The 288,358-nt window shown below is 45.2% G+C and overlaps 2 protein-coding genes and 1 long non-coding RNA gene across 4 annotated transcripts in view; 2 read left to right on the top strand and 1 right to left on the bottom strand.

Annotated features, from left to right (window-relative positions):
* Positions 1-169, bottom strand: part of OCRL (OCRL inositol polyphosphate-5-phosphatase) — a 28,779-nt gene extending 28,610 nt beyond the window's left edge. The window contains exon 1 of the mRNA XM_083424440.1: positions 1-169. This exon is cut by the window's left edge and continues 93 nt beyond it. The gene's annotated coding sequence lies outside the window, so the exon portion shown is untranslated.
* A 22,799-nt stretch (positions 170-22,968) lies between these two features.
* Positions 22,969-26,047, top strand: LOC310669863. The gene is made up of 3 exons (XR_014507433.1): positions 22,969-23,134; positions 24,298-24,380; positions 25,475-26,047. It is a non-coding gene; the product is annotated as an uncharacterized lncRNA (long non-coding RNA).
* A 43,140-nt stretch (positions 26,048-69,187) lies between these two features.
* Positions 69,188-268,529, top strand: MID2 (midline 2). 2 transcript variants are annotated; one of them, XM_083424222.1, is made up of 10 exons: positions 69,188-69,593; positions 124,388-125,106; positions 218,367-218,462; positions 232,828-232,935; positions 239,569-239,717; positions 243,268-243,395; positions 247,303-247,446; positions 255,500-255,661; positions 262,616-262,823; positions 264,314-268,529. In XM_083424222.1, the coding sequence occupies exons 2-10, from the start codon at positions 124,444-124,446 to the stop codon at positions 264,714-264,716; spliced, it is 2,061 nt and encodes a 686-aa protein (XP_083280348.1). In that variant the 5' UTR covers positions 69,188-69,593; positions 124,388-124,443; the 3' UTR covers positions 264,717-268,529. The 2 variants fall into 2 exon arrangements, with proteins under 2 accessions (XP_083280348.1, XP_083280349.1); XM_083424223.1 differs by lacking the exon at positions 69,188-69,593 and adding an exon at positions 112,520-112,685.
* Positions 268,530-288,358: the final 19,829 nt, after the last annotated feature.

Here is a 288,358-nt window from a genome sequence, read left to right as displayed (position 1 = left end):
TAAAGGGGAAGATGGACAGGGGAGAAGGAAAGGGAGGGGCCCTTTGCTCGGCCGCTCGGTCCCGTCAAGGCCGTACTAACCCGGTCCGACCGACCGACCGCGCGCTCCCGCCCGCGCGCTCCCGACTCCCGGCGACCTTCGGCCGCGCGCACCGCGGAGAAGAAGGAGGAGACAAGCGCAGCGCCAGAGGGCGGGCAAGAGTGGCGGCGGCGGCGCTTCCGGTTCGCGTCTGCTTCCGATCCCGCCGCCGCTGCCCCCTGGTGGCCGGAGGGTATTCGCAGCGCCACCCTTTCTTCCCGCCCACTCCCCACGCGCCTTTTTTTTTAAAAAAGAATAAAGATATATTGTTTTCCTGTTACTAAATAGTACACGCGATTCATAAAGCATTTCCTCTCTCCGCACCCTGTTTTGTTCACAAGCCGACTTTGCTGAACTACAATGGCCAGGAAGGAGCTCGTTGGCTCTTCCCGAGGAATTCTGGGGACTGTAGTTTACCCCTTGCAGAGGTGCAGGTCCCAGCTGCCCTTAACGCAGCGGTTCTCAACCTGTGGGTCCCCAGATGTCGTTGGACTACAACTCCCATCATCACTAGCTAGCAAGGCCAGAGCTCAGGGATGATGGGAGTTGTAGTCCAACAACATCTGGGGACCCACAGGTTGAGAACCGCATTGCTGCTCCCAGGAAACTTCGGGGGAAGCACGTGCTCTCAATGTGGCACTTTTGGAACAACCCTGCCTATTGAGATCAAGCAGGCGCCTTCACTGTACTCTTTATGGTGCCTGCTAAAAAACACTATTGTTCGGACAAATCTACCTAGCTGCTTAGAAAGATGAGGTAAATCTGTTTCAGTATTTCAACTTTTGTATGTTTTAAAGTAGGGTTGTGAAGTTTTCTCAATTTTATCGTTTGATCTTTTTGTATACTGCTTTGAGGTTTTGTTTTGTTTTGTCTAACAATCAAGTAATAAAAAAGGAAGTGGGAACTAGGGAGAAGCTTCATCCACTTTACTTATCCAAATGGACAGCTACATAGTTCAGTGGTGCATTCAGGATGTTTTATCAGTTTTATTTCTTAATTGTTTTTCTCACAAATGTGACCCAAAGCACCTTAGAAACACAATATAAACACTAAAACAGATTACAACAGACACAACCAATAAGCACCTGTTTAAACCTCCCCTCAGCCACTTTCTGGAATAGTACAGTTGATAAGAGCATGAGATTCTTAATCTTAGGGTTGTGGGTTTGAGCCCCACATTGGGCAAAAAGATTCCTGTATTGCAGGAGGTTGCACTAGATCAGTGCTTTTCAACCACTGTTCCGCGGCACACTAGTGTGCCGCGAGATGTTGCCTGGTGTGCCGTGGGAAAAATTTAAAAATTTGAAAGATTTTAAAAAAAAAAAAATTCAAATTTTCGCCCACTAGGTGGGTGCCAGACTGTGTCCTGGGTATGGGGGGGGGTTGACCCCACCCTTGGCTAGCAGGGGCGCCGATTGGCGCTCCTCAGGGGGACACCCTTCACTTTTCTGATGTCCGGGCTGTGATTGGTCCAGACTTCAGCCTGGACCTGTCACAGTAGGACATCATCTTCCGACTTCCTTCCTGCCCGAGCACAGTGTGCGCAGCAGCGGAGAGAAGAAGACGTCGCGACTCGAGTCACCAGGAGGACCGGAGCAGGAGGAGACGGACGGAGACCAGGACTCGGCGGGAGTCGGCACTGCAGAGAGACCGCATCCGGATCCAGACCAGGCCGCAGGTGCAGCGTGAGGTGAGGAGGTCATCTGGAACCAGTCGGTCACGGTCGGGTCTCGGAAGAGAGACGAGTGAGTCCAGCCCTGTGCAGCAGCAGCAGCCCGGTAAGTGAGTCCTCCTGTCAGTCCTCCTCCTCCTCATGCCTATACCATCTGTGCCATGCCTATTCCATCACCTGTGCCATGCCTGTACCATCACCTGTGCCATGCCTATTCCATCACTTGTGCCATGCCTATTCCAGGTTGTGCACTGAATAAAGTATTTTATAATTTTTCATATTTCTGTTTACTTACTATTTTATAATAAAGTAATTATAAAATACTTTCTTTGTGTTTATTTGATTCAAGAGAATTACTTTATATATAGCCAATATAGGCACAGAGTTAAATTTTTTAACATTTTCTAATGGTGGTGTGCCTCGTGATTTTTTTTCATGAAACAAGTGTGCCTTTGCCCAAAAAAGGTTGAAAAACACTGCACTAGATGACCCTTGTGGTCCCTTTCAACTCTACAATTCTATGATTATGTGAAATAAAAGACAGGTATTGCAAATCCTGCACCTCTAAAAGGCTGCACAGAGACACCAGAAGCAGTGATCTTAACAAGGGCCCCCACTGATGATGATGATTCTGTTATTTGTACCCCACCCACCTGACGGTTGCTTCAGCAGCTGCTCTGGGTGCTTCCAGTATATACAAAAACATTATAGAACATTAAACATTAAAAACATTAAAAACTTCCCTATATGACTCCTTTATGGAGAAGCTCCCTCTGGCCTTAAAAGTTGAAACTCCCTACCCTACCTCTAGTGCCCTGATCTGGATTGCCCACCCCATACTTATGGTTTACTTTTAAAATTATTGTGAGGTATTGGTGTGGGTAGGGACACGGGTGGCGCTGTGGGTTAAACCACAGAGCCTAGGACTTGCTGATCAGAAGGTCGGCGGTTCGAATCCCCGCGATGGGGTGAGCTCCCGTTGCTCAATCCCAGCTCCTGCCAACCTAGCAGTTCGAAAGCACATCAAAGTGCAAGTAGATAAATAGGTACAGCTCCAGCGGGAAGGTAAACAACATTTCTATGCGCGGCTTAGTCATGCTGGCCACATGACCCGGAAGCTATACGCCGGCTCCCTTGGCCAATAAAGCGAGATGAGTGCCGCAACCCCAGAGTCGGTCACGACTGGACCTAATGGTCAGGGGTCCCTTTACCTTTATTGGTGTGGGTGGCTTTAAATGAAGCTCAGATAAATTTGTTGAGGCTGAGGCTACCTGTGGCTACTAGCCACAATGATTATACTCGAACTCCGCTGCCAGAAGCAGTATTCGTTGGGGGCTGTTGCTTTCATGTTCTGTTTGCGGGTTTCTCATAGGCTATTGAGAGAGCACAATGCTGGATGAATGGCCTGATGCAATTCATATGATTACAGAAGCAGCCCATGGGGGACAGGCTTAAACACCCCCTCTCCCACTGTTACGTTTGACTTAAAATTTGCAGCCACTCTCACCTCACCTGCATTTCACTTTTTAAAGCAAGTCATGATAATAGATCTGCTATGTGGCATTTGCGTATAGTAAAAGCCATGGTTTTCCCAGTAGTGATGTATGGAAGTGAGAGCTGGACCATAAAGAAGGCTGATCGCCGAAGAATTGACGCTTTTGAATTATGGTGCTGGAGGAGACTCTTGAGAGTCCCATGGACTGCAAGAAGATCAAACCTCTCCATTCTTAAGGAAATCAGCCCTGAGTGCTCACTGGAAGGACAGATCCTGAAGCTGAGGCTCCTATACTTTGGCCACCTCATGAGAAGAGAAGACTCACTGGAAAAGACCCTGATGCTGGGAAGGATGGAGGGCACAAGGAGAAGGGGACGACAGAGGACGAGATGGTTAGACAGTGTCCTCGAAGCTACAAACATGAATCTGACCAAGCTGCGGGTGGCAGTGGAAGACAGGAGTGCCTGGCGTGCTCTGGTCCATGGGGTCACGAAGAGTCGGACACGACTGAACGACTAAACAACAACAACAACAATGTGGCATTTGAGCCTGCCTGCCTGCCTGTCACATACACAGTTGCCTGGAAAGGGGGGTGGACGGGCAAGCAAATCTCAGAGGATCACTAAAATGTGTTAAATTCCACTTGAACCACATGCTGGGCTATGTACAGGGACACATCTGATATTCTGCACCTAATGGCTTCCTCTTTTGCATCCTTTAACTTGTAGGAGGTACAATTTATGCCTGAAGAACCCTCCAGAGGCTACTGCCAGAGTTAACATTTTTAATTTCCTGTTTAATTAGAGCTGGTGATGGCTAACCCAGGCGCTCTATCACTGGTGGCAGCCAGTGCTGTAAATTTCAGTTTCATCTGCTCGCTTGAGCGACCCTGGAGATTAGGGCTCCATGAATATGAATGAAGTTCCTCTGTGTTTCATCAAGCACAGAAACAATATCCACTGTGTGGCGTTCTCAGCTTGCTGCTGTAAGAGTTTGCTTCTTTGGCCCATAAGCTGGCTAGTTATGGAATTCCTGCATGTTGCAGGTGACTTCAAATGTTCTGCAGAGCGTGCACACAGGACATTATTCAGTCAGTTAATCTTCACCATTGCCTTATGAATAGGAATGGGGAGAAATTGGATCCAGTTCGCATTTAAAGGCAATCTAAGCTAATCCATTCTACACTTCCCAAGACAAGAATGTAAGGAGAGCCTGCTAGATCAGGCTGATGGCCCTTCTAGTCTAGCATCCTGTTCTCACAGTGGTCAACCAGATGCTTGCAAACAGTACATAAGCACAACAGCACACTACTCAACTCGGATTTCTCAGCAGCTTTTATTCAGTGGTGTGTTGCTTCTGGCAGTAGAGGTAGAATATAGACATTGTGGCTAGTAGCCCCATTAATTTGTCCAATGCCTGTTTAAAGCAATCCAACTTGGTTGCTATCACGGCCTCTTGTGGAGGTGAGTTCCATAGTTTAAGTATGCACTACGTGAAGAAGTACTTACATTTATCTTTCCTGAATCTTCCTGCGTTCAGTTTTCATTGGTTGTTCTAGTGCAGGGGTCGGCAACCCGCGGCTCCGGAGCCGCATGTGGCTCTTTTACACCTTTGCCGCGGCTCCGGGGCGGATACTAGCAAGGGGAGGAGGCGCATTGTGCGCCCCGACACTCCCCACTGTGGTGGGCGCTGTACTGGCTGTGACGTCGCATGGGGGCGGTGCATGCGTTAGTCATGCACCGTCCCGACGTCACCTTCCCGCCCACCCGCTACATTGTAAGGGGCATGTACGCTGGTCACTGCATTGAAAGGGGGCATGTACGCTGGTCACCGTTTTGAAGGGGAGTGAAGAACACACACACACAAAAAGGTAACTTGTTAATTTAACGTTTATTTCTATGAGGAGGAGTAATTCTGAGGGGTCAAACAAAGAAATAATTAAAAAAGGTGACCAAAAAGTTATTTTTATAATGATGAGTTTTGCGGCTCCCAGTTTTTTCTTCTTCTGAAACGGGTCCAAGTGGCTCTTTTTGTCTTAAAGGTTGCAGACCCCTGTTCTAGTGTTATGGGAGAGGGACAAAAGCTTTTACCTATCTGTTTTCTCCATGCCATACAGAATTATATAAACGTCTATTATGTCACCTCTTGTTCACCTTTTGTCTAAACCAAAAGTCCCAATTGCTGCAGCCTCGTAAGGTGAATTAGGGGCTTCCCTTGCATGCGAAGATAGGCTCTGGTGAACTGAGTGGATGAGACCAATAGTGGGTTCAGTGGTCAAGAAGGCAGTTACTGCAAATGCCATAGAGAGAATTGAGTCCCAAGTGGGGCTCGTCAACCTGGGAAGGGAACCCATCTAGGAGAAGGACAACTCTGATCCTAAACCTCTGCTGTCTTGCAGGATATCTTCAGGAGAAGAAAAGGCTACACAAATCTGGAGTGGAGTCCCTAAGGCCTTGTATAGCGCCTTGTATGCCTCCTTCCAGCAACTCCTGCAGCCAAGCTGGTGCCAAATGGATTGTTTTCCTTTCCTTTGGACCACATCAGTGAGACCGAGAGGGGGGGTCTTGTCGTCTGGGCAGCCCAGGACTTCTATGCACACTGCCCAGTCTGGCACCCCAAGGAAGTCACTTAGCTGCTGCTAGCACAGCGGTTTGTCTTCACCTCTGGAGGCACATTCCATTGTGTCTTGAGACAGAGAGATGCCAACAACAATTTCATGTACAGAAAGGATGGGGAGCCTCTGGACCATGGGCCAACTTGGGCTCACCAGCTGTCCAAATTGGCCCACGTGCCATTTCGGCAAGCCTACCTGCCTCACGTGGCTTCAAAAGAGCTATCGGGAGCTTAAAAGTGAGCTCCCAGTTGTTCATTTCTTGCAGTAAGTTCTTCTCCCCCTGACTGTCAGCTGATGGGCCATGGGAGCCTAGATCACAAAGGATCCTGGAGAAACCACTGCATTTTTCCTTGAAGGGGAAAGAAAACTGTTTTAACAGCAGCTTCAATGTAAACACCTTTACAACCCTGGAGCAAGCTTTTTTGAAGGTGTGCTGGAAATGCACTTTCAAAGAGGCTTGTCACTTGATGTCATGGGCAGCCCTGCCCGCCTGCCGAATTTGGTCACGTGAGGGGTAGAGCAGATAAGGATCTGGCCCACTGGGAGGAAAAAAGCTCTCTCCAGCACATCTATAGCTCTGTCATTTACCACCCTGCCCTGCTTTCTCTTTCTCATTTTGCCAGTCATTACAGTTAGCATGCAGAAGGTGGCAACATTTCCATACACATTGAAATCAAAATGCATGGTATAAACCCAACTGCCAGGCATAACTCTGCAGCAACTGTTTAAGGAGGGGGGATGCATTTGGGCAGTGTAGTTGATTCCCTTAATTCCACAAGGCTTCATCCGTTTTCTGTCTTGCCCATCAGGATGCCCATCAGGGGCTGAAAAAGATGCGAAGCCAGCAATCTGCAATGAGATCTGTAGACGTAATTGTTATGTACTAAAGTTCTCACCCTGGGCCATCAGGGGGATACTGTAGATAGTTATGCAAATAAGGGATCAAAAGTGACGTTCAGTGATTGGATAGTTTTAGAAAGTTGTTACAGTTACGTTGTACTGGAGCTCTATTTAAGCAGGCTGGCTGAACCCTTCAGTTCAGTTCTGTTCTGGCCTGTGAATAAACAAGAGCTGTTTGAAGAATTGCGGTGTCGTCTGATATGTTCACCCACAACTTAACAGTAATTGTCATAATATATTTTTTATGTCAGCCACCTTGGGCTGCAACTTTTGTCCAGGCAACAGAACTGGGGGGAGTTGCTGGCGAAATTCCCCTCATGCCTTTTTCACAACCCAAAATCTCTAGTATCGTTGTAGCTAGTTCAGTTGGTTACAGCATGGTGCTGCTAATGCCAAGAGCACAGGTTCGATTCCCTCATGGGCTACCTTCGTGTTCATGCATTGCAGGGGGTTGAGCTAGATGGCCTCCAGGGTCCCTTCCAACCTCTGCAATTCTATTGTTCTGTGAACATATTGGGCCCTGTATCATGCCTTTGTCTTTCCCAGGCATGGTAAACAACAACATGAGACCACGGTGATCCAGGAAATGGATAATGTCATGGGGAAGAGTCATTTTTCTGGATCACCCATCCCCTCCCTGAGAGACCGAGAGAATTCATATTCATTTCTCCTTTCCAAGGAATCTGTGTTAAAGTCATATCTGGTATAATTCATCTGAACGTTGAAAAAACCACATATAAGTAAAATAGGAAGTTGGTAAGGGCACCACTCTTTCAACTTCCTCCTTCAGTTCTATGTACTTTTCTTTTTTCCCCATTTTTTTATTGATTTTCCAAATTTGTAACAAACATAACAACAAACAAGAAAAACATTACAATATCAACAAACAAACAAACATTTATCCTAACTGTTATAATCCCCGTTTAGTTATCATTATTGAATGACTTCCTTGAATCCCCCTAGCTGAGTTTCCATATGGCTCATTGTAGCAGTTTTCCAACACTATTTTCATATAAGATTTACTTGTTTCAATTAAATCTTTCTTTCTTTTCATTTTGACTTCTATCCATAAAGGTAAAGGGACCCCTGACCATTAGGTCCAGTTGTGGCCGACTCTGGGGTTGCGGTGCTCATCTCGCTTTACTGGCTGAGGGAGCCGGCATACAGCTTCTGGGTCATGTGGCCAGCATGACTAAGCCCCTTCTGGCAAACCAGAGCAGCGCACGGAAACGCCCTTTACCTTCTCGCCGGAGCGGTACCTACTTATCTACTTGCACTTTGAACTGCTAGGTTGGCAGGAGCAGGGACTGAGCAACGGGAGCTCACCCCGTTGTGGGGATTCAAACCTCCGACCTTCCGATCGGCAAGCCCTAGGCTCTGTGGTTTAACCCACAGTGCCACCCGCGTCCCTTCTTTCTTCTAACATCCCTTCTTTCGTCCTAACACCTTTCTTTCTTTTCATTTTGACTTCTATCCATGGTATTATATAATTTCACATATTTAACTCCTAGTTCTATGTACTTTTTGAGGGAGAAACGTACATAGCGCTTTATGACCAAAGGGGCAATGAGTTGCTGGGTGTGAGGGGAAGCCTGGAAGCTTTGTGGGTGCCACTGTGCCCATGGGACCATGTTGGAGATTGCTGCTTTCTCTCCTTTTTTTCTGCAAGGTCCCTTAGTGACTTTTATGTGCCTTGTCCTTAGTTCTGTCTGGCTCCTTCCCTACAGGAAATCAAGGCTTCTTTCCAGAATTTGGCTCCTCACTGCTTTGCTCTTGCTTTCCCATCCAGCGCATCTTTTTGTCTATTAATTAAATCTCACTCAAACGCCTGCTTCAGGTACTTAAAAAGAGGTGGGATCCAATTAACTTTATGGAGCTTTAACACAGCTTTTTTTTTTTTTTAATTTGTCAGTTGATGGCTCAGGCTGGACGGGGAGTTGACTTGTGAGAGGCTGTGCTCATGAACTTTTATGGCAAGTGTCTAGACAAGGCCTCTGTTCGTAAACACCTCTGCTAGTGTGTATTGTGGAAGCATCTGGCAAGAAGCTCCAGAACAGATGCCCCGTCATTAAAGCATACAGAAAATGAGGTTACACTATAGTAGTCCCATGGCGGTACAGTCAACAGAATTAAGGAATGGGAGGCATCTCAGAATGCCTGCTGGGACTCCACCAGCAAAAACCTGGGAGTTTTATAATCCCACTGTGCAGACTTTAAATCCAAATAGTCTTAGATTTCCTCAAAAATAAAAACAACAGTGTTCTAGCCTTTTTAGTTACTATTAAGCTTAATACGTTAATACATGGGCCAGAGGCCAGAAAGGAACTAAGTACTTTTGGTGCTCAGGGGAAAGAGCTTCAGTTTGGTTCCTCCTGAACCAAATTGGCTTAACTTTCACAATTCACTCAAAGTCCAAAATCCAGTTTTTGGGAAGGGGCCATAAATCCAGAACCTGAATTTATGTTGCATGCCTGTAAAGTATGAGTCTCATAGGGTGCTGTAAAAAAGCTTATTGAGATATTGCAAACAGGTTGTTGGCAGCAGGTTTTTTAAAAATAATAATACAGTGGTACCTCGCAAGACGAATGCCTCAGAAGACGAAAAACTCGCAAGACGAAAGAGTTTTTCGTTTTCTGAGCTGCTTCGCAAGACGGATTTCCCTATGGGCTTGCTTCGCAAGACGGAACGTCTTGCGCCTTTTTTTTAAAGCCGCCAATGCATTCCTATGGGAAACCGTCAATACACATTGGTGCTTCACAAGACGAAAAAGCTTGTAGAACGAAAAAACTCGCAGAACGAATTAATTTCGTCTTGCGAGGCACCACTGTAATAAAAAAAAACCTTACTGGATTCTCCCTTGAAATAGTAAATCCATATTAGATGGGGAGGGAGCGGAACATTGCACAAAAGAAATACCATTATGGAACCACCCACGCAAGAGCTGAACAAAAGCACTTTGGAAACACCAAGTCTCTCTTCCCTGCCACAAGCAAACTGCTGCCCTTTCCTCACACAACTTCATTTGGGCTGCTGTGAAATGAGATGCACCATCCAATGTGGAGAAGCTGAAGGCTGCAGTATATCCGAAATAACAACTCAAGGTCACAGCATTTCATGTTAGGATATGAACAGATAAGTAAATATGGCGCTTTGGGTGGAATAGTTTGGAGCATCATGAAAATGGAAAGAGGAAAACCAATATTTATGCATAAGACTGTATGCTGGGAATTGCTGGGTACTCCAGAGAGTGAGAGGAATTCATCCTGTAAAGGGAGGATAGTACTTGACAAGTGGCAGAACCCCCCCCCCCCTCAAGAGGCTTCTTTGGAGAAGAAGCAATCTGATATTTTGGACTAGCACTTGTGGAACCTTGATTAGAAATATATGTTCTATTCTAACACCGTAGTGCTAAAGGACTGTAAGGATTTCTCTCCACACCCACCGCATGTGAATTCAGTGTTGAAAGAAAGGCAGGAGACTGAATAAAGGTCACCTTGTTCTCAGCTATTTAAGAAGTTTATTGGGTTTTCACATACTGCATTCAGTGAGTGTACAGTCTGTGTACCTGTGTACACAGAAATGTACACTTGTAGTTATTCACACGTCACATTCAGCGTGTGCATTCTGTGTGCACAAGAGTTGATCTGTATAAACCAAGAAATGTACACTCTTTCATCCAACTTGAACACATGTAGGGGTGGGGAATCACTGGCCTACAGGCCAAACTTGCTTGCAAGGCCATTTTCAGCAATCCACACCCATCTATTCTACATCTGACATAATACATGATGTCAACTGTGGGGCAGAAAATGGTGCAGCTTCAAAGGAACAACCTAGAGCTTAAAATGAGCTCCTGTTTGTTGCTTTGCCGAAGCAAGGCACACTCTCACTACCTTGAAACTCTGAAAACTGGAGGTTCAAAAATCAGTGTGGGGCTGCTTGAAAGCTCTTTTGTAAACAGCCCTGTGCTGCTGTTTGAACCCCCCCCCCCCCCCCGCTGCACTTTGAAGTCTAGATGTTTGGGGCTTTAAAGCGCAACATCACCTGACATCAGGGGATCAACAGATGGGTGGTTCTGCCCAGTTGTGGTCCTTCCAGCAAAACAGGAAGATAAGGATGTAGCCTGCTGGCCAGAATGGGGCAAGTTGATGGCTTCTTTCCATGGGGGGTGTTGGTCCTCAAACCCTGTTGTACATTCCCAGTTAGTCAGGAAGAAGCTGGCAAGTACGAAGTTTAAAATCTAATTATTGTTGGAATTAGCATTGCCAGGCCATGTTGCCTGAGGCTGTTGGGAATTTAAAATCTATCTGTTGGAATGTCCTCTTTTTTTTTTTTTTAATGAGGTGTAATTACAGCACAGAGTAGCATTTTGAAAAACATTGTGAAAAAACCTATTACGATGGGGAGATGAGATTGCCAATTAATTTTCTCCTAACAAGTCTATCAGGCTGATCAGCTCAGCTTCCCAGCCAGAGGTAACAGGTTCAGGTCAACTTAGCCCTACAGTGGAGATCTATAGTGTTCTCTTTACTACTGATGGTCTGTAGGTTCCATTCAGGTAGCATGTTGAAAGATTGCGGACCAGTTGACAATATCTGTAATTGGCCCTGTATTTGATGTATCTTTTCTGGCGCTGTAGAGATCAATACCATTTTGACTGGGACCAATATTATCAGACAGGCTGTGATTTTCATAACCCAGCGCTGGCTTTGACAATGCTGCCAATACAGAAGCAAAATAAACAATAATGGGGAAAAGGTTATTAAAACCTATGCATCTGCTAGTTTTGAGGCTGCAGTCCTAAACATGCTTGCTTTGGAATGGGATCGGCTTGTCTGAGTTTGAGGGTGGGGGAAAGCCCCAGCAATTGTCTCCCAGCAGCAGCAGCACTGCTGGTGTTTATTGGGGAGGGAGGGGAATGAGTGATTGGCAAGTTCTGGGTTTCATTAATGCACTGGTGGAATCAATGTACCAGGCAGCCCCAGACTTAAAGCTGCTTCCCACTCCCCCCCCCCCCTTCCCATCCAGCAGCGATTCTGCTGCCTGGAGGCTGTAGCTGAGGTTCTGCTCCACTGGGTGACACGTTCCTGCATGGGATTAGGACACGGTGAACCAGTGGCGTAGCGTGGGTTGTCAGCACCCAGGCAAGGCAAGTAATTTGCGCCCCCTAACCCGTGGATTTTAGCAGGGGGCAGAGAGCTGCGAGTGCCCCCCCATGTTGCGCCCAGTGCGGCCAGCCCCCCCTGCACCCCCCACGCTACGCCACTGCGGTGAACACAAAAAGAAACGACTTCGAGAAGCATATAGGAATGATATTTTGAACACAAGAGCTAGAGGGCTGGCAGTGCTGCTGTCTCTGTCCCCTGGCGTGCTCCTGTGAGACACAAGATATGCAGAACTCTTTAGCCCTTTGATATCCAGTGTGGACAGGATCAGGGGTCTGGTGTTTTCCATGAGACTTCAGTACTAGACCTGTGTATTGGAGTGAGGACCTGTGGGGTCAAATGAGGTGTAATGTTAAGCGTGCCATCAGGAAGCCCATCCGGGCGTCTCATAAATAGCATGCATTCTGGGTGTATTTGTGTGTGTATGGGAGGCATATTTTCTTCAGGAGCACAATGCATAGGGAAAGAGCTTTAATTGTTTCTACCTTTCCCTCCCTTGGTTCCGTTCTTTCTCCCCAGGCCGAATAGCAGCATGTTGTGGGGGTGGATATCTTCAGAGGAAAAGGCTAAATTTCCCGTTTCTGTGTGCCACAATGCATTAATAGCTGCCCTTAATTAAAAATAACAACACCATGACAAGCTTCCTAATGATGTGCTTTGCAGCACATCTAGCTTAGCCCAGGAGGTTGCCACAAAAACATCTTTTGCTCAGACCCTGAGATATTAGACTGAACCACATCTGGGTCCAGGTTTATATGGGCCCTCAAGCACCAGATTATCAGTCAGGCTTCATCTTCCCCATCCATTTAGTACAGGATGGGAAATGTGGCCTCAGATGTAGTTGGACGCCAGCGTCTACCAACCTGGTCACCAAGGCCATTGACCAGGGATGATGGGTGTTGGAGTCCAACAACCTCTGGAGAACCACAGGCTCCCTGTCCCTGATTTAGTACCAGTGGGCCCAGTCTCTGTCAATGGTGGAGGCAACAGTGAGGAGGAAGAGCTCTTCTTTTGGTGGAGATTGATCCTAAGCAGTGGCGTAGCGTGGGTTGTCAGCACCCGGGGCAAGGCAAGTAATTTGCACCCCGTAACCCGTGGATTTGCGCCTCCTAACCCGTGGATTTGCGCCCCCTGACCCTAACCCCCAGATGTTGCGCCCGGCCCCCCCTGCACCCCCCACACTATGCCACTGATCCTAAGGGAGAGGGTGAGTGGTGGTTGCTGCAGTTGCTGTTTCCATAATCCCTCAATGAGGACTTGGCCCAGAAGGAAAGAGTAAAATGGCTGATTGGCAGCTAATATTCCACCTCCCCCTTATTACCATGGCAACTGGGAGCCCTGGTGTTCTGTCTCTCTGTAGGCCCCAACCATGCCAACTGCTAATGCCACCCTTCACCTGAACTGTCAAGAGTCCTAACAGGTTGTGTTATCGAATCCTAGGTTTGAGGAGGGACCAAGGATCATCCACATTGTAGCTGTGCTCCATATTGACTGGATTCCTGAGAACAGTCTTAGTTGGCTACACATAGGAAAATAAGCAGCATAGGAATACTGAGATAGATGGACCATTGGTCTACACTGACTGGGAGGGTTTCAGGCAAGGAGTCTTTCCCAGCCGTACCTAGAGGTGCCAGGGATGGAATCTGAGACCTTCTGCATGCACCTCTGAGCTAAAGCTCTTCCCCTTTCACCAGGACTGGCCTTAGGTTTGAGAAGGCACTGGGCAAAATGCTAGGGTCTTGTTGGGCTTACTTTCCTTGTAGTAGTGGCGGCAGCCAGCCAGCCTCAATGCTCTGGGAAGAAATGGGACCTCATTTTATTTTCACATAATTCCCCAGGCTAATGCTATACCAGGGACATTGTAGGATATTTAAATAGCTGCCAAGCGCTGCTCAGTGCATCAGACTTGGAGGGAAATTGAGGGATGTTCTGGTCAGGTGTCAGCAGTAGGCTCTGCTAGGTTGCTGGGACCCTGGCAGCAGTCCAAGGACGCCAGGTTCTGACACTTCGGCCCTCTCTTCTTCACCCTTTTTTATGGATAGCATCTGCTTCTGTGTCTCTGGTGTCATCAGCAAGAAAGGAAAGATTGATTCCTGTGCAGTTTTGCTCCTGAACTTTTGCTCTCCAGGAATCAATAATTAATGTGGCCCCAAGATGGCAAGAGTGCACGTCCACAATTACCTTCCCATAGGTAGGCCGTCAATGGTTCTTGGCAGATGGACTGATTGCACTTGTTACGTGTGAAATGCCATGTGCTTCCCTAGTCGGTTCTCGAGCTAATCAAATGCTCCTGCACAAAGATCAGATGCTCACTGCCTTGCAAATGTTTGACCAACGGTAGCCTGCCTTGTGCTGAGAAATGGGGGGCGAGGTGTGTGTGCACGCGAAGCATATAAGTCTCATTATGACAACATGTCTAGTAATGGGGTCTTCCAGGGTGCCTTTCAGCACATAAATATTTCAGTGCTGCTTTCCAAAGCTAACTTTTAGAATACTATGCCCATGTAATTTTGTGTAATTATTACATTTACATCCAATGAGCTCAAGGTGACATTTATTGTTTACCCTTCCCTGCTTTATCCTCTCCTGTGATGTAAGCTAGAATGAGGGACAATCACTGGCTCAGGGTCACCCTGTGAGTTTCATGGCTGAGTGGGAATATGAACCCTGGTCTCCCAGGTCCCTATTTGACACACTAACCATTACACCACATGCTAATGTACCTAAAAGTTTATTTCTGAACAATTTCTTAAATCTTTATTGATAAATACTTGTCTGGGTTTGTACTATTTGGTGGCATTATATTTGCGAAACTGTGTTCACTGGGTACCTAACTAGGCCCATTTGCAGTGCCGTTGTGTTACTCAGGTGGGGCAGAGGGACACACTTCCTTCGCAGTGCGGAAAATGACATCATACAAACATTCCCTTTTTTCTGAATCAAATGACACCTTGTCTTTCCAACACAAACCTACCCTTGGAATGATCCTTGCTTCTGGCTGAGTTTGCTTCTTTTACTTGCTGTATTGTAATTCTGTTGTGTGCATTGATAGCCAGCTATTGCCCCCTCTGAGACACTGTGTTTTGTGTGTCTGTCTGCCTCCAGAACCAGATGTACAAAGTAAGGGCAAAAAGTCAGCTGCCACTTCCCATCATCCTTGAGGATAAATTGGGCAGAAATTCACTCAGGGGATGCTTTAAAAATTGCATCAGTGCAGCACTCTTCCCTTTGCCCAGACTGGTCAGTATGCTCTCTAGGTATGATACTGTGATGATTAAAAGGGACACGGGTGGCACTGTGGTCTAAACCACTGAACCTCTTGGGCTTGCCAATCAGAAGGTCACTGGTTCGAATCCCCGCGACGGGGTGAGCTTTTGTTGCTCTGTCCCAGCTCCTGCCAACCTAGCAGTACGAAAGCATACCAGTGCAAGTAGATAAATAGGTACCACTGTGGTGAGAAGGTAAACGGCGTTTCCGTGCGTTCTGGTTTCCGTCACAGTGTCCCGTTGCACCAGAAGCGGTTTAGTCTAAGGTTACCCCGTTTCCCGGGGACAGTCCCCGGATTTACAGATCAGTCCCCATGCAAAATCCATTGAAGTTGAAAAGTGTCCCCGGATTCATTGAAAAAAATCTGGTAACCTTAGTTTAGTCATGCTGGCCACATGACCTGGAAATCTGTCTGTGGACAAACGCCGGCTCCCTTGGCCTGAAAAGCAAGATGATCACTGCAATCCCATTGTTGTCTTTGACTGGACTTAACAATCCGGGGGTCCTATACCTTTTTACCTTACTGTGATGATTGGGGTGGTGGTAGATTTTGCCTAAATGTGTTATGATTTAGTAACAGAAATAATGGTTTGATTCAACTTTGCTAAACACAGAACCCGCCTTGGATTTCGTTATGGTAACCAGCCAAGAGACAGAGCTAGCTGGATGGCCCATTAGCAGGGGACAAAGGCTATTGCCAGAAATTGGAAAGGAGAATTAGTACCAACAAAAGAGGAAAGGCAGAGTAAATTATTTGAATATCTCAAACTGACAAAAATGGCGGAGACAATTAGGAGACAGCCAAACCAAAAGTTCAAAAAGAAGTGGGAAATTTAAAAAGAATATTTAAAACCTGGACATGCTTTGATTAATTTTCGCAAACCACAATATGGATTACAAGTATAGTATTCAGATAACAGAAGAAATGGCAAAATGATTAAAGAAGCAGTTTATTAAACAGATAAGACAGACCCGCATTGAGGAAGACTGAAGTCTGTTGGGGAAGATAAGGAGCTGGGAATTAAGAACATGGTGGCATAAGTTCTTTTGTAAGAACGTATGGATTTATGGATGTATGGATGTTTTTTGTTTTTGTTATTTTATCATTTTTGTTAATTTCTTGTGTGTGTTTGTTAAGTAAGAAAACTAATAAAAAGCATATTTTTTAAAAAAGACTAGTGATGGCCCATCAAGGAAACCATCAGAGGGCCAGACTGTTGGGCAAGGGGACGTAGGGCCCCTTATTTGTTGGGTGGCAGTGGGCAGAGGCAAAGGTTGGGTTTAAAGCTTCAACCTTGAATGGTTGATAGGAGGTCCTGGGAGTCAGCAGAAAGAAGGAGAGGAAGGAGCAGAGCTCCATGTGAATTGGGAACGACAGGAAGGAACGAAGAAAGAGGATGGCTTTTTGCTATCCTTCACATCCAATGCTGCCCTTATGCGGGAAGCCAGACCCTCATAGGATGTGAATGCGCTGCAATCCCTCCATCTAAGTGAAGGTTGTATATATGTGAGAATAAAACCATACATCATGAAGACACCACAGTCTCTGCTGTGCTTTATTCCCCAAAGGAAACACATACCCTGGGTAAACATCTGGAATCTTGCGCTGCTGGTGGAGATTGGGGTGGGGGTTGTAACAATATTTTAGGTTTTGTGACATGTTTGTCTTCCTGCTGGATAATGTGTAAAATGAGTTGCCTTGCTGGAAAAGAAGGTACAGCAACTTGAGGCACACAACTTCAATCTACAGGACAAGAGACTGAGTTTCTTGATAGAGATGAGTGGACTGTGCTGGAACAGCAACATAGGTAGGGTGCCCCTACAGAGAAGGAAGACCACCCATTGCAAGAGACTAACCCCTGGAGGAATGTGGCTCACAGAAATGGGATTGTCAGGAGCCATGCTGTGTTATTAAGTCGGCAAAATCAATTCCATGCCCTCATCTTGGATTCTGGGCTAGAGGAGCTAGGAAAGCAGCCACTGACCTCAGAATACCCTGAGGTGACTGTGAAAGGTACAGTGCTCAGAACTGATTCCTGCCCCCACCTCAAAAGGAGGAAAAGACAGGAGAAGATGGACTTGGAGGAGCCGCTTTCCATTCTTCACCTAATCCCTTCAAGATCTAAGACCACTGATCATGGATGATAACCAACTTGCTACCTTTCAAGGAAGTGACCTCAGAAAAAGGGAATTGCAGTCTGGAGAAGGCAAGTTGAAATGAAGGAGTAGGAAGAACGTGAACCATAAGGTTCCTGACTTTGTAATACCCAGCTAAGATCCAATAGACAAGAAGGAAAGTCTCAAGGACAGCAGTTGCAGACTATAGAAATCATTGATGTTGCTTTGGAAAGCACAGTGTATGGAACAATTCCTTCTACTCCCCAGAATAGACATGTGGTAGGTGACTCCCTATTGAGAGTGACAGAGACAGTAGTGTGCAAAGGAAACAGGATATCCCGGGAGGTGTGCTATATTCCAGGTGCAAAGATTCACAATGAGAGAGAGAAGTTGCCAAGTCTTTATATATATATATATATATATATATATATATATATATATATATATATATATATAATATTTTATTGGGTTTTACAATAAATACAACACAACAATAGGTAAAAAACAACACAACAAAAAGGAAAAAAGTAGGGAAACACGACAACACGCAAACACAAAACAACAAGAGCATAAAAAAAGAAAAAGAAAAATATTAAAAACAATTTTTGTCTCCTTATATTCTTTGCATTAACTTATTTCTCCGACTTCCCCAAGCCTCCCTTCTCTGTATTCCAGATCATATATTCTGTCAGCAAATTCCTTCCCTCTGTCATATTATAATTTTATGATAATCTTAATGTCTTAATATAATTGCATTTCCTTATATCTAAAAATATTGGATCTTTTTCTTTACACTTTTTTACTAATAACCTTTTGCATTCAATCTGGTGTCATCAGACATTCATTATCTTATAATGTTTCTGTAGATAGTCTTTAAATTTCTTCCAATCTTCCTTCACTGTCTCTTCTCCCTGGTCTCTGATTCTGCCAGTCATTTCTGCCAATTCCATGTAGTCGATAACTTTCATCTGCCGAGAAGTTGCCAAGTCTTATAAAGCCAACTGACCACAACCCCTTCCTTCTATTTCACGTGGGTCCTAACTAAACATCAGGAAAAACTTTCTGACAATAAGAGCAGTTTGGCAGTGGAATGGTCTCCCTCAGGAGGTTTTGGACTCTCCTTCCTTGGAGGTTTTTAAGCAGAGGTTGAATGGCCATCTGCCATAGATGCTTTAACTGAGATTCCTGCACTGCAGGGGGTTGGACTAGATGACCCTCAGAGTCCTTTCCAATTCAAAAATTCTGATTCTAGGTCTTGGATTCCCAATGCCACCCAGGAGAGGGTTCCATATTCTCTTTATTTATCTGTGTGTTTTCTTCCACAAATGACTTTGTGAAATTCTGGGTTTTTCAGGAGACACCATTTCCAGGGATTTGTAAGATGCTAGATGCTGAGGAGCCAGAGCCATGCCTGGTCTGTTCTGTGTGACTAAGACTCTGAAAAGAAAGTAGACCTCCGTAGCCCATTGAGGCAGCTACTTACTTTTGTCCACTTCTAAAGCAGTACCTGTAATCAGCACTTTCTATGCCTAAGTAAAGCCAGCTTCTCAGTTCTACATTCCCAATACAAACACTGAAGGAATTAAAGATGCCTATGGACTGTTAATAGTCAGCCTGCTGTATTGTGCTCTGTGTGGGTGCAGGAAGCTGTTACAAGATTTCTAAGTGGTATAATACAATGGTATCCTAAAACACAGATTCTTCAGGATCCATGGGGCCAGAGGCGAAAGCAGGTAAAGCAGCTGATGCAAATCTCACCTTTCTGCAGTAGGCTGAGTCACACTCACACATCCCGTTGTGTCTTCCATCCAGACAAGCAAGAAGCATTGTCATAATTCAAGTACACACTCCAGCCAGGCAAAATAAAGGCAGTGTGTGGGATGAGAAGGGTTTGCTGAGGAAGCAGCGTACATTTGTTGCTTGGTCCACATTTTCCTCAGGCACCACCCACCACTTGGATGTGGCCCCTGGAGGGTTACCCAGATAGGAATGTGGCCCTTGGTATGAAAGCAGTTCTCCACCGCTGGCTCAAAGTATCCTGGAGGTGGACATGGCACCCTTAAGCAGCAGCACCGCTGCTAGGAGCTGGACATGCACTGCGACATTTTGTTGCAGGTTGTTGTTGTTAATTTAGTTTATATACCACCCTTTGTCCAAAGATCTACTTGCGCTTTGACATGTTTTCGAACTGCTAGGTTGGCAGGAGCAGGGACTGAGCAATGGGAGCTCACCCCATCACGGGGATTCGAACTGCCGACCTTCTGATCGGCAAGTCCTAGGCTCTGTGGTTTAACCCACAGCGCCACCTGAGTCCCTCTAAAAGCATCCTGACAGACAACCTAATAATAAGTTAAAGGTAAAGGTACCCCTGCCCGTACGGGCCAGTCTTGAGAGACTCTAGGGTTGTGCACCCATCTCACTCAAGAGGCCGAGGGCCAGCGCTGTCCGAAGACACTTCCGGGTCACGTGGCCAGCGTGACATCGCTGCTCTGGCGAGCCAGAGCCGCACACGGAAACGCCATTTACCTTCCCGCTAGTAAGCGGTCCCCATTTATCTACTTGCACCCGAGAGTGCTTTCGAACTGCCAGGTTGGCAGGCGCTGGGACCGAGCAACGGGAGCGCACCCCGCCACGGGGATTCGAACTGCCGACCTTACGACCGGCAAGCCCTAGGCGCTGAGGCTTTAACCCACAGCGCCACCCGCGTCCCCTAATAATAAGTTAGTCATCAAGATAACAATACTCTCCCCAACACTTTTACAGGCCATAGTTTATGTAATAGCCAAAGACCTGGGTAAAGAGGAATGTTTTTGCCGGGTGCCTAAAGACATGTAATGAAGGCACCAGGTGAGCCTCACTGCGGAGAGCATTCCACAATTGGGGAGCCACCACAGAAAAGGCCCGTTCTCTTGTTGCCACCCTCCAAATCTCTCTGGTATGGAGGACATAGAGAAGAGCCTCAGATGACAAGCACAGGGTCTGGGTTCATATGGGGAGAGGCGATCCATAAGGTGTTGATCCTTAAGTTTCCACTTTTAACAACAATAATAACAAATATAAAACTACAATTTATTATGATTATCCTTTTGGGAATAGGCATGCTTGTGGAATTCAGCTGTGAATTCTGATACAACTGGCCTAATCCATACTTACTGAGTTAATATGCAGGTTGAAATGTCAGCTATGTTTAAAGCATGTGATTTCCCCCAGAGAATCATGGGAACTGTAGTTTGAAATTCCCAGCACCCTTAACAAACTGCAGTTCCCAGGATTCTCTGGGGAAAATATGTGCTTTACATGTATGATGTGTATGCTGCCCTGCTTATCAACCACATTTCACACGCCAAGTTTCTCGGCTCAAAAAGGAATAAATCAACAATGCAATATTTAAAATGCAAAGTTTTAGAATTAATGTGTTAAGATATGCATATTTTGTGAGAAAATACATTTTAAAATGCATTATTTAAATGAGTAAAATGTGTATAAATGCGTTTAAAATGCATAATTTAAAACTTTTTTTTTTTTGGCAGATTAAAAAAATCACAGATTTATGCAGAAACAGGATGGAATGGCCTTGAGTGACACAGACTTTGAATAGACTGATCCTTTCCATCCCTATTCAGGAATCCTCACAATAAAAGGAAAACCCCCGGTAAATGTCTAGTTTACCCCTGGCCTACCTCAAAGGGTTGTTGTGAACATAAAATGGGAGGGGAAACCTCTAAGAGGAAGGATGGCATGTAAATGAAATGAGTAAAAACCCAGAATGAAATATATGCTAGCAACCCAAGGGAAAAATGTGTCAAAGCATTAGAAAGGAACCTGGCTCATCAGAAATGTTATTTATAGAAGCCTCCAAAGCCACTGTAAGCCCTAATTGGTGCCAAGGCTGCTTCAAAGGATTTCTGTGAAATCCTCACAAATAGAGCAACACCATCCTCAGCCATTCAGCTGGGGGATGCAATATTAAAAGAATGGCAGTGGGCTGGGGGGGATAACTTGATAAAGGTTGCAAACACAGAGAAGGGAAAAGACAACAAAACATCCACTTCTCCAATTTAAAACCCAATCACAAATCCTGCTTGCAGCTGCACTGTGACAAATTGTGTGCTCATAAATAAATTCTGGAGGCTTTTTTTAAGGAACTGACACTGTAAAAAAAGGGGGAAAAGAGAAAAATAGTGGCAAGAATTAAGGCAAACTTAGCCTTCCTTCTCCATAAAATAAAAATAAAATCTCAGTGTCAGCACATCAACTATGCCACCACTTAAACACCACTTAAACAGGGATGCTCACCTGGTGCTATGGTTATAAATTTTTATAATGCATTCCTTTTTTTATCAGGCATTTAGCTTTAAAATATGGTCTTTTTGCATAGGTGGGATGCTTTAATTTTTTTAAAAAATAGAATTGTCTTTTAGATTTTTCTTTTTTGGGATGCTGGTTTTAATGTAGGTACGTGTTTGTTTATGCTTAAAATATTGTAAGTCACATTGGGTTGCTGTAGCAAAAAAAGCAACTTGTAAATTTAATTCATCCTCATCCTCATCATCATCATCATCATTGTCATCAAAGGGCTCTTTCACATAGGGGCTCCATATCGCAAACAGACCATTCAGATGTTGCAGACATGTTGTTGACAACTGTATCATTCTTGCTGTTCTTAAAAAAAATATAATAATTACTGGATTCTCCCCTGGGAAGAGTAAATCTGGATTAAATAAAATGTGAGGGGCGGGGCAATATGGGCAGGCACTTTGATGGCCATGACACTGTGTAGAGTATTGGGCCACATCTGTATTGTACATTTAAAGCACCATGATACTCCTTAAATAGTCATACTTCCTCCAAACAATCCTGAGAAATGTAGTTTGTTGAGGGTGGTCTTTGGAGACCTCTATTTCCCTCAGAGAGATACAGTTTCCAGTCCCCCTTCCCAGGGGGGCATTCTGGGAATTGTAGCTCTCCTAATAATTCTCAGTGCTCTTAACAAGCTACAATCCCCAGGATCATTTGAGGGAAGCCATGACTGTTTGAAGTGGTTTGATACCGCATTAAATGAATAGTGTGGAAGTGGTCTTGAAAAATGTGAAACACCCACCCCATGACAAACACTGGTCCAAAAGCACCCAAGGAGTGCCCTGTGGCTCTCAGCTCAGTTTCATGAGGCCCTGGGCCTAATTTCATGTGGATGTCAAGAAGAGAAGGGGGCAGTGGTGGCTGGTGGCCATTGGGACTGGTCAGACACAAGGAAGGGAGACCAACAGTATGTGGAGCCAGAACAGCTTCAAGACAGAGCCAGCTAATTCTGGTTTGGCCCACATCCTCCTCCTGCCTGTTGACTTCCACTAGAGCAACACTGAGACTGAGAAGGAAGGTGGAAGCTGACAAGGCACTGCGTGAATAAGAAGGCAAGCAGGTTGTGGTTACCTGGTGGCACTGGGATGGGGGGGCAGAAAGGGAGGTAACTCCACCTGCCTCCAACCTGACCCAAGTTTTGTCTCCAACCTTATAGGGTAACCTCACAGCACAGTCAGACTCTTTCCCATCCCTTGCTCCTATAGAATGCCTTCTCCTTTCACATCTGCTCTCTCTACCTCAAGATACAGGGGCAGTAGAGATAGACACTTGACATTCTCGTTTGTCCTTTCTGGCCAGGTGACGGCAACATGCCTCTCACAGGGCCCTGGACTGGCATTTCAGAGACCTTTGCTGCACGTGTGACTTGAGGCTGCTGAGCAAAGGTTAAATGGAGCGTATAAGAGGAGCTGACACCAGGTGGACGAGAGCTGGCAGAGATGGGAAGTGAAGCAGGTGAAAGGGAGGTAAGCAGCCAGGTGGGGCAGCCTGGCCCAAGATGGCAGCTAAAGCATATTGCTCAGTGACTAGAAATCTTGCAGGACTCCAGCTCCAATCAGACCCACCCACATTGGTCATTGATGGTGGAAGTTGTAGCCCAACAACATCCGGAGGGCCACAGGTTCCCTATCCCTGTCTTTTCGTGCATTTTGTAACCCCGCCCCCCCATTTTTGTATGCATTTTTGTACATATCATTTGGCTACAGAACTGTTTTGCAAAATCCAGAAAAGTGTGAAATTTTGAAGGAGGGCTGTGTATTCAGTTTGCGTATTTTTTCAGAAAGTGCAAAATTACCATATTTTTTGCTCTATAAGATGCACCAGACCGTAAGACGCACCTAGTTTTTGGAGGAGGAAAACAAAGAAAAAAAATATTCTGAATCTCAGAAGCCAGAACAGCAAGAGGGATCGCTGCGCAGCGGAAGCAGCAATCCCTCTTGCTGTTCTGGCTTCTGGGATAGCTGCGCAGCCTGCATTCGCTCCATAAGACGCACACACATTTCCCCTTACTTTTTAGGAGGGGAAAAGTGAGTCTTATAGAGCAAAAAATGTGGTAAGTATGTTGGCCTTTAAAGCTGAACTGATATGGCTTTCTCCCCCATCCCTATTGACAGGTGGGCTGTCTTGCCCACCTGTCAAAAGTTGACCCATGGGGTGGGGCTAGATAAGGATCTGACCCACAGGGCCCCAAAGGTTCCCTTCCCTTCGTGCTAAGTCATAGTTTGGTGATATGCGAACCAGGCTGCCTTGTCAGGTCTTGACTTCAGGCAGCTGTGAGAGGGGAGCCAGGTGTCAAAGCTAAAGACCTCAGAGCCATGCAGGATCTGAGTTCCCCAGGAAAGTCTCAGCCCACGCAAGAAGCCTTTTGTAGTTCTTCCTATCTAGAGCAGCCCAGTGACCAGACTAATCAGAGATTATCAGCCAAACCTAACAAATGCGCACTCTTGCTGGTTAGCATGAGAAGGAGCAAAGTCCACAGAGCTGTATTGCTGATAGGCAGATATTCAGATCATAGAAATACATTTGATAGAGAGGGCTCTGTGTGATGTCATTTCCCCTCCTTTCCTGGAGAGAAAGGAACATGTAGCACTTCTTCTCTCTCTGTCTCTCGTTCTGTTTTCTTTTACAGGCAGATGCTTGAAGCTGGTATTTTGTCTGCTTAGTTCCCCCCCCCCCCCGCTTCCTTAGCGTGATCCAATGCATGATTATAAAGTAAGCAAATCTTATTTTTAAACTTACTTTACAAGTTGTTGCCTGACTCTTTGTTAAGTGGGGTAAGAAGGGGGAAACCACCTTACTTCATTAGCTGGATTTGCTCAAAAGGAAGCTTTGCAGCCTAATTCCCATGCTTTTAATTTTGCTGCCAACGATGGGATTTTAAAACTCTGTTCAGCCCCCACACATGACTTCCTGGAGGGATAAATTGTAATTAATATATTCCCTCCTACCCATTAAAATCCATCCACAAAACTAGGTGGGCAGGGTTCAGTCCAGGGCCTAAGAATACCCCTCTGCCCAGAGATATACTGCAAACCATATGGGAACTCACCACATGTGACATGGGGCCGCTGAATGCAGAGCCAAGGTTTCCCAGGCCTTGTGCAGACTGTCAGAAAAATCTTTGGTTCCCCAGTTCTGCTTGTGTTGTGTTTTGTGCGGCCACCTTTAAAACACGGAACATGGTAGAAGGTGCAGCCATTCACAGCTTCGACAGTGTGACTACAGTTAGTGCCTGAAGTGGTGGTTGATGCGCACTAGGATTTGAAGGGAATAAGGCAGGGAGCCCAGTGGTAGGTGGAGCCAGACTCAGGCAGAGAAAACCAATTCTTGTTTTCTCCCCACACTCCTCTCTGCTGAGTTCTGTGACTCTGAGACTAAGGAGGAGGAGAGGGCTGTTGAGTAGTGTTACCTGCTAGATTGGTTGTAAATAAGAAGGGAGGCAGGTGGGAGCTGGCTGAGGGCATACTGAACTTGGAGCAATGTCCTGTTTGCCCAAATGGAGCTGCTTTTGTGTGTCTAGTCACCTTGGTTTTGTGTGTAGTCTGAGGCTATGTGCTATAAACTGGAAGAAAGCCTTCTCAATTCAATGGGATCCGCTTCTGAGTGATGGGAAAGGTCCATAGCTCAGTGTTAGAGTAACTAATTTGCATGTGGAAAGTTCAGTCTGTGGCGCCACCAGGTGGGTCTGGGTTAGACCCCTTTCTGAAACCCCAGAGAGCTGCTGTCACTCAGTGCAGACAGTACTGTGGGAAACGGGGCCATTCAATACACTGTCAGCTTCCTAGCAAGTCTGCTTACGATTGCAGGCTTCGTGGTTAAATATCCAGAGAAAATTTCCTGTCCAGCATCGCCGACTCAAAGACAGCACGGATTGCGCTCTAGCAATGGAAGGCACATTGATTAATTCAGTCTATCAAAGGGATGAGTACATCATCTATGATTCATCATTTGGGCAAATTTCAGTTAACCGTTGGGATTTCATTTCTTACGAGAAATAGCTCACAGCAACAAAATATATGGACAAATTCTGTCCATAACAAGCTGCCTATTTATTAAGGGCAGAGCTCCCAAAACAGGAACTATACAAATTACAAATGCTTGTCAAACCTTGTCACATTTTTTCAGAATTTATCTCTGAGATGAATTCTTTATGCCTCCAGTTTATGGTTGAGACTGGGGGCTGTTTCCTCAAAGCTTCTCTTGCTTGCTTGTTACTGCTAAACGCTGCTCAGAGCTGGAGGCAAACTTACCCAGAAATGAAAGCCTTTCTGTTGTGTTTTTATACCCTGTTTATAATTATATAATTGTATTCGTTTTGTTAACTCCTGATTTGCTTTTTTCTTCTTTCAGCTTTATTATTGAAAGCTCCTTGTGTTAAACTCACATTATTCTGTTGTTACTGTTTGTGCATATTGTCCATTTTTGTTTTTTAACAAAAATTTTAAAAATTAATTGTGGGGAACTGAACTTAACATTGCAAAACTGAGGAGAAAGGGGCAGTTTCATCAGTCCCTGAGAACAGGATGCTGATAGCCTCAGTACATATAGTGAGGGCTTGCTGGGCAATGTAATGCAGTCAACATAAGAGAAAGGGCTGGGATGGCTCTCAGGGTTGTAGGTGTTCAAGCCCCACATTGGGCAAAAGATTCCCTTCCAATGCTACAATTCCATGGTTTTTATTATTATTATTATTATTATTATTTATTAAATTTATATACTGCTCTTCATCACAAGATCTCAGGTGGTTCACAGATCTATAGACAGACTTTGTTGTTGTTTAGTCGTGTCCAACTCTTCGTGACCCCATGGATCAGAGCACACCAGGCACTCCTGTCTTCCACAGCCTCTCACAGTTTGGTCAAATTCATGTTCGTAGCTTCGAGAACACTGTCCAACCATCTCATCCTCTGTCGTCCCCTTCTCCTTGTGCCCTCAATCTTTCCCAACATCAGGATCTTTTCCAGGGAGTCTTCTCTTCTCATGAGGTGGCCAAAGTATTGGAGCCTCAGCTTCAGGATCTGTCCTTCCAGTGAGCATTCAGGGCTGATTTCCTTCAGAATGGAGAGGTTTGATCTTCTTGCAGTCCATGGGACTCTCAAGAGACTCCTCCAGCACCATAATTCAAAAGCATCAATTCTTCGGCGATCATCCTTCTTTATGGTCCAGCTCTCACTTTCATACATCACTACTGGGAAAACCATGGTGTTAAGTATATGGACCTTTGTTGGCAAGGTGATGTCTCTGCTTTTTAAGATGCTGTCTAGGTTTGTCATTGCTTTTCTCCCAAAAAGCAGGCATCTTTTGATTTTGTGACTGCTGTCACCATCTGCAGTGATCAAGGAGGCCAAGAAAGTAAAATCTCTCACTGCCTCCATTTCTTCCCCTTCTGTTTGCCAGGAGGTGATGGGACCAGTGACCATGATCTTAGTTTTTTTGATGTTGACCATATTTTGCACTCTCCTCTTTCACCCTCATTAAAAGGTTTTTTAACTCCTCCTCACTTTCTGCCATCAAGGTTGTGTCATCTGCATATCTGAGGTTGTTGATATTTCTTCCGGCAATCCACCATAAATTTGCAGAGGAGAAAGGAAAACTTTTGGTTGGTGGCTGACGTGAGGTGGCTATGTTCTTTGGTTTCCTCTCCTCCCTCTCATGGCACAGGGAACAGTCAGCTGAATGTACAGCTATGCATGGGCGGGAGCGTGAAAAATGTTTTCTGAAAGCCCTGCAGGAGCTACCTTGAGGCTCCTGAGCTTGTCAAGCAAAGTAATTTCTGTTTTAAAAATGCACGGAGTTTATAGAGTGTCAGCCGGCAATGATAATATGTTCAGTGTGGAGCAAGCGGTCAGCCACGGGATGGCTTATTCTATCTGACGACTCTCAGCCATCCGTTCCCCTCTTTTTTTCTTTCTGCTTTGCTGTCAGCTTAACCTGCCAATCTCTGCTGCCTAATTAATGCTCTGCCCACACTCGTCTCCCGGCGCAGAGCTCAAAGGCCACCTCACAAAAAGTAGCATGGGAGTAAAAACCTCTGATCTTGACAGCTGAGGAAAGCAGTAAGTAACATAATGGCCCAGAATGAGATGAGCTGGGAAGGAGTGTTTCATCTACATCCACATCTTATGTTTAAAATACAGTGCTGCTACTTTAATAGCTAAGCCTTCCCCCAAAGAATTTTGGGAAATGTAGTTTAAGGATTCTGAGAGGTATTAAAGGTAAAGGTAAAGGTACCCCTGCTCGTACGGGCCAGTTGTGTCCGACTCTAGGGTTTCACGCTCATCTCGCTCAAGAGGCCGGGAGCCAGCGCTGTCCGGAGACACTTCCGGGTCACATGGCCAGCGTGACTAAGCGGCATCTGGCGAGCCAGCACCAGCGCCGCACACGGAAACACCGTTTACCTTCCCGCTATAAAGTGGTACCTATTTATCTACTTGCACTTAGGGGTGCTTTCAAACTGCTAGGTGGGCAGGAGCTGGGACCAAACGACGGGAGCTCACCCCGCCGCAGGGATTCGAACCGCCAACCTTGCGATCAGCAAGTCCTAGGCACTGAGGTTTTACCCACAGCGCCACCCGTGTCCCTATTAGGAGGCCCCTACCACCACCACCCCAGTGCCACGGGGTGGTTTAACAATCTATCCCTCTTCCCAAGGAGCTCTGGATGCTGCAACTCTGTGAGAGCAAGAGAGGTTTCCTAACAACTCTCAGCACCCTTTAACAAATGACAGTTCCCAGAATTTCTTGGGAGAAGCCTTGACTGTTCAAAGTGGTATAGTAGTGCTTTAAATATATGGTGTGGATGTAGCCTTTGTGGGCAAAGTGGCCGAGGTACAAAGAGATTTCAAATGCACAGAGGATGGGGTTTTGCCACATGGTAGAACACTCTGTTTCAGGTGTGAGGAACTGGATTGAGTCAGCAGATCCAATTCTTCTCCACACACACCCCGGCCCACAATAGGCCAAGTATGACAGGTAACTGGGGACACATGCCTGTCAACCACCTGGCATCACAGTGATGCCAAGGGCCCTCTTTTGCATGATTTTCCTTGGACCATAATATTGAACCCTGCTCTTTGTAAATCGCCTGAAGTGTTGTTATTTTATTTGCTTTGATTGCTGTAATTTGTTTTTATACTGTTGTTATATGAGTTTTAGGTTGTATTTTGTTCTAATGGAATTGTTTTTAAATTGCACATAGTGTACACTGCTTAGATTTCATATATATGGAGTGGTTCTGATATGCTTTTACAAAACAAAATAGCACTGTGCATGGAAGCCCCAGTCACCAGCTGATTGCCAGAGCATGCAATGTGTTAGACACAGGGTTGTCATTTATGATCTCAGGTGCAGGGCAGGTGGGCCAACTTGGCTTTGTCTAATCCTGCTTTAAAGACATCTAAGTTGGTGGCAACATAGGTCACATGTGGAAGCAAATCCTATAGGTTTAACTATTGCACTGTATGAAGAAGTACTTCCTTTTGTCTGCCTGAATCTCCCGCCATGACTAGTGAAGTTTGAAACTGATGACAGTTCGTCAATGACGCAAGAGTTTATTTCCTATGGTTTTCACTGTTATCTTGAAGGTTTGTCCATCATAATTTCGCAAGAGGCGCAATCATGTAGAAATCCCTGATGGACGCTGCTGATTCACGCAATGGGTTCATTGGATTGCATTTAACAGGTTTTCTCTGTGATAAGTGGCGAATCTATCAGCAGTTGTATGATTCTGTGAAGCTGTTATTGAGGATCTCCTATAACAGATGGTCCTCTTATCACTACCTTGCCTGCCTCCCTGTCAGTAATAGCAATTGTTTCATCCATGTATCAGGAGCACACAGAAACTGCAAGGTGGTTGAACTAGCTCGCCGGTCTGGCAACCTGGAAAAGGCAAAGGGACCTAAGTAAACATACATGAATGTTTCATTGTGGTAGCTTTGCCCCCCTTGCCTCAGATCCGCAGCTGTTCTTGCAGTTCTTCGCTGCTCAAGCTTGCAGTGAATTTGACAACATATTTTATTCATTAGTGTTTGGGTTTTATTTCACGGGTAGCGATGAAAGCGAATTACACGTTTTGCCAAAACTCTAAGCTCACTGATGAATGAAGATGAAATGTCTTTCTGCAACTCTATCATGTTTTGCCAGTGTTTCATCTAGTAGCTGTCTGTTGTTACACACAGTTTTGTTCTTTTCCGAAGTCCAAGTTCTTGCAAGGTGAGGGATACAGGATTCAGTGGCATCCTGGACACCTGTGTGCAGGGCTTAGGCTGGTGACTCCAAAAGAGCAGAAGTCAAATGTTGTTTCAGTACCAGTCTGAGCCTTCACTAGCTGCTGCAGATCTTACTAGCTGGTAGGTGTTGGAAGTGTGAAAGCAGGGGTAATTCAAATTGCAGTTTATGGATTAATTATGGTTATGTTAAAACCAACTAACCAAGAGGAGACAGGTAGAGGTGTTGCTTAGAAACTGGGCAGAATAGAATGATCTTTGCTGAAGAAGCACATGCCCTGATTGACTATGTAGAAGGAAATGTCCTCCATAGGCTTGATTGAATGTCTTCCTGCTACGTACAAGGCCTGAAGTAAGAAAGACAAAACGGTGTGTTCCTTTCTCCTTGAATTATTCACTGTTTTTGTTCCCTTTTGCTCAGCAAAGTGTTAGCTGGATTTCTTGTCTCTCTGGACTCCCATCTGCTTCAATTAAGTGACTTTGCTAACCGTAAGGCCCTCTGGGGATCACCCTGAGGCCAAATCAGTCTCCTACTCTGCATCCCTGGTTTCACCCCTCTAACTCTGAGGTCATTGTGTACATTACAACTTTCATTGCTGTTTAAGGCTTGATTAAGGGTATTTGTTTCTGCAATTTGATAGGAAACATCTGGCTTGGTAGCATCCAGGCAGGTAAATAGCAAATGGGCTTGCACATCTTGTTTAATTAATCACTTGGTACACACCTTGAGTTGCTGCTTGGATGCTCAGTCAATGAAAAGCCTATGGCCAAAAAGTCCTGTTAGTAAGTCATGGCAGCGAGAGAAGTCAATGGAGATGGATGTGATATTTGATGAGAGTTTGGGTCAGCGGTGGTGGGAACCTGCTGGAAAGAAATATTCCATTTCAAGAGGACCCAGATTACTGTAACAATCTGCATGTGTGGGTTTGCTTGCTCCTTCTCTCTCTGGCATTCTGCTCTGTTTACCTCCTGACTCCTGTCTCACCCCACCTTCTCCCCTCTAGCCATGCTGTTTCCTTCCTTACAGTCCTCTAGATTCCTCCCATAGCCCACCTACCCTCTTGGTCAGTTCAGCTGCTCAGATTTTGATCTGAGCCTTGAAAAGTACCGTATTTTTTGCTCTATAAGACTCACTTTTTCCCTCCTAAAAAGTAAGGGGAAATGTGTGTGCATCTTATGGAGCGAATGCAGGCTGCGCAGCTATCCCAGAAGCCAGAACAGCAAGAGGGATTGCTGCTTTCACTGCGCAGTGATCCCTCTTGCTATTCTGGCTTCTGAGATTCAGAATATTTTTTTTCTTGCTTTCCTCCTCCAAAAACTAGGTGCGTCTTGTGGTCTGGTGCGTCTTATAGAGCGAAAAATACGGTACATAGAGCTGAAAGAGGAAGTGATAGGAAGAGGCACTCTTTCAACATCCTCCTTCAGCTCTATTACTTTTCAAAGGGGAACAGGGGAACCACGCTCACCACCCCATAGCGGGGCGGCAGCGGGGCTCTGAGCCTTTGCTTATGCATGGGGATGTCCATAAGGGTACCATTATGCTCACGGACACCACACAGGTGACTCCACGCTTACTTTCATTGCTGTCTCTGGCATTTTGGACTATTCCATCAGGTCTTCAGCCACTTCCACCAGCTTTGTGCCAAGTTATTTTCCAACAATGCATTCTGATGCAGAATAAACTCCAGTCCAGAGTAAAAATCCTGACTGCATACACACCATACATATAAAACACCCAGCCCACTCCCTTCCCCAAAAGTCATGGGAACTGCAATTTACCGCTCACAGAGTGACAATTCCCAGGATTCTTTGGAGGGGGGGGGGGCATGTGCTTTAAATGTATGGTGTGTACACAGCCTTTGAGGCATTTGCTAAGTAGTACCATGCTTAGTAGTAATTGCCCTGAAAACCATCTACTTGTTAGCTTTGCTGCCAAATTAGGCCAGACTAGATAGTGATTTATGCTCAAGAGATGTCGGGAGACGCAGTCTTGCATGAAAACCGTATCTTGTACTCTTCTCTCATGAGAGGAGTTGCTTTTTAGGGCTCCCAGACTTGTCAGCCTTAAAGCAGAACCTTGACGAGGAGCGAAGGAATCAAACCTCAGCCCTAGGTGCTCCTGCAGCAAATGTGGTTGTCTTTACCTTGATTGTTAAGAATCCATCATGAAATCCGGCATTACCTGCTGAGACTAGGGTAGACGTGGCAGTACATCAAGAAAGGTATCTTTGTGCAGCTGCGTGGTGCAAGAAGCAGATTAATGGGCAAGCTGCAGAAGATAATAGAGAAGTATTCCCCCCCCCAGCAAGCCTCCTCCTCCTCCGTTACACAGAACAGTGCACAGCCTTTAATGGCAGGAAGGGGGGTTTTCTTTTGAAGCAGCTGGACTCTTGATAATTGTTCTCCAAGGCCATTATTGCTTTAATCCAACGGGAAAATTTGGGGAGTTTCCTGAATTTGGCAAGAGCTGGTTTTGCGACTGCTCCATTTTTCACTCCATCCTGTCCTTGGCCTTTGGGAACCTTTATTATGAACACGTTTCTGAGTGCTTGCTATGAGACACAGAAGGTCAGTGTTCCATCAGTGCTGCTCTGTGCGGAGCAGTGGCGCATGAGCATGCAATATTAAACACGCTACTTGCCCAGCTCCAGAATACTGACACTGATTAGCAGGTAGCGTGGAGGGTTCAAAAGGAACGGGCATGTTCTCTCGCACGATGGTGTTTCCACTCATGTACAATCTGTCACCTCTGAACTCCTCTGCATATGTTGCCTCTTGGGTGAATGCTCAAAGCGAGGTGAAACACCAGCCTTGCTTGACAAGTTCTTGCATATCTCTAAGTGGGAGACATAAGAACTAAAGAAGAGCCCCTTTGGAACAGACCCCAAGTCCACATAGTGCAGCATCCCATTTTCCTCTTGGGCAAGCCAGATGCTTTTGGAAAGCCTACAAGCAGGGCATTGAAAGCAGAAGCCCTATTTTGTTGCTCCTCTAGCACCTGGTTCTCAGCGGCATCGTGCCCCCAAGTCTGGAAGCTGCATATGCATATAATAAACCTAACCCTGGGCTGTAATCCACTGGATAGCTCCCCGTGCAAGACCCAGAATATAGATAGCCTAAAGGCAGATCGAGGGGAGCATGACTGGCGTCTATATATAGCATGGGTAGGCAAACTAAGGCCCATGGGCCGGATGCAGCCCTGTTGTTGTTGTTTAGTCGTTTAGTCATGTCCGACTCCTCGTGACTCCATGAACCCTGATAAGAAGGTATCATTTCCTGTAATGCCCTGTATTTATTTATGTTTCCATTTCGCTGCAGTTTGTTCTCCCATCAAAAACTGCATTATTTGTCTTGCTGTCTGCAAGTTATGTGATTCATTAGATATATTAATTATTCCACTGCATTCATTTCAGTGCAACAGACACACAATGCAAAGGGGTGGGGGATGCCATCAGTTACAAATCATTTGCAGACAACAAAAGCTAATATTGATCATGTTCGTTGGATTGATTTCCATTCTGGTTATGGGATAAATTGGAGAACATCTGCAACTTCTGCTATCTTTTCCATTTTCGTCACAATTCTCCAACATTCTCCACCTGCCACTAAGGGACAAATCATTCTCCTGTATCCTCTTCACCACCCCAACGCTCTGCTGTTCTGGTTTCCCTCGATCACATCGAGCAGTGTAGGGAGGGAATTTGGAGATGGCTTGTCTCTGGGTTGAGCCGAGATTGTTTGTTGTTGTTGTTGTTTAGTTGTTTAGTCGTGTCCGACTTTTCGTGACCCCATGGACCAGAGCACGCCAGGCACTCCTGTCTTCCACTGCCTCCCGCAGTTTGGTCAAACTCATGTTGGTAGCTTCGAGAACACTGTCCAACCATCTTGTCCTCTGTCATCCCCTTCTCCTTGTGCCCTCCATCTTTCCCAACATCAGGGTCGTTTCCAGGGAGTCTTCTCTTCTCATGAGGTGGCCAAAGTATTAGAGCCTCAGCTTCACAATCTGTCCTTCCAGTGAGCACTCCCAATTGCCTTCTAAATCCGGCCCGCAGACGGTCTGGGAATCAGTGTGTTTTTACATGAGTAGAATGTGTGCTTTTATTTAAAATGCATCTGGGTTTTTTGTGGGGCATAGGAATTTGTTCATCCCCCCCCCAATATAGTCTGCCCCCCCCAAGGTCTGAGGGACAGTGGACCGGCCCCCTGCTGAAAATGTTTGCTGACCCCTGACCTATACTGTAGGAAGGAATGTATGAACCAAGAAGGCAGAAGTATTTAAGACAAGATTAGATGCTTATACAGTACACAGGTGCCCATCCTCAACACCCTTGCATAGCTAAGCCTTCAATCACTACTGCCTGCTTTTGGTTTGGTGGTCCTGAAGACTCCGCTCCCCCCCCAAAAAAAATTCAATGTAATTCTAGAAACATGGCTTTCAAAGAGAGTTGCATTTGTTTCTCGGTTGGTTTGTTTTCCAGAAGATGCCCTCTTTCCTTCTGGCTTTTCCAGGCTGATTGCCACATTTCCTTCTTGGCAACGTCACAGGGGCCCCGTGCAAGTGTCAGGCAGGGCTGGAGGCAAAAGCAGAGGGGCAACAAATGCAAATTTATTTATTTATTTTCCTATTTTTTTATTAGTTTTCCAAATTTATAACAAACAAATAGAAAAAGAGCATCAAAAAACAAGCAAACAAACAAAGAAACATTTATCTTAACTGTAATAATTCCAGATTTGTTAACATTGCTAAGTGACTTCCTTGAATCCCTCTGGCTGAGTTTCCATATAAATCATCGTAGCAGTTTTCTAAAACTATTTTCACATAAAATTTACTCAGTCAATTAACATCTTTCTTTCTTTTCATTTTAACTTTAAACATATTATTCTATAACATCACATATTTAAATCCTAGGCCTATCGGATATTCACAAGTATTTCTATTTAAATTATCTTAACGTATTTAGTTAAATATTCTTTAAATTTATTCCATTCCTCTTGGTGCTCCTCCTCCTTCTGGTCGCGGACTCTTCCGGTAAGATCAGCTAGCTCCCAAAAGTCCATCATCTTCAACTGCCATTCCTCCACTGCTGGTACTTCTTGTAATGCAACTAATGCAAAATTTGCATTTGCCTGTGTGGGTTAAACCACAGAGCCTAGGACTTGCTGATCAGAAGGTGGGCGGTTCAAATCCCCGCAACGGGGTGAGCTCCCGTTGCTCGGTCCCTGCTCCTGCCAACCTAGCAGTTTGAAAGCATGTCAAAGTGCAAGTAGATAAACAGGTACCACTCCAGTGGGAAGGTAAACGGCGTTTCTGTGCGCTGCTCTGGTTCACCAGAAGTGGCTTAGTCATGCTGGCCACATGACCCGGAAGCTGTACGCCGGCTCCCTTGGCCAATAAAGAAAGATGAGTGCCGCAACCCCAGAGTCAGTCACGACTGGACCTAATGATCAGGGGTACCTTTACCTTTACCTTTTACAGTAGGCTACGTTTATATATACTCATGTACCCCCACTACAGCCTCCATCCAGGCAAGCAAGAGGCGTTATCAGAGCTCTAGGACACATTTTGGATAGGCAAAATCAGTCATGGAAGTTGCAAAGCGAAGCTGGTGAGGCAGGTAGCCTGGGAAGATTCCCAAGGGGTAGAAGTCGAGGCCTGGAGGGCTGCATTTGGCCTCTGAGTCTAAGGTTTCTGACCCCTGGAAAAGGCCAAGGGAGAAAGGGGCCAAGGGAACCTCTCCAGGGAAGGAGTTCAATGACCTTGGACTCCATAACTGCCCCATGTATGAAGAAAGAGATCTTTATAGAATTCAGGGGAAAGCTGTGGCTCAGTGGTAGAGCATCTGCTTTACATGCAGAATGTCCCAGGTTTGGTCTTTGGAGTTCCCAGGTAGGGATTGAAAAAGAGCCCCTGTCTGAAATTCTGGAGAACTGCTTGCTGCCAGTCAGTGTAAATAATACTGAACTAGATGGGCCAATGGCCTGTCTCAGCTTCCTGCTCACATCAGGTTGAGGAGTCCCTGTTGCTATGACAAGTGCAAACAGACTTGCTTAGAGAACTGGGCAAAAATATCTAAAATGGCATGTTTTCTCTTGGCTCTAATGAACAGAAACATTATCCAAGATGGCAGAAGTGAAATGCTTCGGTAAACAGGAAGTGTCAGCAGAGCTCGGCAGAGTCGCCAGTAGACGAGGAGCTCAGAAAATGCACATTTCTAATGTACACCCCACCTTGCTCCCTCCCACATCCCATTCCTCTAGCTCCCAGGGGCTGTCTTCTTAAATGCGTTGGGTTCTTGAAGTTTTCCATCATATGTCAAGTGAGGTGCTAAGCAGCCCAGGAGGTGTGAATAGAAAAAAATATATATTGTAGAGCAATGACATGATTTTATGGAGCAAGAGGGACCACACTGGTCACTGAGATAATTTCAGCAGAGAGCTTTGGAATGGGAGAGAATAAATACAACTTGAAAGTGGGTAAGTAAGGACAAATGTCATTTTTTAAGGAACCAAAATAACTCGCTGGAGAGAGAGGGTGACCCCTAAGTGGATTTCAACTGGCAGTTTAGAGTCTTGGGCAATGCTGATCACGTCAAGGCCTAGAGATGAAAAGAAACCTCAAAGGATTCCAGACAGGGTGGGATTCCTAATGCTGACACATCAAGGTTATGCGGATATGCTGGTCTCCATCTCTGCTTTTCAGGGAAATAACAGGCAGGCCTTTTGTTTCCCCAAACCCTAGTTTAAACACCAGCTATGAGGATTGTGGCACTGTGGGTTAAACCATAGAGCCTAGGACTTGCCGATCAGAAGGTCGGTGGTTCGAATCCCCACGACGGGGTGAGCTCCCGTTGCTCGGTCCCTGCTCCTGCCAACCTAGCAGTTCGAAAGCACGTCAAAGTGCAAGTAGATAAATAGGTACCGCTCCGGCGGGAAGGTAAACGGCATTTCCGTGCGCTGCTCTGATTCGCCAGAAGCGGCTTAGTCATGCTGGCCACATGACCTGGAAGCTGTACTCCGCTCCCTCGGCCAGTAAAGCGAGATGAGCGCCGCAACCCCAGAGTCGGTCATGACTGGACCTAATGGTCAGGGGTCCCTTTACCTTTACCTTTTATGGGGATGTAGCAAACCAGAGAATTCATCCTTACTGCAGCATTCTCCATCCTGCTAATGGGAGTTGTAGTTCAAAACATCTGGAAGGCACCAGGCTTGGGGAAAGCCCTACAGGGTGATCCAAACTCCCTGTCGACTGCATACACAGCATGCATTTAAAGCAACCTGCCAATAATCCCAGAAACTGTAGTTTATTAAGGGTACCGGGAATTGTAGCCCTGCGAGGAGTAAGCCACAGTTCCCATGATTATTTGGTGGAGAGCCGTGTGCTTTTAACTGTATGGTGTGTATGCAGCTGCAATGTTAGCCTAGGTAGTGGAGAGCTGCAAGATTTTAGGGTTTTGGTGTCAAGCGTTTTGAGTATGGAAGAGAGAAAAGAAAGATTGTCAAAGGAAGAAGCAGAGAAGGATTGAGTGGGGGAGAGGAGTTTGAGGGATGAAAAGAGCAAATGTATGCAGAGCAAGTTTTCTTGGCTTCTCCAAAAGACCCCAAAGATATCTGGTATTGCTTATTCACTGGGTTCTCCATGGACCACAGCAAAGGCAAAGATCTGATGCTGGAGGATAGACATCAAGGCCAGAGCCGACAGGAAACCTCTGGCAGTGGGAGGCGTCTCAGCAGCCTTACATAATGAATGCTAGACTCTGATGCCCGGGGGAGAGGAGGGAGGGAAAGAGGCGGAGAAGTGTTTCAGGAAGGTTACACAGAGCTTTGAGCTTGGAGCTTTGAACAGCTCTGGATCTGGCTCTGGTAGAAAACTGGAAGTGCAGTGAGGGTGCTGAGAGGACGAGAAAGTAAAAGAAGATTAATTGCTGCTGGCTTGGAATCCAACCTGCGTTGGGGAAAGAGGAGGGAACGTTGCCCTGGGAAGCACCGTCTACGCTTCGTCAGTCTCTGGGGAAAAGCCGCTGCCCCACCAGGTGAGCTCATTTTAAGTCTTGCAGGTTTTGCTAACCTGATGCCCTCTGAATGTTTCGGACCACAACTCCCAGCAGTGCTTGTTGTAATCCAAAACATCTAGAGCAACAGGTTGGCAAAGGCTGAAGTAATGCGTTGTCTCGGCTCTTGATGCCAAGGGTGAATAGATGCAGAAAAAGAAACTTTAGCAGAAATTTTAGAAACTGCAGCTGGTTATGTCGGCATCTGTGCACTTTTTAGGAGTGAAGTCAAACCGCTGTGTTAGCAGCACTGAAGTGACCAGGGCTGGATTAAGACTTTTAGAAGCCCTAAGCACTTTAAAGGTGTTGGTGCCCCCATATATATCTTATTTAAAATATAAAATAAACTGTAAAATAAAATTTAATTTTTTGAAATGAAATGAAGGCTATAGCAAGATGGAAAATAATGCTTATTTTTTATGCTTCCACTTTATTTATGTTTGGGAAAAAATTCTCCTCCTTTTTCTAATTGCAAAGTCTTTGATCAGATGTTCAAAACTAATCTTACGTAACACATCTGCTTCTATACTTAATAGAGACAGTGGCGGGCTAGGTCTAAAAATGTTGGTTATCAGGAGCCAAAATGGGCCCATGCACAACTATAAGGGTTTCATTTAATTTTTTAAAGAAATAAATGAAATTTTCAAAAAATACGTAAGTGGAAAAAGGAAGATTTTTTGGGGGGTGAAATAAATGTATATATATAGATTTATAGTAGATATAGTAATTACAGTATACATATATGTTGTACAAATTACTGGCAGTATACAATACTAAATGTAAGTACAGATTGTTAAATTTGATTTTTGTAAAATAAATAAATGGTGGATATTTTAAAATAGTTTTCTGGTACTGAACATTTTACACATTAACAGGTAAGTTCAAAAGTATGTTTCATACAGTCGACTACCATATTTTTCGCTCTATAACACGCACCCGGCCATAACACGCACGTAGTTTTTAGAGGAGGAAAATCCGTAGGCATGCCACCCGTAGGCATTCCCTCCATAACACGCACAGACATTTCACCTTACTTTATAGGAGGAAAAAGGTGAGTGTTTAATAATAGCTTCCAATCCTTCTTCTTCAAGGCCCTTGTTTACATTCGCTTTAAACTTTGCTGGGTGTGAGCAGGATAAATCTTCATACAACTTCTTGTGTTGTACAAAGTGTGGATCTAGTGACTGCACAATGCGACCCATTTTTAGGTTAAACACATTTACTTGAAAATCAGCTAGAGAATCTGAGAAATTTCTTTCATTATCTATAAGCTCATTCATTTCTTCTTCCTCTGCCTCTTAACTAGCAATGCTGTTTCCAAAGAGTCAATTTCCAGTGTTTGATTTTCATCCATGCTCAACTGTGAAATCTTGCATTACATTTATTTATAAACCCCAGTGCCTTGCTGTGAACGTTATCAAATGTTCTTGTCTGTTCCTTCAACTGTGTTGTGTAGCTGCATCTAGTAAACTCCATGCGGTAAACATATAGTATCTAAACCCCTGTTCTGTCAATAACTTGATAATGGGGCTGTCGTTTTAAATATATAGAAATAAGCAAATGCTGTCAATATTGTTTCAAACTTTAGAAGACATTGAAGTAAAACATATGCTTCTTGTTTTGTTTATGCATCAAACTCGTCTGAATCTTGTATCATTGATAAGCATTTCAATAGATTTGACATGGTACTTCTGATATATTTTCAAGCTACTAAAATATCATTAGCATTTTAAACATATTGTCTAATGTTTAAGGGGCCCCACTTGCCATCTAGCAAGCTGACACCCTGGCGGGTCTGCCACCGAGGAGAGATAAGGCATCCAGCCTGCCTTGTTGCATAGTTGGTCTGTTGGGATTTTTAATATACAATACTTCAACTGAGAAAATGAACGCTTAGCTGAGCAATTTGTGACCATTAATGTTAAAAAATCTGACAATGGGAAATTTCTGTGGTGCCCTCCTTCCCTTGATGCCCTGAGAATGTACTTATTTTGCTTAATGGTTAGTCCAGCCCTGGAAGTGAGTTCCCTGGGATGCAAACCTAGGCAGTGTGTATGGAAATCCTGGGCTGCCCAGACGACAAGACCCCCCTCTTGGCCTCTCTGATGTGGTCCAAAGAGAAGCAGAGCAATATGCTTGACACCAGCTTGGCTATAGGAGTTGCTGGAAGAGGAGGCATGTAGGCAGTGGCATTGCAACGGAGAGGTGGGGGAGCGGTGCACCCTGGGTTCCATGTCTGTAGGGGTGACAAGACGTCACCCCGCGGGGGCTCGCGGCGGTGCAAGCAGCCATCGCACAGCCGCATGTGGAGGAGCCTCCGTTCGCGGCTGCAGCCGCAAGCAGAGGATCCCGACGCTGGCAGCAAACCGCTAAGTATAGTGCATGTGTGGCGTCGCACATATGTGCTGTATGTAGTGACGCCACACATGCGCTGCATAGCGGTTTGCCACCGGCACTGCTCCAGTGCCGTATAGATGGTGCTGGGATCCCTCCGTCGCCGCTACAACAGTGAACGGAGCATCCTCTGCTTGCGGCTGCAGCTGTGAGCAGAGGATCCCAGCACCATCCGTAGGGTGCCGGAGCAGCGCCAGCAGCAAACCGCTATACAGCACATGTGCAGTGTCACTACATACAGTGCATGCATCGTATGTAGCGACACCACACATGCGTCCTATGTAGCTACGCCCGCCCTGGGTGTCACGACGCCTTCCTTCGCCCCTGCATGTAGGGTTTACTTCTTAGCTTTTTCTTCTTTTCTTCTCCTGAAGATATCCTGCAAGGCAGCGGAGGTTTAGGACCAGAGTTTTCCTCCTCCTAGATGGGCTACCTTCCCAGGTTAATGAGCCCTGTCTTCCCTTAGCTGGTTATACAGGTGCAAGAAAAGAAACAGCCTCTACACCCTCTTCTATGCAACAAAATGAATTAATTAAGGAACAGGGGACTTGAGTCGCACTCATACCATACATTTAAAGCAAAGAACCTGGGAACTGCTGGGAATTGTACTTCTGTGAGGAGTCTCCTAACAGTGCTCAACACCTGTAACAAATAACAGTTCCAAGTAACCTTTTGGGGAAGACACAACTGTTAGTGGTAAAAGAGTGTTTTTAAGGTATAGTGCAGGTGTGAACATTGAGTTTTTAATATCTGGTTGCTGGGGGCCAGTGTGCCTAGGCAGAGTCTTTGCCTTTCATCTCTTAGGTTCCAAATTCAGGAAGCATGTCAAGCTGAACAAAATGCAACAATAAAACTGAGAGCTTGAGAAATACAATTAAGAGGTGATATGATTTCGTACATTTGAAAGACAATGGAACAAATTTGTTTTCAGTTGCACCGATGGGTAGGGCATTGGACAATGGGTTCAACTTACGAGAAAAAGGATTTAGGCTACTACTGATATGTGTATGCCGCCCCATAATATTAAGACTAAACATTTGGAAGAACTTCCTGATCGTAGATGTTCAACAGTGGAACAGTGCTTCGGAGAGTGGTGGGCTCTCCTTTAAGATTTTAAAGAAAATGCTAGATGGTCACCTATTAGGGATGGTGCAGTAGTGAATTTCCTGCATTGGCAGGGGGTATGGATTAGATTACCTTTGAGACCCTTTTTCACTTTAGGATGACTTTGATATCCATCTACCATCCCTCAGAAGGGGCTCAGTAAGTAAAGAACACTGCTTGCACGTAGATAAATCCAGATTAAGTCCCTGGGTATCATCATCATCTTCTTCTTCTTCAAGTGTTATTACCATCATCATCATAATCATTATTATTATTATTATTATTATTATTTAGCTAGTCACTTTTCTCACAGAATTATCTCAAACAACTTACATTGAAAGCAATTAAGAATAACCACGTGAAAACCTAAGAAGAGCCATACAGATAAAATCCAGAATTCACAGTTCCCACCCCACTGCAAGAGGCCACAAAACCACCCTTCACATTAAGGGTCAAAAGCCTGGGTAAAGAGAAATGTCTTTGCAGGCACCTAAAAATAGATAAAGACAGTGCCAGGCAGTGCTAGTGTTCCCTGAGAAAAACACTCAGATCAGCACTGAAAAGGCTCATCCCTGTGTTGCCGTCCTCTGAACTTTCCATGGAGGAGGCACATAAAGAAGAGCCTCAGACGAGGATCCCAGGGTCTAGGTCAGGTAATGTCGTCCTCTTCTTTGACGATCACTCGTAGCCGAGTAAGATTGTCTTCCATGAACACGGTTTTAACAGTGAGTCTGTAAGTGACTGTGGGGGCCAATTCTGGATCCACACGGTCTTCCACAGTGGGGACATAGGTTTCCGGGCGGGAGTTAATCATGGTGAGGGTTTGCCTAATGTGCCTTCCTCTTTGCTCGTTTCTCCTTTTCGCCATGAGTTTGTGTTTCTTCAAAATCCATGACACTTTTGGTAAAGGCTGTTCTCCAGTTGGAGCGCTCGCAGGCCAGTGGTTCCCAGTTATCAGTGCTTACTTATACTGCATTTTAAAAGATTTGCCTCAAGAGTGTCTTTAAACCTCTTTTGTATGTGGGGAGCTGTTATGAGCTCCCTGTTCCCCTCACAAAGCTACAATTCACTGTGGTTTATCAATCAAATCCTGTTCCTAGGAACTTTGGGTATTGTAGCTCTGTGAGGTGAAAAGATCCTTTTACCAGCTCTCAGGACTCTTAAACTACCATTCCCATGATTCCTTGGGGGAAGCCACAATTGTTTAAAGTGGTATAATAATGATTCAAATGTATTGTGCAGATGGGGTCTAAGTTGAGCTAGGTTTGGATCCATTAGATCCATGGCTGTCCCAGTTCTACCCTGGCTCCACACAGCCATGCCCCAATTTTGCTCCTTCCACTGGCTACTTCTGGTGGGAGTGACTGCATACACTCCCACCGATGATAGTGACTGCATACGCACAATGAATTTAAAGCACATTTTAAGCATCTTCTGGGCATTGTAGCTTGGTAAGGGTTGTTGGGAGTTGTAAATCTGTGAGGGGTAAACTACAGTGCCCAAAATTCTTTGAGTGAAAGATGTGCCTTGAATGTGCTTTCAAGATAGAGTGTGTACACAATCACTGTTTCCTTCACTACATTTTCTGTAGCTGGGGGGGGGGGGGCAGGCGGTGACCAGTGTGCAGGGTTGCCTGTTAAATCCCTTAATCCCCTCTAGATGCACAGATCATGGGTTAGGATGCAGCACGAATCCCATTCAATTCAAATGTGTCACATTGTAAAATAATAAAAAAACGCACACATAAATAACGAATAAAAGAGTATGTACGTATGAAATGGTGGCATCAGTTGTATTTGAGAGCCATTACGGCTGAAATAATCAAGACAGCCGTTTTCCTTCAAGTTTATATTTACCATTGTGATATGCAGAATGAGTTAATCTTGACTGGTCAGAGAAAAAAGATTTTCTTATCTTTTCGTCTTGATACTTAAAGAAACTGTGGAGTCAGGCATGGGTGGTCTGGCTTTCCCCGGTATGTTTGCGCCTCTGTTGTTCCATGCAGAATGATGGAGCCTGTGGCAATGAATCTACTTGCTAAGACGCCCTAATTCCTACACATCATGAAAGCAAATTACAATAACCAGCCACTATGGAATAGACCTACACAGGCAATAAATCTTCTGACCAAGGCAAGCCACTACACAATCCCTGGCATCTCATGGAAGTTCTGACGCGGATGCCCACTAGAGGCATGCAGGCTAATAAAAGGTTGTCATAATTATACAGGCAGTGGAACTGGAGCCCCATCCTCACAGTAACTCAGGCATGTCGGCACGATCCCATTCAGGATGCTGAGCACAGGCCACGAATCCCCTATGTAATTGTCTTGCAGATAGGGTAGTAGAATGTCCTTGGCCCAAGCCAGAGCCCGCCAATCAGAGTCAGCCGAAAGCGAGCTTGCCAGGCACCAGATTAGCAGAGCTGTGCGATGCAAGAGTGGGGAAGGCACCGGAGGAAGGAGAGATGAGCACAATTATTCTAATGCTATTATGTAAATCGCTTCGCAAAAAAAAGATAGCTTATTCGCTCCCTTCAGGCTCTGCTTTGACATTTACACATCAGGAGAGACCCAGCTCCAGGTGTCCTCCTTTCTTTTGCTTTGGCAGATGATCTACCCCAACCACCAGCAAGGCAGCTAGGCTAATTGGGCCAGCTTTGTCCACAGAGGTAGGGCTTGCTGGGGCAGAGAAGTAAACCGAGGCTCTGCCCGGGAGAGGCCAGGATGATGATGACGTCAGGGTAGGGCTTTGGGGGCAGAAGTCCAGAGCCCCACTGAGCATGTTTTGAAGCAATTGGAGTAATGTACATTATTAGGCAGGGAGCTGACTTTCAGCTCCTTCAATGGTCTGCAAAGTTTTTGTTACATATCCCCGTTGTATTTTTATCCCCAGATAATGCTAGAATAAGTTGGCTGACCATGGGGAGTATACACCTTGCCATTTGAGGTGGAAGTGGCACCATTTTGCTGCACTGTGTCTAAGCAGCCCTGATTACCGTCTTTAAGTGGAGCCAAGGCATAAGGCATTCAATCCATTGTGTAAAATTACCCAGTCTACACCACTGGGACAGGGCCCTGGGCAGTTATTGTTTAGACTAGGGATTGCCACATATCCTCCAACATATTCAGTCCCCAAACCCGGATGTGCGTCTTCCTGCCCATGTTCGCACATGAGTCATGCAACCAGTGCAATATCAAGGAGGCCAAAAGGCACATTTTTTGGGGGGGGGGACCATGCTTGCACAGTGCCCCAAAACATGTGTTTTTGGGTGCCATGTGAGATCGCAGCACCAAAAAAGCACTTTTTCAGGGAGAGATCTTGGTGCAAAATCACACGAGATGTGTCTCATGTGAGAAAACAGAATGTCCTGTTTTTTGTTTTGTTTTTCTGAGACACTTGTGGGGTATATTGCCAGCCTTTTCAGACTTTCAGGCACATTTGGAATTTTGAATGAGTGCCATGGGTGCCCCCCGCTGCCCTGGTCACACATAAACTACCGTATTTTTCGCTCTATTGGACGCACCGGACCATAGGATGCACCGAACCATAGGAGGGGTTCCCCCCCCTTGTTCTCCCCCTCTAAAACAAGGTGCGTTCTGTGGGTTCAAGGTGCATTCACCCAAAGCCTCCGGAGCACAGCGGGACTTCCCGCTGGGCTCTGGAGGCTTTGGGTTCCTTTCGACCTCCCCGCTGTCCCCCGAGCTTGTGGGGCTGGCAGTGGGGCGAAGCGCTGCTTTCCCCACCACCAGCCTCCAAACCAGGTCGGGTTTGGAGGCTGCTATCCGCAAGCCTTGAGAGCCCGGCGGGAACTCTCGCGGGCTCCCAAGGCTTGCGGATATCTGCCCGAAGCCCGGGGTGTGCAACGCAGCGCTCCCTGGTCTTTGGGCTGCATGCAGCTGTTCACAAGCTTGCGGAGCCCGGCGGGGGTCTGAACTGGCAAAGGGGTCTGAACTGGCAAAGAATGACTAGGAACAAGGCTTTGAGGCCACAGTAGATAGCTCAATGAAGATGTCAAACCAGTGCATGGGAGTTGTGAGAAAGCCAAATTGCATGCTAGGGATCATTTGCAAAAGGATTGGAAGTAAAATTGCCACTATCATAATGCCGTTATACAAATCTATGGTGTGACCGTATTTGGAAAACTGTGTATAGTACTGATATCCTCACGTCGAAAAGGATATTGCAGAGCTGGGGAAGGTTAAGAAAAATGAGCAAGCAAAATGATCAAGGGGAGGGAGTGACTCCCTTATAGAGAAAGGGAGCAGCATTTGGAGAAAAGCAAACAAGAGGTGACATGGTAGAAGTTTATAAATTTACGCATGGCATGGAGGAAAGTGAGTTGAGAAAAGTCCCCCCCCCCCCCCGGTAACACTAGAACTCACAGACATTTAGTGAATCTGAATGCTGGAAGATAAAAGGAAGTTCTCCTTCAATGCAGTGCCTAGTTAAACTGTGGAACTCACTCCCACAGGAAGCAATGATGGCCACCAATCAAGATGGTTGTTAAAGGAATATTAGAAGGAGAAGACTATCAATGGCTGCTAGCTGTGAAGGCTAAGCTCTGCCTCCACTGCTAGGGGCAGCAATGCTTCTGAGCAATGATTCCTGTAAACCACAGGAGGAGAGAGTGCTCTTGCTCTTGAATCCTGCTTATAGGTTTTCCACAGTCATCTGGCTGGCCACTGTGAGAACAGGGTGCTGCTGGACTCGATGAGCCATTGGCTTGATTCAGCAGGCTCTTATGTACAGCTCCCAATATTCTTTGCAGGAAGTCACTCCTGTTTATAGTAGTAGGATACTGCTTTAAATGTATGGTGCAGATGGGTCCAGGTTTTGTTGGCATCCTCAATGGGCACCACGACCTCAGTGAGTTTACCTCATCCTTGCCATTGTTGCTACACTTCACCACCTGTGCTCCATCATTGCTACCAGACAGAAGAAGTGTTCACACAGCTTTCAACACAGTGTGTGTTCCCAGCAGATGAGCTGTGTAAATCAACAACTGAATGCTTTTGCATGGTGTTCAGTGTTAATGTCTGAGTAAACCCCATTTCAGGGTGCAAGAAGACAGTGGCAGCTGCTGCTCCTCTTTCTCGCCGCCACTGTAATTTGCTTGCTTATTGCCTGTGGGTCAAAACAAGAAGCAGGTGAACTCCTCTGTAGAGAGGAGGAGCAGATCCAAGGGGACGTTATCAGTGGCCTCCTGCTGTGGTTTGGGCCCCATAGCAGTTGCTCAGGCATAACGACCCTTGACACTAGCCTTTTACATGATTGGTTTGATAGTGCAGTAGCCAGAGCAGATTGCACCAAAATACTGGCACAAGTTCAGGAGAGAGAATTATACATGTGCAACATTCCATGTGTGCCACCTTCTGGGCTGGCACTTCTAAACGAGCCAAAATTAGCTATTCCCTAAGGTGCTCTTGGGCGATTTGGTGCCATCTGAAGGGATTTCTCCCTGATAAAAATGTAGAGCAGATGCTTTACCCTCCTGGAAAAATAAAAAGCTGAATTGCACAGAATCAGTTAGTTAGTAGTTGCAAGGAACGAAGTGCTTTTAGAAATCAGAGCAGCTCTTTGTTCACTGAGGGGGAAGCTGTCACTTGCTGATTTTTATGATGTGTGAAAAGCACACAGAGGCAGGAACTTTGCACACAAAGGGTGTCCGGTACTGTCACTGTTTTTGGGCAGAACCCAATCAGATATTGGCAAAGTTTCTCACAATTAAAGTTGTTTTGGAGTTACTGTACAACAAACCCCGCTTTTCTCAAATGCTGGAATTTTTGTGATAAGGGAAGCGACAAGAAGATGCACAGGGAAGTGTGAGAAAGTAATTGCTTGGTGCAATTTCATCCATCCTCCCTGTAAACAGACCAGGATGAAAGCTCAATAAAGATTGTCTTAAAGCAACTTGTTTTGCAGCTGGCTCCGGATAGCATTGAAATCTGGGCTTCTTGTAAAAACGAACCAACAAAGTCTGTCCACTGCTGTGCTGTATCTACATCTATACTACTACTACTAGTACTATTTTTAGATTTGTTACCTGATTTTCACCACAGAGTCACTGGGCGCGGTTCACTACAATGTAAATTATGGCATTAAAGACAGTTCAGAACAAACTGAAATCACAACTAAAGTGGGTTCTAAAATAGATGTAGCTCAACTGTCAAAAATGCATCTTCCTCTTACAGTGAAAGCTGCATAATGAAGGTGCCAGACACACCCCTGTGAGGAAGGAATTCTACAATTTACAGGCTGCCACAATGAAAATCCTCTTCTGGGTCACACCACACCAGCTTCTGATGTTGATGGAACTACTAAGAGGGCTCTCATAGAATGAAAGAATCACAGAATTGTAGCATTGGGAGGAATGCAATGCAGGAATCTCAACCAAAGCATCTATGGCAGGTGGCCATCCAATCTCTCCTTAAGAACTTCCAAGGAAGAAGAGTCAACCACCTCCTGAGGGTGACCGTTTCACTGTTGAATAGTGACAGAAAGTAGTAGTAGTAGTAGTAGTAGTAGTAGTAGTAGTAATAATAATAATAATAATTTATTATTTGTACCCCGCCCATCTGACTGGGTTTCCCCAGCCACTCTGGGCGGCTTCCATAGAAACCAAAAATACACTCAAATATCACAGATTAAAAACTTCCCTGAACAGGGCTGCCTTCAGATGTCTTCTGAATGTCAGGTAGTTATTTATCGCTTTGACATCTGATGGGAGGGCGTTCCACAGGGCGGGCGCTACTACCGAGGAGGCCCTCTGCCTGGTTCCCTGTAGCTTTGCTTCTCGCAATGAAGGAACCGCCAGAAGGCCCTCGGCGCTGGACCTCAGTGTCCGGGCAGAATGATGGGGGTGGAGACGCTCCTTCAGGTACACTGGGCCGAGGCCGTTTAGGGCTTTAAAGGTCAACACCAGCACTTTGAATTGTGCTCGGAAATGTACTGGGAGCCAATGTAGGTCTTTCAAGACCAGTGTTATGTGGTCTCGGCGGCCGCCCCCAGTCACCAGTCTAGCTGCCGCATTCTGGATTAGTTGTAGTTTCCGAGTCACCTTCAGAGGTAGCCCCACGTAGAGCGCATTGCAGTAGTCCAAGCGGGAGATAACTAGAGCATGCACCACTCTGGCGAGACAGTCAGCGGGCAGCTGCCCTGGATACAGAATTGACCTGCACCTCCATGGACAGCTGTGAGTCCAAAATGACTCCCAGGCTGCGCACCTGGTCCTTCAGGGGCACAGTTACCCTATTCAGGACCAGGGAGTACTCCACACCAGCCCGCCCCCTGTCCCTCAAAAACAGTACTTCTGTCTTGTCAGGATTCAACTTCAGTCCATTAGCCGCCATCCATCCTCCAACCGCCTCCAGGCACTCACACAGGACCTTCACCGCCTTCACTGGTTCTGATTTGAAAGAGAGGTAGAGCTGGGTATCATCTGCATATTGATGGACACCCAGTCCAAACCCCCTGATGATCTCTCCCAGCGGCTTCATATAGATGTTAAAAAGCATGGGGGAGAGGATGGAACCCTGAGGCACCCCACAAGTGAGGGCCCAGGGGTCTGAACACTCATCCCCCACCACCACTTTCTGAACACGGCCCAGGAGGAAGGAGCGAAACCACTGTATAACAGTGCCCCCAGCTCCCAGCCCCTCTAGACGGTCCAGAAGGATGTTATGGTCGATTGTATCAAAGGCCGCTGAGAGATCCAGCAGAACTAGGAAACAACTGATGTTTAGTTGGAATCTCTTTCTTGTACCTTGAATCCATTGGTTCAGGTCCTAGCCTCTGGAGCAGGAGAAAACAAACTTTCTCCATCTTCCATGTCTTCCTTTAGATATTTAAAGATAGCTATCATATCCCCTCACAAGGCTAAACATATCCAACTCTCTCAACCATTCGTCATAAGGCTTGGTTTCCAGATCCTTTATCATGCTGGTCGCCTTTGTCTGCACACATTCCAGCTTGTCAATATCCTCCTTACGTTGTGGCACCCAGAACTGGACACAGGACTCCAGGTGTAGTCTGACCAAAGCAAAATGGAGTGGTACTATTACTTCCTTTGACCTGGACATTATATTATTGTTAATGCAGATTAAAAAGGTAAGGGGACCCCTGACCATTAGGTCCAGTTGTGACCGACTCTGGGGTTGTGGCGCTCATCTCGCTTTACTGGCCGAGGGAGCTGGTGTACAGCTTCCGGGTCATGTGGCCAGCATGACTAAGCCGCTTCTGGCGAACCAGAGCAGCGCACGGAAACGCCGTTTACCTTCCCGCCGGAGCAGTACCTATTTATCTACTTGCACTTTGATGTACTTTCAAACTGCTAGGTTGGCAGGAGCAGGGACCGAGCAACAGGAGCTCACCTCGTCGTGGGGATTCGAACCGCCAACCTTCCGATCGGCAAGTCCTAGGCTCTGTGGTTTAACCCACAGTGCCACCCACGTCCCCACAGTGCCACCTGCATCCCAGCCCTCATTAACGCAGCATAGAAGGGCATTAACTTTTTTTGCTGCTACGTGTTAAGCTTATGGTCCACTAAGACCCAGGGATTCTTTTCACAAGTACCAATGGTAAGCCAGGTGCCCAGTCCTCCTAGTTTGGTGTCATTGTTCAATTCCTTCATCTAAGTCATTTATAAAGACATTGAACAACAATGGGCCATGGAAAGAATCCTGCAGCATCCCACTTGTCACTTTCGCCCTGCCCCAGGATGATAAGGAACCATTAGTGAGCACTCTGTGCCCTTTTTACATCTCATCTCAGCTGTAAGCTCCTTATGCAGCCACACTGGTTTCTTTAGATGCCTCCTGCTTTTCTTTCTTGTTGGAATTGTCTGCATTTGTGCCTTCAGTATCTCACCTTTAAGAAACTCCCATCCATCTTGAACTCAATTCTTTTTGAGTATTTCCGACCGTGGGACCTCTCCCAGTAGTTCCCAAAGCTTTTTGAAATCAGCAGAGTGAATATCCGACTACACTTAGCTTTCCTTTTCCTTTGTATAATGAAACCCAAGAGGACATGATTACTTCCTCCCAAGGTTCCCAGTACTTTCACTTCATTTATCAGTTCCTCCCTGTTAGTGAGGACCAGGTCCAAGGCAGATGGCCCTCTTATCGTTTCTTTCATCTTCTGGGAAAGGAAATTGTCAGTAAAGTAATTGAGGGATTTGTTGGCAGAGTTTGCATTCCAACAGATATTGGAGTAGTTGAAGTCTCCCATGACTACTATCTATCTCGTTTTTGAATGTTTGACAATTTGCCCTAGAAAGGCATCATTCAAGTCTTCAGTTTGGCTTGGAGGTCTTTAGCAGACAGCCACACTAAGGTCACTGTTGTTTCCCTCCCATACAATTTTTACCCATATACTATCTATCTGCTTTCCATGCTCCAGGTCATAGATGTCTTCACAATTGTACACATCCTTTACATATAATGCTCCTCCTCCTTTCTTCCTGTTTGATCTATTCCTTTTGCATAGGTTATGCCACTCGGTGGTTTCTACATCCAAGTCAGGAGTCTCATCCCACCAAGTTTCAGTCATGCCTATTAGGTCATATTTGTCAATCTGTATTAGGATATCAAATTACTCTTGCTCGTTTCCTGTGCATTAGTATACTCTGTGCACTAATGCATATTTGAATAGAGACAACTGGAACTATGAGTCTTTTCTGCGCACACCGCTGCCTCTATCCCTTTCACTAGGGAGTTACCTGCCACCACCATACGTCTCTTCCTTCTCTGGGGAGGAATTGTTCTGTATGCTGTACCTTCCACAACCACCTTGGTGTGTTCTGGGATCTGCAGCTGCTTTCCTTGCTCCTCTGGTCCAGAATCAGTGATTAAGGTGAGGGCATGGAATAATTTTTGCAGCTCCAGAGACACAGATTGGCTCCTGACAGTCCTAATTTTTGTGACACGTTCCTCCAGGGGTTCACCTCCTAAACCTAGAGGCTGATCTTAATATCTGAGAGGGTCTGTGGGGAAGGAGACAGGCTTTATGCAGATGATGTAGCCCTCTGTGCTCTGGGGGGTGTTCTGCTCTAGACTTTTACTTCAAGGTGCAGATGCAACTGAGGATGCTTCCAGAGTTGGCGAAGGAACGTTTGGAACAAGTACAATAAAGTAACAGCAAATAATGGGTGTGATTGAAAGTTTTGTCCAATTAGAATGCCAGGCTGAAAACTGACGAGGGCCCTTAAGAAGCAGAGTCCTTCTGGGTTGGTTGCAAGCTTTAGATAAATGCCCTGAGCCTTATGGATGCCAGAACAAGCTCAGAAAAGATGCACTACAGTCTTAAAAGGAGTATGTCATCTGATGCAGTAGGGAGAACGTAGGCAGGAGATTGTATGATTGAATGCTTCACAACACTCTGCCTTAGCCTAGTAATCTCCGCAAATAAGGCAGGTACATTCAAACACACAACATCCCTGCCCTGCAAGTCATATTCTGACAGCTGCATTTTGAAGGAGTACAGTTGCAGGAGAGTGTTCCATTTCCTTTTCCCCCACCCTTGAATGTATATATTGGCTGAACAGTATAGCAGAAAATGCATGCTAATTGATAACCATATCATTTTAAACCAGGGAATAAGAAAACCAGTGTGATGTAGTGGTTAGAGTGCCAGATTAGGGCCTGGGAGACCAGGGTTCGAATCTCCACTCAGCCATGATGTCCCCTGGGTGACCTTGGGCTAGTCACTATCTCAGCCTAACCTACCGTATTTTTCGCCCTATAGGACGCACTTCTTCCCCTCCAAAAATGAAGGGGAAATGTGTGTCCATCCTAGGGGGCGAATGCAGGCTTTCGCTGAAGCCTGGAGAGCGAGGGGGGTTGGTGCGCACCGACGCCTCTCGCTCTCCAGGCTTCAGGAAGCTATCCGCTAGCCGTGGGAGAGCTGTGCGAAGTCGTGCAGCTCTCCCATGGCTAGCGGAGAGCTTGCCTGCACCCAGAAGCTTGGGGCGCGCTGAGCTCAGCACGCCCCAGGCTTCTGGCTTCGCGCAGCTTTCCGGAAGCTGTGCAGTGCGCCCCAGGCTTCGAGATGCAGGCTGCTATCCGCAAGCCTAGGGAGCCCGACGGGAACTCCCGCGGGCTCCCAAGGCTTGTGGAGAGCTTCCTGAAGCCTAGAGAGCGAGAGGAGTCGGTGCACACTGACCCCTCTCGCTCTCCAGGCTTCAGCGAAAGCCTGCATTCGCCCCATAGGACGCACACACATTTCCCCTTCATTTTTGGAGGGGAAAAAGTGCGTCCTATAGGGCGAAAAATACGGTAAGTTTCACCGCCCCACCCCTCCTTTCCTCCTCCTCTTCGTCCCCAACCCTACACTGAATGCAACGCTAATGACTTATATCAAACGTAGCTGATTTGCAGAAAAGACTTTACAGGCTGAAAAAGAGACAATGCACGTACTTTTGTAAACCAAGAAAATCTTTACTTTTTTTCCAAAATAAATAAATAAATGCAATACACAGTCAAAATAAATAAAACCTCTGGCCCTCTACATGTTGCCGGATTACAGTTCCCTGAGCATTGGCCTTGTTACCTGCTGGAAGAGATTTCAGACTTGGAGGCTCTTAATCCACCAAGTAGCCCTCCAGATATTGTCGGAATGCAGCACAGTTTGGGGATAGGGTGCAAATGTATGTTGAGCAGAGGATGGGGAACCTGCAATCCTACAGATGCCATTGGTCTGCACTTCCCACCATCCCTGACCTTGGATAATTGGCTTTGCTGCTGTCTGGGAATAGGAATTCAACATCTAGAGAACCACAAGTTCTCCATCCGTATGCAAAAGGAATGTGACATCTTCCTCCACACACACTTATTTCACCCCCATCCCCATAATAAAAGAGTAGCAGGCCTGAACTTTGCTAGACCTCACCCCTGACATTCACAACCCAGATGCTGATTCAAATCAAAAGGACAAACTAAACAGGGGCTGAAGAGATCCTCAGTCCAATTGGGAACATTCTCTTGAAGAGATCTTGTTCCTCCTTTATCATTCTTTTGGTGGTGGGGAGGAGGGAAGGCACCTGGGCCCAAAATGCCTGCAGCATCGATAAGTTGCCAGAGGATCCAAACTTCGCATTTTCCCATCCTCCCCTCTTCCAAATCCTGATCACTCAATTTTCTGCCTTATAAAGGCTTGAGTTTAATCCAAACGAGAAAGGAATGAAAAAACTGGGGCACTGGAAATCCATTCATTGAGCAGCAACACAACAAGGCAGAGAGCAACTGCAGTGATTCTGAACGGCGCTGCATAGTTTTGGCCTCAGGCATCCCAGCCCACCTGCTCCAGAATTGCCAACACATTCTACAAACGAAGCTGTGGCGGCGGCTGGAGTATGTGTGTGTGTGTTTGTGTGTGGTGAGTTGTGCAGCTGTCACTGTATGCCGAGTTAATAACGGCATGATGGCTGTTGTGTTATGCTTTTAAAAAGGGAGAGTCATTGACACTAAGTCCTTGCAGCCACGACACTGAGGTTGTCTACACACTGTATGTTTAAATCAATTGGCTCCCTCAAAGTGTCCTGGGACTACAGTTTACCCCTCAGCAGAACTACAATTCCCAGAACCCTCTTGACAAACTACAGTTCCCAGGATTTTGGGAGAGAAGCCATGTGCTTGAAACATAGGGTATGGATGTGACCTTTGGCTGCTTCCAGATCGTTGATATTCTGCAGGTGGGATTCAGTCACATGTGGGCAAATTTGAGTTGTGCAATTAAAGTGGATTTGGGCATCAACCTGTTTCCCTTTACCATTATTATCACCATGCCGAACCCTGCAGCTTTTGGAGTCAGAAAACTGATGGGAAGATGCATTGGAACATGTCAGGCATCGGTTGTTTGGCTCAGCCTGCTGTAACCTCCCTGCACACAAATCAAGGTGAATGCTCAATAAACAGGTCAGCTGGAAACATCCTCAATCCCCAAACTGACATGCTGGCTCCATGGGAAAAACCACAACAACTTGAAAAAACGTCCAAGGTGGTGGCCACTCATCCCCTCTGCCACACACCTAAGCCAAAGACCTCCTAGTCTTTGCAGTGTTTCTAAAGAAATATTTGAGCTGCTCTCCCTGTGCAAAGGTCAGAGGGAGCAGGCGCGCGCAGTTTGATCCATCTTTTAGATTTAGGGGAGTTAGTCTCAAACGTTTGTTGGGGGAGACCTAGGTTTTTTTTGGGGGGGGGGTATTTGTCCTGTCTTCACACTTTTTAAGATGGAGGACCACTGTAGCCACCCCCAACAACACGTTCTCAAGATGGAGGGTGAGGGAACAGCTGCAGTCACCTGCGGTTCCTGCACAATGTTTGCCATCTTGCCAAAGGTTGCAGGCAGCTTTACCTGCAGCAATTGTATGTTGATTGCCCTCTTAGAAGACAAAGTCCAGCAACTGGAGGAACGTGTAGCTACGCTCCAAAGAATTAGAGAGCTGGAGCTCTTCTTGGAAGCAACAGAGAACACCGTCTCCACCAAGGAGGAGACAGGGGACACCCCTGAGAAGGAGGCTAGTTCACCAACACAGGTGCCAGATATATGGAGAAACGTGACTCAAAGAAGTAGGAGGCCCAGGGTTCGCTCTGATTGTTTAGAAATACACAATTGCTTTGAAGTCCTCTCCCCTAGCATGGAAGATCCTCCATTTGAGGATCTCTCCCTCATTACAGTCGATCAGGTATATGAAGACGAGCAGCAAAGTCAGTCCTCAGGGAATGTGCAGGCGACCTTGGAACGGGCAGCTCACGGAAGAACCCCGACCAAACCTAAGAGGAGGCGTGTAGTGGTGATAGGGGATTCCCTACTGAGGAGAACAGAAGCAGTGATCTGTGGGCCTGACAAGATGTCTCAGGAGGTGTGCTGTCTCCCCGGGGCTAAGATCCAAGATGTAACTGAACCACTGCAAGGAATCATAAAACCCGCTGGCAAATACCCCTTCCTCTTGGTTCATGTGGGAACCAATGACACTGCAAGCAATAGCCTCCAGAAGATCAAAAGGGACTACGAGGCTCTGGGCAGGAAATTGAAGCAATTAAATGCACAAATTGTTATCTCATCTGTCCTCCCAGTTGAACGACGTGGCCCAGGGAGAGAGGGGAAAATAGTGGAAGTGAACAGCTGGCTTCGCAAATGGTGTAAACAGGAACGGTTTGGATTCTTAGATCACGGACTGCAGTTTCTTGAAGATGGACTTCTGGCAAGTGATGGGCTGCACCTCACAACGGTTGGGAGGAATGTTTTTGCCAAAAATCTCAGAAACCTCATCAGGAGGGCTTTAAATTGACTAATGTGGGGGAGGGAGACAGTGCTCCTGAAGGTAGGAGTCTATCAATTGATGAAGATGATCATCCAAATGTCATAGACCAAAAGGAGCAAACAGCACGCAGACCTAGTGGTGGGAGGAAAAAAATCCTTAAATAAGAGACACGGGGGAATGATTAATGGACTTCAATGTCTGTACACTAATGCACAAAGCATGGAAAATAAACAAGATGAGCTTGAGTTCTTGGTACAGCAAACTAAATATGACATAATAGGCATCACTGAAACCTGGTGGGATAAGTCCCACGATTGGAATGTAATAATGGAGGGATACAATCTATTTCAGAGAAACAGACCAGACAAGAAAGGAGGAGGAGTGGTGTTATATGTCAGGCATGTGTATACCTGTGAAGAGATCCAAGATTTAGAACCTCAGAGCCAAAGTGAGAGCATTTGGGTCGAAATTAAGGGCGAGAAGAATAACAGAGACCTCATTGTGGGAGTTTACTATAGATCCCCAAGCCAAACGGAGGACATAGATGATGCCTTCCTGGAACAGATGGCCAAGTATGCAAAAGGAAGGGAGATAGTAGTAATGGGGGACTTCAATTACCTGGATATTTGTTGGATGTCAAACTCAGCCAAGAGCATAAGGTCAAACAGATTCCTCACTGGCCTTGCAGACAACTTCATTGTCCAGAAAGTGGGAGAAGCAACAAGAGGAACAGCCATTTTAGATCTGGTCCTAACCAATGTTGATGACCTGGTTAGTGGGGTAGAAGTGGAAGGATCATTAGGCGCGAGTGATTATGCTCTTCTGAAGTTTACTATACAGCGGAAAGGAGCAGCCAAGCATACTAGGACTCAATTTCTTGACTTTAAGAAAGCCGACTTCATAAAACTTAGGGAAGTGCTGGGTGAGATCCCATGGACAGTAATACTAAAAGGAAAGGGAGTTCATGATGGCTGGGAGTTTATTAAGAGGGAGAAAGTAAAAGCACAACTTCAGGCAATACCAATGAGACGGAAACATGGAAGGTGCCTAAAGAAGCCAGGGTGGCTTTCTAAAGAACTTTTAACTGAGTTAAGATTAAAAAAGGATGTGTACAAAAAATGGAAAAGGGGGGAAACCACCAAAGAGGAATTCAAACAAATAGCCAGCACGTGTAGACACAAAGTCAGAAAAGCTAAAGCACAGAATGAACTCAGGCTTGCTAGAGAGGTTAAAAGCAACAAAAAAGGCTTTTATGGGTATGTCCGTAGCAAAAGGAAGAACAAAGAAACAGTGGGGTCACTCAGAGGAGAAGATGGTGAAATGCAAACAGGGGACACAGAAAGGGCTGAACTCCTCAATGCCTTCTTTGCCTCAGTCTTCTCCGATAAAGAAAACAATGCCCGACCTGAAGAATTTGGAGCAAATGATTCAGCAGAGGAAACACAGCCCAGAATAACTAAGGAGATAGTACAAGAATACTTGGCTAGTTTAGATATATTCAAGTCTCCAGGGCCAGATGAACTGCATCCAAGAGTATTAAAAGAACTGGCAGATGTGATCTCAGAACCACTGGCAGTCATCTTTGAGAATTCCTGGAGAACAGGCGAAGTCCCGGCAGACTGGAGGAGGGCAAATGTTGTCCCTATTTTCAAAAAGGGGAAAAGAGAGGACCCAAATAATTATCGCCCAGTCAGTCTGACATCAATACCAGGGAAGATTCTGGAGCAGATCATTAAGCAAACAGTCTGTGAGCACCTAGAAAGTAATGCTGTGATCACCAATAGTCAGCATGGATTTCTGAAAAATAAGTCATGTCAGACTAACCTGATCTCATTTTTTGACAGAATTACAAGCCTCGTAGATGAAGGGAACGCAGTGGATGTAGCCTACCTTGATTTCAGCAAGGCATTCGACAAGGTGCCCCATGATATTCTTGTAAAGAAGCTGGTAAAATGCGGTCTTGACTATGCTACCACTCAGCGGATTTGTAACTGGCTGACTGACCGAATCCAAAGGGTGCTCATCAATGGTTCCTCTTCATCCTGGAGAAGAGTGACTAGTGGGGTGCCACAGGGTTCTGTCTTGGGCCCGGTCTTATTTAACATCTTTATCAACGACTTGGATGACGGACTCAAGGGCATCCTGATCAAATTTGCAGATGACACCAAACTGGGAGGGGTGGCTAACACCCCAGAGGACAGGATCACACTTCAAAACGACCTTGACAGATTAGAGAACTGGGCAAAAACAAACAAGATGAATTTTAACAGGGAGAAATGTAAAGTATTGCACTTGGGCAAAAAAAATGAGAGGCACAAATACAAGATGGGTGACACCTGGCTTGAGAGCAGTACATGTGAAAAGGATCTAGGAGTCTTGGTTGACCACAAACTTGACATGAGCCAACAGTGTGACGCGGCAGCTAAAAAAGCCAATGCAATTCTGGGCTGCATCAATAGGAGTATAGCATCTAGATCAAGGGAAGTAATAGTGCTACTGTATTCTGCTCTGGTCAGACCTCACCTGGAGTACTGTGTCCAGTTCTGGGCACCACAGTTCAAGAAGGACACTGACAAACTGGAACGTGTCCAGAGGAGGGCAACCAAAATGGTCAAAGGCCTGGAAACGATGCCTTATGAGGAACGACTAAGGGAGCTGGGCATGTTTAGCCTGGAGAAGAGGAGGTTAAGGGGTGATATGATAGCCATGTTCAAATATATAAAAGGATGTCATTTAGAGGAGGGAGAAAGGTTGTTTTCTGCTGCTCCAGAGAAGCGTACACGTAGCAATGGATCCAAATTAAAAGAAAGAAGATTCCACCTAAACATTAGGAAGAACTTCCTGACAGTAAGAGCTGTTCGACAGTGGAATTTGCTGCCAAGGAGTGTGGTGGAGTCTCCTTCTTTGGAGGTCTTTAAGCAGAGGCTTGACAACCATATGTCAGGAGTGCTCTGATGGTGTTTCCTGCTTGGCAGGGGGTTGGACTTGATGGCCCTTGTGGTCTCTTCCAACTCTATGATTCTATGATTTGGACAGTGAGGGGGGAATGGAGAACAATACAGGTACCTTTGTTTGCAGCAGGACTGGTGTCAGCAATGTTGGTAGCTGTCAAAACCTATGCCCCAGAGAAGGCACACTGCTTGTCTTAGGAGACTCCTGGCCCCTGCTGGGCTGCCAGGAGTAGTCTGAAGTGAGTCAAGAACCAAGAACATACAACATGGGAAGGCTCAGTATTGACCACACTGACTGGCTGTGGTTTGCAGGTGTTTCAGGTAGGGCTCTCCCAAACCTAAGTAGAGATGCTAGGGATTGAACTTGGAATCTTGGGGGATGCATTTGTTGTTGTTGTTTAGTCGTTTAGTCGTGTCCGACTCTTCGTGACCCCACGGACCAGAGCACACCAGGCACTCCTGTCTTGCACTGCCTCCCGCAGTTTGGTCAAACTCATGCTGGTAGCTTCGAGAACACTGTCCAACCATCTCGTCCTCTGTCGTCCCCTTCTCCTTGTGCCCTCCATCTTTCCCAACATCAGGGTCTTTTCCAGGGAGTCTTCTCTTCTCATGAGGTGGCCAAAATATTGGAGTCTCAGCTTCAGGATCTGCCCTTCCAGTGAGCACTCTGGGCTGCCGGTGCTTTTACTACTGAGCTACAGCTCTTCTATTCCACAGAACAAGGCAGAGAATAAACAAGGAGGCAGGGCCAAATATACAAGAACATGCCAGAGCTCAGAAATACCATGCTATTCAAGCAAAGCTGATCTGGAACAGGAAGCCCTTTTATACTTTTTCCTGCTCAGGAAGATTGAATGGTCCACAGCTCACCACTGGGGGGCAGCTGCACACAGATCCATGCAACTCTTGTACAGGATTTGGAAGGAGCAGGGACTTCTGTATGCCGTGTCATGTCCAACCCCCAGCAGCACATGGAATCTTGTCCGCCACTGTCCCTGGGTAGGTTCGAACCAGCAACCTACTGATCAACAGCCAGAAGCACCGGCCCATTGCACCACAGTATCTTAGGGCAATGTTGATGATGCTGTAGTTCTAGATCCCCTGAACGAAGGAGGGAAGTTGGACTAGATGGCATACACTAGCCTCCTCCAGCTCTATGATTCTTTGTTGAAGAATATCATCACCTGGATTGCAATAGAGCAGTGGTTCTCTAAGGGTGTGGAGCACCACACTGGTGTGGCAGGAGAAGATGGCAGGTGTAGATGCAAGGACAATCAAAGAAATATTTAAACATTTCAGTGTAATACAGTGTGTGTGTGTGTGTGTGTGTGTGTGTGTGTGGAATGTGGATAGATACATTTTCAAAATGAGAGCAAGAGCATCAAGAATGTGGGAATGATTCGTGATCCTATGTATCTGCATCGCTTTATATCTGCTGGATGTCCCTTGACCCTGTTATAAGATAGTTGTGTTCTATGTTGCATAACAAGAACTGCTAGGAGCTGTTTCCTTTGGTTTTCTGATCAGTGAAAAATTTGGTGTGGTTCAAGCAAATTTTTGTTCTGAATGTGTGGCCCAGATAAAAAAAAAAGTTTGAGAACCACTGCAATAGGGGGACAAATGGAAATCTGTCAGACATAGAAAACCAGGCCTCCAAAATTCATATAAAACTCAGAAGCCAGGAGGTGGGAAGAAATCGTGTATTTGTGTGCGTAGCATTTGGATTTTCTGCCTCGGGCATCAACATTTCCTTGGCATCTCTGCAAACGTGCGCTCACAGAACTTAAAAAGCTGCCTTCTACTGAGTCAGGCCAGTGGTCCATTTAGCTCTGCATTGCTTACACCAGGAGTGAGGCCCCCGTTGTGTTGTTGGACTCCAGCTCCCATCCACCCTGACTATTGCCCAAAGTGCTGGGGCTGATGGGAGTTGGAGTCCAACAACATCTGGAGGACCACAGGCTCACCACCCCCTGGGTTACACTGGTTGGCATCAGCTTTTCAGGATTTCAGACATGGAAACGGAGAGAATTGAACCTGGGGCATTTTGTATGCAAAGCACATGCTCCACCACTGAGCTACGATCCCTTCCCACTCAAACTGCAAGTTTTAATACAATGATTTCCATATACTGAAAAGCACTCATTGATTTTTTACAGGTCTGTACAAATATTTCAAAAATAAAAACTCTAAAGAAGTTAAGACATGCACAGAGAGAGAGATCATAACTGAGTGCATTAATAAGTGGAACGGATGGTTCTAGGCTGGCAGACCTTTCTGCAGTTGCCTACATGCTTCTAAAAATGTATTTACTTGGGCTTCTCCATGGACTGAATTAATGTGGGCTTGGAGAGGAGAGGAATGCCTGTGATGCAGGACTATCTTACGTCAAGAAATACTCCATATTCATTTTGCATTTTAAAAGTGTTCGTTAAAAATTGATTTTCTCCTTAGCCCATCCACAATTTACAATTTGCATTTCAAGCCATTTAAAATATTTAAATATATTATGAAATGGAGTTCAATTATTTATAAGATCATTAAAATGTGCATTAGAAATTATGTCAGGCCAGGCAAATGATCACGGCCCCTTCCAACGTCAAAAGCTTCTCCTCAAATTTAACTTGCACGTTTACCTCTTCCACCTGGTTCCCAAATAGATGTGCCTAAATGATTTCTAAGGACTCAGTGACTGAGGGCTTACCCACACTTAACTTTCCTCTGTGCTTTCCAGGCACAGTCTGCAATTCAAAGCTCCATATCTGGGTGCCCCCCTTTTTTACTCTGGAGCTTTCTCCATGAAAACCTCTTTCAAGCTGAATCAGAGCAAGTATCAACCCTTAGAAAACCTGATTTGTCATTCATAGTGCTTCAGCCTTAAAGAGAGGGTTTGGAGGAGTTGTGAGGTGATGAGGAGTTGTGAGGTCATTCACACATGCAAGATGCGGGAACTCATTAAGTACCAAACACATACGTGTGAACTGACCAGTTTGCTGAGCTGGCAACTTCCTCTTGTGCTTCTGCAATTCTTGGGCAGTTATCTTGGTTGCTTATCTATGTTGCTGGTGGAGAGCATTAACAAAATGGCTCTAGCATCACTGATGCTACTTTGGAAATACATTAGTCCTTTTCTGAAGTTATTGCTCATAAGTCCAGTGTGGTCTGAGAGCATGTGATGCATCTACCTTACCCATGGTCCTTAGAAACAAAATAGTGCAGGCACAGTGAGCACAGCAACTCTTCCCAGCAGGTCTTGCTCCAAAGAAGCAGTTGCAAGGAATGAAGGTCTCCGCTTTCCCACAGCTCTCTCTAGTCTCCTCCTCCTCTGTGTCCTTTCCAAGCAACCTCATACTTCTCTGCCTTGCCTGTCTTTGCTCTGCCCTTTTCATACCCCTGCGGGTTCTGGGAAACCAGGGGAAGGGGAGCTGGTCTCAGCAGCAGGGGGAGACGCCCTGGCTTCTTCAGCATCTTGCCTCATTGCTGCCTTGTCTTCAGCCTCCTTTTCTGCCTCTGATTCTAGACTGCTGTCTGCCCCAGCCTCTCCCTGCTCACTACACCCTGTTACCTCTTCAGCTTCTGACACCTCCTCCTCCCAGTCGGCTCCTTCTGACCACTCATCATGTTCCCACCACCAATCCCCTGGCTTTTGGCCGTCTTCCCTTGGGGGTTCCCCGGCTGGTGCCTCTCGCTTCTCTGTATCCAGCCGGTTCCACGACATAAACACATTTTTGTAGGTTTTTTTTTTTTTTGCAAGCGATTATGCCTTAATAGAATGTATTTGTGCACATTATTTTCATGAATATATGCATTTATAAAAAACAAATCAAAAACATGTTTCACCTTAATGTATGTCTTTTAGTAAACACTGTTTGCTTGGACCGCTACATTCCAAAATGCAGGGGAGCATGAATTTTGAAGGATAGATGTGCTTCTGGTTCACATACTCTTTTGGAAACTGCAAACTTCACCTTTAAATTCATCTTTAAGTGTGAACTGAACAGAATTTATCTGCCTTCCCTAACTCTGAGTAGAACTTAGCTAGATACAACCCTAAGTAAATAAACATGTGCATGGAGGTGCAATTCAGGCCCAACATGACGTATTCCTCCAAAATAAGCCCAGAAAAGTTGATTGTCTGCAGAACCTCTGACTAACCCTTAGGTGTACACCCAGCATCAAAATTTGGGCTACTAGCCTTTTAGCAGGCTAGCAAAAGGGGGGGGGGGGAATAGCAGAGAGAGAGACAGAGTGATCTGTCTCCTCTTTCATCGGGGAATTCCTGGTCGCCCATGGCATAACACAAGGCTGGTCTGCACCTACTGCTGAATATGCTGAGGCTTCCATGTCACCTGAGACTCATCCCCAGCATCTCCAGGTAGGAATAGGAAAGACTCCTGCCTGAAACCCTGGACAGCTGCTGCCAGTCAGTGTTGACAATACTGAGCTAGATGGACCAATGGTCTGACTCAGTAGAAGGCAGTTTCTTATATTCCTAATATTTGGCATTCTAGCCTTTTTCTTCCATCTCCTCTTGCTTAGTTTTGGATTTGGATTCCGTTAAATAAAGATACATTTCAAATACTGGTTGTAGCAATGACCCAAATTTATCCAATAGCCTTACTGCAATGCATTAAACTGCACAGAACACATTTCCTCACTTTCAGAAGTTAAAATATAATCTCATCTATTTCTGATAGGCTTATTGCAAAGAAATTGAATTGGAACTCGTAAGTTTTCACCTACGCTGCAGTGATGAATAATAACAGACTTCATGGATCTCATTTTAAAGTCTCGCCTTGACATATATAGCAAAATGCTGATGGCTTCCTTTAGAATTTCCACTTGCCTTTGTGAATAAGGAAAGCTGTCCTTTAATCAGAGGGCTTTCCAAATTATTAGTCTGCCTTCCTTTTCTATTGCCATGTACTGGGTGGGAATAGTATGTAGTTTCACTTGGGGATATGCCTCAGCTATGTTAATCACATGATCCTTTTGAAAACTGTTGCTAGAGGCAGAGCCTTCATGGTGGTGGTGCTCTGTTTCTAAGGTAGCCTCATAACAGCGGGGACAGGGGGTGGGGCTTCCAGCCCTCAAATTAATTTAATGTGACCCTGTGAATACTGTCTTGCGAGTTGCAAGGAGGGGGAAATGGAGAGAAAGGGGGTGGGTGGCAGAAAGAGAAAGAAAAGGCAGAGTGAGAAAAGGGGTTGGCCCCTCCCATGTTTGACTCTGACTCCGCCCACCTTTAACCCTTAGTCTGCCCACCAGCAGTAGGCAGCCACCAACAGAATACAGTCGTACCTTGGATCCCAAATGCCTTGGTACTCGGACGTTTTGGCTCCCAAATGCCACAAACCTGGAAGTGAGTGTTTGCGAACGTTCTTTGGAACCCAAATGTCTGACGGGGCTTCCGCAGTTTCTGATTGGCTGCAGGAGCTTTCTGCAGCCTATCAGAAGCCGCTCTTTGGTTTATGAATGTTTTGGAAGTCGGAACGGACTTCCGGAACGGATTCCGTTTGACTTCCAAGGTACGACTGTAATGTGGGCCTTGGCTGAGAAAGATTCTCTTTATTTCAAGTACATCTGTTTAGGAGGCAAGGTGGGCTGCAGGTCCCATTCAAGTGACTTCTCAAAAACAACCCCAGGTAATGTGCGAAGCAGTATTTATTCATCATCTTGGATCACATGCAGACAGAAAATGTCTGCGTTGGGATAGAGGGCAGGGAATTGTTTCAAGCCTACTACTGAAAAACAGGAGCTCATCCAAATTTGTGGAACTTTAAAAAATCAGCAAATCTGTTATGTTTGTTATTAAATATATACTTACTTGAGCATATGGATGTTCTGGGAAGCAGTAAGGCAGAGAAGAGTAAAGCAGCCTTTTAGTCTTTTCACTTTAACAGAATCATCTCAGCACCTGCCCATCCTTGTTGCTTGTTGCCCCAGGGCTTAACAAAATTAAATCCTTTGTGTTTTGCTGATAAAGTTACAAGCAGAGACAACTGACACTTCCCCCTCTTCATCTTCAGTAGGTTACCAACATTTGTTAGGGGAAGGTAAGTCAACAATGCTGTGTTGTCCAGCAGAACAAACATTTCAAAATGTAAATATAGGGTAGCAGAGGAAACAAATAAAGTACGTTTTAGGATTAGCCAACCTGTGGCCCTTAAGGTGTCACTGGACACCAACTCTCACCAGCTCAATCAAGCATGGCAAAGGCCAAGGGTGATGGCACTTACCATTTTCTGACATTTTCTGACATACTCATGCAGCAGAATCAAGGGGTAAAGCTTTTCTTGAATTGTATCACCTCTGCCTGCTTCCATGTTGGTGGGAATTTCTTGCATATATATTTTTTAATAAAAATGAATAAACAAGGGTAACAGAATAGGCTTAAGCTCTCAGTCTGTTGCACTAATTCTCTATATGCCGCCCGGTCTTCATCAGGTGGCTTGGGGTTCATAAATGGGTCACAGCAGTGCTGCCACCACCATTTTGTTTTCTAAAGAAAGGCATCGGTCTCCCACCTTTTCTTACTTGAAATCTGAGTACTGTTTCACCTCCTCCTCCTGGCCTGGAGGAGATTTAAGTAGACTTCATAGAAGTTTTCAGGCTGGTGTTAAAGTTGAGGTTGACTCTTCATAGCAGAGGTGGGGAACCTCCAAACTGGAAGCCAAATGTGGCCATCCATGTCTCTCTTTCTGGCCCTTGAGACTCTTCCCAGGCAGCTCCCCCATCACTGTACTCGCCTTCCTTAAGTGTTTTTGCCTGGCTGGAATGTGCCTAGTTTAGACAATAATGATGCCACTTGCTTCCTTGGTCCCACTGATCATTGACATGTGGCACCCAGAAGGGAATTTGTTCCTTAGTCTGCGAAACATCCCACAGCCCTGCATTGTCGGGAACTCTTAAACTAGGCATGTGGAATCTGTGGTCCTCTGGATGTTGCTGGACTCCAGTTCTCCAGCTCTAATACCCGCAAAAACAAATCTCAGTTGCACATACACAAAATAGTTCATTTTCTAGGTAATGATAAGAGATTTCCACATGCACACAAGCACACAGTTATAAAAGCCCTGTCTTCTGTGGAAAGCCTAATTTTCCATGCTTGTGGATGTTTTGGCATTTTGCTAGTTTCTGTTGTCACTTGTATGCTTTCAATCAGGTAGTTGAAAGGGGGGGGGGGGAGTAGCAAGAAAAGAATGCAAAGGAGGAAAATGCTCCACACACCATTTCATGTGGCCTCCTCAAGCTATCTTGGAGCTTGTTACAAATCAAGAGTGTTCACAATATTGCTTATTGTTCCGAATGAGAACCAGCATGGCTTCCACAAGAGTCATGCCTGCCTCACTAGCCTTTTAGAGTTCCTTGAGAGTGTCAACAAGCATACAGGTAGAGGTGATCAAGTTGACATTATGCACTTAACACTTTCAAAAAGCTTTAAGTTGTTCACCAAAATAAGTCCAGCAGTCATGGAATAAGAGGAGGGTCCTCTTATGGATCAGTGACTGGTTAAGAAATGTGAAGCAGGTAGAAATAAATGGACAGTCCTCCTAATAGAGAGATGTAGATAGTGGATTCTCCCGTGGATGGGTAGTTCTTAACTTGTTCATAAATGACATGGCATTTGGGGTGGGCAGTGAGGTGGTCAAGCTTGCTGATGACATCAAATTGTTCAGGGTAGTAAGAACAAAACAGAAATTGGAGGGATTTCAAAAGGTTCTCTCTAAACCGAATGAACAAGCATTAAAATTAGGTGAATGTGATTCAGTGTAACTAAGTATACACATTGGGGCAAAAATCCTAATATATATATTCACTTATGGATCCAAACTGGCAGTGACTGACCAGGAAGAAGACTTTGGCGATCATAGTGGATAACTCTGAGAAGGTGCTGACCCAGTATGCAACAGCTGTGAAAACGGTGAATTCCATTTAAAGGATCTTGAGGAAAGGGATAGAAAACTATAACTGTCAAAATCACAATGCCATTACAGTGGTACCTCGGGTTACATATGCTTCAGGTTACATACGCTTCAGGTTACAGACTCTGCTAAACCAGAAATATTACCTCGGGTTAAGAACTTTGCTTCAGGATGAGACTAGAAATCGTTCAGCGGCGGCGCGGCGGCAGCAGGAGGCCCCATTAGCTAAAGTGGTGCTTCAGGTTAAGAACAGTTTCAGGTTAAGAACGGACCTCCAGAACAAATTAAGTTCTTAACCCGAGGTACCACTGTATACAACATTATGATGTGACTATACTTGGAATACAGTTCCACCCCAAAAAAGGAGGCTGCAGAGCTGGAAAAGATTCAGAAAAGGGTAACTAACATGATCAAAGTACTGGAGTAATTCCCTTCTGAGGAAAGGGGGTTTTGTGTGTGTTTAATTTGGGGCTTTTTTTTGGTTACAAAAAAGTGAAGTGTAACGGAGATGCATAAAATTATGCACGTGCAGATAAAGTGGGCAGAGTTAAGTTTTTCTCAGTTTCTCATAATACTAAAATCTGGGGCCTTCCAGTGAAGGAAGTACACATCTCATAGTTCAATTATGGAATCCACTAACACAAGACGCAGTGTGGCTGCCAACACGGATGACTTCAAACTACGCTTAAAATTCATGGAGGGTACGGCTATCTCTTGTTACGAACTTTGTTATTTGTGCTAAAGGCAGAATGCTTCTGAATACCATTTGCTGGGAGAGAGCAGTTGCACTCAAGTCTTGCTTGCGGTCTTCTCATAGTCATCTGGTTAGCTATTGTGAGAACGAGATGGAAGACTTAGATGAGCCACTGGTCTGATGCAGCAAGGCTCTACTTAAGTTCTTAAGTAGTATTTTAGAATTAAGGGTTGTTGCTTTTAATTACTGTGTAATACAAATCTGCTTTCAACCACCCATAAATTTGCCACATTGTGGCTTGGATGTGGTCTGCCTTAACTCAGCCTTAACGTAGGGCAGCCAGTGATGTACAGTCATTATTTGGGAATGTGAGCAGAGGCAGAACGGTCCGCTGCCTGCTAATTTTCCTTTCTAGATAATGGGATATTAAACTGGGCAATGGGCAGGCGCTAGCTATAGAAATTCATTGGGTTGGAAGCAGCCTTGGAGGTAATCTGCCCCAGCCCTTTCCTTAATGCCTGATGTGCAGGATTCAACCCTTGGGGTAAGGACAGGGAGCACCAGGGAACAGATTTTCTCTCCTTCCTAGGACTTCTACTTGATCAGCCAGTCAGCCAAAGAACAGAGCTCTGAAAGGCTCTCAGTGCCAACTACTCACAATGGTGATGGTCTTCTGCTCTTGGACGTTTTATCCCTCCAAATAGCAGCTAATGGAAACTGCAAGAGGGGAGAGTGCTGTTGTGCTCAGATCCTGCTCAGAGGCATCTGACTAGCCACTATGATAACAGGATACTGCACCAGATGGGCTATTGGCCTGATCCAGCAGGCCTGCAATGACTATTCACTCTTATGGAGGTGCCCTGTCTCGATTGGCTTTCCTTTTGTGTCTCTTGCATCTACTTATATTTAAATATTGGGCAGGGATGTATCCTTTTAACGTGCACAAAGCACTTACGGTGCAACCCTGTGTCTGTTTCATCAGAAGACTGACATGCAAACTGTACTCCCTTCTTGCTGAGTGCTTTACAATATATTTGCCCAAGCAGGAATTTCCTGATCAGTAATGTAGAGAAGCCATGGAACATTTTCATCTGCCCGAGCTGCAACAAAACATGTCTCTCCTGTATCAGTCTCTACAGCCACAGCAAGCACTGAAACTTTCCAACGGTTTGACCCCATACAGTCGTACCTTGGAAGTTGAACGGAATCCATTCCAGAAGTCTGTTCTGACTTCCAAAATGTTCGGAAACCAAAGTGCGGCTTCTGATTGGCTGCAGGAAGCTCCTGCAGCCAATCGGAAGCCGCAGAAGCCCCGTTGGACGTTTGGGTTCCAAAGAATGTTCGCAAACCGGAACACTCACTTCCGGGTTTGCGGCGTTCGGGAGCCAAAACATCCCGGTACCAAGGCGTTCGGGATCCAAGGTACGGCTGTATATTTAAACTAGTTAACCTTTCGTAGAGCCACAATTCCCAGTAGACAGTTCCCAGGATTCTTAGGGGAAGCAATGTGCTTTACATGTATGGTGTGTCCACAGCCAGAGTCTCTCTACCTCACAGGGCTGTTGTGAGAACAGAATGTAGAGGAGAACTATGTAGGCCACCTTGAGCTGTTTGAAAGAAAGGTGGCACGTCAATGTAATAACAAGCCCTTCCTGCTTGGACAGGACTCCCAATTTGGAAAGGCTTATGCCACAATTCATCTGGCATAAGGTGGTGAATCTTGCTTGTCTCTAAAAGGTGCCACGAGACCTGCTTTATGTGTAATTATGAAAGGGGGCCGCCTCCTCCGCCAGGTCATGCTACCGACTGATTATGCGACGCGAGTTTGATTTAGGATTTGACGTCGCCGCCTCCGCCGCGACGGAGGGCTCCCGGTCCGCTGATTCTCTTCCTCCTCCTCCTCCTCCTCCTGCGGTCTCCCGAAGGCCCTCTAGCGACGGCTGCCGTCCTCAGAGCCAGCACGTGGAGGGCGGCCCCTCAGCCGGCTCCCCTGCTGCCATTGTCCGTCGGCCGGTGCGCGCTTGGAAGTGGACGGTCTGCGTCTCGCCTTCGCTCGGGGTGGACGCGCCGGCCAAGAGGAGGGAACAGCGGGCAGGAGGAGGAGTGCGCGGCTGTGGCTCCGGCTTCCTTCCTGCCCTCCCTTTCTCCTCCCATCGGCCGGGCCAGCCTCGCCTCCCTCCCTCTCTCCCTATCTTCCCGCACACGCTCCCCGACCGGCAGCTCCGCGCTCTCTGCGCCGGCTCCTCCTCCTCCTCCTCTCCGCGCTTCCAGCAAGATGACAGCCGGGCGGCAGCAGCGGCGGTGGCGCGGAGATTCCTCGCACCGGCTGGTAAGTAGAAAGGACGCCGCCGCCGAAGGAACGAGCCCTGGACGGGCGGGCGGTGGTCGCCGCCCCGACGAGAGGGCTCGCGCAGCGCGGCGCAAAGGAGGTGGCCTTTGCGCTTTGGCGATCGCCCCAAGAGAAGAGCGGAGGGCGTGCGGGGTAGTGGTGGGGTGGTGGTGGTGGGGAGGCTGGGCGTCGCGGACTGGCGGGCCCACTCCAGAGATGGGAGAGAGGTGTTGAACCTCTTGTGCAGGCAAGAAGGGGTTAACTGAGGGGGGCATAACCAAGAGCGGAGGAAGTAGGTTTCCTCCAGGCGGGCGGGGAAAAGGATCGGCTCCCACGGGTTTGTGAGTACTTGGATTTGGCTTGGGAGAAGCGGAGGGAAGGAAGGGGTTAACAACCGGTCTGCAGGAATGGCTAGTAGGGCGGCGCGCGCGCGGGGCGAGGGGGGGGGGAAGGGTGTCAGTTTTAGGTTGCACTGTTTGAAAGGTAGAGAAGTGCGTATTTTGGAGCGTGGATGTGCTGCTTTGTGATGTGTAAGGATGTGAGCGTGAAGTGGCCTTGCATATACCTGCGCCCCCGCCTTTTGGCAGTGGGGCAACCCTCTCCCCGCCCCCTCCCGCCCCCGCTTCAGAATTTTCCTCAGTATTTTGCAGAGTTGAGTTTTCTGCCAAAGAGCTGAGGTGGTGGTAAGGTGGCCCCTTCCTTTGCCACCCTGCCAATCCGCTTTGGCACTGCAGACTTCGGAACACTTGTGCCTACGCACTCCTGACATGGTGGCAGGTGTGTGTCCCCAGCCATGGCCCTGCTGACCCTGAGCTCCCCTCTCCTGGCTGTGGTTCCACATCTGAATGCTTCTGACTCTCTTCCAGATGCATACCTGACTCTTGGGAGCGCAGCAATATTGTGGGTGGTTTGCCAGGGGGGGATTAATGGAGCTGCCAGCAGAGCCAAGCGGGAGGGCAGGTGCACCGCCAGGTAACACCAGTTGAAACAAGTTTTCTCTCCCAGGTGCTAGCCTGAGACACTGAAGTTGGAAGGGGTGGTGGAGAAAGATAATTGCACGCCATCCACTGGTTGGTTTGCTTCATCTTTTGCCACCCTTAGCTAGCGGGCTGCCCTTGTAGAGGAAAGACAGCATCCTTGGGTTCTTTCTCTGCTTTTTCCATCCTGAGTAGAATATGTGGTTGCAGCATCCTTCCTCTGCCCTCCCCACTTCAGATCTAATCCTGTCCTCTTTCATTTGCAAGTTCCCAGTTGCGTCACTGAAGCAAGGTCCACGGTGTCTTAAGATTCTTGTTCTCCTGGTTTGGGTAGCAAACTGAACTGCAGCTTAACTAAATTCTGCAGTTTTGGGCAATGTGAAATTTTCAGGTCGGGCTGAAGTTTAGACAGCCGGTTCTTTTTCTGCTTTGGCACTGCATTTTTTGTCTGGACAGAGGAAAGCATGGTGGATGTATGAGGCTGCCGTGGAGGACTTTGGAAGAATCAATTTCTGGGTCTGTGGCTTGATGACAATTGAGAGGATTTAAGCTGTCGCCTTCTAGGGATTTTGCTTGCACTAACGGTGCCAATGGCTTCGGCACATATCATGTTTTCTGTGGGCTAAAGACAGAAACTTGATACGGTGCAGAATATTCAGGGTTTAACCTAAGAGCTGGAATTCTCCGAAGCTATTAGGTTTACTTAGGCTTGAAACAAAATATTTACCTGTGGTGTGTTTCACTCCACATTTTATATTAGTATTTAGTGACAGACATCTCTGATATTGTTTGCAGCTCAGATGCTGTGGGCTGTTGGATTATTTAGATTCAGCAAGCTTGGAGAGAGGTTTGCATGTTAGAGCTTCTGTCTGCCACTCAGTGGCCTTACCTGACCCCAGCAGGTAAGGAGAGGGAGTTACAGTGTGCTAACCCCCCCCCCCCCAAATCCCTCTTGCCTTTGTATAATTTGCCATTGTCTTCCCTGAACACATCTTTACATCAACAACTTTGGAATTTGCAGTCTTCAGTGGATGGTGACTTAACTTGGACTTCACAGTCCAAAATAGCAGCTGCGGCTTGTAAGGAGCTGGATATCGTACAGATTTCTGCGAGCCTCAAACTGCTTTGCATTCCTCAAGAGTGCAGTGTCCAGAGAGTTGCTGGTGCTGAGCATTTGAACTTTGGTCCAGGGCCTAACAAGAATCCTTTCATCATCATCTTAACTCCCCACCCACTGCAACATTGCTGACCCCAAAGCATTTTTTGAGTTGAGTCTTCACAAACTGCAGCATTCACTAGGAGTCTTGTTGAAGTTCAAGGGTGATTTTGCAATTATTTTGACTGATCGGAACCAGAATGCAAGCTGTGCTGTTGTGATGTACAAGTGATATAGGCTAATGTGTGTCCAGTTCTTTGCTCTGTGGCTGCCTTTACAGGAAGCCTTGATGATGGCAGGTGGAGTCTTAAAGTGGCACTGGGGAAGGTGATAAATAACTTTAAAGTGGTGTGTCTGTATGATTAGCCTCTGCCAACCTGGGTCTTCCAGATGTTTTCGACTGTAGCTCTCCGCTAGCCCTTACCGTGGTGAATTGTAGACCAATATATCTGGAGGACACCTGGCTGACAAAGGCTGTATTAGATTTACTGTTAGATTTTTCATGTTGCCTTTTCTTATCATTCCTGAAACGCGAACAGAACAGAGCTGGAGAAAGGTTGCCATTCTGTCGGCTGCGTAAATTCCTAGGCATTCAAGGGGAGAGTAGGAAGAAATCATTGTGCGGAAATTAGCAAAGACCAGTGTATTTCCAGAGAATTATCTCTGTAACTACAGCACCAAGTACAGTCACTCTTTTTTGTAGTGTATCCTGAGATGCTTCCTCTACTTTTCATGAAAGAGTCAGGTCTGTGGGAAAAGCAAGTATTTCAGTGAGGGTTTCTGGGATAAGTTGTTTAGCAAAGCTTTTTTAAAGATAAAAAAGTTGCTATTGATAAGTATTCTTAGGGGCATAGGAAGCTGTTTTATACCAAGTCAGGTCATCGGTCTTTCCAGCTATTGTATTGTCTGAATTGACTGGCAGCAGCTGTATAGGTTTTCAGAATAGAGCTGTTTCCAGTCCTACCTGGACACACCAGAGATGGAACCAGGGACCTCCTACCTGCGAAGCAGGTCCTCTGCCACTAAGCTATGGCCCTTCATTTGCAACATCTCTCTTGAAACAATTCCCTTTGCCAAGTATGATGGAAACCTCCTTGCTTGGCTGACAGGGATGGGCGAGGTGACAGCTGGATGGGTGTTGTGTGCTGCTATTGCACGCCTGTGTCTTGGGACGGAGATGCGTGCTTTCTGAGCTCCTGTGGTTGACCCTTGGCTATTTAAAGACCCGGGACTGTCATGTCAACAGCAGATGGTGTAACACGCCTGTTCTGCCTTGGCAGTTGTGTGCTCCCAGCTCGAGGCAGTTGATTTGCTCAATCAGGCAGGGTTGTAAAGAAACGCTTCTGGTCCCTAGCGGGGCTTTTGGTCAATTTTGATGGGGGAAGACTTGAATTATCCCAGGAAATAAAGTGGAACCTCATGCAGTACTGACAAGCCTGAGGCAAGATTTGCTGACAGTTCCCTCCAGGCTGTGGTTTCCAGGTCCTGGATTTTCCAGGAGAGACTAATGCTCTTGATTGTGAGTGCTTCTGGTTACACTTGAAAAAAATAATAATGGTTTTTTCTGCTGATACATGTAGAATCTCACCATTTGCTGAAGATCAAGTCCCAAATGAAGCTGTGGAGTGAATTCTGGCTTGGAGGGGTGGGAGTTTCCCAGAGCACTACTTTTTCTTTGGTGAAGTATACCGTATTTTTTTGCTCTATAAGACACACCAGACCACAAGACGCACCTAGTTTTTGGAGGAGGAAAACAAAAAAAATATTCTGACTCTCAGAAGCCAGAACAGCAAGAGGGATTGCTGTGCAGTGAAAGCAGCAATCCCTCTTGCTGTTCTGGCTTCTGGGATAGCTGCGCAGCCTGCATTCGCTCCATAAGACACACACACATTTCCCCTTACTTTTTAGGAGGGAAAAAGTGAGTCTTATAGAGCAAAAAATATGGTATTTAGATTTTCATGTAAAGCCAAGCTTTTCTTCATTTTGGCTTCCCATAATGGCTCCACTCGTGGTGCTAATGGCCTTGCATTTGTTGATCGGAAATGGGGAACCTGTGGTCCTACAGTTGTTGTTGAACACCAGACCCTGCCAGCATGGCTAGGGGTCTGGGATGGTGGGATTTGTAATCCCAAACTTGGGCCTCCAGCTGCTTTTGGACTACAATCCCCATCATCCCTGAAGACTGGTCTTGCTAGCTAGGGATGATGGGAGCTGTAGTCCAAAAACAGATGGAGACACAAGTTTGGGAAACTCTGATCTAGATGACTACAGTTCCCCCATCCCTGCTGAAGATGAATCTGTATGGTAACCTAGAGCCATAATAGCAGTTTCTGGGGTGGGCTGGCTGTTTAAAACCTTCTAGCTTCTCTCCTTGATGCCTTCTTGGGTGTTAGATTCTGGGGATAGTCTTCTTATGGGGGCAGCAGAAACAAAGTAGCCCACTAGGTTCGAGGTAGAATCAGATATGTTTCAGAATGATTTCAATGCAGATACCACCTTTCTCTTTTCCTTCCCTGTCAGACTTTGGTTGGGGTCACCAAGGCTGGCAGAAGCTGTTGTGATGTAGTGGGGAGGAGGACTCAACTTGGACTGGAGGCACCTGGGATGAAATCCTCGCTCACGATTGGCGTGCCTACCTGTCAGTCACCTGATGATGTCAGGTGCAAGGCACTGCTAAATGGAGACATTTCCACCCCCTTCAGTTTAGCAGGGGTTTCCATGCAAAACATACTGAATAAGTGGATTCTGATGCAAATTTCTTCCTGAGGTTAAACTTCCACTTAAAGTTTTAACTGGAGATGCTCAGGGTTGTACCTGGGACCTTCTGCATGCAAATCTTGCGCTCTACCACTGAACTGTGGTAGCTTCTCAAAAGTCTTCTTGGAATTGCCTAGTTTAGTGTTGTATTCTGGCGAAAAAAATGGGTCAGGCCATGCTCCCTAGCTGAGAAGATATTGGCTCCTGTGCTGATTTTGAAGCCTGTAGACATTTGAGCCAGATGGTCTTTCAAGCCCCTTGCAATTCCCTGAATGATAGAGAAGCTTGGGTGTGGACCACAGCCCTGCCCTCCCCAATTCCTTGATTTGTAAGCCTGGTTGCAGCATGAGTTAGTGTTTTGTTTTCTTAATTTTTTTTCTCTCCTAGAGAACACTCATACACTTCTGGCTTAATGAGGGCTCTGGCTTATTCTGTTTGAACGAACAGCTCCATTAAGTTGTTCTGATTAATGAGCAGAAAACCCAGTAGGGAAGGCAGAGGTCTGAGCTTCCCGTATGTGTTTATGGCTGTGTCTTGTATGCACAGCACGAAAACATAGCTTGGGAACTTGAAGCCTGCAGATGGGTGGGTGGGAATAGATGCATGTCAATGTGGGGAAAGGAAATCTGGCACTGCAATCATCCATAGATGTCAGGGATAGGGTACACTCACCCAGATCTTTTGAAGTCCCCTGTGATGGTTTCTGCCACAATCCTTTCATGGCAGTAAGAAAAGATGTGGGAAAAGGCTGCCCCATGCTGAATTTCTGCACCTTCATTTCCTGGTGAGTGCACTGTGTACACATACTGCTGTGTGCTGGGAGGGGTGTTTGATGTGCCACTACTAATCCTTTCTTAGTGTTACTTGTAAGGGTGCACTGTGAGTTGTGCTTTGTGCACACAGTGAAGGCATGCAACTAGCTTGTTGCAGGCCGGAGTCAGCATAGGCTAGCATTTTCTTTCTGGCTTCCAGGCTCACGGGCGTTTGTGAGAATAGGCTTTGTGGACGGTTGCACCCACATAGAAAGGCCAGCGTGGGTGCCACGCACAGCATTGCTCAGGCCTCAGCAATTGAACGTTGGCTTCTGTTTTTAAATGTGAGTGTTGCAGAGAAAGATTGAATCTTCTCTCGTTTGCTTTATGACGCCAGTTGCATCCCTGTGCCTGTCACAGATCTTCACTGGAGCTGTGTTCAGAGACAATAAAAAAGTAAGATTTTGCACCCAGAGAACACAAATCTCCAGTAAGAAAGATGACTCCTGAGCTCCATGTAAAGGTAAAGGTACCCTTGACCATTAGGTCCAGTCGCGGACGACTCTGGGGTTGCACGCTCATCTCGCTCTATAGGCCGAGGGAGCCGGCGTTTGTCCACAGACAGCTTCCGGGTCTGGTGGCCAGCATGACTAAGCCGCTTCTGGTGAACCAGAGCAGCGCACGGAAACTCCGTTTACCTTCCCGCTGGAGCGGTACCTATTTATCTACTTGCACTTTGACGGGCTTTTGAACTGCTAGGTTGGCAGGAGCTGGGACCGAGCAATGGGAGCTCACCCCATTGCGGGATTCGAACCGCCGACCTTCTGATCGGCAAGCCCTAGCCTCTGTGGTTTAGACTACAGCACCACCCATATCCAGTGCTCCATGTAAACTATACAAATTGAGCAAATACGCATCATTCTGTACTTTGCACAATCCTGGTCATGCAAGAGCTCTGTGTGGCATTAATGTCCCCTCCTAGCTAACGGAGAACTTAGGATCAAACTATACATTGTGTGGAGCACCTGTTTACAACTGTTGATACCTTGCCTAAAATGCTGCTGCCACACCCCACCACCAACCAGATTGGACTGTGGCACGGGAGAAGGAGTAAATAACTCTTTTCTTTCCATACTGTTGAAAATTGCTTCTGATGTTGCTCTTTCCTGAACATTATGCACAGCTTGACCCTTGGTGAGCAATAAGCTCTGCAAACCATTTTTTATATCAAGTTCTGGCAATTTGGTTCCGATTCTGTTCACATGGAGCCTGTTCCTTTTGTACAGACTTGCCTTGTCCCATAATGGCCGCTTACCCTGCTCGGGAGTGGGCAGCAGTTGTGACCTATCACAGGCCTCCCCTCCATCCCTGGGGGGTGAAATTCCTCTTGGTGTGGCCAGCCATTGGACGGCTGGATAGCCCACCCACATCAATATTTGAACTGGCCAATTGGGCAGGCTGGGAGGTGGAACATAGATGGAGGACCAGAGTCAAGGAGTGTTCACTCTGGTCCACCGGCTGGGAATGAAAGCCGGCTGTACCTGCATCACTTAGCACAGGTGGCCAAAGATCATAATTGTCCCTTAATATTTCCTAGTATCTAGCAGATCTAAACCTGTTCTCCTGGCATCACTGTCTTGTCTGCGATTTGAGGCTTCTGAGCTCTGCCTGTCCTACTGGCCTTGCATGCAAAACAGGTAGTATTTCTTGACAATGCCAACATGGAGGCCCCGGATCTTAATATCCTATCCAGCAACTTAATTATTTTACATCCAAGAGCTCGCCATTCATTTTCTACTGATGCTGAAGCTTAGATGGCTTCAAAATCTCCTGAATCCCTCTGTTACTTACTTTTATGTGCCTTTATTCTAATGCTTTATTGGTTTTAGGCTGCATTTTGGTCCTAATGATAGCGATCTTTTTTTTTAACACGGTACACCGCTTAAGCGTATTAAGCAGTTTATAAATGCCTTATACATAGTTTGGTCTATACATAGCTTAGTGTAATTAAAAGTATTTATTAACATTTATGTATTTATTTATTTATTTATTTTAAATAATATTTATTGGATTTTCCATTTACATAAACACCAAGATAAAAACATATCCACAAAAAACAAAAAGAGAAGAAAAGAGAGTATAGAATTATAAAAAGAGGAAAATTAAAAAAGGAAAAGACCCAAAAACAAAAACAAAAAGAAAAAGGACCCTCTTCCCCACCCACCAACACCTAAAAACCCAAAAAGCAAAACACAAAAATACCCAAACAATACAAAGTTTCAAATTCCTTCTTTTTTTACTTATTTCCATGACTTCCTCCCACCTCCCTCTTTGTATACCAATTTCTACTAACATTTATGTATTTAATGACAGCAGCACGAATACTGTAATTCCCAAAGATGGAAAGGAGGAGAAGTCCCAACAAAGGAAGAATGGCTTTGGAAAATGTTGGAATACACGGAACTGGCAAGATTAACAGCAAAGATTAGAGACCCAAATGATGAAAACTTCCTTGGGGACTAAGGAACTTTTATTAAGCATTTCAAGCGTTGCTATAACGAGATGAAAACAGGAGCAGGACTTGAAATATGAGCCTTAATTTTTTTAAGATAAATAGGTTTAAATGGACGTATTGAATAGTGCAGGTGAAATATGCAGCATTCAAGGGTAAATATGGAAAGCGTGGAAGAGGAGGACGGGAAGTCAATTGATAAAATAACTTACGGTTTATGTTAAAATTTGTAGAGTTTTTTTGTTTTTGTGAAAAATCAATACAGAAGATTTAAAAAAAAATAATTAAAAGAAAAGAAAAGAAATGAAAAGAAATCATAGACAAATGCACCAAGGGTAAGCTTGCTGGTGACCACAAGGCAAGATGGTTATTTGCCACCTGAATGGCCAGTTGTTGGGGGACAGCAGAGGGAGAGGACTGTTGTCCTCATGTTCTTCTTGAGGGCTTCCCATCCAAATACATTTTATTGCCTGCTGTGGTAAACAGGATTTTGGAACAGAAGGTGGTTTGGTTTGATTTGACAGGGCTCTTACCATGCTGACTCCTCCCCTTGCGCTGTCTGGATGATGCAAAGATAGGCTGCAAGACTTTGCGACGTGAGGGCTGCTGTCTTCTGTGGGGCAGTGGACCCCCCTCTCAACACCCTCCCAGTGTGGCTAGGAGAATATAGACTAAACCCACAGGCTTTTCTGAGTCGGCCATTTGGGTCTGTGGCCACTGGTAGTGGAGAGCTGTTTCTTAGCTTATTTTTGGAGCTTTGGAGCTTATTTTTTGGAGCTTTCCTGCACCCTGCTGAAGGCCTTCTTCTTTCTCAACACACTTTTTAAGTGGAGATATTTCCCAGTCTTCATCTGCATTGGAATTGTTTTAAAGATGTTTTAAAGTTGTTTCATTACTTGTTTTTTTGCTAGCTTGGGCTACTTTGGGATGGATTTAATAAGTATGTATGTATGTATGTAAAAGTAAGTAAGTATGTATGTATGTATGTATGTATGCAAGTAAAAGTAAGTAAGTAAATTAATTACCATATTTTTCGCTCCATAGGACGCACTTTTTCCCCTTCAAAAATGAAGGGGAAATGTGTGTGCATCCTATGGAGCGAAGACGCCATAGCCCCGCTACCCTCTCCCGGCTGGAGAGGTGACGCGCGGCTATGGCAGGAGCCTCTATAGCCGCCCATCAGCTCTCCAGCTGGGAGAGTGCGCGCGGGGCTAAAGAAGCCATAGCCCCGCGACCCTCTCCCGGCTGGAGAGGTGATGTGCGGCTATGGCAGGAGCCTCTTTAGCCACGTGCCACCTCTTCAGCTGGGAGAGCGTGTGCGGGGCTAAAGAAGCCATAGCCCCGCGACCCTCTCCCAGCTGGAGAAGTGACGTGCAACTATGGCAGCAGCCTCTCCGCTGCGCCTTTCCGCTGCTCCCTGACCTGCTCTTTGGGGCTGGTGGTGGGCTTCCCCCCGCCAGCCCCAAAGAGCAGGTTGAAAGGAACCTGAAGCCTGGAGAGCAAGAGGGGTTGGTGTGCACCGACCCCTCTCGCTCTCCAGGCTTCCAAGGTAGCCGCCTGAACGCACCTTAAATGGACCTTGTTTTAGAGTGGGAAAACAAGAGGGGGAAAATTCTCCCTCTCTCTGCGCAGTGCCTCCTGCTGCTTCGCTGAAGGTGCTGGGCAGAGAGGGGGAGATTTTTTTTTCTTGTTCTCCCCCCTCTAAAACAAGGTGCGTCCTATTGTCCGGTGTATCCTATGGTGCGAAAAATATGGTAATATTTTCAAGCTTTGTACCGTCAGCTAGTTTCTGCATGCATTTGTGCACTCTCCTCTATCATCTGAGCAACCAAACAGCACCATCAGCATTCAAGGGCCAGATAGAAGAACTTGAGGGGCTGCATTCTGTGAGGTTCCCTTTTCTTTCTCTGCATGCTGACTGGGAGTTGGCTTTCCAGGTTTCTGACTGAGGATATACCTAGCCCAACCTGGAAATGCTGGGAACTGAACCTAGGACCTTCTGCGGATAGTCTGCCTCTGAGCTGTGGCTCTTCCCAGTTAGCAGGTAGTCAAAGGGGCCTGGCAGGTCCTCTGCAACAAAAGCTTGCACCTGTTACTTAGAGCCAAACTGAGGTTTTCCAGGCAGCAACCCTAGGGGTGGCAATCTGTTGATGGTAAACAGCCAGAGAGATATGGGTGCCCTACCTCTCCTGCCCCCATGCCTTTCTCTGGAGGACATTGAAAAGCTACCTGGGGCACCGAAGATAGATTCAACTTGGCTTGTTATGAAGAACCCCCAGATAGTCAGTCCAAAGATGGGAAACCCCCAACTATTTAGTTGCTTCAATATCACAAATCAGAATTGTATGTTTTTTTTAGGGTTCACCCTATTCTTTATTCATAGAACTATAGAATATGCAGCTGTCCCACACAGAGACTCAACCTGCAACCTTGGTGTTATCAGCACCACCGTCTAGCTAACTGAGCTGTGTCATCCCATTTAACTGATTTTAGTATTGTGTCATTACATTGTTGTAACCTGCCCTGGGTTCTTAAGGTGAAGAGGAAGTAGGAAATCTTAACAAATAAATAGCCCATAAAGTTGGGTTTTTATTTATTTCCCACCTGCCTAAGGCCAAGGTCTCTTGATATTGTAAAGGATTCTTTCTACGGAAAGATTCAGGCCCCAGATTCTGTGCATTGCTGCTCGGTTATTTATTTATTAACAATATTATTTTATGCCGCCTTATAGGCATGACCGAAATATAAAGGCCAATCACAAAATAAAGCAACGAAATGGTTAACACACCAAGCAGAAAGCTTTGGAATACAGTATGGAGAAAGCTGCACAAAAAAGCATTTTCCAGAGGTGTTTTTAGAAGTAACTACTGTTGCAAGCCACTGCAACCTACTTTATTGACTGTAAGAGAATGATTTGGTCAAGCCTAAATTAAGTGTGTGTCGTGGTGGTGGGAGGGACGGGACCCTGCAGGCAGGAGGCCTTTATGGGCTCATGTGTGCCTGCAGGCACTGCATTGGTGATCAAGATTATGGGGAAAACTGATCACAGATGTTGTGAAGCAGTAGAGGGATGCTCAAGGCAGTAGCATTAATGAGACATAGATTCATGGAATTGTAGAGTTGGAAGGGACCCTGAGGGTCATCTTGTCCAACCCCCTGCCATGCAGGAATCTCAACTAAAGCATCCGTGACAGATGGCCATCCTTCATGGCTTGGCTTGAATTACAGAGCTCTCCCTGCAGAGCTCAGGAAGGGTCGATGCTCAGTGGCAGAACATCTGCTTTGCATGCAGAAGGTCCAGGTTCAATCCCTGGCACCTCCAGCTAAGGCTGGGGGAGACCTCTGTCCTGACACCCTGGAGAACTGCTGCTACCCAGTGCAGACAATACTGTGCTAGATGGGCCAGTGGTCTGACGCGGTGCAAGGCAGACTCCTGCGTTCCAGACCTGCTGCTCTGGACGGATATTACATCTCTTTAGTAGGCATGTCTTTCCCCCTGGAAGTTCTTTTCTGTCCCTTCAGGCATCCTCAGCGATGCAGTCTTCATTGGAGATTGACTGCACCTTATCTCCTTTCATTGCTGCAAAGGATTAAGCATACCTGCCTGGCTCTCATAAGCGTGTGAGCTGTTATAACGAACTGAAATTCATTTTTAATAGCAAAGTTAATCGCAGAGTCCACTCATTGATTCTCTATTTTGCAGCTGTATTAGCTAGGCTGTGCTGCTGCTAATGGTCTAGAAAATCGCCTTTTAATAAAGTCAGGCAGAGGGTGTGTGTTTGGCGGGGTGCGGGGAGAGAGATAGAGAGATAGATCTAACTAACTGTAAAAGTACAAGCCAGGATGGCTAAAATTGGAAAGCTTCGGAATGAGCGGCATAAAAGGAGGCTGGCAACAGCCATGCATTGAAGCAAACAGAAGCCGTTCAAAGGCTGTTTACTCACATGCAGGCTTATCTCTGAATGACAGCAGCTTCCAGAGAGCTTTCTTTGATACCTTTTGCACTTGCAGCTTTTTGTTTGCACTTTTGGTGCAGAGAACAAGTTTGTACTATGTTGAGTAATTTGAGAGGATAGTGCTTTGTTTGCATCCTGATATTTGAGGAAGGAAGACAAATTAACTGAGGGCTTTATTTCACTGTCTCTTCAGATTGAGGAAAGATTGCATGTGCTGATGGTGGAGCTTCTATGTTAAATTAAAATGCAGAGAGGTTCAAAACTTTGACTCTCAGGGTTGGGTGAATTGCCGTTTGCTGTCCTCAAGGTATGTGGTGATTTTCTGCACAGGCCTTCCTTCCCTCTTTGTCCTATAACTACATTTCCCTGCTTCTGTTTAACGTGCTTTCGAAAGCTTTGCGTAAATCTGGATCTCACACAAATAATCACGTAACGGTTTCACCATGTGCACAAAGCAGAACTCAGCCCTCATCCATTCAAACCGCACTGCACAGCCATTTATAGGGAGCAAGAATTGTTTTTTTGCCTGCCCAGTGTGAGCGGAACAATGGTTATATTTTCGCAGTAAGAAGCTTGTGCTGATGAAAGCCAGCGTGGTGCTAAAAGCAAGAAAAGCCATTCTGGATTAAGCCAGTAAGGAGATACCACAAATACATATATTTGTGATAGGTTTTCGCTGTTTGTACAGTAATATTTCCCTGCATAAACACTTCCCTGTATTTCACTGGGGATGTAAAACCCAACCATTTTATATAATCGCATTAGAACCAATTTAGTGCGGCTGGGATTGCTTCTTGCACTTCACAGGTGAAATTCTGCTGAGGCTGGCAGGAAATGGTCACTTCCCTAGCTTCCAAACATTACATTTGCTCCCACGGTGTGGACTGTGGTTTAGCTAGGCTGGAGGACTTAGCTGCGTTTGCACCTATTGGTACAACACACTTGCTGGCTTATCTGGCATGGGCAGTGTGCTAGTGCAGGCTACCAATCTCTCCTACTCTGTTCCTGCCTTCATGCAAAGCGGATCAATAAACTAATAAGTATTTGCTCCAATTACGCCTTAACCAGGGTTGTGGTTTATTGTTCTCTAAGAAAACATGGTTGCTAGTCAACCAGAGGACATGGTTTACAGTTGGTTTATTATTTATTTATTTAGTTACTTACTGCAGATAATGTTTCAGAGTAGACTCATGGAAAGGAAGGGACCTAAATTAGCCATGTCTATTAATTCCTATGGGTCTACTTTGAGCAGAACTAGCGCTGGATACAAACCACATAATAACAACTTGAACAGGATAAAACAACCGTACAGTGGTACCTCGGGTTACATATGCTTCAGGTTACATACACTTCAGGTTACAGACTCCGCTAACCCAGAAATAGTGCTTCAGGTTAAGAACTTTGCTTCAGGATAAGAACAGAAATCGGGCTCCGGCGGCGCAGCAGCAGCAGGAGGCCCCATTAGCTAAAGTGGTGCTTCAGGTTAAGAAGAGTTTCAGGTTAAGAACAGACCTCCGGAACGAATTAAGTACTTAACCTGAGATACCACTGTATTGACTAAAAATGCTCATCCTGCAGTATTATAAAATACAAGGTTTATATAGCTCTTAATGAAACCTTCTAAGTGGCTGGCATAGAACAACATGAAATATTGATTAACAATATTGATAAAATAAAAACAAATTGACATACGAAGTACCCAGGTATGGATAAAACCAGCAGTTTGAAACAAATATATCTAATAAACCTGGGAAGGCTTGCCTAAAGAAAAAGATTTTTAGCAGGTGCTGAAAAAGGTACAGCCAAAGCATCTGCCTAATATCAATTGGCAGGGAGTTCCAGAGCATAGAGGCTGCCACACTAAGGGATTGATTCATTGCAAGTGTGGAACAAGCATTTCGCTCTTCCATAGTTCCACAGGTCAAAATGGATGACAGGGCATACACCCTTGTGCATTTAATTGAAACAAAGCATATTTGTATCTTACACGTAATCCTGTACTCAAAACAAACACGGAAAGTCAGTTGATCATTATGGTGTTGGAAGCCTGCAGCCAATAGAAGGAATGAAGCACTCGCTGCAATATATTGAGGTTCTGCAAAAGAGAGTTACTCCAGAGCTGGAAAAGAGGTATCCTGACGGTACTGGGATATTGCAGCGGGACCTAGTTCCCTGTCACACATCGAAAATGGGGAAGAAATTCATAACAGAGCAGCAAATACAGGTACTTGATTGGCCAGGGAATTCCCTGGACTTAAATCCCAAAAGTCGCCTCCATGCTGTAGACTGTATGACTATGAAGAAACTCATTCAGGTGCTGATTCAAGTGTGGTACAGGGATCCGAAAATCAACAGTAACTGTTCGAAACTAGTAGACTCCGTGCCAAATCGTGTTCAAATGCTGCTTAAAAATAGCGGAGGTCATATCTATTAGTAATGTACGTATATGTGAGTTTTGTACAATAAACTACATTGTTTGTTTCCAGTAATTTGCACAAGGGTGTGAATGGAATAAGTCCTTCAAGTAAGCTGTTGATGGCTTTTATTGGCTTCCTGATCATGACTTTGGAGAGCAGCAAACTGTGATCCCAGTTCAGATATAATTAATTAATATACCGTTTAATGCCAAAACAGCTTCTGAATGGCTTACAAAACATAAAAAACAATTGCACAATGTTGTTCAAATATGGAATAATTAAATAATATAACAGTTCCAGGAAACAATAAAACAACCCCATTAAACCATTTACAGTGTAAATATCCATGATTTTAAAATGCAATGAAATGTTAAAACAGCACAGCAATTAAAACAGGAAGCTTGGGTCAAGAGATCAAGGGAACGCCGGTGTAAACAGGTGCATCTTCAGAAACTGGTGGCATGCCAATATAGATGGGGCATTTCATATTTCAATGGGCAGTTCATTCTGCAATACTGTTGTCACAGTACTGTCACAGTGCTTCTTGATTTGATTATCCTGCTTGCAGAAGAGGAGCAAAGTAAGAGTGATCAAGAAGCGTGCATGGACTTGCTGCTTCTCCAGATAAATCATGGTAAGGTAGGCACTCTGGCTTGTCGTGTGAATGCAGCAGCTTGTCACCACACTGAACTGCAATGACTAGAACAACAGAGGGAGTATTGCAGATGAAATCTGAATATTGTTGAGAACTGATGCTATTATTTTCTGGGTCTTTTAAATAATGCATCAGATTCATAACCCTGAAAACTGGTTTTCAGTACTGCCAATAATATTTTGGTGACCAAGAGCAGCTAATTAGACTGCATTCACAGGCAACTGGAAAGGCTAATAATGGTCCTGAATATTTCTGCAATGGGTTATTCATGGGGCATACTTTACTGTCTGTGCTGCCCACGTTCCTCTTGCATACAGAAATAGATCTCCAGCTCTTTCACTACAAGTGATATGAGAGTTCTTCTCTCCTTGTTGTAGAGCTGTGGTGGGTTGACTTTAATCTCACAGTCTACTTTAAAAATAAATCCATGTGGTCTTCCAGTCTGCATTTTTCACCGGGAGTGCATGTGCAGGATCAGTTAAGGGGTGACAATTCTGTTTTAAGAGATTCTTGCTTAAGAGCATAAGAATTGCCTGGTTGGGTCATGACCATGATGAGGCTTGCTCAGCCTCTATCCTCAAGGGTTTCCAGTTCACCATAATGAGAACTGCTTCCTTTAGGGCGAACCGGAAGTAATTCTACTCTTTATGGCAGAGCTTTCCAAACTTTTCATGTTGGTGACACACTTTTTAGACATGCATCATTTCACGACACAGCAATTCAGTTTTACTAGCAAACCAGATGTTAAACTAACCCCTTTCCATTCCTGGGAGGAGCACAAGGAGTGTTTGCATGACACCACTACACACTGCAGCCAACACAAAAGCATGTCACGACACATAGTTTGGAAAGCTCTGCTTTATGGCACTGGGCATAATAAAAGTTATTGCTGGATATGATGTGTTTATGACTCCCAAAGCTGTACTGCTTGAATGCTAGAAGTATATGATCCTTGATGAAGATTTGGTGGTAGTCATGTGCTTATTTCAATCAAGATTGTTGCATCCTGCTGGAGAATCCTCAGTACTGTCCTCTGGACATATTTGGGTGGGGTTTTGGGTTGTTTCTTTTTTGTATAATATTAACCTAGCACATTACAAAACCTGTGGTTCTCCAGATGTTGCTGGAGAACAGGCAAATCCACGTCATACATTTAAAGCAGTTTAAATGGGAACAGTAGTTTTATCCTCACTGAGCTGCAGTCCCCACCAATAAACTGTAGTTCCCAGGATTCTTTGGGAGGAAGTCATTAATGTGTTGAATTAACTTTAAATGTTTGATGTGGATGTCCCATACATCTCGCATCATCCCTGACAGTTGGCCATGCTGTCTGGGAAAGGGCCATAGGTTCTTCATCCTTTTTATAAAAGAGCCACAGATGTTCAGGGGTGGGGAATCTTTTTTCTTTTTCTTTTTAGCCCAAACAGCTTATCCCCTCATAGATGACCTTTTGGGGTCTTTGTGACAAAAATAGGTGGCGCCAGATGCAAAACTGGGTGGAGTAAGAGGTGTGACTCTTATCTTCATACATTAGGCTGTATTCCAATTACAGTACCCCCAAAATCAGAGGTTTCTACATGCACTCAACCCGCCACCCCTCTTGTTTCAACCAGACAAGCAAGAGGCATTGTCCACAATTGTAGCCAGTGCTGTTGTAGAAGGTGCACCATTGAGGGGGATAGGAAGCTTGGACTGAGACTAGTCATGACCTGGGAACAGTCCTGAAGGCCTGTTTCAGGGCTGCTTTCAGCGGCTTGAGGTTCTCCCACCCATGAGATTCAGTAACAAAATGAGTTTGTTTGTCAGCCATTACAGTGCAGAATTTCATGGTTGTGTATATCCATCTATGCTTTCTTTTTTATGCTTATTATAATGTTTGTCCTAATATGCAGTCTAAAATGCAGGTAGAGACCACAATTTGCCCTTTTCTCTGAGAAATACCAAAACTTTTCTTACATCTCCTTAAGTTCAGTGGGTCTGCTCTAAGCATGACGTAAGTCTGGCTCTTTCCTATGGACTTAAATTGAACTGTGTTTTCCACTCTGACTTCCAGTGCAGAGTACAGAGGGCTTTCGGTTACTATAGAGGCACCAGGTATACAGCAATGCCAGACTGCACCCTTAGAGAACCATGGCTAATGGCAGCTTTCAATCTAACACCAGAAATTCAGACTGAAACCCACTACGACAACCAAAGCTGATTAAAAAACCCTAATAAAAACACATCTATACAAATAAGAGACAGGTCTTGCAGATTGTGCCCAACTAAGAGAGGACACAAGTATCCAAAACTCATTAAATTAAGGGGCCAAAACCTTGGTAAAAGGCAAATTTTTATTATACGTGGATGTGCTCTGAGTAAAAATTAGTTGGATACAACTCAGGAATTCAGAGAATTCAAACAAATAAAAACAGGGTCTGATCTTGTGGAGCAGGGAAGGCCTGGGCAAAAAGACAAACCTTTACAAAACATCTGAAGCAAGTGAAGGCTGTTGCTTTTGCATATGACGAGAGGAATGGGGTTCTATAGTACAGGGGCAACAGCAGAAAATGCCCATTTTTGGTTCACCACTCTATGATGTTTTTTGGAATGTGGTGTTGTGAGGGGAATTTCCACAAATTATTTAAGTGATCTCGGCAGGGTAAGGCCTCTGCAGGGGGCAGGTGGTTTCATGTAACCTGGCTCCAAGTTGCATTAAGAACTTTGTATGCCAACTGCCTTGGGACGCAGGTGGCGCTGTGGGTAAAAGCCTCAGCGCCTAGGGCTTGCCGATCAAAAGGTCGGCGGTTCGAATCCCCGCGGCGGGGTGCGCTCCCGTTGTTTGGTCCCGGCGCCTGCCAACCTAGCAGTTCGAAAGCACTCCAGGGTGCAAGTAGATAAATAGGGACCGCTTACTAGCGGGAAGGTAAATGGCGTTTCCGTGTGCGGCTCTGGCTCGCCAGATGCAGCTTGTCACGCTGGCCACGTGACCCGGAAGTGTCTTCGGACAGCGCTGGCCCCCGGCCTCTTGAGTGAGATGGGCGCACAACCCTAGAGTCTGTCAAGACTGGCCCGTACGGGCAGGGGTACCTTTACCTTATGCCAGCTGCCACACTTTGAACATGTGCCCCGGAAGCTGATCAGTGGCAGCCAGCGCAGTTCATGGCTGAGAAGGGCGGAAGAAGATCAGACTCTGAGAAAATGATTTCTATGCAGAAGATGAGCTGGAGGAATATTGGGTGAACACAGACTGCTCTGTACATCGCTTGTGTTGGGCTTCCCAGAATGGGCCTGGAGTGACAGCAGGTGGCCCGTGTCGCTGTTGTAAAATGGAGATTAACACACTCTCTCGTCTGCATGAGAGCATTTTGTTTATGCTCAGGCATCTGACAAGTACTTAAAGCTCCCACTTTAGAGCCTCTCAAATTCTTCCAAGGCAACACTCCCTGGAGCAAGCGTTTGCTCACATTGTCTCACTCCTAAACTTTATATGTAAACCTTGAAAGCTCATTTAGTCGAAGGCTGTGAAGTATCCCTCCCTTTTATTGGTTTGCCTGAGAGCTGGCTTATTTTGGTTCCTTTCTGTGAGAATCTGACACACAGGCAAAATTCAAGCCTGGGTTTGCTTCCTCTGGAGCGGGGATGTTTGTGCCAGAACTTTTAAGGAAAAACCCTCAGTGGCTAGAAAGTGTGTGACACACTGCTCAGAAACTTTCCCTCTGCCAGTTGCTTCTAACATGCTGGGGCCTGCCCTGTACAAAAAAGGATAAGGGAACAAGCTGTGAGGAATTCCATTTGCCAAGCCAAGTTGGCTGCGGTGTTTCAGGGAGGGAGGGTCTGGCAGGCAGGTTTGGTTCTGCTCCTCGCAAGGCCTGCTTGTTTTTCTTCAGGAAAACGTCTTCTGACTTCGTTTGGAGAGATTTTCAGTTTTAAACATTGCAATAATCTTACAGACATTTTAACGTTTCAAAACTTGACTTCCTTCCCCCTCTTTCTGCGGTTTTTAAAATTTATTTTTAATATTTTCTGCATATCCAAATTAATTTGTTCATTAATTCATCTAATTTAAATATACAATCGTACCTTGGGTTACAGACGCTTCAGGTTGCGTTTTTTTGGGTTATGGACCCGCCGAAACCTGGAAGTACTGGAACGGGTTACTTCTGGGTTTTGGTGGCCGTGTATGCGCAGAAGCGCTGAATCACAACTTGCATATGCGCAGACGCGCTGCTGCAGGTTGTGAACACTGCGGGTTGCAAACGTGTATCCCACACGGATCATGTTCACAACCCGAGCGTCCGCTGTATATACTCTTACGAAACTGCAGGTAATTACAATCATCCTGCCAATGTTCTTCTCTGTTTACAGCTTGTTTGTACATATTCAATAAATCATTTCCATTCTTTTATAAAACATTTGTTATCTTGATTTCTTATTTTTCTGGTAGGTTTCACCATTTCTGCATATTCCATGTCCATTCTTCTTTTGCTGGGACTCCTTCTTAATAAATAAATGTTATTGTTATTATTTTGTTTTTCCAGTTTTTCTTCCTTCTGATTATTGTGTAGTCTTAGAAGCTAAGGGGATTGTCATGAAGCGTGCCTGCGCTTCAGGATTTACTGCTACGCTTACGGCATTGACCGATGAGTGACTTCCCTGGCTGAAAACAGGTGACCCTGCTTGGGGATAACATCTTTTTGGGGGGTCAGATTGAGGCCTTTGCATGTTGCCTGACTAGAAGTTCAGATGCTCAAACCTCTATCTTAACTTCATAACCCGCCTCTGTTCCCGTGCTGGGTACTATTCCCATGTCCTTGGTTGGGACAGCAGAAGTTCAGGGGCAGAGTGAAGTGGCAGTACAGGATCTAGGATTTGCAGTACAGGATCTAGGATTTGTATGGGGGGGGGGGAGAGACAGGGTCTAGGGGAAGCAGTTATCAGTGGTGTCTCCCTCCTTGAGTGTGTCCACACATCCTCCTTGTGACTCTTGTGACTGTACATCTGCTTGCCGTTCCCTCTAGCCAAATCTGTACCACCTCGCAGAGGAACAAGTCAAGGTGTGTGGTAGGGATGTTAGAAGGCATTGCTTCCGTTTCTATCCTGTATTCATTGCATGCAGCGTCGCTTCCGTTCTGCTACAGTTCATCTTCGGCCAAAAACCCCATTATTTGTCTCATTATTCACGGTAGTGAAATTACATAGCTTATGTAATTTCTGCGATCTATTACATCAATTAGGCAGGCTACATTGCCGTCATGTTATTCCACCCCATTAATTTCAGTGCAGAAGGAACACTATGCAAATTGGGGAGTGACATAATCTATTATTATTATTTTACCCTGAAAGCAAAAACCATGAAGACTATGGTAATTATATTTGCTGGATTGATTTCTGTACCAGACGTGGAACAAAGAAGCAAACATTGGCAGTTTCCACACCTGTTTCTGTTTTCATTGTAATTCTGTAAATCCTTAGTGTGTGGAGATTGTTGCTCCTTTTTCTAGCACCTCTCACTGCTTGCTCTATGAGGGCAAGTAAATAGACCAGTGCTGCGCTAAAACCTGTCATCCAATTTCTCAAAAGCTTTCTTCCGCTGTGAAGGAGACATTTTTCTGCCTCATTCTCTCTGGGAAATTTTCAATTTTTCTTTAGCCTTCTGGTCAGTGCAAGGTTTTGAATGCGCTGTATTGTTGCAAGGTGACAGAGAGTGCTGTGTGTGCATGCACACTCTTGCTTTCTTTCCAGTGAATATTTCTCTGGCACTTTGCAGCTTCCTCGGCTGCCCAGATCAGGTTCTGATCTGAAAAAAGCCCCATGGGAGGAGTTCCTGTCCACCCCTGGACTTTAATTGGAGTGTGAGAATGAAAGAAAGGAGACTTGCTAACACCCCTTGGCTGCCTCAAAAGTATGGCAATCACAATAATAACCACATACCCCACGCATGAGAAATTCACCAAATTTCTCTCTCTGTGTGTGCTTCAATTCATTGAAGGAAGATGGTTGGGAAAAATGCAGGAGATTTTTTTTGGCACAGCACTAAAACAGAAAGCAACTGCAAGAAGCACCAGCGGCGGGACAGGGGGCTCCAGGATTTGGCATAGAGCCCCCTACTGGGTCATAGGTCTTGGCTGGCATCAAATGATGCTGACAAGGGGCTTTGAAAACCCATTGGTTGCTTGGCTGGGTTCCACACATATCATACAGGCTTGCCTTAATTATTTTTCAATAATTATTACTCATAATTATTCATAATGAAAAGTACTGATGAAATTTTCCAAAGATAAAGTGAAATTGAAAGCTTTTTAAAATTCTTCTCCCCACCCAGTACTGGAGTGACCTTGTGCATTTTTTGACAAACTACCAGTGCATAAAACTTGGAAATGGACAGAGCATTAATCTTTCTCTCTCTTTCTCTCTCTCTCACACACACTCTTGTGTATATTATTCCTCTCAGTTCTCATGCACACACCTTCACACATTTCTTTCACGCAAAATGAATTGAGAAGGCTCTTCAAAACAAGAACCCATTGACTATTTTTCCAGAAAAACAAATGATCTTGCTAAGAAATTCAGATTTTGAACTGTGTAGGCAGCTGAGCAGAAAACAGGAATTATAGGCTTGGAGAGGAAGAAGGGTCGATTTTTTCCCCAGACTGTGTTCTCTCCACAATTGATGGTAAAATCATTAATGGCGAGGTTACAGATCGGATGGCAACGCCAGTTGCCAAAAGACATCACTTCCCCATGGATCAATGAAGTTATACACTGCTCTCTTGTAAGCATTATTGTAGAGATATATGGTGTCCTTCTTAAGAAAGAGTAGCCATGGCCCCAACTGCATATTTTCTCCCTGTGTTTGGGGGGGGGTTGTAGTTTTTAAAAATATATATATATATTTATATTTATTATTTATAAAATTTCTATACCTCCCTTCATCTGAGGATCACAGGACGGATTACAATATAAAAACTCAAACATGCATACTATAGTAACAAATGAAAAGAATGCGCCCATAGTTTAAAAGGCCATAGATTACTTAATTAGCCAAAGGCCTGGGAGAAAAGGAGTGTTTTTGCTTAACATATAAAGAGATGTAATGAAGGCGCCAGGTGAGTCTCCCTGGGGAGAGCACACCCCAAATGGGGAGCCGTTGCCGAAAAGGCTCGTTCTCATGTCATGCCAACCACCCAGACCTTTCATGGAGGGGGCAGTTGAAGAAGGGCCTCAGAGTATGGGCGCAGGGTCTAGGTTGTTTCATATGGGGAGGCATCCTTGAGGTATTGTGGTTTTGAACTGTTTAAGCCTTTATATGTCAAAGCCAGCACTTTGAATTGGACCCAGAAACTAATTGACAGCTAGTACAGTCGGGCCAGAATTGGTGTAACATGCTCAAACCATCTTGCCCCAGTGAGCAACCTGGCCACTGAATTCTGCACTAGCTGAAGTTTCCGAACTGCCTTCAGATGCAGCTCCACGTATAACTCATTGCAGTAAGCTAACCTACAGGTTACCAGAGCATAGACCACAGATGTTAGGCTATACCTGTCCAAACAGGGACACAGCTGGGCAACCAGCCCAAGCTTGATAGAAGGCTGCTTGAGGTTCAGGCTACGTACCTGCTCCTTCAGAGGGAGTGTAACTCCATCAATACCAAAGCCCAAAGTACTGTTTCTTCTGTGAGGTTTCTTCATTTTCCTTTATTGAGTTTGCAAAAGGTAGATTATTTTGTCTTATTTTTATCTCCTCCTCCCCCTGCGAAGTTCATTTTTATATTTGTGTGGGCAGACTCAGAAGTGGTTACTTGCCTAAGCCCATCCAATAAAGAGTTGAGCTTGGATTTGAACGCATGTCTTCCTGGTTCAAGTGGAATGCTCTGTATCTCTATGCTTAGCATCGACTTTTAAAGCCTTTCCTACATATTTCCCCCTGAGACTCAGGATGGATGATAGTCAGTGTAAAATATCAAATCATAACATACAGAAATAAGGGAGAGAATCTCCTGTACTTTCCATCATAATGTGTGCTCTAGTCTTGTTGTTTCTTGCAGAGAATAACCAGACTATGACTTCAATGACATCCAAAGCCAGATATTATCCACCAGGAAATGGGACTATGGGGAGAGCTATCACTGGGTAGATATAATTGAATTCTGTTATTTGACCAAGCTGCTGCTGTTCTCCATCCAAACTTAAATATGCGGGAAGCTGTCTTATAACAGATCAGACTTTGTCTACCTAGGCTAATATTATTATTGACTAGCAGCAGCCTTTTGGAGTCTTGAGCAGAGGTCTTTCACATCATCTGTTATGTCAGTGGTGCACCAATAAAACGGCCAGCACATTGGCAAAGCTAAGTAGGGTCTGGTATGGTTTCAAGTTGGATGGGGGACCACATGTTGAGATTGCTGCATTGCAAGTTCAATTAGATAACCCTCAGGATCCCTTCCAACTCTACAGCTCTATGATTCACTCTGAAACTTATACACCACCCTGATGTTTTGTGAGAGGGCAGTGTTTAGATATTTTTTGATGTTGATGGAGTTATGTGTGGTGGGGGTAAGAGAAAAGTTTTTCTTCCTCGTAATATTAGAACTTGTGAACATTCAATGAAGTTGAATGCTGGATGATTCATGAGAAAGAAAACAAGGTACTTCTCCACACAGGGTGCATAGTTAAACTCTGGAATTTGCTCCCACAATATGTGGTGTTCACTGCTTACTTGGATGGCTTTAAAAGAGAATTTGACAAATTCACAGAGGCTGTCAGTGGCCCGTAATCCTGATGGCTATGTTCTACCTCCACTGCTGAAAGTAACAACAACAACAACAACAACAACAACAACAACAATAATAATAATTTATACCCCGTCCTCCCCAGCCAAGGCCGGGCTCAGAGCGGCTTACAAGCAGTAATAAAAACAAGTTGAATGATTACAACTTAAAAACAACATTAAAATACAACATTAAAATATTGAACCATTAAAATATTAAAATGTAGCCTCATCGCAGGAGGAGAAGGAAAGGAAAAAAGAAAGAGAGGGAGGGAATCAAATTGGCTCCAAGCCAAAGGCCAGTCGGAACAACTCTGTCTTACAGGCCCTGCGGAAAGAAGTTAGATCCTGCAGGGCCCTGGTCTCATGAGGCAGAGCGTTCCACCAGGCCGGAGCCAGAGTTGAAAAGGCCCTGGCTCTGGTTGAAGCGAATATAACTTCCTTAGGGCCTGGGACCACTAGGGTGTTGTTATTTATGGACCTTGAGGCTCTCCGTGGGTCATACCGGGAGAGGTGGTCCCGTAGGTACGAGGGTCCTAGGCCGTGAAGGGCTTTAAAGGTCAAAAGCAGCACCTTAAATCTGACCCTGTACTCTACGGGGAGCCAGTGCAGTTTGAAAAGCCATAGATTAAAAAAAGTAGTATGCTTCTGAATGCCAGTTGCTGGAAACTGCACGAGGGGAGAGTGCTGTTGAGTACTTTAGGGCTCCCCATAGGCATCTGATTGGCTACAGTGAAAATAGGATGCTGAACTACATGGGCCATTCACTGGTTCGATCCAGCAGGCTCCTGGGTTCTTACGTTCTTGGGAACCCTTTTAACTGGAGGTGCTAGCATTTGAACCTGGGATCTGTTGCACGCAAGGCATATGTTTTACCACTGAGCGGTAGCCACAAACTTGCATGGGGGCATACTTGCCCAGTTTTAGCTACTTACCTCTTATTTTTCCAGCATCGGCTAAAGGCAGCTTTGGTGGTGAATTGGAGTAACAAAATTCTCAGTCTCCATGCTGTGTGATGGGCAAGTTGACATGTACATACCTCTCAACGCTGTGACCTACACCAATAGACCAGGCCTGGGAAGCCTGTGGCCCTCCAGATATTGTTGGACTCGCATCAGCCCCAGTCGACTTGGCTACTACTTGTTAGGGATGATGGGAGTTGTAGTCAAGCAACATTGGGAGGGCCACAGGTTCCTTGGCCATGCAACGGACAGTGGGCTTGTCCGCAAGGGAGCAAAATGTGGATTTGTACCAGCCTATCTCCCTATTAAATTAGGAGCATTCACATGATGTTCTCTCCATCCCAGTGTTGCCCAGGTCCTTTCTTCATTTAAGTGTGGGATTTTTTGGTCATTGGAAAGTGTGAAATGTCCAGCATCAAAAACCCTGCATTTAAACTGGAAAGGTGTGGGACGATACTGGGATAGGGAGGATGTTGAGTGGATGCTCCTAATTTAATAGGGAGATAGGCTGGTACAAATCCACATTTTGCTCCAGTGTGGACAAGCCCATAAGAGTCAGACCGGGGTTAATCTAGTCCAGCGTTTTGTTTCCAACAATGGCCAGCAATACTCCTCCAGGAAGAGCTCCTTTAGTCTTACTTAGTTCCTAGATTCTGGTATTTAGAGGTATACTGCAGCTGACCCTGGATGTACTGCTTTAGCTATCATAGTTTCATTGATAGAACCATCTTCCATTACCATGTCTTTTAAACAGGCAACTAAGGTGTTTTCCAACACTATATCCTGCAGCAGTGAATTCCATAACATTTAACTATTGCTTCCTCTAATAGCAAACTTGGGTGATGAATGCCAACAAGATCTGAGCCAAAATGGGGCCACTGTGAAACAGAATTGGGCTGTCAGCTTTCTTGAGAGAACTCTCGAAATGGGCAGAAGTACACAATTTTTTTTTTTAATATAAATTAATGTGTCCACCCTCCTCTCTGCAAACAGCCCAATGGGGGACTGAGCATCCAGAGCGATGACATGTTGTGTATCATCTGGAAACTCAGGAACAAGGAGTGGAATGCCCAGATAGAGACTCCTTAACAGTATCTTGGAGGGAGGCATAGCAGGCTGGCTGCAGCCATGAACAGGAACACTCCTGTTAGGAGGCTAGGATGCACTGCAACATTTTGTTGCAGCTCCCACTTTGGATTCTCACGTCTCCTCTCTCTCCTCCAACCTAGGGATATAAGAAGCAGTGTTAGAAACTGGGATAGAAAAGCTAGGAGCCAAGTGGCTTCTGGGACCTGGCTTCTGGGTGCTGAAACACCGGGGGGTGGGGGTCAGCAACATGTTTTATTTATTATTTTGATAAGCATGGATTAATTTGCAAGCTACATAAGTGACACATTGTTAATATCACATTTTAGCAGAAATTATTAATACATCTTTAATTTGGTGTTGACAATAAAAATATTGGTACCATACTTCAGTTTTCAAAACATTCCACTCTCTATTCTTAAACTCCTTAACATATTGTCTATCCTTAACACATACGGTACTTCAAGGCTTCAAGGCACCATATATTTCAGTAATTCTTCCGTGTCAGCCAGGCACAAAAAATAGCACCCAGACTTTTAGAGGTGCTCACAAATGGAGAATCTTTAGGTGCAAAATACTCCTGGCGTTCTGCTAATTTCGAACCCTGATAAGAAGGTATCATCTCCTGTAACGCCCTGTATTTATTTATGTTTCCATTTCGCTGCAGTTTGTCCTCCCATCAAAAACTACATTATTTGTCTTGCTGTCTGCAAGTTATGTAATTCATTAGATCTATTAATTATTCCACTGCATTCATTTCAGTGCAACAGACACACAATACAAAGGGGTGGGGGATGCCATCAGTTACAAATCATTTGCAGACAACAAAAGCTAATATTTATCATGTTCGTTGGATTGATTTCCATTCTGGTTATGGGATAAATTGGAGAACATCTGCAACTTCTGCTATCTTTTCCATTTTCGTCACAATTCTCCAACATTCTCCACCTGCCACTAAGGGACAAATCATTCTCCTGTATCCTCTTCACCACCCCAAAGCTCTGCTGTTCTGGTTTCCCTCGATCACATCGAGGTGTGTAGGGAGGGAATTTGGAGATGGCTTGTCTCTGGGTTGAGCCGAGATTGTTTGTTGTTGTTGTTGTTTAGTTGTTTAGTCGTGTCCAACTCTTCGTGACCCCATGGACCAGAGCATGCCAGGCACTCCTGTCTTCCACTGCCTCCCGCAGTTTGGTCAGACTCATGTTTGTAGCTTCGAGAACACTGTCCAACCATCTCGTCCTTAGTTGTCCCCTTCTCCTTGTGCCCTCCATCTTCCTCAATATCAGGGTCTTTTCCAGGGAGTCTTCTCTTCTCATGACGTGGCCAAAGTATTAGAGCCTCAGCTTCAGGATCTGTTCTTCCAGTGAGCACTCAGGGCTGATTTCTGAGAATAGTGCAATGGAAAAGGCAGGAGATGGGGGTGGGGGGTGGGGGTGGGAATGAGACTCTGCTGCCCCCTCTCTCACCATTTGCCCTCTGGAGCTCTTTGGCAAGCGGTGGGTTCCCCCCCCCCCTTCTTCTTTCCCATGCCACCATCATGACTCTGCCTCCAAATGATAATATTTTTTATGATACTGCTTCTAATCCGTTTCTAGTTCCAGTGTCCTTACGCACAGCTGGATGATTTACAGGCCTGTTTATAAGCCTCTCTCCCTTTTGGCAGAAAGGAGTTTTGAGAGCTGCGATTTGTTTCTGCCGCTTTCCCATCCGAGAGACAAATGGCTGATGTAAAAGACAACGAGGAAAACAATAATAAAAGGTTGTGGTTCTTGGCCAGCTGGAAGCAACAAGATCCTCACAGCTGGGACCAAGGGGTGCGTACCCCCTATAGGAGCACTCGCTTGCACTCTCCATGATTCTGCAATTGCGTTGCTTCAGTGCAGGCATTTGGCAGTGGGCCTAGGACTTGGGGATAGATCATGTGTTACCTTACATGCATGACTGCTACCACATCGTATCCCACCCCCTGACATTTCCCTGATATCTCACGTGATGTGACATCATGAGTCTCAGTGTTTCCCACCTCCACTCTGCTTCACTGTCTGCCAGTTTTCTCGCTCTCTGTGTGTGAGTGAAGTGAGCAGAATGACATCATGTTACGCATCATTTTTCAATTGTTTCGAGGGAGATGCAGGAAAAGATGTAGGTCAACAGCAGGCATGAGTTCTACGTGTAGTTTAGTCCCGTCTCGTCCTCCACCAGAGTCTAGTCCTTAAATTTGCAAAAATAGCAATGCCGAGTGAGTTACAGATGTCAGAGGGTGGGTTGAATCCTGTGTTCAGAGGGGGTTATTCAACTAATACATATTCTGTATTTAATGATTAAATGGTCATTTAATTCATGTGCTGCACCTTGGTGAAGTGGAGCTGGTGGGAATATGAGAAAAGTTCTTTTGGGTGCCAGGGTCCAGATAATGGAACTCCGCCCTGAGAGAGTCATTTTAATAATAATAATAATAATAATAATAATAATAATAATAATAATATCTTTATTGTCATTGCCCCCTTCGGGGACAACGAAATTACTTGACTGCTCCATAAAAACACTAATTAAACAATACAGTATAATACAGCAAGGGAGATTAGATGACTTTCAAAGTCCGGGCTTCCCATTCAGGGCCGAGATCGCTCTGGAGAAGAAGCTGTTCTTAAGACGGCTCGTTCTTGTCTTCATCATCCTGTATCTCCGTCCCGATGGCAAGAGCTCGAAGAGACAGTGATCAGGATGCGATGGATCTTTTACTATGTCCAGTGCCTTCCTATGGCACCTTGTGACATAAATCTGCTCTAAGGTGGAGAGTGGGCAGCCAACAATGCTCTCTGCTGCCTTAACAACCCTGCACAACCCCATCCTGTCCTGGGTAGTACAGCTTCCGTACCACACACATAAGCCATAAGTGAGCACGCTCTCAATGGCACAGTGATAGAAGGCAAGCAGCAGTTTCTGCGGAAGATGGCCCTTCACATATGGTATTTCGCCTTTCTGTGTGAAGAAATGTTTGTTTAGGCAAGCATTGGGCACACCTGTTTGGATTGCTTTTACTCCCCCTGCTCACAGAATCGTCGAGTTGGAAGGGATCCCAAGGGCTGTCTAGTCCAACCCCCTTGCAATGCAGGAATCACAGCTGAAGCATCCATGACAGATGGCCATCCAACCTCTGCTTAGAAACCTCCAAGGAAGGAGAGTGTACCCCTTCCAAGGGAGACCGGTCCACTGTTGAACAGCTCTTGTTAAAAAGTTTTTCCTGATGTTAATCAAAATCTCCTTTCTTACCATTTGAATCCTTTGTTTTGGGTCCTGTAGACTAAGCAGCAAAAGCAAGCTTGTTCCATCTTCCATGTGACATCCCTGAAGATCTTTGAAGTGGAATATCATATAATCCAGGGGTTGGCAAGGTTTACCTTGCTTGGGCTGGTTCACTCCAGCGGAAATCCCTCCGTGTGCCCGCGATTTCCGGCATCTGCGCAGAGGCAATTTCTGGCATCTGCACAGACGCAATTTCCGGTGCCGCGGAAACGAGTCCCCACACTGCACTGCACCAGTTTAGCGCAGCGTGTGGGGACTTGCCAAGCGGGCGGCTTGGTTTGTGGGCAGTTTGTGGGCCAGTTAAACAACCCCCGTGGGCCACTTGTGGCCCATGGGCCTTAGGTTGCCGACCCCTGATATAATCTCTCAGTCTTCTCTTCTCCAGGCTGTACATCCCCAACTCTCTCAGCTGTTTCTCATACCTGGTTTGGTATGTGTCAGAGCTGGCTCCTGGTCCCAGCTCACAAAGGACCAACGCTAGCCGGTAGTAAAGTATCAAAGTCTTTATTGAAGAATAGTTTCCATTTCCAAGCCTCAGCGTCCCAGCTCTACGTCTGGAGTTTAGACCGGCGAAGCTCCGTCTGAGTCTCCGCCCCCTGTACACCAGTTTAAGACTCTAGCCTTACTCCACCTCTTCCGTCTCTCCTTTCTCCTCTGGGTCCTGCTACCCCCCGGGGTCCCTTCCTTCCTGGATTCTTCCGACGCCGACGTGGACCCCCCTGACTCCTCCCTCTCTCTACGGCGGGCTTTAGGACCTGGCTCCCTATCCGGGCTGCCAACTGCTGCACCCTCCTGTACATTTGAACTTGGCGCGCGCGCGCAGCCTTCCACCTTCCTCTCGACCGTTTCCTCGCTCTCCGATGGAGGCGTGGCCACTCCTGCCTCATGTCCTCCCGCTGGCAGCGCGCCACCTGATCCCGATGCCTGGGACTCCTCCCCCCTACTGCACTCTGGGGGGGACGTTGGTCCTGATTTCCAGCTGCTGCTCTCTGAGTCCCCTCTGGCCCCTTCTTCCCGAGGTGTCCCCCTGGGCACTCCTCTTGCCCTGACTATGGGGGCCCCTTTCTGTGAATCCTCCGAGTCACTGGAAAGACTCAGAGACCTCGGATTGCTGTCATCGCTGACATTTCCTTCGGACTCCTCCCCCTCGCTCTCTATTTCCTCCCTTTCCTTTGCCTCTGCTCCTGAACCCCTGACAGTATGAGACACTTTATCATCTTGGCCACTCTACTCTGCACAGGTTCCCACTTGCCAATATACTTCTTTAAACTGTTGTGCCCAGAACTGGACACAGTACCTCGGATGGGGTCTGACCCGGCGGTATAGAATGGGACCATTATTTCCCTTTATCAGGTACTTCTCTTGGTGCAGCCTAGAATTCCATTAGCAATTGGGTGTGTTCTGTGCTTTCTCTGCTGCTGTTTCGTTATTTTAGCATACTCTGATTGTTAGTGTTTCGTTTGTTTTGTCTTAAAAATATTGCACAATGGCTTGAGCGCTTCTGCTGAAAGTCAAAAGCTGGGGCATTTGGCAAACAAATAAGATTATTTCTTCAGACCACTTTATGGGGATAATGGATACAGCTCATGCATGCAGAAAGCTGCTTAGTTAAAATAACTCCAATTTCACTTGTACAATTCAGCTTTCCTTGGTACAGGATCTGTGCGCAATTTCGAGATTGTGTGGTTCCTTCTAAGTTCATAATTTACAATATCTGGCTTGTATTCCTTGTTAATGGACTAGCGTGTTAGACTTAAGGGAAGAAGACCTGGGTTCAAGCACCCACTAAGCTGCAAAGCTTTCCCTGCTGACCTTTAGACAGGCCCTCTCTTTCAGTTTAGCCTACCTTACAGGGTCGTTGTAAAGAAACACCCCTGGTCTAATACTCTGGAGAGTCACTGCCACTCAGTATAGACTATACTAGGCTAATTGAACCAATACGTAGTCTGATTTGGTACGTATTTAGTGATTGGTTGATTGCTTGCTTGCTTGATTGGTTGATTGCATTCGTATCCCACCTTTGCTCCAAGGAGCTTAGAGTACATGGTTTTCCTCTACCCCATTTCATCCTGAGAGACAGATTAGGCTGTGGGAAGATAGTGTCTGGCCCAAGGTGACCCAGGGAGCTTCATGGCCAAGTGGGAATTTGAACCCTGGTCTCTGAGGTCATAGACTGACACTCTAACCACTACACCACCCCTGGCAGCTTCCTGTGTTTCTTTAAAAACAAACTGCTGCTATTTAAAATTGTGTTGCTTCCCCCCACCCTTTTTTTTTTTTTTTTTTTTGGAATAGCAGGTAAAATGGTGAACTGGAGCTATCCTTTATTCATTCATTCATTCATTCATTCATTCATTTATATCTGTATACCCTGCTTCCTCTTTTTTTATAGAAAACTTCCTCGCAAAGCAGCTTACTACTAGCTCCAGTAAAAACTGACCCTACTTAAACAATAAAATATAAAATACGGTCACAGATCAATAAACCAGCATGAAGCTTGGAATTGCTTTATATATATATATGTATAGAAATAAATGGAATCATTTTGTTTTTAATTTGTTTTTATTCCTGGTGTTTTGTCACTGCGAAATCGCTTCAAGATATTTTATGGGAGGTGATTCAGAAATGGAATTGAATAAATGATAAATAAGTGGCTTGAAGAAATGAAACTCTTCATGTTATAACCGGAATCATAAAGGCTTTATGAAGACGTAAAAACCAACGAGAATTAAGAACTGCAGAAATAAACATGATCTGAGTTCTTGTTCTAATGAGCCTAAACAGCCCAGCTGATGCGCAAGATCATGGGTAGGCAAACTAAGGCCCGGGGGCTGGATTGGGCCCAATTGCTTTCTAAATCCGGCCCGCAGATGGTCCGGGAATCGGTGTGTTTTTACATGAGTAGAATGTGCCCTTTTATTTAAAATGCATCTCTGGGTTATTTGTGAGGCATAGGAATTCATTCATTTCCCCCCCTTCAAAATATAGTCTGGCCCCCCCACAAGGTCTGAGGGACAGTGGACTGGCCCCCTGCTATAAAAGTTTGCTGACCCCTACAGGAGGAACCTGTAGTTGGGATGCTGATTCATTAGGGTGAGTGGAGCTCTGTCCTCCCCCAGGAAACCCCCACCTGTCTACCTCCTCACTTATAACCTGTTCAGAAGGTGGTCCTGGTTTCCAGTGCCCTCCTTGCCTCAGTGTTAGTGTTGACTTGGTAAAACTCAGCTCGGAGGAGGATGGAGAGAAAACCAGAATGAGTTAGTTCTCTTTGGCTTTGGCTCTGTCCCCTGTGGACCTTCCTGCCCTCCCGCCCTACCTGTTGCATCCTCCTCCACTGATTCAGCAGGTATATGGGCCCCTGGAGGTTTGCAGAAGTCCTAAAAAATAACCTTAGGAGGAAACAATCCCAAAGGGGGGAGGCAGAAACTCAAAAACATCCCATGAGAACTGAGCATTTTCAATGGGTTTGGGTGTGTGTGTGTGTGTGTGAGAGAGAGAGAGAGAGAGAGAGAGAGAGAGAAAGAGAGAGAGAGAGAGAGAGAGAGAGAGAGAGAGAGAGAGAGAGAGAACTGGAAACCTATGTGGGTGTGGTAGGAGAGGAAGAGAATGTAACATACTGGGAAAGGGCATAACTGGCTGAAATTCCACATTTTGTTGTAGGTCCAACTTGTATGCACCGTTTGGTGTTAACTGGATTTATATAAAATGGTATCTTAATTTGTTCTGGAGGTCGAATTTATGGGTTAGCGGAGTCTGTAACCTGAAGCGTATGTAACCTGAAGCGTATGTAACCTGAGGTATCACTGTAAACTGGGAGATCTTTATTCCTGTCAGTTTGCCCTGAATGTTGCAATACAAAAATCTCTGAGTTAGCCCATGTCCTTAGGCCTCCCAAGAATGGAGTAACGGTCAGCACCTAGTTTTCGGGAGGGGGCCCCTTCTTAAATGTGGCCAAGTTCCACAACTTGTTTCCAGGGACCACACCTACAGCATAAAGTCAGAACCCATTGGGTTCAATGGTAGGTGGGATTGCCAAAGTCATCTTTCCCAGAATCCTGCCCCCTTTCCACTCCTCTTAATTTTTTGCCACATGTGTAAAGTTGAATACTTAATATGCGTAAATTGTGGGCTTACTCATATTTTGCTGTTGGCATCTATCCGTTTAGAGTGGCAATGGAGCATGCCTCTGGGGGTGAAGTCAAACCAGTAACAATAATTTTCACAATAAAGTAATCTGTGGACAGGTTCTTTATCCACAGACACCAGTTCCTTCACTACTGTTTATCCCCATGTTCCTTGGCAGAATTCAGAGTCTCCTGAATTGGTTTTAATCATATCTGTAGCAGCTTTGGTTGCAGCAAATATGCCTGAAATATGATAGCTGTATGTTCTAAAGCAGGTGGTAGTGGATTTGTGGCCCTCCAGATGTTGTTGGCTTCCAACTCTTATTGGTCTCATCTGCCATGACAAGGGATGATGGGAGTTGTAGTCCTGCAACATTTAGAAACCCACGGATTCCCCACAACTGTTTGAAAGACCCAGAGATCAGATGGCAAGCTAAACCCAGTGTATAGAGCACTGCTGGATCAGGCCAGTGGTCCTTCAAATTCAGCACCCTGTTCTCACAAGTAGTCAGCCAGATGCCTATAGGAAGCCTGTACAGGGAATCCAACACAGGGATTCCCCATGAAGGTTGGGTTTGGCTCAGGGGCGGTCAGTTGCTGACCTCCAGTTTAGACTTGAGTAAAAGCTGCTAGTTTCTATTCAAGGAATCTTTCTGGGGATACCTCAGTAAAGTCTGTTGGGCAGGGAGTCCTCTCCCTGTGCCCACTTGGCTTGCCCCTTAATGTCAACACCTAGCAATTTTTAGTGGGGCAGCTGTGTGCTCTCTGTTCCAGCAAAACCAGAAAATGCTCTTGTGGCATCTTAATGAGCCGCTGTGGACCAGAGCCTGCTTTGTCAAATGCATGGTAGAATCCATAGGATTTCTGCAGTTAACAAGTTTCGTTTGCCTGGTTTTGGCAGTTGTAAGCATCAGAAGGTGGAAGGAGCCCATAATCTCCTTTCCCCATTCCACATAAAACTTTCATGCACAGGTAAGTGCTGTCAAGTACCATTCTGTTCTCTGTCTGTCTGAGAGCCGCCGATTGTGGATGTTGCTCCGTTTTGACTTTTACAGCCTTTTCTTGAAATCCTAACAAATGTACTGTGAATCTTACCACCTGACGCCGTGCAAAAAAAAAAAGGTGCTTTTTGTGTGTGCGAGTGTGTGTTCTATGCGCCCACTGAACACAGATGAGCATTGCTCTCTGGGTTTTCTAAGTGGCATGTCTTGTATCTGGAGTGGTGTGACCTACTTAAAAAAAAAAAAAGTATTTGCTTCCCGGCAAGGGCTAATCCAATCAGACTAAGCAAACAGAACATTAAACATCACTGCTAAACATTAGCCGAAACATTTTATTGTTAGGAGCCCTGCCTCGCAAGCACATTTGCCAAGTCAAAGAAGTGGTTGTTTTCATGCCATCAGGGGAAAGGTTTGATGGTGTCAGAACAAACAGCATAATCAACTTCCTTTTGGAACAAATTATAATTGGCGCATCCGATCCTACTCAGAGTAGACCCAGATAAAATTAGTACACATGGCTTTACTGAGCCCCACAAATTTCAGTGTGTATCTATTGTGAGTAGAAGTCAGTTGTGTACAACCGTACTGTACTTGATCTTTTTACAGCATATATCCCAGTATATAATGCAGTATAATGTTTTCCTAAACAAATGATATGTTATCCTTTTGGAGCAAGAGGGGATGAAATGGTGGATAAAAAGGTGGCCTGGCTGGCATTGTGAGCAAAAAAAGACACTGAAGAGCTTTTCGGTAATTGTATGACCCCTTGTTTGATGAGAGAGGCTGTGTGTGACTGTGTGTGTTGGCAAATTGGGAATGTAAAAAACCTGCCTGGGAACACTGAATGATCTGAGGACACCAGATGCAGCAGCATTGCTGAGGCTATGTGAGCCTGGATCTCATTATTTAAATGACTTTATAATGGGGATGGATTGGGTGTATTTCTAGGTCTGTGTCAGTTTCACATATGTTCAAACAAAAGTCTGTTCTATCTCATTTTCTGCATTGTTTTTAATCACACACACACACACACACACACACACACACACACACACACAGCATTTGAAGTGTGTGCATTCCCCCCAGTATACTTCCTAAAATACTCCCCTTAAAAAGTATGCATTTTTTAGTGCCAACAACCGGTTTGCAAAATTCATAGAGATGAACACAGTCCATGGGATAACTGTGTTAACTTGGGAAGTGTGAATTAGGCTGGTTGGTTAAAAGAAAAGTGATCTGAGTGAATTTCTCAGTAGCTTTGCATTTAAAGGGGAGTAGAATATTCAGTGGACGTGAGGTTTGTCAATGGCATGTGATACCTAAACAGAGTCGCTGTACTGAGGAAGAATACCTGTGAATATCAGATGCTGAGGACAAACAACAGGGGAGGAGGGGGCTGGTTTACTTCATGCGCTGCTTGTGGGTTTCTTAGAGTAGAGCTTCCAAAACTGTAGTCTGCTGGCCACCACTGGTGCACAAGTATCTTTCAGGTGGTTTGCAATGTGCCAGTGAAGAACGGTGGGAACGGCAGCTGTTAACGCCAGGTGCAATGCATTAACTATTCATACTGATTTTTAAATGCATTTTCTAGTGCGTCTTTTATCTCTTAAATTGTATTGTATTATTTATTATGGCATTTTATATTGTAGCCAATGGGATTCAAATACAATCAAATACAATACTCCCAAAAAACAATAAAGCAATAAAAATACAATTAAAAATCATATAGCACAATTGCTACAAGAGGGAGAAAAGTCATGATTTGGCCTGCATTTGAAATATGGCACTGCATGTTACAGGCTCAGAGTCCAAACAACAAGCCAAACCATTATTCCTCATGATTATGTACTAATTTTAGTTTCATTTTTTTAATGGTGAGCTGTCTAGGGGATTTTCCGGTTCTGGAATAAAGGCCACGCAGAATGAGTATAGCGGGTTGCATGTTTTGGGCGTAGCAACTCAGTGCAGATTGAGAGGTGATGTTGTGGTTGTGGTGTCAGGCTAGAACTGAGGAGACACGGGTTCAAATTCCCACTCAGCCATGAAGCTTATTGGGTGAGCTTGGACTAATCACTTGTTCTCATCCTAACCTACTTTGCAGGTTTGTTGTGAAGATAACATTGGGGAGGGGAACTGTGTATATCTCCTTATTAGAGGATTTTTTTTGGGGGGGAGGGTTAAAATAAAGATTATGGTACCAGAATGTGGATTTATTTATTTAATCAATCAATCAATCAATCATAAATAAATAAATAAATAAATACAGTGTGCAATCTAAAAACAGAGCAATATCATTAAAAAGTACAAAAGAACCTTGAAATGCTGTAAAGAAACAATTTTAAAATTCATTAAAGGGTAAAAAAAATGCAGCCAGGGAACTCTTGTTTTTGGTATATGTATCTAGATACTTTTCCTTCATGGGATTTTGAATCTAGTGTTTCAAAATATATTTTAATGCCCCCCCTTTTTTGTTGTCCCTCCCCCAGCAAGGGATGATTTTATTTTAAAGTTAACTTAATAAAATGTATAGGCTGCTTTCAAAGTGGAATACAGTGGTACCTCTGGATACGAACGGGATCCGTTCCGGAGCCCTGTTCGCATCTAGAAGCAAACGTAACTAGCGACGGCATGCCTGCGCACGCGCACTTCGCTTTTTGCCGCTTCTGCGCATGCGCGTGGCAGCATTTTGAGCGTCTGCGCATGCGTCGAAAGCCGGAAGTAACGCGTTCTGTTACTTCTGGGTTGCCGCAGAGCGCAACTTGAACGCGCTCAACCAGAAGCGCATTCAATCCGAGGTATTACTGTACAGTTATAATTTAAAAAGAGCAAAATGATCAAGAATGAAAAGGAGAGAACAATCAACAGTCTAGCCAAGTAAAAAGTTGGCCTTTTGTCAACGGGGTACCAAAATCAATCCAGACGGAAGGACAGTTTAAATAATGCATCGTTTGCTAACTTTTGAAAGCATAGGCCGTGCCGGGGGGGGGGGGAGATGAGGAACCTGCGACCCTCCAGATGTTTCCGGACTCCAGCTCCTATCAACCTTAGGATGCCTCCTGCAGGTTTTCTGCAGTTAAAATAAGTTAAAGCACTGGACTTTTCCTGTGGTCAGGAAAGTGATGGTGAAATGGCACCAGAAAGTGTGGGACAAATGTAGCACATTGCACAAGCAATTCAGAACGGATGTTCACTATTGTATAACCTCCCTGCAAACAAATCAGAACGAATGCTCAATAAAGCCCCAGCCATTGTCTAACCTTTGTGTAAACCTCATGCAAGCAAATCATGATTAATAAACAGATCTTCTAGTGGAGCCCTTAGATGACCTAGCCCATTGCCAGGGATGGTGGTAGTTACAGCAGCATTTCCAGGGCTGTGATTTTCGCAGTGCTGGGCTAGACAGGACTTTTCCTCTGTGAATTATGATTGGGGAAAAATAAAGATTGACTGACTGACTTACTGTCAGGTCTCGGGGGGGACGACGACTTCCTGAGTCTTTGAACCACAACTGCAAAGGATTTGCCTCTTGCACCCACAAACAGAGAATGGGAGCAGAGCCTCCCTGGCATAGCTGCCAACGTTTTCCTTTTTAAAAGGGAAATTCCCTTATTCTGAATAGGATTCCTCGCAAGAAAAGGGAAAATTTGATAGCTGTGCTCCCTGGCATATCTCAAAGCAGGATCCTGCCTTCGTAATATTGATGATTAGCATTTATATAGCACTTTACATTCATCAAAGCACTTTGTACCCATTATCTCAGGAGCCCTTGCAACAACCTTGTAAAATAGGTCAGTAATTCGTATCCCTCTATTTCAGAAGTGTGTGGGGGTGGATGACGGGGGCGGGGTGCTGAGGCTCGGCGAAGGTGGCTTGCATAAGGCCATTTAGCGAGCTCATGGCAGAGGTAATTTGGTGCAGCAAAGGGGAAGTATTTTTTTGCAGCTGGTACACACAGGTATGCATGATGATGTGTTTGGGAGGGGGGGAGAATTCAACTATTATGCAAAGGCGATGCAAATGAGGAAAAAGGGAAAGGGAGCACACTTTTTAAAATTAAAAAAATTGTCTCTGATCAGCTGCTGATGCAGACTTCTGAAGAGTATGAGAGATTATGACAGGTCCCTTGGGGACAGCTGAGACAAAGTGGAAAATCCGGAGTCAGCACACAGCCTTTGTAGCAGATGTGGTGTTGCCTGGCGATGTGCCCTGACATGCAGTCTCTGTTCTGTAATGGCAGCTATTGATAAACATTCATTATTTTGTGTGTATGTGTATCAGTAAAGGTATCGCTGAGCTGGTTCATTCGTTAGGGACAGACGACATCTGAGAAAAACAAAAACACCCTGCCCTACTTTCCCATCAGAGAGGTCAGATTGCTGAGGTCATGGAAAAGGCCCCCGGCAGCAAAAGGTTGGAAGCAAAATAGCCAGTGCATGGGGAGCTGGGTTTGCAAGCTCTGTGAGTCAGAAATCAGGTAAGTTGGCTGTAGAAGGCCTCAGAATTGGGACGAGGTAGCTGGATAGGTAGCTTGCAGGCATCAGGATTCTGACATCTCTGATGAAAAGGGTCTCTGGTCTCAGATCTAGGAATGAGTTACTGCCTGAGCTTTTGAAAAACAGGTAAGTCACTGTCGGTAATATAGTGGTACCTCGGGTTAAGAACTCAATTCGTTCCGGAGGTCCGTTCTTAACCTGAAACTGTTCTTAACCTGAGGTACCACTTTAGCTAATGGGGCCTCCCGCTGCTGCCGTGCTGCTGGAGCACGATTTCTGTTCACATCCTGAAACAAAGTTCTTAACCTGAGGTACTATTTCTGGGTTAGCGGAGTCTGTAACCTGAAGCATATGTAACCTGAAGCGTCTGTAACCCGAGGTACCACTGTACTCTGCTAAATGGATCAGTGGTCTGACTCAATGTACAGCAATGACTTGCCTGCTGCCACGTGGCTGCAGGCTATCAACATGGGCCGTACCTCAGTGGCAGAATGTATCTTGCGTGCGGGAGGTCCTGGGTCCCTATTATGTACAGATTGGGTTGGGAATGTCCCCTGTTTGAAACCCTGGGGAGCCTCTGCCGGTCAGGGTGGATAATACTGAGCTAGATGAGCCAACGGTCTGACTCAGGATAGAACAGCTTCCTATGTTCTTAGGGCTGCTTAGTCTCATCTAGAATCTGTGCACCCAGTAGGGGAGCCTTCCCAAAGTAATCCCACTTGAGTTAGACATGCGGGGGGGGGGGATGTTGGTGCTTTTGTGACAATGTACATGGAATTCTGCTAATTGTCTCCCTCTCTGCCCCCCGAAATGTTCAGCTGCTGCTTTAAGAGGCTTTTTCCGGCATGACTCTGTGCTGGGGCTATTGCCGGGGTTGATCTCTGGTGCGCAATGCGTCCTGCTGCCTTGTAAGCCTTGTTAATATTTTATCATTTTGATACACGGGGAATTAATTACTGTCAACAGAGCAGATTTTAATCTAATCAGCTATTCCATACACCGCATCGGGTTGCAGACATCAAAGCCAGCATCAAAGTGTTGGGAATGAAAGTGCTCTGCGAGCTTTCCAAGCAAGAAGCAGCTTAATGCGCAAGGGTGCCCGGCGCGGATACTATCCTTGGGCGTGCCCTCCTTCTTCTGTATGTTCTTCCCCAGGTGGTGGATCTTTTGAGGCGTTACCAGTGCTAAAACATACAATGGTGCCTGGAAGGGTTGGCAGTTTCCCAGGAAAAGAAATTGGCACAAGACATTAAATCAGTAAACAAGTACCAGTTTCAACCTGACTTCGTTTTTTTCCTGAACTTGATTTTTAGCAGATTGAAAAACTTTTTTTTTGCATGCGTGCAGCCATGCAAGAAGGAAACAAGCACGGCTGGGTCAAAGCCCTGGTGTTGGTTGCTTCAAAAAGTTGGGTGCAAGAAGATAGGCAAGGCAATAAATCCCAGCTGTTTCCGCTGCCCACCCCTGAGACCTTCTGATAACACCAGCCGTTGACCATGCACATTGATCAATTTGGGGTTCTTGCCATAGGGACAGATGCCTTAGTTACAACTGGATTACCACAACATGGTTTGTGCCTATTGTAAAGATACTGTGTTTTAGGTTTATCGAGGGTGCAATGAGATTAAGGGCCACTATCTGAACGATAATCTTGATCATTTGATTGTCCTTTTTACCCATTGTTGTCTTTTTAATTGTATATATTGCTTGTTTTATGTTGCTTTGGCCGTTGGCTATTGTGAATAAAGTTTATCTGTCTATCATCTATCTATCTATCATCTATCTATCTATCTATCTATCTATCATCTATCTATCTATCTATCTATCTATCTATCTATCATCTATCTATCTATCATCTATCTATCTATCTATCTATCATCTATCTATATCTATCTATCATCTATCTATCTATCTATCTATCTATCTATCTATCTATCTATCATCTATCTATCTATCTATCTATCATCTATCTATCTATCATCTATCTATCTATCTATCTATCTATCTATCTATCTATCATCTATCATCTATATCTATCTATCTATCATCTATCTATCTATCTATCTATCTATCTATCTATCTATCTCTATCATCTATCTATCTATCATCTATCTATCTATCTATCTATCTATCTATCTATCTATCTATCATCTAACATGGTTTATGTGGGGCTGACTTTGAGGGGAAAATGTAGGGAGCATATTGTTGCACCCCACTCCAGTCTCCAAGATTCCAGAGGTTCCAGGTAGGTTTACCCAAGGTTTGGTTTCCTTGGAATGAGGGACATCCGAGACTGAGGTGTCTTTCTGATATAAAGTCTATTTACACATATATACAGCCTGAGCCTACAATGGAGAGACTCACAGCATTAATACCCCTAGAAGGTCTTGCTTCCCCCATAGCCACAGCCTTGGACTCCAGCAGAAATCAAGCATGGCTTTGCCTCACAGGATTCTGCCTGCAGCCAGCTTCTAGCTCTCTCACACATTTCAAATCTGACCCTTATCCTTCTCACTAATAGCCAGGTGCCCCATACTTAGAGGGCTATTAGCTCAACAAGGAGCTAACCTGGCTAATCCAACCATCAAATCCTTGCTGGATCCAGGAATTAGAAGGGACTCAGGCATACAGCCTAACCTAACCCCTCAATCTTCACGACCCACAACATTAGGATTCTTGGGTTACAATAGCTAATACTGGCTGCCAGTCTGTTTGGGCACAGTTCTGAGTGCTGACTCACTATACTCGTGCCTTCCCTCATAGTTGTGTGCAGCTGCACATGTCTTTCCAAAATGTGCAGATAATAACAGCCACAACCCACACCTGCAGACACTCACCTGGCCGTGTGGAGTTGAATGTACTGATTTTGGGAGAAATGAGTTGCTTAATTTCGGTGTATTTGTAGGCCAGTGCTTTCCCCCCTCTAAAAGGTGTGCATAAGAGTATCAAGGGACTTGCAGAGAAAATGAATTTAGATCACTGCTTGATGTTTTGCTGTGCTTTTATTATGTTGGAATCCTCCCAGAGACACTGGGAGCTGGGTGGTGGACAGCCCTCTAAGCTGTTCTGGGCTTCCCTTTCCTTCTCCTCCCTTCAGAGCGTTATGGTCTTTAGGTAGCCCTGTGGAGGCAGCTGGATCAGGAGACACTTTGATTTCCTTCAGACCTTTTGCTGCATTTTGTGACCATGGTCACATGAGTGCTGTGTTGCCATTGTTTGGCTTTTAGCACAGAAAATTGATTGAATTGGAACAACTGGTTTGGGCCAGATGGTCTGAAGGACTATTTGTATCCATACAACCCTACCCAAACCTTAAAATTGACCTTCCAAGGCCTGCTTCTGGGCCTGCCATCAGTACAGTGGTACCTCAGGTTAAGTATTTAATTCATTCTGGAGGTCCATACTTAACCTGAAACTGTTCTTAACCTGAAACACTATTTCTGGGTTAGCAGAGTCCGTAACCTGAAGCGTATGAAGCGTATGTAACCTGAAGCGTATGTAACCTGAGGTATCACTGTATCAGTTAGATTGGTGGGTGCTAGAGAGCAGGACTGCCTTTGTGGTGGCCCCATATTTGTGGACCTCCCTATGTTTGTCCCTATCTGCATTGGCTTTTAAATGCACTTTGAAAAGCCATTTATTTATAGCTGCTTTTAGATGAAAGATTGTGATGATTTTTATTATTTACATTATGTGTTTTACACTGTTTAAACTGATTTGAGATGAGTGTGCTGGGCTGTGAAAAATTTTTTAGACTACTGTTTCAGCACTCCTGTTTTGTTGGAATGAAATGCTTTAGTTTCTATATTTTATTTAAGTATGTAATCTGCCTTTGGAGGGATTTGCTCTGAAAAGGCGGCATATTAATATTTGAAACAAAGAAAGAATCTAGTTGCGCTTGAGTCCATGCACAGTTTGCTTGTTTATTTAAAAAAACCTCTGTAAACACCAAACTCTGCATTGTCAGCTAAACCAGAATCTTGTGAGGCTACTTTACCAGAGGAGATGTAGCAAGTCTTGCAGATGCTACTAGCCAATCCTTGGGAAGGGCACAAGCCCTTTCGGTTGCCTTACGCCATATGGTTTCTTGTGGTGGTGAAGCAGACAGGAAAAGCAAAGGAGTGGGCCATGATGATATCTGCCAGAATGCCATGCTAATTGGCAGACTCTCCTTGCGTTGGCAGATAAAGGTGGCGATAAAGAGGCTTTCAAGTTTCATTGTTCTTTGTGGAAGATTAGCATAGAGGAAGTGAGGAAAAGAAGAAAATCAAGTAGGACAGGGATGGGAAACCTTGGGCAGGGGACACATGCAGATCCTCCAAGTGTCCCTGTTTTCCAGGGACAGTCTCAGATTTACAGAAGCCGTCCCGGTTTCTGATATGATCCCAGAATGTCCCCTTTCTCTTTAGGATGTACCTATTTTCACTGGGAAAATGTTGGAGCGGATGAAGTTATGTGACCCCTGAGTCAAGGAGATAAGTATAGAACATTTAGAAGGCATCTGAAGGCAGCCCTGTATAGGGAAGTTTTTAATAAACTTTTATTATGTTTTTATATACCGCATTTTTCGCTCTATAAGACGCCCCAGACCACAAGACGTACCTAGTTTTTGGAGGAGGAAAACAAGAAAAAAAATATTCTGAATCTCAGAAGCCAGAACAGCAAGAGGGATCGCTGCGCAGTGAAAGCAGCAATCCCTCTTGCTGTTCTGGCTTCTGTGATAGCTGCGCAGCCTGCATTCGCTCCATAAGACGCACACACATTTCCCCTTACTTTTTAGGTGGGAAAAAGTGAGTCTTATAGAGCAAAAAATACGGTATGTATGTTGGAAGCCACCCAGAGTGGCTGGTGCAAATTCAGTAAGATGGCTGGGATACAGTGGCGTAGCGTGGGTTGTCAGCACCCGGGGCAAGGCAAGTAATTTGCGCCCCCTAACCCGTGGATTTGTGCCCCCTAACTCTAACCCCCAGATGTTGCGCCCGGTGCGGCCGGCCCCCCCTGCACCCCCCACGCTACGCCACTGGTGGGATATAAACAATAAAATTGTTGTGGTTGTTGTTTAATAGGATATCCCTATTTTCATTGGAGAAACGTTGGAAGGTATGCCAATTTGGCCCTCTATATCTCTTTATTCTGGTCCTTGGAACTAACCCTAAGCCGCACAGCCTCTTTACATTTTATATGCTTCTCCCCTCCCCTGCTCCCCATGGTACAATGTACAGTGGTACCTCTGGTTACGTACTTAATTCGTTCCAGAGGTCCGTTCTTAACCTGAAACTGTTCTTAACCTGAAGCACCACTTTAGCCAATGGTGCCTCCCGCTGCTGCAGCGCTGCTGGAGCACGATTTCTGTTCTCATCCTGAAGCAAAGTTCTTAACCCGAGGTACTATTTCTGGGTTAGCGGAGTCTGTAACCTGAAGCGTCTGTAACCTGAAGCGTCTGTAACCTGAGGTACCACTGTATTTGCATTTATGTTTTTTAATGCAAATTGCTTAGAGACCTTTTAGGTAACAAGTCACTAATACATTAAATAACTAGCTAACTATCTAAAACAGAGGGGGTGTGTGGAAACTAGTGTACGAATGTGAAATTTTCTTTTATTGGTTCACCCACTTTTGTCTCTGGCCCCCCATCTACCTACCGCTGGTATATGGTCCTTGGAAGGTTGTCAAGGCGGGAATGAGGCCCTTGGGCTGAAAAGAGTTCCCTGCCCATAAAGCAGAGAGAGGCTGAATAGCCTCTTTCCTTTGATAAGTTTCTCACATTATGCTAACTGCTATGGTGGCAGCGCATCTTTACCATATGCTTTACATTTCTGATTATAAAAACTAAAGGTTGCATTTCATCTTGCTGAAGCCTTTTGTTAAAGCTGGACCTTTGCGGTAATTGCCACTGAGTTTAGTGGAGGTACAATGCATAGGATTACAGCCATAGTTGTCTTAATAAATTGGTTCGTATGCTATGCATGTACTCTGTTCTTGGGTGTGTGTGTGTATATATATATGCTATATAATAACTGGACCAATCGGTGAATTTCGCTTCTCATTTTTCTCATTCTTAAATTCAGTTCACCCCATTTCCACATCAGTTTTTTTTTAAAAGAAATACCTCACAAAAATTTGTATGCATATTCCACATGTATTCCTGCTAATATACACATTTTCGCATGTAATTTTACCTTATACAGTGGTACCTTGGGTTACATACGCTTCAGGTTACATATGCTTCAGATTACAGACTCCGCTAACCCAGAAATAGTGCTTCAGGTTAAGAACTTTGCTTCAGGATGAGAACAGAAATCGTGCTCTGGCGGCGTGGCAGCAGCGGGAGGCCCCATTAGCTAAAGTGGTGCTTCAGGTTAAGAACAGTTTCAGGTTAAGAACGGACCTCCGGAACAAATTAAGTACTTAACCTGAGGTACCACTGTATACTATATACATTTTTGCAAGTAATTTTCCCTAATATGCATTCCTGGGAAAGGCCCTTTACAGTGATCACTCCTTGTGTATGGAACTACCAATCTATTATAGTTTTAGGCAGTTAAATAAGATGTGTCCTTTTCAGTGGTAAGTTGGAGGAAGAAAGACCTGATTCCTACGGCTCTTTTTATTTGTAATTGTTATGTGACTTGTTCTGTGTGTTTAAAGGATTGTGCAATATTTTGTGGATTTATTTTTTACGTATTTCCCTAGTAAACCACCCTGTGGCTTGTGCAGAGGGTGTGTGTGTGTGTGTGTCCAGAGTAAGTTTGCACAAAGTACTGTTTGATGCTTATCTTCTATAATATAATGCATTTTGAATGTTTTCACTAACATATAAAGGTAAAGGGACCCCTGACCATTAGGTCCAGTCGTGGCTGACTCTGGGGTTGCGGCTCTCATCTCGCTTTATTGGCCGAGGGAGCCGGCATACAGCTTCCGGGTCATGTGGCCAGCATGACTAAGCCGCTTCTGGCGAACCAGAGCAGCACACGGAAACGCCGTTTACCTTCCCGCCGGGGCGGTACCTATTTATCTACTTGCACTTTGACGTGCTTTTGAACTGCTAGGTGGGCAGGAGCTGGGACCGAAAGACGGGAGCTCACCCCGTCGCGGGGATGCAAACCGCAGACCTTCTGATCAGCAAGTCCTAGGCTCTGTGGTTTAACCCACAGCACCACCCGCGTCCCTTTTATATGTACACATAAAAGGCATTGTGTATGTTATTTTTATTATTTATTATATTTGTTGGATGCTTCCCCCCACCCGAATGACCCAGAGTGACTTACATTAAAACTAATTGAGAACAATCAATAGAAATCTAAAAACACAGCTAGACGTATAAAAGGCAAAACTTGCAGATCCCAGCTCAATGCCAAAAGTGCCAAAAAACCTGGGCAAAGAGAAGAGTCTTTCTCTAGTGCCTAAAAACAGATGAAGATGGTGTCAGGAATCCCTGTGCCACTGGTCATGTGAAAAGTAGTCTCCCTCACATCCTTGAAATAAATTATGAAGGAGGCAACTCCTGTGGCTTCAGGGTTTGATGCTGTTCTATAGTCCCAGAGAAGGACGTGTAGGGAAGGTGGCAGGAATCTTTCCTGTTCATTCTTTTCTTCTTTTCTTTTTGAAGTATCTTCCTAGCATAGGTGGAAGAAAGGCAGGCATATGGAGTACTTCTGTCTGCAGTTTACCTTGCTTAGCAACAGGGAATGGAGCAAAAAGGTCTGGTGGGATGAATTATTTGCGGCACTTACTTGCTTTGGCAGCCAGTTTGTATATTTGTGGTTTTCTGAGAAGATGGAGGAGGTGAGAATTTAATTAGCACTGGGCTCTTAAAAACAAAGGCCTCCTGTCCCAGTCTAATTGGGCTTTCTCATCAATAAAGGGTGCAAAGCTGGAGCCAAGTGCAGTCACAACCAGCCTCAAAAAGGTACAGCGTTCATGTTCATTTGTTTTGGTGGCAGGTGTATGTGACTGCACATATATGTGCATCTTTGCAAGGAAGTGCATCAACCAGGCCTCTTCCACTAATGTATATATTTATATGCACCCTTTCTCTTTATACACTTTATTTATTTTTTGGGTTGGAGAACTGCGTTGTAATAGAGAAGTGTGGCTTTTGAAGGTTAGCTGTCTTGGTTCATTTATTGTTTTGGAAAATGCCAACCATTAAAATGAGAGTTGGATTTCTCCCCAACCCTTAATCCAAATCCACTTTCTGTCCAACCTGTAGTAAACAGTGATTTATTGGCTTAAGATCGTGACATTTGAAACATGCCTCATTCTTTTTATTTTTAATACACAAAATTCATTACGTATTTATTACAGATTATTTACATCTGTGGCCTATACCATCCGAAGCATTCAGGCCTCTACGGTCTGTGCCTCACTGGGATCTTTTGCACGAATGTCTTGTTGAAATGGGTGTTGGGTTGTTGCAGGATTCACTTTGCTGAGATTCTTAACTTCTATTATCTTAAAAACAAACATGCAAAGCAGTTATTTGCAATCATTAAAGGTGCAAAGATGGGTTTAAAAACTGTGTGGTTAAATGTGCTTGTGGTGCAATTGGTTTCACTTCGGTTTGTGTTTGAAGGACTAGTCTCCTTTAATATTTGCATACTGGAGGGAGAGATCCGTCTTGGCTGTGAACCAGAGGTAGATAAAAGAGGCAGGGCCTTTTCCCCTGTGCAGTTTGCTGTGAGAGAAACGCCGAATGCTTGTTCTACCAGGTAAGGGAAGTGAAATGTAACAGGTCTTCCAAGCAGAGCTTGTTTTTGTGGGCTCATTATCAGCTGAAAAAGATTTAAGTCTGTTCCTTGACCGTATCACTTGAGAGTGCAAGTTTGGGACTCACATGATACAGTGCTTCCCCATACAAAGATAAAAATTTAAAATCTCTGTGCATGAGGAAGTAGTGTGTTGAGGAGAAGGCCAAGGCTAGAATATTTTTTGGTCTCATTTTTACGTGTGGGGATTTTGCTGTTGTTTTATTTGGCCTGGGGAACTCCGACCTTCCATCTATGAAGTGGTGCAGTCCATAAACCACTTCACTGACTGTGTCTTAGATGTAAGTCTCACATTGGCCTTGGCCAACCTGGTGCCTTACAGATGTTTCAGCCCCAGCCAGTTGGCTGTGGTTGATGGGATATGTAGTCCAAAACATCTAGAGGGGGGCAGGTTGTGCAAGGCTGCGTTACAGCTTATGCCCCCTTCCTCCCACCAATAGAAGAAGATTTAAGAAAGCCTTTCCTTTCCTTTTCCTTTCTTTTTTAAAGGCTTGAATAGCAAATTAGGAAATTAAGGGGAAATGGCTGTAGCTTGATGGTGGAGCACAGCTATGCATGCATGAAGCCTCCGGTTCATAGCTGTCAACTTTCAGATTTGAAAATACAGTGGTGCCCCGCAAGACGAAATTAATTCGTTCTGCGAGTTTTTTCGTTCTACGAGTTTTTTCGTCTTGTGAAGCACCAATGTGTATTGACGGTTTTCCATAGGAATGCATTGGCGGTTTAAAAAAAAAAGGCGCAAGATGTTTCGTCTTGCGAAGCAAGCCCATAGGGAAATCTGTCTTGCGAAGCAACTCAGAAAACGGAAAACTCTTTCGTCTTGCGAGTTTTTCGTCTTCCGAGGCATTCGTCTTGCGGGGCACCACTGTAAGGGATCAGCAGCCTCGAAAATGGGACTGCACCACTTCATAGATTGAAGGTCGGATGCGGGTGGCGGATTGAGGGGCGCGGGTGGTGCTGTGGGTTAAACCACAGAGCCTAGGAATCCCCGTCGAATCCCCGCGACGGGGTGAGCTCCGTTTGCTCAGTCCCTGCTCCTGCCAACCCTAGCAGTTTGAAAGCACGTCAAGTGCAAGTAGATAAATAGGTACCACTCCGGCGGGAAGGTAAACGGTGTTTCTGTGTGCTGCTCTGGTTTGCCAGAAGCGGCTTAGTCATGCTGGCCACATGACCCGGAAGCTGTACGCCGGCTCCCTCGGCCATTAAAGCGAGATGAGCGCTGCAATCCCAGAGACGTCCGTGACTGGACCTAATGGTCAGGGGTCCCTTTACCTTTACCTTTAGCCGTGAAAATAAGGGATCAGCAGCCTCACCTGTCCCGGGGACAGTCTACGGGATATCTAACAATACAGGATAGCAGCAGGAAGCAGTGGGACACGGCGCTGGAATAAGGGAATTTCCCGCCAAAAAAGGGAAGGTTGACAGCTATGCTCAGGTTCAATCCCTGGCATATCCAAGTAAGACTGGGAAAGACTTCATTTCTGAAACCCTGGGAAGCTGCTGCCAGCCTTACGCTCTTCCATCCACTGTCTTGTAATTAGAGCCACAAAAAGCAATTAGCCTGAAAAAAATTCTACTAGCCTGCTGAGACTGGCAGAGAAGGGACAGAGAGATCCATCCCACTTGCAACAAACAGCCTGCTGTGTTTGTCATGGTTCCCTCTGAGCACCCTGATTCAGAGAGGAGTGGGAGGTACTTGAAGACAACAACTTGGAATGGGAAGGAGGGGGAGGGGTTGAGACGGCGCAGCAGAGACCTCTTAGCGAATTTCTCCCTCTGTCCCTGGAAATGCATGGAAAGAAATCTTTAATAAGAATTATTATTATTATTATTATTATTATTATTATTACAGTGGTGCCTCGCAAGACGGAAAACCCGCTAGACGAAAGGGTTTTCCATTTTTTGATGCGCTTCGCAGGACGAATTTCCCTATGGGCTTGCTTCACAAGACGAAAATGTCTTGCGAGTCTTGAGATTTTTTTCCGCTCCCCACCCCCTTTTCCTAAGCCGCTAAACCGCTAATAGCCTTTTAGCAGCTAATCCGCTAATCCCTTAAGCCTTTAATAGCCGCTAATAGCCGCTAAACCGCTAATAGTGCTAATCCGCTAAGTCGCTAATAGGGTTGCTTCGCAAGACGAAAAAACCGCAAGACGAAGAGACTCGCAGAACGAATTAATTTCGTCTTGCGAGGCACCACTGTATTGTTATTATTAAAAAAGGTGGGAAATGGGGATAAGAGGGGGAATAAGGATTGTGAGGGTTCAGTGGTAGAACACACACTTTGCAGTTCCACCACTGCAGTTCCAGTTTAAAACCCCGGCTAGGCTGTGAGAGAGACCCCGGACTAAAATGCTGGAGACCCATTGTCAGTCAGTGTAGGCCATACCGAACTAGGTCACTGAGCTTCAGTAGGTGGGTTGTGGACACCCTATTGTAGTGTTTCTCAGACTTTGGCCCCCAAGCTGTTGTTGGACTACAACTCCCATCATCCCTAGCTAGCAGGACCAGTGGTCGGGGATGATGGGAGTTGTAGTCCAACAACGGCTGGGGGCTCAGGTTTGAGAAACACTGTGGTCATAGTTGAATTCTAAGGTGCATTGTTGCGGCAGCAGCATTTCCACCATGTAAATATATGGTCAAACAAACAAACAAGAAAGTTGTCCCTCACTGCATGTTTGGGTTAAAGGGCATGGCTGAAGACTGCTCAGCTAGGTGGATTCATGGTAAGTAGAAGGCAGCTTCCTATATTCCTGTATGGCCTTCTGTGCATATGTGACATGAGGAATGTCTACTTCCCAACAGTTACAGTGGTGCCTCGCAAGACGAAAAGAATCCGTTCCGCAAGTCTCTTCGTCTAGCGGTTTTTTCGTCTTGCGAAGCAACCCCATTAGCGGATTAGCGCTATTAGCGGTTTAGCGGCTATTAGCGGCTATTAAAGGCTTACGGGATTAGCGGATTAGCTGCTAAAAGGCTATTAGCAGCTTAGTGCCTTAGAAAAAGGGGGTGGGGAGCGGAAAAAAATCGCAGCAACTCGCAAGACATTTTCGTCTTGCGAAGCAAGCCCATAGGAAATTCGTTTTGCGAAGCACCTCCAAAACGGAAAACCCTTTCGTCTAGCGGGTTTTCCGTCTTGCGAGGCATTCGTCTTGCGGGGCACCACTGTACTTATTTTCTTGGTGGAGAAGAGTATCTGCAAAGTGGGACATGAGCATAGTGAGTCATTGACCCTCACCAGAGCAAGTGAATGAATCCCGGAAGCTTCCTGCACTGTTGGTTGTGCAATAGACCTGAAGGATGGGAAGTGGCTTCTGCAAAAACCAAAGCAGAGATGACAGGGTTATGAAACTAGTTGGAAGAGCAAGCTTCATCCCTGAGCCAGCTGGTTGCAGGTGTGGGTCTGTCGAATTGGCATGCCTCTGCATGGGAGTGCCCCGACACTGTACTGTTGGAGGGTTGCCAAAGCTTAATGTTGCTGTTGGTGTATGTACGTTTTGTATGTGTGTGTTTGTGCAGCGCTTTTTGTGATGGTGCTCTCAGTTATGGAGTACTGTGACCTTTTTTTTACTGCCTGTGGCAGACATTTTGTGCTGGCACCCAAGGCACATTTATCAAGATCCAAATACCTGGTATGTGTGTGTATGTGTTGTTGTTGTTGTTGTTGTTGTTGTACCCCCGCCCATCTGGCTGGGTTTCCCCAGCCACTCTGGGTGACTTCCAGCACATTAAAAATGGTAAAACATTAGACATTAAAAATTTCCCAATACAGGTGTTTTCGAAAAGCTCACTCAACCACTTTGATCTGCAGAAGTGTCACTTGTACGGGTACCACATAACGCTCATTCCCAGTGCTATTTTTCTAGAAAAAGAGGTGCTGGAATTCACCATGAACACCTCCCTTGTTCGGGAGTTGCACCCACCTGGGAGGTGCCGGAACTGAGTTCTGGTGAGTTCCAGCTAGGAAAAAAGGCTTGCTCACTCCAGATTTGTAAGACGTTGATATTTTAGTGTGGTAGCACCCACACTTTGAAACTCCCTGCTTATTGACATCAGGCAGGTTCCTTCCCCTTCATTATTTTTTAAGCCTGTTAAAACACATTTCTGCTTAGACAACGCTACCCAGATGGGTGGAATGTCAAGATGCAATGTAAACTTATAATTGACTTTAATTATTTTTGAATGCTTTGATTTTTTGTAAACTGCTTTGAGGTTTTATTACAATTAAGTGGTATATAAGTATTGGGAAATAAATTCTCTCTCTCTCTCTCTCTAAATAATTTATTTATTTCCCAATACTTTCACAGACACACACACACACACACAGAGTATAATGCATTTATGTTTTTAAATACATTGTAAACCACTTAGACACCTTTGGGCAACAAGTGACTACCAAGCATAGCTGTCAACTTCCCCCTTTTTTTAAGGGAAATTCCCTTATTCCGAATAGGATTCCTCGCAAGCAAAGGGAAAAGTTGACAGCTATGCTACCAAGTCAAATAAATGGTGTTCTGGGTTTGCAGGGGCCAAGGATCCCTTAAAATTCCTGGGTGCGAGTTTCTGCCCATATTTTCTGAAATTAGTAAATATGGGGTTTGAAGTCAAGCCAGCTTCCTCAGGAGCTAGGCTTCTCTGGTTTGACTTCCTTAGAGGGGAGATAGCGGAGTCATTATCCTGCCAAAAGGTGAGGCATTCAGCATCGGACAAGAAAGGGGGAGGCTGCCAGAATTAGTACAGGGGCAAGATGTCATCACAGTAAAAAAAAGAAAAGAAAAGTGATTTTTGCAGGAGGCTTTTTAAATGAGGTTGCGGGGGATGCTGGAAGCGGAAGGGGAAGAGTTGTTTTCTGCAAAGGCTGTTGGGAAGAAGCAGCCGGAAGTGGGCAGAACTCCATGCATGCTGGCTGGGAGAGGCTGTTCTGAGAGGCTGAGGGCCGTGGCTGGCTGCTGTTTTGGACCCAAGCTTGTTGAAGCCACGAGAGGAGCAACAAGAGACACTCTTGGGCTGTCATGTTCTGTGCCCCCTCTGTGGAAGGCTTTAGGTGTCAATGTGTGTGAGCAAACCACGTTTCTAAGACACAGCAAACTCCACTGTGCCTTTATTTTGCAGTGGAAACACAACCCTCGGTGAGTGCCTGGCATCCCTGGAATCTTGCTTCCATTTGACAGAGATTAGGGGTGGCGTGTAGCGATAGCAGCAACAAAACACAGTTTGCCAATTTGCACAGAATGTGTGGAATAACCTCTTTCCAATTTTCCTCTTTATTTCCCCCCTCCCCTGTTCCATACTTCAAGAAAAATCTGAGTAATTCCTGGGTGTTGTATTTGCAGAAATGGGAAATCATTCATTTTTTTGCTCCTACTTTCCATATGGCTGGGGCTCTGTTTGAAAGCAAAAGTACCCCTGGTTGTCTGCTACCTCCTCCCATATACCATCTTAAGTCTTTCAGCAAAGCAGGTTAAGGTGTCTTGATAAACGGCAGCAGACTTTCTCTCTCTTCTTCCCTCTAATGCCTTTTAAACATCTGATGAAGTGTTCCGGGGAACTCAAATCTTGCACTCAACAGTTTCATAACATGATTGAGCTAATATGAATTGGAAATTTGTGTTTTTTTTCTTGCAGGCCATCAATGGCCATCTCTAACCTACATAAATGTGTCAGTTCAAAATCTTCAGATCCTTTAATTTGTGGAATATCCACATGGAAGTACCGTATTTTTCACGCCGTAGGGTGCACTGTCCCATAGGACGCACCTAGTTTTTTGGGGGGCAAATAAAGAAAAAAAAATTATTCCCCCCCCCCGGGTGCGGGGCTGGTTTCCCCCCAGAACAGGCTGCTATCCGCTAGCCGTGGGAAGTCGCACAGCTCTCCCACGCTAGAGGAGAGCTGCGCGAAGCCTGAAGCTTGGGGCGTGCTGAGCTCAGCGCGCCCCAAGCTTCTGGATGCAGGCAAGCTCTTCGCGCAGCTCTCCCACGGCTAGCGGAGAGCTGCGCGAAGCCCGAAGACTGGGGGGCGCTGAGCTCAGCGCTCCCCCAGGCTTCAGGTGCAGGCATCTCTCCCCAAGCCGTGGGAGAGCTGCACGACTTCGCGCAGCCCTCCCACGGCTTGCAGAGAGCTGCGCTAAGCCGGAAGCCTGGGGGGTGCTGAGCTCAGCGCACCCCCAGGCTTCGGGTGCAGGCACCTCTCCCCAAGACGTGGGAAAGCTGTGCTCAGCTCTCCCACGGCTTGCGGATAGCTTCCTGAAGCCTTGAGAGTGAGAGGGGTCGGTGCGCACCGACCCCTCTCGCTCTCCAGGCTTCAGCAAAAGCCTGCATTCGCCCCATAGGACGCACACACATTTCCCCTTCATTTTTGGAGGGGGAAAAGTGGATCCTATAGGGCGAAAAATACCGTATTTAGCCACACGGACTGATGTACCCTGAAGGTTAGGGACCACAGCTCAAAGGGAAATGAATTGCAACACAGTCGCTGAGCACATATGTTTGTATGCAGAAGGTTCAGCCCCTGGAATCTCTTTCCCAGCATACCCTCTTGGGTTTTAAGATCAGCAGAGAAAGCCCTCTTAAGAGCTGCACCACTCTCAGAAATTTGGGGGTGGCTCAAGTGGAGCATCCTCTGTTGCAGCCCCTAAGTTGTGGAATTCCCTCTCCCGGCTTCATTGTATAGTTTTTGTCATATGCTGAACATGCACATTCATTACCCTGTACTTTGACACTTGAAACAGATCTTTTATAGGGCATATTCTTAATTGTGATTTTAAGTTGTTTTAATTCTTTTGTTGTTGTTGCTCTAACCTGTGAAGAGACCTCTCTTCACCCCACAAAGGTATCAACTGTTAAACCATCATGAGAAATGTATCTCTGTGGGTGGAATAGGGGTTCCCTAATATTCTCAGCACCCTTAGCAAGCTACAGTTTCCAGGATCCTTTGTGGGGGAGGAAACCATGACTGCTTAAAATATATGATCCTGCTTTAAATGTATAGTACAGATGTGAGTGCTCTCTCTCTCTCTCTCTCAGGGGTCATTGTGAGGCTAAAAATGCCGTTCTGAGCTCCTTGGAGGGAGGGCGATAAATGAAAGTCTATAAATAATTCACTGTCCCCTCTTGCCCTTCTTTCTTTCCCAGGTGGCTAACCTGCCTCCTTCGTTTTTAGTGCTGAAGCCAGATTGCTTTAACTAAAGATGGAAACACTGGAGTCGGAACTGACTTGCCCAATTTGCTTGGAATTGTTTGAAGACCCCCTCCTTCTGCCGTGCGCTCATAGCCTCTGTTCCAGCTGTGCTCACCGCATCCTGGTCTCCAACTGCTCCGCCGGAGAGCCTCTTGAGCCCATCACTGCCTTCCAGTGCCCCACCTGCCGCTATGTCATCTCCCTCAACCATCGGGGCCTGGAGGGCCTCAAGCGCAATGTGACCTTGCAGAACATCATCGACCGCTTCCAGAAAGCCTCCCTGAGCGGGCCAAATTCCCCCAGCGAGAACTGTCGCGAGCGGCCATACCGCCACAGCCCAACCATGTCGGCGGGCGACAGGATAGCCTGCCAGTTCTGTGAGCAGGACCCTCCGCGCGACGCTGTCAAGACCTGCATCACCTGCGAGGTGTCCTACTGCGACCGCTGCCTGCGGGCCACGCACCCCAACAAGAAGCCGTTCACCAGCCACCGCTTGGTGGAGCCTGTGCCGGACGCCCACTTCCGTGGGCTGACTTGCCTTGAGCATGAGAACGAGAAGGTGAACATGTACTGTGTGGCTGATGACCAGCTCATCTGTGCCTTATGCAAACTGGTGGGGCGGCACCGGGATCACCAGGTGGCATCCCTGAGTGACCGGTTTGAGAAGCTCAAGGTAAGAAGGGGCAGGGTGGGGTTTGGGGCGCTGATTGAGGCAGCCGCAGCAGCTGTGTGTGTTGTGTGGTTTGTGTCTGTTTTGCTCCTTCCTGTACGTTCATAAGTAAGGATTCATTGCAAAAACCACACGCCCCAAAGTGACATATGGAGAATGTGCTCAGAGCTGCTGTTTCACCGCAGTTGCATCCCTCACCCACTGTGTCATCTCTGAACTCACTTTTCAGTATCTTTTGCATCAAAACACTAGGAGGCTGTTGTAAACTGACTCAGGCTGTTTACTCAACTAGCCCAGTTGTATCCATTGACTGGCAGTGGCTGGCTGTCCAGGGTCTTGAGAAAAGATTCTTTCCATCATCTGCTACTGGATGCTTCTGAAATGGGGATTCCCATAGTTCTGCCACAAAGCTATGGTCTCTTCCTATGAGCCACACTCCCTCTACAACAGAAGAAGCACTCAGATTGGTTTTGTGGTGGAGCAATGAATACAACACAACCCCCCATTTTCCTTACCACACCAATCTGGTCATGTGAATTGGCTTTGGTACTAACCAGGTAACTGGAAGCAAGGTTTTCCTGTGTGAAACGAAGCAGACTGTTTCAATAGGTGTTGGCTTCCATAATTAGGTTGCAGTGGCAGATGTTGCCTGAAGCTGCGGGGCCTGGATGGAGGCAGGCAGGCAAGCAAGCAAGCGGGATGGATGCATGGTTTGTCAGGGGCTTGTTTAACTGAGATGAATCTGTACTATTTGTGGGTGTGGGAATCTTGGTTAGCACTGCATGTTGGCTGTGTGAAAGGCCTTATTGAAGGTTTGCGGTGGTATTCCCCTTTATGAGTTATACAGAACCATAAGACTAAGGGTTCTGAGCTCAGTCATCCCCCTTATGCTGATCTTCACACCCAGCCTTAAGCCCCTTTTTCTTTGTGAGATCAAACAGCAAAACACAAGAGTAAGCCTCCAGGCACTTAAAAGTCAACGTGTAGTAGTGACTACAAGAGTGGGAAGCAGCAAAAATATTTGGACTTTAGAAAGGGTAGAAGTGGGGCCTTCAGTGGTGGAGCACAGCTGTTCAGAGTTCCACCAGGCCAGCTATGCCTTTCTCTAGGATTTTGCATTTCACTCCCCTCTCCCCTCAGTTTTCTGGTGTTTTTTTCTGCCCTCCAGCAGTTAGTCACCCATTTTGTGGGTGGTGAGACTTGGATTGGATTGAGGTTTTTTTAAGATGTGTGTGTGTTTTTGTACATCTGGAAACCTTAGTGTTCTCCACAGCCTGTAGCTACCCCCTTTTGTGTGTGGATAGATAAGGACCAGCACTTAGGGATTTGAGTTCACTATGGGTATATAGCAGGTGTGAGTGTGAAGTATCTTTGGCCCTCCAGGTGTTGCTGCACTATAACTCCTATCATTCCTGGCCATTGGCCATGCTTGCTAGGGTTGATGGGAGTTGTAGTCCAGTAACACCTGAAGAGTCACAGGTTCCTCACACTTGGTCTGCATGGGAAATGGTGGGTCAAGGTGCACCCAGTGTGAGAATGAGCCAGGGGAGGGATAGAGCTGTAAAGGGATGTAAGCAAATGCCCAGGGTTCCTTTGTTGTTGGTTTTCTTGTTTGAGGAATTCTCTGCCCTGTCAAAACACTGGAATTTTAGTATTTTCAGTGCTGTTTATCCTGGTCCAGGATGAAGTGAGAGGAAGTGTCCCACTATGGAATACATAAGCTATGGAACAAGTTTTGATAGGGTGTTTTGGTAGTCACAGCCAAAGATAGATGATAGAAATAATAATAATAATAATGATGATGATGATGATGATGATAATAATAATAGATAGATAGATAGATTGATACCCAGCCCATCTGTCTGGGTTTCCCCAGCCACTCTGGGCAGCTCCCAACAGAAAATTAAAATCATGACAAAACATCAAACATTAAAAACTTCCCTAAACAGGGCTGCCTTCAGATGTCTTCTAAAAGCTGTGTAGTTTTTTATCTCCTTGACATCTGACGAGAGGGTAGTACTGCCGAGAAGGCCCCTTGCCTGGTTCCCTGTAACCTCACTTCTCACAGTGAGGGAACCACCAGAAGGCCCTCGGCGCTGGACCTCAGTGTCTGGGCTGAACGATGGGGGAGGAGACACTCCTACTGGGCATTCTGTTGGTGTCTTTAAATCATGACATTAAAAGAAAGTTCAGAAAGAAGGGGTTCCCATGGGCATCTCGTGGGCCACTGTGAGAAGAGGATGATGGACTAGAAGAGCCATTGGACTGATCCAGTGGGACTCCTCTTGTGCTCGTATCTCTCATTATCAGATTCTGAGGGGAAAGAACTGGAGATGGCAGTTGCCATCTTGGCTTTGATTGCAAGCTTTCGTTGGTCCATTGTATCTGTATCCTGGTTTGAATTGCCCACAAATTCCTTGCTGGCCAGGACTTTGATGTTACCACCAGAAGTTGTTGGGCTGAGACTCCCATTAGCCCCAGTCAGCAGGTTGAATGGCCAGGAATGTTGGGAGTTGTAGTCCTATGGCACCTGCAGGATCAGGGATCCCTTCCCTGCCTTATATCTTCAAGGTGAACATTTCTAGAAAGGCAGAGTGATTTTTTAGTTTTGGGGAGGTGTGTAAATATTTCTTATTTCATTCTATAATGTATATAAAACAGAGAGAACAGTTATTTTTTAAAAAGCAGATAAAAGTAAAGGATGGAAAACAAAACTATAAAGTAGGCACATAGAATAAGTGCAGTAGTTGCATGTGTGTTAAAGTAACAAATTCCAAGTAATAAAGAAGTGAGAATAAATGTTGTCTTCACATAAAGAATATTAGAGTTATCTGATTATCCAGTATAGAGAGGCAGAATTAACTGAGAAACTTTTGGTGCTTGTTGCGAGAACCTAATTTCTTCCTGGAGAGTATATATCCTTCTGTTATGGGGTGAGTGTGGGTGAGAAAGGATTCTGTTCTCCCTTCACTCAAGCCAAGATTGCCAGTGCATATTGATGAACTACCATGAGCTTCTTGAGACAGAGGGATCAGACATCTCTGTGTGCTTCCTGGGCCTCTATTGGAATCTTTTCATGCTTGACTTTTTATGCAGTTATGGAGGCTCTGCTGAATCTGACAGGAATCAGAATAATGTCTGGTTCTTGACCCATACGAAATGAGACATCTCTCTTTCTCTCTTATGCATTGCACAGGGGGCTGGATCTGCAAAATAATGCTAGGTTCGGAAAAATCTGGAAGCGCTCCCCAGCCATATCAGAGAAGGTGGTTTGATGGCCAGGTCTCTTGAGAAACCCAGGCTGTCCTATGACCTGAATTTTGTAAAAAAAATAGGAAAGAACACATTGTGGAGACAGAGAGTCTACTCTGTAGGAGTCTTTGGAGCCAAACTGTCCTAGAAGAAGCATTTGGTTCAGACCAACTTTATATTAATATGCTGGAGTTGCACCATGAGACGCCCTAGTATTATTTCAGTTCCTTGGGAATGTTTGCAAGTCAGATTTAAGCTGCACAGCATAATAAGCATTTTAAGCCATCCGTGTCGAGGAAAGTTTACGTCTGATGCTTTCAAATTGCGAAGAGGCGGAGCTTTTCCAAACAGTTTCATGTTTTCAGGAAGCAGCTGGTTCACTGCTGACTGCATTACAGGATCCTTGTAGATTCCTTTGGTTCAGTAATGTTTTTTGGTTTGCACCTGCTCATGGAGGGATCTACAATTCCCAGAGTTGTAAGACACACCTCAGTTTAAAACAGGAGTATTAAAACAACAGCATTATAAACAATTATTGGGGATGTAAAGGTAAAGGTAAAGGTACCCCTGCCCGTACGGGCCAGTCTTGACAGACTCTAGGGTTGTGCGCCCATCTCACTCAAGAGGCCAGGGGCCAGCGCTGTCTGGAGACACTTCCAGGTCACATGGCCAGCGTGACCTCGCTGCTCTGGCGAGCCAGAGCTGCACACGGAAACGCCGTTTACCTTCCCGCTAGTAAGCGGTCCCTATTTATCTACTTGCACCCAGGGGTGCTTTCGAACAGCTAGGTTGGCAGGCGCTGGGACCGAGCAACGGGAGCGCACCCCGCCGTGGGGATTCGAACCGCCGACCTTTCGATCGGCAAGCCCTAGGCACTGAGGCTTTTACCCACAGCGCCACCCGCGTCCCACAGCGCCACTGAGGCAACCTCAAATGCACTTTTAAACAAAACAATGTGAATCATCTTTCTGAAGGCTGGAAGGGAATGAACTAAACAAAGCTTTCTGGAGGAGGAGTTTAGGATCTTATGCAGTACCATGGAGAAGGCCTTGTTCCATGTTCTCATCAACTTCAATGGTAGCAAGTCAGAGCCCAGAGTCTCCCAGAATAGCTTAACAGGCAGGAAGAATCAAACAATCTTTGTGCAGGCAGGAAGTAGACCGTGTGACGTAAGATGAAGCAGCTGCCTCACATGGTGGAGGTTACAATGGGAGATGAAATTGACTCACATGGGATGATTCACTGGGAAGGTCTCCTTTGCAAGTTCTCCACAGAGATAGAGAACTGAACCGGAGAGACAGTAATTTGGTTAAGGCAAAGGACTGGTTTGGCGCACAATTGCATTGTGCAAGCATTTATTTTTTAAAAAATATAGAAAAGCTAAAACTAAAGTGAGACAAGTTTCTGGTTCTTAAGAAACTCATTGAGACTTGCAATCGTCTGGGCAGATGATGTTGCATTCTCACTATGCCTAGCTGAAACTACCGTAAGCACAGTGCCCTGCATTGTGCTTTCTCTCTCCATCTCTTTCTCTCTCCTTGCTAACCAGAGCTAAATAATTTGTGCAAAATATGTGAGCACAATTAATTTTCAGGGCTGCAGTGTTTTGACTGATCAGTCAGTACATTGGCTTAAAAGCCTTTGCTCAGCTTACAATGTGGTGACAATCAATATGCACTCATAATAACTATTTAGTACAGGTACTTCCAAAGAACAGCAGGTGGCAAGTGCAATCTTTAGAGAGGCATCCCTCCTTTTTTCTCATACAGGAGAGAATGCTTCTTCTAAGATGATGCCTGCTGCGACTCACAGGTGCATGATCCAAAAGGATGGGCTTTGATCCAAAGCTACTGTTTGGACTTGCATGCAAGCGTAATCAATGAATCGATTCCTGGCACTCATACAGTTTAATCAGCTAAGATTTCTTCAGTTTGGTTGCGGCCCCATTAGATTTGCATAATTTAGGCAGGTCGCAGTGTTCAGCTTTTCCATGGGCAGATTTTTCATGAAATGCTGAGTGCATTTAATCACTAAGTACATTTAGTACTGCCCAAGATGATGGGAGGGAACCAATTGCTGGGCTAGGGCTTGATCCCAGGTCACTCAGATGCAAGTCCAGATCTCTGTCTGTGATAGTTATCATTAAAAGTAATTAAAATCTTGCTGGATTGGTTTAACACTCACCCAGATAGCTCTCTGAGGGCAACAAACTTTGCAAGTACTTAACTTTTTTGGTGAGTAGAGTGGTAGCTTGGGTTAAGAACTTAATTCGTTCAGGAGGGCCGTTCTTAACCTGAAACTGTTCTTAACCTGAGGTACCACTTTAGCTAATGGGGCCTCCCGCTGCTGCCGTGCTGCCGGAGCACAATTTCTGTTCTCATCCTGAATCAAAGTTCTTAACCCTAGGTACTATTTCTGGGTTAGCGGAGTCTGTAACCTGAAGCGTCTGTAACCCGAGGTACCACTGTACTGTATTTGTGTACTTTCATTTCTTCTTTTCCTTTCTCTTCCTTTTCCTTCTCCCCTTTTAGTTTCCCCTGTCTGAAATATGTGAAGGGTAATGAGCAATTTTGGGTTTATAATAAGTGCTTTCAAGACGTGCCAATCCATTAGGTATCCCCACTCCCACCTTCCACTATTCAGCATAGTGGTTGTGACTTGTCCCAAACTGCTATGTTATCTTGCCAGATTCAAAGCAGGTTTTTGTGGCTGGGAAGCTTTCTGGATACTCATGGGTATGTGAAGGATTACCCAGTGGGAACCTTACCATGGGACACCAATTTGTGCAGTGTTCAGTGGGAATGTGCAAATGCACTTTGCACCTGCTCAGAGATGCTTTGCCTTTCTGTCTTTATATCTGTTGGAAGCCATCCAGAATGGCTAGGGAAACCCAGTCAGATGGGTGGGGTACAAGTAATAAATAATAATATTAATATTGATAATAATAATCATCATCTGTCCCTTGGAGGGAAAGGAATGCTGCCCATGCTTGGAGGGGGATTCTTGGTTAGGGCTGCCAGACGTTCTTGTAAATGAGAGGGCAGCCCTACAGTTGAGACAGTTTTTTTATCATTAAGTGAAACAAATTGGTATCTCGCTCCAGAGATAAGAATTCTTCTTGAGTTTTATGATGCTGAAATACTGGTGGGAAAACAAGTTTCTTATTTGTCTTAGAAAAATAACTTCATTGCACAGGAAAATATTGTTAGTAACAGACAACAACATTTGCCTAGGCAAGAAAATTTTTGAGTTACTGGATTTCCAAGCTCCAGAGAATCTACAGTCGGGCAGTGCGTGATATTAGGAGGATTAATCAAGATGTCACAAACTTGTGGCATGCTTCTGAGTTCCTCAGAACTTTTCATCAGACAGTGTGTTCCATTCAGCCAGCAGTCTCCCATCTTAGAACTGAGGCTGCATCTGCACTATACGTTTAAAACAATGTCGTGCCACTTTGAACAGCCATGGCTCCCCCTACAAAATCTTGGGAACTATAGTTTATTTTGAGAATTGCAGGAGACACCTTTCCCCTCTTACAGAGCTGCAGTTCCCAGAGTGCTTTAACAACTGATGCTTCTTTGCAGGGAACCATGGGAATTGTAACTCTCTGAGGGGAATAGGGGCTTGTTGCCTAATAAACATTTTTTGTAGTTTTTAATTTATTGGTATGTTTCCTTCTTTCTCTCCGCCCCGCCCCTCATGCTTTGTGCAACATCTCACCTAATGAAGAGTCCTGGAGAACACGGAAGCATACCAAAACTTTGTGATATTTTGGATGGTCCTCCTAATGAATGTATTGCCCAGTTTTGGATTCTGGCGTCCTTTTCTTTTGGCTCAACATGACTATATTTTGTTTATCCTTCTGCCCAAATGAAGTCGGGAAAGGCGGACATTAGAGCAGCCATGCTGGCTCGGGGCTGATGAAAGTTGGAGTCTAAGAGCATCAGGAAGGGAACAGCTTCCTCCCCTCTGATCTAAACAAACATAGGGCACATCCACACTTCTGGGAAACTGCTAGGACCTGTGGACGAGCACATGGTTTCATCTCTTAAGATTGCAATACAAAATGCAGCAGCCAGATTACTGGCTGGGGTTCACTTTTAGTCTTGCATAACTCCAGTTTTAAAATAAGTGCACTGATTGTCAGCTTGTTTCCAGGCCTAATTCAAGGCACTCACATTAGTGTTTTAAAGCCCTAGAACGGGTCAGGCCCCAAATACCTGAAAGACCACTTCTTTCCCTCTTGGATGCTGAGATTGGCAGAGGAGAACTTCTTGATAGTTCCTCTAACCTCAGAGACTTGGGGTGATGGCAGATCAGGAGAGGACATTCTCTGTGGCAGCCTCTAAGTTGTGGAACTCCCTTAGCATAGAGGTGTGTCTTCATTATACAGGTTTCGGTGAATGCTGAAGGCACACCTCTTTACCCTGGCTTCTGGCATACTGTGCTCTTAGGAAACACTTTATTTCTGCGATTGTAAGTTGTTTTAAAGTAAGGGAGGGAGTAAGCCTCACTGAATTCAGTGAGATTTCATTCTAAGCAGACATGGTTGGGATTTTGCTGCAAGTTATCTTCTGGGACATAGGAGTACAGTTGCTTGGCTATTCTCTTTACCCCCCACCCCACCCCCTACCCCAAATAAGTTTTCCTACTGAACCCTTGAGGTCTGGTTCACAAAGCATTTTGGGTTGTTTTCTGATTTATTATACCAGGATCAGCATGGTAGTTGGAGAAGATGCCTTGAAATTTATACTTTCAGGTAACACGTTACACTGTTTAGATAAGGAACCTATTCGTGTGCTGGAGAGACACATCTCTACTCTGTCCTTTGACATGTGACAGAGACGTATTTTAGGACCCACTCCAGTGGCAATTGCAATTTGTTTTAAACCAGCCAGGTGCCATTCGCCTTTTGCGACTGGATGGAGATATCCAGGAGCCGCTCGTGGCACCTGGCATCTCCACCTGCCTGGCTGCAGCCAGCTGATCTGCCAGGCGCAGCGGCAGCAAAAGACGTGTGTCTTTTTCTGCAGCAAAACCCCCACCAGACACCTGATTTCCCAACAGTGCAGCAGCAAAAGGCACATTTTTTATTTATTTTTTGCTGCTGCTGAATTAGGTGTTTGGCGGGCTAGCAAAAGACGTAGAATCATAGAATCATAGAGTTGGAAGAGACCACAAGGGCCATCGAGTCCAACCCCCTGCTAAGCAGGAAACACCATCAGAGCACTCCTGACATATGGTTGTCAAGCCTCTGCTTAAAGGCCTCCAAAGAAGGAGACTCCACCACACTCCTTGGCAGCAAATTCCACTGTCAAACAGCTCTTACTGTCAGGAAGTTCTTCCTAATGTTTAGGTGGAATCTTCTTTCTTGCAGTTTGGATCCATTGCTCCGTGTCTGCTTCTCTGGAGCAGCAGAAAACAACCTTTCTCCCTCCTCTATGTGACATCCTTTTATATATTTGAACATGGCTATCATATCACCCCGTAACTTCCTCTTCTCCAGGCTAAACATGCCCAGCTCCCTCAGCCGTTCCTCATAAGGCATCGTTTCCAGGCCTTTGACCATTTTGGTTGCCCTCCTCTGGACACGTTCCAGTTCCAAAGAAAGACACCTTTCTTTGTGGCCACGCTACGCTGCAGACCCCTTGATTCACCTGGCAGCAGCAACAACAAAAGATTTTTAAACAGGTTTTTTTTGCTGACGCAAATCAGATGTTTGGTAGTGTAGAGTGTTAGCAAAAGATGCGTCTCTTGTGGCTGTGCTAATATGCAGACCCCTGATTCACCCGGCAGAAATATATATAGATAGAGCTGTCCCTTTGCCCAGTGAATCAAGTGTTTGGTGGGGTAGAGTGGTAGCAAAAGCCCTTTTTCCCTACTGTGCTACCCTGTGGACCACCTGATTCCCCAGGCAGCATTCTTGCCCCCCCCCCCCCCCGTGGGCTGCCTGGTGTGGTAGTGGGGCAGAAAAAAGAAAAAGGCGGGGGGGGGGGGAGAGAAGCACCTAGACATTTTGTTTTGGTGCCCACAACCTACCGGTAGGTCCCTGGAGCCACATGGCTCCTAGCATTCCTATCCCAGTTTCTAACACTGTTTTAAACTGTTTTTAATGCTCTATAATATATTGCTGTAGCCCATCCTGCTGCCTTCTGCTGAACAGTGGGCAATAAATCTGACAACCACCCCCTGACTTCCACTCATTACCCATTTCAAACTAAAGTTTCCAGTCACTACCAGTTTCAAATAATTTTTGTTCACCTTAAACTGGCAAAACACTCTGAAATATTCATGCTGGGTTTTACATCAACAGGCATGTCATTTCAATCATAAAAAGGACTTTATGCTGTGGATTTTCATCTCAAATACCAGGGATGTGAAAGAGAGAGAGAGAAGAGAGAGAGAAAGATATGCATAAAGCAAAGAACAAAACTCTCACTGGCTTTAGAGGGATTTGCTTTGTAAACTGGTTATACAAGTCTGGGTTGAGCTTCTTCTGCAAATTTACTTTGGTAGTATAAAATGCTGGGAGGAGGTTTGTTTCGACAGAAGAGTTATGTGATGAATTGGGAGGATAAAACTGTAGGAGAGAATGGTCTGGATTAGAAGCCGCAATATGAGACAAGAAAAAAATGAGAGACATTGGATTCCATTTATCACTTAGATGAGTCAAAAATATAACATGAGCAAGAATTCATATAAAACTTAGTTGTTGCTGTCATGGAATATTATAAAAATAGCCATGCAGCTTGATGCCCTTCAGATGCTGCTGAATTCCCCTCACAGTTATCATTTCCAGAATGGTCAACCCCTCTTCTCACAGAGTTCTGGGAATTGTAGCTCTTTGAGGGGAGTTCCCTTCCTAGTAGCTCTCAGCACCCTTAACAAACTACAGACCTCCAAGATTCTTTGAAGGAAGCCATGACTGTGGTATGATAACTGCTATAAATGTATACTGCTGATTAGGCCTTAAAACTGGTATTTTTACTTGTCACTTTCCAGCTAAATAAGCTCTCAGAGTGACTTATTTTCGCTAAATAAGATGCACCAGACCATAAGGTGCACCTAGTTTTTGGAGGAGGAAAACAAGAAAACAATATTCTGAATCCCAGAAGCCAGAACAGCAAGAGAGATCACTGCGTAGTGAAAGCAGCGATGCTTCTTGTAGTTCTGGCTTCTGGGATAGCTGCGCAGCCTGCATTCGCTCCATAAGACGCACACACATTTCCCCTTACTTTTCAGGAGGGAAAAAGTGAGTCTTATAGAGCAAAAAATACGATATATATAGGGATTGCAGGGGGGTGCAGCATCCGGAGGTGCCACCCTGGTTTGGCTACTGGATGGTGTGGCACAGGCCACAAAACCACAGCTCGCATGAACAAGCGTGACGACACATCCCGCTTGCCAGACATCTGGAAATTAGCCCTCCCCACAAAATCTGACACCAGATCCAGAGGCACACAGAACGCCATCACCAATCAACCACACCAGACCCAAACCCAGACCCTCTCCACAGATAAATTACAGACACCATCCAGTAGCCAAACCAGGGTGGCACCTCCGGATGCTGCACCCCCCTGCAATCCCTACACAGATCTGGCTGGCACAGGCCACAAAACCACAGCTCGCCCCTATACACGAAGCCAAGCCAGAGCACAACCAAGTGCAGTACAGCCATCTTCTCAGAAAAACTCTTCACAAAGTTCAAGAGTTCAAGACACGAAGGCTTTAGCAACTAATCCACACCTAATGACCCACCTAAGTGGGATTCAGGAAATCACTCAAGAAATCACTCAAGATATCCCTCAAGTAATTAAGGAACAAAAGAAGAAAAGGCACACTAGCCTGGGAACCTCCTCTCTGCCCAGAACATTGGAGGCTATACACCACACCTCCTCAACAGTATTTATAGGAACTCAAACACTGAGATCCTGCTCTGTTCCAGTAACAAGAAGCCGAAAGCACCAGCCTGAAGATGACGAGTGAGACCTCGTCGAAACGTCGCCTAGACACCCCAACTTTTACACGGGAAGACACCCGAGGACACCAAAACCTGCATTCCTGTACCCGTGAAAATCTACGAAAGCATATATATATATATATATATACACACCCTGTAATGGTTCTAGGGATTGCTTGTGCGTAAGTTGCCTTTACTCCTGGCTAGCTTGCATGGTTGAACCCTTTCTGACAGGACAGAATATACCCAGCTTCCTGGTTGCACCCATGCATTATAACTTATGTTAATTAACGCAATAATACCTTTACTTACTCTTCAGCAACCTCAGGCTGATACTGGAAAGTGGAATTCTATGAAGGGTTTTTGGTCAAGAATTCTCAGTTATTTCTCCCAAACTGAAATTCCCAAGATTCTTTCGGATCCCAACGTAAGTTGTCATAGTATAGGTTTATGACATGTGCAGTTCTTGAGCAAGTACAGTGGTGCCTCGCAAGACGAAAAGAATCCGTTCCGTGAGTCTCTTCGTCTAGCGGTTTTTTCGTCTTGCTAAGCAAGCCCATTAGCGGATTAGCGCTATTAGCGGTTTAGCGGCTATTAAAGGCTATTAAAGGCTTAAGGGATTAGCGGATTAGCTGCTAAAAGGCTATTAGCAGCTTAGTGCCTTAGAAAAAGGGGGTGGGGAGCGGGGAAAAAACCCCCAGGAATCGCAAGACATTTTTGTCTTGCGAAGTAAGCCCATAGCAAATTTGTCCTGCAAAGCACCTCCAAAACGGAAAACCCTTTCGTCTAGCGGGTTTTCCGTCTTGCGAGGCATTCGTCTTGCGGGGCACCACTGTATAGTTGTCAGGACTGAGGATATTGAAAGTGAGGGTGACCTTGTAGTACTTTACTACATTGGTCTTCAATGGTGGGCCACTTCCTGATCCAAGGGCAAGTCACAACAGCAGCCCCGCCACCATGCAAATATATGGTGCGAAATCAAGAAATGGGTCCCCAAATGCGTGTTTGAGTTAAAGGTGCATCCTGGGTATGAAAAGGTCGAAGATGGTTGCTGCTTTACAGGACAGCTGCCTCCAACGTGCAGCTGTTTTGTTTCACACACAAAAGGGCACACCCACACCATATATTTAAAGCACCTGACTTCCCCCAAAGAATTCTGGGAAGTGTAGTTTGTTAAGAGTTGTTGTTAGGAGACCCCTATTCTTACCGAGCTACAGTTCTGAAAGTGGTTTAGGAATCAGTCTCTCTTCCCTTCAGACTCTGATAAATGTTAAAGTGGCATAAAAGTGCTTTAAATGTACGATGTGCTTGTGACCAAAATGAGGAAGTAGATGGGTTGGTCCATAAGAAAAATTCCAACATCCACATTAGGCCAATCAAAATGATGCTAAATAATGTGCAAACTTGATGAAGATGCTTTTGAGAACTTAAAAGTTTGCACAAAGTTTTGCAATGCTTTCATCAGGCTGTTAAAAATATTGCTCTAATATGGATTTGGGAATCTTGTTTGTTTTTAACACTTTCATCCCACCTTTTTGTGAAAAGCACACTCAAACCACTTGTTGAATAAAAATATAAACCAGGAAATAAAATAAAACTGCTGCACTAAAAAGAAAAAGAAGAAATGCACATATGCAGCAATAGTAGGATCATAACAAAAAATTCCCAACAAAATATTGCAATTGGCTTTAAATAAAAAAGAATGCCTGCCTAGATAAAACAAGCTTTAATAGCCAACTAAAGAGTTGGCAGATTAATATCATTTTCCAAGGGTCTGTGTAGCTCAGGGTTACTGACAGTACAGTCATGGCTTATTCTTGGAGACTGTGTCTTGAGGGGGCAACACACACACACACACACACACACACACACACACACACTGCTTTGTCCTGCAGAGGGGATTTTTGTAACTTAGTGACTCTTGCCAGCAGAGTCTCCTTTTTTAATCTAATTAGCAGCGTTTGCATTAACATGGGTTTTCTGCCTCTTTGTCCTTTGAAGGGGGAGCAGGCAAAACTGCCTGGGTAAACATCAGCTTAACAATGCAACTTGAATTTTTCCTTTGCTTCCTTTGAACATCTCAGCCTAAGGATGAATTCTATATGACTCAGCGGAGGTGTCTGTCAGCTCCTGCCCTCCGAAGGGATCGGTATGGCAACGTGATGTGTTAATTCATATTGATAACCAGCTCTATTTCTGAGGCTTCGGATTTGGTAGTATTTTTTAAAAAGGTCACGATGAATCAAGTAGAATTATTGAAAATACTAAAAATATGCCCATGCAGTTCTGCCACAGATCTCTTCTAAGGCTCCATGAGTAAAAGTCTGTCCTGCATCACTTGTGAAAGCTGCCTGGATGTGAGCCAGATTCTGTGCATTCTCTGATTTCACAGTGGCAGTCCAGAAATTGGTACTGAGTGTAGAATTCATTGGGCTGTATCCATTGTTAGTTCTTTTCGGACCAGACCCACTGAACTTAAAGGATATGACTAATTTGGCATGATTGATGTGCATGGTGCTGAGAAAGTGAAGAGAGAAAAGTTTTCCTTTCAACAGTAGAACCCATGGACATCTACTGAAACTGAATGTTGAAAGATTCAGGACAGACCAAAGAAAATACTTCTTAAAAATATGAAATTTGCTTCCACAAGAGGCAGTGATGGTCACTGATTTGGATGGCTTTTAAGAAAGAACAGGGCAAATTTATGGAAGTAAGACTATCAATGATGGCAGTGGCGTACCGTGGGTTGCCAGTGCGAGAGAGAGGAAGGGGGAATGGGAAGAGAGAGTGCAAAAGAGTCTTAATCCATGCCTGGAAAAAGAAGTAAATGATCTCATACATTTGAGGTGCCAAACCATCATGCTAACTTGCTCCCGACTCTCAGGGTGTGTTTGTGGAGAGAGAGAAATGATGGCCAGTGCTCACAGCTGGTTGGTGGTGTTTTGGGAGATGATGGTGTCTCCCAAAGTAGGGGGAGATGAAGTCTCCCAAAGATGAAGTCTTTGGGAGATGATGGTGTCTCCCAAAGTAGGGGGAGATGAAGTAGGGGGTCATAGGGGGCTGTGGGGTCCCCGCCACAGAGTGCAGATCATGGCCAAGGCATGCGGCACCAGGCCACATGGTGGGGAAGAGAGGAGAGTGGCTGTCTTGGAGCCAAGGCAGATGGGCAGGCAACTAGTGCCCATCTGAATGAGTTGCTTGTGCTCTGACGCTAGTGTGTCTCTGGAGTGCCCGCCCTCCTGCCCACAGGCCTGGCAGGTTACGCAGTGCACAAGGCCAAGCTGGCTTCACCTTGCCTCTTGGCCAGTCCAGGGATGGGGCGCGTAAGTGCCTCCCTTTGCTGGCCACAAGAGAGAGGGAGGCATTGCCACCACCCCAGCCCTGAAGGGTCAGCCTAGGCACAGCTTGCTTCCCCGCAGCTCTGGAAGGTGAGAGCAGTTCAGCCACTCAGTCTTGATGTGGGAGCCTATCATGCTCCTCAGAATTTTAAACCTGGGGCAATCGCCCCTCTTGCCCCCTGCATGTTGTGCCACTACTTCCCAATTCCAATTCCTAGAAACTGCAGGTTGGGAGAAGGATGTTTGGCTCACATCTTGCTTGTGGGCTTTCCACTGGGAAAGCATCTGATTGGTCATGTTGAGAGCAGAATGCTTTGCTAGATGAGCCGCTGTCCTGATCCAGAAAGACTCTTCCTATGTTCATTTCAGTGTGTGTACTCTGAGTAGGATTGGGTAAGCTGCAACCCATTTTCCTGAGTACCTCCATCATCATTTGGGCTGCCCTTTTCTCAGTGTTTTCAAGCAATTCACCATTCAGAAGAGACAGCCAGGGGAACCATACACAACATTTCCAAGTCGAGTTGCACCATAGATTTGATTAATGGCTCGGTGATATTGGCAGTTTTGTTTTAAAGCCCTCTACTAAAGATGGCTTATAGAACTCAGAGGTAAGATTTCAGTTTTGAACGCTTACAGGTTAAAACCCTCAACAAAGGGGAGGGGGGTAGCATGAGAAAGGGTTGCTTCCAAAGGCATCAGCAGGGTGCCACCTGTTGTATTCAGAGCTGGCATGACGTTCCACAGAAGGAGGAGGCAGCCGCGAGAGTTTCAAGTTCCCCAGCTGTTTTTTGGTTTTTTTGCCAGCCTAGATTTCCCCAACCCCGCCCCTGCTGTGATTCCCCTGCATTTCTTTTATCTAGGTCAAGCTATTACTTTTACTCATAATCTACATTAATTTTTAATTTGATCTTTAGTCCTAATTCTTTAGCAACTCTGAACAGGAACCGGCTTTTCTTCCTTTCTACTGTGAGAGGGGTTGCTTTCAATGCTAAGCTATTTGCTGAGCATGCAAAAAGAAAAAGAAAAGGGAAAAAAGGAGCCAGGCAAGGAAAGAAGAGACACACATTGTTCTCTCCCCCCCCCCCCCCGACACTCCCCTTAAAAAAACTAGCATGGACCAAATGAGAAGATGTGACTGGGCCAGTGTGGTACAGTGCCAGCAATGTTAGACCGGGACCTGGGAGTTCAGTGTTTATATCCACACTCAGTACAGTGGTACCTTGGGTTAAGTACTTAATTCGTTCCGGAGGTCTGTTCTTAACCTGAAACTTTCTTAGCCTGAAGCACCACTTTAGCTAATGGGGCCTCCCACAGCTGCCCGATTTCTGTTCTCAACCTGAAGCAAAGTTCTCAACCCAAGGTATTATTTCTGGGTTAGCGGAGTCTGTAACCTGAAGCATCTGTAACCTAAAACATCTGTAACCCGAGGTACCACTGTATTGACGCTCACTGAGTGCCTTAGGCCAGTCTCTGTCTCTCAGAGTGGGGAGGGGGAGAACCACCTTGGAGGGGGGTGGGAAAGGTGAAATATAAGTGTAATGATACACAAACCATAGGATAAGGGAAGTTGCCTGGCAAGTGGTACCGCTGTTCCATCTACAGTGGTACCTTGGGTTACATATGCTTTAGGTTACAGATTCCGCTAACCCTGAAATATTACTTCGCGTTAAGAACTTTGCTTCAGGATGAGAACAGAAATCGTGTTCTGGCACAGGGGCAGCAGGAGGCCCCATTAGCTAAAGTGGTGCTTCAGGTTAAGAAAAGGCCTCCGGGAAGAATTAAGTACTTAACCCGAGGTACCACTGTAGTTCCCTGTTTTCTCCTTGACTATCAACAGTTCAGTTATTTCTCCCTTTCCGCTTTTCCTGACTCTCTTAATACTGGAAAAGAGCTGGGCAGAGGGGGAAATGTCTGGAGCGAACTAAAGGCCAAACAACGACTAACGGCAGTAGTCTTCAATGAAACTTGAACAGGAGAATTATTCCACCTCATGTGTTCCATGGCTTGTCTCAGGCACTTCTCACTTAGAATGTTCTGCCTGAAGCAGCTTCCTCACATTGCCTTGTGGTTGGTCTGACTCAGGATGATTCAGGTGTGTGCCCATCCAGTGGAAAGCCGGAAATTCAGCAGTCTATGCAGTCCCATGGTGGCAATAAGATTTGAAGGGAAAGTGCCTTCTGGGCTCTCGTTAATGGAGTAAATGGCAAGGAAACATTATTGGGCATGGCTTGTGCTATAAGATCCAGTGAGGACCAAGTGTCGAATGTCGCATCCTGTTTCAACTGGTGGTGGCAAATACTGAAATGCAGGTGCGAGATGCAGGTACCCGGTTGTGTGCATTGCTGGTTGGCCGCTGTGAGAACAGGATACTGGACTGCATGGGCCACTGGCCTGATCCAGCAGACACTACTTACATTCTTATTACCTGGCTGCCTAACAAGCAATGGGCAGTGGGTTGTATGGCACATCTGATTGGAAGTATATTGCAGTTAATGGGATGTTAGGAGATATGAAAGCTGCCCCTTTCGGAGTTAAATCTATGATGGCTCATTCATGCATGCAGATCACCACTTGAGGAACATGTATGTATGAGCTGGTCCTGTCCTGGTGGAGACATAAAGCTGGCTTGGTGTAAACCACAGTTAGCGAATTAAAATACATACCCTCTTTGCCAACCCCTTTCTCTTTTGTGGACACGATTCAGTGTTATGTCTGCACTGATGGTAACCCGTGAAAAATTCTGACTAGATTTTGCAAAGCTGCTTCAAATTGAATTCAAATTCTGGGTAAAAGGGGAACCTGATTAATGTTGCCGTGCTTAACATGAGTGTAAATGTATTAGGGAACAGTGTTTGTAGTTCTAAAGAAAGGAGAGGGGAATTCACGCTAGAGGTGATGGAGAGAGTGTTCATTCCCGAGGTGGACTCCCAACCTACAAACCTTGGTTTGCAGGGAGCCAACTTTATATTGCACGGGAACCCAGGAGAATTGCAGATATAGGGAACTGTGAAACCACCAGCTCTATGCACCATGAAAAGAGGAGCGGGAGAGCGAAAGAGAGTGATTGCATGCACAGCAATTATAGTACAATTCTGCAGCAGGAGACTTCAGTGTGTCTTAAGCCTCAGCCTCTCTCCAGGCACTGCAATGATTTTGTGATTCTTTCATAGCCAGTGGGTTAATGTGGCAAAACGCCACCTCCCAAAGTACATTCGAAAGCTGGCCTTTGAAGCTCTGACATTAAGCAACAAAAGCTGGAAAAGTTGTTGGGGAGGACACCCATCGGCTTTAATTTATTTAACATCGTGAGTCATATTCAAATTAGAATTTCGCTGGCCTAGATAGCTTGAAGGGGGCTTGGGATAGAAATAAATTCAGGACACGGCTTAATATGTCCCCAGCCTGTGAAAAATAAAGCTGTCACTGGCTGTTGCTTGATTTTTAATTTCAGCCAATAGTTTGCAGGGCCTTAAGGCTTGGGAGCAGGTGCCGGGTGTCACCCTTGATGCCAGGGTCCCTTGCTTCCTTCGGACAAAGAGGCAGAGTGGCATTTCCACAATAGCAGTGGCCTTCAAAATGCCAGGAAGGTCATTGATACGTGACCCATGTGAAGATGCTGCTTTGTCCAAAGGGTGTGCGCAGAGCCAGGCTCGATGTCTGGGCCATAAACCCAGCCGTTGCATATCATGAGATACAAGAAGGCAGCAATACCTGCTCTGACCTGTGCTTGCCATGATCACCGCTCTTTCTGTTCCACTGCAGTTTGGTTTCTGCCAAATACTATGTCTTGCTGTCTGCCATTTAGTGTGAGTTAGGTAAATTATGTAACTGTTTACATAATTTACATTCCATGTAAAGGAAATGTCAAAACACATAAACAAAAACAACCACCCTGTCATTATTTAAGTATCGTTTGGGGACTTTAAAACATCAGCAACAATGTGAACAAAGACCTATCATACTCGCTAGACTGATTTCTGTTCCAGATTACAGAAGAACATATGAACAGCAGCAATTTCTGCTTCCATTTCCATTTCCACTGGAATTCTCTGACATCCCTATGCATAGCAGCTCTGAGTGACTTAAATTCCCACTTTAAGCATTCGTTTTGAGTGTAGGCTGATAATCTACTTTCCTCTTCATTCTCACATATTTTTATTGTAAGTATGCCAGTATGACAGCGTCAAGGTAGTTAAGCTGCATGTACCGTATTTTTCGCTCTATAGGACGCACTTTTTCCCCTCCAAAAATTAAGGGGAAATGTGTGTGCGTCCTATAGAGCGAATGCAGGCTGTGTCGTTAAGCCGAAAGGCAGAACAGGGAGACGGAGCGCTGCGGAGGGCTCCGTCTCGCTGTTCTGGCTTGTTCTGGCTCCGTCTCGCTGTTCTGCTTGCGTGCAAAGCCTCTCCAGGACAGCGGGGTGAAGGCACCCCGCTGCCCTGGAGAGGCTAGCAAGGCTATTCCCAAGCCAGAACAGCGAGACGGAGGGCTCCGTCTCGCTGTTCTGGCTTGGGGACGGCTGCGCGCAAAACCTCTCCAGGGCAGCGGGGTGCCTTCACCCCGCTCTCCTGCAGAGGCTAGCAAGGCTGTTCCCAAGCCAGAACAGCGAGACGGAGGGCTCCGTCTCGCTCTTCTAGCTTGGGGACGGCTGCGCGCAAAGCCTCTGCAGGGCAGCAGGGCGCTGCGCTCCAAAGGCTTCAGGGATCTTTGAGGTTGGGGGTGGGGGGAAGCAGCGCTTCCCCCCACCGCCCGCTCCACACGCTCGGGTGAATGCACCTTGAACGCACCTTGTTTTAGAGGGGGAAAACAAGGGAAAAAATATTTTTTCCCTGTTCTCCCCCTCCTATGGTCCGGTGCGTCCAATAGAGCGAAAAATACGCTACTTGGCATGCTATGGAAGAAGCCACACTATAGTTTTATTTTTCAGGGGCGTTGTGTGTGTTACCCTCCTTTCTTGCAAAGGCAACTGAGGTTGTTGCCTCTTGCTTTGCTACAGGCTAGTGGTCTCTGTGTTTTTGTTTTTGCTTGCTTGCCCAGCTTGAACTTCTCACAAAGTTTTCAAAGTCAAAACACTGCCCCTGTAGTAGAAAAGAGCTGCGCCAAGCTGAATAGTGAGGTCAAATGCTTTGAGGGAGAACAGCCAGCCATCCTGCTGGAGGGCACAAGCCTTGAGTAGCAGGAATAACTTGTTAGCTTGGAAGGGTGAATGGCAGATACCTTTTTGTCTCCAGGCCTTTTGTTCCTACTGGAGGCCTCAGGTGATTTCTGCTGCTAGATGAGGACAAACCGGACCGATTGGACTGTAGGCTTTGGCACAGTTTGGGTGCTCACAGATGGGGCAAAAACAATAATTATGGTACATATTTTCCCAGGGGCTGAGTCTTTGTTTCTTTTGCATCTGGAATGCCATTGACAGGTATTCAAACTGAAAAATTGAATAGTGACTGTCAATTCTCTCCCCCTACCCTTGCTTCAGGCAGGCTGCTCATTTTTTATTTTTATTTTTAAAGTGCAATACATACGTTCATTCATATGAAAATATTCCTTGCCTTATTTAAAGCACTTAACCCATACATGCTTCTTTCAAAGTTGAGAAACTAGGGGAAGAAGCTTTGTGATGTCACAGGGAATCAGCCAATCAATGCTGTGCACTTCCCACCAAGTTTCTCATTAATTTAACCCTAAAAAGAAAAAGGTATACAAAATCTAGGGAGTGGGCTTCTGCATTAGGATCTATACTCAAATATTGCTCAAATATATAGACATGCCTTCAAGAACAAACCATGAGTGGATTCAGTGGTCAAGAAGGCAGTTTCTACACATACCATAGAGAGAATTGAGGGGCAGGTGGGGCTTGTCAACCTGGAAAGGTAGCCCATCTAGGAGAAGGAAATCTCTGACCCTAAACCTCCGCTGCCTTTCAGGATATCTTCAGAGAAGAAAAGGCTAAGGCATAAACCCTATACAAATCTGGAGTAGAGTTCCTAAGATGGTTGGATGGCGCTTTGTATGCCTTCTTCAGGCAACTCCTGCAGCCAAGCTCATGCCAGACATATTGCTCTGCTTTTGTTTGGACCACATCAGCAAGGCTGAGAGAGGGGCCTTGTTGTCTGGGCAGCCTAGGACTTCCATACACACTGCCCAGGCTCACACCTTGGGAAGGTCACTTTGGTGCTGCAAATGCAGCTGTTTGACTTCCCTCTCGGAGGCGTACTCCATTGTTTCTCGAGACCACAGCTGTCAACTTTTCCCTTTTCTTGCGAGGAATCCTGTTCGGAATAAGGGAATTTCCCTTTTAAAAAAAGGGAAATGTTGACAGCTATGCTCGAGACAGATGGATGCCAGCAACAACTAAAAATCCAATACTCCACAGAAAAAGCTATCTCTATGTAACAATCATCAGAAACAGTTCTCATAAAGGAGAAGTAATTTTTTCCCCAAAAGTTATAACAAAGATTAATCAAAACTGTACAAAAAGGACTATTGAAGCACAGGAAAAGTCAACCCAGTATAAAATTCTTACAAGCAGCAAGAGTGAAATGAAAAAGTCTTCCAGATAAGAGATAAGTTACAATACAAAAAAAAGCCAAAACCCAGCTTGAGTGAAAAAGGGATGAAGCTTTAAGATACAGGCAAGTGAAGAAACTGATGCTCCCTGGTTTGCAGGGATTTTTTTCAGCCAGAACTCACCAACTCAGTTCCGGCACCACTCAGGTGAGCGCCATTGCCAAAAAATAAACATCAACATTGCTCAAGGGGGGGACGGGGACTGTCTGAGGTTTTCATTTAATTTTTTTCAGAATAATGCATGAATGTCTGTTTATAAATGCCTTATCTGCTACAGAGAGTTTTCAGATAACAAATATGGCAGTGTCCTTTTAATCTGTATGTCTAACCTGAAGATTTGCTAAGCCTCAGGAGTTCAAAATAACAAAATAGATGAAAACTCCAGAAATCAGCTTTTGGTATGTTATAGAAACGCGGGATCTCATTTATAGCCTACTTGTTGGTTCCTGAAGCTGTCTGCAACTCATTTAGACTTCCTGCAGTACAACAGATTTATTGCAATGACAATGAAGTGATGTACACAGATATTAAATTGAACTATTGGCAAAAGCTTTATTACTTACTGTATACACCCATTATTTTTATTTTATTTTTTGCCTGCGTAGAAGTGTTTTGTTTTAAGCAAGCCTGAAGTCATGTAAATTTTGTGGAAGATTTTGCCCTCAAATTTAACAATGCATATCTATGCTAGTTGGCAAAAGAAGGCGTTAAGGACTCTAGATCTCTACATTTCTAGAGAAGGCTTGGCTAGCTAATGCCCCCTCACCTTTGAGAAGGGAGAAAGTAAGGGCTGATTCTTGTCCGCCCCCCCCTCTCTTCCTCTTCTCTTTGAAACATGTGTCTGACCAAATGTCTGACCAGATGTCTCAGAATTTTGGTTGGACCAATAGTGACACCAGCAACCCCTTACGTCCTGAGTAAAGGTGCAAATGTCTACACAATCATACCTCGTGTTTCGTTAGGTTCATGTTGTGTCTTTTCAACTTGCGAACACGGCAAACCCGGAAATGTATACTTCCAAGTTCCACTACGCATGCGTGCACAGAAGTGGTCTGCACACTTCGCACATGCGCAGACACGCTCTATCGCACCGCGCATGCGCAGAAGCAGCACAATAGTTACAGACTTTTCGGGGTGTGACTGGCACCCCAGAACGGATCGAGTCCGTAGCTGGAGGTGCCACTGTATTTAACTTTAACTGCTTATGGCAAAGAAGACACTGTGGCAAAGAATGTAGTAACTTCTGAATATGGATTGAATATCAGTAGAAAGTGATGTCATTAATTGCTAGCAGGTAATATACCAAGCTCCCCTGCCTTTATTTGTGACTGGCAGTCTCCAGAATCTGTGTTGTGAGAAGTTTTGAGGGGTTTTGTTTGTTTATTAGGCACCTAGTAATTGAATAATAGAACTGTAGAATTGGAAGGAACCTCAACCCCGCTGCAATACAGGAAGTCTTTATGACTTCGTCAAATATGAGCAGTGCCAGAAAGTTTGAAGGAGTGGAGATAGACCAAGCATGCCAAGACATACGCAAAAGATACCCTGACAAGGAAACACTCTTCCTAACTTGTCACCCAGTGTTTCTCAAACTTGGGTTGCCATCTGGTTTTGGACTACAACTCCCATAATCCCTAGCTAGCAGGGCCAGTGGTCAAGGATGATGGGAGTTGTAGTCTAACAACAGCTGGGGATTCAAGTTTGAGAAACACTGCTTTCCCTGCTGACTTTCTGCTCAAAATCTCCCCTAGGCTGCAGTTTATCCTTTCTCAGACTCTAAATGTACTGTATATTTAGTTTACTGTTAGAAATGTGCATTGGGAATCCTATGTCAGCCAAGCAGTTTGTCACCATTTCCCACTAAAAAATGCCGCTTTCTTAAGCTCCTTTTCATTTCAAAAAACTTGAGGGATTCTAGATGTGTTTGTGTGTGACGTTTAGCTTCACCCTTTATAATGGATCCAGCATTTCTTGTGCCTGTAATGCGTAACTCAGGCTGCATTTACTGAAACTCAGACTTCATTCTAAAGCGATTGCCTTCTCCTTTCCGTCCTGAGTTAGCATTCTTTGCTTGACCACACAAACAGTGTATTGCACGTTCACGACAACTTGTGTCCATGATGCTTTCAGGGCGGTCACACATGATTCCTCTTTCAGGGCTGTTTGTGTTTGGAGGTGGGGGCCCTGCATCATTTCCAATCAGTGCATATCCTGTAACTTTTCATAACATTGGGGAAGCATCACAGAACAACTAATAAAGCAGGATAAATCCACCAGTAATACATTATTATTGTGTCAATAGCATGTTGCATTATACACTTGCAATAAAACACCAATCTGGAAGGGGCTGAGCGTCAGGGGGGCAGGGGGCTGCTGTGTGCAGTTTTGAAAGACCCAAAAACCTATTTCAAAAACCTAGATATCAGCACCATTTTCTGTAGTAGCCAACTTGAAATATTTAGCATCCATACCTGTACAGTGCTGAAAATATATATCAAATTTGAAATTGCCTAACTCAGTTTTTTGGGATTCTGAGCAACCAGGAAGCTGGGTATATTTTCAGCCCTTGCTTTCTGGCAAGGTACCAATAATGCCTTCCGCTGGGAAATGTTTGGGCAGCCGCTGGTAAATTTTTATAGGCTTTGACTGCAGCCAACTTGCTTTTTGTTATGCTGTTAATTTTCTATGGTGATAATAATGCTATTTCCTGTTATATTTTTCCAATCCCTTGTGGTGTTTGCGTAGTATAGTGTACCAACTTCTCCCTGATTGGGTATTATTCCGGGTCTGTTCCTATCCCACGCTTGCTCTGATGCTGGCAGCAGCTAAAGCCCTGCATCTCTGGGGAGGGGATTGTTTTGGGGTGGAATTTCAAGTCCTGATTTCCAGGTCAAGTTGGGGGCAAAGCCCGTGTGTGTGTGTGTGTGTGTGTGTGTTGGCTGTGAGAGAAGACTGAGTTGATGCTTTCTTTTTTTGAACAGATGATGAGAGCAAGACCTCTCAGGAATGTGGGAGTCAGTAGTAAGGGTCAGGAGACAGGCAAAACAGTCAGGTTTTGGTTGGGTTAAATTTCCTGTTCTGGAAAATTTAGGGGAGGAAGTGAAGTGCAAGGGAGTTTTGATGCTAGGAGCTCCGTTTCCTAAGCAATTAGACTTCTGGCACAGTTTTTGCATCTTCTGACTACTGTGTCTTACTTACTGATTGATTGATTTTGGAAGTGCCTTGTGTGAAAATTGCACCCCTTCCCTGACTCCTTCTATCTTTAAATCCAGGTGGTGAACATTTGACCCTCCAGATGCTTCTGAAACACCTCTGCCATCTTCCCCAGCCAACATAGCCAGTAGTCAAGGCTGCTGGGAGTTGCAGTCCAATAAAATGCTTGAGAGCCAAACGTTCCCCCACCCCAGCTTTAAATTCTTGGCAGACTTGAGGGAGATTAGGAAAACTCCCCTTGATTCTTTTTGGGAAGAGTGGGAGCAGGAACCCAGGAGTAAAAAGAATGTGCTGCTCTGAAGGGTTTATGGCAAAAACGAGGATGTGGAGGAATATGCAATCGCTTGTGCATAATTGCCCAATGTGACTTTGTTGCTGCTGTGCCATACCCTTCAGCACTTAATACTCTTGCATTGTTCATATCTTTCTAAGCCAGGTGAGCAGGAAGCACAGCTTGCCTCCATTTTACATGGTAATTTTACTTACCGTATTTTTTGCTCTATAAGACTCACTTTTTCCCTCCTAAAAAGTAAGGGGAAATGTGTGTGCATCCTATGGAGCGAATCCAGGCTGAGCAGCTATCTCAAAAGCCAGAACAGGAAGAGGGATTGCTGCTTTCACTGCGCAGCGATCCCTCTTGCTGTTCTGGCTTCTGAGATTCAGAATACCTTTTTCCCCTTGTTTTCCTCCTCCAAAAACTAGGTGCGTCTTGTGGTCTGGTGTGTCTTATAGAGCTAAGAATACGGTAGCTTGGCCTAGCCTATGGCCTCCCAGATGTTGCTGAACTACAACATCCACCATCTCGCTGGCTGTTGGCTATGCTGGGAGGGGCTGATGGGAGTTGTAGTTCAGAAGTATATGGGGGACCATCGGTTAGCCTCCTCAGGTTTAGAATGTGGGCTTTTCTTCTGAATTGTGAGATACAGAACTGCAGGTGGTTGCTTGGGAATAAATGTCCCTGAAAGCAGTGGAGGTAGGCTGAAAACAACTCATTTGCTGCTCCGATGCCACCCGTAGATTTTGCTATTGTGGTGCGAGGGATGTGTGCGTTCACATGCATGTGCGTGCATGCACGCATGTGCCCGAAGGGGGAAATGATAATGGAGTTTCTAGCATATCGGGGAAGAAAAGCCAGCTGTGTGCCTATTGGCTGGTGCCTACGGTGTCACATCCTGCTCTTCCCCCAAGTTCTGAAATAATTTTGCACTTGTTTCTAATATTCGCTGTTTGTTGTAATGCAGATTGTTTACATATATGTATCTACATTTGCATACGCTTCTTTCAGATGTTATTTAGAAAAACCAACAAGACGGACCAGTTTGTCTGAAGGGGGCAAGAGTCAAGACTAGAGAGCTGATCCTGCAATTTTATGTTTGTCAGATTGGTAACAGACATCTGCTGAGCCCTAGAATAAAAAACGGCAAAGCTGGGTTCACATTAAGGATGGATCAGTCTGTTTTCTGTTCCATGTCAGTTGTGTATGCACTCAGTCATAAGTCTGTTCTGTTTTTGCTGATTATTTTTTTATTTAAAAAAAGCTTGGTAAATTTGTATTTATATAGATATGCTTTCCCTTAAAGTATGCTTAAAGTTTGCATTCAACCTTTCCCTAAAATACTGCTGTCTTTGTAAGAGGCTCTTGTCTGTGTGCCTCATCGGAGGGATGTGTGGAGGCTGGCTACCCAAGAACAGGCTTCATCAGTGTTATCTCCCTGCCATGTGTAAAATGTTCTCCCTAAGAAAGTTTTGCTGTCACTATCATTGTCAATTTGTAGGTGCCAGGCTAAGTTTTGTTGTTTTTTTAACCCAGGCTTTTAAAATTCCTTGGCACAAGCATCCTTAGCCTTCACAATACTGAGTAAGGCTCAACCTACACTAAGAACTCATCACAAAGGTGAAAATGCTCAAAAACTTTAGGACCCGTTCTCTTTGGATATTTGCAGGCTGCTACACAGCTGTTTCGAATGGGACACAGGTGGCACTGGGGGTTAAACCACAGAGCCTAGGACTTGCCGATCAGAAGGTTGGCGGTTTGAATCCCCGTGACGGGGTGAGCTCCCGTTGCTCAATCCCAGCTCCTACCAACCTGGCAGTTCGAAAGCATGTCAAAGCGCAAGTAGATAAATAGGTACCGCTCTGGCAGGAAGGTAAATGGCGTTTCTGTGTGCTGCTATGGTTCTCCAGAAGTGGCTTAGTCATGCTGGCCACATGACCCGGAAGCTGTACGCTGGCTCCCTCGGCCAATAAAGCGAGATGAGCGACGCAACCCCAGAGTCGGTCACAACTGGACCTAATGGTCAGGGTCCCTTTACCTTTACCTTTGGTAGCTTAAGTTACCTTCTGCTCTGGTGACCAATTTTTGGAGAGGTTGGGAGGACTTGTCCTCGTTTTCTTGTTGGAAAGTATTGAATATAGAAGTTTTGTGTTGTACATTGCTTTCTTTTTGGATTTAACGTTTGCTTTATATCTTACTATGAAGTAGCTTTGAGACCATTTTTTTATAAATGCTAACAATAATAATACACACTTAAAAAATACTTCTCAAAGCATTTCCCCCTTAGAAAATCAGCATTTTTGTTAAAAAAGAAAGGAAAACCACAAAACAGGCGTTTTTGTGCACATAAACTACCCCTCCCCCAAATTAGGAAAAGTGCATAATCTGATTTATGTGTTCGAATCCACACATAAGTCGGGCTGGCAAATTAAATTGGTTTGCTTTAAAATGCAGACCAAACAAATTTCTTCTCCTCCATCCCTAGTTCATATCTGCAAGGGTAAAAGAATCTGCAGAGACTGAAGAATGCAATGCAGGAAATTCGTTCTTGCTCTGCAGCAGGGCGGGGATTCCTAATCAGACCATGAGGGCACCAGGTGTTCTGGGCTGCCTTACCACCTTCAGCTTTTGATAAAGCATTTAATATTCCTTCCATAAATAGATGAGATTTAATATTCAAGATGCTTCTTTGCTGGCAATGATGAATATTCAGCATTCAAATTAGCATGCTGCAGTTCATTCTGCGATGGGTTGCAACTGGAGGCATTCCAAAAACCACCACATTCTTGAGAATCATCACTGAGGTACAGAGTTGCCCAGGACTGTTGCGCACTTGGAGTGTGGAGGATCAGGAAGGGGGAAATCTCATCAATATGCCAACCCCCCCCCCTCACTTGTTAGTACAGCCTAGTTTTCATGTTCAGGGCTTTGAATTGCTGGCAAGGGCTCTTATTGTGCCATTCCAGATTTGCAGGTGACATTGGGGGACTTGCCTGACAGTGACATGCATCTTTAAAAAGTGTAATTTGAATGTCATTTTGACAGATAAATTGACATGCTTTTAAAAGAATTTCCTGCACAGCACATAAGGAGGTAAAACCTCTGCTTCCCACTCCCCCCTCTCCCAATTTGGGTTTAGATATTGTAAATCCACAATTGATAAAGCTTCGGGAGAAAGGATTGCATGAATTTGCACCTAGCACATTTTAATTCCCGCCCACAAAAAAACTGTAGCATATAGCTCAGGCCCCCTCACTTGAAATCATCACACACACCTAGTTCGGTTTGTTGGAATGATCTCAGGGAATGTGATGGAGAATCCTTGGAGAATACATTGGGAAAGGAGTTAAGACTAAATGTTCTTTTTGGCCCACTCCAACAGTGAATTTGTGAAGGGTTCCCCCAAACTAGTATAGGACATGCATGCACATGTGCCAGAACCTGTGGGGCTTGTGTCAAAATTGGGCTACGGTTTTGGGGGAGCAGGTTGAGCTGATGCAGTGGTGGATCAAAGTAAGGGTTGGAGCCAGGTAAGTGAGAACTGAGCACTCAGGTGTGGCATGGAGCACTCAGGTGGGGCGTTTTCCCCACTGCACTGAACAGGTACTGAATTTACTTAGCAAGGCTAGAAAGTCCGTCATCAATGACTGCTCTCATAAATGCTCATTTTTCAACTAACATTTTTAGACCCCTGACTACTTGTCATGATGGCCATGTTCCTCTTCCATTGTCAAAGGCAGTATGACCCTGAATACCTATTGTTGGGAATCACAAATGGGGAGAGTGCTGTTACACTCAGATCCTGCTTTTCGGCTTCCCACAGGCATCTCTTCTCAAAACTGGATGCTAGACTTGATGGGCCATGGGCCTGATCCAGCAAGGCTCTTCTTAGGTTCTTATCATGCAAACATTTGAACAGAATTGTTGCAGCCTGTACCTCTTTCATTTCTAGACCTTTGGGGCTCACAATGTACATTCCCTCCACTTTCTATCTTTTTGTGTGTGTGAAAGAGGGAGGGAGGGAGAGAGAGAGAGAGAGAGAGAGAGAGAGAGAGAGAGAAGAAAGAAAAAAGAAAGAAATAAAGAAAGAAATAAAGAAAGTGTGTAGACAGTCAACTGAAAACACCAGAGCTTCCACTTCCAATGACGTGGGCTGTAGCCCATAAAAACGGATACCGCAATAAATCTACTAAGCCTTTAAGGTGACACAATATTATTTTTATGAGTGTTAACTACATCCTGTGCTGCATTCTTTTTTTTTTCCTCCCTTGGTGATGTTTGGCCTTGTTTGTTCTGCTCCATTGATCTTGAGATATTGATCTGTATTACTTAGTAGACTTGCTTGTTTTGCTCTGTTTCGTATCTGTGATTGCCCAGAAGCTAAGAGCTGCATGAGGTTACTAGGAGATTTGATCTTGGAATGCATGAAAAAGGGAGAAGAAACAGATTCAAATGCTGTTGATGGGCTCCTTCTACCAGGGCTGGGTATCCTTGAGTCTGATATCCACAGTAAGAGGGGAAGGGGCCATAGCTCATTGCTCCAGCACCTGCTTTGTATGCGGAGCAGTGCTGCGCATCTACAGCTTTTTTTTTGGTAGGGCTGAAACCTTGGAGAGCTACTTCTAATCAGTGTAAACGACACCGATCTCTCCCATAACTTTAGAACTTGGGGACATCCAATTAAGCTGAAGGTTGGAAGATTCAGGGCAGATGAAAGAAATTACTTCTTCACACAGTGAGCAGTCAAGCTGTGGGATTCACTCGCACAAGAAGTAGTGATGGCCACCAGCTGGGAAAGCTTCAAAAGAGGATTAGACAAATTCATGGAGAATGAAGCTTTCGTTATACCTCCACCGTCAGAGGCACCATTCCTCTGAATGTCAGTTACTGGGAATCAGCAGTGTGGAAAGTGCTTCTGTGCTCAAACTTGCTTTTGGGCTTCCCCATGGCATCTGATTGGCCACCATGAGAACATGATGCTAGATGAGATGGGCCATTGGCCTGATGAAGAAGGCTCTTCTTATGGATAATAATAGTAATAATAATTGGGACGCAGGTGGCGCTGTGGGTTAAACCACAGAGCCTAGGATTTGCCGATCAGAAGGTCGGCGGTTCGAATCCCTGCGACGGAGTGAGCTCCCGTTGCTCGGTCCCTCCTACCAACCTAGCAGTTTGAAAGCACGTCAAAGTGCAAGTAGATAAATAGGTACCATCCAACAGAACACTAAAATGCAATAACCTGTTAAACATTAAAAGCTTCCCTAAACAGGGCTGCCTTCAGATGTCTTCTAAAAGTCTGGTAGTTGTTCTTCTCTTTGACATCTGGTGGGAGGGCTTTCCACAGGGAGGGTGCCACTACCGAGAAGGCCCTCTGCCTGGTTCCCTGTAACTTGGCTTCTCGCAGTGAGGGAACTGCCAGAAGGCCCTCGGAGCTGGACCTCAGTGTATAAACTTCTAATAAATATTACTTTTTTAAAAAAAGAACAATGGAGGTGGAGACGCTGCTTCAGGCATACTGGACCGAGGCCGTTTAGGGCTTTAAAGGTCAGCACCAACACTTTGAATTGTGCTCGGAAACATACTGGGAGCCAGTGTAGGTCTTTCAAGACCAGTATCTTGGATAGCTCCTGTGATAATGCTTAATATTCAACATTAGTATGAAGCTTTGCATGCTCAAAGCACGTCACATATATTTTCTAGTTGTAATTATTACAGAAGGGGCGGGCAACCTGTGGTCCTCCAGATGGTGTTAGATGCCAACTCCCATCAGCCCCAACCAGCATGAACAATAGATGATGGTAGTTGTGGTCCAACAAGAGCTGGTAAGCTTCGGATTCCCCACCCTGCCCTATAGTAACACTATAAGGCAGGTTAGTGTTATTATTTCCTTTACTACAGATGGTGGCAGAGGGTTGGGAAAGCCTAACACCACATAGTGAGTTTATGGCAGAGGCGAGATTTGTATCGTGAAGTTCCTGATTCGCAGCTGAATCTCTAAGCCACTATGCTATGAGTGTCAAAAGGTTGCTAAGAGAAGTTGCAAGTGGAAGGACTGAGAAAAAGTCTTCAGAAAAGGATAAGAGGCAACTTGATTATGGTGCATAAGTACCCCTACAAGAAAGAGGAAACCAAACAGTAATAGGGTCATTAATCTGTGAGAGAAACCAGCAGCTGGAACAATTGAAGGCTAGACAAAAATCTCATTCTTGTACTGTTTGGCAGGGAAAAGAGACCCAAGTTGTATGTTGAAGGATGAGTTTCTTTCCCCCTCCAGTGTTGTTGCATAAGTGGCTACCCGACATTGTTAGAATTTGCAAGTCTAAGGAGTGACGGATACAAGCAGGCCATTAGTTTGGAGATGTGCACTGCACATAATCTCTGATTTCCATCGCTTTCCGCTGCACTGCCCTGCCACGTAGAATAGTTTTGGTGAAAGGTAAATTTCCACAAAGCAAGCATTTCACAAATAGTTTCCTACATGGAGACACCCTCAGCTAATGTTAAATTTGCAATGACATTGTATGTGTCTAATTTTTTCTTGCTGATACCTCTGGTTTATAAAATAATGGTTCACATTCACTGGTCTCTGCCCACATTTTGAGGCTTTCACACCAGGTGCATCTAAGATGGTTATTGGAGTCTCTGCAGTTAGGATGCTTGCTATTGTACATAGCTCGATCCAGCCTGGCAGACTGGAATTCCATGTGATTGAGCAGGCTTGCAAAGGATTCCTCCACCCTTCCTTTGCCAGACTGATTTGTTTCCATGCTTGCCTCAGAGGAAATAAAGTTGCTTCCTCTGCAGCTAGCATGGAAATGCAGCAACCTGGATGCAGTGCTCCATATCTCCTTTGCTAGTCCACCGATTTTTAATAGCTTGCTAAGAGGCTAGTAGCCTGCAATTCATAGCTGGCTGCTCCTCTGCAGGCAGTATGGAAGCAAAGGTTATTAGCCTCTTAGTAGGCTAGTAACTTCAGTTGGCTTTCTTACAAAGCTGGCTCCATCGATCACTCTTACAACACAGCCTGTAAATACTATTCTGTACAGTACAGATAACCTGGCATGGCTTACAACAGCTTCAAGCCCGGTTTATGGATGTTGGTTTCAAACATTCTTATTTCCCACCTGACCCATATCATTGCTGGCAGGTAGGGTGGAATTTGACAGTTGTACACAGCAATTGAGAAAGGAGGCTTGGAAGAATGTTTGCAGAACAGTAGTTAAACTGTCAGGTGGTTTTTGGCTGAAGCCATATATATTTATGTTCTGGCACACTGCACTCTTTTCAGCCCATGGCTGATATGGGGTTGGGCAGTGGTGGTGATGGGACAAGGATAAGAATAACAGGTATGCATTTGGAAAGTGTTTGTGTGTGTGTGCGCGCGCACACATGCATGTATGTGTTGGGTGGTGGTCAAGGATTCTTCCATAATGGCAGAAGAACCAGATATGTGGGGGGGGGGGGGTTGCCTCCAGACAGGTTGACTGGGATAATTGGTTGTTCCATGCTGTGAATCTCCTTTCAAGTGGCGCAATTAGCAAATGCCCTTGGGAGATGGTCTGTGCTCATGTGGAGAGTGGCATGACTTCAGAAGCCTTTCTGCAACTTGGTCAAGCTCTGTGGACATTAATTTATTGGTCTCTTGCTTACCTTCGTGGAATCTACAGGAGGGGAAGATAATTACTTGGGGGCAGGAGAGGGTAAAATCCAGACAAGGTCAGCTTAGCAAGAGAATGCGTGTATGTATGTTTGTTTAAAATAACCATATCAGGGAGAAAATTCTAACCTGTCTCCTACCTGACTTGCGTATATATGGGGTGGGGGGCTCACACTTTATCAGGGAGACTGCTGGGCAAGAGAGATGGTCTTTAAAGCAGCAGAATCCATAATCTTTCTAGAAACACTCTAGACCAGGCACATCCAACATACAACCCAATATCAAAAACTAGCAGTGATCTACCACACTCTCTCTTTGTCATTCTTCAACTTACACATATTATATTTCACTGGGGTAACCCAGCCAGGTGGGTGGAGTATAAATAATAAATTATGATTATGATAAAAATAATAACAAATTATTACCCCCACACCAGCCCCCTCTCAGGGCCATTGGTGCACACTGGAAGCCAACATGCCCCGAAGCGTCCAGTTCCCCCTTTACCGGATGGAAGAACTCTATGGGGAACGGGGGCAGTGGCTTAATTTCAAATAAATGCAGCTAGGCTGGAGCTGGAAAGGTGGGGAAAGTTAAGCATCCATGCAGAACTAGGAGAGAGAACGGCTTACTTTCGCCTCCCTGCTGGGGCTGCGGCTTGCAGGGGTCATAGGCAGGTGCCTCATGCCTTTCTGGTCAGCCAGCTGAACGGGCATTGGGCAAAGCTGGTGGCCGAGCAGGGTGCTTGAGGTGGCTACAATCAACCAAAATCAACGCATGATCCCTGAGTCGATTGTGGTTGACGCGTTGGACATACATTCTCTATACCATGTCTGTCCAACCGTTTGATCGCGATCTACCAGTCGATTGCGGGGCGTCCCTGGTCAATCATGGTTGATCGCATGATCCTGATTGATCGCTCCCCCAAAGAAGCTCAACAACTTTGATGAAGCCTCCCCAAAAGAAGCTCAACAACTCTGATCAACCCTGCCCAAAAAAGCTCAACACAGCCAGTTTTTTATAGTGGGAGTAGATTGCAGTGTCTTGGGAGTTGGACATGCGTGCGCTACACCATGTGTTTTTCAGCCTTTGGTCCCTGGACATTGTTGGACTACTCCCATTGGCTAACCTTCTCAAGACAATGAGAGTTGTCTTAGCGCCTGGGGCGCTAAGGTTGAAAAACACTGCTCTGGACCCTTCTTTTTCTTTGGCAATAACTCATAGCTGAGTAAGATTGTCTTCCATGCACTAGACCAGTAGTTTCCAACCTTTTTTTGGCCATGCCCCACCTAAGCATCTCTAAAATCCTGACCCCCCCCCCCGTGATATATAATTCTTATTATTCAAAAAGTGAACTCCTGTTCACCTGTAGGAAGCCTAAAAGGCCATTAACTTGGTCTAAACAAGCTTCCAAGTTGCCTCCCTTAAAAATTAAATTGTCCCCCTCTGTGGGGCATGTGCCCCACGTTGGGAACCACGGCTCTAGACCTAGAACCACACACAGCCGGACAGGGAGTCTTGTGAGAGAGCGACCATTCCTATATCGGTTGAAAGAGATAGTCCCTTCAGATTCCCCACCTGTCCATGCTGTTGTAGAGGACTGCCTTTCAAGACCAGCTCTCTCTGCAGGGGTCACAAAGCAGGATGTTTGCTTTTTAGCTTTGCACATTAACTGGGCATCCTTAACTCGGTCTGCTTAATTATGGCTATGACCAAGGTGCTGGGAGTACTTTAAACCTTGTAGCCTTGATTAATCTTACTTTCCGTACTTCTCTTGAGATGTTAAAGGCTCACCCTTTCTCTTCTTGCCACTGCTTCTTCTTCTTCGCTTCCTGCAAGTTTAAAAAGAAAAGGAATGCTTTTATAGTGGAGAATTGTGTTACTGCTGCTACGGGGATATTTATTTATTTATTTTATTTAACAAAATTTATATACTGCTTGATTGGAACAAAACCTTGATAAGTGGTTTACAGGAAATCTTAAAGTCATCACTAATTGCTTTAAAAACAATTACAATCAGCATTAAATTGAAAGAGATCAAAACATGTCAATATGTACATGTCTGGATACTTTTGGCTAGGAAAAAAATGCTTTAATCAGGCACTGAAAATAACACGATGGCAGTTGCATGGTGTCAGTAGGCAAATTGTAGGTACTACCACACTGAAAGAATGATTTCTTACATGGGTGTAATGGGTCGTGTGTCGCACCTGCAACAGAGCCTGTTCCGCAGATCAAAGCAGTCGAGGGGGCACCTATGGGGTTAAGGCGATCTTGCAAGTTCTCTTCTCCCAAGTTGTTAAGGGCTCTATATTCTAATAGTGACACCTTGAACTTGGCCCTTTAGCAAATGGGCAGCCTGCACAGATCTTTGAGCTATTACATGCTGACAGGGTCTCACTCTTGCCAGCAAACACACTGCAGCATTCTGCACCAGATCTGACTCAAGGGAAGCTGCATGAAGAGTACACTGCAGTAATCCGATACTTGAAGTCACCAGTGGCTGAACTACAATGGTCAAGCTCCCCCAGTCCAGGATAGGACACAGCTGGTAAAAGGTGCTTTTAGCCATTGGAGATACCTGGATCTCCAGTGACAAATCTGGATCTAGAAGCACCCCACAGACTGCATACCTCCTCCTTCATGGGGAGTGAAACCCTGTCCAGAGAGAGTGGGCAGCTGACCAGTTTCTCAGACATGGGAATCACTTGCCCACAGCGTCTCCGTCTTTCCAGGATTCAAGCTCAACTTATTTTCCTCATCTGTCCCACCACTGTCTTCAGACACTGGTCCAGGACCCACGTGGTCTCTCCTGATTCAGATGTTATGAAGAAATAGAGTTGAGTGTCAGCAGCATATTGATGGCAACCACCCCCAAAACTCCTGGTGGCTGTTCCCAGTGACTTCATATAGATATTAAATAGCATTGGGGATCAAATGGGGCCCAGCGGCATCCCATAATGTAACCACCAAGGGACTGAAAAAGCATTCAGGGAAGCTTTTAATGTTTGATGTATTGCAGTGTTTTAATATATATTTTTTGGAAGCCGCCCAGAATGGCTGGGGAAGCCCAGCCAGATGGGCGGGGTATAAATAAATAATAATAATAATAATAATAATAATAATTGTTGTTGTTGTTGTTGTTGTTGTTTTATTATTATTATATTATTATTATTATTATTATTATTATTATTATTATTATTATTATTATTCTCCCAGTGCTTTCATCTGAACTTCGTCCCATGGGTAGGACTAGAACCTCTGTAACCACAGTGGCCCTAGTTCCTATGCCATAGAGAGGGTCCAGAAGGAAGCAGTGGTCAAGGGTATTGAAACTCTCAGAGAGATCAAGAAGCAAAAGCAAGGTCTCACTTCCCTTGTCCTGCTGTCTGTAAAGGCAATCATGGGCAGGCCTGAACAGAAGTTGGAAAGGATCTCAATAATCCATGTCATGCCGGGATGCTTGCAGCTGCTCTGCCACCACTCCGTCTACCACCTTCCCCCCCAAAAAAGAGGGTGTTTGTGATTAGGTAAAGGTAAAGGGACCTCTGACCATTAGGTCCAGTTGTGACCGACTCTGAGGTTGCGGCGCTCATCTCGCTTTATTGGCCGAGGGAGCCGGCGTACAGCTTCCGGGTCATGTGGCCAGCATGACTAAGCCGCTTCTGGTGAACCAGAGCAGCACACGGAAACGCCGTTTACCTTCCCGCCGGAGCGGTACCTATTTATCTACTTGCACTTTGATGTGCTTTCAAACTGCTAGGTTGGCAGGAGCAGGGACCGAGCAACGGGAGCTCACCTCGCTGTGGGGATTCGAACTGCCAACCTTCTGATCGGCAAGTCCTAGGCTCTGTGGTTTAACACACAGCGCCACCCGTGTCCCGTGTTTGTATTTGGTTGATAGTTATTCCAATCCAAGAGGTTCAGAGCCAGATTGACACTCCCCTGTCAAGTTGGTTTTTCCATTTACAACGTTCCACCTGTCTTTTCTTCGAATGGCTTACAATAAATAATGCAATTTAAATGTTGCTGTAAATGAAACTCTGCATGATCTCCTGCTGATACTTGATGTATCTTCATTGTTTGTCCTTTTCCCTGTGTTCCTTCCTTTAGGGATGCAGCTGTCAGCTCTTTTGCTGCTGGTTGAATGTTGTGAATATGTTTACCAGTAGCAGGTGTGAAGAACCTCAGGCCTAGAGGCCAAATGCGGCCCTCCATGCCTCTCTTTGTGGCCTTTGGGACTCTCCCCCACACCACAGCCCCTCCCACAGCCACACCCTCCAGGAGTTCTTTGCCTGGCTGAAATGTGTCCTTGACCTGCGATGATCACTTCTCCTTGCCTGGAAGGAGGGTGGTTGGTTGGTTGGATGGTTCATGTGTGTAGAAACCTCTGGCTTTTGCATGTCTGTAAGGTAATCTGTGGTACACAGGTGGGGGTCTTTTTTGCTCCAAGAGCCACATCTGACCCCATCCCATGGGACAAGACAACCCACCAGTCCATCTTATGACATCATGTGATTGACAGGTGGCTTTTGTCTTTCCCACCTGCCAAAATCCCTTTGGTAAGCCTCTGGCAGAAAGGCAATACATAAATGCAGTAAATAAATAAACATTGACCCTATAATTAACAGCTAGAGCTGGTTTTTTTAAAACTGCCCCCCTCCACTCTCCCACTTAGAAATAATATTTCCGAAAAGCTGTGCTGCTTTACAAAAACTGTTAGTATGCAAACTAAATTCATTATTGGTTTAACCTTGGTCTGGTGCCTTTATTTTCACCTAATTGCTTCACCACACTCCCCAGGCTTGGCTGGGTCAGTAAGAAAGTTAGCAGAGGATAAGTGAAGGCATCCAGGGAAGCTAAAGAGGGTTTACCTGGTGGTGGCGGCAGCAAAAACCACAGGAGAGCTATGTTTCCTTCTCCCTCTTACAGCGCATGCTGTAGCCTGTGAGCATAACAGCGGGGAATCTTAAAAGTTTGGCTAGCTGAAATTTGGGGCTGTCCGCTTCATGCAATTGGATGCAGCTATTGTTGTTTGGGCCGCTGCAAAGAAACATGAAATACACTTTTGATTCCCATATTGTACATTGTATTGATGATGTTTGTCACTGAGCATTGCTTGTTTTTGTGGTTGCTCTGTGGGGTTCCTTTGTGTGCATTTCTTTTGCTTACTGGCCGATCGGTTATTTTATTGTTTTGGGTGTTCTGCTTTTATCCTTTGTCTGAGGCAAGCAAACAGAACTCAATATGAACTTTTGTATTTGTTCTTCCTGGGCTCTGCAATCTCTCAGCTGTGGAGAACCAACTAAGGAAGGTTTTAATTAAATTTTAGGAAAGTTTCTATAAAGTTATATGTCTGCTGTATTTTCTCTACCTTAGTAGGGCAAAATCTCACTCTAGTTTATCCCAGCTTTAGTAACTTGGGAAGCTTTAGCAGGTAATTATGATAACCCTGTTTAAATTTCAGAAGGAGAAAAAAATAGGATTGGTAATTTTTAATGTACAGATTTCAGTGCTTTCAGTGCCGTGTTTACTCATTGGTGCCATTTGTTTTACTGAATTTAATATATTAAGCTTGACTGGGGAAAAGCAAATTAAGGCTATGAGACTCAGAAGTATGGACCGCTGGAGATATTTGAGGTCTCTCAGACCAAGTGGTAGAAGCGTAAAGGAAACCTTGACAGTGTAGCCCTGTCTAGGGAGCTATTTGAATTCAGCATGGCTAATGGCTCGGATTGGATTTTGAGAACTTCCATTGCAAGGCCAATCTTTTTACCCCATGATTCATTTCCTAATGAATATGCTCTCTTGGTTTTAGCGAACTCTTGCAATCTAGGTTTTGCACAGGAAGAAAATCTGGATCTTGAAGTTTGACAGCCATGGCATCTGAAGAATGCTTTGAGCTGAAGACAAAAAGGCAGGGCCAGTGCCCAGAATTGGCATTGCTGGGCACCTGTTGAGACCTGAACCCCAGCAGGGCTGCTGACACCTACAACCCCCCCCCCCCAAGCAGTGATGTGGACTCTCCCCTCCTGCAGTTTCCAGCAACTGACATTCAGAAGCATACTGCCTCCAGCAGTTGAGAGAGAACATAACCACTGATAGCCCTATCCTCCATGTATTTGTCTTAATCCTAAACCGGGCATGGCCAAACTTGGCCTTCCAGCTGTTTTGGGACTACAATTCCCATCATCCCTGACCACTGGTCCTGTTAGCTAGGGATGATGGGAGTTGTAGTCCTAAAGCAGCTGGAGGGCCTACCCTGAGGGAAATTTGGATACACTCCATAGTGGTTGGAGGGTTGGTCTAGAACCAGGGAGGCTTGGATTCAAATCCCTTGTCAGTCAAAATGCTCACAGCGTGATCTTAGACCAGTCACAGAAACTTGGCAAACTGCCCTGTGATCTTTGGATGGATGGATGGATGCCTCTAAAGAATTGTTGTGAGGATAAAAGGGGTGGGGTAGGAAAGAACTGCATACACAGTCTTGACTTACTTGGAATAAGGTTAGGTTATAAATAAACAAATCCTGTTTGGTGATTTCCTCTCTCAGGTCTGCCTCTTTCACTCCCTTCTCAGATGCCTCCTCCGCTTCCCTTACCTTTGTCACTACGCTTTGCAAGTTCCACCTTTTTAATTTGCATTTCCTGACCCTGTATTTTGAGAGAGTCTGCCTTAGTTTTCTGTAGCCAGAGTGAGCGCTGATGTTTTCCAATGTGTAGCTTCACTCCAGCTTTTTTGTTTGGCATCCCACATTAGGCAAAAAGTGCATCCTTTGGGTTGGCTTGTTTGTTCTGTTGATCTGAGGGATGTTTAGCCCAAGGAGAATGTTATTCTGTTTAAGAGTTCCTCCCTTCTCTGGAGTTACGTTTCCATCCTCTAGTGCTCTTTTGTGGAGGGAATAATACTATCGTCTGATTATGCAGGATCAAAATTATCCTGTCACTCACATTGATTTCCATCTTTGCCTCTCCTAATGTTATGACTTGCCTTTTTTGAATAGTTCGTATTCTACATTACAAGAGTCCTCCTGATTGATGCAAATATTACCAGAGATGGACAGATGCTCAGTTGTTGTTTTTTAAATAATATTTATTAAATGTTTAATAGTTACAAAGAAGAAAAAGGGTAAAAAAGAAAGGAAAAAACAATAAAAAATTAACAAATAATACATCCAAACTAGAAAGAGAAAACAATACAGCAAAACAACAAGAAAAAGACTAAAACATTTAAAAACACATCCAAATTTCATTTCTTTATCTTTCATATGCTTGTTTCCTCGACTTCCTCACGCCTCCCTTTTTTGTATTCTAGTTCAAATCAGATGCTCAGTTTTTTGTATTTCCTGCCTGAGGTCTTCTGTTTGCCTCTCACACTCTCTCTGGGGCTGAGCAGCTCCTCCTTCACCCCTGATGACAAGATGACTTGCAATCTAAATTTTTTTTTAAGCTCTAGTTAAAGCTCTCCTGGTTATTATCTTGAGGGACCTTCAGTGTTACCAGTTCAATATCTGTCTAGGTGTGCTTCTTCTTCTTCTTCTTCTTCTTCTTCTTCTTCTTCTTCTTCTTCTTCTTCTTCTTCTTCTTTTTCTTCCTGGTTTGGCCAGCACTGCTCTGTATCCTGAGAAAGCCCATTTAAACATTGTGGACATTAATTAGACAAGTCTAGGTGTGCTTCTTCTTCTTCTTCTTCTTCTTCTTCTTCTTCTTCTTCTTCTTCTTCTTCTTCTTCTTCTTCTTCTTCCTGGTTTGGCCAGCACTGCTCTGTATCCTGAGAAAGCCCATTTAAACATTGTGGACATCATTTGCTTCATGAACTAATAATTAGGCAAGTATTGCTGCAGGAATCTGATGAGACATAGAGGGTCTGCTGGGGGTATTTATATTGCATGCCTCTTACCTTCGATCTCCTAGTGTATTTGTAAATAAACCAAATATTACAAGCAGTTTTCAACATTTGCAATTTCTCTTTCACTTGCAAGGAACTCCTCATTCAGTACTCTTTAGAACTCCCTGCCGAGTTAATATTTGCCCCTTTGCTGTATTGCTTTCCTTACCTGCTGGGAGAAATAATCTTTAGGCAAAATACAGATAATTTTCATATGTGTATCTTTTTAAAAACCTGTTGCTTTTATCTATATTTTGATGAATTTTATGCATGACTTTTATCTGTATTTTCTTCTGTATATTTAATATTTTTAAGGTGAGCTGTTCAGAATATTTTGTTTTATTAAATGGTGTATAAATCTGATTAAATAAATATTACAGCAGTTTCATAAGTTGGCAATGATCTCCTCTTCAATTGGAAGCCAAACCTGTCCCTGCTGTCCCTGGAAATTCTCACTGGCGAGGGTTGGAGTGGTGGATGCTTTAAAAAATTACCTGGCGGGGGTACTGGCAATAAAATATCCAGGTGTCCTTTTGCCTTGGAACATTTGGCATTATTTTTCTCACTTTCCCTTCTACCCCTTATGCCGTCTTGAAATGCACCGCCTTCAAGATTTCTCATCTCTCTTTTTTTGAAAAGTCTTATGCTATTTAAAGTTGTGTTATCCTTCAGCTGCATTCATTTTAGAAACCAATCAGTTGTTCTATGGATTCTGAGCCAGCTGGGAAATGTAGGGTAAAAGTTCCCCAAAGACATGTGGAGCTTTGATCGGTGTTTGTGTGTTTGCATGCTGAGCAGTGGGGAAACAAGGGAGCCGGAGCGTGCGGGGTTCTTTGGCTCCCAACATCTAGCGGAGAACACCTGCCAAAGGAAATCACAGCACAGTGAAATTTAATCAAATATTTTTATTTTTTTTCGCCTGCCTGTGATCTCTGCTCCAAATGTAGGTAAATGAGAAGAATACATACATTTTTGTTAAGGCTTTAGTCTTGTTTTGCTGCTATATAATCAATCTTGTTGTAGGCATGTTACCTTTCAGCAAATGTAGAAAATCTGCCAAGTCTACCTTCTCATTCCCTGCCAAGTGGCCACCCTGGACTACCTATCATTGCCATCTGCTCTGTTGCAGTTTTCATCAAAGCAGCTCTACTCTTGTGTAAAAAGGGGTCATGAAAAAAAAAAGTGAGCTACATCAATAGGTCTGGAAAAGCCCTAAGGACTTGGTTGCTGGAATACTGAGAAATGTCATGCTGGTTCCTAGGGATGAGTAAACGCCCATCGCCTTGTTTTGGAAAACATTTGGTTTTGCCAAACCTGCTCCTAGAACCCTTTAACAAGCAAACTTATTTTTGCAAAGTGGTGTTGGATTTGGCATGGGTAGGATTTTCATAGGTAGGATTTTCATATCTCTTGCTTAATTGGAAAAGGTAACTCCTGGGTATACTCAGCAACATCATATTCAGTTTCCCATGCCTAAAGAGTTCCCCTAGCCTTGTTTTCCTCTTGTGTTGGCAGTGTGAGAGCTTCTGCAACACGGCACCTATTCTCACCACTTGATTCTCCTGAGAAGAACTAGGCTATGTTGGGGAAACCCGTCTGTGGCTTCTGCCCTTGGTAGCCTTGGCTAGAGGGGCGATACTGCCATGGGAACAGTCTACAGTGTGGACTTCTCCCATGCAACAGGAGGCTTCTTACATTATCTGAGACAGCTGTGTAGCAGCCTGCAAATATCCAAAGAGAACGGGTCTTAAAGTAGTACAGTTCTTGAGCATTTTAACCTTTGTGATGAGTTCTTAGTGTAGGTTGAGCCTTACTCAGTATTGTGAAGGCAAAGGATGCTTGTGCCAAGTAATTTTAAAATAGGTTTCTAGCCCTCCAGTGGAATAGTTACTCTTATGGAGTCCTTCTCGGGTAATGATATATATCTCAAGGCGATGTACACAGTATAACAAAAGCAGCTAATAACAGTTCAAAACTGCACACACAAAAACAGCAAACCAATTGGGGAAAATAATACTAGAAGAAGACACCCATGTTAGAAACCTATTCATTTCAGATGTTTTTGGACTCCGATTCCCATCAGCCCCAGCTAGAGAGGCCAGTAGTCAGGGATGATAAGAATCGTAGTCCAACAATATCTGGATGGTTGCATAGGCTGTTTGTTTAAAACCATTGGTAGCTATGGTAGCATAATTTGTCTTCCTCTGCCCCATCTTTTCACTCTGTGCTAACGAATGACACAGTGTGTGTCCTTAAGGTTATACCCAAACAAACCTGCTTTGCCTGTTGACTTTCAACCTGCCTCTTGCTGTGTAGTCATTCTTCACTGCCTGGTTGGCGTTTGGAAAAGCAGCTTGCTGTTGTGGTTTAAAACATGTCCGTGTGGGCAACTTCAAAAAATGATTCCTTAAAGCCTTTAGTCTCAGAATTATTGGGACAGAAAATCGATACGTCAAGTGCTCTGCTCTGCTCCTTTGTTTGGTGCGTTTTCCCCTCCTTTTCCCTCAGCAAGGTAAATAGAAAGATCAGCCCAAATTCCACTGACTTTAGTTCCAAAGTAGAAGTTGCAGAGAGGAGGGACTCATGACAGCCGTTGAGGCTTTGAGGCTGGTTTTCAGCACCCTGAGATGATGGAGGATGGCAATCCTCCATCATTTCAGTGCCATTTGAATCAAGGTGATAAGCTTGGCAGTCTGACAACTCATGTGCAGAGCAGTGGTGTTTTCTCATTCACCTCTTTGAACCAGGGATGACTGGCCCCTCTTGCGACTGCTAGGGTCGGAAGTGAGCAGCCCCACAGTAGGTGGAGCCAGAGCCAATGACGGGCAGAGCCAGTTCATTGTAGATTTGCCCCCATCCTTCTCTCTCCTAAGTTCCACAACAGCAAGACTGAAGTTGATAAGCCAGTGGTGCCCCTAAGCAGGTGGTATGTAAGAAGGCAGGCAGGTAGGGGTTAGCCGAGGGCAGGCAAAGGTTGGTGAGGCAGTGCCCTTATCTGCCCAAATGAACCAGCCTCCAGTGCTTTGAACTCTGCCAACCTGGTGTGGGTCCAGGTCAGATGAAATGATGAATGGTGATGATTGAAGCACTACTCTGACTTCTTGTAAGTCAGTGCTGGCCATGTCCATTTCACAGTGATATAACACTTTGTTTTGTCAGGAGTGAAAAGTGCTCTTGTTCAGGGTCCCAGCAAGCCAGGAGCATGCTTGGTCTTCAACGGGTGTTTAGGTTTTCCCTCCCCCCACACTTTTAAAAAGTTTTGTTCTTGTACTTCTGCAAACCTTTGGTCTCCTATGAGACTACTGTTTTCTTTGTAGTGCAAGGTGTGCGTGTGGGTGAGCAAAGTGTTCCCATCATGCACAGAAGAATCAGTGGGCACTTTAGCTTGTGTTTCTTTTCTGTTTGCTACAGCGAGCCTGACTTGAGTGATTACTTAGGTGCAGAGAGCGTGTTTGTTGCATTCATCTCTGTTGCATCTCCCACATGCCTAGTAACAGCTGCCTGTGATGGGAACTGACAGCCCAGGGGCAACCGCTGCCCTCAAATGCACACATGCATCTCCCAGCACAGGCTATAGTCTAGAGGGCTAGTCTCACTCCAGCAATGTGTTGCTCCTCTGATATTAGCACAGGAGGACGTTCGGCTGAGCTGGCAGGGCAGGTGAAAGCACTTTGCTGAAGAGAACTCCTCAGGGTGTGAAGCTTGGGGGCACAGAGGCCTGTTGCCTCTGGGATGGTGATATCAGTTTGCCAACACCTGTTGCACCTGCTATCTGGTGTGTTCTGGATGCTGGAATTAAGCAGGTCAGGTTGCAATCCCCTGCTTGCATTGCTCAGCTGAAATTATTGCTAGCATACGCACTTGAGCTTTCTTTGTCCACCACAGCGATCCTCTACTGCAGGTGTGCAGAACCTTTGTCCCACCAGATGCTGCTGAATTACAACTCTCATCAGTTCCAGAAAGCATGGTCAGGAGCATTTGGAGGGCCAAAGGTTTACCACACCTGTTCTAGCATTATGGCTCAGAGCAAAGGTAAATGATGCACATGGTTACTGGGCATGTGCAAAGTTCCACCTGCACTGAGCTTTTCAGTAACAACACCTGTTCTTCTTCCATTTAGGCAAGCCTTATCACAGCACTGTTACAGTTCAAGGACACTGAAACACTATCACAGTTCAAGGACACAAAAGGCCTCAAGGAGGGCATAGAGCTGGGCAGTGAGTGGTGTGGCCTGGGGGGATTGGATAGGGAAATCCAGAGGGTTGCATCCCATCTGTGGGTTGGAAACTCCCCAATCTTGGTCCAGTTCCTTGCACATGGTGAGCTAGCATATCAGGAGGGAGGCTACATTGCTCGACCTTCTTTCTCCTCAGCATCTTAGTTTTGCAAGTGCAGGATATATATTTTTTCCTGTTTCTCTTGTTGTGAAATGAGACTATGTTTTACCTCCACCGGCGGAGGCAGTGTGCCTGTGAATGTCAGTTGCTGGTAATCGCAAGTGGGAAGAGTGCTGTTGTGCTGTTGTGTCTTTTGAGTTTCCCATAAGCCTCTGCATGGCCACTGGTAGGCCACTGGCATGATCCAGCAACGTTCTTCTGTGGGAAGCAGTCAAGCATGCCATCTCTTCCCACTTGTGATTTGAAATAGCACAGTTTGGCAAGAGAGTAAATTTTCTTCATCACGTATTTCAGCTCTTAATAGGGTGCAGAGACATGGTGGGCTGTCTATGGTTTGTTCATTGGCACTAGAAATGTGCATAAAATCAACAATTTCTCTGCTTGGTTCCTTCCTGGGAATAGCCAGGAGCTTGTCCTCACAGAAGCATCGGCTGATTGGAGGTGAATCTCTGGGTTTGGCTGTGGCCACCTTTTTGTTTTCATTCTGTTTTGTCACCTTTTGGCAAGACTACGAGGATCTCTTCTTTCTCTTGGCATGGTGGTAGGAATGGAGCAGCCCCAGAAATTCAAGAGTGCAACGAAATGGGAACTGACTCCGGTGATGCCTATTTCTGTAAGCATGCTGGAAACAGCCCTTTGGATTTGACTTTGGGGAGCTGGCCCTTCTCTGCTCCGATTTTCTTTCTTTCCCCTTCAACACTTTCTTCTGTCTTTCCATATATTTCTGTGATGCGTGGCTTTCCAAAGCATAGACTTGGTGCAGGCTCTGCGAATAGAAAACTGGAAATAGCAAACAGCTTCTCCAAGCACCTCTTACCTCACCATCAAAATACAAGGAGTGGTTCCTTCAGGGGTTCACATTATATCATGTACTGGTTAGCATCCTGCTTCCGTTTCTGCCATTCGAAGGCCAGAGCAGAAGCGTTATATTTCTGCACTGGGAAACACTAGATTCTCCAAGCAGAATGGCTTGGTTTTGCAATCAAAATAAACATGCTCACCAAGCAAATTAAAGTGCCTTAATTGATTTTTGTTTTTTTAACTGGAGTATGACCAGAGTGTCTGTGGTTTGGTGAACTTTAAACAGATGATGTGTGTGTAAAACAGGAGTTCTCCCAGTGCTCTCACTTAGCAGTTTTCCAGCTGTTGTTCATGTGCTTCAGACCGCATTAGTATGTAAGCACTCAGTTCCCTTTGCTGTATTCCCAGCAACTGGAGCTGTTGAGGCCTTGTCTGAGGAATTCTGCTAACTCCTTGTCTCTCAAGGGTGAGTTACACATGCTAACTGTATCCTACATGACACACCTCCAGACTGATTGTAATTAGAGCATATGAAGCTGCCTTGTGCTTAGCAGAGGCCGTTCTATCAGGCTGCAGAAAGGATGGAGAAAAAAGAAGCAGGCTTGTTCCATTGGCTGTGCCGAGAAGCCAGCTGCTTTTGGCTCTCCATCTGTCACCGAGTAGCAGCTATTCCATCAGGTTGCAGAGCGGAGGAAGGAAAAAGAACCAGGACTATTGCATCAGCTTTGCTGAAAGACTAGCTGCTTTCTACTCTCTCCCTCATCTGTCACTTAAGAGCATATTCTATCTGCCTTCCTTGAACAGTTTCCACCCCAGCTGGTTATTATAAGAATTGCAAGCCCAAGCTTGATTTTTTTCCTTTTCCTCTCACGTTGTTTTCTAGATTATGAGGCTGAGTGCTGGGACAATATCATTTTGGGTGGAAGTGTAAGGCAGGCATAGGCAAACTCAGCGCTCCAGATGTTTTGGGACTACAATTCCCACCATCCCTGACCACTGGTCCTGTTAGCTAGGGATGATGGGAGTTGTAGTCCCAAAACATCTGGAGGGCCGAGTTTGCCTATGCCTGGTGTAAGGCTTTCTGGGAGCCTTTGAGTTTAAAAAGTGGGGTTACAACACTTAAAAATTTAAAGTTTAACTAAATACATAAATTGTCCTGATCTGGATCATTCATCTGTCTAGACTAGAGTCATAGAATTGTAGAGTTGGAAGGGACCCAAGGGGTCATCTACTCCAGCCCCCTGCAATGCAGTCTTGTTTTATCTAGTCTGATTGTGAGTTGTCCTTTTAAGTTCTTCCCAGCCTTGTTATCTGAGATCTTTTTAAATGAAGATTGGATCCAGAACCATATGAAGAGACCTGCTGGGTACCCTTTGCATGGCAAACAATTGGCTTAGTACCCATCCCATGTAGCCTGCTTCAAATGAAAGCCCCAGGCCTACTTGACCTTTTCTTTGCTGCTTGACCTGATTGCATGGAGAGTTTTGGGGTGCTTGGGTGTTTGTGGGCACATCTGCCACTGACGTGGAAAATTGCCTGTGATTGGGACGCCCCACACGCTAGTTGTTAACCAGCTGGGTATGGATAGTCACCAGATAGAAACAGCTTTGTTCATAGACGAGGTCTCCTATGTCAGTGCTGCTTTGCTAAGGTGGAGAAACCAACTTTTCCCCATCTTAGGAGCAAGGCTTTTTTTCAGCCGGAACTCACCTCCCAGGTAGACACCATTGCCATTATAAGAGAACAAGGGAGGTCTTCATGCTGAGTTCCGGCACCTCTTTTTCTAGAGAAATAGCATTAGATAGGCTGAGATAATCCAGCTGCTGTTCACTCATCCACACTCCTCTCAAGACAAACAAGGAGGGAAGGTCATAGTGGTTTTTAGTACATGTGTCACATGCAAAAGGTCTCAGGTTTAAACCCTGGTATTTCCAGGCTGGGAAAGACCTCTGTCTGAAATACCCAAGACTGTGGATTATTGAAGACAGTAGTACTGAGCTAGGTGCACTGGGCAGCTTCCGACTTTCACTCACGGCTAATGTGGGTCAATCTTTTCATTTTAAGCAGCTGGAACCGCCTGTTCCCATTACAGCACATCAGAAACAGCCAAGCTGTGCTGCCTTCGCTTTGCCATTTCCATCGTCTTTACAGCTATATTTGCATTTTATTTTCAAGAAGTCCTTTGCTTTCATACATCAGGCTTGGTGCTTCTCTGCTGATAGGAGAGCCCTCTGTGAGGTGCTGCAGTCAAGCGCATCATTGGAATAAATTGACTCATAAATTATCGACGCAACCAGCATTCTCTTTCCTTCTTTCTTTCTTCCCTCCCTACCTTCTGTCTGCCAGACAAGCATCGGCAGAGCCAGGTGGCCAAAGTTGATGGAAGACACCAAATGGACACCTGGAAGGGTTAGTAAATTGGCATGGATATTTTCCATGCATGTAGAGAGACCCAGGAGCCAAGAATCCTCCAATCAAGGGTTGGATGTGGACAGGGGATACCTGGGTTCAAATCCTCATTCAGCCATGAGATTTACTGGATGACCACTGTGATCTGGTTCACACATCTTGCTAAGCCAAACCACAGCTTAGCACAAATGCGTATGCTCTGGGAGAGGAAATCAGAGCAGCTTTTTCTGTTCCCTGGTCATTCTGTTGCTCTGCTGTGCTAAAGCATTTTATGGCTTAGCATATTGGCCAATTCCAGGCTTATGGTTTAGTCCTTTCCTGCCTAACCATGAGCTTTAAGAAAAGTTTGCCCTATGGTTAAGAGCTCATAATTTGTCCTGGAATAATAAGCCATGAGCCCAGGTTTCGACAGTTCCCTAAGCCAAACCATGGCTTAGCTCAAAGCAGCACAAAAGCAGAATGACTGGGAAAGAGAAAAATGGCAGTGATTTCCTCTCCTGGAGCCTGCATGCTGCTGTGTTCACACTATGATATATGACCCAGGCCACTGTTTCTCAGCAGAACCTACACCACTGTGCGGATAGTATGTGAGGTCCATAAGGTCTTTAGAGGAAGGGGCTAAGACTATAATAAATAGGATCAGGCATTAACATTAATATGTTTTAAAGCAGGGGTGAGATACCTGTAACCATCCAGATGTTGTTGAATTCCTATTCTCATCAGTCCCGGCCAGCATTGACAACAGTCAGAGATGATGGAAGCTGGGGGTCCAACATCTGGAGGACCACAGGTTCCCTATCCCTGCTTTAGAGTGTGATGAAAATTATGACCATATTTATCTGTATGTAGGTCCCATCTCTTGCTCATACTAAATTTAGTATACAGAATTTCTCAGGAACTGAGAATTGTTGTTGCATATTGATGACTTGGTTCTGATTTCATTCAACACATGACTGGTTTGTTGAAGGACATCAGAACATATCAACATACTTACAACATACAACAATATTATATTCAGAATCTAGATTTGACTAAAGGAAAGAACTGTATATGGTGGTGTTAACGTTCTGAAACCAAATGATTAACACACCAGCTAATTTGCCATGGTTGCCCAGAAACTGAGAATAAAGCTTGTTGAAATGCATGGGACAGGTTGTTAAAACATGCATCTGTATTAGGTTTTCCTGTGGATGCATGCAAAGCAGTCATTTGTCTGTCTGTCTGTCTGTTTCTGGTAGTGTAGGCACCTTTCAGTTAATAGTTAACTGATTTGACAGGCAGCTTGGCTTGAGGTGTAATCAAGCAAAAAGATGGGCAGTGTGTCTGTTCATGAGCACACTGAGGCACATTGCCTCCACTCAGAGCATGGCAGACTTCTCAGCAGACTTGTGTCTCCTGCATTAAGCATTCTGAGCACTGCAAGCGATCTGCGGAATGCAGGGGAATTAATTGATTGGCCCAAAATTCTTCTCACTGTATCCAAATTCAAGGATGTTAGTGGAAACGGTTCACTTGCTTGCTGGCAGTTCAGGGAGGAAAACGAGTTTTGTAAACGCAACTTCTCCCCTCCTCCCCAAACACACTTTTCAACTTTGATCAAGAACATCAGGAAAAAGGCTGGAGAATGACTTTTAAGCCTAGCAGTGGCCAAAGTGGATCCCCTCCAGCATTTTTTCTTTCTTTTAGTGTAGCAGAGGAAAAAAACACCTTTCAGGAGTTTTTATCTGGAGCATACGTGGCAATACTAGGCATTGTTGTTTCATTGGAAATCAATGTCAGTTGCAGAATTGGAAAGCAAGGAATTCCGGAAGAATGCTGGATCCAGCTCAAAAGATCTCAGGGAAGTTCACAAAATAAAAGCACAAATAAATAGTTAGAAACAGAAACAACAAAACAATATAACCCCCCCCCCCAAAAAAAACCCATGCACATTTTAAAGGCTTTGGAATATTAATCAGCCCCAAATCACTCATGGTGCCTATTTTGGGATATATTTATTTTTTGGCAATGGTCAGGTTCTTTTGTTCTTCTCTTTGTTTACCTGTTCTACATGGCACAAATTGCAGATGCAAGTGAGGTAGTAACTCCACGGACTTCTTTGCAGAGTTATAAACAGAAATAATATAATACCACACACACACACACACACACACACACACACACCCCAACCATAGTGAGTGGCCTGTCTGATTATCTAAACAGGACAAACTTACGTGTGTAAACAGATCATTAAAAAATTCCAAAAGGAACCAAAGGGTTAACGCTGAATTTATGCTGGATCCGTGCTTGTGAGTCACAGGCACAGAATATAAACAGACCTGTGCATAAGGGAGATAGGAGCTCTTCAACAGACATTTTTGAACCTCTAAGGGACCACGCAACACCTCTCCTTCCTTTCTTGCTCCAATCTTTTCTGTTTCTTTGTTCTTCTCTGCTGTTGTTGTTACTGCTTTTTGTGTATTAGCAAGTGAAAATAAAAACACGTCCCCCCCACCCCCCCAAAAAAGGGGATCTGGCAGGGTTGGATTCTTGAATTAGAGGTTTGGCAGTCCTTGTTGTGGGTAGTCTGGAGAATGTTGTTTTTGGGATGGCAACAAAGGATTTGCCTGTGCATTTCACAGCTAAGCAGGGAGGCTCAGGGAAGAGAGCTATTTTAACTCTGTCTTCCCAATCCTGGTGCCTTCCAGATGTTTGGGACTACAGTGGCCATAAGATCCAGCCAGTATGGCCAGTGGTCTAAGGTGATAGGAGCTGTAGTCCAATAACATCTGGAGGGCACCAGGTTAGAGAACACTGTTTCAACCTCAGCACACTCAGTTTTCCTCACTCTCTAGCTGTTGGGCCTGGTTTTAGAGGGTGAAGGTGGATCATTTGCAGAGGATTCACTGCCCTGACGGTGCTGTCATTTCCACGTCACACAGAGTATTAAAGAAAGTAAATTTGCTGAAGTAAATTTTCACTTTCCATACCCTCTCCCAGGTTACAAGTGGGGAATCACTGTAGATGCTATGCCTGAGGGCTCCCCAAGTTTTGGAGCCAGCACAGAGCTCCCCCAAAATGAGGAAGGGCAGTAATTCAGTGATTGAGCTTGTGCTTTGCATGCAGGTAGTTCCTTTGCTCAATCCCTGACATCTCCAGGGGGTACTGGGAACCCTGGAGAGCTGCTGCTAGTCAGTGTAGACTGTACTGAACTAGAAGGACCAATTGTCTGGCTCAGAAGAAAGCAGGGTTCTACGTTCTTATGTAAAACCAGCTCAGCAAACGGTTGTGCATTGCAAACTCACTAGCTTAGAAAGCATATACTCTTCTTTTCACTGCAAAGAGGCATTAGCTGATTAACGCAGGCCATATTGGAAGATCAAATTGGATTGTGCACTAGAAAGTGAGTTGTGGGAACTGTAGTTTGTGGAGGGTGCTGAGAGTTATTGGAGACCCCTGTTTCCATCACAGAGCTACAATTCCCAGAGTGGCTTAACAATCAACACCTCTTCCTAGAGAACTCTGAGAGTTGTAGCTCTGTGAGGAAATAGCAGTCTTCTAACTTCTCAGCACCCTTAAACCACAGCTCCCAGGATTCTTCAGAGCAACCTATTACTGTTTAAAGTGGTGTGATACTTCTTTAAGTTTGTAGTACAGATGGGGCCTCATTCATTTCCCCTCCTCTTCATCATCTCAGAAGTTAGGCTCAGAATCTCCAATGATGGACTATTCTTTTAGATTTGAATTCTGTTCTCCAAGCTATGGGATTTGAGGTGCTTTTGTGTGTGTGTGTGTGTGTGTGTGTGTGTGTGTGTGTTGTATTAAGTTTTCAGCGGATTTTGGGAGGGAAAGATGTCTCTTTTTAAGGAGGGATGGTGTCAATGAAAAGTCACAGCCCTCTCTCTTTCTTAAGTTGCTTGTTCCTTTAAGCAGATCCAGAGCAGCTTCCGCCTTCACAGATTCCTGGTTTTATTTTAATAAACAGCACTAAAGGGCAGGTCTGCAGGGTATACATATCTGGGAGGCCTTATACAACCATCATGAACATTTCAGCTGAGGAAGCTGCAGGAAATATTTTCCCACCTCCTTTAGGAGAAGACACAACCATAAAACCAATTTGCATTTGTGGTGCAGATGTATTCCTAATGCAAGAGATATATTCCATAGTGTTCTTACAAAAAAAAGAAAAAAAAGATTTCAAGTATTTCTCAAAGAAAAAAAAAAAGAAAGCTGACTTCTTGAACAAGGGACTTGCTTTGTAAAGCCTCACTAGGTTTTTATTCTTATTATTTCAACAAAAGACAGAGAATCGCAGGCCTGCTTGCCAATGTGCACATTAGCGTGCCGCCTGAGAAAACAAAAAAAATCCCTGCTAGCAAAGATTAACTCCGAACAAATGAAGATTATATTTTGTGTAGAGTAATTCTGTTGATCAATTTCCCTACCGAGAGGAAATCCACAGCAGCTTCTGCATTGAGAAACTGCACTGGTTATTCAAGAGGACACGTACCTTGAAATGACGGTCTCTCCATGTCTCAGGAGATGGACTGGCTACTTGCTGTCAGATTTCACTTTGCTGGTAGGGATGGGCAAATATGTCAGTGCTGGTTTTCTCACTGTTTCTCATCTTTCCAGTCTTCAATTCTCCACATTTCCACATTAGTTAGCAATTTATTTAAAATCCCCATGGAAATTCATCAGATTTTTGTGCGCACATTTCTTCAACTGCATGCAATTTCATCTTAATACACACATTTTTGTCAACCAGTTTTCCTTAATGTGATGCAAATATGCATGCTATTTTCACTAATATATGTATTAATATGCACACTTAACCCCAGTATATGTATTTTTGTATATGTAATTGGTTGAAGAACTGCACTGTAAAATTGGGAGAAGTATGAATTTCAAAGGATGTCTTTGGTTTGGTTTGCATACTGTTTAAGAAAGTGCAAATTGGATTAAGTTGCCTTTAAATGCCAACTGAATCAAATTCCTCATCCTTTCATATCTGCCAGTACATACAATTAACCACAGTTTAGTGTGTCAGGCCAGATCCATAACCCATAGATTTAACTTTGCTTCTTTAGAATAAACCATAGTTAAGATTAATCATATTTTGTCAGTTTTGGATGACATGACAGGTTGCAATTAATCTGAGATGGAACAGAAAGCTTCTGAACTTCTCTTTACAGCTGCACTAGAAAAAGACGGCAGCATGAATGCCCGAGGTTCACTTCTCCTTGTTTTTATCATGCTAACTAAACTATGGTTTAGAATGATGCCTGAATGCACCCAACATGGTCATGTCTCCCTGGTTGACAGCTCATCTTCTTAGACCATTGTGCTGCATTGCCTATTCTTCATTTCTTTCTGAAGGAAGACAATCCAACCTGTTCTTTTTCTGTAGTGAGCATCAAACATGGTGTTGGCTTGCTTGTGGACTTAGAATACTTGGGTTCGTATCGTTGCTCAGCTATGAAACATACTCATTGGTCTTGGGACAGTCACTCTCTCAGCCTCACAGGCTGTCATCAGGATTAAATTGTAACGGGGGGGGGGGGCATCATCATCATGTACCCTGCCTTGAGCAACTTGGAGGAAGCGCGGGATAAAAACACAACTATGCTGAAAAGAGAAACCTGGGTCCACTTAATGTGTTGCATATATACAGTTTTGCTCTTGTTTTCTTATTAGCATCTTACTGTGCCAGCCCACATAATATCGTTTTAACTTCTGGGATATTTAGGAAACGCCTCTCCCAATAAGAGCTGGTGTCCCTTGCAGGGGATGAGGCCCATGGACTCCAGGGCTTGGCATCCTGGAAATCACTCTGGCACTTCTCTGGGCTATGCCTGGGTGGTGGTGGGATGCTGCAGCGGGAGCTGAACTTCCCTCCTCCGCTTGGCTCCTTCATTGTATGCATCAGTGGGCCATTAAAGCAACATGGGTAATGGAAAGTGATGCTGCATGAATTAGAAGGCATCCTGCCTAATTGCTTTCCAGGAGACTTTGTCAAGATAAATGGTTGCAGGCCTGAGAGCTGTTGCCTAATAAACCATATTTGCCGCAGACGTGCCCCTCACCCCCCAAGCAGGCTAGAAACTCATTTCCAGAGTTCCTCCCCTCATTATTTGGACATCATAAGGCCATTCCCGCCTCAGGAGAGAAGGCCGTCCGGCTGTGCGGAGAAACTGAGGTCAACATCAAGGTATACCTGCCACATCCAGATGTGAATGACTTCTTCTTTGTGGCATCAGCTAGGAGGTTATTGTGCCATCGCTCATGGGGGTTGGTGGGGAGGAGCTGAAGGGTGTTATAGAACTTCTTTCTAGTGGTGGTGTACCTGGGGAGTAAATTAGGAGCAGGCAATGGCCTGCTTTCATGGGGATGGTAAGGAGGCAGGAAGGGAATTGCAGAAGGAGAGAGGGGAACATGGGTGGCCTCATCCTCCGTTATAGCTGTCAACCGTCCCTTATTTGGCGGGAAACTCCCTTATCCCAGCGCCATTTCCCGCTTCTGTCCCAGATTGATGATGTCCCTTAAATTTCCCGGGTTTCAAAGGAAGCGGCTCCTCTCCCTGCTGGCCAGGGAGGAGGGAGGCTCCAGCTGTGTTGCTTGGCTGCGTTGCTCACCCAATAAGGAGTCTAAGAACGACTAGGGGGTGGAGCTTGCATGCTTTTTGCCGATCAAATCGGCCACATTGCCTGGGGACTCGCCTTTGCTCAGCGCTTCCCAGCGGAGAGGTGACGGTGGTTTTCCTTGCTGCATCCCCTTTGCCGGGTTGCTGCACTGTGGGAACCACTGCTTGAGGCTTCGTCTGGCCGCTGGTTGACTAAAATCCCTTATTTTGGCTGCTGATCCCTTATTTTGAGGCTGCTGGTCCCTTATTTTCAAGTCTGTAAGCTGACAGCTATGTCTTCTGTGGATTTAGCACAATACCCCTGGGGGAATGTAGCTGTCAATAGAAGAAGGTATGTTCACCTCTGGACTAGATAGTTTTTGTTGCAGGGCATAGTGCCTTAAAGGAGGAAGAAGGTGGCAGCAGCCTGGGTACAGCCCTAGGTGACCAAGGGTCCCTGGTTTCAGGAAGTGCCAGTGCCATCTCTACACTTTGAATGAGTTCCTACTGGGGTGTTTGCCAAGTGTGCTTCTGTAGCATATCCGCAAAGCAGGGTGGGAAGAGGCAAGGCTCTGCACGAACGGCATGCAGCCTTGGGGCTCCTCTCCCTGCCCTTGACGCTGACAAGTCTCTTATGCAGCAGCAAAAGAACACTGTGAGCGTGCGCACGAGTGAACAGGCACACTTGGTTTCATCCTAGGCTGGCGGCAAACCTGTCCACCTGCAGCCATCACTCCTGCAATGCATGGGGATGGGAAGTGGCACTGGAGCTGGGCAGCCGTATTGCCTGGAATGGTCTGGATTTCAAGGGTGGCTGCCCAGAAAATGACAAAACTGTGTTAAATCACACCAGCCAAGTTTGGCCTGTGCCTCCTGACTTTGCTAACTTTGCAGACTTTGCAGAGGGACAGTACATCCTTAGAGTCTTTGTTTCTGCCCAGTGCCTGATGCTCAAAGAGGGAAAGGAACAGTGGTCTCTTTCACAAGTAATACTAAGCTAAACTGTGACTTAGTGAGAACAAGCAAACGTGTGGGTATTCAGAATGAAAATCATGGCCACTTCCCTCTTCCCCTAATCCTTCTGCTGCTGGACTGCGCAGAGTTAAGCCATGGCTTGCCTTAGCATTGCATGCAAACATAGGCTCCTGGTTTATGCCCAGACACGATGAGGAATAAAGCAAGAAAAACCTGGTTACAGTTCATTGTCTGTTGAGAGTGAGACAAACCACAAACTTGGCTTCATACATAACCCGTGAAAAGCACAGAAAAGCTTCCTTGCCTCTGGTATAAAGAAATCATTTTTTTTTTTCAATTTGGCTGTCTGTCAGGATAGAGATTTCAACAGAAGACAATGCAAGAACAGCAAGGCCAGATCTGATTGGGGCAGTCAGCGCAACTGAATGTTCTGCTGTTGCATTTAAGATGCCCAGATGCTCAGGGTTGAAGCATGCTGGGCTTTACCATTTGAAGATCTGCCAACAGCCTCCATACCACCCTACTACTGTAAGCAAGGGCCTTAGTTTGCCACAAATCTGAACACAGCATCCTGTAATCCAGAAGGCCAGTTCATGCAACTTCATCCTGAGAAGCATAAATAATGCAAAAATAAGAGGATTTATTGAATCGGATTTAATCTCGTTGACAAGTTGGAATTGCTTTATTACAGAGGAAACTTTGTTTGGCATCAGCATGTATATGGACTTTATTAGTTGGTGGACTCTCCTTCCTTGGAGATTTTTAAGCAGAGGTTGGATGCTTATTTGCCATGTATGAACTAGTTGAGATTCCTGCATTGCCAAGGCTTGGACTTGATGACCCTTCGGGTTCCTTCCAACTCTACAATTCTATGAGGAGATGGTGGCATAAGAGTTCTAATTGCTTCCTATGGCCTCTTCACACATTACATTGTTTAAATGTTCATCTGAAATGTGTGAGTGCAGCAAGCAAACATATAATGCAAAAATGTAAGGGAGCACACCTCCTGATGCCCTTTCTATTGTACATCCGTCGTGATTTGTTGTCATGATGGTATTAGAGTGAGGATATGAAACCTCTTCCAAGGCTGTTTGCACCTGAAAAAGGTTTGGGGGCAGATATTCTGCTTTGTTTCCAATCGGGACATGTTGCGTCACTTCCTGCTGAAATCATTTAACATCACAAATGTCCATGTTTATATATTTTTTTTGGTCCAGCATCTGTTGGGGGAGGCATCATACAACAGCTCACAAAGTAGAATGAGGTGCATGGGATGTCCACCATTAATGCACTGCCCATTGCTAATCTGAATCTGCTGCTAACACATCATTACTTCATCTGTGACATGTTGCATAGTGTAGTGGTGGTGGGGAAAGCCAAAAAGCAACTCCAGTCTCTATGGGGTCCTGCGAGTCACTGTCAAGAGCCCACTCTGTGGCAAGCCTAGGCTCCCTGTTGTGCAATATCTGAAACAACTTCATTGGAGCTACTTTGCAGGGGATACATGTCTGCACACAAATTAGGCTAATGTGGTGTTTTGCATCTGGGATGAACCAACAGTTCCCAGCACGTAGAAGGGTAGCCTTGCAGAGGCAAGAGCAGATTTGAGGCTGTGTTCCCAGGGGGGGCCTTCAATAGTTTAGGCATAATTGTTCCTCTTTGTCATAGTCTTATTTCTTGCAGGGCACTAATTAACAAACAGGAATCCATCCTCTTCTTAACTCATTCTTGGGGTTCTCCTGAGCCACTGTGTATAGCAGGGAGGTTTTACTAAAAGGCACTCTTGTTTTTGGATGGGAGATCAGGCAGCAATAAACAATATGGAAAGATCCGAATGAGGGTAGCAGAGTTGCCTCTGCAGCTGAAAGCCCCCATCTCCTTTCTTTGCCAGGTCTATCTGTGCACACTACTGTTTAGCACAAATAAAGAAACATTCTGGACTGAAACAAGCTGAAGACTGATTTACATTTTCCACCTAGCAAATGCAGTTTTGTTTGCTTATTGTTCGTATTTCTATTTCTACGAATTAAAGGGAGTGAGGGGGAGGACAACAGAAATTAAGTAGGGTACTGGAGCCTTGTTCCCTGACTTTTAGAAAGAAGCCTTACTTCTGAGATGCCTGCGTTCATTTGACACCACCTTTGCCATCTTGCTCTTCTTAATTTTGGAATCCAGGATTCTCAGAGTGCTGAGTTTTGCTTTTTCATTACATAATGGTAGAGTATATAACAGTCCAAGCTGCAACCCTGTTTGGAGAAAACTGACCTGGTGTCTGTTTTCCATGGACTAGTGGAACCCAGTCTGAACTACTGCAGTGTGCTCTGCAATATTGGGCTGCCTTCAAAGATTGTTTGGAAATGTAACCTAGAACAAAATACAGCTGCATGGCTGCTGGTTGGGGCTGGGCATTTGGAGCATAGTGCATTTACATTGTACTAGTAATTCTGGTTGCCAGTGCATGTATGGGCTTGATTAAACTCCTGAATGGTTTGAAACCAGGGTACTTAAGAACTGCCTGCACTTATATCAGCCTGCCTGGGCCCTCAGAGGCTCTGCCTAGGTTCCTGGGTGGTTGTCTGGTGGCCACATGGAATAGAGCCTTCTTGGTAGTGGTCCTACAGTTGTGGCATTCAGTCCCTTGTGTGATCAGGCAAGCCGCAACCCTCAATACTTTTTAAATGGGCCTTGGAGACCATTTCTTTGTTGCAGTCTAGCTAACTGTAAAGCGAGCTTTAGAAATTTTGTATGCTTAAGTCAAAGATCACCAACTCTTCCGAGCCCATGGACACATCTGGAAACTGGAAACCAGAGAAACTGTCATGGGCATCACACATGTGCCCTGCTGCAACCAAGCACACACCACAATTTGTTTTGTCGGCTACAAAGAAAGTCAGCTTCAGCTTGGGGAGGGGCCCGTTTTTAAAATTCTGAATTTAAATTACATTTAATTTGGTTTCGTTTGCTTTGGTTCTTTTTTTTTCTTTTTTCTTTTTAGTGTCCAAGGAACATCTCTTGAAAAAGTGGGATATAAATTTGTTAAACAAAAAAAGGTGGCTCTGCTATTAGCTGCTATCATGAATATTTCTGGCACCAAGTTAATATTTGCTTGCTTGCCCAGGCACTAAGGCAGCAGCGAAGAACATAAACTGTGAAGCAGGTAAAAACAGGGTTGGGCTGTCTGATCTGTGGCATTTGTAAAACCCTAGTGATCAGCTGGTTGTTGGAGCTTGTCCCTGTGTGGTTTAATTTCAAACCACATTGATGAAAGCATCTCCCATGATGTCAATGTGATGCCAGGGGATTGGCAGGCAGGTGGCTCTGCCCACCTCTCATACTTGGCCCACTGTGTGTTTGGCAGCGGCGGCAGCAGAGGGAGCAACTGGCTCGTCAATTGGAACCAATTTTCCACCCCTACAATTGGGGGTTACTTTTGTCTGTCTGCTTTTTAGCTCTAGCTCTTTGTTTTCGTTTCATTATTCCGTCCATCGCCCTTCTGGAATCTGTCTGGATGAAGGGTCATTCAGAATTCTTTAAAATAAATAAACTGTAGCTGGTTTCCAGCTGAGGGATACAGTCACTCCTCTGCAAGGGTGGAGTTTGGTGCTTCTTATTTTTTTCCTCCTCCCTCCTGATCCCCTTTTCCTTTTGTGTTGTCTATTTTAGATTGTAAGCCTGGTGCTTGCAGTTTTTATTGATCTATAAACTTGTCTGTGTTCCTTTTTGGCAAGGCAAAAATGCTTTAAATAAATAAATAAGAAAGAGCCCATCTCAACCCACCATTCCCCACCCCCTATATAAAGTCTGCATATAGGAGTGAGTAGGAGGAGGAGATAGCTTTGTGTTCACTTCCTCTGTGCATTTGCTGATGGGCCCCCAGTCTGTGTTATTTTGTGTAGGGTGGCCACATTTACATTGGCTGAATTTCTAGGAAGTAGGCGTCTGATTCTGTATACAGTATACATCGCAGGACGAATGTAGCCTGGAAGTGGGTGCCGAAATGCCCATGCTGGATTTATCCAGCAATGTCAGGGAGCTAGCGTTCTGTCTCAGCTCCACTGCACATCAGGCAGAATTCCTATTGCACATTAGCTAGCTCCAGATCACATCAGGTCATTATCTACCTCATTACAGTTTCTGAGATTAGCAGAGTCTTGCAGGGCGGTGGGGTGGGGAGCCCCAGATAGGCGCAAGCTCTGTGGTATTTCCTCCGACCAGAATAAGTGATGATGTTGAGCTGCAGCAGCGTGTGGAAGCCTGTATTGCCTGGAGGCCATCATCGCTGACACAGCCTGCACTTGGCACAGTCAGTGCCTCTCTGGTAATCTCTGGTGCTCAAAGGAAAGCGTATGTCTCTATTCTTATGTAGCATGGAATGTCTCCACATAGAAGGGGAGGACTGCAGGTTAGAAGACTTTCCCCCTCCCTGCCCCCCCCTTCCCTGCCCCTGGAAAACTGAGCCTGATGTTGCTATTTATATCTGCTTAATTAGCACTGCTAATAATCTGATCAAGGCGCCACAGTTGTAATTACACGTCTGCTTAGCATGTGCGCTCTCTCTCTCTCTGCTGTTTTAAAAACCGGCGTAATTTCGTTTGACATTATCCTTGCCTCTATGTTTATTTGGTGCGTGCCAGGAAAGGACATGTTTGTCCTCCTAGATAGCTAGGCATTTAAGGGATGCAGGAAGCTTGTCATATACCAAGTGAATCAGGTCATCTCTGGCCTGTCAATATTTTGCAGCATGGATTCAAGCACATACCAGGAAACGTAGGTTTCTGCAATTAAAGTGGATTAAAGTGCTCTGTTGTCCCTGTGCACAAATTCACATTTTTTTTTAAAAAAAAGAGAGGGGCTTTTCAGTGACGGGGAAGTTCACTGAACAGTGTGGGGTACAGTAGATGAAGGATTATAGTATGATAAATATTTGCTGCTTGTAGCCATAAACCATTGCAGGTACGATGAAATACAGAAACGCACACTCACTTGCCCAAACTAAAGATGCTTTGGATATAATTTGAGGCCTCTTAAAGCCTCAGGCCTAGGGCTTGCCGATCGAAAGGTCGGCGGTTCGAATCCCCGCGGTGGGGTGCGCTCCCATCACTCGGTCCCAGCGCCTGCCAACCTAGCAGTTCGAAAGCACCCTCGGGTGCAAGTAGATAAATAGGGACCGCTTACTGGCGGGAAGGTAAACGGCGTTTCCGTGTGCTGCTCTGGCTCGCCAGATGCGGCTTTGTCACGCTAGCCATGTGACCCGGAAGTGTCTCCGGACAGCGCTGGCCCCCGGCCTCTTGAGTGAGATGGGCGCACAACCCTAGAGTCTGTCAAGACTGGCCCGTACGGGCAGGGGTACCTTTACCTTTACCTTTACATACATGTGCACTCAGATTGAGCTGTGATTGCTGCCCATTTGAGCAAAGCCTCTCTCCTGATACAGATGCAAGAGGCCACCTAGCGGGCAGGGGAACCTGCTCTGTGGACACTCTGAGCTTCTCTTAAAACCCACCACTGCTCTTTCTGCCAGTGTTGGGAAACATTGCTCAACTTCAGGCAAGTCACCTCAGCACACCTGTTTCACTTGCAGCCTGGGGGGCGGGGCGGCAGGTTATCACCTGTGGAATGTGCAGTCCCAATTGCAGCTGCTGTGTTTTCTTAAGATGCTGACATCTGCTGATGGGGGTACGGTTTGAGTATCTGCACCCCTGAAGGCACATTCTTCCATTGTCTCCTGAGACAGAGGGATGCCAACCGCAGAGACAGCAGTGATGGGCAGGAAGGAATTGGGGTTTGAAGGGTCGTTATAGGCACTTAAAAGCCTGGATGGATTCAACCTACCCTCCTCCATGAATTTATCTAACCCCTGCCTTTAAAGTCCACCATCACCAAATCATGTGGCTGTGAGTTCCATAAGTTGATGATGCATTGTGAAAAGGAGGGCTTTCCTTTTGTGCGTCCTGAATCTCCTACAAATCAGATTCTTTGGATGACCTAGTTAGAGGGAAGAGAAAAAATCCACACTCTGGAAAGTGATGGTGGGAGGTGGACTGCCTCATGTTCACGATCAGGTGTTGAAGGTGGAGCAGGAGCAGAAACTGAGCCGGAGGAAACTGGTTCAAAGGTGCTGGAGATTAGTAATAACTTCAAAAGGGAGCTGTTAACCTAGCAAAGATTCGGAGGAAACAGAGATTTATATAGCCACTGCTAATTCTGCCTCTGCCTAGTCTTCTGCTGGGTCATTGTGTGGGTCTTCCTCCTCCTTCAGAGTATAGACCTGCCATCCCAAGTAGACCCGTGGCAACAGAGCTGTCTGGTTACTTCAGTAAGTCTGAGTTTCAATAAGTTTTGGAGTGGATGGGTTGTAGCTCCGTGGAAGAGCATCTGCTTTGCATATAGAGGGTCCCAAGTTCAATCCCCGGGATCTCCAGGTAGATCATGGAATGTCCTGCATGAAACCATGGACAGCCACTACCAGTACCAAGGTAGATGGACCAGTGCTCTGAATCAGTATAAGGCAGCTTCCTGTGTTTCTTTGCTGCTGAAATCCAGGGGCAGAGGGATAGATGAGCATCAGGGATCAAGGCACGGCTTGGAATGGGGTCCAAGTGTTTCTTAGGGTACTCAGACAAAGCATTCCTGAGATGGGTCTCTTTGGGTTGGCTTTGCACTGCTGTGGGTTCTCTGCAGTGCCTACAGGGTCTGAGCTAGACGCAATCCTAACGTTGCCCGTCAAAAGCACAAGAATAGCATCTGTGTCCACACACAGCATCTGGGTCCACAAAAGCCTAGCATCGCTCTGCTGAAATGGAACCAGAGGGGCAAACTTCAAACTGATCCTCTTGCTACCAAGAAGAAGAAAAAGCTGTGTGAGCAGAATCCTGCCCATTGGGCTTGGGGCTTTTACTTGTGGATGGAGTTTGTCAGAGCCACCTGGTTGGTTGGACCCTCCCCTTCCGCTTTTCTCACCCATCCATTCTTGCTGTGGGAGCGCTGACAATATAAAATGCAAAGGTTGCATATTTATAGAACAAAAGGAAGCGAGACTCAGTTGCATTCCAGAATGAGCAATGGTGCAATTTTCACCAGAGTTTAAAACAATTAACAAACAAAAGAGTGGGGATTGTGGGAGCTGCTTATGCTTGGGAGAGATCTCCAGGTGCTCCCACATCACCACACAATTGGCTTCTAAGGCTGTGCGCAGATGTGGGTTTTTCTGCTTTCTCTTCCCTCGCCTCTCAATTGATGCATGTATGGATTCAGAGCTGGACCTCCCCCTGCAGATGGGCCACGCTTTTTGACTTGTGTGTTTTTCCTTCTTTTTCAAACCCACTTGTATGGCTGTCTGTGCAAAAATATGTCCTTCACTTAACACCCCCCCCCAAAAAACCCCCACACTTTCAAATCTAATTCAAAGGTGATGGAGAGGGTGGGGCAGGTGGCACGGTGGTTGAGGGTCAAACTACACATTGTGGATGATCTGTAATTAGATCTCCTGATGTATTTTTTATTTTTAAGGCATTGAGGAGGTCTGATTTGGTCTGCAGCCCCAGGATGTACACACATGCATACACAAATCAGGTGATCAGGTGAAGAATTAATCCAAAGCAGTTTTGCTTTTTGACTAATTAGAATGTTTATAATAGATTAATGGATGTACCTCAATTTTTGTTCCAGCACTGTTACTTACCCCTGATACTTGTACTCAAAAACCTATAAATGTTAAAAAAGAAAACAATTTGCACAATAAGCTGCCTTATATGAATATTGGTCCATCTAGTTCATTGCTGTCTGCACTGCACCAGACTCACCAGGGTTTCAAGCAGGAATGGGTTTTTGCTTTTACTCTTTCCCCTGTGCCAATACCCCATTGCAAGCCCCCAGTAATCTGCTATTAGCCAAATGCAGACCATGCAACTGCTAATGCCATGGCAAATAGCAGCTTGTGTGTGCGTGGGGCAATTTGTACAAGTCAAATCTGTGTCCAGGGCAGCTATTTACCAGCTCCATCTGGTACGTAGGCTGAGACCCTATGTGCCTGCAGAGGGTGGTGCATGCTCTGGTTATCTCCCACTTGGACTACTGCAATGTGCTCTACGTGGGGCTACCTTTGAAGGTGACTCGGAAACTACAACTAATCCAGAATGCGGCAGCTAGACTGGTGACTGGGAGTGGCCGCCGAGACCATATAACACCGGTCTTGAAAGACCTACATTGGCTCCCAGTACGTTTCTGAGCACAATTCAAAGTGTTGGTGCTGACCTTTAAAGCCCTAAACGGCCTTGGTCCAGTATATCTGAAGGAGCGTCTCCACCCCCATCGTTCTTCCCGGACACTGAGGTCCAGCTCTGAGGCCCTCTGGCGGTTCCCTCACTACGAGAAGTGAGGTTACAGGGAAGCAGGCAAAGGGCCTTCTCGGTAGTGGCGCCCGCCCTGTGGAACGCCCTCCCATCAGATGTCAAAGCGATAAACAACTACCTGACATTCAGAAGACATCTGAAGGCAGCCCTGTACAGGGAAGTTTTTAATATGTGACATTTTAGTGTATTTTTCATCTTTGTTGGAAGCCGCCCAGAGTGGCTGGGGAAACCCAGCCAGATGGGCGGGGTACAAATAATAAATTATTATTATTATTGTTGTTGTTGTTGTTGTTGTTGTTGTTGTTGTTGTTTCTGGGGAATTGGCGAAGAGGGAGGCCCGCCATTCATGCAATCCAGCCTGTTTTAAATAAGAGAGAAATAAATATATTAGGAGCCTCCATAGCTTGACCATTCTCTTGGCTTATGCAAACTCATTTTTCAGACGTTGCAGGGAATCCTGCTGGTTCTGAATTGCATGGGCACTATTTCCAGCTATGAAGCAGTCATTTTTATTAGAAGAGGTGAGGCTGTGCTGGCTTCTGTTCTTCCCCCCAGTCTGCAGTTAATGAGTAGCATTAAGAAAAAGTCAGTCAGGAACTATCATAGTGCCATCAGTTGCTAATTAGTATATGAAAGACTAATTCAAGGTATGCCATGCTGAATCCAAGAAAGGTGAATTTTGGGGCACGGTAGTAAGAGGAGCCTTGGTTCCCCTGGCAAGGAAGCTTCATTCAAAGCATCTGCAACCAGATCACAGGGTGACTTTTTTTGTCGCTGTTCATTGACGCTCAACCCAATCTACTTAAAATGCATGAGTTTTACATTTCCCCCCATGCTAAATTTGTGTATTTAATTCAGAGCGGCTTCCTATTGTTTATGAGAAGATTGTACTTTCTGAGTCATCTTCCAGGATTTTCTTTTCTTTCTTTTTTTTCCTTTTTGGTTTTTGAAAAAGCACAGTGGGCACATCCCATGTTGACAAGCAAATGTATAACATCAGAGCCCTTCATGAAATGCCTCTTCAGGTGGGAGGGGGCCTTTGATTGCTGCACTCATGGCTTTAGGAAAGGAGCACCATCTATTCAGCCAGCATATTAGCTAGCCAATATTGTTCACATCTGTCTGTCACAAGAGACAATGGAGTGTGCCTCTTGGGGGTGAAGTCAAACCACTGCATTAGCATGCCTGGGCAGTGTGCATGCAAGTCCTTAGCTGCAAAGGTTTAGGATAAGAGTTTTCCTTCTCCTAGATGGACTACCTTCCCAGGTTGTTGAGCCCCATCTGCCCCTCACTTCCCTCTACGGCATTTGCAGAAGGCACCTTTTTGATCGTTGGACCCACTATTGGTCTTGTCCACTCAATCCGCCAGAGCCTGTCTTTGCATGCACGAGAAGTAAGTCCCCATCACCTACCCCCACACCTGTGTGTCAGCTCCTAATGCCCCAGAGGATGTGAGTTGGATGGGGCAGGGATATTGTGTGTAAGGGGTGAAGAACTCCTCCTTGACTCCTTGCTGTAGTGGAGCAAAACTGGGCATTGGCAAAACAACAACAGCAGCAAACCAACCAACCAACCAACCAACCAACCAACCCACCCAGAAGTACTTCTTATTAAAGAAGAAGTTCCAACTCTGTTATTTGCTCAGTCTCTGTTCTGGAGGAGAGGCTGTTTGGTTCAGTTTATTAATGGTGCAAGTCACAAGGCCATCATATTAAAATACCATAAAAAGAAAGAGATGCCAATTTATAAGCTGTAATGCATGAATTTTAAAAATCCAGTAAAACTAGAGAAGGCAGGGACAGTGCCAAAAAAACAAAAAGCCTAAGTAGTGACAATCATGCTATAAAGCCATATTTTAAAACCAAACTGTAACACTAAAAATTGTCAGTCGACTGTCTAGCTCCTAATAGCCCAAGCATGATTGATCTGCAGAATGTACCACCTTCCTTTACCACAAATGTCTCGCAAATTTCAAGAGTAGCAGCAGGAGCAAAATGAAATAAAATTTAAAATAACATAAAATTGATCCCCTGGACATTACTGCAGCTGCCATCTGGCCCATGACCACTCAAAAACTTTATACTTCTTTGGGCAGAATAATGTGTTACAGAGCACCTGATTGTAGTCTTTGCTTTGTAAGTCAAATGATGGGTGATGGATGGGGATTTGCGGGGGGTGGGGTGGGGGTGAGTGGGTCTGTCCACCCACCAATGCTCTCCTGCAAATCCCCATTTATTAGCCTTGCTAACTTGCTGATTCTCCCCTGCAAGTAATGTCCCTGCCCACAAGGTTGGCTTTGAGTCTGGAAATAAGACCAAATGGGAGAGAGGGGGCCACGTTTTCAGGGGAGATTTGAGTATGGGATTGGATAATCACTTCTCTTTATCTTGGCCACAGAAGGTTTGGGAAGGTAATGCTGTTGTACCTTAACAGTTAAGCCCTCTTGCAAGCCTTGCACAACCTTGTTCTTTTAGCTTGTTTTTGCTGCGGCAAATGTGGTCTTAGGTTGTGGTTGTTGAGCTACCATGTCAGATTTGTGTTTTGCAGAATCTGCCATGAATTCCACTATAAGCTGTGAAATAGATTTGCATGTACATAACACAGACTCCCAAGTGTACTAATCAATGGGACTGTTTTTTCCCAAGTGAATCTTCCTGCTCATAGTAGCTGCCGAATGGGTCTTCGGTTTCCTTAGCAAAATTTCCAGGCTTCCCCTGGAGGAGGTGAACATCTTGAACTTGCCGAGTTTCTGGCTGTAGAGGCTATTAATTTTCAAAGCAGCCTTTCTCTTCTAGATAGCATCCCTGGGTGTTTCCAGAGGTGGACAATTTATCAGTTTAGCAGGCACAGTTGAGCATTGCTGTTGCGCTTTAACCTGCAAGTGGAATAGCAACTCTTGCTTCTAGACTTTTGGAATCCAAATAACATTGCAGAGGTTGGACCACATGACCCGTGTGGGATCCCTTCCAACTCTACAATTCTGTGATTCTATAATTCTGTGATTCAACTGGTCATCTACATCTGGGGAGATTTTGCAGCTGTTCCAATGTGTTAAAACAAAAAAAGTTGGATTTTCTGAGCTTGGGGGCATAGAGGAGGAAGGAAGCTGAATGGGGGGGGGAGGATAAGAGGCGGAGTGTTTTTTTCACAGCTTCGTGTAATTGGCTTGTAAAAACTGAGTGAACTAAATATGGATATGTCACAATAAATAGGCACGGCGGATGCAGCCTTGGTTTCTTTGTCACGTGCATGCAAATTCTCATAGTCTTGACATAAACCCTTTAAATATTTCATTGACTTCACCTGCCAAGATGATTTTCACTTTCATTACCAAAACTTTTTCATCGTTGCCTGGTTCCTTCCAGCTGTCTTATTCGTATCTTTGATTCCATGCTCTCCAGTTCATTGTGTGCATTTTAAACTACGCAAATGTGGTTTTGATCTCTTTTACGAAGTTTCAGTTTCCCTTCTTCTCCTGGTTTTGGAGTCTCCAAGCATTCTTGAGGCCTATCAACATTCAAAACAACACCCCACTGCAATGACTTTCAAGGAACCCACTACTAATTTTCCAAGATATTTTTTTTTTAACAGAATAATTTCTCTACAGTCCCAACAGAGCAGCTGCTTGTTTTTGAAAATATACCCTAGAACGCTTGTGGAGTTATTCTGTGACTTGCTGATCTTTTTGCTCCAAGGCTAGCAGGACCTGCTTGCTGTGTCGGGGAACAAAGTATAGCTCCAAAGCCCTGGGAAAGTCTGGGACTTGCAAATGTCCTATTCATGAACAGGGCAAGGCAGGAATAGCATGCTCAACTTTGCCCCATGTTGCTATGCCCATCACTCTACATAAGTTGGACCGCAAAGTCTGAAACACGGAGTCTCCTCTGTCTGTGAAGGCACCCCACCTGATTTAGAACCTCCACTAACAGAGAGACTCTCTGCTTCAGGGTGTCAGCCAGTGTATTTGTTCTGTTAGCACAAGGAGTTATGCTTTCACAACCCATACTCCCCCTTCCCATCCCTCTCCACATATGCACCCTATGCCCTCCCCAGATCAACCCCAGAGGGTTCGAAGGAACCCCCAGAACAGATTTTAGGGGGTATGTGGGAGGAACATCTGCTGGAGAACAGGATAATGGGCCACTGGTTTGATCTGGGAGAGTTGTTCTTATGCGCTTATATTCAAATGGGATAGAACAGGGTCTCTAGAGGTGTGTTTGGAGTAGCCAAGCCAGGGGATTGAGCACTTTGTCAAGTTCTCCAGAACCTCAAGAGATTTTGTGGCGGCAGCTGAATGTTCTGCTTATCGTTGCTCCACAGCCTGTCTCCCCCCCCCCCCCTTATTGCTGAATTGGGTCTTGTTTTTCTCTCCTTATAATGATTTTTTTTTTAAAAAAATCCTATGCATGCCCCCTCCCCAGCAAAAAGACACTCCAAAACATAAAGGAAAAAATAGCAACTGTTTGAGTAAGAAGGTTAGAGGTCCTTGCTATCCGAACTGCCACACTTTGGGTAATGAGATTCTGCTAAGCACCCCTTGGGCATCCCTATTCTTGAAGTGTCACCCAATAAACAAAAGTATGAGCAGACTTTAAGAGGAACATAATTGGTCCCCTTGTGTTGCTGCCAGCCAACTCTCCCTCAAGCTGATTAATGAAGTGTTTCTTGCCCAGGACACTCTGTTAACTGCCGAGGGTGTGTGGTTGGAAAGAACGCAAGGCTATATGTTCTTCGGCCCCTAGCCCAGGCCTTCAGGCAAAAGTCCAGGGTAAACTCACAGCAGAAATGTTGCCTAAAGTGGGATTTAGCTTTCATTTTGTTGTTCAGCGTCCTGTACCTTTGTTTCTGGGTAGGCACTGCAGCTGCCTGGAATCAGGCTGTTGTTGATAGCTTCATTGCTGTCTTTCGGCCAAGTTGATGTAAGCGGATCTTGCAGTAGCCAAAAGGAGGAAACATCAAATTTGTGTATTACTATTATTGTAATAAGCAGCCAGGTTGTTGGTCTGCACATATTGCACCTGTGCTCTGGAAAATGTGCTGGCTGCAGATCAGCTACTGGGCCGTGTTCAAGGTCTTGTTGTTAACATACAAAACCCTGAACAACTTAGGACCAGGATACCCAAAAGACTGCTTGCACTTGTAGAGACCTATAAAATCACTTAGGCCATTGGGGGAAATTGTGCTCATAGCATTGCATCCTACAGAATATCATAGGGCAGTGACCTGGAATTGTACTGTGGAATATCATCAGATCACTATCCATAGTTGGCCATGAGACAAACCTTAACAAAAGATGGGGCTTCCAAAGAAATTTTAAGGACAGGATGCCATTTGTGGCTGTCTCTAGATCTGACATCTAAAGTGTAAATCTTCAGTTCTGCTTTGGAAGGGAGAATAAATTTATCTGCAAAGAGCTTGACAGTGTTGTGGACCTGGCTGAACAACAACAAAAAAAGGATGTGCTCTGAGTCTGAAGTGGCTTATCGCTTTAATGTCCATGAGTACTGCCTTCATCTTCCAGAGTAAGGTCTTTGCAATCCTTGATATTATCCTCTTGGAACTGCCGAAATCGCAGCAGGAGAAGCAGCCAGAGTCATGGTGTTTCCTGGAATGAATGTGCATTTTCAGCTATTCTCATAGTAAAGTCTTTGTCTCAACAAATTAGTAGATGAAAGTGAGACGCAACTTGCTGACATGTTGTGTATGCGCATGGGAACTAGGGCATGGGGGCATCAAAAAGCAATCTGCTCTGTTTCAAAATCAGAGTCCCTTGTTTGGAAGCTGCCATCTACAGTTTTAGGCCAGTTGTGTCCGCTCTGTCAGCAGCTCGCCAGGATCTTGGATAGAGGTCTTTCCATTGCTTGCTACTTGGTCCCTTACATGGAGATGCTGGAGATTGATCCTAGGACCTAAGGCATGCAAAGCATATGTTCTGCTACTGACCTATGTTTCTCACCTTCTCAAGTGTTCATGACTGTGTATTCATTGCTGCACAAATGATTGAATCAAATAAGAGGCTCTTTTGTGCTTAAGCCTTGGAGAACTGCCAGATTCTAGAGAGGTGATCAATCAACCATATTTCATGATGTGCAAAGATGGTCTAATTTCTTTAACAGCAGATGTGCCAGCTCAGTAGCCCATTGATGAGATTGCTCATTGATGAAAGCATCAGCTCTGGCTCACGAGTTTTACCTCCAGAGTAGTAGTAGTTGTTGTTGTTGTTGCTGCTGCTGCTGCAGTAGCAGCAGCATCTGAACATAAAAGGCTTACAGCTTCTTTTCCCTTGCTTGTGCTTCCAGCCACAAGGATCCTTCCTGAACCTTCTGCTGTACAAAAGAAACATGGAAGGACCATTGATAACCCTGAATTCATTCTACAAGAATGGGAAGTACAGAAAGCAAGGCATCCTTATTTATATTGAATGCATGCAACCATATGGCCATAGCACAGCAAATGCTTTGCATATATGAGGTTCAAGGCCAAAATTAGATGTGGCGTTTGAAATCCACGATCATATCTCCCGTTTCTTTAAAATAGCTGTGGGCAGGCGGTAGGGAACAAGATTTGGACTGCAGTGTTGTGGGAGGCTTTTTCCAAGCACAAATCAAAGATGTTTCAAGATCTCATGATACTTCAGAATGAAATTTCGGCTTGTGAAAATTTTCATTATGAAATATGAAAGAAGTCCCAATGCAGTCCAAGTACAGCTTAGCCAAATACAGGATAATAAGCCCATCTTATTATCCCTTATTAACCCAGTAGATTGTTTCTTTCTGTTGGAGAGTTTCCTCTGCAAGTTCCAAAGATGTCCTAGAGTGACGCAGAGCAGGGCTTTATATGTGGCTGCCCCTGTCCTGTGAAATAGTATTGCTGTTGAGATATGACAGGCGCCCACTCTCTGCACTTTCTGGAAACAGTTGAAGACAGTTTCTTTTGACAGGCTTTCCCAGCTGGATAAATGAGTGTTTGATAGAGGGCAATAGAAGTGCATTAGCCATGGATTTAGGTTGGACCATCCATACATCATTTGACTTTCTTAGTTGTTCTGTGATACTTCTCCAATGTTACCCCATCATTGCCTTCTGGAGGGTCACTCCTGTACTATAGCAGGGCAGAAGATAAACTGGAACATTTGTGGTATAAAAAAGGAACAGACACGAACTGATTGGAAACAGGCGCATGACCACCCCTAAACCTTTGCAGGTGCAAATAAATTTTGAAAGCACTGTCGTGTATAACTGCCCCGATACCGTCATGAGCGCAAACCATTGTGAATGCACAATAAAAGCGATGTCTGGAGGGACCCTTAATCTCTGCCTGCATTTGGAGCTTTCCTCCAGTTTTGTGGTGTGTTGTTTTAATTCTGTATCCTGTAAGAGCCGGTCACGCAGAAAGGCAGCAAACTGTTGCTCAGTGTCGGGCTTTAACTGGAAAGGAAGCAAGATTATTGATGCCGTGGTTTATATCAGCATTTGGCTTTCTTCCGAGTAGCTGGGGAATCTGACTAGGGGGAAAAAAATAAGCCTGCATCAAATTGACCCCTCCGTCTGTGAGACTCAGGTGGATCGATATGTCATTTTCTCTGCTGCTAATTTGGGTGGGTGGGTGGAGGGTGTGGGAGACTGCAAGGCACAACATTAAAATGAAAAACGGGGCCAGAGTGGGCGGCAGGGGGGGAGGAAAAGAGAGGGAAACGGTGCTCAGGAGAACTACTCAGTTTCGCTGCCACGTGAGGAGGAGATAAATCGTGTTTTGCACTTTGGGAACTGCTCCATCTGGCTTTCCCAACCCATCTGCTTTCATTGACATGGTTTGGGAGCTGTGCAGTTAATTAGCCGAATGCCCCGATAGAATGCCTAAGAAGTTGCCACTTTGGGGGGTTGGGGTTGGAAAGGAGGGTTAACACTGCTCTGCGCTTCCCAGAGCAGCAACAACAACAGCAGCAGCAGCAGCAAATAAGGCCAGTTGTTGACTTTATACCTGGCATTTACATAGCTCGTTTCCAAATGCTACACATACGCTATCTCAATAATCCTTCCAACAATCTTGTAAAGTAGGCTGGGGTGTGTGTGCAGGAGATGAGGATCTATTTTATGAGTTACTCGTTTCAGAGTGCTTTTCACCATAGATGGTCACAGAGCAGGTCATCCAGCAATCTAGAAAATAATCCATGAATCTGAAAAATATGGTGTTGAAAGCAAACAAAACCCAGCGGTAAAAACCATAAATTCAATAAATAAGCACAGCTTATTAGAATGCATGTCAGGGTATTGCTGTTGCACTCAGACACTGGAGAACAGGAGGTTGGGCTAGGAGGGAGTCCTGGCCTGGTCAAGCCACTGGCTCTTACGTTCTTATCAAGGGTGGGGAGTATGTGGAGCTCAAGATGTTGGACTGCAGTGCCCGCCAGCCTCAGACAGCCTGGTCAGTGATTGGGGATGCTGCGAATTGTAGTACAGCAATGTCTGAACGGTCATGAGTTTCCTATTCCTGCTTTAGAGTCTGTTATTTCCCCACTTCCCCACCCGGACCCAATATCAAGAAGGGCATGCATTTTCTGACTTAAGCAGGATGAAGAATGGAACTGCTGGGTAGCTCTCTGGCAGAAACTGTATGGAAAGCACTAATGGGACAAAAATCCAATATGTGCTAATTAGTCAAAAGCTCAATGAGGCACCCTGTACAACATTGCCATTCTGTAGAATGCTTTGGCTTCTCACTCTTTGTCTCTCCTGTTTGCCCTGTTAAAATCAATTTCAATTCAAAGGCACTTCATTGACATGACAAGATACACAAGTGCCTCCAAAAATTATGGGGAAGTCTAATTCCCAAGGTACCGCGACACCTGTGGCTACCTGCTGAGGTGCGAATTTGGTTTGAAGCAGCTACTGTTCTTCTTTAACCTGTGGTCCTGGATGCCCTTTCGAGTGGTGTTTGAAATCACAGCAAAAATAGCTGAGAAATGTTGTCCATTCTAGAGCTGATTAAAAAATACATATGTCACAGAATAATTCCTGCTTCATTCTGCATTCCAGTGCAGCTACATTGTACATATGGGTAAAAAGATAAAGGGACCCCTGACCATTAGGTCCAGTTGTGACTGACTCTGGGGTTGCGGCGCTCATCTCGCTTTATTGACCGAGGGAGCTGGCATACAGCTTCCGGGTCATGTGGCCAGCATGACTAAGCCGCTTCTGGCGAACCAGAGCAGCGCACAGAAATGCCATTTACCTTCCTGCTGGAGCGGTACCTATTTATCTACTTGCACTTTGATGTGCTTTCGAACTGCTAGGTTGGCAGGAGCTGGGACTGAAGAACAGAAGCTCACCCCATCGCAGGGATTCAAACCGCCGACCTTCTGATCGGCAAGTCCTAGGCTCTGTGGTTTAACCCACAGCGCCACCCGCATCCCTTGTACATATGGGTAAGCAGCCCTAAATGGGTAGCACCTTGACTGGCAAATGCCCCAGTGACATGAAGCACATACTGACAGCATCCCTTGCAATGCTTGTAAGAACATAGGAAGCTGCCTTATACTGAGTCAGACCATTGGTTCATCCAGCTCAGTTTTCTGCACTGCACTGACCAGCAGCTCTCCAGGGTTTCAGGCAGGGAATCTCTTGCGCCCATACCTGGAGATGCTGGGGACTGAACCTGGGACCTTTTGCATGGAAAAAAAAGCACCTTGGTGCTGTTCCACTAAGCCACAGCCTTTGTCCTTCTACTTCACATGTGTAAACATAACTGCATTGGAGTGCAGATGGAGTTGCCTTTTCATTAAGAATTGTTTCCCATGTCTAGTTGCTGCAGCAGACTTTGCCCGTGTTTGGTAGAGATTTTGCTTTCTCATTTTTCCAGTTCAGTTTGTGTTGTTGTTCAGCACTATTTCAGCATTTCTCCTAATATGCACATTTTTTTGGGCAAAGTTTCCCTATTGCATTTTTAATCTTATTTTCAGTAACATACATTTGTATTGTATTGGGTTTGCAGGGGAGCAAGAATACCTGAAAATTCCTGGGTGCCAAGTTCTCCCCATAATTTCTGAAATTAATAAAGGTGGGGTTTAATCAACCGATTTAGCAAGGCCTAAAAAAATAAGTCAAGGCAGCTTCCGCAGGAGTTTGGCTTAGGGAGGTATCATCAAAGAGCAAAGACAGGTGATGACAGATTCATTACCCTGACAAAAGTTGAGACTTTCAGCATCAGGCAATAGGGGTGTATGGAGTTCCTCCCCCAGCTGCAATGTTAGTTAGCAAAATGCAATAGTAGAGTTGGGAGGGGTCAGTTGCCAGGGTGACAGCGGATGTGATGTCACCACAGGAAAAAAATGTGCCCTTTTAAACAGAGGGGTTTTGGGGAGAAGCGGGAAAGAGCCAGAACTCCATTCAATGCTCTCTGGGAGAGGCTGAGTAGCATAGGTGGCTTCCACTCTGGAACCAAGCCTGCTGAAGCTATGAGGGGAACAACAAGAGATGCTCTTTGGGTGTAAAGTTCTCCACTTCGTCAGACGTAAATATGTATGAATAAATAATATTTTATAAAGACACAGCTGTATCTACCATGCCGCATTCCAAAGAAACACAAACCCTGGTTAAGTGTCAAGACTGCTGGAATTTTGCTACCACTAGGTAGAGAGTGGGGTGGTTGATAACAATCTGCACACTTTCCCCTAGGATATGCATTTTTGTACACATTACTTGGCTGGAGAAGATGCAAAATTCGGAGAAGGTGGCAGCAATTTGGTTCACATGTTGTTTCAGGAAGTGCAAATTCAATAAGTACGCCTTTAAATGCAAAGTGAATTATTTCTCCCCATCCCTAATGCCAGGGAAATGGAGATAAACTGTTGGCTTTAGTAGGAGAATGTGGGTATACCTCTCTGGTTTGGATGCTGAAATATGTAGTCACATTTTGAGCTGGCTGTCCTGGATTTGGTTTCTTCTTGGTTTGTGTGTGTGTGTGCCCTCTCTTTGCTTCCAGCATGTGCATTCAAGTGAGAAACAAACTAGGAAGAAGCTCTAAGTGGAGCAACTACTGGGGGAAAGAGCTTGTTACTGCCAAGCACTAAAGAAAAGCAATGAAAGGAGCTGGATGTTGCTCAGCAAGCACCGAGCCCATAAGCCAGGCTTACATGTACTCTGTGATTGTACCACCCAAGTACAGAAAATGATAAGGGGTACCTAATTCAAAGTCCTGAGAAACTCACTTCTCATACTAATTTCTAGTCCCTAGGATTGAAGTGGTGTGAGCTGCTTCTGGCCACATGGTCTGGGAGCACATGTTAAAATTACCTTTGTGAAATTTATCAGGCCTTGGTCTGATCACTGCCTGGCTGAGAAACCACATAGGAACCCCCATGGATATTGTCTTGAAGTTCATGATGAGAGGTTGGAATATGGAGGCACTGTAAATGTCAGACGCCAAATGGAGCCTGAGCAGGATTTTCAATTGACAGGAGGCAGAGAGCTATTTAATATCCTGCAATCCCCATACCCCAGAATAAGCAGAGTGATGCAGTGAGAGAGAACAAATCTATCCTTGGTTTGCTGTGTCTTAATTCTACCCGTGGCAAAACTTGACCTGTATTGTGTTTGCACACAGCTTGGGTTTCCTAGGTGTAACTCCCCACCCCCCCAGTGCCCCCAATTTATATGTTTAAAGCACAGACTTGCCTCACAGCACACAAGGCATTTGGTCTCCCTCTTTTGTGCATTTAGCCTCTCCCAAAAGGGCTTTAGGAGAATGTACAAAAGCGCTCTTCCCTTTCTTTAAATTACGAGCCAGTGATATATTGGAGGCCCCTTCTTTTTGCTCCCGCAGAATGATTGGTCTTACTTACTGGAGCATCCTCTGGCCATGTCATTGCATTTATTAAAGCCATATTTTTCCTCCCAGACATTCTGCTGGAAAGGCTTGGCCGACAGTCCCCTCGGAGTCCTTCTCAGCTGTAGTCCTGGCACTTCTCTTTAACCTCCATTGCTTTAGTTACTGGCAGTTTATTAATGTTGGTCCCTCCTGCCGGTCTCCCAACTCGGAAGTGTTATATGTTGGCTACAACTCTTCGTTTCCAAACAGTCTGCTGTGATGTGCTAAATGTGTGCTTAACACCCAGCAGATGAGGTGCTCCTTTATTTATAAGTGACAAATCTTGATGCAGGTTCTCATGGCGTCCCTAAGTGTCTGTAGACTGTCAGGAATCACTTTTGGTGGGAAAAACCTATTAGGATTGCTGTGCCCTCAGAGCCCCTTCCTGCCCGTCAGCTGTTCAGCGGTCAGCAGCTGAGAAGGAGAAGGCCTTTGATGCTGTGCAAAGTGATCAAATGTAGCTCCTTCCTCTGCGATAGTGAAATGCCTCAGCAGAGACCTAGGTTCCTTGCAAATATGCAAAAATTGCCCATGCATTTTGTAATTTGATGCATGCAATTTTCGGGATACAATTGCATTTTGGAGTTTTCCTTCTTTTTGCCTCTTGCACAATTAATGCAGAAAAAAGGATAGGGTTTTTTTTAAAGGAATAAACAAACCACATACTCCATAAAAAGCATATGAAGAAAATGGAAGGTGAAACTTGAGTGGGGATTATAATAATTAAACATGGACCTCTATGTGCATTGGATATAGTATATGTGTGTGATTGCTTGTGATTGTATGTGGGTGTGGTTCTGACCCTACCAGCTACTGGAATGGGACTTCCTGTAGATTAATGCAGCCTGATAATGGTTCCCCACCCCTGTGTTTGAGCATTCAAGGACAAAACACTTACAGAGGTGGTTCAGACATGAATGCCAAACCATGGTTATGTGAATGATTCTTTAAGGAACCCTAGCCTCACATGCTCTTGTAAGCCACAGTTCCCTGTCTCCCTTCCTGGTTTCTAAGAAAGCCGGAAAATATAGTCTAATACAGTGGTACCTCAGTTTAAGAACAGCCCTGTTTACGAACTATTCAGTTTACAAACTCCACAAAACTGGAAATAGTGTCCCAGTTTGAGAACTTTACCTCAGTCTAAGAATGGAATCCGAATGGTAGAAGGGCACTGGCGGCGGGAGGCCTCATTAGGGAAAGCGCACCTTGGTTTAAGAATGGCTTTGGTTTAAGAACAGACTTCCGGTGCGGATTAAGTTCGTAAACAGAGGTACCACTGTATTTCATTAAAACTGGCCAACTGATTCATTGCTTTGCCAGCGTGCCAAAATTGGAATCTGCTATTTGTTTTGGGTTTATGTCTGAACCAGCCCATGGTGTCAGATGGCAGGAAGTGAAGTAAAGCAGATGGCTGTTAGGGACAGGGCCTTCTCAGTGATGGCATCCCAGCTTTAGAATTGCCATCCCATAGGGTTTAACTTGGTGTCATTGCTATGTTTTTGGCACCAGGCCAAGATAATTTTATTCACCCAAATTTTTCATGTAACCTATGTTTTTATAGCCTTGGCTTCTCTGTCTATTCTTGCGTTCCCATTTTATTTCTTCCTCATGAAAAAGAACCGCTTTATGGTGTTTTGAAACTGTACTTTATTACTTTAATTTTCTTCATGCCACCTAGAGAAAATACAGTATTGGATTGCTGTATTGTGACTGAACATATAAATATGGTATAATAAAATAAAAATAATTCTGACAGGTGGATGTTCTAACCAAACGTGCTTCAGACATAGGCGGGAAATGCAAGAGGAAGTTCATCAGCTGATGTTAAGGGGGATCGGCATGTTCATAAGTGAAGAGGTGGTCTTTCAAGGTATCCTGGCCCCAAACTGTTCAGGGCTATAAAGGAAACAGCAAGTTGGAGCTTGGGAACAAATTGGTCGCCAGTCCAGTGGAGCTCTTTTAAATAATATTTAGGTGCCTCTTTATTTTTAAAAACCTGAGTACAGTCTCAAGGATTTGAATATGTTTTCTTATCTCTTTGCCTTCCTCAGCACGCAGAGAAGTCTTTAGCGCTATCGCTCTTGAAAGCTCCAAACCCCCAAGGCAGACTCCCGCACCCTGCCGCCCAAAATAATGAGATTTCAGAAACAGATATCAGTCTTCTTTTTACTTGCCTCTAGGTGTTACTGGAACAGTGCTTTTGAGTTTTTATATGCAATCAGGAGAACCTAGAGCCCCTTTTGAGAACTAAATGTTGATTCTCATTATTACAGTGTCTTTTCTTTTCTTTTCTTTTTTGAGGAAGCACCTTGAAAGATGGCTGCGAGAATTAGAACGGTTTTGAGAATTCACATTGCAGCAAGCCTTTGGGGTGAAAGGGGTCAAGTAGCGTTGTCAGTTTTTAGAGTTCTGTTTATGAGGTGACTGTAGCCCTACACAGGCGTTACAATCCTAGTGCATTTAATCACAGTGGGGGTGAGAGCGCTAGTTCGGCTCCTCCCCCCAATTGTTTCAAGTGCCTTCCATGATTTGGTGACAGTCTGCAGTGGGGAGTCTTCTGCCCCCGTTACACCCTCTAAAACGTCCGAAAATGTCCCGCACATGTATGGCTGTGCATTCTTTGAATGCACACGAAACAGGAATTGCCTGTACAACAAAAGCAAATCAAAACGGGGGGGGGGGTTAAACTGTGAATAATGCACAATACAGTGGTACCTTAGGATGCACACGGGATCTGTTCCGGAGCCCCGTTCACATCCTGAATGGAACGTAAGACGCGACGGCGTGTCTGCATGTGCGGGGGTTGTGTTTTGTCGCTTTCGCGCATGCGCGTGATGTCATTTTGAGCGTCTGCGCATGCGCAAGCGGCGAAACCCGGAAGTAATGTGCTCCGTTACTTCTGGGTTGCCGCAAAGCGTAACCTGAAAGCGCTCGACCTGAAGCACATTCAGCCTGAGGTATGACTGTACATAAAATGTTTGCCCAATGACATAAATAAGGACAAGTCCTACCCACTCCTCTAAAAGGTGAACACCACCAAGGAGGCAAAGAAAGCCTAGGGGGAACAAAAAGAGCTTAGCCTGATGCCTGAAGACTGACAAGGATGGTGCCAGGTTCATCTCCTTCAGGAGAACAATTATGCATACAGGGGAGGGGCACCACTGGAAAGGCCCCTTCTTATGCTGCCACGCTTCAAACTTCCCTCATGTATGGCACATGGAGAAAGAGCCTCTGATCAAGACTGTAGAGGTCAGGCTGGTTCATATCATATGGGAAGACACAGTCCTCGAGGTATTACAATCCTGAGCTGTATAGGATTTCAAAGGTCAAAATTAGCACTTTGAATTGAACCAGATGCTAATCAGTACCGAGTGCTATCAGAACATAATTGGTGGAATATGTTCAGACCTTCTGGTCCCAGTCAACAATCTGGCCGTAGAATTCTGCGCAAGCAATTCCACTGCACTAGCAATTTCAATTAAGCAATCTCACACTGAAATTATCTCAAATGCAGATGAGCTCTGTTCTCTTTTACATCTGGTCACCCTAGATTTGTGATAGATGGTGACAGAATTCACCCTCCCCCTCCTTGTGCTTGGGCAAGGAGAATTGTACTATATGTGGAGCAGTGAGACAAACTCCCAAAGAGAGATTTGTTGTTGTTCCTGATTTTGATGAGCCTCAAACAACTTGGAGGAATCTGTTTTTCATTAAAACGGCTGTTAGCTTGCAGTGAATTGCTGTTCAGCATAAAACAGGCTGCTTTGCACTAAGCCATTCATGAAGAAAAGCAGGTCCCTTGCAAATTTTTGTGTGCTTGCCTGGGTATGTTGCTTCTTGGAGAATGCTCCCCACGAATTTTGTTTCATTAGCTGCATCAGAACATTAAAGAATATCTGTCCCTGTTTCAAAGCTGAAACTTCTGAGCTGCCAAGCTGGCGATGAGAGAGATAATTAGCAAGTGAAATGTTCAGTGTTTTTAGTCAAATTATGCACTTAATAACATTGAGTTGTAAGAAAACATGATTGCAAAGGACCGTAACCAGCTGGCTTTAAAAAAGGGGGGGGGAAAGATCAATATTGGTTTGTTTAGAACAGCAGATTCAACTCAGTGAAAACAGCAAACATACTATGTACCCCTTTGCTTGCGTGGGGCATGTTTAAATAAATACACTTGGTTAAACATTGTCAAAGAGTTGGCAAAGTCTTTAAATAATTCATATTAGAACAGGAACAAGGATCAGAGAGAATCCTGATAATTACACAAATGAAGTATTGTCTTCTTGACCAACCTGTCCTAATTTGATGCCCTCCAGATGTTGAACTGCAGCTCCCATTATCTCTGACCATTCACTATACTGGCTTGACCTGATGAGTCCAAAACTTATTGGCAGGTGGGGGAAACAGGATGGGAAAAGCTCTTGTAGAAGGTTTCAGAGCCCAGTGTATTCCTCTCTTCTCCTGCCCCACCTCTGAAGTTTGACACAACAGTTTGCCTAGGGACGTGGAGACCTCGCTTCTTTCTCCAGGGTGGTGACAGGTCATGACTCATGCCTCCTGAATCTGCTGTAGACTTGACTTTGGTATTTTTGGGTTGGCAGGATTTTGCTTGGAGTACCACAGTGTTCCCAACCCTACTAGCAGCCTTGGAAATGGATTGATGTCCCCGTCCCCACCCTAGTGCACTGCTTTCAGTTGTTAGGTGTGCACATCCTGGAAGGATCATAGGTTCATAGGAAGACACTGTATACCAGGGTATTTTGTGACTGGTGGGGTGGACGGCAGGGAGACCAGAAGTAGGTGGAACCAGAGCTAATGGGAGGCAGTTCCTCACTGCATCATCATCATCATCATCATCATCATCATTTATTATTTATATGCTGCCCACCTGACTGGGTTGTGCCAGCCACTCTGAGAGGCTTCCAACAAATTAAAACATCAAGCACAGTGAAGCATCAAACATTAAAAACTTCCCTATACAGTACAGGGCTGCTTTCAATGTCTTCTTAAAAGTCATATAGTTATTTATCTCATTGACATATGATGGGAGAGCATTATCATATCACATTCTTTTCTGCAAACAGATCTGGGGCGAGGGGTGGGGAGAGAATGGTTTATTGCACAAGAGCACCAAATCCACTTTAATTGTGCAACCTGAATTGGCTGGTATACAATTGAATACAGCAGGCATAGGCAAACTCAGCCCTCCAGATGTTTAGGGAGTACAACTCCCATCATCCCTAGCTAACAGGACCAGTGGTCAGGGATGATGGGAGTTGTAGTCCCAAAACATCTGGAGGGTCGAGTTTGCCTATGCCTGGAATACAACCTGCAAAACAGCAACTTTCTGGAGCAGTCCTGGATTTGTTTATCTCAGTCCTGTAAGCTCAGACTGACAGTGGCTCTCCAGTAGATGCAGATCTTTTTCATTGCCTTATTCTTTCATAATCAGAGGTTATAAAACCGCAGGATTAAACCTGGAACCTTCTTTATGCATGTGATCCGTCGCCAAGACCCCTAATTATAGAGGCAGGAGAGCAGGCCTATAGCTCTCCTACTTAATATAGCTGGAGATGCCAGGAATTGAAGCTACAGTCTACCTTACTTTATGGAGTCTCCTTGCTAGGAGGCTGGGAGGCATAACTGAAGAGCCTCCATTCTATACAAACTTGAGTATATTAAAATAAAAAACCTCCACAGGGAAATCCTCCTTTGCCTCTGGACGATGCAATATTAATGAGAGATCGTTTTCATGACACATGGCACAACAGGTTGCGAGTGGTTTCTTATAAAATGTATTTCTCTCTCTCTCTCTCTCTGAGTGGAATGTGTATTTTTTAGAAATGGAAATGTAATGTCACTTTAATTATTGATAGCTAGAAATACACGTCCACTGTGTGTCCGCAGATAGTTTAAATTGTTTCAAATGGGCTGTTCCCATGCTAGTCTGGGCTGCATTTTTGCTTCATTAATACTGCATAAAGGAGCACTCCATGGGAAAGATGGCAGCCGACCAGTGGTTCACACAAAAGGCGCTAGAGAGAAGCGAGCCTGGAATCTGCCTTCCATCTCCTGAAGGTGGATCGCCCTGGACCTTTTAATGACAACAGATTGCTTTGTGCTTTTTCCTTCAGGGTTTATTTTCATGCTTACCATTTGGTTTCTCTTGGTTTCTCGCTTTTCCCCGTCCTAAGTTCAGTTCTCCCCATTTCCACACCAGTTTGCAGATTGATTTTTAAATACCCCTCATGAAAATTTGTCTGTATGTTAATATGAAATTCTCCGAATGTGCACATTTTTGTATGCAGTTTTCCCTAATACAGATGTTTTTGCCAAGCAGCCCCATCCCCAATATAATGCATTTTTGTATAGCATGTTTGCTAATACATGCCTCTTTATGTACACCAGACCATGGTATGTGTATGTTTATGCATACCACTCGGCTGTAGAACTGCATGAGAAAACCACAAAGTGCATATTTCATATGACGGCTGTGTTTTCTTTTGTGTATTGTTTCAGGAAGTGCAAATTAGGTTGGTTTGCCTTTGAACGTGAACTGAATATATATCCCCCCCCTTACCTGAGACTGACTCTTTATTCTGATTAGTCACTCAGGACGGAAGGCTGAAATAAAACAGCGCAAGACTTACTTAATGTTTTCTGCTTAAGCCACTTTGAGCCAGGAGGGGTATGAGTCACAAGCATCTCATACCCCCAGGCTCCCTTTTTGTGAAGAAATGCAATTGTCGTAGTTTGTAGGTGTGTGTATGTGTGTGTCAGAGAAAGCGGGGAGAGAGAGAGAGAGACAGAAAGTTGGAGTGTATGCCTTTTGAAAGGATATGTGATAGGCATCTTCAAATACAGTGGTACCTCTGGTTGCGAACCGGATCTGTTCCGGAGGCCCTTTCGCAACCTGAAAAGAACACAACCCGCGCCTGTGCACGCACAGGTCATGATTCGCTGCTTCTGCACATGCGCATGACATCATTTTGTGCATCTGCACATGCACGAGCAGCGAAACCCGGAAGTACCGTAACCCTCTCTGGTACTTCCGGGTCACCCGCGGGACGGAACCTGAAACAAACGTAACATGAGGTATGACTGTACATAAACGGCTGTCGCATGGAAGATGAAGCAAGCTTGTTTACTCCTGCTCAGGGAGGTGGGGGGTAGGACCCAAACCAATGACTTCAAAATACAATAAAGGCGATTCCAACTAAAACTCAGGAGGAACTTTCTGATGGTAAGAGCTGATTGACAGTGGAGTGGACTCCCACAGAAGATGGTGGCCTCTCCTTCACTGGAGGAGAATCATATGATTCTATGATCCCCAGTGTGTCTGTGTGTAGTTATTAATTCTTTATTTGGTGCCATCAGTCAGCATGGTGCTTACAGCGTTCAAGAGGGCATGCTCCCTGTCCCGAAGAGCGTATAGTTTCAAATTCAGTACAGGGGACATAACAGAGGAATGGAGGTGGAGGCAAGGGCAAACAATGAAGCTTGTTTCAATTGCATGTGCTCAGACCAGGGGTGGGCAACCTAAGGCCCATGGGCCACAAGCGGCCCATGGGGTTTTTTTAACTGCCCCATGGACCCCCGCCACCTGCTCGGGGACCCCCGCTGCCCACTCAGTTGGCTTTTGTGCACTGCGCTAAACTGGTGCGGAACAGAGCGGGAACCGCCTTCCGCAATGCTGGCCGGCTTCCCATTGGCTGCAGGAGCTTCCTGCAGCCAATGGGAAGCTGCGCATTCCTCCTCCGCACTAGAACGAGTGTCGAAAGTAGCGTTTGCGCATGTGTGCGTGCACGCACACACTCCAGCCCGCCGCTGCATCTGCGGGACCGTGTACCAGCCCAAGCCACAAAAACTTTGCTGACCCGTGGCTTAGACTTAGTTACAGTCTGAGTTATAGTAAGGCATGAGATCTAAGAGGGCTGTGTCACAGGCTTTGGAGGAGGGATCTCAAGAGTGTTCTGTAGGGTAGTTCAAAGTATGTGGAGGAGCAAGAGACCTTCGATGAATGGAAAGTGGTGAATTTTCAAGAGTGAAGATATAAAAGCAGAGAGGGATATATAAAAGAAGAGAAATAAGTGCGATGAAAGCCATGTAGGGCCTTGAGTTGTTATGGAGACAAGCTTTGTGAGAAAGGCCAAGTAACGTGTAATCTGTTCCAATTAATTTTTTTAGGACTTTATGCTCTAACTATAAAACCTTAAATTTGGACTGGTAATGTGTAGAAAGCCAGTGCAATCCCCAGATTGTTGGTGGCAAGAGGAAAAATAGGTAAAAGGAGAATTCCTGGATGCCTAGATCCAAGTTTGGGGCAAGTACTTTTTGGTGAGAGAGCACCAGCAGAGATTTAAAATAACAAAATATACAGCAAAGTGAAGCATGGAAATATAGGCTGTTAGACTTATAAAGTGGCCCATTCTAAATTCCTTCCAAAGTCCCAATCTTCCCTTAGCACAGAAAAAGAAACCCCACACACATTTAGTAAGTTAAAAACGATTTACTTACAAACTCCCCTACGTGCATTCCAGAAAAAGTTTCATAGGCAATAAATCTTGGCTTAGTTACAAAGTAGTGAAAGTTCCTAAATTATTGGTATAGGAACTCAGTAGTGGCTTGTTAGAGCCATGTGGTCTGAGCTTGAAGCAACCAGCTCAGATCTGTTTACACAAAGCATTTCTCAGGCAATGCTTTTTTCAGGGGGTACTCAAGGGTATGCAGTACCAGCACCTCTTTTTTGTTGTTGTTGTTAAAAAGTGTGGCACTTACTGTAAAAACTTCATGGAGAGTACCGGCAATTATTTTTCTAGGGGGGAAATCATTGACTGAGGGTGCACAAATGCCTTGATTACCTTCCTCCCAAAGTGAGGGGGAGTGACCTAGTCAAGCTGTGAAAGGTATTACAGTGGTACCCCGCAAGACGAATGCCTCGGAAGACGAAAAACTCGCAAGACGAAAGGGTTTTTCGTTTTCTGAGGTGCTTCACAAGACGGATTTTCCTAAGGGCTTGCTTCGCTAGACGAAACGGCCCTGCCTCTCGTGTCATGGCGACGGTCACTGCACGCATGCTCGCTTCCCCGCTCCTCCGGCTCCCTCCCACCTTCCGGCTGACGGTTAGTGCCTCACGCCGCTGCCCACCTCCCTCGCGCACTCCCCTCAGAGAGCCGTTGCCACCAGCGCCTCTCTCTCCCTGGAGTCGCGCTCCTGAGCCCCGCCGCCCTCCAGCAGCCGCGTCGCACAGTGGCCACAACGTGCGGGTGAGTCTGAGGTACCGGCTGCGGCAGCTGTCCTGCTTCTCCCCGCCCCTCCCCGCCGTTGTCAGTGTTTAAATGCAGTGGTGCTTCGCAAGACGAAAAAACTCGCACAACGAAAAAACTCGCGGAACGAATTAATTTCGTCTTGCGAGGCACCCTTTGTGTGTTAATCAGATTTAAGCCTGTTGGTTATGTGAGACTAGTTATCCCACAGACATTATGTACAAAAGGTGTGCTGCTGCATTCTGCACAGTGGCGTAGCGTGGGTTGTCAGCACCCGGGGCAAGGCAAGTAATTTGCGCCCCCTAACCCGGGGCAAGGCAAGTAATTTGCGCCCCCCCCCGCTGCACTGTCCCTCCCCCAGATAGTCCCTCGCTCTCTCTCCGCACCGCACCGCACGCCTGGCACCCTCCCCTCCACAGTGGGCGGAGACCTGGCGGCTCGGATCGGATTCGCACAGCCAGCACTGCAGTGAGAGAGAGTGAGTGAGCCAGGTAGGGGCAGAGAGCTGCAAGTGCGAGCGCCCCCCCCCCCAGATGTTGCACCCGGTGCGGCCGGCCCCCCCTGCACCCCCCACGCTACGCCACTGATTCTGCAGTAGTTGCAGCATTCAGACAAAACATGGCGCAGTAATCCAGTCCCATGGCTACCTATGCATGGGCCAATGTAGTTAAGCAAAGCTAGATAAAAAAGCAGGGTTGTACCCAATCCCAAGTCGTACTCAGAGTAGATCCACTGAAATTAATGCACATAATTGACTTAGGTCCATTCATTTCAATGGATCAACTCTAAGCAAAGCTTATTCAGGCTCACATTATCGAAAAATGATTGCTTTTGTTTTTAAAACAACTTTATTTGGACTTCATAAAACACAGGTGCAACATAAGAAAATCTTGATTTCTATTTGCACCTGCTTGAATCTTAGCTTTCCTGTAATTAATGAAAAGTCACTAGTTTACAAAGAAGAAAAATATAAGTTTAGACGGGTGGGCAGGCTTGTTACTTGAAGAGCTCCAAAATAAGAAATACTTCGTGTCAACGCAAGAAAATGATGCACTACTTGTTTCAGAACTTTAACAGCACTTCGTTAGAAAATGCAGTCCTAGTAACATATTAAATTAAAGTTGCTTTTTACAGATATGATTCATCTCAGAAATAAAGAAGCTTCATAAATAAGGAAGTCATTCCTTGAAATAAGGAACCAAGTTGGAAAGCCCAGATGTGGGGATCTGAGTAATTACACCCACCCACTCACCAGCTAATTAGATTGAAGGATGGCAAGGCCATATATTAGAATTGGGTTGGTGACAAGTTCCTACAAAACAGGTGGTATGAGGCAAAATGGGAGGGGGGGACGGTGCCTCTGCTTTTCACACCGAAATAGTCTCCCCCTGCTATTTTATCTCTTTTTTGGGGGGGGGGAGAAAAATGTCTGGAGGGAAGCAGGGTTCAACACCTCCTCCTATCCATTATTTCTTGCTTTAAATGGTTCCCTTGCATTCTCCATGTTGGTGTGGCTCACATTCTACTGCACAGTTATATGTAGTTTGTTTTGGGGGGAGCCCACACCAGTGTACATTCAGTAAAATGGTTTCAAAAAGATGGTGCAGGTAGCAAAGTGTTCACCTGTGTCAAATGCAAGCTTTAGAACATGGGTAGTCAAACTAAGGCCCGGGGGCCGGATCCAGCCCAATCACCTTCTAAATCCGGCATGCGGACGGTTTGGGAATCAGCATGTTTTTACATGCGTAGAATGTGTGCTTTTATTTAAAATGCATCTCTGGGTTATTTGTGGGGCATAGGAATTCTTTTTTTCCCCTTCTTCTTCAAAATATAGTCTGCCCCCCCAAGGTCTGAGGGACAGTGGACTGGCCCCCTGCTGAAAACGTTTGCTGACCCCTGCTTTAGAACAAGCAAGCGAACAGACCAGCTCCACCAAATGTTAACAGTATATGAAGTGGTGCCAAAAACCCAAACTGGAACATTTGTGGTAAGAAAAGTTGCAAGATTTCAGCAGGAAGTAGCACTAAATGCACTGATAGGAATTAAAGCCATATGACCGCCCCATATTTTTTTTTTGCAGACGCAAACAGTATCAAACGTGGGTTCACGTCTAACTAACTCAATACCATCTTGAGCACAAATCATCATGAATGCACAACAAATGGAGGGGCCCTGTGAATATTTTATTTATGGGTATCCCCCTAAAAGTAGGCTGATATTCATGTTTTCCATGGAAATATGAGTAAAGAATGGTCCGGCTGGGCAGGAAGACATCCGCAACAAGCCATATTGCTTGTTTGTACTTGAGTAAATGCAGGGCTCTGTTTCCCTTGAATGACCACCACTTGTATACATCTGTTTTACCCCCTCAGTGGCTGGTCTGAATCTGTCCCAGAGTTGCTCCTTACTGGAGACACAGCTCTGAAAGTGGAAGGACATCAGGGAAGACAAGGCACCCAGAATGCACAGCTCTCATTGTCTCTACATGCCTGGCTTACTTGGACACTGAGCTGCAGAAGGGAGTCAAATGTCATCTTCCTTTTGCTTCTTCCAGTGTTTAAATAACACTGAAATGTTTTTTTGTTATTCAAGTACAGTTTGTGTCAGGGAGAGTTGGTTCCAGCCTTCCCTATCTTTTCTGACAGCAGTCATCTTATTGGTCCATGTTTTGGCTATTGGAGCCATCCTCAACTGGACATGCTTTACGTAAGAACCTAAGAACCCTGCCTGATGAGGCCAAAGACCCATCTAAGTACAGCATCCTTGTTACCTTAGTGGCCAAATAGATGCCTTTGGGATGCCCACAGACCTGAGTGCAGTTGTGATTCCCAACAGCTGGCATCCAGGAGCACACTTTGCCACACTACAGCACCCCATAGAAACTATGCTTGGGGGTTCTTTGTACAGGCCAAATGCACACTCCCTTTCGCTGCGATGTCTGTCTCCCAGTTAAGAATGTCAGATGAGTCCTTCTAGATCTAGTCCAGCTTCCTGTTCTCATGGTGTCCAAACACCTACGGGAAGCTCACAAGCAGAACTTGAACGCAATAGCACTCTTCCTACTTATGACACCCAGCACCACCTGAAGGGATAAAAGCTTTTTCTTTTTAACGAAGGAGCTTTGTGGAATGTGGTATTAGAGCAGCAATCAAATGCACAAACCTTTTCAGGGGAACTTTCGGTCTGGCTATCCTTATCCAACCTTCCCTGTTCCTGTGTGTGTGTGTGTGTGTGTGCGCGCGCGCCTTCATCCCCATCTGTTGATGCTGTTAGGTTGATATAAAGGAAGTGCTGGATGGACCGGAAGACGAAGGACAGGGACAATATGTAACACGCTGATTCTCTAGACACTCTACCCCTTGATGATTCCATTTTGGAGCTTTTGTGTAGGCTGCTTTGGTCTTCCTCACCAGTCAGAGCTGAAATGACCCTGCTTTAGCCAGTCAGTCATTCTGCTCTTTCTTTTCTACCCTTTCAAAAACTGTGATAGATTATTTAGGTTCTTGGGTGGTCCTGCATGTCTCATCTTCACACCCTGCTTTGTTTTATAGTTTGTCAGCATGTTGTATCTACCCAGACTCAAATGCTTTGTTAGATTGACAATGCTTTCAGTAGTAACATCTCTTGAGCTAAAAGCAAAATTAATTTGGGATGTATGTGTCATCATCACCCCAACAACTGACCGGGCTGTCTGGAGCTGATGGGTCGGTGTTGCAGTTTAGCACTATCTGCCTTGAGGGCTCCAAGATGGCTATCCCCGGTGTAATGAATATGAACAAGATGGCAGATCCATGTGATGCTGTGAGGCGTCAGGGAATCCGATCCCCCACGATAGGCTGCCAGGAATGGAAAGGAAAGTTCTTACCAAGGTCTTTTATTCAATATTCACACAGAGAGGCTTAGAAATGCAGCCTCTTGGAGTAATGATGATGCTCTGAGTAATCACCACCACCCCTCTCCTCAATCGTCAACAGCACCACCCACCTTACGGTGGCCACTTAGGGCCATTTGTCTCCAAGCCCTTTGCTCTCCTACTTTTATTGCTCGCCGGGTTCTGGGAGAAGGGGGGTCTGGAATGCTTTCTAGTGGTAACATGTCAGCCAGCTGCTCCGGCTCTGCCTCCCCCTCCTCCTCTCTCATCTTTGCCCCTCATCTACCTCTGGGCTATGACCTCCTGCAAACCACTGTTGTAAATCTATACTGTCTTCCTTTTCTCTGGAAGGTTCAGGCTGCAGAGGCGTCTCCACCATTCCTCCTCTGCCCAGTCCCTGACAGATGCTGGTTTTCTTGCAGCCATGGCAATTGAAGCTGGCTTTTTAATATTTTATCAATGTTAACTCAATATGTGAATGAATAAAAGTTGTAGTATATTGGTGACCATCTGGTGATACCTTCCTTCCTTCCTTCCTGTCTTTCTTTCTTTCTTTCTTTCTTTCTTTCTTTCTTTCTTTCTTTCCTTCCTTCTCTACTTTTCTTCTGCCCTTCCGTCTTTCTTCTTCTTTTCCACATGTTAAATTAACTCTTGTTGTGTTTATGGAGATAGATGTGTGTGCCTAAATGTATGAAAGGTTCAAAGTATCTTAACAGGGAGGTGCTTCTTTATGGAAGAAGATCAGAGTGTAAAAGATGGATAGAAAAACCTTGCAGGTTTTCTGCTGATTGATGTGTTTGCATTACAATTAATAATCTCAAAAATAAAAAAGGAGGAAGCTAGCTGGTTCATCGTAGTGTGAAGTTTCCTAGGTAATACTCTGCTTTATCAGATTTGTGATGTTGATTTGCGAAGGTTGATGGGTTATGGCTTTGTGGAAGAAAAGAAAACAATTTAACAAGGCGGAAACCAAAGGCTGTGTTGCCTTGGCGCAGAATTTATTTTCTTTTTAGCACACTGTGTATACATCCCTGACTGGAGATAACAGGAATGCAAAGACCACATTCTGGTAGCTGGGGGCAAACAGGAACAAAGCATGAATGCTAAGCAATTTCTGCAGCAACAAATGGGAGGCAATTATATTTTACAGCACTAGAACCACACATAACCCCTTATTTAAACATAGGAATCACAGCCAGGTTTGCTAACAAACTCAAAAGTTCTTGTGTCTTAACCGACTTCCAACATTTTTGATGGTAACACAGGAGAAGGGAGGTGCCTAAAAACCTGAAATCTGTTTCTTTCTCCCATCCTCAAGTTTGATATGTTTCCTTTCTTTTACATGTAAATGGAACATTTTCTGTGGAAAGAGTTAAAGAACTGGGGAGGGGGTGTTGATTCCCCACCCCCACCCCATGTCACTGTTTTTACTTCGCACAAGTAAAATCAAACTCCTCATCCCCACACGCTCCAGAGTGGTGGTGAGAGGCTGAGGCCTACATGCCTCCACCCGTTTACATGTGGAATTTCCGCACCTAAAGAAGGCTTAGCTTGGGCTTTGTACATACTATGCACCCCCCCCCAAAGAATCCTGGGAACTGTAGTTTGTTAAAGATCCTGGAAATTGCAGGTCTATTAGGGCTAAACTACCGTATTTTTTGTCCCATAGGACGCTCCGTCCCATAGGACGCACCTACTTTTTTGGGGGGGAAATAAAGGAAAAAAATTTTTCCCTTTATTTCCCCCCGAAAACCAGGTCGGGGAACAGTGGGATGGCGGCGCTGCGCCTCCCCGCTGTCCCCCGAGCTTGTGGGTCTGGCCGATGTCTGCCCGGCGCGAGGGCGCTCTGCTTCAGGGCGCCCCAGGCGCCAGGCGGCAGGTTGCCGCCCGCAAGCCTTGCGCGCCGGGGGAGTTCTCCCCCGGTGCGCAAGGCTTGCTGACACTTGCGCGAAGCACAGGGCGTCCTCCGAAGGGCGCCCCATGTTCCGCGCTGCAGGCTGCCGCCCGCAAGCCTTGCGCGCCGGGGGGAGTTCTCCCCCGGTGCGCAAGGCTTGCTGACGCTTGCGCGGAGCACGGGGCGTCCTCCGAAGGGCGCCCCGTGTTCCGCGCTGCAGGCTGCCGCCCGCAAGCCTTGCGCGCCGGGGGGACTTCTCCCCCGGTGCGCAAGGCTTGCTGACGCTTGCGCGGAGCACGGGGCGTCCTCCGAAGGGCGCCCCGTGTTCCGCGCTGCAGGCTGCCGCCCGCAAGCCTTGTGCGCCGGGGGGGATTTCTCCCCCGGTGCGCAAGGCTTGCTGACGCTTGCGCGAAGCACGGGGTGTCCTCCGAAGGGCGCCCCGTGCTCCGCGCTGCAGGCTGCCGCCCGCAAGCCTTGCGCGCCGGGGGGAGTTCTCCCCCGGTGCGCAAGGCTTGCCGACAGTTGCGCGAAGCACGGGGCGTCCTCCGAAGGCACCCCGTGCTCCGCGCTGCAGGCTGCCGCCCGCAAGCCTTGCGCGCCGGGGGGGGGGAGTTCTCCCCCGGTGCGCAAGGCTTGCTGACACTTGCGCGAAGCACGGGGCGTCCTCCGAAGGGCGCCCCGTGCTCCGCGCTGCAGGCTGCCGCCCGCAAGCCTTGCGAGCCGGGGGGAGTTCTCCCCCGGTGCGCAAGGCTTGCTGACAGTTGCGCGAAGCACGGGGCGTCCTCCGAAGGGCGCCCCGTGCTCCGCGCTGCAGGCTGCCGCCCGCAAGCCTTGCGCGCCCAGGGGAACTCCGCCCGCAAGCCTTGCGCGCCGGGGGGAGTTCTCCCCCGGTGCGCAAGGCTTGCTGACACTTGCGCGGAGCACAGGGCGTCCTCCGAAGGGCGCCCCGTGCTCCGCGCTGCAGGCTGCCGCCCGCAAGCCTTGCGCGCCGGGGGGAGTTCTCCCCCGGTGCGCAAGGCTTGCCGACAGTTGCGCGAAGCACGGGGCGTCCTCCGAAGGGCGCCCCATGCTCCTTGCTGCAGGCTGCCGCCCGCAAGCCTTGCGCGCCCAGGGGAACTCCCCCCAGGTGCGCAAGACTTGCGGATAGCTTCCTGGAGCCTGGAGAGCAAGAGGTGTCGGTGCGCACCGACGCCTCTCACTCTCCAGGCTTCCGCGAAAGCCTGCATTCGCCCCATAGGACGCACACACATTTCCCCTTCATTTTTGGAGGGGAAAAAGTGCGTCCTATAGGGCGAAAAATACGGTAATGCGGGTGGCGCTGTGGTCTAAACCACAAAGACTAGGGTTTGCCAATCGGAAGGTCGGGGGTTCGAATCCCCGCGACGGGGTGAGCTCCCGTTGCTTGGTCCCTGCTCCTGCCAACCTAGCAGTTTGAAAGCATACCAGTGCAAGTAGATAAATAGGTACCGCTCCGGCGGGAAGGTAAACGGTGTTTCTGTGCGCTGCTCTGGTTCGCCAGAAGCGGCTTAGTCATGCTGGTCACATGACCAGGAAGCTGTACGCCAACTCCCTCGCCGTATAGAGCGAGATGAGAGCGCAAACCCAGAGTTGTCCGTGACTGGACCTAACGGTCAGGGGTACCTTTACCTTTACAGTTCCCAGGATTTGGGGGGTATTCTATAACTGCTCTTTCACTGAATGGTGTGTTTGCAGCCTTGGACTGAGATAAAAAACTAGATTCGCCTTTTATCTCCCTTGGGTCCCTCTGATTCCTGTGGCTTCCTGACTCACAGGCATCAAAGCAGGGCTGACTCTAAATTTTGAGGGAGCTCTCAGTAAACTGCCCTCTGTTAATCTCCTTTAACTCTGCGTGCATTGCGACTCAGAAGTGGCAGGCAGCGGTAGGACCCTAATGGAGCAGACATGACATAGCATCAAGGGGATTGTGAGAAAACTTAACTGGCAACTCCCAGACTCTCTTGAGGAGAAGCCTTGTCTGGGGCATTGTGGGAAATGAAAATGGCCACTCCTAAACTCAGCTGCCTGGTGTGTGTTGTGGGGGAGGAAGGCTGAAATGGGGACCCAAGGCAGGTATCAGTGTTGGGCCTTGTCCATAGGTCAGAAGGGGGCTAATCAGGGTTGAAAAGAACCTCTGCTGAGACTAACCATCAGAATAGACAGTGTGGGGCTACGTGGTTCAGTCATCTTGACTACTTCTTTTTTGTAAGGAGTTCTTAAATTCTTCTCAAAGCTTTGTCTACTCTGTTTCCTTTCCTCACTTCTGACATCCCTGTCCTCTTCCTGGACCATTTTTACATGGCTTCCTAGCACTCAGCCCACAGTTCATATGACATTGTGTAGGTTTTTGTTTCCCTCCTTTGCCAACTGACCCCTCACTTCCTTCCAGAACTGAAATTGTTTAATGCTCTAAAACCTTTACCCTCAGAAATTAGCACATCCACAGAATATTACATTACAGCAGCTCAGCCAATAGCAGGAGAAAGTGGAGCTTTAAGAAGACATGCATTATTATTTTTTTGTATATAACTGCCCATATTTCGCTGCCCTGCATTTGAGTCTCCAGCGCCCATTGTTTCATTGTTTATCTTGTTGCTTGTGGCTTATTGATGTTTATTCTTTGTTCTGCCCCCCCCCCTTTTGTCTCCCCTCTCCTTTCTGTGCCTGCAGCAAACACTGGAGATGAACCTCACCAACCTCGTTAAACGCAATAGCGAACTAGAAAATCAGATGGCCAAACTGATACAGATCTGCCAGCAGGTGGAGGTATGTGTTGGTTGCAAATTTGCGATGGTGAGGGCATGTTGGTGTGTCTTGTATGTGTGTTGGGGATCAGGTGGGAGAGCAGTTGCTGGGGGTGGGGTGGGAATAAAACTACACTGTAGACCATTCACCAGACTTTCTGCAGTGTGATGCAAGAGTGTGAAGCCGCACCCTTCCAAGCTGGTTCCACCATCATGGGCAACTGTTGAACAAGTAACCCAGGGTGTAAGGCCAGCACCTTTGCTGAAGCTTAGCAGGTCTGTTCAATCTCTGCATGGACCTGTGCCTCACTTCAGGTTCCATTATGGAAGAGTAAGTAAATATATAAAATAAAACAAAACAACCCACATGCTGCAAGTCCAGCTGCTCTGAATCAGCGTGGGGAGGTGGGGTCCTCATCCAGGGATGGTCCATGTGCTTTCCTCTCCTTGCAGGGAGAGCAGCAGAAAATGTAGAACAGAAAGAGAAGGCGAAAGTTTGCTTGCTCTACAGTTGTAGAGCTGCTGCTCTGCTCCTACCATTACTGGCGGTCCCTTTGTAAATATGTTATGTTTATATCTCCTCCTTTGCTCCAGAGAGCTCAGAATAGAAGTTACGTTTCTCACAACAACCTTGCAGAGTACACTAGGGACCTTGGCATGCAAAGTTGTGCTACCAACAGACGCGAGAAGCAGAACCTTCCCTTTTGCACAGTGTGTAGGCTCAGATCGGAGTGGAAGTTGGTTAGACAGCAAGGCAAGAGGGAGGCATGCGAAGCAGGAAGGGAGGAAAGAGGAAATTCTTACTCTTTATTAAATTTCTATCCCACCCTTCCTCCCAAAGGAGCCCAAGGCAGCAGACAGTAAAGCAGCAAAACAATGCAATTTAAAATAAAATATGGACATGATAAGAACATCTTAAAAATTTTATTATTATAGTAAACTTGGAACTTGCACCGCTTTCACTTACATGATCCCAGGTTTACGGGGGTGAGGTGGGGGAACAAATACATAAATGGAGAGTGGGTATCATTGGCCTTGGGAAGGAGGTGTGAGGGCTCTGGGAGGCAGCCTCTGAAAGCCTTTATGTCTCAGAAGATGCCAATCAGGCACCTTTTGTTTGGTTTTCTAAGGGTGTCTTGTCTCCCCTACCACAGGCCTTTTCTAGCTGCTCCCAGCCCTCTCATTACACCCTGTAAAAACCAGATGCCAACAGATTAATACTTCCCTGTAGCTATTAAGCAGCAAGAGCCATGACTTCATCAACAATGAACCCTCATCTAGTACATCTGAAGGCAAGAGAGCACTTTAATGCTGTACTATTTCCAAAGGCAGAACAATTAATAGTGAATTAGTTCGCTGCTTTGTTTACCAAGGCAGTACACTGGGAGAAGCCATAGCAATTAGTTTCTTCTTAATGGGCTATTGATTTTCAGTTACTAAATTAAGAAGCGGTTCCTTGAACAAGCTGCTTCTTCTTCTTCTTTTTAATAATGGAAGTAGAGATACTGATCTATTGCAGTGGAATCCAATTCGATAACTGGTTATTTAGTTTACTTGAATTAGTTTCCTCTGGAGAAGCCACCTTCCCCACCTCTGCATGCACACCCACTGGTTATCTTCCTAACAAGGCCAGCCCAACCATAAAGCAGGGTGAGGCAGCTGCCTCAAGTGGCAGATACTTGGGTGTGGGAAAGGTGTGAAGGAGAGGTGCTAGAGAAAAAAGGCAAGTAAGAGGTGACATAATAGATGTTCATAAAAGCATACATAGCATCAAGAAAGTGGATAGAGAAAATATATACAGTGGACGCTCAGGTTGCCAATGTGATCCGTACGGGAAGCACATTCGCAACCCACAGCGTCACGTCTGCACACGACGGGTCACGATTTAGCACTTCTGCACAGGCGCTGAAACCCAGAAGTAACCCGTTCTGGTACTTCCGGGTTTGGCGCGGTGCGCAACCCGAAATCGCACAACCCGAAGCATCTGTAACCGGAGGTATATCAAATGAAGCTGCGCTGTGATCTTGCTTGTTCAGTGACCTTTGGTTGTGAAGCAGTTTATAAACCTGCAAATAAATAAAGTAAGTAAGTAAGTAGCCTGTGGTCCAGTGGTCAGCCACTGGTCAGTTTCCAGTAGGCTACCCAATGCCTGTTGGTTGCTGGGGCTGTGGTAAAAAAATGTTCTTTGTCTGATCCTCCTTAGAAGGGTGAGGAATCTGTTGCCCTCCAGATGTTACTGGACTCCAGCTCCCATCATCTCTGACCATTGGGCCATGCTGCCTGAAGCTGATGGAGTTGAGTCTGGAGGGCCCCACAGGTTCTATGCCAAGGGCATGTACACATGATCACTTTAACAGAGACCAATGATACCTTAACTGTCAAGAGACCCAGAGTCTTCATTTTCACTTTGTAAAATTTAAAGAACAGTTGGCGGATAGTGGGCTGATCAATATGATTCCACATTTCTCTCTTCCCAAATCCTTCCTCAGAACACACCTTTCCTGAAAAGTCTTTGTTGTGACCAATTAATCCTTCTTCCCAACAGGAACAAAAACCACAATACATTCTAACCTAGTTTGATCCCGTTCCTCCTTCTCCTTTGTTGTTGTTGTTTATTGTCAACATTTAAATTTTAAGGTCCTGCTGTTCCACTTCTAGCCTACCCAATAACTGGGGTAGTAAGCATCCCTCTGGATGTTGTTGGACTACAACTCCCATTATCCCATATCATTGGCCATGCTGGCAGGGGTTGATGGGATTTGGAGTCCAGCAGCAAAAACATTGTCTTCCCTTGCCCTATAAAGCTCGGTGTGCAATGATAGCACTGTTAAAATAACACCTAGGGATTGTCACACAATTAAAGAAATCTTAAATCAGTTTGGTTGTAGATATTTTGATGATTTGCATGCAGCAGGGCAAAACTGATAGTTCTGGAGATAGCATACTTTTTAAACAGTGCACATATTTGTTTCAGTCAAGATCCTATTAGCAGAGGCATTGCATGTTCTCTTTAGCACAGGACAGAACTCTCCTTAAAATGATACTTGTTCTACATGCAGCTTTATAAGTTGCATTAAAAAAATAAATATATATATTTTTAATCAGGATGCCTTTTTAGTTGGTCAAAAAGCTGTTAATCTAATGGATTAATCAACATAAATTGCAGTTTTCAGCTCATTTAACTGGGAGTAAGCCTCATTAAACACAGTTGGGCTTCTTTCTGGGTAAACACGTAAATAATGTAATTATTGCTGTCTTTACTCTTTTTGCATTTACTTCTGACTTCGCTGTTTACAATTCCCCACTTATAGCATATACTATATCTGCAACTCACAATAGCACTTCATGCATCTGATGAAATGGGCTGCAGTTCACAAAACCTTATACCTCAATAAATGTCTTACGTGTTTAGCTATGCACGCGTTCCTGCCTTAAAATGCAGTTAGGGAATTACTTTTCTGAATTTGGATTGAAGCTGGCTTGGGAGAACACACATCCAAATGCATCTGTATATTTCCTAAGAAACACCCAGGTAATTGCAGGATGGATATGGATTGCGACTCATGTTGGGTGTACACTGCTTCCCAAATCAGTACTGGGAGTGCACTGGGTGCACAATAAATGGGAGTACCACAAGACTCTTTGATGTCAGTGCTATCTCTGCCACCACTACAGTTTTTATTGTCTCTGCCCACCACTGTCACTCCCTTGAGGAATGCCTTGTTCTTGTAAAGCAATGCCAGTCCCCTCCTAGTAAAAATCTCCCAGTTTCTGCCACTCTGTCCTCTGGGAAAGGATTTTATATTTGCAGCAATTTCATTTTCAGACAAAGCTCGTCGTGGAAGAGGTATAAGTCTCATTTCCCCTTCACCAACCCTCTCCAACTTCTCACCATAAAGTGGTCAAAATGTGTGTCCCGAGACCCTTCGGCAGGCTGTAAAGCTAAATACAGTAAATGAAATAATCGTTAAGTGCCAGCCCAAAGCAGGAGGGAAGGACACGCAGTTTCAAATCTCACAAACGAATTTATTGGCCCCAAGAGGCTACTGACAGGAGGGCAGTTATGTGCCATTGAAGTGGTGTGGTTTATAGAAATATAAGGAAATACCTTATATTGAGCCAGCCTAGTGGCCTTTGGCAATGTTTCCCTGTTTATTTCAGTTTAACAAACCTTCTGTGATGTTTTAACTCCTGTGCACTGCCCACACTTAAATTCGCTGCTCAGTTGCATTACCCGACATGTATCTTCCAGGTGTAAAGCCCTTCGTGCTTTCTGTTTGTTTAATTATTATTTTTTTTGAACATTTGAAGCATTTTGGGCTTTTTACTTAGATAAAAGGCAAGCAACAGGCAACATCATAGTGTTGCATAAAATTATGCATTGCACGGGGAAAGGTTATAGATAAAAGTGTTCCCCTCTCACATAATACTAGAATTTGTAGATATGCAAAGAACCTGAATGTTGAAAGATTCAGGACAGATAAAAGGAAAGTACTTCACGCTTTCACATAGATAAAACTATAGAACTTCCTCGCATAGAAGGCAGTGATGACCACCAATTTGAGTGGCTGTAAAAGACTATGAGATAAATTCATGGAGGATAAGAATATCCTCCAGGACAGCTGCAACACCTGAAATGTGTGCCCAGGGGTAAGCAAAATTGTGCCATCCAAATGTTGTAGACTACAACTCCCTTCAGTCCCAGCTAGCTAAGGTCAGTGGTCAGCCCTAAACATTTTGGGCCTCTATTATTTGTTAAGCTGTCTGCACCTGTACCATCCTGTGCTCATATCCTAGATATGTGGAATTGGTGGCCGTGAGAAACAGGACATTTGGTGTCATGGCCCCACAGTGTTGGAATTCCTTCCCTGTAGATTTGCAGTGAGTTGCTAGACTCCAGACATTTGGAAGGTCTCTTTTAGTTGGCTTCCATTGAATAATTTCTTTTTCTTCCCCTGGCTGGATTGCAGGTAGAATTGGTTATGGTATGTTTTAATGGTCAATGGGTTTTAAAATTTGGAATTGAATGCGTTTTATTATTTAGTATTTTTTGTCATTCTTATGGGTTTTTTGCATATTGGATGGGCATCACTCAGAGAGAAAAGGAGATGAGTAGAAGCAAGGAGAGAGGAAGACTTCAGATTCCCAGATAAAGGATCTGTAAGGTATAAGGATTAAGTCATAGGCTTAGGAATCCAGGAGCTGGAAACCAGGAGCTAAGAGTTGTGCTGGGGTGTCAAGAGTTGAGGGACCAATTCAGGAGTCAGAGCCAAGCCAGAGTCAAAGAGCACATCAAAACACCATCACATCTAGGAAGACCATTGTTTCTCAAGCAAAGTCCTATCCCAGACGGGAAGTCTTATTATAGCCCTTCCTGTCAAGAAAGGTTCAATAGCCAACCTGGGTGGAGGGCACAGATCCAGAGGCTGAGAATACTTCAGTGCCTTAGGCTAGAAGATGCTTCAATCTGTAGTTCTGGGCATACTGGACAGGGCAGTTGTTCACAGAGGTACAGCCTCCTTTAAAACAGCCTCCTCCAACTAGGTGTCAGTAGTGGCTGGTACCCAGAGACAGGGAGGCAGCTGGTGTAACCAGAACCAAGGCAAGGCAACTAAACATTCAAGTTTCATCTCCATCCTCCTACACACTGCTAAGTCAACACTGGGACTACCGTGGAGGAAGCGAACAGGCAATGCCACCTCTTGGTCTAGTTGCAAGTAAGAAGCATGTGAGGACCAGCTGAGGGCGGACTGAGATTGGTGGGATGGTGCCCCATTCATACCAATGGACCAATCCCCACTTCCAGTGCCCTCCAAATGTTTTTGACTACAACTCCCATCAGCCCCAGACAACACTTTAATATAGCCCCAAACACCTGGAGGAGAGCAAGTTGGCGGAAGGCTGTTTTAACATAAGATACTGCTGTTGCACACCATCCCCAATCTCTGCTGAGAGTCCAGGTGCTTATCCAAGACTGTGTTTTGTTAGAAAGTCAAGGCACAGTGGTGCAGCCTCTCCCACCCAGCACACATTGTGTTCTCGCTCCATTCATCCTCTTCCAAAAGCCCTTTCGAAACACAGCCAGGCCCCATGCAGCCACTCTTCTTTTTCCTTCAGCCTATGTCATGCAAGCTGGAATCCTAAACCCATCTCTGCCCACTGTAACCCTGGCAACTCACAGATTCTAGGGTCCTCCCTTGATGTGCTGAAGACTGGGCATCGACATCTTTGTATTTCTTAATGGCTTATGCCCAGGTGTTGCTCCAGCAGGAAAGGCCAGCTTAGTCTGCATTTCTACATTGCTAAAGCCAACACCTGTCATCTCACCTTAATTCTAGAAGCACTGATTAAGCCCCAGCGCCCAGGAGCCTAGAAGAGGTCAGGGTGCCCACAAACCCTTAACCGTTTGTTGCACCAGGCTAAGGAACATTGGCTCACCTCTGGCCTGGCAGCTGAGCAAGATTTCAACCCTGGCTACTGCCACCCAGATTTCGACATTCTTGCCACTAAAACGGGCTGGTTCCTTCCATCTGCGGCTGCTGGTGTATATATATGTGATCATACTGCCTCCTACTCAGCTGCTTTCTGAGCCACCTGTGAGATTCATCTTCCTCCTGCTGAGGCATCATCTTCCAGTGGCTCTGAGTCCTGGGCCATGAACTGCCACTGAAAGCGGCTGCCGCACTTTGTGTTTCTGCTTACCCAGCAACTTGATCAAAAGCGAAGCAGATGAAAGGGATCCAAGCAGCCTTTTCCTCTCGTTAGTCTTGCTGAGAGGGCAGCCTAGCCAAAGGGGAAACAGTTCCCCCTCTTAACTGCTTCTGGCTTTCAGCTGTGCTTCTGAAGCTGTTTTCATTCTGGCAACAGTGCTAGCCCTTTGCTTTCCCGTGTCACTTGTGGCAGACAAAGAGAAGGGAAGGCTAGCAAGGTAGGATTGATTTGAGCATCAGAGTTCAACTCTGGAATCAGCTTTCCAGTGACAGGGTTTGCCCTCCAGACCACAAAACACTGTAGCATCTATAGCAGGGGTGGGGAAACTTTTTTCTGGGCAGCCCCCTAGGGGGCTGCATGCCAGTAGTGAGTGAGGCCATAGGCAAAAGTGGACAGAGCAAAGAACATACTTTTTCTCTTTGTGCAATAAGGTCATTTTAACCCATTTTCACAGACCGTTCTCTATCCTCCATCCAAGAGAGCAAGACCATTACCAGAGTTCAAAAGACACATTCCAGCCAGGCAGAAACACTCAAAAGGAATACAAAACAGGACTGCTGAGAGGTGTGGCCTGTGGAGAGTCCCAGGGGCCAGGCAGAGAGGCCTGAGGACCACATTTGATTCCTGGAACTGAGGCTCTCCATCACTGGTCTAAAGGAGTGCTTACTCCAGGGATGTGCAACCTGAAGCCCTCTGCCGAATTTCCTAGGATGCTTGGCCTAATTGCAGAAGCAGAGAGTATAGGACGCTGCCATATATCAAGTCAGAGCATTGATCCATCTAGCTTAGCACTGCATACACAGACTGGCAGTGACTCTCCAGGGTTCTCTCCCAGTTCTACCTGGAAATGCCAGATATTGAACCTGGGACCTTGCAAAAGAGATGCTCTGCCACTGTGTCACTGTCCTTCTGCACAGAGGTGATGCAGAGGCCCTTTCTGAGAAGATATAGGGCCCATGCTGCTCATCAAGCATCACTTGAATATCTGGCTCTCTCTCTGCAAGTACTAGGCAGCCAAAGCTCTCTTTAGTCCTTACTTCTGGGCACTTACATTGAAAGAGAGCACATGCATGCATGTTCCCCCGCTTCTTCCCATGCACCAGATGCTGCATGTTGCCTCAAGATCTATAAGGAGCACACCAAATGGGATTTGCTATTTTCTTTCAGTTGGGAAGTTTCAGAATCCCTTCCAACCCCGGGCTGCATTTTTCCATTTCATTTAGAAGCTTTAAGCTCTGCCAATCACGCCTTCCAGCCTGTGCAGCCAAGGAAATGCACATTTTCCGTCTTAGTGAGCTTGTATCTTGCCAGTTGTTGGATGCAAAGGCCTGAAAGCCAGCAGAAAATGAGGCAGCAGGAAATATATTCAAAGCTGGGGAGAAACCCCACTACGTATCTGCTTCTTTGGTGGTGTAGTGGTTAAAACTGAGAGACTTGGGTTCTAATTGCTGCTCAGCCATGAAGCTAACAAGATGGCCTTGGGCTGGTCAGATTCTGTCAGCCTAGCCTACCTCACAGGGTTGCTATCAGGGTAAAAAGAAGAGAACCATATGTGCCACCTTGAGCCACTTGGAGGAAGGGTGCAATAACAGTTTAAAATAATTTAATTCTCTTATTTCCCCTACTGCTTTTTACCCGACAACCACACCTGACTTTGGATTTAGGCACCCTTTGCAGAGAAGGTGAAGCCTTAATGCCCAATCTTCTCCTTCTCTGTTCCATTGCACAAAGCTATGCTATTATTTTTCTCCTGCCCCTTTTCTTCCTGCTTCCCCTCACCTGGTTTCCCTTCTTTGCTGCACCTTCTCTATTCCAGACTAGTATTGCCTTGGCATTTAATTTTTTGTCCACTGGTCAATTAAGCACAGCATATAATGAAAGGTCAGTGTGGGATTACTTCCTGATGCAAACAGAAGCTTCAAATGAGCAATTTTCATCAATACCACACTTAAGATTACTCCGCTTCTCTGCCTGCTCCAGTCCCGATAATTATCAGCGTGTGAGTACACACAGCGGGGGCATGTTAAATTCAAAGATGCTTTTATTCTCATGGCATCAGGAAGTATTTTTTATTTGCACTGTACGTTAAATCCCATTTGCCATTTTAAGGTTCATTCACTCCATTTGGACAGATCCCGTTGGAGCTCTTTGCAATCCCACTTTATATTTACCAGCTTGAATAACTGGGTGTCATCAGCAAACTTGGCCATGTTAATGCACACGTGCCAGATGTGTGTGTGTGTGTGTGTGTGTGTGTGTGTGTGTGGACTGTAGCTTAGTGGTAGAGTATCTGCCTTTTAAGCAGAAGGCTGTGGGTTCAATTCTCAGGAATGATCATTGCCTGAAACCTTGGAGAATTGCAGCCTTTCAGTGTAGACACTACTGTAATGGTCTGTCTTGGTTTAAGGCAGCTTCCTGTTTTCTTGCAGCTACCGTAATTTTCGCTCCAAAACACGCACTTTTTTGCTCCTAGAAAGTAAGGAAAAATGCCAGTGCGTGTTACGGAGCGAATGCACTCATGGCTGCCGTCAGTCAAGCAAAGTGGGAGCCGCTTGCAGGGCTTCTGTCCCGCTCTAGCTTTGCTTGCTTTACAGCCAGGAGGAGGGGGAGGAGCCGGAGAGGAGGGAGGGAAGGAGAGCCATGGCAGCAAAGCGGGCAGCAGCCACTTACACGGGAGAAGGGACAGACGGGAGCCATAGCGAGCCGGAAAAAGTGCCGCGTAGCCAGCAACAGCTGCTGCAGCCTCAGCTAGCAAAGGTCCGTGCGCTCTCTAAATGGAGCAATGAGGCTGCAGAGGGACGGCAGGGCACAGGAGGGCTCTGAGCCACGAGCGCAGTGAAAACCAGTAAAAAGTTTTTTAAAAGGCTGCTGGGGACAGGAGGGCACGGGATGAGGGAGAGGGGGAAATTACGATTCTCCCAGCGTCTCAGCTGATCCGCTGAGCAGGACTTGGGTTGCAGGGGATTCGCCATTAGCTGAGTAAAGCAGCAAAGAGGGAGAGAAGGAGCAAAGCGGGAGAGGAAAGGAGCTGTTTACACTGCTGTAAGTGGCTGCTGTCCGGTTGGCTCCTTTAAAGCAACAGTGCTCTTTCCCTCCCTCCTCCCCGCTCAGCTCGCCGAAAAGCTCCTTTTCCACACACCCCACGCGAGCTCCTTCTCCCCTTAAACCCCTCTCCTGCATCATTAGCAGCATCCTTCTCCACACACCCCATGCGTGTTCCTTCTCCCCTTAGACCCCTCGCCTGCATTATTAGCCGCATCCTTCTCCACACACCCCACGCGTGTTCCTTCTCCCCTTAAACCCCTCTCCTGCATCATTAGCAGCATCCTTCTCCACACACCCCACATGTGCTCCTTGTCCCTTGAATGCTTTTCCTTCCCTCCCCACTTAAAATGTGGTTACAAAGCACGGATCCACATGGATCCTCAGGATTTTTGCACTGGGTCACCCCAAGTTCACCATCAGATCACATAGCATATCCATGGCTACAGCCTGCACCAAAAAACACACCCACACCCACTGTTTCATGGGGCTGCAATGGCACAAAAACGTGGTTACAAAGCATGGATCCACATGGATCCTCAGGATTTTTGCATTGGGCTACCCCAAACTCACTGTCAGATCACGTCTGTGGCCACAGCATGAACCACAAAAATCATACATCCACTGTTTCGTTTAGAATATTTTTTTCTTGTTTTCCTCCTCCAAAAACTACGTGCGTGTTATGGTCAGGTGCGTGTTATAGAGCGAAAAATACGGTAATTTGGCTCCAAATGTGATGTCAGGAGCCATCCATGTTTTACGTATATAAAACTATGGCTCCTAGCTGTCACAGAAGCTAGAGCACCAGCAGAGAACATGCAAAGCTGTGCATGGGCTGGGACAGGGAACTTCACATATTCACGTTTGAATAATCATTGTTGAGAAATTGGAAAAATAACCAGGAACATTATGTCTGGGAAACGGGGTCAATTCAGTATAGTGGATGGAGTTTTGGACTTACTCCTGGGAGACCTGAGCAAACCATGAAGCTCACTGGGTGATCTCATACCAGATGTTGTGTCTTGGATTAACCTACCCACAGGGCTGTTGGGAGGACAAAATGTAGGATAGACACCAGGGATACCTCCTAAAAGGGATTGCTCCTAAAAATTTAATGAATGAGTGAAATTTTCAGCAGTCATGTAAGTGGGGTAGAAGAGGTTCAGACATGTTGCAGTGCACTTGTGTAAGAGCCAGAACCATAGCCCACAGTGTTCATTAAGAAAACCCTCTCTTCTCTCACATTTTGCAGAAATGACTACAAAACAACAACAACAAAAATAACCTCTTTTGTGTAACTGCCTTCTCATTTCCCCTCAGCACTCAACTTTTGACAAGAAGACCAATGAAAAGCTGGCTAAGAGGCAAACTAAACATTACATATCAATGTGTCTAACAAAGCACAAATTGATTTTCAATGAAAAGCAGCCATGGGGGAGTGCAGTTTTGAGCAGATTGGCAGTGGGGGACAAGGGGATGTTCCCAATGGCTCAAAAATCTATTGCCCTGTGGGGGAAGATAGAAAGAACAGCCTAGAGAGTAGCCCCCTGTCTCACTTATGCTGTTCGTATGGAAGGCCCCCGTAGAGGTCCATTTTACTGTGCATTCATGATATGTGGTCATGATGCTATTTGGGTCACACTATTGGTGACTGCAAAAGTTCTGGGGTAGTCACACTGCTTCATTTTCATTTAGTGCATATCCTGTAACTTCCTGTGACTTAACCATACCAGAAAAGTTCCGGGTGGTGGTGTTGCCCCACTTTTTTGCACTATCGCCCCTCCAGACACCAATAATATGGTAGCATTGGGGAAGCCTTGAAGAACAAACTACCTGAAAAATCACATCTCCCTGTACAAACATTCCAGGGTGCTAAAGGCCTTGGGCAAGCACCTTCTCTTAATCCCACCAACATCAAGAATCACTGTTGGTGGTGACACAAGAGAGAGCCTTCTCTGTGGCTGCTCCCATATTGTGGAATTCCTTCCCAAGAGAGTTTAGATGGGCTCCCTCTTTGTTATCCTTTTGCCAGCAGGCTAAGACCTTCCTATTCAGACAGGCTTTTGAAAATGAAAGGTGCAGGCGGTGCTGATGGTTGCTGTCAGGGCAAACTGTATTTTAATTTCTGGTTCTAAATGTGTTCTGGTGTATTTTAATTATTGTTTTTATCTAGTTCATTTTTATTACTTTGCAATTTATAATGTCATTTTTAAATGCTGTAAGCCGCCTTGAATCCCAGTTCGGGAGAAAGGAGGGATATAGATACATTAAATAAATAAGCAAGCAAGCAAGCAAACTAAAATGGAAATAATCCACCACGAATGCACTATTATTGTGTCAAGAATTTGTCGCAGGATGCACCTACAATAAAACAAGGGGCTCTTTGGTGGCCTCTAACTTCCCCAACTCCTGCCACAGGGCTGCCCCAGAAGCACCTTGCCTCAAGGGGCAGAGAGAGCCCGGCTCTTTTCATTGTACCTCATCTTGCTGCTTTATTATACAGTTTTGATTGATGCTTTAAACATTCTTATAAAATTTTTTTTTTAAAAAAAAGTACACGAAAAAAATTGATGTTAGGGTTGCCTGAAAAGCAGCTTATGAATACCTTAAATTTCATTTGTTTATTTGCCTAGCTAAATTTATATACCATTTTAGTGTTGTAAGACATCCTCAAAGTGGTTTACAAAAATGTTAAATAGAACATTTAAATTATCAATAAGAAACAGTTAAAATCAGGCATTCAAAAGATGATTAGAATCAACAGTAAATAAAAGAAATAAAACACATGCAACGTCTACATAGCTGGATAGACTTACTTAAATAAAAATGGATTTCAGCAGGTGCAGCAAAAGTGTGTGTAGGCAGACAAAAGTTCAGGAACTTAGAAAGTGCAGTTACTGCCACACTAAAAAACTGACTTCGTGTAAGCCAGATGAATGTTCTGTGGCACCTGTAACAGTGCCGAATAAATAAAATCACTCTCACACATACTTCTGGAATATACCACAGGGGTACCATTGCACAGCTTTGAGTGTGGAAAACAGCTAGTAGAGAAAGAGTGAAGAGTTCTCTCTCCCCCACCACTCCTCTGCTCAAAATAACCACCTCCTGAGCCTTATCTAGGGTGGCCATGAGTCCTGCTTTATTGAGGACAGTCCTCTGTTTGAAGAGCAATCTGCTCCAAATCTGGTTTAAAAATAAAGAGTCTTGAAGTTCTCGATCAACAGCACCTGGACAGCAAACTGAGCAAGCAAAACAGGTCACCTGGTCAAAATCTTCGCCAATATGGTGAGATATGTTGTGTTTCTATTTAAATTATAATTCTTCTAAATTTGCATCAATACATTTAAAATAAATACATGCAAATATCATCCAAATGTACACACTCTTTTGTCCTATTGATATATTCCCCTTTTGTGGTGATGCGTCAGTGGCAAGCCAAGGCTTATGTAGGCTGTTTGTTTCCCTAGCTGTCTGTTTGTCCATCCATTCCAAAAAGTGGGAGGAAGAGACTTTATCCCATGTAGCACTAAGTAACTCATTCAATTGGCACAAGGATTTCTCCCCTTTTTTATTAATAGTTTTAAACTGAATTTTCCAAAAAGGAAACAGAAACAATTGCAGTCAAAAAATACAAACTGAATAAATCAAAACAATGTGTACTATGCATGCGAGTTAGGGCGAGAAGGGGGGAATGGCTGGTGGCCCACCCCAGTACTCAGACATTCAAGCAAATAGCTTTGTATAAGAAGTCCGTATATCTTCCCATTTTCTTGTGTTTATAGAAGGTCACCTCCTCATATGCTGCCAGCTGAGTCCTGTCCTCTGTGCGCTGCACAATCACAGCAGTGGGCTCTTTCTTGTTATCTTTAATGGTTAGATGTTAGATCATGAGTGCTCTTAGAAGCCAGTCCCTTAGAAGACAAGTTCCAAAGGACTGGTATGTAACTCAGTAGTGTAGTAACAGCTGTAAGGACTTATGCCCAGTTACCTTCCCTCCACTCTTTCCAGGCACAATCTGCACTTTAAAGCTCCGTGTCTGAGTACCCCATTTTTTTTCCTCCAGAGCTTTTACCATGGAAACTCGCTCTTTAAATCTCAGTCAGTGCAAATGGCAATCTGCAGAAAACCCAAATTGACATTTGTTTCGATTGAGCGCTAAAGAACAGGTTTTTGCAGGGAAAGTACCAGGGCAAAAAAGGAACAATGCTCAGACACAGAACGTTTAAGCATGGACATGTGCCTGAAAGTAGCAGGGCAAATTGTAAGTGTGGATAAGCCCTAAATATCAAGTAGGTATCCAAATCCATATTTATGCTGCTGATGACCTCTAACAAAAGACTGTGACTCTAGCAGAAGACCGAATCAACAATGATTCACACTTGTGCAGTGGAACTTCCTATCCCTGTACATGCACACAACCAGTCTGTTCTGGTTCCCCAATACCAATCCTACGGAGCAGATTTGGAGGGTGGGTGAAAGTTTTGCTCAGCAAGCATAAATCCTTGCACTAATAGAATGAGTGCATTGGATAACACCTGAAGTCAAGGCTTTGTTCCTTGAAGCATATGCTCCATGAAGATGAGAAACAAAATCCTGTTCCATTCTTCCCATTTGGCTTGTTTTTCGGCTAGGTGAACACAGCCATGCATGAGGCCAAACTGATGGAGGAGTGCGACGAGCTAATGGAGATCATCCGTCAGCGCAAGCAAGTGATTGCCGTCAAGATCAAAGAGACAAAGGTAGGACCATGCTGCCTAATTTACTGTTGCCCCTCTGCACTCTGGTGTGGCCTGTTACGTCACCCTTAATTCTGTGAACCATTTGCTTGTGTAATTAATTTCTTTATTTTTCAGTGGCTGTATATCTTTCGAAATTTCCCACTGAGATGGGAATAAAAGGCTGTGTATTCATCATCCAGAATTGACCTCCACAGTCATTTACGGACACATGGTTAAGACTTTTTTTCAGGGAAGACAATCTTACTTGGCTATGAGTGATCGCCAAAGAAGAAGATACACCATACATGGCTTCCCCCAAAGAATCCTGGGAGCTGTAGTTTACCAATAACAGAGCCTTTTTATTATTTAAAAAAAAACTACAATTCCCAGGATTCTTTGAGTGCATGTGCTTTAAATATATGGTGTGTACACAGCATTTCAGACTCATATTTAGGGAAGCAGATCTTTTCTATAAAACTTGCCTTTGATGGCCAGAGATAAGGGAGAGTTGAGGTAGCAAATAATGAGCATTCTGAGACCCACATCAACCCATTGTGATGGAGTGGGCTGCAAGTCAAAGAAAGAAAGAAGGTCCATATTTATTAAATAAGTGCACAGGACCCCTTTCTTCATAGAAGCGTAGCTGCTTGCAGTCCAATAAACATTATTTTATTCTTCCTTTAATCCTTCTGCAATATTGGGTGGACATTACACCTCATATGTTGCAGAGTCTAAAATTGTGAATTTATGACAAGGATGAGGAGAGGAACATAAAAGCCCTGCCACAGGTTGTTCCCCCCATCCTGGACAGTGCTTTTAGGGGCCTTGAGCAGAGGGGTGTGTGTCCCCTAATTATATAGACAGTACCCAAAAATTGCAGATTGTGTATTGGAAAAGAACTCTGTTTTTTTCTCATCACTTTCTCTCTCTCATATCTATATCTACACACACACACACACCTTATGAATGCAAAGATTTGATTGAAATTACATTTGAATTTCCAGTAGAATCTCAGGAGCCAGAGGGTTGGCTAAATAAGATTGACAGTGGTCATGAGCTAGGCTTCAGCTCCCATTATTATCTCCCTGCCATGACTAGCAAAGCCAAAATGAATTAAATAAAGTCTACAAAGAATTAAGAAAAAAAAATGTATAATTTATCCAAGTTGCAGAATTCAGCTGGGGTGGGGTGGGGGGCAGAGTTGGCACAGGATTTTTATGCTGTCTTTTAGCCGGGAATGCATACATCAACCTGGCCTTGGGTAAAGGTAAAGAGACCCCTGACCGTTAAGTTTGCGACTGCAAACGACTCTGGGGTTGTGGCCCTCATCCGAGGGAGCCGTTTGTCCGCAGACAGCTTCTGGGTCATGTGGCTGGCATGACTAAACCGCTTCTGGCAGAACCAGAGCAGTGCATGGAAATGCCATTTACCTTCCTGCCGGAGCGGTACCTATTTACCTACTTGCACTTTGACGTGCTTTCGAACTGCTAGGTTGGCAGGAGCAGGGACCAAGCAAAGGGAGCTCACCCCATTGTGGGGATTCGAACTGTCAACCTTCTGATCGGCAATCCCAAGAGGCTCAGTGAGATTGCTGGTTGATCCTGAGCAGTGTTTCATAGCAAAATAGCTCTGATATGTGAAGATGGTGCAAAGGAGAAAAAAATCAGAATGATAGATTGGTTGGGGGTTAATGTGCTTTGGCTTTGATTTGAGTAGCAACTTCCTGTGTTAAGAAACTGCCTTTTAGTAAGGAATCTGGACCTCGATTCTTAGAAGATGGAACTTTGCAATGTCCAACATTTAATCCTATGATGCTCCAGAAATGACAAGGCAAAAACTCTTGCTTCTGCCCCTGTTGCCTTTCTTGCAGGGCCTTCCCTGCCCAGCAACCCAACTCTGAGGAGGAGGGAGAGCTGGGCACTCTGCCACTCACCTCCTCACCATGCCAGGTGTTTGCAGCCTCTGCTTTTTGGAAGCCCTCCTTTTCCCCTTCTTTCCTTCTGATCGTTTTCTTGATGAGTCTGGGCATAAACGAACCATCCATCAGCCCATTAAATCCCAGCAGGAGAGTCATTTCCTTGTGCAAACAACCATTTGAAGTTCTGGTCTGCCTGCTGCTAGCTAGAATGAGCGTCTCTCTCACTCCCTCTCGCTCCTGCTTGGCATCGGCTTTGACATTTCCAGTAATGATGAATGAAGGTGAGCAGGGGAAGATTGGCAGGAGGAGAGCGTGGCAGCAAGGAGACGGGAAAGGCATTAATTGCTCTGCACCTCTGCACTTAGCAGGCTTTGGTTTTTTCCTCCCCATCCTGTCATCTCAGAAAGGGGAGCTGCACACCCTCAAGCACCCCTCCCTAAAATCATTGGAACCCTATTGTAGCAGAGACAACGTTCAGTAGTGGTTCCAGTGGTAATTGCTAATGCAAAGGCACCTTCAAGCTGGGATGGCTGCAGGATAATAATAGGTCATATTCTAGGAAAGGAAAGCCCAAGCTTTTAAGTACAGCCCTGCTCCCTGTAAATTCAGTCTTCTCCTTATACCACACTAGACTATTTTGTTCATCCAGTCCAGGGTTGCCTACAGTGACTGACAGTAGCTGTCCAGCAGAGGTCCTCCCTATCACCTTCCTTCCAGTCCTTTTTTCAAACTGGAGGTGCCAGGCGTTGATACGGCAACTTCCTTCCTGCAAAGGAATTGCTCTTCCAGGAAGAAAACCATCACTGCATGTGCTGTTGCTGAGCTGGAATGCATTGCAGTGGTGATGGTGGTGGAGGACGTACAGTCCTGTGGCCAGCAAGCATTTTCTTGGGAGCCTGCCATTGTGCTGCTTCCTCCGTAACCCTCCAGGGGTGTTGCAGTATGCAGTTACGAATTCACAGTGCATTTGACACCAGCGTTCATTCCATCTCAGAGCTCGAACAAGACAGCTCTGACTTAACAGCCAGTGACTCTGCATGTATGAAATTCTTGCTAGTTGAGTTTGGCAGGGCTATTACTGGGCAGCACTGTTACCCCAGGCCAAAGTAATGACAGAAATATCAGTCATAAATCAAACTTGTCATCTGGTGTGAACACAGCTCGATCCCAGAGCACATCCGCTATCAGCACAACCTGTGCCTGCTTCCATGCATCCTTCACTCTGAAAGAGAAGGATTCAGGCAGCGTGTGAGACTTGCTTATTTATTTAGTCACATCTTAGAATTCCCCGGCAGTATGGTCCCTGTTTTGAACTGGAAGTTGAAACTGTGGGATGAACCCATGCAATAAAAACAAAGGTTTGGTCCCATCCATCATCATCATCATCAGCAAATCTATTTATTTAAAGAATTTATATCCCAGTTTTAATTACAACAGCCCTTAAGATATCCTGGTCTAAGTTGTTCAGGACTTAGTACACTGGTACAAGAACCTTGAATGGAGCCCAGTAGCAGGTCTTTTAACACTGGTTCCATGTCTTGGTGGTGGTTTATTCCTGGTTTGGATATAGTTCAACCTCCATTCTTTTGATGTGTGTGAGAAGAGAGAGTCAAACCAGATGAGACCTTTACAAAACCTGAACTGTAATTTGGAAGTTTTTCTAGGTCGAACCCGAGTCTGTTGGCTTCAGGGCTATTTTGCCTAGAAGAAGTTCACAGCTTTGAGGTCTCCCCACTTAAATTCTACATCTGTGTAAGATTCTTAGTTTATGTGTTGCCTGCACTCTTTGGGTGTTTGTGATTTTAGTGTTTAATCAATTGTTTAATGTATTCCCCCCCACCCTTATATTATTTCTTCCTCTCCCCATACTAAATGTTTCTTGACATTTCAGTTGTTGGTTTTCTAGCTCCCTGGCCCCCACCCACTGGATTTATTGAGCCTCCAACCATGACTTGTGCGCTAACAGCTACCTCTGCATAAGCAATAGGCCCCAGCATAGCCAATAGTCAGAATGATGGGAATTGTATTCCTGCAGCATCTGCAGGGCCACATTTTCCCCATCTCTGTTTTTAGAGCTAATCCAAAAACAGCACTCATTGGTTCTTTTATCAGAGCCAAACACTTAAGCAAGTTTTGATTTCAGCAGCACTCTTTTTCAGGCTAGATAATAAACTATCACAATGTGATGGTGGACAATTTGTGAATTCTAAAGTCTATTCACTTCTTTGTAACATACTTATTCAGCCTAAAAAATGTATTGGTCTACTGTTGCATTGAGGATTTTATTCTCTGTAATTCAGGGCTGGGAAACCTTTTCTGTTCTGAGGGTTGTTTCCCCCCATGACCATTGTCTGGAACCAGCAGTAAAAGCAGGCAGGGCAATAGATGCGCTTCTTGCCTCTATACAGCAGACTACATTCCAGCCATGCAAAAGTCACGGGTTTCTATGCACACCCATACATACCTCTCAGACTCTCAGACTTCCATCCAGGTAAGCATGAGGCATGATCAGTGTTCAAGGACACATTCCAGCCAAGCAAAAACACTCCTGGAGGGTGTAGAGTGAGGCTGTGTAAGGAGTGTGACCAGCAGAGAGCCCCAGGGGCTGGATAGAGAGGCCAGGAGCACCACATTTGACCCTTGGGTCAGAGGTTCCCCACCTGCTGTAATAGGTAGACAGCATTTCTTGTTACAGGGTGGGCCCCTTGAGGACTGGTGAGGAAGGATCGGATATAGCACGCTTTCTTTCCCTTTACTCTTCTGAAGTTGGAAATGTTGGCGGTTCGTTCTTGCTTTAGCAAACGTTGGGTACCTGAATGTAAATTCCTGAACAGGAGATTGCAAAAAAAGTAGGAGAGAAGGCTGGATCAGTGCAGCGGAAGTGCATCCTTGGAATGGATTACTGGTGATGAGGCTGGCATCAGGGTAGGGGTTAATTATACTCTTTCTTGATGGAAGTGACAGGCATCCAGAGAGACGGTGGGGCGGGGAGGATGGGAGGGAGAGATACTGCAGCATTTCTGCCCATCACCGGTGGGGGCTCTGCCATCTTCCCTTCACTTGTCAGAGAAGGGCTTCAAACTGACAGGCTGCCCCAGGGCAGCTACTCCAGCTCTGATTTAGAAGCTGACAAGGAAGAGCGCTGAGAGCTGCTGTCATTTGGGCTTGGTTGGGCTCTGCACAGCACACAGAAGTACCCAAATAATTCAGGGGAGGGAATCAGAACAAGCTATCTGTGTGGGTCAAGCAGTGCATCCCTTTTCAGCATTCAGACTGTCCAGCTGCTACTGCAGTCTGAAAAATAGACAGCATTAGGATGGGTTTATTGAGAGAAGGGGGCAAGAGAAATAATTGAATGGGGAGGGGGCATGGGTGTGTAAGAAAGGGAGGGTGTAGGGCAGTTCTCGTCCTGCCCACCATTGATATGAGGACACTGGAAAAGTTTGCATAAGGAAATGCAGACCATGGGCTGAAATAGCTTCTCCACCTGTTTTAGATCCTGCTTTTCCTTCAAGGAGCTGAAAGTGGCATACGCGATAGTATTGACTGGCCCAAGGCCACCCAGGAATCTTCATGACCAAGGGGTGATTTTGAAGCTGTGTCTCCACTGTTCCAAGCCCAGCCCTCTGACCAATGTGCCACACTGGCTCTGCTGTATGAATGGGAGAAGAGTTCTTTTGCGGCAGAAAGAGAATTCTCATGTTTGTCTCCCAGGGACATGACTGGGCAGCTCATGTCCAACCTTTGTCCACTTTCTAGTGTCAGTACTTTTAAAAAAAAAATCATGTGGTGTATGTGCACCTGTAGCTATTTTCCAGCAGGTGTGTGTCCAGAACTTTTCTCTTTTTAAACCATATTTCCTTGAAATGGACTTCATGTGCAGCTGCCTCTGGGCACATGTACATAATTAATTGAGCATAATGAATAATTAACACAGAAGACACAGCCTAAAAGGGAGAGACAAAACGATAGAGATCCAACTACGTTGCTTGAGCTTAAGGCAGCCAAGGAAGGATGAAACTTGAAGGTCAGTCAGTCTGAACAGGCTGGCAGAAGCCCAGACTAGGATGTGGCACCATTCACACAATTAGCAATCACTTGAACTGCTTTATTTTTAATGTTAATAGCAAGTGTGGGGTGGGGGTTCTTAGGTGCATGAATAGTTCCTTGTCTTCTTTGGCCTTAAGGTTGGCATGAAACGGGCAAAGGAAACCAGTTTTATACAGCAACCATTTTAATGTATTTCTTCTTGTTGATTTCCAGCGGTGGAGTAGCTGTGTCCTATACAATTTTTGTCCTATGGACTTGCTTTGCCATTGAAGATGCTAGAGAGATGAACACTGAGCAAGCAGCAGGGGGCTGAGGTGGCCTATTCTGATTCCAAGCATATAGATGCGGATATCCTCAGAGCCTTTAAGAGCTGTTCTTTCCAGTAGGGCCTCCAAGGCCTAAATTCCTCACAGAGAAAGACCTTGCCTGGGGATACCACAATACTTCCCCTCTTCCCATGGTAGTTCTTTTCATCTGCTTGTTCATTCTGCAACCTCCCTTGTGAGGTCACTTCATTTCTCTCTCCCCACCCCATGGTTTTTACTTTTGATGTGCTTGCCAGTATTTCAGTGATATAAGCCACTGCCTTTGAATGTCACCTGCCTGCTTCCCTGTGCACTAATGAGGCTTCGGTTGTTGCTTCAGCAAAACCTGTTGTTTTTTCCCCATCTGCCCATTTCTCCAAGGTGATGAAGCTGAGAAAGCTGGCCCAGCAGGTAGCCAATTGCCGGCAGTGCCTGGAGCGGTCGACTGTCCTCATCAACCAGGCTGACCACATCCTGAAGGAGAATGACCACGCACGGTTCCTGCAGACAGCAAAGAACGTGGCAGAGAGGTATGGCCTTTTACTCCTTAAAATGACTGGGACAGCATGCGGACCTAGCTTGCCCACAAAATAATGCCCACATGCTCTACCAGTGAGCTTTGTCCCTCTTGTTGAACATAGAAATAGTCTTTACCTCAAGTCAGACCGCTAATTTATCTAGCTCAGTACACAGTGCCTAGGGCAGGGATAACCAATGTATTGATCTGCAAATGTTATTGGAATGCAGTTCCCATCAGTCCCAGCTGGCGAGGCTAGAATTGAACACCGCCCTGGGATTTTTGGGCAGTATATAAATCTAATAAATAAAATAAAAATCAAATATAGCCACAACTCCCATCAGTCTCAGCTGGCTTAGCCTATGATACTGGTCTTCCCCTGGTGGGTTGGGACCCACTAGTGCAGCCTTTCTCAACCTGTGGGTCCCCAGATGTTGTTAAACTACAATTCCCATCACCCCTAGCTAGCAAGGCCAGAGCTCAGGGATGATGGGAGTTGTAGTCCAACAACATCTGGGGACCCACAGGTTGAGAACCGCTGCACTAGTGGGTTGCGGCCTGATGCAAGGTGGGTCACAACAGGAGCACTAGCACCCTACAGATGTATGGCAAAGGATTAAGAAATGGGTCCCCAAGTGGACATTTGTGTTAAAAGTGGGTCTGGAAAGGTTGAAGATACTTAGCCTGTGATCAGGCACCATGTTGGCTGCTCTTAGTCTAGAGTTTCAAGAAAGGGTCTTTCTCAGCACTACCTGAGTTGATCACGGGACCTTCTACATGAAAAATATGCACTCAAACACTGAGCCTACAGCCCCTTTTCTGTAGATGGAACCACCATAGATGGAGGGAGTGGAAGCGGCAGAATCTGGCAGGTATTTGCAAATTGATTCAGGATTTAATTGTTGATTTAATGAGAATCCCATACTCCTGCTGTCTCCTCACCTTGACCCAGTGCCTCAGACAGAATGTCACAGGAATTAAAGCAATGCTCGAGATCCGTTAAAACTGAAAGCAGCTGTTTGGGTGACGGCGGCCTCAATGTTTGTGTTTCATCTGCCTGCCCCAGGGCCTAAAGCTTTTCTTAGGGTTCAAAGCACAATGGTCTTGGGATGACAGCTGCGGCTGCAGGTGTTCTTTAGAGGGATTCAGAACCAGCATCAGCACATGCCATCCTTGGGCAGCTGCCAGGACTCACCGCTGGTTGCCTGCCCTGCCCCCCAGTGGCCCAGAACTCAGCAGCATCAGGCAGCTACATCTAACCACCCTTTAAGTGTCCCACAAGACCCACCCAGGCCCAATAACAGCAGAGGAGACCCACCAGAGACCACCTCCCCCAGGGGCCCTGGCAGATTTCATCTGTTTGCTAGAGAAATAAAGGACTGAATCTGAAGAAGGATTGGGAGGCAGCTGCATAGAGGGCAGGCATTAGTGATAGTGATCCTTACTATAGCAACAAGAGTTTCCTCCAGTGGCAGTAGCGGGCTCCTCTGGGCAGGTATCCACCTTTGCACGGATGTCTGTACATGACCTTGAATCTTTTCAAGCACTTCGGTTTATTTTCAGTTCTTCTCCTTTCCCCCCAGACTCTATCACACAAGGGAAGGAGGAGTTTTGGGTTTTGTTGCTTTCAATTATTTACAGATTTAATGTGAACTTTCTTTAAGTACACGAGAGCGCCTCCAGCTCGGCCAAATTAACAGCTTGGAGTGGGAGCTGCTTTTGCAGCAGCGTCAAAACGCCAAAGAGATCAGAGAGAATGCAGAAGTGGGCCATCCCCCCATCAGGCCGGGGAAAGAGACCGCAAGCGCTAGTGCGAATATGCTAGGCTGATTGCTGCCAAACAGGATCAGACTCTTCACTGTCATCCCATGAGCAAGCCACAGTAGTTGCTGGGTAGTATCTAAAAACAAAAAGGTTGTAGGGGCTCAACACCTTCTGGGAGGCTGTTAGGGAACAGGGAAACCCTGCCTTACACCCCTGGAACATATGAGTGATTTTTAGTTATCCTATGTTGTGAGAAGGTAAATGCTCTGAGAGTTCCTTTTCCTTCTAACTTCATATGTTCACAGATTTTGGGATGGCTACTCTTGCAGTCCACTGGATTTCAGTTCTTCTTTGAAGCATGGGTTAGTTTGAGACATGGTTCACTCTTGAATCAATCCCAGGCCCTGGATGTAAAATACGGCCTCATCTGCACTATACATTTAAAGCAGTATCAAACACTTTAAACAGTCATGGCTTCTTCCCCCACAAAAGAATAAAAATAAATCTGGGAAGTGTAGTCTGCTATGGATGCTGAGAGTTGACAGGAGTCCCCTGTTCCTCTCCCAGAGCTACAGTTCTCAAATAGTTAAACAATCAATCTCTCTTCCCAGGGAACTCTGGGAATTGTAGCTCTGCGGTGGGGAATAGGGGCTTCCTAGCAGTTTTCAGCACCCTTAACCAACAACAGTTCCCAGGATACTTTGAAGGGAAGCCATGACTGTTTAAAGCAGCACATACAGCTTTAAATGTTCAGCACAGATGGAGCCTATGTGTGAAGCCCAGAGCACTGATCCATCAAATCCAGCAATATCTATTCCAGCCTTCCCTAGCCTGGTACCCCCCCAGAGGCTGTTGGACTCCAATTCCCATCAGCTCCAACCAGCATGACCAGTGCTCAGAAATGATGGGCATTGTAGTAAAAATAAATAAATCAGAGGGTACCAAGTTGGAAAAAGTTATTCTACTCTAACTGGTAGTAGGTTCCTCTGCCTCCAGGCAGATGCTTTGCCAGCACTCAGGATCCTTTTTAACTGGCAATGCCAGGGGGAGGGGCACCTGCCTTGAACGCAAGGCAGGTGCCCCTCCCCCTGTATTCAATGCTAGGACTCAAATATAGGGATTCAAAACATCCCATAGTGAGGGTTAATGTATTGGGAGCTTGGCGGGGAAGGGGAACATGACAAGTATTTGACATTGCTATAAATTTTGAGAGTCATCTAGTCCAAATGCCTATATAAACTGGGTCATAACCTGCTCTAAGATGAGTTCCACCAGGGTCACTCTCTTCTTTTATGTTCTTTTATAAAGTTTTTAAGTGAAGGAGAGGAAGGGAGACATAAAGATGGGGGAACAGTGGGAAAGATTGTGGTAGAGAGAGAGAGAAGAAGAAGAAGCACAAAGGAGGTAGGGTAAAAATATTAAAAGTGAAGTATTGAAGTTAAATGTGGTACCAGGATCTGAAAAGGTGATGGATACTGATCTGGAGGATTTGAGCCTCCAAAGGCTTCTGATTTCTACCACCTCTCCAACGAATGGGATGCATATGGCTCTTGTGGAGATCAAGGAAGGATTTGGGAATTGGGGAGGGGAGCTCATTACACAATCTTCCAGCTACCAGCCTCTTGCACGGGCAATTGAGGTCCTGCATTTGAAGCCTGAGCGTCTCCCCTCCCCTCCTCTTCCTGCTGGTGGTTATATCACTGCCAGGCTGTTTTCAGCTCTTTAATCAAAAATCAAAGTGCCGCCTGGGAGTTACAAACACCACCTAATGTATATTGATGCTCTCTTCTGTCTTTCAGGGTCGCCATGGCAACAGCATCCTCTCAAGTTTTGATACCCGATATCAATTTAAATGATGCCTTTGAAAACTTTGCTTTAGATTTTTCCAGAGAGAAGAAACTGCTGGAGGGGCTGGATTATCTAACAGGTTTGTGCCGATTCTGCAATCCCAGCTCACCCTCCGCACATCCCCAAACTTTTTCCCGCTCCCAATTTGACCTGCTTTCTTTGTAAACCCGTCAGTGAAAATTTGGGGGCTGGGGGGTGGGATATGGCTTCCTTATCGTTTGTTTCTTATGCTTTTTGGGTAATACCAATGTTACAGCTCAGTTGGCATTTCACGGGGGCTCTTATTCCACCAGTGCAGAACACAGTGTTATCTGACTCGTCTTCTGCTTGTTTTGAAATCCTGTGGAAGGGGGCAAGATTCCCTTCCGCCAGACTCAAGCACAAATGGAGAGAGAAAGAGAGTCCCAGGGGCTGGCTAACAATGTCTTTTGACTCATCCTTAAGAGGAGACTCTGTTCTGCTTCATGGCAGCTGTAGTAGCAGTAGGTTTCTGGTAAGCAGAGGAGGCTTGCTTACCTGTGGAGCAACTGCTCTTCCCTGGTAGGCAAAAGCAGCTGATGCCAGAGTATGAAACATCAGCAGCTTCATAGCCACACACCTTTGCTATATTTGTTAGCCAAGAAATGGAGTAGGTGGGTTATGTTTACTCCAAACAGCAGGTGCCACTAAAGTTCATTATCCAGGCCTGCAGGACCTGGTCCATGTATGCAAGGGTCCTGCATCCACTTGAGGTGATGGGTGGGCATATGGTGTTTTTGAATGCTTCCCTACATGTAATACTTCCTGCAAGTAGAAAATAAGCAAAGTCCTCTTCTTGCTGTGCTGGGTTTCTGCATAGGAGCATTTAAAAATGGGGCTTTCCTCACTTTCATCTTGAGATGGTAGAGTTTGGGCCAACTCAAGGGGGACAAGAGGGTCATTTGTCCTAGGTTTCAAGCTCAAAGGGGTCCTCAAATTTAAACACTTCTTAATGTGGGGGGATTTAATAAGTTTTGCAACTTGTTTTTATGCATATCAAGCTAAAACACGATGTGTTCTTTCAGCTTAGAACTGTAAATATGAGCAAATGCTTTAAACAAACATTTTAATTTGGTAAAAAACATACATGTTTTTTGTAAACTGATGTAGAATTTGTCGTATCAAAGAGCTAAAAATGTCTCTAAATTTTGATCTGAAAAGTCACTTCCAATTGCACAAGATTGTGATGAGCATGTCTTCTCAATCAGCTGATTATGTAAGCATTTACAGTATTTAGTCTTGTTTTGGTGCCTTATTTTGTTTTCAAGTGCTGCCATTTTTAAAAAAGCTTTTATTACGATCAGGGGCCTCCAAAACTGTACGTGGCCCCGGGTCTCTCTGGGCCTCTGAGGGGGGCTGTGCTCAGTCTACCATATCACCTCATTCTGTTGGACATTGACCAAGGCCATAGCTCACTGACAGAGCACCTGTTTGCATGCAGAATGTCGCATATTCAGTCAAAGACATCTCCTAGGGCTCATTGCCTGAGACACTGAAGAGCCACTGCCAGTCAGTGCAGCCTCTCTATGGCTCCCTTAGAAGCATGCATCTTTTAGGAGAAATTATACAGTCCTTAGGCCTCTCAGTCTGTAAATCCAATTGTTTATTGTAGCAGGGCATGTAAAAATTGGCATAGTGCAGAGGAATTTGACTTGTTCCCAGGGTTTCAATTAAAAAATTCTGGGTTTTTAAAAATTCCTTTTATTAAAACACACACATTCACACAGAGAGAGACATTCACACACAAGTTTTGACAGGACAGCTTGGCTTTAATTAGTTTATTAACCTGATTATGTCCAAATGTCTTGAGTCGAATTTCATTGTTTCAGCCTTAATATGTGATCTCTCTGTCTTTCGTGGACAGGAGGCCCTCCCAGCCATCTGTCGCATTATGCAAGGGGCCACGGATTGATTCTGATGAAATTTCCCAGTGGACTGAAGCTGCAGAGAGAGAAAATTAAGCAGTGTGTTAATATCTGGAGTTAAATGGATAGTAGTAGATCCACCAAAGAGGGGTTGGGAAAGGAAGCAAGTGGCTAAGAGAGCTTGCTTGCCCAGGGAAAGCCAGAAAATAAAGCCTGTCTAATGACAATAGGCAAGGAGTTACAATGTGTAGGTGCTGCCACGCTAAAATACTGATTTCAGCTGTACTGACAGGCTGTAGGACAAGTATTATGTGGCACCTCTCACAATGCCAGCTCCACAGATCAAAGGGATCAAGGTGGCATATATGGGGTAAGGCAATCCAGCAAGTGATCTGGTCCCAAGCTATTAAGGACTTTATATATACCGTATTTTTCACTCTATAAGATGCACCCGACCATAAGATGCACCTATTTTTTAGAGGAGGAAAACAAAAGCCAGCAAGAGCCGCAGACACGCTTGCTCGGCGGAGCTCTTTAAAGATAGAGCGGCTCTTGCTGGCTTTTCTGGGAGGTGGGAGAAGGGACTGACGGGCTGCCCTCCGTCCCTTCTCCCACCTCCCTGAAAAGCCAGAGCAAGCTGTGCAGCTATCGCTGAAGCCAGCAGAGCAAGAGGGATGAGGAACGGAAAGGAGCCCTTACGGAGCCCCTCCCATCCCTCATCCCGCTTCGCTGGGAAGCCAGCAGAACAAGAACTTGGCTCAGTAGCAAATAGGCAACTAGTGCAAGTCTCTGAGCACAGATATTAAAGGGTCTTGCTCTTCAGCAACTGTGCTGCAACATTCTTTACTAATTGAAGCTCCTGGGTCACGTGCAAGGGAAGCCCCACATGAAATGCATTGCAGTAATCCATATGGGAAGCCCCAAATTCTTCAACCCCTTTATTAAGGAATTCAGACAATGCTGAGGCAAGGACACAATCTTTTGGGATCAGAGGTTTTACATTATACCTAGCCTACCTTATGCAGTATTTGCTCCTCTGGCTGACAGTAACTTTCCAAGTTTTCAGGTGAGGGTCTTTCATAGCACCTGCTATCTGATTTTGGGGTTTTTTAAAACTGGAAATGTCAAAGCTTGAATATGGGACCTTCCGCATGTTAAATATGCAGCCATGATCACTGAGCTGCAAGCCGGTCTGCTCGATGGTACTCTGGCATAGCTCTTGTTCGTTTCACTTTCACAGGAGAACTTCCCAAGGCATTGTGCTCTGTTTTTAACTAGTAGGACATACAGGATGCCATTAGGATTTTTTTCCTCTGGTGTCTGAATGCCCTGTGTTATCCCCACATATCACAGGTAACAATGGCATAAGATAAGGTCTTTGGGGAAATGATATGTTTGGAAATCTGCCAGTTAAACAACTTTAAGCAAATTAGATGTCTAGCTTTAGAAGCTGAAGAGCCTGTCAATTAACTGATTAAAGGAGCATGTAATTACATAGAGCAGCATTGCTTAAATGAGTCTTTTTTATCATTGTGAATGAAAGTGACATCCTGTGAGAACTTAAAATTCCCAGCTACCTGCAGCCTTCTGAAGAATTGTTGAGAGGGCAGCCCCATTCTTCCCCCACCATCATGATGGTTTACTCCTCTGTTTTCCTCCCCACCTCTATATACTTCCTGTGGACACCCCTTATATTTTATTTTAGTCCATGTATTTTGTTAAATGTTTGTCCATCATTTTATTTTTTTTAAAAAGGAAAAGTTATGTTAAAAGAGTTGCAGAGCGGGGGGGGGGGGGTTGCTATGGAATGGTTGCAAGCCAATCAGTGCTATACCAAACTAGCTTCTGTTGCAGTCTGACAGAATAAGTCTTCCGTGAACTCAGTCTGCAAGAGTAAACTGCTCACCTGACTTTTGACTCATTGATTACAATTTCCACAGTGCTGGGCTGTTCAAATAACATACTTAATCTAAGTGGATCACTTCTAACCTTTTTTCGCCATTTCTAGTGCTTTTTATATTTTCTGGTGGCTAACATGACTTCTTTAAGGCATCTCTGAAGCTGCTAACTTTCTGCCTCTTATGTCAACTGTTGCCCCCACAGCACCCAACCCACCATCGGTTCGTGAAGAGCTTTGCACTGCCTCTCATGACACCATCACTGTCCACTGGATCTCAGATGATGAGTTCAGCGTCAGCTCGTATGAGCTTCAGTACACCATCTTCACTGGCCAGGCAAACTTCATCAGTAAGTAGCTGTTGGCTAGCATCTATTTCCTGGACATGAAGTTCAACTCATTGTAGATGGGCCTGCAGTATTTTCCTGTATTTTATACTTTCACCTTTTCACACCTTTTGCAAATCCTCTGGATCCAGAGCAACCAAGGCTATAGTTCAGAAAACTGAGATAGGTCAGGACTGCTGTTGCTGAAGCAAACAGCTGTTGAAATGACAGAGGTCCAGTAAGAGATTCAGTAAGTGACTGGGGATTCCTAAGGAGAGAAAGGGTATATGGAATATGTGTGACTCTTTTCTTTAAGGGCCCCTCCAGACTAATTTTTCTGTAGGTATATTCTGCAACGTACCATTGACTAATAGTAAATTAGTGGTGGATTTATACTGGAATGTCCACATTTTTTTCTTAAGTGACTACTCAGTGTTGCCACATTATTATAATCTAGAAGGAGGCTCTTGAACTGTAATACAACAGAAATAACCCCGCCCCCCTCAAAACCCCACAACATTTGTGGAATGAAGTGTGTCAGGATTTCAGCAGGAGGCTCTGTGGCATGCACCAGTTGGAAATAGTACTGTATGTGCAGCCCAAAAACGTTTGCAGGCACGAACAGTATCAAACGTGGCTTCATGTATAACTGACCCAATGCAACCATGAAAACAAATAATCATGAATGCACAATAAAAAGGACGTCCCAAGGGATCTTAAGTAGGAAAGTCTTTTAAAGGTGCTGACCTTTAAAGCCCTAAACGGCCTCGATCCAGTATATCTGAAGGAGCGTCTCCACCTCCATCGTTCTGCCCGGACACTGAGGTCCAGCTCCGAGGGCCTTCTGGCGGTTCCCTCACTGCAAGAGGCCAAGTTACAGGGAACCAGGCAGAGGGCCTTCTTGGTAGTGGCGCCCGCCCTGTGGAACGCCCTCCCATCAGATGTCAAAGCGATAAACAACTACCTGACATTCAGAAGACATCTGAAGGCAGCCCTGTTCAGGGAAGTTTTTAATATGTGACATTTTAGTGTATTTTTCATCTTTGTTGGAAGCCGCCCAGAGTGGCTGGGGAAACCCAGCCAGATGGGCGGGGTACAAATAATAAATTATTATTATTATTATTATTATTATTATTATTATTATTATCTCCCCCACCCCTAAGTAGTTCAGGTCCTGCTGCTCAGCCACACTTAGCTTTGCTCTGTACTTCCTGGGCAAAGGTCCAGGCTTTCCACGGCTGTGTTTGAGTAGTTAGAGCAAGAAAGCTGTGTTTTGCCACTGAATTGGAGCAACAGCAACCCGCTCAAAACCTGATTTCCATTTGCTCTCATTCAGTTGTAAAACACAAGTTTTCCCAGAGAAAGTTCTGGGATAAAAAACAACAACAACAAACCATACCTCACTTAGATGTGGACCTGGGAAACCCAGACCTGCGCCTAGAAATGGAGCAAAAAGTAAGTGTGGGTGAACCTTTGGTGGTGGCGATGATGATGATGATGGGGAAACACACTGAAAGATTTGGAGTATATAAACTCGGAGGAAGCCCTGGGTCAGGCTATAAGGGTGAGTGTTAGCAAGACTACCAAGTAAACCTTTAGCCTCAATGTCCCGATGACAGGATCTGCTTGAAGGTTATCTGCTCAACATGGTTGCCTATGGGAATCTTTACTTACCATGGTTAAAATTGGCTTTGAGCCATGTCTCTCCTGCTTTATACAAGATATCAATTCTGAGCAAAGCCCGCAGAGCAACTGCATGACTAGAATAAATATCTGAAGCAAACCTAAAGTAAAAACACGAGGTATTCTTTATTGAGCTGTCTATATATTTTTTTCTAACTACGTTCTGTGCTGTGTAAACCAGAGGAAATTCACCCAACAATATCAGCACGTTGAAAGTGGATTGAGGGGGGTGCATGCAAAGTTTGACACATGGAAAAGGGTTTGTTGGAGGCTTGCTGTTTGACCTGGGCCTTCTGTACCATCACTGAGCTTCTGAAAAGTGGTGCTGTGGTAAACACAGTTCAGTTGGTGCTTGGAGAAGCTGGCATCATTCAGTGGCTTATGCACTCAACTCAAGTCTCTCAGCACAGCAATTTGATTGTGAATCGGCCCCTTAGCAAGGCCAGAATATTGCATGACTGTGATTACAGAGTGGAAAGAAGATGGTGCTGTTCGTGAGAATTTAAACTTAATATTGTAAAGGCAAATCTCTGAGTAGCTTGCTTTATTTCTGGTCTGTAATAGTTTGTCTCCAAGATAGCCCATCAAGAAAGTAATGGAGTTAAACTGCTGGGCAGAGAAGTGTAGCGGCCACAGGTTAACAGGATGTGATGGAGAGAGGGCAGGAACGCTGATTTCCCAAGACAGTTGTTGTTTATCGGTAATGAAACATGTCCACAGAACAGCCAGCTTCAAACTCTATCATTGCATATCCCTTTTATCCCTCCCCTTCCTTGCCTATCTCTCATCAGTTAAAAATCTTTTTAGTTAAGCAAACAAGCAGACTTTTCATTTGCTAGTTAAAAGTCACTTTAGATAACATGAAAAGACGCCATATGTATTTTTCTTTCTTTGTTATACAAGAAAATCTTTAATAAAAACTTTTTTTTTTTATTAAAAAAAAGTCAGTTCAGATGTTCAGGAGGAAATTAATATAGTGCCGTCCTCAAAAGAATATATTGCTTTAGAATATAGGTAGAGAAAACCACATGGTTGAAGCCTCACCCCGATCTGCTATGTTCCTGTATTCAGGGAGAGGTTCAAGATGGATAAGTGTCTGAACATGTGAATTCCTATCTGCATTGTGAAATGGCACATTCTTGAAATGTCTGTACCGTTTTTCCCTGAACGCTTGTGTGTAATCCATGGCTGGCTCGCTGAAACATTGACTAGGTATCCATTGTGCATACACCAAAGAATCCCGTGATTCCCAGCACCCTTTGCAAACTACAGTTTTGGGGATTCCCTTTGGGGGTGGGGTGTGCTTTAATTGTATGGTGTGCATGTGGCCATTGTGGTGCAGACATAACATTGTGGAGCAGTACACCAATTCAGTGCGAGGAAATAATGGTTACAGTATTTGGGAACAGATCGTACTTGGGACTTGTGGGAATGAACCAGACCCTCTTCTATACTTTCCTTGTCCTTTTTCTCTTTCCATCAGTGGGAAGATTGCATACCTTCTGTTCCATTGAGGATTGGCCACTCCCAAGGCAACCTTAGCAGAGAGGGTGTGTTAGTGAGGGGAAGTGTCAGTTTGGCAGAAGCTTCAATAAGGGTTCCAGGGAGCACAAATCAGGGAGTCAGAAAAATAAAAGATGAAGAAGAGGAGAGTCTGAAGTTCTGCTCTTCACTCTGCTTCTTGAAGGGTTGATGACCCAATTTAATTGTTGCGTGTACACAGTGGTGGGTGGTCCAGTGAATCACTCCATGTAATGAAACCTAGTCTCTGGAGACCAGCCATTCAGGGAGTTGTACTAGCAAGCATGCATTACAGCCCATTTAGAGGTGCATTTACAGTCAGCTAATAATAAAAGGATCGATTTACTTTTTCTCCCTGAATCACATCACAATTCTTATAGAAAACGTCTCTCTTGTCTAATTACTCCTGCGGAAACCTTGTTTGGCAGGGAAGGGATTAACAAGAGGTTGCAAGTGACAGCTGCCAGTGCCTCATTGCTTAACATACTGTGTAGCCTGTGAGCAAGGAATTAGCACCTTATGGTTCCATGTCTTGATCTCTGTATCCTATATTTGGGGAGGCAGAAAGGCAGGTATGCAAAAAGTATGGCCAGTGGTTCCATTTACAGGACTGTTTCATCAGCTGACTTTGCTCTACTTCTGTAGCCCCAAATTTTGACCACAGTCACCTTCTACCATGTCAGGCCAGGAAACCCATTTTCCATCCTGTTCTGAAGCTCGGGTCATATCCACACCATTGAAAGCACTCTCATACCTTTAACCATCATGGAGAATCCTGGGAATTGTAGGGGTATTTTTTAAGGGTTCTGGCCACTGTAGCTTTTCTCAGCCTGGCGCAGAGAATGATCTGTAACTGACCCTTGGACATGGTGTCAGGGTTTATGGGAGTTGTAGTCCAAAACATCTGGAGGACACCACGTTGAGGAAGACTGACCTAGTGTAGGGATGGGGAACTTGTGCCTCTCTGGAAGAAACAGAGCACTCTGTCTTTCTCTGCCACTCACTTACCTGTGTGAAATTTCCCGTTGGGTCTCTTGAGCCCACAGCCTTGTAGAACAGGAATGAACCTGTGAACCTCCAGATGTTGTTGGATTACAACTCCCTTAGTGCACCTATCCTATGGCCAGGGATGGTGGGGAATGTAGTCAACAGCATCTGGAAGCCCCCAGGTTTCAAATTCCTAGCCTAAAGCAAAATAAAAAATGGTGGTACTGTTGTGGAACCCAGCTTCACCCTCTGAGAAATCTCACGTCATATTGCAGCAGAACCCCAAGAGGACCTCAGCAGGTCTTGGTGAAAATTTTCAGAAAATATACGCACAAGCCAAGCCAAGTTCTTTGTTTCCGCTTAAAGCTGTGACTTGCCCTGCCAGTACTGTAGGAAAGGCAATGAATCTGTCCCCACCCCCTTTGTGAGCCACTAAGCTTACTCCAGGCACACTGGTGTGTACAATTATCAGTTTGTTAATTAGCTAGTCTAATTGACTAAAAAAAAGCAGATCCCTTAACAGAATTCGACATCTGCCCCTTTATTTTGTTTTACTACTCGATCTTTGCAAGAGAGCCAGCAGCAAAGCTAGTTCAAACCCAATATATAACAAGGGACTTCAGTGTCCTACCAGTTGGGTTAATCAATTTTAAAAAAACATTTGGAATGGCTGAAAAGGTGTTCCCATTTAATCAAGTAGCAGAGGCTTTAGAAAAATGTTTTAAGCAAGTGCTTATAAAAACTGGAAGTAGCTAGTGCCATCTTTAGAGGCAAGCTCTCAGCTGTTGCAAGACAAGAGCAACTGCCTCCTGTAAGGCAATGCATGGCGTACATGCACACCACCTGAAAACAAAGAAAATACTTCAGAAATATTGTTTCTATTAGCATGCAAATTTGTGCAATTTAATTGATATAACTGTTAACATTCCGATAATTGGGTTGCAGCTCCATTAACTTTTAATACCCATAGCATACATATAGATCACATTTCAAGCACATCCCTCCTCAAACAAACAAACAAACAAAACAAAACCATCCTAGGAACTGTAGTTTAAAGCCTTCCAGAGCTACAGTTCCCAACATCCTTAACAAACAACAGTTCCTAGGTGTGGGTGCACATTAGCAAACATCAAGCCCCTCTACAAATACTTTCCTCTTTTATACAGAGCAATGTTGCGTTAGACAAAAGCAGCACTTTTCCATGTAGGCCTTTCTGCCACACAAGCGCTGCCTCCCAGATAGGACATAGCAGTTCTGGATCATGACTACAGTGGAGTGTTTGCCAGTCTGCTTTGGAGCCCAGCATTGTGTTATCTGAATACACAGCTTTGGACTACCTGCTTTTGGGTTAAGGCTTGTCTCCTTGCCAAGGCTGAACTCTTCCAGCTTGTACACCCTCTCATTATTAACCCAGGTTATATTTGCAGCAACATTTCAAACACCCTGCATGTGTGTTTATGCCACCCTAATTTAAGGAATGGGACATGGGTGGCGCTCTGTAAACCACAGAGCCTAGGGCTTGCCGATCGGAATGTTGGTGGTTCGAATCCCCGTGCCAGGGTGAGTTCCCATTGTTCGGTCCCTGCTCCTGCCCACCTAGCAGTATGAAAGCACGTCAAAGTGCAAGTAGATAAATAGGTACCACTCCAGCGGGAAGGTAAACAGCGTTTCCGTGCACTGCTCTGGTTCGCCAGAAGCAGCTTAGTCATGCTGGCCACATGACCCGGAAGCTGTACACCGGCTCCCTCGGCCTATAGAGTGAGATGAGCGCTGCAACCCAAGAGTCGCCCACGACTGGACCTAATGGTCAGGGGTACTTTTACCTTTACCTTTAACTTAAGGAATAAAGTACTTCACTTATGTACAGTTCCCGCAGCCATGCCTCCAGGAATTAGATACAGGCTCTGGGAATTAGATAAAAACAATTTTGCACCCAGGCTGAAAAGTGAACACGTGTCTATCCCATATCCCTTTGCTTTGAGAAAGTATGAGCAGCATCACTTCTACATAGGACGCTGCACTCATCCATTTGTGCCCAGGAGGACAGAGGGAGATACAGTTCAACCCTATGCATCATGTCTACTAAGCCCCGTTGAGTGCAGTGGGACTTAATCCTAGATAAATGGAAATAGAATTGAAGAATCACACTCTTTTCAAGATACCTACATCATTAGTATTTCAACCTTTGACAGGGAAATCAGTATTAAACTACTACTGGATCTTTTGCTGCCTAACACTAAGATTGGTTAGACCATGGTGCTGATAACACCAAGGTTGCAGGTTCGATCCCTGTATGGACCAGCTGCATATTCCTGCATTGCAGGGGGTTGGACTAGATGATCCTCAGGGTCCCTTCCAACTCTACAGTTCTGTGATTCTGTGATTCTACTACTGATGCAGATGTTGCTTTTTTCAAACAAACAAACAAACAAACAAACAAACAAACAGGCTTTTAAAAATCATATTGAAATTTCCATTTTGCAGTTAAAAATCTTGTACGTTTTGTGCATGTCCTTTTTTTTTTTTTTTTGTCTAAGAACTCACCCAGATCTTGGATTCCTTTAGGTGCATACATTGCTTGATGGCTGTATCACCCTCTGGGTCTCAGTGGGTTACATGATCCAGAGTTACAATGGGAAGGAAGAAATTAGTATTGCTGGGTCTGCTGACCCAGGCAGTTAATAATACAGCTGTTATCTCCTATTGCTGCACTTCTTCCAGGGCCCTTCAGGTTGTAGGCAGAGCCAGATAATCCACTTCCTCCATTTAGCCTGCACATTTTATCTTCTTCTTGGCTTTGTTATCTCCCTGCCGACTTTCATAGATGCTTCACTGTCCTGCTAGATCAGGCCAGCATCCTGTTTCCAAAAGTAGCCAGCCAGATGTTTCTGGGAGCCTCCCAAGCAGGGCATGGAAACCCTCCCTGGAATGTTTTTTGATCCATCTCCAGAACTCTCTTGCATGTTTTCTTCTCAAGCAAGAGTTACGACAACAGGCTGCCAATGATGTGACCTCCAGCCCGTTTGGCCACCAAGGGGCCCTCTTGGCTGGGCCAGCTTGGCCTTAATGAGCTTAGTTCCCATGGCATAATGAAACGAGCCACTCTCCGCTGCTTCTTTTCTTTCGCTCTCCCTCCTGCAGGCTCCTCTGAACCTGCCAGGCAAGAGATTAAATCAACTGAAAAGATGCGCACTCCCAGCCGTCCTTGCACTTGCCTCCTCCATTGCTTTCTGTCTCTGTTACCAGATGTTAGACCACTCTCTGGATTAGACAGATTTATTTGGGGGGGGGGGTACGTTCCAGCAACAGGCAGTGGCCATGATAGCTAACTGTAGGGATGCTGGTGATAATGTAATTTGGTCCATGTTTTTAAGTGAACCAGCCTTAATCTACACTTCCCATACTGACAATGCAGGCGATCTTCACATTTTGCAATGCAGGTATCAGGTTTTTTAAACAACAAAAACAAAAAGTGTTCCAAATGCATATCTTGCAGACTAAATGTATCATTTTGGGAGAAATGTGTACAAAATGCATGTTTTGGGGCAAAATGTGTGCCATTTAAATGCTCGTTTTTGTGCAGGCTTAAAAGCAGGATAGGGATGGGTGCGAAACAGGATAGAAATAACTTAACGGTTGAACACCTGCAAAACTGACATCGTCCGGAAATTGGTTGATCTGTCCCTCTCTAGCTAATTGGAACTTCTGTATCCTGAGAGAGGATGCTTTGGAATTCCATTTGCTGGGGGATGAGCACTGAGGGGCACCTGGTGCTTGCTTGCTTCCTTCCAAAAGCCATCTTGTCGCCCCTTGTGGGAGGCAGGATGCTAGTCTCAATGGGCCTTTTGCAGACCTTTTCTGATATCCTCTGTGCTCCCTCCTGCAGGCCTCTACAATTCTATGGACAGCTGGATGATCGTCCCCAACATCAAGCAGAATCACTACACAGTGCATGGGCTGCAGAGTGGCACGAGATATATCTTCCTCGTCAAGGCGATAAACCAGGCTGGCAGCCGGAACAGTGAACCCGCCAGGCTCAAGACAAACAGTACGTGTCTCCAGGCATGCCTTTCTTCCAAGCAGCAAATGAGGAGGGGAAGTCATGGTGTGAATGGGTTGCATTCAAAGCTCCTTTACAGATGTATGGTTTGCTCAGGGCTGTAGTCTTAGCTCAGGAACCCCCCTGCAGTGTGTGTCACCTTTGGGAAACCCTGTCCATCTCGGCAATTTCTACAAAGTGGCCAGTTATTCAGAACTCATTCCTAGAGATGCCCCGGTCCTTGGATATTTGGCCGCTACTGAGGCTCCATGAACAATGGATCTCTGTGTAGGGATGCTGGGCTCACTTAGTGTCTTGATTTAGGCTGCATTAGGCTGCATCCTTCTGTTGGCAGGATTGTTGTGGCCCCCAGCTGCTGGCTTGCTAGTTCTTTTATGGTAGATGAAAGCAAGGTGGGGACAAGGTTGAAGATACCCCTGCTGGCTGCAAAAGGGGGTGGGGAGGCAGTGTTGGGATGAAATGGCCAGGGGAACAGAGACACATGGTGACATCCAAGGGCCTGGGCATGAGTAAACGGATGGTGAAAACAGTGCTGTTTCTCCACAAATTTCCACTTGGAACATTCTAGGTTCCAGACTCTGAACCATTCAGTGGCAGTGCTGGCTTAGGCTAATAGGAGTTGTAGTCGAAAACATCCAGAGGTTTCCAAGTTGGGGAAGGCTGAGTTCAAGGGTCTCTGCACATAGCTAGATGGATGCAGCAATTGTGCCATTATTATGACATTGACTTCCTCAAATTAAGGAAGTTCATGGGAGGGACGTTTCCCATGGGGTGTAGGAAGCTTCCTGAATTAGACCATTGACCCATCTATTTCAGTATTGACATTCCCAGTCCTACCTGGAGATGTCAGGAATTGAACCTGCAACCTTCTACATGCAAAGCTCTACCACAGAGCTCTGGCCCTTCCTCTTCTCCTTCCTTTCCAGGAATTCCCCCACTCCCCATCTCACTTTACTCAATAGGGACCCCAGTTCCTCCACAGAGGCATTTGGGGTGTCACAGCACAGCTGGAAGAGGAGACAGGAGCCTTTTCTTCTATGAATTTCTATAAGAGGATCCAAGTCACTAGACTTTTGACAGTAGTGTGAAGGTAGGCAATGCATGTAGGGAGAACAGAGGCAGAGATGGAAGGTGTCAGGTTGTACAAGAAATTCTGGTGCGCCATGCTCTGTCTTATAATTTGGCGCAGCCTTGCACAGCCAGCAGAAGCTGAATTTTCTGTGGGACCCCCCCCCCCCCAATTTCCCAGAAGCTCTGCCTCTCTCTGTTTTGCTTGATGTTTCAATCCTGCCCTACCTGCTGTACTTGACTGGGTGTTTTAAAATGATTTATTGCTTCCTACCACTCCCATCACTCCCTGAGAAGGCACATTGCGTGGATATAAATACCAAATAAAACTTGCCCCGCATGTTGGAGACAAATGGCTCAGCTTTGATGAAAAGCCAAACCATAGACCCCACTCTCTTTTTATGATTTTAATCACTTGGATTTTTGCGTGGGCTCCAAAGAAGATTGAATTGTTAGCTTGACAGATAAGCCGAGTGCTAACAGACCACCTCCGTCGGAGGGGAGTAAACATGCGTCAATAAATTGCTGAGAATTAAGGATATGGCTAAGGTGGGGTGGCTAGGCCAGCCGCCTTTTCTGCCAGTCAGCTGAGAGATTAGGATGCAGCTAAGTGCTCTGCACAGAGAAACTCCATTTGCTAGATTAACTGAGCACCCAATCAAAGGCTTGGTTCAGATTCTTTGCTGTGGATCTGTCAGCTTTTGACTTCCTACGCTTGTCAAATAAGGAGCAAGAGATTTCAAGAACGTGCTGCTGAAATTCCAAGCCTAGCGATTATATTGCCGATTTGAAATAAAGAGTCTTGTTGCAGAAACAGCACTGCTCCTTAACCCCCCACCCCACCCCACTGTCACGCTAGGAAGATTGCTTGGCCATTGAAACTGTACTGGCATCTTCCAGCCCCCAAGGGGATGAGTAGAAGGGCATTTGAATGGAGAGATGCACAGTCACTATTGTGGCTCTCCAATGATACCCGGCCTCTTAATTAAAGTTGTTCCAAGGGGTCCTGCAGGACACATCTGCAAGAAAGAGTTCCACAAACCAGAAGGGTACTTTGCCAGATGCCAGGATCTTGTGAAAGGTAGCTTGGCCATTTTCCTTTGGGATGATGTTCCTAGGTGGGCTGCAGATGCTGGCATTTGATTTTCTGTCAGGGTAACTGGATAGAAAGCAAAGAGTAGTTGTTCCACTGAGACCATTCTGAACTCAAGGAGCAAGATTTGCTCAACTGAGCCATTCATACCCAGCCCAAAGCTTGCCTGCGCCTTAATTTCAAGCACTCCCAGTGCTTGCCTTTCCCAGAAGGCAGGATTTGAATTATGCATGGGCAATTGGCAGGGCACTTTGAACTGTTCTCTGCATGCCACTGTTGCTGAACCACCACATCTTTCTTGCCATTGGTAATTGGGAGAGTGGGATACCTAGTTATCATCATATTTAGAAGATATGTTTCCCCCTCCTTGAAATAAACCACTGCCATCCAATCCTGCCACAAACCTCCTGTTTTTGTACTTGTGGCTTGCATTCATTTATGTGTTTAGTATTTTTCATCTTTTCCTAAAATATTGTCTTCCCTGCACTCCAGGGAAGAGTGCTCACAGGCACTCTTGCAATATCAAAAATCTGTAAAAGCCATTGATAAACGGGAAGAAAAACAACACATAAAATAAACATTCAACAGCTTTAATGCTCAAAAGCCCCCCACCCTCAGTAGATGAGTCTGACAGCTCCCCACCCCCACAGAAAACCAACAGAGATCTGCTCAGGTGGGCTTTGTCTGCACATCTGCTTCTGTTGAGCAATAGAAGTATTTTGTTACTGCCCCTCCAGAAAATGCACATGTACACTCTCCTGTCATATAATTGTTCAAGAATTTGCAGAACTCGGCTACGACTGAAGTCAGTAACTCCTCAAAGCTCAAGAACACCCTCGAGGGGGAGCTGGCATGCTGCAGTGCCAGCTGGGCTCAGAGACCTGCCCGTTATCATCAGCGGCATATTAACCAGGATAGGTTCTGAGGAACTCTTGAGATGTGCAGCTGCAGATGGCCAAAGCCGGCAGATGGGCGGCAGCCCCGCCCTCCCCCTCGGAACAGCCTGTCTGGTGGTGCTTTCCTCAGGTTGCGCAGTCTTTCCCAATGTGATTGCAGTGGAGATGGTGGCTGCAATGAATCTTGTGAAGTGGGTGGAGATCTGCCCAGCAGCCCCACCCCCATGAATCAACGTCAGGTGTGGAGCAGATAGAATTATGATGGAAACAAGAGTTAGTATTTATGGTTGCTGCCTTCTGCCTCCAAACAATACAAAATTGATTTTATGTGTGTCGTCCCTCCCAATTTTTTTTTTAAAAAATTGCACTGTGTTTCCTTTGCATTGAAATGAGTATGGTGGAATAACGTAATGGCAATGTAACTTAACAGAATTTCTATAATAAGTTGCATAGGTTAGGTAACTTTGCCACAGCAGGCAGCAGGATGAATAAAGTGGATTTTTATGGAGGACGAACTGCAGAGGCATGGAAACTGTGCTGCATGCCATGAATACAAGACAGACATGAAAATGATGCCATCTTACATCCATAGGGGGCAGGTGGGCATAGTTTAGACTCATGCGCTGGAGATTCCCCACTGCTGTCATGAGAATTTCTTTTACTGGAGCTGACCAAAGTTCCAACCCGTGTTGCATTCTGTCTCTTAATGGAAGGCTTTAAAAAGAGGGCTAGAGAATTTCATGAAGAATATGGCCACCTGTCTACTAGCCATGATGCCTACGTTCTACCTGCACTGTGGTAGGAAGTATGTCTCTGAATGCCAGTTGCTGGTAATGCCAAGTGATCACAAAGCTCATACCACAAAGCTTGGTAATCACAAAGCTCATACCATTAACAAACTTAGTTGGTCTCTAAGGTTCTACTGGAAGGAGTTTTTTTATTTTGTTTTGACAAGTGAGGAGAGCTGTGTTGATCTCGGGTCCTACTTGTAGACTTCCCATAGGTTGACCACTGTGAGAATAAGATGCTGGGCTTAGATGAGCCTTTGGCCTGATCCAGCCAAGCTGCTCTTATGAGTGAACTGGCAAGGGAATGTTCTGCAAGTGATGTGGTTCACCTGTTAGGAGCTTGGATCTGAGTGCTCAAGAGGTTCAGCTCCCAGTGGCTGGAGAGGAAGCAGGTACTTGGAAGTAGAAAGGGTGCTAGGCAAGCAGCAAAGGAACAACCTAGGAGCAGAGAGACTGAGGAAGAGGCATTAAGCCACACTGAGAATTTTAACTCAATGAAGGGACTCTTCATAGTCTCTTTGCAGACTACAGTTCCCAGGATTCTTTGGGGGAAGCCGCGGAAGTTTGAAGTGGCATTATTCTGCTTTAAATGTGTAGTGCAGACAGGGCCACTGTCTTAAGCAATGGAATATTCCCCCCTCCCACTGTTCTGCACAGTTTTGGAAAGTGTGCACTTTGATGGCTAAGGGCTGAGTCTTGCCACGGTCGCCTGGCAGAATCTACAAAAAAAAAGCCCCTCATTTTCTGCCTTTGATTGGTTTCTGCAGCCTGAGCCTGCATGTGAGGAAAAGTCCCTTGAAGGCGAGACCTTCTATCGGTGCTGGAAAAATTACTGTGAAGCCGCGAAGGCATGCTTTCCTGTAGGATGTAATAACAGAGCGTCTGTTGTGGGGAGTGACTGTGGATGTGGGCGAGAACGACTAAATGATGCATTGATGGTCTCTGCCGCTCTGTAAGACTATTACACCAGCACTTAAGGGGGCTGTGCTCTCCCTGCAATGTGCCTGAATAACTCCCATTAATGTTAATCCGACTTTCCCCTGCTTTTCTGGGTCTCCATCTCCATTTCTGTCCCTTGCACAAATATCTCCCTGGCTGTCTGTTAGGAACCCCAGAGCAGAAAGATCTGTCTTTAAAAATGTGAGGAGGCTATAGCTCTGTGGCAGAGCATCTGCTTTGCAGTGCAGAAGGTCCCAGGTTCAGTCCCCAGCATCTCCAGGTGGGTAGAGACTTCTGCCAGGAAGAAATAAAAGAAGCAATAGAAATACAATTGAAAATCAACATTAATGTTTAATACAATGGGCGTGTGCCATCTCCCTTCTTCAACTACAAATCAGCAGACACATGTGGACCCCCTGGATGAAGCTTAGACCACATGCAAGACTTGATAGATATATTAGCCCTATTGGATCTCTGGAATGGAGAAATGACCAGGATGGTGGACATGATCGCTTCTGATCATCCCCTCTCATGAAGTGGATCCAAACCAGCCTCCTGGTTCTCTGGGGAGCTAGTGACAATGAAGTGCATGAGACAGCAACTAGAGTGATGTTGGTGGAAAACTCAGAATGAGTCCAACTGAATGCAGGCTGGAGTCTCTTTGAAGACCTATTCTGTAGCAGTGTGAACTCCATTGCATCAGTGAGGAGCTGTCCAGCACAGCTGTTTTCAGTGTTCAGGGATCTTTTACACTCTGGCCCACATAAGGAGAATTTAGACCAATCGAAGGCCTGCTGTGAACAATTTGCTCAGCGCTTCTCTGACAAAATCACCCTTCTGACTTGGACACTATAGTTGATACAGGTCTGGTGGGTGTAACTTTGGTCTCTGCTTGTCCAGTGTTAATGATACATTCCAATTTGTACAGCCTGAGGATGTGGACAGGATCCTTAGAAATGTGAGAACAAATGGAAACTTAATCCAAACAGGACGGGTGCTCTTGGTCAGCTGGAAGGCAGAGCAGGGAATAGAGATTCAGCCTAGGCTGGATGGGGTAGCCCTCCCCCTGAAGACACAGGCTTGCAATTTGGGCTTACTCCAGGACTCAGCCCTGAGCAGTGGCGTAGTGTGGGGGGTGCAGGGGGGGCCGGCCGCACCGGGCGCAACATCTGGGGTTAGGGTTAGGGGGCGCAAATCCACGGGTTAGGGTGCGCAAATTACTTGCCTTGCCCCGGGTGCTGACAACCCACGCTACGCCACTGGCCCTGAGCACAGATGCCTAGGTTTCTGTGGTGGCTGGGAATGCACTTGTACAGTTAAAGCTGGTGTGCCAGCTGCGCTCATTTCTTGAGATGCCTGATTTCGCCACATTGACGCATAGAATCGTAGAGTTGGAAGGGACCATGAGGGTCATCTAGTCCAACCTGCTGCAATGCAGCAATCTTTTGCCCAATGTGAGACTCGAACCCATGACGCTGAGATTCGAGTGTCATGCTCTACTGACTTGAGGTATCCCAGCATGCCTTAGTTACATCCCTTTGGTCTGCTGTAACATGTGGAGCTGCTTTTGAAAAGTGCTAAGAAACTTCCGCTGGCTCAAAGAGCTGCAGCCAGATTGTTGACTGGGGCTGGTTATAGGGAGCCTTCTATAGTCCTAAAGTGGCCACTTGCATTCCCTTCCTTAAAGACAACCCAACAGGGACAATAGTTCTGATTGGAAATGAAACAAACAAACAAACCTGGGAGTTTTGGAACTCCTTGTCTTAGGAGGCTCGTACGCCTTCTCATCCAGCCTCCAGAAATACTGCATTACCCATATTTATTTATGCTACTGCCTTATCCCCAGAGCATGTTTATGATTATTTAACCTTTAGTAAGCTATCTTCTCTTAAATTGGTTTTGTTTTTTGTATGTATGTATGTATGTATGAATGTATGTATGTATGTATGTTTAGAATATTTGTACCCCACTCTTCAGCCAAAAAGGCTCCCATTACAATTATTACTATGATTGTAAGCAGCTCTGGGTTCCTCTTTTGGGCTCTGAAAGTGGGAAATAAGCAAAGCAAGCAAGCTGCTGGGAGAGGTGGGGGCCTCTGTACCTTTTTAAAGTTTCTCTTTGCCCTGCGTCACCTTCGTTCTCTTTCTGGTCCTCGTAGGCCAGCCCTTCAAACTGGACCCCAAAATGGCACACAAGAAGCTGAAGATCTCCAACGATGGGCTCCAAATGGAGAAGGACGAGAGCTCCCTGAAAAAAAGCCACACTCCCGAGAGGTTCAGCGGGACAGGATGCTATGGTGCCGCAGGCAACATTTTCATTGACAGCGGCTGCCATTACTGGGAGGTGACAGTCGGCTCCTCCACCTGGTAAGTGGCTCTGCTGTTGGTGCTGAGCCTAACATAGAATAAGCAGGGGCACGGTGCCTGGGAGGAAGAAGGAGTGAGCCTGTCTCCCTTTCGTTTACTCGGAGAGCTGAGTCCCCAGGCTTATAGTCCAGGCATAGATTGCTGGGTTATTGTGCCCATCAGCAAGGAACCTGCTACTTCCCAATGGCCCTGCCAGCCAAGTCCCCTTTGCAACACCTGCGTAGGTGCAGCAGAAGCTGTTGGGAACTGCTCTTGCTTTGAAAACACATACCTCTAAGAATGCCGTTTTCATCAAGTCTCTTTCGCTGAAGGGCTTCATTTAAAAACACACGTCGGCAGCGAGAGCAGCGCAGGCTGTGTGTGTACTCTTCCAGGTACGTGAGCCGGCGCTGCTCACTCTGCGCTGCAGGGAGGGAGGGCACATATAATTGAGCCAGGGAACGGCTGCTGTGATTCAAAGCGAGCCTCGGGGCATGTGTCACACAGAAATGCATTGATCAAAGGCACAGCGGGGGGTGGGCAGGGGGGTGGACTTGCATCTTCCAATGGTTACCACTGAAACATCGTCTCTCTCTCTCTCTCTCTCTCTCTCTCACACACACACACACACACACACACACACACACACACCAGTTTTCCAATTGAATTGCCCTCCTCTGAGCTAGCATCCATTCTTATTTTGTCCCCACCCGCAACAAAAAGTGCTGGGTTCTACCTGGTTGGTCCATGGCCAGAGAACAACTTCAAATTTTGCACAAGCCCATTGTTTACATTTTGCTGACTTAAGGGCTGGCTTCTCATTGCATGTATTGTCACTGAGCCTTAGCTAGGTGCTTCAGTGGTAAGTTTGATCAATGGGTTTTGATTTGTAACCTGCCTACAAAGGCTTAGAGTGGGAAAGGACTGCAGCTCAGTGGCAGAGCGTCTTCTTTGCATGGAGAGGTTCGCAGGTTCACTGACCGGCATCTCCAGGTAGGGCCGGGTGAGACGACAACAGTACAGTTGGGTGAAAGCGAGCAGCTTATTTGAGTTGCACGATTGAGATGGTTCTCCATTTTCAAAAAGAGAGTGGGGATTTAGAATCTGGTCTTCCCTGGTTGAAGTCTAGCAGCTGGGTTGCATGCACAGCATATATTTAAAGCACGTGACTTCTCCCAAAGAATCTTTGGAATTGTAGTTTGTTAAGGGTGCTGAGAATTACAGCTCCGTGAGGGGTAAACTGCAATCTCCAGAATTCTTCAGGGGAAATCATATGCTTTAACTGTATGGTGTGTACACAGCCTTAGACCCTGTGCCAGACTGATTGAATTGATTTAGACAGCAATACTCTGCTCACTTACCTGGAAGTAAACCAGGGAACTTGAATGGGCTTACTGCTGGGTAGACATGGTTAATTTTAAGACTGCACCACCAGCCCATGACTTCCAGTTCTTATCTCTTGTTTCAGCCAGTCTCTTGAATGCCACTGTTTTTGTTTTCTGCCTCTCCAGGTATGCAATTGGCATCGCCTACAAATCAGCCCCCAAGAATGAGTGGATTGGCAAGAACTCCTCCTCCTGGGTCTTCTCCCGCTGCAACAACAACTTTGTGGTGCGGCACAACAACAAGGAGATGCTGGTAGACGTTCATCCGCAGATGAAGCGCCTGGGCATCCTCCTGGACTATGACAACAACGTGCTGTCCTTCTATGACCCGGCCAACTCTCTCCACCTGCACACCTTCGAGATATCTTTCATCCTGCCGGTCTGCCCCACCTTCACCATTTGGAACAAATCTTTAATGGTCATATCAGGTCTGCCCGCCCCAGACTTCATAGACTACCCCGGGCAGCAAGAATGCAACTGCCGACCGCAAGAGTCCCCATACGTATCAGGGATGAAAACCTGCCATTGAGTCAGAAAGGCCCTTCCCTTCCAGCCCAAGCCTCAGGAACTTCTGTGCAACTAGGCTGGAAGGTGGGCTTCTGCTTCCTATCGTGGTGAGCAGCATCTTGCCACACTGGGCTAGCTTATATCCTAAGGAAAACCCACCTCTTTGGCACACCCTCTTGGAGGAGTGTAGGTGGTGTTTCGTGAACTGGATTTTGTTTTTGTTTTTGTTTGGTAGCACTACTGAATTTTCTCCGATGGGAGTTGGCATGCCTTGTTCATTTCTGGTGGGGAAAAGGGTGTCATGGCAGGGCTTTGGGTGGGTCAGTCCCTTCTTGGTTGCCAGGAAGTTGAAAAGCAAGACCCTTTTTTTTCTTTCTTTTCTTTTTTCTTTTGTGTGGAAAGAGTGTTCTTGGAACACCTAGTAGTTCCCAGCCCGCCATTTTGAGTGGGTGCCAAACAGAATTGGAACCCAAGCTGTTACCTAGAAAAGACAAGATTGTCACACATATTTAGCGTCACAGGTATCTTAGAGATGGGTCGTCTTGCCCACCTGCAGGTGTTGCCTCCATGCGTTTGGACTGTGTGTGGAGGAGGAAATGGGACCACAGCTGATATACCCACTCACAATACTATATACCTGAGTCTGGGAACTCAGCATGTGGTCTGCAAAGGGCCATAGGCCTTCTGTGCCATTGGAACTCTGATCACGTGAGGATCTACACAAGTACTGCTGTGTTGGCTCCTCAGGCATTGCACTGAGCATGCATATGGCAAGCAGCTCTCTGGGGTGCCCCATTTCAGGGCCGGAACCAACAAGCAAAGTCCGACATACAATCCTCCACCCGGTCATCTGAAAGAGCTCTGTACTGAGGATAAGAATCCTGTGGCTCTGCAGAAGTTGGTGGATGACAACTCACAATATCCCTGCCCATGCTGGCTGGGACTGATGGGAGCTGGGATCCAACTACCTCTGCGAGGCCACAGTTTCCTCATCACTGTGATAAAAGACACGGAGGCAACATCTGCAGAGGATTATTGTATAAATGGAATGTGTACATGCTGGAAAGCCTTGGCGAGTTGCAGCAAGTCCATGCATGTTCATGATCTGGTGATCCCATGTGGCATTTTACTGGCTGATTTATTTTGTTCCCTGAGCAGAAGTGCCTTTCATGTAAGGGTTTTGTGAACGTATGAAACAGTCCATAGTATTACAAGGAACATGCTACGTTCAGAAAAGGGGTGGCGCAGTCCACGAAGCCTGAAAGACCATGACTACTGTGCCATATCTGGCTTCTGAGATGCAGTGGTGTCTCCCTTTGCTCCCTGGACAACAGGGACTCTTTTCAAGCATCTGTCAGTTGAGTTTGGCAGGAGCTTCATCACAGGGAAAGGGGGTGGTTGTTTTAAAAAAAACCGCGCACATTTAAAACATAAGAAGGAAAGTTTAGCGCACACTCTAGTCCAGTGGTTTACTTGTTAATATGGGATCCCAACTGGTAGAGGCTACTTCTTTGTCCAGTGGCTCCTGCTTCTTTCAAGACCGTATCCTGTGTGTAGCAAATGTCGTCATTGGCTTTCAGTCTGCAAAGAGTATCCTAGAGCCTTTAGAGCACAGCCAGGAGCTCCTTGTTGTTTCCAGAGACGTTGTGCCAGATGACACAGCAACCCAAAGAAGGGGCTTTGGGTGGGAATTCTAGGCAAAAGCACTGGATGGAGCAGAGTGAAAGGTATTCCCCCTTTGCCCAGCATAAGTGGAGGGAAGATGGCACTGTTTATGCTTTCTTTTCGGGAGTGGCTGGTGTTGGTTCTGTGGCCTGTAGCAGTCGAAGAAAGCAAACAAATCCTAGGAGTGGAATGTACAGGCTCAACTCCTGTCAGTTTCAGACCCTGTGCCCAGCAAGTGGGTGGCATTCCTCTCTGCGAAATCGGTATCTGTAAGATGGTAGCAACGGTGCTTAGATGGCCTTAAAGTGGGCTTAGGTAAATTTAGTTTTTGTTGCCTCAAGGCTACTGGCAGGATCCTGAGGCACCCTCTTGTGTTTGCTGCTGAATTTATCTGCCAGATTCACAAGGCATGACTGCCTTTCAAGTTTTTATTTCAATTGTATTATTGATATGGACCTCAGCTTTAAAAACAGAGGTTTTTTTTGTTTTGTTTTGTTTTGTTTTGTTTTGTTTTGTTGTTTTGTTTTGTTTTGTTTTGTTTTGCTTTGCTTACTCCAGAAAGGAGATCTAGAGCATTGATTTTCAGCTGGTGGGTTGAGATTCCTTTTTGGATCTGATCTAAGATGGGTCACAACAGCAGCACCAGTACCATTCAAATAAATGACAGTGTATATAGATATATATAGATTATTATTTTTTAAATCCCCAAATGCATGTTTGGGTTAAGATGAGTCCTGGGTCTGGAAAAGTTGAAGACTACTTACCTAGGGAATAAGTGAACCTAGAACACACACACACACACACACACACACACACACACACTACCGCCAAAAGAAGAAGAAAAGAATCTACATCCCCATAATGATTTTGCATTTAGAAATCCAGATCACCTTCCTTAATGCTAATATACAGTTATTCTTTTATCACTTTCAATTCCATGGTGCATGGTTTTGCACAGAATCCAATAATCTGGCTTGAATTTCTGAGTATCTTAGCTTTCTTTGAGAAAGAGAGGTAAAAGGGTAACTAGCCACCAAATAGTAGTCACAGAAACATTTGAAAGCATGGGAGCGAAAAAAAATCTACAGAGATTGCCACAATTTGAGAGATAGAATACTCATTCTTGGCTTTTCTTTCTCTGCCGTGTGTCCTCCAATTGTGCTTCTGGACCACAACAGATCCTCATGTCTCCTTGCATTACCCACTTTCTGGGAACATTCCCCTCCCCTGCCACACACACACACACTCACCAAAAAGAAAAGAACACCTTCTGGAAATTCCCAGTGCTAGGATTGAGCTACTAAAGCTGGGACATTATGCAAGATAAGGAAGCGCTCTGTTCAAACGTAATAATGCATTTGCATCAAGAAACAGCACAATCTAAAGTCAGAGTAAATTATGCAGAGTTTGTGGGGAGGGAGTTGGATATCGTATCTGAACAGCAGCATCTGTGCTGGGGGGTGTTCCACTCCTCTCCTTGTCATCCATCCCCTGAAAATTTTCTCTTCTTGAAGGGAAGAATTTGCTCTCTTTCCCTGCCCCTCCCCTTCTACTGTGTGTTAACACAATATGGCGTTTCAGGTGTGTGTCAGGCATGGTGGGAGAAGTGAGTGTTCTGTTTGCCAGCAGACCAAGTTGGAGGATTCAGGAGTGACCTCCAGCTCATCCATCCTTGGCTCCCAGGGGGAATGGATTAGTGACCTCCCTAAGACAGGATTGCCATACACCCGGAATTTTGCAGACATACCTGGAATACTGCATTTGGAAGCTCAACAGCTTTGTCAAAAAAGAAAGAAAGAAAAAGCTCAACAGCAGATTTTCACTTTTTGAAATATGGCAATCCTAACTAAGGCAGTACCACTTTGGAAGGTGAGTCCATGGACTAAATGCTTCTCCATACAAATTCCCTGGATGTGCACAACAAATGTGCCAGAACTTGTCTCTCTAACATGCTTGTTTTGGTTTTTTCTTTTGGTTTTGTTTTCTTTTTGTTGTTTTCTGTTTTGTTTTGTGGATTGCCTACCTGAGGCCCACAGTAGTGCAGCTCAGACAGCAAGCAGCCTGTCACTGCAGTGGGGAGAAGGAATTATCTGCCCAGTAAGAGCAGATTAACACTAAAGGCCTTTACAGGAAAGGATATGCTTTACCATTTATTTAACTTTTTTTTTTTTTTGAAAAATATGATTAATCAGACCGACAGGTTTCCCAATTGGGAGGGTGGGTAGGGTTTGGGGGAAGGGAGAGTCATCCTAAAGAAAGTCCCAGTCTGTATTTTGCTTGGTTTTCACAACCTCAATGAATGGTTCTTTGCGCAGAGGGGTGGTGGTGGATGCAGGACTCCAAACATTGGACTCCATCAAACCTCAGAGCCAATGGTCTAGGTTGATGGGATGGTGTCAAGCAGCATTTGGAGAGCCACAGCCCCCTACCTAAACGCTAGAGCTGCTTTAATGAAGGCTTGGGCTTACAAGGCAGTGTAGATGACTGCTGCTGTAGATAATGCATGCTCTAAAGTCAAGAGGCGACCAGTGATGGGGGTCCTAACATGACCTTCTGCAATCTGTCTGGACTCTTTTGCACTGCCAGTCTTCCTTCTGCCATCCAAGAGGCTCGATTCCCTACATCACAGGCACTTTTCTTTGGGACCCCTTTTTGTCATTCTGTCCTTCTGCCTCTTTTGTCCATTGCAGCATCTCAGAGCCCATGCAGCTGCTCTTGGGGTTTTGGCTGTGAAGGCCTTAGAGCTCCTCCAAAGAGTCCAAGAGTCCAACCCAGGACCTTGACTGATTCCAGCTCTCGGGGCAAGCGGGGAATGTTTTTCTGAAGCTGGCTGCTGTGGTTGCAGTGAGGGATGCTTTTTCATCAACTCTGAATTGCCTGTGCTAATGGCAGTAGGGTGATAATAGCTTCTCCTGGGAGCAGGAGATCAGAATGAGCTGGAGCGCTTCCCTTGCACAGTGTTTTCTACATCTCTTAAAGAGTTTTTGAGGCTGGCTACTTTAATGAAAGCAGGAGAGCACACTGCAGCTGCAAGCAAATGACACCTCCCTGTCATGTGTTGGGAAATTGTGTTTCTGTGTGCAAGCATCTTTGGGAAATAAACATCTGCTCAGACCACTGGTGAGAAGGAACAGGCTGGGCGTCTGAGAGCATCACAAGCCAGTCACACAGGCATTTTCACCCTGACTTCCTCTTTCCTCTCCAGCCAAATGCAGTGAGAACAAATAAAAATCATCACCTGGTGCTTCAAGATAGAAATCTCTCTCTCTTGGAGTGGCTGGTCACAACATTCCAGCTCAAAATGCCTGCATGTGTGGCTGGCTGAGGTTGTGGTAACGGGGCGGGCTTGTTTTCTGATCGCCCCAGCGGCACTAATGAGGACTACCAGAGAGGGCACGTGGCCTCCATTAGGGCCTGAGCACAAGGACCATTGAGCATAGCACTTGATCAGTTTTACACTGATTAAAGAGGCACTGGATAGAGCCAGTCTTCTGGCAGGCAGCGGAAGGGAAGAGGCAACGGGTGGTGATGGCTGGGTGGTGATGCTTATGACTTTGGTCCAGCTAGTAGGAGATGTCTACTTCCTTTGCCTTGTCTACTAGGATCCAAGCTGCAGCTGTGTTTTGTACCAGCAAATATATGAGGGAAAGGGAAAGGTACCTGCGTCTTCCTCCATCACTATTTTAGCAGTGTGCTCATTTTGAGGAACTTCTCCAGCGGCTTTTGGCTTTATAACTTCAGGCCAAATCTGCACCATGCATTTAAAGCATGTGGTTTCCCCTAAATAATCCTGGAAGCTCTTGATTACCCCTCCTCACAGAGCTACAGTTATCAGCACCCTATAGTTCCCAGAATTATTTGGGGGGAAACCATGTCAAATGTGCTTTAAATGTGGATGCAGTCTCAGTCCCTAACAGCCAGCCTGCATGTTAATTGCTCCACACCTAACATGTAGCATCCTCTTGATGTGGAAACACCCAGTGGTGATTATGAGAGAGTCTGTGTCCATAAAAGGAATCCCTGGGACCAGAGGGCTGTGTACTATTGGCATGGGGGGGGGGGATTGCATGGAGTTTCCATGTAGCAGAACCACTGGAAAGTGACTCATGCTATTGATCAAGCAGTGCATAGCCCACTCTTTAGGGAGTTGTCTGATTGGTGGAAACAGCCCAGTGTTAAACGTGAGACAGCATCCCCCTGCCCCTCGGCCAATAGCAAGGCCCTCAGTACTTCCTGCAGTCATAACATGGTGCACTTCTGCATTCAACCCCTGCTTACTTTGGTGGGGTCAAAGAAGTGAAGTAATTTGGAGCCCACTTAAAGAGCTTTTCTCCCTGGAGACATCTGTTGGCTCTTCCCTGACCCCTGACCCTGTGCTGCACTTGGCTACTTGTATCATGTTAGCTGCATTGTAATCTGATTTTGGGGATGTGGTGGAATTTTGGTTACCGTGAAACCTGTCGGACTTTCTTTTCATATGTAACATAATCGGGGGTTTTGCAGCTTTTTTGTTAATGTGTATATATAAAATATAAATATATATATATATATACATAAAATATATAATATATATGTATACGTTCCAGGTGTGTCTTTGTGTGGAGCAGAACATTGGGCATTTGGGCTAAATTGTGTGGTTATATTTTGGGTGCAGACATTTCATCCCCTGATGGCAAAAGGCATGCTCAAGATTAACCAGTTTTAAATGAGACTGTGTGGACACAAACACACACACACACACACACACACACATTCGCCAATTGGTTCTCAGCACTTCCTGTGTTCTTCTGCCCACTCCATGTTGGCGGGATCAAAGAGGTAAATGGACAGCTCTAGGTTTAAAGCAGCTTCCTAAATATCCGTAGCATCCTTATTGTTCCAGACTCCCCAGATCAGAGCAGGCAACCAGGAGTGTCCTCAGAGCACCAAATCTTTTTCCTTCAAAGAGGTCTTAGTGAGCCCTTACCTCTTAGTATGTGGACGCGGGTGGCACTGTGGGTAAAAGCCTCAGCGCCTAGGGCTTGCCGATCGAAAGGTCGGCGGTTCGAATCCCCACGGCGGGGTGTGCTCCCGCTGTTCGGTCCCAGCGCCTGCCAACCTAGCAGTTCGAAAGCACCCCCGGGTGCAAGTAGATAAATAGGGACCACTTACTGGCGGGAAGGTAAACGGCATTTCCATGTGCTGCACTGGCTCGCCAGATGCAGCTTGTCACGCTGGCCACATGACCTGGAAGTGTCTCCGGACAGCGCTGGCCCCCGGCCTCTTGAGTGAGATGGGCGCACAACCCTAGAGTCTGTCAAGACTGGCCCGTACGGGCAGGGGTACCTTTACCTTTACCTTACCTCTTAGTATAGGAGTATTGGGACTTTTCTCATCATTGAGCTTTCCCTGGAGTACTGTGCAAATTTCCTCCTCCCTCCCCTCCTCCCCTCGGTATTTCAACTATTACACTGCTGCCCCCCCCCCTCCAGCTTCTAAGGAGTAAGAGAAGTTCCCAATCCAGCTACATCAAGCCTCTGCCAACCCCTAGCCACAGTCAACATCTGATAGTATCCAAATAGGAGGAATGATTCAGAGGCCTCTCTCGTGTTGAAATCAACAACAACTCTTTTTTTTTCATGCTGGCTCAGTGTGACCTGTGGCAGCACAGCCTATTTTGAGCATGTCAGAAGGGGCTCCATGTTTGGATTGATGCAGAAGAACTGCTAAATACTTAAAGGGCACAATGCCCATGAGACAAATTTGCATGTACTATTTTATATGATAGATGTTTCTGGGAAAATAATATGGTGAATGCCTGGGGCACTGCACTTTGCAGCATGTCCCCAACTGCTCCATATGGCAGAGTAAAATACACACACATACAATTAAGTTTAAAAAAGGAGAAGGGGCAAGAGATTTAGGGCCTGCTGGATAAAGCTCCCTGAGCCGCCCTGTTTTGATGTATACACATGTAGAATTCCTCTGCAGGAGAGGGCATCCACCTGCTTTCCCGCTTGTGCTGAGAAGCTCTACATTGGTACACACATTGAACTGCTCCTGACATGCTTTGGATTGTAGAAGCACAGCAACCAAGGGTGAGAGGGTGTTGGCAGTAGCAGCTGGTGTGCAAGGGCAGCAGCGCTTACATGACCTCCCATCACTGAAGTCACTAGTCCTTTCTGTCAGAGGTGAGGTGGTAGGGATTTTGGCACAGTACTCCCTTTCACATGTTTGCACCATGCAATTCTCCCTCCTAGAACATCGCAGTGATGGGACCTTTAAGTACAGTGGTACCTCGCAAGACAAATGCCTTGCAAGACGAAAAACTCGCAAGACGAAATAGTTTTTTGTTTTTGAGTTGCTTCGCAAGACGAATTTCCCTATGGGCTTGCTTTGCAATACGAAAACGTCTTGCGCCTTTTTCTTAAAACCGTCAATGCATTCCTATGGGAAACCGTCAATGCATTCCTATGGGAAACCGTCAATGCATTTCCTATGGGAAACCGTGCTTCACAAGACGAAAAAACTCGCAGAATGAATTAATTTCGTCTTGTGAGGCACCACTGTATGTGCCACTGCCCCTCCACACCAAGCGCTAATGGGTGCAAGGCTAGCCCAAGCACACATCCCACTCACATACAGGGGTGTGTGGTTATCTGAATTCCCCTAGCATTGATACCTGAAGCTGTGTTCTCTGCCCACCTTAAGAAAGGCTTGCAGAATTAGCCCGAAGACCTATCTAGTCTAGCATCCCATCTCATGCAGTGGCCAACCAGGTGCCCCAGGGAAGCCCATAGGTAAAGTGTGAGGGTTGCTCAAAGTGATCTCTTTCTGGGTACTTTGGAACTTACAGGATGGGTGGGAGGGGCAGGGAAAGGATATGTCTCTCCCAAGAAATGTTTCTTTTAATGTGCTCTCCATAGCTGGATCGTAATTTCAGAGAAGCTCCTCATATAAGAACAGAATGAGGGCAGAGGAGTCGTTTTGGTCTTCTTTTTCGCAAAGCCTAGTGTACATTTTCACACATCAAGAGATGCTCAAAAATCCTCACCACCAGTCTCAGAGCCCTGTTCATGCACACATAGGAAAGCCACAGAGGAGAAGAGGGATTGGATCTTGCTGGCAGAAACAGCCTACATGCAGGCTTACCTGGAGACAGGAACAGGTGTAGGTTTGTTCCTATGGGAAGAGCTCCACCTTTTCCTTCTCTTCCCTCTTGTACTGACACATGTACAGCCTCAAGATGAAAAGATGTTACACACACACACCATTTCATGTTCCGGGGGGGTATTTGCTATGCTTGCTTTATTTCCATGCACTGGTTGTTTGCATCCATGTTTTTGTTTGGTCCTTTTTTAAAAGGGCTTTACACACAAGAGGGAGAGACAGAGAATGTGCATAGCTTTTGGTTACACTTTCACAACCTCTCGCAGAAGGAGGGGCATTTGGAGCCATGACTGACAGAAAAGCCAGCCTATCAACAGGGTGCACAGCCCTAATCGGAGGACAAGAGTAGAAAGTTTCAGGACTGATGCAAGGGTTGGTCAGCTGTGCAAATCCATCTCGCTTGTAGCACAAAACCAGGTTCCACTTAAGCTTGATCCAGAGGAAAAGATGATATGTTTCATAGACATATTGAGCCTGGCTCCATCTCAGACTTGCCACTGAAATGTACATTACTCCATGTATCCTTCCTTGATTTCCTGCTGGGATGAAGGTGACTAATGGGTGCCCAAAGATGGGCGGTGTCACTAAAAGCTTTTGGGCATTTCTGGCTCTGCAAGTGTCAAATCATACCTGGCATCGCCACCCTCTGTAATAACAGCCACCGCACAAGAAAGTGGATGCATGATTTCACTTGTCTCTAATCCAAGAGAGGAATGGTGGGAAAATTTGTTTCACTTTGCATTTAAAGGCAAGCCTACCTGTTCCACACTTTCTTAAACAATACAAGTACTGAAACACAGCCATCCTTCAAAACTTGTACCTCTCTGGATTTTGCTGTTGTTCTCCAGCCTTGCAATGTGCACTTGCAAAATGCATTTACTAGGGTAAAATTTGCATTAAAATACCCATATTGGTGAAAGTAACATACAAAAGTGCATTATTTTAGGGGAAATGGCACTGGGGGGAGGAAATGAGTATATCAGACAAAATTATGTACAAATGTGTATATTAAGAGAAATCCGCATTAAAATACTGATGATTTTTCATGGCCTTTTTTTAAAGTCTTAGACTGATGTGAAAAGTGGAGAACTGAATTTAAGATTGGAAAAATGGGGCTTCCGGTTCAGCGCGATCGCGATCGCAAGCGGGGATTTTCCGAGCGGAGAATCCCGAGTTTTCCGGAGGAAAAAAGGGGTTCCACAGGGCGCCGTGGTCCCCGGAAAAAGTACCTGGAGGGTGTCCAGATACACTGGTTCCCGCGGAGCCGAAACGCGGACCTCCCGGCTGTCAGGTAACTCCCGTAAGGGAGCGAAGAGTACAGCGGGGGGGGAGACGCGGGCTGAGGGAAGCCATAGCTGACTCCGGAAAACGAAGCCCCGAGCTTGCAGGGTGAGCGCTGGATTCTCAAAAAAAAGAAATTCGATCCTAAAGAGCCTGTTAAAATTAGATTGGAGATAAAGGAAGGACTCGGAACAAAAAGGAAAAGATAAAAGAGCTCAGCTGTCATCTGGAATCAGCACAGACGCAGCGATATGAGCAAAGCTGACTAAAGAGTGAGTGTCGCTAGCGGCTAAAGTTCTTCTCTCCCTCCCAACTTCTAAAGGAATTTAAGAAGATACAAAATAACTAAAAGAAGGAGAAAGTTGGGGAGGAGGGCAAAGGGACTAATATTTGGATACTTTAAGGTCTTTTTGTAAGGGTGAGACGAAAGAAGAAGATAGAAAGTATTTTAGTTCTGTTTTTTTGAAGAAAAAAAAGAAGAGGAAAAAAGCTCTGCGCAACGGAAGTGAAGCTTCCGACTCCATTTTGGCTACTTTCTTCTCGGTTATACATGTCGGATCTTATAGGGGTGAAGAAGATTAAATAATTTGGAACTTCTGCTTTGATTTGTCGCCATTCCAGGAGCTTTTGATATAAAATAAAACCTGTATGAACTAGCTACAATTATTTTTGACTATTTAAAAAGCCAGAACTACCTGAGAAAGTGAAGATTTAAAACTTCAGACCTTTTTGAACTGTTGTAGACCCCTGGTGGATGGAAAAGAAATAACATCTCCTATTTTTTTCTTTTTTCTTTTTTTCTGGTTTTTTTTTGTACTTTTGTATTTTTTATAACTAAGAGCCCTAATGTAAGACTGTTGGTTGGACTTTTAAATTTTGGGGCTGCCAATCACTGCAAGAAGGAACCTGCTTAATTCTTGAGATACCCATAACATATGGATTAATTTTGGATCTAATTTTGGATCTAATTTCAGATTTAATTCCTTTTTGCTCCTTTTCTTTTTCCTTTTTTGTTTTTTGTTTTTTTTTTTTTTTGTTTTTTTTTGGGTTTTTTTTTTTTTTTGGCTTTTTCTTTTTTGAGTGGCTCTGTTGGTCACTGTTTAATTTTTAATTATTGTCACTATTTTCATTATTATTATTCCTCGGTGGTAGGAAGATAAAGCTAAAGAAGTGGGAAGAGTAATTTTGCCTTCCCTTTTTTTTTCTACTGTTGGTATTTTTATTTCTTATTTCTTATTTTTACCTCTTTTTTTCCTTTTTTTTCTTTTTTTTTCTCTTTTCTTTTCTTTCTTTGGGGGGGTGATTGGAGTATTGAGGGCCTAATTTGTACAGAAGAGCATAAAGAGGATTGATTTAACTGGGGGCAAGAGGTTGCAACAGGGACCCAAATTGGGATCTTACTTTGGAGGGACTATATTTGGACTCAATACCAGAATTTCCTGAAAAGAGTTTTACGAAGGGTTTATCTACCGAGCGGCAAGAGGTTTGAGTTGAAAAGGAGGGGAGGAGGGGAAGGGAGTGAAGGAGAAAAAATAAAAAATATGTATATATAAAAAAATAAAAAAAGGGAAAATAAGGGAAAGTAGAAACTTAAATATAGGTTCATAATAAGATTGAACTGTACTAATTGATCAGTATTAACTGAACTGTATAAATACTGAGACTGTATTCTGCTATTAACATTGAGGTATTTTGGTCTGTGTTCCTCAGAAGGGATTTCTCAAACTGTGAATACATTAACATAATTGGGGAAAATGTCTCATCAACAAAAGAAAGGAGGTAATGGGGGGACTCCGGCAGAGAGAAAGGGGTCAAAGCAAGAATCAGATTTTAAATCAGAAATATTAAAGATGTTTGCAGATATTAGACAAAGTGAAAAGAATCTGGAATCAAAATTAGAACAAGTAGATACAAAGATTGGAAAACTGGATAGGAAAATAGATGAGACAGTCAATGAACTGAAGGGGCAGATTAAAGAGGTTTCTAAGAGAACACAGGCGCTGGAGGAAGGAATGAAGAGGACACGGCTGGAAATGAAAGAACTGAAAAAAGAAGAGGAAAAGATTAAGATGGGGCTCTCAGAAACAAACAAATTACAGGAAGAGATGTGGGATGCGATCTCAATGAACGAATTACGACAGCGAGAAGTGAATTTAAGATTGAGAGCTATACCAGAGACTCAGGGAGAAGATATTAGACAAAAACTAATAACAGAATTGGCACAATGGTTGGAATTACAAATTGAAGAAGTGAAAAACGCAGTACAAAACGCCTTCAGGATCAGAGTGAGAACGACTAAATCAAAGAAATTTCCAGGCGATTGCCTCATAACTTTCAAGGACAGAGAAATGAGAAATTTGATTCTTCAGAGAAATAGAGTAAAAAGATTATATATAGATGGCAGTTACATAATCATCTTTAAAGATATCCCAATCAGACTGTTAAAGCGAAGACTCCCTTATAAACCCCTGGCACAAATTCTTAAGAAGAACAACATTGAATTTAAATGGGAATACCCAGAAGGGATTTCCTTTGTTTACAAAAGTAAGAGGCATAGGTTGAACAGACCAGAGGAGATAGGCAAATTTCAGAGGAAATATAAGGAATTGATAACAGAAGAGGAAGAAGATAAAGACAAAGGAGAATCCGAAGAAGTTGGAGCTACTGGTGGAGCAGACCCAGAAGAAAAAGAGAAGAAAGGGGAAAGGACGGACGAAGAAGAAGAGGAAGAAGAGGAAGAACAAGAAGAAGAAGAAGAGGAAACAGACAGATTATAAAAAAAAAAAAAGCAATCTATTGCAAATTTTTTGTTTTTTTTTCTTTTTTTATTTTTTTTTATAACCAGGAAGTACAATGGCGTTAAAAATATGGAATTGGAATATTAATGGGATGAACGAAAAGAAAAAACGGAACAAAGTGGAACAATATTTAAAGAAGAAAAACCTGGACATCATCTGTTTACAAGAGACGCATGTAGCAAAAAGACATAGAAAAATTTTGATTAACAAAAGACTTGGGAATGAATTTATATCATCTGATAAAGAAAAGAAAAGAGGAGTAGTCTTGTATATTAAAAATAAAATTGAAGCCCAACAAATCTTTAAAGATGAAGAAGGAAGAATCATTGCTGTACAGATCAACTGGCAAGGCGACAAATTGATAATAGTCGGGATTTACGCACCTAATGGGAACAAGACTGATTTTTACAAAAAGTTGGAAGAAAAACTGTTTGAATATATGGACCAAAAGATAATCGTGATGGGAGACATGAATGGGGTTGTCTCAACAGAAATGGATAGACTAAGAGACAAAGGGACAAAAGAAGGTAAACTACCCAAAACTTTTTTCGAAATGGTAAAAAACTGTAACCTAACTGATATCTGGAGACTGAGACATCCACTCGAAAAACAGTTTACGTTTTATTCAGAACCAAATCAGTCCATGTCTAGAATCGACCAAATTTGGATCTCCAACGAATTAACCCCAAGAATTTTACAAATTGAAATCCAACCCAAAGTAATTTCAGATCACAGTCCAATTAAATTAGAGATAAAAGGTTGGGAAGAAAGAACTCTCAGATGGAGAATGAATGATTACCTATTAGATGACCAAAAAACTTTACAAGATGCACAAAAGAAATTGATGGAATATTTCGAGGATAACTGTAATAAGGGTACGAAGATGAGTATAGTCTGGGACGCAAGCAAGGCAGTGATGAGAGGGTTCTTCATACAACGGAACTCAATTAAAAAGAAAAATAGAGAGAAAGAAAAGAAAGAGATCCTTAAACAAATAATGGACAATGAGCAAAAATTAATTAAAAAACCAAATAATTCCAAAATTAAACAAAGCATTAAGGTGCTCCAAACACAATTTGCCATGATAATAAATAGAGAAGTGGAGTGGAATATCAAGAGGTTAAGACAGAAAAATTTTGAATTTGCTAATAAATCTGGGAAGTGGCTGGCTTGGCAAATTAAGAAAAGAAAAGAACAAAATACAATAAATAAAATTGTAGTAGATGGAGAAGAGATAACTAATCCGAAAGGAATTAGAGATGGATTCTTGGATTTTTACAGACAATTGTATAAAAGCAAAGAAAAAAACAACATGAGGAAAATAGAGAGATATCTAAAAGAAAAAGAGGTGCAAAAGATCCCGACAGAAAAGAAAGACAAGCTGAACACCCCGATAGACAATGAGGAGATAACAGAGATTATAAAAGAGTTGAAAAAAGGGAAAGCCCCAGGACCAGATGGATTCACAGCAAGCTACTATAAAGAACTGAGACAAACTCTGACGGTACCATTGACAGAAGTAATGAATAATATTTTGAAAGAAAGGGAAATACCGGAGACGTGGAAAGAAGCCTTTATAACGTTTATTCCAAAGCAAGATGCAGACCTAACACAAGTAAAGAACTATAGGCCAATCTCTTTATTGAATACAGACTATAAAATCTTTGCGGGAGTAATGGCGAAAAGGCTGAAAAAGGTCCTACAAGAAATTATCCACGATGATCAAGCAGGCTTCCTTCCGGGCAGGCAGATGAGGGATAACGTTAGGAATATAATTGATATTTTAGAATATCTGACAGCCAGGAATGAGAAACAGGCAATTATGATGTTTGTAGATGCCGAAAAGGCATTTGACAACATATCATGGGATTTCATGCTAAAAAATTTAGAATATATGGAGATGGGGAAGGACTTTTTCAATGGAATAAAGGCAATTTACACGGAACAAAGAGCAAAATTGATGGTGAATAATGTAATTACGGAAGAGGTAAAAATATCGAAAGGTACAAGGCAGGGATGCCCTCTCTCGCCTCTGCTGTTTATAATGGTTCTGGAAGTCTTTTTAAACTCTATAAGGAAAAACGAAATGATAAAAGGGGTGTCAGTGGGACAAAACGAATATAAAGTCAAAGCCTTTGCGGATGATCTGGTAATAATGATGGAAAATCCGATAGAGAGTGCAAACAAAGTGTTAGAAGAGATTGAACAATTTGGTATGGTGGCAGGCTTCATATTAAATAAGAAAAAAACCAAAATCATAGCTAAAAATATGGAACAAACTCTGAAAGAAGGTCTGCAACAACAAACTGGCATCGAAGTTGCGAAAAAAGTAAAATACTTGGGTATATGGCTAACTCCAAAAAACATAGATTTGTTTCAGAATAATTATATACCAGTATGGAACGGAATTAAGAAGGACTTAGAGGTGTGGGGAAGATTGAGGCTATCTTTTTGGGGCAGAATATCAACGATTAAGATGTGTGTACTCCCAAAGATGTTATTTCTATTTCAGATGATACCAATACTGAAAGGGACGAGGATATTTAAAGAATGGCAAAGAGGCATCTCGAGATACATCTGGCAGGGCAAAAAGCCGAGGATCCAATTTAAACTGTTAACGGATGCGAGAGAAAGGGGAGGATTTGCCCTGCCAGACTTGAAACTATATTATGAGGCCTCGTGTCTCTGTTGGATAAAAGAGTGGATAAAACTAAAGAATACAAAATTGTTAGATCTGGAGGGATTTGATAACAGATTTGGGTGGCACGCGTACTTATGGCGGGAGAACAAGAAGGGCCACAAAAATTTTGAAGATCACATTTTTCGGAAATCGCTAAAAGAAGTATGGGAGAGATATAAAAATTTGCTGGAATCAGGGGTCCCACACTGGCTATCCCCACTGGAGGTTATGTGTGTCAAAAGGATTAATATGAGAGGTAATTGGATTACTTATGGAGATTTAGTGGTTAAAGACGGAGAAAAATGGAGACTGAAGCCATATGAACATGTAAAAGAATATGTATTTGATTGGTTTAATTATTATCAGATAAATGATATGTTTAAAAAAGATTTGAAAGAGAAAGGCTATAAAGAGAAAGACTCAAGATTTCAAACGGAAATAGTAAATAGTGATTGTAAAATAATCTCAAAAATGTATAAAATGTTATTGGAATGGTATACGATGGACGAGGAAGTGAAGTCGGTAATGATCCATTGGGCTAGGGATTTTGGGTACAATATATATTGGGAAGAGTGGGTGAAAATATGGAATAATAACATGAAGTTTACAGCATGCACCACGCTAAAGGAAAACACGATGAAAATGGTATACAGATGGTATATCACACCAGTAAAATTAGCAAAAATGTTTAAAACAAATAATAAGTGCTGGAAATGTAAAGAGAAAGAGGGGACTTTCATTCATATGTGGTGGGAATGCAAAAAAGTGAAGGGGTTCTGGGAGCTGATATACAACGAGTTAAAAAAGATGTTAAAATATAGTTTTGCAAAAAAACCAGAAACTTTCCTTCTAGGAATAACGAGAAATGAAATTAATAAAAAAGACTGTAAACTTTTTCAGTACGCGATAACAGCTGCGAGATTATTAATAGCCCAAAAATGGAAACAGGAAGATCTACCGACTTTGGAGGAATGGAGAATGAAGCTAACGGATTACGCAGAACTGGACAAGCTAACAGGGAAAATTAGATACCAAAAAGATCACAAATTCATTGAGGACTGGGAAAAATTTTCGGAGTATTTGAAGAGGGTATGTGAGGAGCAAACAACGCTAGTGGGGTTTAAAGAAGCTTTGTGAAAAGAAAATAAGGAATATCGCAAAAATGCAAACAAATTTGTTAAGATATATTTATTATTTATTTACTTACTGACTTTATTACTTACTTACTTACTTAAAGGTGATACAAAATTGAGGAATGCGTAGATAAAATTGTAAATACGGACGATTGTCAGAGAAGTTGAGGGAAGTCCATTAAATTGTAAATATGTTATTTGGAAATTTGTATGACTGTAAATATTTATGAAAAAATGGAATAAAAATTATATTGAAAAAAAAAAAAAGATTGGAAAAATGAAAAACCAAAATTGACTTAATCCAAGGATGAACCCTCCTCTCTCGTATCTGAAGAAATGCGCATGCACACAAAAGCTTATACCTAGAACAAACTTAGTTGGTCTCTAAGGTGCTACTGGACTATTTTTAAATTTTTTATTCCTCCTCCCCATTCACCTAGTTCAGGGACAGGAAAACTCTGGCGCTCCAGATGCTGTTTGAAGTACAATTTCCAGCATCCCTGGCCATTGGCCATGCTAGCTGAGAATGATCGGAGTTGAAATCCCACAGCACTGGTTAGCCACAGGTCCCCCATCCCTGACCCAGCTGAACATTCCACCTTGCTTAATGTACTGCCCCATGCATACACTAGCATAACCACAGAGAACAGCATCTGAGATCTTGAGGTTGAGGTGTCCCAGAAAGTCATATGAGAGCCAGAGCAGGTACGGCAACACACACACGTAGACCAGCCAGGGTTAGTTATTGAGCCCACAATTGTCTATAATCCCATCAGAGTGCCACAAAGGAGGAAGCATATACCAGAGAAAGACATAAGCCAGAGAAAGACATATGATAAGGAGTAACTCTCCACTTTCACTATAAAAGATCCTGTCAGGCGGTTCTGAGCAACAAGGAGACTTTTGCTTAATAAAGATTCTTGACCTGATTAACAGGATCCTGTCCTCTTCACAGGTATGCAGGTGTTTGGGGATGCAGATGGCGCTGTTATTGGGTCATATCCCTACTCAGTCAAATATTCTTGGATGGCATTCCCAAACCATCCAGGCACTGTTTGGGCTGTGGCTGTCATGCAAGCAATCAGTGAAAGGAACTTTGTCTTCCCTGGATGAGACATTGGCTGGCTGGCTGGCTAGCAGGGAGGGAGGGAGGGAGGGAGGGAGAAGTGGTGCTCCTGCTGTTTTGGGGAATGAGATGCTCTGATGCCACCTAAGCCTGGTTGAACATAAGTTTGTAAAATATTTATAAAGTTGGGAACATATGGTGCAAACCCACACAAAATATAAAACATTTTTTTCTTCTTTATTCTTTGCTCAGGGCTTTCTCCCATGAAACATTAATCTCTGAGATGAGGCGAAGGATCAAATAGCTGCTGCCATTATTGGGATGAATCCATAGCATTTTCAAAGGCTGTTTGTAGGGCTGAGCTCAGAACAGCAGCAAATGAGGCTCCTGTGCTATGAAGAACCCAACTGCACATTTTGAATAGGGGTGGCAAGATGATAGGGGTTACTTCAACCCCTTTCTCTCTGGTTGGGGATGGGCAAAGAAGGATTGATATAGAAAAAGGCAAGTAACTTTGAGCCATCTCCAAACTTTCTTTCTAAAAGTAAGAGGTGAACACAGGAATATAGGAAGCTGCCTTATGAGTCAGACCATTGGACCAATGATCTCAGGAATGGATGTCTATACAGTCTGGCAATGGTTTTGCAGGGTTTCAGCTAGGGACAGCCCTATCGGGAAATGCTGGGAACTAAACTTAGTAAGTTCTGCATGTGAGACATTCTCTACCACTGAGCTGCAGCCCTTTCCAAAGGTGGCAGAGGGATCTCTTCCCTTTGCCCATCTCTGCTTAAGCTTGGGGACTGGAGGTTCTTCAGCAAAGGCAAAAAGAACTCTAAATAAGCTTTGAGGCACCCATTATTTCATGGGTTCCTGGCAAGAGGCCTGGCACTGACTGCAAGGAAACCTTCAATTTTCACTCCTAAGATTAGAAAACTCAGGTGTATAAGGGAAAGTTGCCACCTCGTGCCACTGCAGGGACCTCTCTCAGTGTCCTTGTTTGTATGTGCCACATAAGAATGTTCACACATTACATTTATTGAGTGCACAGTTTGTGCACCTGCATACGAAAATAGTTATTCATATGTAGCATTCAACAAGTATGCACAACAATTGAACTATACACATAAGTGCAAACTCTTTCACACAAAAACCTGTAGATGTGTTAAGACAGGTGGTACCTGTGTTAAGTGTAATGTGTGAACAAGCCTATCATGTTAAGCTAATAAAAATATGCTCTGCTAATGAGCTACTGCTCCTCTTTTATTCCACAACTGAGCTCAAGGCAACATGCATGAAGTTTCTATGACTGGGTTTTCAGCATCTCCAGGCCCTGGAAAGTCAATGTAGACAATACAGAGATAGAGGGGCAAATGTTCTGACTCAAGGCAGCTTCATATGACCTTCCATAATATCTAATTCATCCCAGGCCCTTCAAGCCAGCTTCCCAGTTACTATGCATTCTTGGGCTATGCATCCCAGGGCTTGGTCTGTACTCAGAGTAGCCTAACAGTTTGGCATGAATGATTCAACTCCTGCAATCTGTCTCTGCTCTAAGGAGGGAGTGCTTGTTCTCATTCTTCTGACAGTCTGAAGCAATGCATTTTTTGCAACTGGCAGCTGTTGCCTTGCAGAATAGGCCAAGCAAATCAGTCCTCCAACAAAGCTATTGAGGGACATCAGAAAGCAGTCGCCTTTTGTGTGCAAGTGGCAGCTTCTGTGTTTTGGACCCAGGCCAAATGCTGGACAACGGGCATAGCAAACAGCATGCTGCTTACTTACGGTAAGTGCCAGAGAACATGCTTTCCTTCTGAAAGGAAGGCCCAAGGCTCATTTCCTGGCATCTCTTATGTAATGGATTTCAGGGACCACAACCAAGAACTGCATGGAACAATGACATCCCATCATTGTCTGTTTGGTCCTTAAGCTAGCTCCACCAGGAACTGCTCATACATTTGCAAGCATATCTTCAGAAACTTTAAGAACTAAACTTAAATAAATAAATATCCTCAAGAGGTAACATGCAGCCCTACACCTCTGGCTCCTGCCTTAAAGAATGAACATCTCTAGTACAGGGGTCAACATGGTTTACCTTGCTTGGGCCTGTTCACTCTAGCGGAGATTCCTCCATGGACCGGATCGTGAGCACATGCGCACCTGCAATTTCTGGCATCTGCGCAGATGCGATTTTCGGCATCCGTGCAGGTGCAATTTTCAGCGCAGTGAAAGCAAGTCCCTGCGCCGTGCTGCGCTGGTTTAGTGGGGACTCACCGAGCGGTCAGCTCGGTTCGGGTGCAGCTTGGGGGCCGGTTAAACGACCCCCATGGCCCACTTGTGGCCCATGGGCCTTAGGTTGCCGACCCCTGCTCTAGTAACTCTTCTTATCTAGTATGTACTTCTTAGTTTGTTCCACTGTTCAGTGGCGGGCCCAACAGAAATGTTGGAGTCTTCTGGTGACTCCATTTCCCCTTCACATTTATACTGTAGGAACAGTAGGAACTTGTGCTTTTGACACAGGGTGAGCAAAGTTTCCTTGATTCCATCTGCACACAGCATGGGCGCAGCCAAACTGTCACTATTTGGGGGTGGGATTCCATCACTTGTCAGCAAGCTCACATTGTGCAATTAATGTTGCTTATGACAGCCTGGCACAACATACCCACTTCCCCAAAAAATATTTCTGTGGTAAAGAAAATGATAGGGAAATTAATTGGGGATGACTGAATAACACTTGCTTTGACACAACATCATCTAACCTCCCCAGAGACAAATAAGGATAAATTGTTGTTTGTTGTTGTTTAGTCGTTCAGTCGTGTCCGACTCTTCCTGACCCCATGGACCAGAGCACGCCAGGCACTCCTGTCTTCCACTGCCACCCGCAGTTTGGTCAAATTCATGTTCGTAGTTTTGAGAACACTGTCCAACCATCTCGTCCTCTGTCGTCCCCTTCTCCTTGTGCTCTCCATCTTTCCCAACATCAGGGTCTTTTCTAGGGAGTCTTCTCTTCTCATGAGGTGGCCAAAGTCTTGGAGCCTCAGCTTCACGATCTGTCCTTCCAGTGAGCACTCAGGGCTGATTTCCTTAAGAATGGATGCGTTTGATCTTCTTGCAGTCCATGGGACTCTCAAGAGTCTCCTCCAGCACCATAATTCAAAAGCGTCAATTCTTCGGCGATCAGCCTTCTTTATGGTCCAGCTCTCACTTCCATACTACTGGGAAAACCATAGCTTTTACTATACGGACCTTTGTTGGCAAGGTGATGTCTCTACTTTTTAAAATGCTGTCTAGGTTTGCCATTGCTTTCCTCCCAAGAAGCAGGCGTCTCTTAATTTCGCGGCTGCTGTCACCATCTGCAGTGATCATGGAGCCCAAGAAAGTAAAATCTCTCACTGCCTCCATTTCCTCCCCTTCTATTTGCCAGGAGGTGATGGGACCAGTGGCCATGATCTTCGTTTTTTTGATGTTGAGCTTCAGACCATATTTTGCGCTCTCCTCTTTCACCCTCAATAAAAGGTTTTTTAATTCCTCCTCACTTTCTGCCATCAAGGTTGTGTCAATAAAAAAAAGCTCAATAAATAAATCATCTGGAAGCACCCCATGCCTGTTAACATAAGAATGTAAGAAGAGCACTGCTGGATCAGGCCAAAGGCCCATCTAGTCCAGCATCCTGTTCTCACAGTAGCTGACCAAATGCCCCAAGGGGAAATCACAGCGCACTCCCCTTCTTTTTAAAATTTGTTTAATCATTTTTTCGATACAAACATCACCCGCAAAAGACACATACAACAAAAACCATAATACAGTGGTACCTCACAAGACGAATGCCTCGCAAGACGAAAAACTCGCAAAACGAAGGAGTTTTTTGTTTTTTTAGTTGCTTCGCAAGACGAATTTCCCTATGGGCTTGCTTTGCAAGACGAAAACGTCTTGCGCCTTTTTCTTAAAACCGTCAATGCATTCCTATGGGAAACCGTCAATGCATTTCCTATGGGAAACCGTGCTTCGCAAGACAAAAAATTCACAAGACAAAAAAACTCACGGAACGAATTAATTTCATCTTGCGAGGCACCACTGTAACACTAATAACACAATTTGACAATTCAGATTTGAATACACTGATATACCTATGACTACACCTTTTTTAACAATATTTCCCCGCCTCTCTCTCCTCCCCCTACTTCCCACCACTATCCGCCATATCGCTTAAATATTCCTTCCAGATTTCTTCATATTTATCCATTTATATTTTGCGTCAACATGCAATTTGTTCTTATGTAGCTAATCTGTCCATATTATCAATCCATGTGCTCAATGGAATCTTTTTGCGGCTCTTCCAATTCATCAAAACAAGCTTTTTTGCTTCTAATATAGCACAGTACATCCATTTTTTTTTGACCCCTTGAAATCTCCCATGCTTCCGGAATATAATTTAGAATTAAATTCAGTTCCCCTAAATAACAATTTATTTTTATTACTCTTGCTATAAATATCCTCACCTCGCACCAAAATGATCTCATCATTCGGCAGTTAATCAACATATGTACTAAGTTCGCATTTTTACTCCCACATCTCCAGCAGTTGTCTGCACTTGTTACTTTCTTCTGGTATAGTTTTGCTGGAGTCCAGTGGAGTCCAGTACTCTCCCCTTCTGTGATTTCCAGAAACTGGTATTCAGAAGCATTACTGTGTCCAACAATGGAGGCAGAACATAGCCATCACTGCTAGTACAGTCATACCTTGGGTTGAAGTAGCTTCAGGATAAGTATTTTCGGGTTGCGCACTGCGGCGACCCAGAAGTAACAGAACACATTACTTCCGGGTTTCGCCGCTCGTGCATGCGCAGACGGTCAAAATGACGTCATGCACATGCATGGAAGCGGTGAATCGCAACCCGCTCATGCGCAGATGCACGGACGCAGGTTTCGTTCGCTTCTGGATGCGAACGGGGCTCCGGAACGGATCCCGTTTGCATCCAGAGGTACCACTGTAGTCATCAATAGGTTTCTCTTCCAGGAATTTGTTTAATTCGCTTTTGAAGCCTTCTAGGTTGGTAGCTATCATTCCCTCATGTGAGAGTTCCATAGTTTAACTTCTCACTGCATGAAGAAGTCCTTTCGTTTGTCTGTCCTGAATCTTCCAGCATGCAACTTCATTAGAAGTCCACAAGTTCTAGTGCAGGGGTAGGCAACCTAAGGCCCATGACCCAGGTGCGGCCCAATTGCCTTCTAAATCCGGCCTGCGGACGGTCCGGGAATCAGAGTGCTTTTACGTGAGTAGAATGTGTGCTTTTATTTAAAATGTATCTCTGGGTTATTTGTGGAGCCTGCCTAGCATTTTTACATGAGTAGAATGTGTGCTTTTATTTAAAATGCATCTCTGGGTTATTTGTGGGGCATGGGAATTTGTTCATTCCCTCCCCCCCAAAAAAATATAGTCCGGCTGTGATGGGATGAAGAGCTGCTTGTGTGTAAATTGCAATCCCTCAGAGTTTGATCAGTTTCTCAAACCTCTGCCTGTGACGGAGCCCCTCCAGCATGGCTGCGTCAGTCGCTAGCAGAATCCGAAAGTGGTTGCTTTCGGAAACGTTTCCAACATAAAAGCTCCTTAACGGAAACACGTCTTCTGGACTCTCTGCGTGACAGTTTCCGGCGAGGAACGGGTGTCCCTATAGGAGGCTCTGAGACATCCCCACTGTTTTCACTGGAAACATCTCTGAGCCATTCCTCCAACTCTCCCTCCCTTGACATTCCTGTTCGCCCCCTACTGGTTCCCTCTTCAGGTGTTACGTCTCCTTCTACCTCAGAGAGCCTTTGCACCTCTGGTGCTGCCGATGGCAGTTCCCTGACATCCACCTCCCCTCCAGGGCCCCCTTCACCCCCTCCCGTCTCCTCCCCT

Source organism: Podarcis tiliguerta (genome assembly GCF_965153285.1).
Source record: "Podarcis tiliguerta genome assembly, chromosome: Z".
Taxonomy (NCBI): domain Eukaryota; kingdom Metazoa; phylum Chordata; class Lepidosauria; order Squamata; family Lacertidae; genus Podarcis; species Podarcis tiliguerta.
Note: the sequence above shows the minus strand (reverse complement) of the source record. Positions and strands in the feature narration are given on the sequence as shown.

Bases quoted from the DNA above. Each gene is read 5' to 3' on its own strand.
- MID2 (XM_083424222.1), top strand. From the start codon at position 124,444: ATGGAAACACTGGAGTCGGAACTGACTTGCCCAATTTGCTTGGAATTG. The intron at 125,107-218,366 runs GTAAGAAGGGGC...CTGTGCCTGCAG, and splicing joins ACCGGTTTGAGAAGCTCAAG to CAAACACTGGAGATGAACCT. The intron at 239,718-243,267 runs GTATGGCCTTTT...TCTGTCTTTCAG, and splicing joins GCAAAGAACGTGGCAGAGAG to GGTCGCCATGGCAACAGCAT.